The 288,358-nt window shown below is 41.9% G+C and overlaps 1 protein-coding gene and 1 long non-coding RNA gene across 8 annotated transcripts; one reads left to right on the forward strand and one right to left on the reverse strand.

Annotated features, from left to right (window-relative positions):
- Positions 1 to 39,397: 39,397 nt before the first annotated feature.
- LOC124282951 (neuropeptide Y receptor type 2-like) lies at positions 39,398 to 204,423 on the reverse strand. Of its 7 annotated transcripts, none has more exons than XM_046719004.1 (5): positions 204,342 to 204,423; positions 157,130 to 157,166; positions 136,044 to 136,117; positions 96,090 to 96,166; positions 39,398 to 40,712 (listed from the first exon to the last, which is right to left on the reverse strand). In XM_046719004.1, the coding sequence occupies exon 5, from the start codon at positions 40,645 to 40,647 to the stop codon at positions 39,400 to 39,402; it is 1,248 nt and encodes a 415-aa protein (XP_046574960.1). In that variant the 5' UTR covers positions 40,648 to 40,712; positions 96,090 to 96,166; positions 136,044 to 136,117; positions 157,130 to 157,166; positions 204,342 to 204,423; the 3' UTR covers positions 39,398 to 39,399. The 7 variants fall into 7 exon arrangements, 6 of the variants coding, with proteins under 6 accessions (XP_046574960.1, XP_046574959.1, XP_046574963.1 ...); XM_046719003.1 differs by lacking the exon at positions 204,342 to 204,423 and adding an exon at positions 159,285 to 159,408; XR_006900287.1 differs by lacking the exons at positions 39,398 to 40,712; positions 204,342 to 204,423 and adding exons at positions 83,035 to 83,784; positions 159,285 to 159,428.
- Positions 104,009 to 104,258, forward strand: LOC124282954. Its single transcript, XR_006900288.1, has 2 exons — positions 104,009 to 104,043; positions 104,192 to 104,258. It is a non-coding gene; the product is annotated as an uncharacterized LOC124282954 (long non-coding RNA).
- Positions 204,424 to 288,358: the final 83,935 nt, after the last annotated feature.

Genomic DNA, 288,358 nt, shown 5'->3' on the forward strand with positions numbered 1-288,358 from the left:
AAGTGGGACGCCCAAGTAGGTATTAATAAGTTACATGCAATAAAACCCTATATTGGTTACACCTACTTGGGTTGTCAGTCCAGATTTGAAGAGGTCATTATGCGAAGATGTCGCATTGGCCATACCAGATATACTCATGAATATTTATTGAAAGGCGAAGATCCTCCGTTTTGTATCCCTTGTGATGAAAGGATCACAGTCAAGCATGTCCTGATTGACTGCATTAGAATATTCCGTCACAAGGGATAAGTATTTTAATGTCAAAACATTGAAGGATCTTTTTAATAATGTTCGTTCTCATTTAGTTATTGCCTTTTTAAAAGAATTAGATTTATTAACAGATTTGTAAATAGCTAAATATTTTATGATTGGAAGTTCAATTAGTAACACAGATTGTTAGTGGCTGTATCCTCGAGGGGGGTTAAAGTACTGTAAAATTATTGTCCTCCCGAGAGGGTACATAAGTCCCAAAACATTCAAAGTACATTTCAACTTTCCATTTTTTAATCGTAGAATATGTGTAATTTTAACGTATGGCTAGATTTATCTCAATTGCTAACAGCTGAAGGGATGATGTGAATCCAGCTAGGGCCCATGCAGGAAGCAAATGTACTGTAAGTCCCCATGGTCTCTAGTATGGTGATCTAACTTCAGTTGTTAGCGATCTATAGCCCATTTTTATATTGTGTTGTCCCCTCTAGTTAAAATGTTTTAGATTCAATTACTAGTTTTACATGTATATCTGTGATAATCTAGTTGTTTTACTGTCCTTCGTCGGCAGAATTTTATCATTTCACTTAAATTGTTGATAGATTTATAACTTGCTTTAGTCACGATATGGCTGAAATATTGCCGATGTGACTTAAAATCTTAACTCACTCACTCACTCATTTCCATGGCTCAGAAGGAGCCCCGATAGGAATCACATCGCACATCGTCGACGCCACGTTAGAGCTAAAGATCAGCCAGTTCAAAATCTGCAGGAATTGACGCAGGATCTGCACATGGAATGGCAGAGGATTGGCAGAGGATTCAGAAGCTGAGAATTCGACGCTTGTTCGCCAGTATGAGGAGGAGTCTGGTGAGGCATGGCTACATCAGTTACTGATGTGGTACCAGTGGTGGTTTATACAATCACAGCAATCATTATTTGAGAACTATACTGAGCAGCAAAAAAACCCGTCAGTACGAATTCAAAATTAGATAGGCACTGTAATCAAATCATTACAGAAAATGACATAATAAGCGGATCAAAAACATTTCTTGTGTACAATATCTTGACACATCAATATATAACTCAGCAGCATTTCAAGGCATTCCGTGAACGTTTGCACTCCATTCAGACTCTTGACTTCAATATCTAGTGTGACCACCACGAGCGGCAATAACTGCAGCACAGCGTCTATGGATGGAGTGCACCGATTGATGAAGGCCACTGGCACCTGGAACCACACTCTGAGAAAGGCCTGGCGCAAAATATTGGCTGTGTTCGGCTTTGGTATGACATTATTCAGTCTCCTCTGAATTTCATCCCAGAGATGTTCAATTGGGTTTAAATCAGGACTAAGGGCTGGCCACTGCATAATGTTGAAGCAGATAACCATTGTAGCTCTGGCAGTATGGGCCCGGGCGTTATCATGCTTGAAAATGTTGTTCCGGTGACGTGCGACATGTGGTATGACGTGGGGTCTGAGAGCTTGATCGATGTAGCGCTCCGCTGTGATGCCGCCTCCTCTCCCTGGACCAAGGTTCTGGAACACCACAGGACCCACTCTCTGGTTCAGGCCTATTCCACCCCATACCATGATGCTTGCACCTTCCCGTGAGTCTCTTTCCATAACACATTGGTCTGAGTAACGCTGGCCACGTCGTCGCCATATTCGTGTTCTGCCATCTGCAGTTGATACGCGGTACTGACTCTCATCTGTGAACAGAACAGTTCCCCATTGCCTGTATCGCCAGTTTCGGTGTTGTAGGGCAAACTGTAGACGTTCACGCCGATGACGATGGATAAGGACAGGTCCACGGTAAGGTCTACGGCAATGGAGGTTCCCGCTGTTAAGACGTCGGCGTACTGTATCAGTACTGATTGGTCTTCAGTGTGTTCCCACTGTCTGGCGTGCTGTTTCGGATGCCTACATGAAGGGATTCTGCACATGCTGTCGCACAACATGGCGGTCTTGTGGTCACCCTTGGTCTGCCAGTACGGGGGCGATCATTTGTGGTGTTGGTGGCCTGGAAACGTTCCTGCAGCCTGTAGATGGTCCGAACGTTGACCTGGAAGTGATTGGCAACGGCTTGTGCAGTGTGGCCAGCTACAAGTCTTCCTAGCGCCTTGCTCCTCTGAGATGTCGTGAGTCGCGGCATCGTGCTGACGTTGTAATGTGAATGTCAACCAGGTTTCGGGGTGCAATTTATAGGGCTGGTCCTTGTGAACAGCACGTGCAGCATGAGTTGCATGAAAAACATAGAGAACACCGTACCATCTCCGAGATCAGGTTGCGTTTTTGAGACCATTTCCTGGGTTCCATTCCGAGTTTGGGAAGTCATGTCTTTGCTGAGGTAAAGTTGGAGATTTTGTCAAAAATATACAATCAAAAGCATTAAATGAGTTTACAGTTATCCGTTTCTGCGACGGAAAATTCCAAACTGACGTTTCCTTTGCTGCTTAGTATATAATGGCGTAGTCATGGTGGCCCTACTTTCCGGCATTCTTGATATTCATATGTTATATTTGGGATTGCACTTTCTGAGTAAAGTGCGGATTCTAGTACCTTTGTCTTTGGTTGAGTCCCATCAGGGATTCGAGTGAGTGAGTTTAGTTTTACGCCGCACTCAGCAATGTTCCAGCCATATGGCGGCGGCCTGTAAATAATCGGGTCTGGACCAGACAATCCAGTGATCAACAGCACGAGCATCGATCTGCGCAATTGGGAACCGATGACATGTGTCAACCAAGTCAGCGAGCCTGACCACCCGATCCCGTTAGTCGCCTCTTACGACAAGCATGGGCCACTGAAGATCAATATTCTAACCCGGACCTTCACGGGCACATCAGGGATTCGAACCCACACCCACTTTCTAAAGTGTCATTGTGTATTTATTCAATGTTTTTGCATATTCTTCTCAGATTGCTGGGAGTAAATTGCTATCACATTTCAATTTTGTTGTTGTTGTTTTTGTTGTTGTTGTTTTTCACTCAGAGCAAACTATGTTACAGTTACGATTTCAATACGTGGAATGTTTCGAAGAATGTACATCAACGTGTAGTGGTTTCGTACGTATCATATACAAAATGGGTGGTGCTTGATTCTTGAGGGCACATCGGCAATGCGACTAAAGTACTGTCAGAAATGCCAGAAAAATGCTTTTTAGCCTTAATATCTTTATAAAGGTGATAAATGTACTATGTTGTCAATATATCAACTCGCCTATTGTCTACCTAATTTTTATTTCAATCGATTAAACATTCCCATGCATTTAAAGGGCAGTTTACAGGAGAGAATTTGGTACCAAAACAGCAGCTTAAGATTCAACAACAGAAATCTGAAATAGTCTTTACATTTATGCTAATAATACAGGTGGTGTAAAAATATGAATTAACGTTTTTCCTAAACAAATAAATGTTGAATGTTTGTGTTACTTTACTTAATTATCGTTTTCTTTATTGAAGAAATATTAATATAAATGTTAAGTCTTGATAAATAAGTTTCCCGTCATGCATGCACATCTTTATCACAGTGTGCACTATGGCCAACGATTTGCAGTCGATTGTTGCAAAGGTTTATAGTTTTTTTCTGCTTAAAAAAGACAGAGGTAAACCTTTCATTAGTTTAGAAAGGGTTTATTACAGAACTTGTAGAGCTGTTGGCATGTCTTACCAACAAGTTTACAATATTGTAAACAAATCAGACAAGACAGGGACCGTCTCAAATGCAAAACCGGGACGTAAAACCATCCTTGACAACTTTGACAAGGGAGTGCTTAAACGGGCGGTCTACAAACTTTATGAGAAGAAAAATATATATATTCTAAAGAAGCTACACCAGTGACTTCGTTAAATCTTTGGCCAATGTTCACAACTAGATTAAACTGACCCAATTACATCCATATTTTTTCAATGAAATATACTGTTGACATACAAAACATTTATTAAAACGTTGCACATTTCTACAATCAATCGATAAGATAACTCAAGTGATAGGATTCTTTCCAATGTACAGTAATTCGTATGTTTATTTCAAAACAAACACACATACACAAATGATCCCTTACATAACTGATACGTATACTATACGTACACATATTCAACATTTTGCAGAAAACATCTATTGAGATGACCCCTCGCCCGAGCGTGTGCTCAGGTGTCAATTTCACCTGTCGATACCGTGCATGCTGATGACGTAACACAGGCAGTTAATGTTTGTTTCAAATAACTTCCAACTACCCCATATTTTTCTAAGTTTTTGGTATTTTCATCAGTAAAAACACATTTTAGAGCATGTCTCAAAATTTATTCCCTCGGTCTAAATTAGGTAGATGTTTTTTGAAGTGATATTTGTTATTTAAGTAACTGTAATACCTCTGGATTTTAAATATAAGTCAAAAAGCATTTTTCTAGCATTTCCGACAGCACTTTAGCAACAAATGACGGCCCCATATAACGCTGGATGCTGATGATGACATCGAGGCTCCATGAGGAACCCGTGCATAATGAACACACAATGTTCGGCAAACCAGTGATACAGGCTCTGACAAAGTCTCCGAAGAACAACCTTCATGGTAAACCAGAATACTAGTATCCCATTCCAAACGGAATTTCCTCAGCAGGAATAAGGGGTCAACAAGGTGTCATCATGCTCTATCCGTTGCCCTTAGTGTAATGACATGTTGTATTGTGTGCATCTTGGTATAGTATATTCCAGTTACAAGATGTGTCTTAAGTTTAAAAACGTTTGCAAATGTTTCAATGTGAAATACCGGGAAAGATCATTTGGTACCCGAGGAAATACCTTGTGGGGTACCTGCAGCTTTGTTGAAGGATTTGGATAACATCGTAAACGTCACTCCATTTCATTCCAGACGTGTTGCAGGTTATACTACACTAAATGAGAATCGCTTGCTCACTGAGCGAGAAGCGTATGTAAACAAATGAAGAGATAGAGACATGTGACAGCTGTGATTGGATGAAATAGTGTAAGATGTTTATGTTTTTTAAAAGCATATCCAACCAGCAATTAAAACTGACCACAATTTTAAGTATTCAGTGCTGTGATTTTCATCACCATGACTTATGCTTATTGTGTGTACAGATATTTTCCAGTAGGTGACATTTGGTGCGGATCTGGGGTTGATGTGTTCCGCTTCCTGTGCTCGCAAAACAAGCCGGACAAGTTGGCCAGATGGTGTGTTTTATGGTAGTTTAAAGGCCATAGTGTACCCATGTGCACATGGAATGGCTGTTGATAGCCTGGATTATTTTAAAAAAAATATAAGGCTACTATAGAAGTCTATGGGAAAACATTTGGTGGTGTGTAACCTGCATGGGTGACAAATCAGGCAACCTACGGGCCAGGGTCACACATTCAGATTGTTCTGATTAAGATACTGCTGAACAACGGGGCAAGTTTTACATTAATAATAAAGAAGTTGTATATCGATACAACTCTCCCCACAGTTGACCACACCAACTTCTAAATGCCACTCCAAGAAGTGAGTGAGTTAGTGTGGTTTTACGCCGCTTTTTAGCAATATTCCAGCAATATCACGGCGGGGGACACTAGAAATGGGCTTCACACATTGTACCCATGTCGGGAATCGAACCCGGGTCTTCGGCGTGACGAGCGAACGCCTCCAAGAAGTGAAGACTACTTATATAAAACTCGGGCAACCTTGGATATGGTTGTGTTGAGGCGTCACTCCATTCTGTGTCGGTAGAGCGACATTATGCAAAACAGTTCAAGTTGCCGTCAGTCACAATCACTGGTGCACACACCTACAGTTGTCTTGTACACGCCCAAACAGATTAATATCAGCAATCAGACAGAGATTACAGATGGGCATGTATTCAATGACAGAATGCTCACGGGCGCCACAGTATGCGCCACACTATGCTGTATTCACGGTTAACTAAGCATCACGTCTGCAGATCATGTTCGTGGACAATTATACTTGATCATGATTGGACTACCCAGGTGGTGGTCAAGTCCCTACCTTACAGCTCAATGTGTGACACCAGACTTGAAGCGGATGCAGATGACCTCATTAGCCTTCGATATATTGAAATACCCCTAACTACACAGAATTGATGTCATAGCTGCTATATACCTGGACAGCCCAAATTGATTTAAATCAAACCACGATGTACAACAAGCATTTCCTTCACAAGCACGTACTGCAAGTCGATCCTCCAGAAGTGACTCTTTGCAATCTAATCCGAACTTTTTCCTCGAGGATGTATTCATTCGCTTGGCTCTGAACAAGGCGTAACTTTTACCATAAAGTAGGGCCTGTGGCAAGAATTTGATTAATTAGTTCTTACGAGGAATTTGTCTCTCAAGCGCCTTTCAAATCTCCTTGTCAATACCGCAGACGATACGAGATCGAATTTACAATGGGAAAAAATGAACAGAAAAAACTCGAAGTGGTAAAACTTGTTGAGTAAGTTATTCTCGCGGGCTGCGAGTGCCTCAAAAGCCGGCGTGTTTGCCATAGGTTTTTTTCTTACATGCGGAGTGATAATCAACACGAATGCAGCTACATTACTGTGGAGAATAGCAATAAAAAGTATTACGTGTCTGCCAAATAACTTACGTAAATCGCTATATTCATCCTCTTAACACGTTTCCTGTCTTTTTTTCAAAAGTCATTAAAAATTCAGTTCAATTCAGCGTGTGACTTCACGCATGCATGTATATGTCTCTAAGTGATTTTATGGGAATAGTTTTATACCGCAAGAACTTTAGAACTATTACAATAGCAATTAAACCATTGCTTTGCGTGCGAACACACGCCTACTCCTCGTCGAGTAGGTGACTCGTCTTGCAAGTTGCACTATTTTACAACGCTCTGAAGGGTCCCAGCCAGTTGGTAATTTGGGTTTATTTATTTCAGGACTTTGAGATCCATCGATCACTTAAATGACTGTTCTTTTTCAGAGTGCGACTTGGCATGGTCGGAGTTCTATTGTACAATGCGGCGCCAGGCACGATACACTCACTTTGTGTTCTGGAGAGGCGGAAGCAAGGGTAGAGAAGTACATGCCCACCTTTGTAGTGACTCTCTGGTGGCGTCACTGATATGGGCAATCCATTCATAATATACCATCCCAAAAATTAAACGCATACGCGCTTCGTATCGTTGAAAATCTATTAATTACCTATTGTGTTCAAACAATCGTCAAAATATGTAACAGAAGTGTTGATAACAAACAAATTCACAATTGCACAAGTAAAATATCGACTTTACCTGAAATTTTTTATTTTGATGAGATTTCTTACAAGGATTAAAAAGGCATCACCACAACGCAACTAACAGAAATCACCTTCCATTTGAAATTGTGCAGTTAAGCGCATCCACTGTCTGGCTATAAAAATCCAGATTACTTTCGGAAATCGGCATTCGTTTTGAAGGAGTTTCAAGGTCATTCACTACGCCACGTCTTGACGCTGCGACACGGAACATCGCCATTGAAAGAATGCACGCTGGAGATTACCAATCTTCTCTGCCAGGTGTTGTAATGTTAGTCTGAGCACGATATCACGGCTTACAGCTCGTTACAACCAAACAGGTATAACAAATGACCGTCCCGTACACGCAGACCTCGAGTCACCACTGTAGCCCAAGGTCGGTACATCCGGGAACTACATTTGCGTGATCGTAGTGCCACGGGTGAGAGCACAGCAGCCAGGGTGCCTATCTGGTCAAACTGTACGGAACAGGTTGAGAGAGATAGAATGAGAGCCAGGAGATCCGACGTCGGGCCCTTGCTACGTCGTCACCATGGCGCTCAACGTCTCTGTTATCTAAAATTATCCTCATGGTTGTATAGACATTACTTTTTTCTGATGCAAAAATTCATGTACTAAAGTCTATTTGTGGACGAGTTATACATGTTTGAAAATACAACATTTTCGCAACAGATTTCTGGGTTATTCGTTTCTTTTTTTGAATAGTATAATTCACCACTTTTACCCTTTAAGGCCCAAAAGAATCTCTTTGGTAGATAATAATCAAACGTTATGTAAGTTATGATTTTCATCTTTTTGTTACCTAATTCGCCAACACGCTGAAATGCAAAACAAAATCTTCACAGATGGGAAAAACATTAATAATATTTTTTTGGTTTTTGCAACTAAGTGACATGCCATAGCAAAACCAGGAAAGAAAACAATGCATTTAAAGTTGAATATTGTCTCTGCGCCAGCAGCGATTGGGATAGGACCAAAATTATCTTCATGAGCTCCAATCTCATAGAAAATAACATACGACTACACACATCGCCCGGACATGAATACCTGGGTCTGTCTATTAGCACCAGCCGCTGTCACAAGGATTCAGTACCGGTTGGTATTTGTGTCGTTGGAACCAGGGTCCATCCGGTCTACTAGTACTGGTGCATCTGTGCCAACATCATACAGGTGTGTTGTGGATAGACCATCTGTCCAGACTTCAGACCATCTGTCCAGACTCCAGACCATCTGTCCAGACTTCAGACCATCTGGCCAGACTCCAGACCATCTGTCCTGGGTGAGGAAGGTGCCTAGTTCAAAGACCATAAGTCGGTAAAGGCTGGTACTCGTTACTCGCCGTTGAAATTTGTTTCCAAGGGTTCCGATTAATAATCCTGTGGTACAACGCCCACGGAGAGGCAGAGCTGAGGTTCTGTCGCCAACAGCACAGACACGGTATCTGTGATCATTGTAGACTTCATCGTAGAATAAACCGCCGGCTCCTGTCTCTGTCTCTCTTGTTGGGACATTGTCAGGCAAGTTGTCTCATGAAGAGGACGAGTGCACACACACACGCACGACCACACGCACACTGTGTACATGGCGTCAAGCATCCTGACCGACAGCGACAGAGGTCGGTCAACGTGAACATGACGTCAATATTTCGCTTATTACACCCAAAAGTCTGACATGTCTTACTCACAACTCAGGTTGTCTCCCTTTGTTGCCACTGACTTCCCTTCGTGCAGTGCGTTCAAATTGGAAATTGTAACTTTCTGGCTGCTCGTTAATGTACATATATCATGTCCTTCTAATACGATTCATTTTGATATACGTCCAGTTGATTACGTAACCTGGTATTTCTGGTTACGGCGCGTTCTGTGCCACACTTTAATTGTGGTTTATGTGGACGATGGATGACCATAGCGCCAGTTATCAATATATATTTCTGCTAAACACCAACCATTTATCATGTCGTTGGTAATGAGACATTTATGAAGCATCGGGCCTTGAGTGATGCTTATTTCAAAGGTTTACATCACATGTCAATTATCTGGGATTAATGCAGAAAGATGACACCACGAGTTTATTTTTAATGCAGAGGAAACAGAGCCGGGTCGCTGAGAAATGTGCAGGATGTGAAAGGAATCTGAATAGTGTCAACACTCGCAGAGTCTTTCTGGAACAATCACACAACTATGATTTATTAACCTGCGGGGCAGAGAAGTGTACCTATTGAGGGGCATCGAACCCAGTGTGACTTGGATACGCTTTCACCACCTGCCCACCTCACAAAGTAACACATGGCCTGAATTAACTAAACAACATATCTATTAGTCAGCCTCAGAGCCTGTTAATGTTTACAGTCACACATAGAGATGTACAAACTCACGGGGAACGTCGTAGCAAATGTTTACCAAGGTTCCATGCAGATCGAGTTGTACATGGTAAGATCATCAATGTACCAAAATCCAAAAACTTACATATATACTCCGTCTAAATACATGCCCGAGTATTCATTCACATTAGATTCAATACACCCCAAACACGATCTAAATACATACCTGAGTATTCCTACACATTAGATTCAATACACCCCAAACACGATCTAAATACATGCCCGAGTATTCATTCACATTAGATTCAATACACCCCAAACCGATCTAAATACATGCGATCTAAATTAGATTCATGATCTAAATACGAGTATTCATTCACATTAGATTCAAAACAAATACCCAAACACGATCTAAATACATACCCGAGTAGGCATTCACATTAGATTCAATACACCCCAAACACGATCTAAATACATGCCCGAGTAGGCATTCAAATCACATTAGATTCAATACACCCCAAACACGATCTAAATCTAAATACATGCCCGAGTATTCATTCACATTAGATTCAATACACCCCAAACACCCATGCCCGAAACACGATCTAAATACATACCCGAGTAGGCATTCACATTAGATTCAATACACCCCAAACACGATCTAAATACATACCCGAGTAGACATTCACATTAGATTCAATACACCCCAAACACGATCTAAATACATACCCGAGTATTCATTCACATTAGATTCAATACACCCCAAACACGATCTAAATACATACCCGAGTAGGCAGTATCATTCAATACACCCCAAACACGATCTAAATACATAGATTCAATACACCCCAAACACGATCTAAATACATACCTGAGTATTCATTCACATTAGATTCAATACACCCCAAACACGATCTAACTACATTCATTCATTAGATTCAATACACCCCAAACACGATCTAACTACATACCCGAGTAGGCATTCAAATTAGATTCAATACACCCCAAACACGATCTAACTACATACCCGAGTAGGCATTCAAATTAGATTCAATACACCCCAAACACGATCTAAATACATGCCCGAGTAGTCATTCACATTAGATTCAATACACCCCAAACACGATCTAAATACATACCCGAGTAGTCATTCACATTAGATTCAATACACCCCAAACACGATCTAAATACATGCCCGGTATTCCACACCCCAAACACGATCTAAATACATGCCGAGTACCTTCGATTCATTAGATTCACGATCTAAATACATACCCGAGTAGTCATTCACATTAGATTCAATACACCCCAAACACGATCTAAATACATGCCCGAGTATTCATTCACATTAGATTCAATACACCCCAAACACGATCTAAATACATACCCGAGTAGTCATTCACATTAGATTCAATACACCCCAAACACGATCTAAATACATGCCCGAGTATTCACATTCAATACACCCCAAACACGATTAGATTCATTCACATTAGATTCAATACCCCCAAACACGATCTAACTACATAAATACATACCGATTAGGCATTCACATTAGATTCAATAGACCCCAAACACGATCTAACTACATACCCGAGTATTCATTCACATTAGATTCAATACACCCCAAACACGATCTAAATACATACCCGAGTAGTCATTCACATTAGATTCAATACACCCCAAACACGATCTAACTACATACCCGATTAGGCATTCAAATTAGATTCAATACACCCCAAACACGATCTAAATACATACCCGATTAGGCATTCACATTAGATTCAATACACCCCAAACACGATCTAAATACATGCCCGAGTAGGCACTCACATTAGATTCAATACACCCCAAACACGATCTAAATACATACCCGAGTAGTCATTCACATTAGATTCAATACACCCCAAACACGATCTAAATACATGCCCGATTAGGCACTCACATTAGATTCAATACACCCCAAACACGATCTAAATACATGCCCGAGTAGTCATTCACATTAGATTCAATAAACCCTTATCTAAATGCGTTACCTGAATGCATGGTGGGCGTGAAGAGCGAATGCTTAATTGAACCTAATTGAACGTCCTCTTGTTTATCCCATTGGCTTCGTCATTATATTGCTACTTTGGTACATTCATCCCACGTTGTGTCGTGTAAACATAACATGAATTATGTTTGTATTTATCAACTCTATGTAGTCACCCAGCATTCACCTGGGCAAGGTGGAGCAAGGTGTAGCTCTGAAATGTCGTGATAAACAACAGTGGAGAATGTTATACGAAAGTAAATAAAAATAAACAAATAATATTGACATTGATATTACAAAGTCGACATGTACGATATTCGCATAAGTTTGACATGTTCCATATCTACATGATGGCAATGTCACAGGTTTCAACGTGCAGGGAAGAGTTAACTAGATAGATAAATGTCTTCCCCGAGTGAGGCGTGATTGACTTTTGTCGATACGTGAACCAGTTCTGCTTAATATTCAAACATTCATTTGCTGATTTCACTGGCGACATGTGTATATGTATATGTGTGTGAGTGTCGTAGATGTGAATGCGCGTGAGATAATGCGCGTGTTTTATGATGAACACATCAGTAAATGCAGAATAAAGGCTGTAAATTCCGTGAAGTTTGTTTCGTGTAACTCTAACTACTGCTTGTGACACAAGGAACTACCGGTCCTGGGTAGTGTCTGTACCAATCTCGGCATGGTGGATATGTTGTAGTATTTCAGTATAGTATACTATGGAATCCTGGAAGGGACATTGTCGCGTTGTCGCCCTCTCAAATACAAGCAAAATTAAACAAAACGCGACACGCGACATCGCGACAACGCGACATTTCGCCCATTTGTCGCATTGTCGTGATGTCGCGTGTCGCGTTTTTGAATAATATATTTTTCATTCCTCAAAGGGCGACACGCGACATAGCGACAATTTTCAAGGTCAAAATATGTCGCGTTGTCGCGCGTCGCCCTATGTAAGATGTGTAAAACAGCCTAAAATTTACTAAAACGCGACACGCGACAATGCAGCAACGCGACATTTTGATGAAATGTCGCGTTGTCGCATTGTCGCGTCGCGCTTATTAAAATATTGAGTATAGTATGTATTATAACATATGACTAAAAACGCGACAATGCGACATATAATATGTCGCATTGTCGCGTGTCGCGTTTTAGTGAATTTTTAGGCTTCTTTTTACACATCTTAGATAGGGCGACGCGCGACAACGCGACATATTTTGACCTTGAAAATTGTCGCTATGTCGCGTGTCGCCGTGAAGGAATAAAATATTATTCAAAACGCGACACGCAACATCGCAACAATGCCACAAATGGGCGAAATGTCGCGTTGTCGCGATGTCGCGTGTCGCGTTTTGGTTTATTTTGCCTCACTTTACGTGTTTTTGACAACGCGACAATGCGACATAGCGACAATGTCCCTTCCAGGATTCTATAGTATGCATATATTGTCGACATTATATATTTTGTCACCATACCCAATCAATAATATTCAGAAAGTATCGTTACAACATATTTGCAAAGGGTTGTCCTCATCCATTCAAGTGTACGTCCTTTCCCGAAAACATAGATAATAATTTCCCTTGTGTCCTTCCTGTGGGTGGAGGGTCACACTCACTCACTCTGAGCGCGACGTCCACGACGGACACAGGAACAGTAACAACTCTGTGGCGCGAGTAAACCTGATTCCTTACGTAAGGGCATCATTTGTTTATGTGTTTCACGTAGCCACTAAATTCTGAACATGTAGACAAAATTATCTGAATAAAGTTCTCGATTCTCATTTATTGTAATTCTTATTATGTTTTCTCGCGTTCTTTGGACTTGTGTCAGCGACTGATTTAAAGATAACCATTTTATATGACGAGGCGGCACGTTTTAGGTTCTAGTCGGCGGTGTTGGAATGAAAAAAAAAAAGTGTTTTGGGGGAATCGGCAATTTATTTAGAAGGGTCGATGAGAAACACAGAAAATAAAAATGCTGCCCTAATAGATGGGAATCCTTTACCCCGGTGATAGTTACTGGTACTGGTATAGACAACAGTCATGTGACAATACAGTAAGGTACACTACATAGTTTGATGTTGTGTTGGACAGAGTTACTAAATTATGTTTTCAAGAAACACAACCTCACAATACATAAAACTGTATTTTGATTGGTTGAGTTGCCTCTGTGTGTATGCCATCAAATGTGGTAGGTATAGTTACCGAGGTGCCAGCTTCGTTTATCCAGTCTGATGCATAATATTGATTTCATATCAGGACATACAATATGTCGTGAGATACTTACACACTTCTTTTCATGACCAGTCGCGTCGTTATGGTTACTCTGACGTTCAATTACTTCTTCTAAAAGCAAGACGTACGAAGTCCTTACGTCTTGACTACACTAAACATGTGAAGCACGCCTGTGAGGTGGACGCCCACAATGTTCCCGGGGAGTGAGCCGCGATCATTTCGTGAGGAATACTTCGGCAGGAGTGGATTGTCAATCACACCAATATCCTTTTTAAAGGGAACAAGTGTTGGGGTGTCGTAGTTCCGTCTTGTCGTTGAATAATCTGCTCATCCAGGCGCGGTAGTGTCATCTCGTGGTTCTAACACCTGCTCCTCCATTTTGGTGTTCTTTTATCTCCTGGTTCAAGCACTTACAGACAGACAGTTTATTCAGAAGTTTAGGCCAAACGACCCATAGTACAGTTACATATGTTCAAAGTTTACATACTTATAACGTTTTACATCTACATATAAATACATTTTTCCAAAAACGAGCAACAGAGGTAATAACATCTTTAATTTTAGAATTTAAGAGATTTATCATCAAATGTTGATCCTTGTATTCTGCGCATAAGTTTGGAAGATATTTATTTCGCAGGTCTCGATAGTGCTACCACACAAATAACACATGATACTCATCTTCGACCTGGTTGCTATTACATTTGACACATTTAATTTCACTTGCATTTAATTTTTTACTTTTACGCTCACTTTTACAAGCACCTGCTCATCCAGATGTTGTAGTGTTATCCCGTGGTTCAAGCATCTGCTTATCCAGGTGGGGTACTTTCGTCACTCAGGTGCGCTGGTATCATCTTGTCGGTTCATAATCTGCTGCTCCAGGTGCGGTGGTTAAAACACGTGGTTCATAGCCAACCACTTATTGTTCTTTCGTTTTCGGGGTTTCCTACATGCACAAAATATGGCAGTGTGATATCCTTATACTCAGTTTCAAGTATGTTGGATGAAAGGTGAGTTTTGGGAAGGCATGGCCTGTGCCTCATTACAGATGTTAAAACGCGAGTGTTGGGGAATTAGCTCGCTTGGCAAGAGGTATGACTATTATACCAACCCACACACAACACAACACCTGAGTAAAATAAACAAGGAGTTTATTACACAGCAGTCACAGGATGATTTCACATAATCAATCAATAATGGTATGGTTTATAATTAGTTATTAGAACATGTTAACACTGTAATCATCTATCAAAGTACATAAACATCACACTTGGATTCGTTACACATACTACATTAATCATGATACACATTCAAAAGTATACAACGTACTGTGATTGTTCAATACTCTACACACCAACCCAGTGGGCGTTCATACCGCACAAAACAGCATATTGCTCATAACGCAATGTACTAGTTAGGATACACACTCTATACAATCCAGACATCACCCCAGTGGGCGTTTATACAATGTACATTCTAGAACAGTCACTAAACATCATCGTGTTTACACATAATGCAACAGTTAGGATACCCGACACACTATACAATCTAGACATCACTCCAATGGTCGTTTATACAATGTGCATTCTACAACAGTCAATAAACAACATCGTGTTTACACGTAATGCAACAGTTAGGATACCCGGCACACTCTATACAATCTAGACATCACCCCAATGGGCGTTCATACAATGTGCATTCTACAAAAGTCAATAAACAACATCGTGTTTACACGTAATGCAATAGTTAGGATACCCGACACACTCTATACAATCTACAATAGCCACAAACAATGTATTATCAAATAACCTATCGTAAACAGTAATACAGACTGAGTAATTGTGAGATATATATTAAACGACGCCACGTTCCACATAGACCTAACGGTTGCGCCAAGGGTCGGACATATAGTTAAGGTATCTACAGTAGATTACAGTTAATATAGAATAGCAATGGAAAAGATTTGTCAAAGTAGAAGAAAGTAAAGTTTCTTACCTGAGTAAAATAAACAAGGAGTTTATTACACAGCAGTCACAGGATGATTTGTGACTGTGTGTCGTTCCTGTTTTATACCTTTTCCAGTTATCATACTAGATAATCCCATTTACTGATAAAACTGACGATAAAGTTGTTGTTGTGAACTTCAGTTGCAGTTAATCCTATTGCCTAACTCGACTGACGATAAGGTGCCTACTGCGCATTTAAGTTACTCCATCTTGGCAGGATTGTCTAATGAGTTTGATAAACGTCGGTGTTGATGAGTGAAGTTCGCACTGAATTTGATTAGCCTATTTCTATCTGACGACACATACAAGATACTGGTCTCGTCCGTTCGTTATCATTGTGACCCTTGGCGGCTTGCAGATTGTGAAACGTGGTCAGTTAGTCTGTAACATTTCCATATTTCAATAACGTATACTGTCATAAAATATTTTAAAACATTGTGCGTTTCTCCCATGTTAATAGTATCCCCCTATTCTTTTAAAATTTCGTCCCGAAATTTGTATGAACAAAATGCACTATGCATATTTACACAACGATGGGTAAATAGAAATAGCTGGCAGTGTCCCTGCACGTTTCACAGAGACAACTGGCAGCATGTACCCATGATGATTAATTAAAATATACGCACAAAATGGCCTCTTTAAAATTGGGTGCAAACAGCAGGCCGTTCTGAATGGCGGTAGAAAGGAAGAAGGTAACGTGACTGCCTTACCTAAAGAAACATCTGTGATCGTAAGCCCTGGCATATCGACATATACTCTCGGACGAATCCAACCTATTATCTGAAGATTGGTAATGTTAACTCGGGCCTCTATGTTGTACTGCGTGATACATTTAGTAAGTTTGGCAATTGGTATAAAAAAGCATTTGGGACCATTTGTTATTTCCAATACGATAGTACAAGACTGTTGATAATTTTGTCGAAACATCCTGAGAGTGAAGCACAATAAAAGGGAAACAATGAAGACCGACTGAATTGTAAGTACAGTAACCATGGCGTGGTCTAAGGTAAATTCGATTGACTGTAATGCCGATAAAGGGTTGAAGGGAGTGGTCGTGGGAATGTTATATTTGAATTGAGGAACTTGAACGTCTGCCTTGACCCTACTGGTCTGGAGCAGTGTGAGCAGGGTGGAGATTGTGCGTAGTCTCTGAAAGGTATATACAAAAGCAAGAGTAGATGCGCATGCCAAAGTTAAGGCAATAAGTGTCACTATGGAGTCGAGGTTGGGCCACGAAGCAAAAGGATAGGTTCAGCTAAATTGGTAAAGGCAATTTTTCTGTTCTTAGCCCTTTGTACTAGTCGGGATAAACTCAGATGGTCTTTCTTATCTTGACTTATAACAGAAGTCAAAGAATGATTAAATAAGTGAAAGGGAGGCACGTCGATATTGATAGGTTCCCGGAATGTAGTATCACCACTGATAGATGCATATTGTGAGACAGGGACCCGAAGATACTTACTTCCGCCGGTATCATAGTTAAGAGTAAACTCACACACAATGGCGAAACGAAGTAATAGGATACATACTGGGTATACAGGCTCCACTAAATAGCGCGGTGAATATGCCTAGCAATGTGTCTCCATAACATGGGTATACAATAGCTGTTTCGACAGGGAACGACTATATCATATCTTCCACAATGACACATACAAGATACTGGTCTCGGACGTTCGTTATCAATGTGACCCTTGGTAGCTTGCAGATTGTGAAACGTGGTCAGTTAGTCTGTAACATTTCCATATTTCATAAACGTATACTGTCATAAAATATTTTAAAACATTGTGCGTTTCTCCCATGTTAATACAGATATATGGACATGTATCAGTTCTGCAGATATTTATAGGTTTGAAATTAATAACACAATGGTCATTACTAAACTGAAGTATACTAGCCAAATAAAACCCTATATATTGGAACAAAACAAGCTCTTGAAAGACTTGTGACAAGTTACGTGAACAGGCAGGTACTGATTCAAAGAAATAGTGTTGTTTTCCGTTGCGTGTGATCCTATTACTACGAGGGATAATACTGTATGTACATGCGCCGGTCATGGTTTCCCTGCGGATTACTTTATTTTCTATCATCCAGATTATACATTTGGTAGAAGTGTCCCGTGCTGCTGCACATCTCACCTGTCAAGGGAAGTAAGTTTATTAGATTCATTTCTGCTAGCTACGACAACAATAGATGCACACAATGTTTGTATTGTGAAAATATTATGCATATTTTTTGTTTCCGATGGGAATGTTATCCGAACCTCTCCATACACCGTACACCCATCACAGACGCCGATCTTGGATGCGTTTCACCGAAGTGTAGCTTGTGTGGAATAAGAAGAAGTATTCACCGTTGTCGGATCTATGGGAATAGTGGCATGGAATTGTCGGATGTGAAACGGAAATGCCACGAGTTCAGCTACATCAGCGCCAACCCTTTACATCGCCCTGGAGACATCATCCCATTCATTCTGGAGAAGGTGATTTGCACGTCGGCCAACAGTTAAGATGGCAAGTTGTAAATAACACATCAGCATTTCAGATAATGTCGGCATGATAATGTTTTACCATTTGAATAAAGCTTTAAACCTTCCAACGGATACGTTGTCAGAAATGTCGCTACAAATAAAATTAAATGTTTGGTCTTATTGTCATTGTAGATCGTGATCTAGACTAACAACTAGTCTCTGAAATGAACATATTTTACTGAAAAAAGTTCATAGTAAAAGAAAATATAATTTAATGAAAAGGAGCCCTGAGACTTTCTTCATTTTCAGAAGCTGAGGAAATCTAAGACTTGCCACATTTTCTAGACTTGCGTGGGCTTTCTTGGATATATTTGCTTCAGGGTCTGTACGACAGACTAATCGTGATCATGCGTTCTCATTATTGACTTATTGACTGTTTATACATTATGTCCGTGTTATCTATTAGACGCGTCGTCGGACTATTAAAATAATACATTTTGTAAAAGTATTATGCAACATTTCGATAACATTTTAACATATATCTTCTAATTGCATACATTTGTTTTTAACACTGCAGCTGCTTGTCCTCTGAATGCTGTCGTATATTGTGCCTGTATTCATGGTGTACGTTCTCCTAATGACGTGGGCCATGGCCTCATGGCAATAAAGTTTTGCAAGGATCCAGAATCAACCAGATGGTACACTTTGATATGTTGTATCAATGTGGCAGACAATGGGTTGTAAACTCCGTCTGTGTCAACACGTGCATCATGTACACACAATCCTGCACAGCACACCCCAGACTTACGTCTATAAACACACACCGTTACTCAGGGTCTTGTTTCTTAAAGCGTCCGTAGTCTCCAGACAGTCGTAACTTTATGTTAAAGTATGGGTTACGATCGTCTTAGGGCTGAGATCGGTTTGAGGAATGGCCCACCGATCTATGTGGAGGAATGGCCCACCGATCTATGTGGAGGAATGGCCCACCGATCTATGTGGAGCGAATGGCCCACCGATCTATGTGGAGGAATGGCCCACCGATCTATGTGGATGAATGACCCACTGATTTATGTAGAGGAATAACCCACCGATCTATGTGGAGGAATGACCCACTGATTTATGTAGATGAATGACCCACTGATTTATGTAGATGAATGGCCCACTGATCTATGTAGATGAATGGCCCACTGATTTATGTAGATGAATGGCCCACTGATCTATGTAGAGGAATGACTCACTGATCTATGTAGATGAATGACCCACTGATCTATGTAGATGAATGGCCCACTGATCTATTGAGAGGGATGGACCACTGATCTATGTAGATGAATGACCCACTGATCTATGTAGAGGAATGGCCCACTGATCTATGTAGAGGAATGGCCCACTGATCTATGTAGAGGAATGGCCCACTGATCTATGTAGAGGAATGGCCCACTGATCTATGTAGAGGAATGGCCCACTGATCTATGTAGAGGAATGGCCCACTGATCTATGTAGAGGAATAGCCCATTGATCTATGTAGAGGAATGTCCCACTGATCAATGTAGAGGAATGGCAAACTGATCTATGTAGAGGAATGGCCCTCTGATCTATGAAGAGGAATAACCCACTGGTCTACGTAGAAGAATGGCCCTCTGATCTATGTAGAGGAATGGCCCACTGATCTATGTAGAGGAATGGCCCACTGATCTATGTAGAGGAATGACCACTGATCTATGTAGAGGAATGGCCCACTGATCTATGTAGAGGAATGGCCCACTGATCTATGTAGAGGAATGGCCCACTGATCTATGTAGAGGAATGGCCCACTGATCTATGTAGAGGAATGGCCCACTGATCTATGAAGAGGAATGGCCCACTGAATCTATGTGAGGAATGGCCCACTGATCTATGTAGAAGAATGGCCCACTAATCTATGTGAGGAATGGCCCACTGATCTATGTAGAGGAATGGCCCACTGATCTATGCAGAGGAATGGCCCACTGATCAATGTAGAGGAATGGCCCATTGATCTATGAAGAGGAATGGTCCACTGATCTATGTAGAGGAATGGCCCACTGATCTATGTAGAGGAATGGCCCACTGATCTATGTAGAGGCATGGCCCACTGATCTATGTAGAGGAATGGCCCATCTGATCTATGTAGAGGCAATGGCCCACTGATCTATGTAGAGGAATGGCCCACTGATCTATGTAGAGGAATGGCCCACTGATCTATGTAGAGGAATGGCCCACTGATCTATGATCTAGAGGAATGGCCCACTGATCTGTAGAATAGCCCAATGTACTGATCTATGTAGAGGAATGGCCCACTGATCTATGTAGAGGAATGGCCCACTGATCTATGAAGAATGGCCCACTGATCTATGTAGAGAATGGCCCACTGATCTATGAAGAGGAATGGTCCACTGATCTATGAAGAGCAATTGCCAACTGATCTATGTAGAGGAATGGTCCACTGATCTATGTAGAGAAATGGCCCACTGATCTATGAAGAGGAATGGTCCACTGATCTATGAAGAGGAATGGCCCACTGATTATGATCTATGTAGAGGAATGGCCCACTGATCTATGTAGAGGAATGGTCCACTGATCTATGTGATCTATGTAGAGAGAATAGCCCATTGATCTATGTAGAGGAAATGGCCCACTGATCTATGTAGAGGAATTGCCCACTGATCAATGTAGAGGAATGGCTCACTAATCTATGTAGAAGAATGGCCCACTGATCTATGTAGAGGAATGTCCCATTAATCTATGAAGAGGAATGGTCCACTGATCTATGTAGAGGAATGGCCCATTGATCTATGTAGAGGAATGGTCCACTGATCTATGTAGAGGAATGGCCCACTGATCTATGTAGAGGAATTGCCCACTGATCTATCTGCGGAAGGGCCCTCTGATCTATGTAGAGGAATGACCTACTGATTCTATGTAGAGGAATGGCCCTCCGATCTATGTAGAGGAATGGCCCTCTGATCTATGTAGAGGAATGGCCCACTGATCAATGTAGAGGAATGGCCCACTGATCTTTGGAACAGGAAAGAAAAAAACAACTAGAAAATAATATAAATGAACACAAAACATTCTGGTATCAACTTCAAAAACTAAATCCTAAGAAGAGTCAAAACAAGAACATTGAAGTCGACTAATGGTTCAATTACTTTCAGTCATTATTCTCTACCTCCGATATCAACCCGGATGCAAATAGACAAGACAGTATTAACGATACTGAGTCTATTCACATTTCTGGTGTCGCCTCCGACATTTTGGATGTCCCAATAAGTAGAGATGCAATATTAAACAGTATACAACATCTAAAGTTTAATAAATCACCAAGAATAGACAACATCCTCCCTGCTTTTTTCAAACATTCATCTGATCGTTTACTTTCATATCTTGAGCTAATATTCAACATTATTCCAATAACTACCGTGGAATAACTGTACTTAGTATATCTGGCAAGTTATTTACGTATATTATCAACAAAAGATCAGTTAAATGGGCTGACGTCATGGATCAGATATATGAGGGTTAAGCGGGATTTAGGGAGGGATATACAACAACAGATAATCTTTATACTGTATAGTCTAATACAAAGATATCTCAGCTCAAAAGGTCGAAAGTTCCACGCATTATTCGTTGATTTTGCAAAAGATTCTGTGCAGCGGAATAAACTATCATGACTTCTGCAATCACACGGTCTTAATAGTAAACTGAATAAAATGTTGAAGAGCATATACGAAAATGTTAAAGTGTGTGTAAGGAATAAGCCTGGATTATCTGAACCAGTGAACTAGGTGTTAGACAAGGCTGTATTTTAAGCCCTTTACTTTTTACGTTTATCATTTATGAATTGGCAGAGTAAAAATGTGACACATGTACGAATGAGATCCAACTACACCCAGATACAATACAACTATTTCTGCTACTCTTTGTCGATGATATTGTATTATTCTCTAGTACAGTCAGCGGTTTACAGAAACAAATAGACAAATTAGACAAACTTTCTGACCAATATAAATTGTGTGTAAACAGAGACAAAACCAAAATTATCGTCTTTAAGAAAGGTGGAAAGCTTTCTAAATTAGAATAATGGTATTACAAAGGGCAACTACTCCAAGCTACCAGTGTTTATAAGTACCTTGGCGTATATTTCTCTAATAGCCTTTCCTGGTCCAAACACACAAAACAAGTCTTGAAAATTGTAATTGGTGTTTGAAAAAATACGAGATGTTTATGTGAAATCTCCTTTAACACATTCTTAAAAATATTCGATGTCATTGTGAAGATAAGTCCAATATGTCATGCAACAGGTTTCCGAAAAAAATGTTATGATATGATGAAATTGTATGACGAAAATGGGAAATGAAAGTGGGTGACTGATATTAGAGAGTTGTTGTACAAAACTGGTTATGGTAATGTGTGATGTGATCACAATGTTCAGTCACATGCAAATTTTATCATATCATTTACACAAAGAATGAAAGATACGTATTTCCAATCTTGGTTGGAATCAGTAATTCTATCCACAAAATGTTTATACTATAATCAATGGAAATCGGATATACGTTTTGAAGTCTTAGACTATTTAGCAAAAATCGACGTAAAGAAGTTTCGTATAGCTATCTCTCACTCGTTTTCGTTGCTCTTCCCATGAATTATTTATTGAAACTGGCAGGTATGCAGGTATACAAAGAATATGTCAATTATGTAATATGAATACTGTTGAAAATGAACTACATTTCCTTCTAATCTGTCCTGTTTGTACGACTCTACGAACGAACTACCTAAGGCCATACTATTATAAGCATCCAAGTGTTAGAACATTTATTTCACACTTAACAGATACTACCACATGACAATTACAGAATCTGGCAGTGTACATTTATTTCGCTTTGAGTTTGAGAAAAAGGATTGGTACAGAAAAGAATTTATAAATGACTTCTATCTACTCGTGTAAACTTTAAATGTACTACAGGCCTGTGGCCTTTTTCAGCACTGTGTACAGGTTGATTGATTGATCTTGTAGAGGAATGGCCCACTCATCTATGTAGAGGAATGTACGTGTACCTCGTGCATCTTGTGTCAAGAGTGATATATGTTGAATGTGAATCCCTGCCAACCAGTTTAACAGTCAATTGAGTTTATGCATACGCCTTTGAAAATGGTATTTTCATATAAACAGTATGAATTTTGATTGCAATGGCGTGGAACCTAAGAAACTGTACATGTATATGAGAATCTTTCTAGCACTATGTTTCTTCTTATACACAGATGGAACTCGTTGAAATGAAGTTGTTGATTTCTTTCCGTGGATCCTGCTCGAAACCATCTTTTCTCGGACAAATTCGTGGTTAAGAAATACAGAACAAATGTCAAGCGCTTCGTTACTTTGAAGTGATGACACTCTTGCTACTAATGTCATAATCATTAGGTTAAAGGTCACATGCAAAGTAAAACACAACTTTGCAGATTCTGATACCTTTCGGTATGGACTTACCGAAACAAATCGTCCAAATTGCAAATTCAACTTATAAAGTTAAAAAATAACGCGATGAAAAAAACGCGCGAAATCGGAGTTCAAACGTTTCACTAATTTTCCCCCGACTTTTCTGGGGAAAACGGGTTTCAACAGCTGGGCTGCGCTCATAGCACGTGCGCAGTGAAATAGGTTCGCGCAGCTTGGAAGCGGGTTGTCGGGTGAATACTCGGTGAAGGCTTTGGTGTGAGCTATTTTTCTAATGTTTTGTTGATATCTCACAGGCGCGAGCTTTTTATATGTTATGACAGTAAATTAACTGTTTATATAATTTCATTTGTCTATTTCACCACACGTTCTTCTTACCGAGTCACTTTCTCAGTTCGATACTTAAAAGCAATGTCATTACTTAGCGTTGTACAGAATTTCTAACTGTGATATAGATATGTCGTTGTCACAGACAAAACTCAATGTCTTGTTTTATTGACACCTGTGTGTCTGCCTGCCTGTCTGACAATATTCAATACACAGCTGCTATCACTGACCACATGCAATTTGAACTTAACACCAATCAGGCTATACACCATAAACAAAATGCATTGATTTATGGCCCGAGTTCGGTCTCTGTCACATTATGTAATTACACAGACAGGCAGGTGTGATACTTGAACACATGACATGTTATGATGTCTGTTGATTGCAAAATGTTATACACAAAAAATGAGCATGTATTTACAAAACCCAACATCTCTATATAATGAGCCGTGAAGGCATCTGCAAATGAACCAGCCGTTACACTTGAGTGCACACCCACCCGCTCTGACTGGGTTCGGTATCCCGGCTGCTTCGTTTCTTGGGAAGTAAACCGAAGTACACAATTTTGCACTTTTGATTTGCGATTGTACGCTTATAATTTTGTTTATATGTTTTTTCATTACCAGCAATGTATATTATATGTCATGAATAAGTGATAATTGTGTTTTAATTATGTTTGATTTTTTGGTTGCATGTGACCTTTAAATAATCGGTCTATTTCCTGGCAGGCGATGTAATTAAATTATCAACACGAGGCTAAGTTAGATGTTGCCCTTTGAAGAACCTTTCCAACTAAAGAGCAGAAATATGCAACATACTCTCGTCTGCTGTCGAGTCTGCAGTGATGATGATGACGTGCAGCACGTGTACAAAGCAACATGTTGGTTAATCTCATTCAGTCATCATGTTATGCGTCACGCGAGTGTGTGTGAGTGAACCCAGCATATACATACCGTGACAATATATAACAGTAAATACCACAACTATCCTGTATAATTGTTAGTTAGCATTCACCTGACGAAGGGGCAAGGAACAGCCCAGAAACTGTGTCTATACAATAAAGAAGAAATTGATATCCATAATATTTTGTCTTATAATACATGACTATACATATGACTATACATGACTATACATGACAATACTTGACAATACATGAGTATAAATGACAATACATGATTATACATGACTATACATGACAACATATTACTATAAAAGAAAATACATGACTATAAATGACAATACATGACTAAACATGACAATACATGACTATAAATGACTATACATGACTATAAATGGCTATACATGACAATACATGACTATACATGACAATACATGACTATACATGACAAGATATTACTATAAATGACTATATATGACTATAAATGACTATACATGACTATACATGACGATAAATGACAATACATGACTATACATGACAATACATGACAGTTCATGACAATAAATAACTATACATGACAATACATGACAATTCATGACAATAAATGACAATGCGTGACTATACATGACATATAAACAACGTATTTACCTACCAGGTGTATGGGCCTGGGGTTATTCCACGCATGCTGACCGAGCTGCATCAAATGTTATCTCGTCTGCTAAAAAATGTTAATATGTACAGTATCTCTCTCTCTCTCTCTCTCTCTCTCTCTCTCTCTCTCTCTCTCTCTCTCTCTCTCTCTCTCTCTCTCTCTCTCTCTCTCTCTCTCTCTCTATCTCTCTCTCTCTCTCATATATATATATATAAAAGTATTAATCACCACCATATAGGCATATTGTGTGCACGTTCAGCAGTGTTAATTTCAATGATCATGATGTTTCTGTGGATGGTAGTATATCTGTGGCATTCAGTAGGGAAGTGTGTGTTGTTTTCACACCACAAACACTATAGAAACACTATATACACTACACATAGAGCACTATATAGGCACTATATACACTACATGAGCACTATATAGGCCACCTACAGTGTACAAACACCACATACACTATAGAAACACTACATACACTACATGAGCACTATATACACTACATGAGCACTATATACACTACATGAGCACTATATACACTACATGAGCACTATATAGGCCACCTACACTGTACAAACACAACATACACTATAGAAACACTACATACACTACATGAGCACTATATACACTACATGAGCACTATATACACTCCATGTACATGAGCACTATATACACTACATGAGCACTATATAGGCCGCCTACAGTGTACAAACACCACATACACTAAAAACACTAAACACTACACCATACACTACATGAGCACTATATACACTACATGAGCACTATATACACTACATGAGCACTATATACACTACATGAGCACTATATACACTATATAGGCCACCTACACTGTACAAACACCACATACACTATAGCAAACACCACTATACACTGAGCACTATATAGGCACAGTACAAACACCACATGAGCACTACATACACTATAGACACACTACATGAGCACTATATACACTACATGAGCACTATATACACTACATGAGCACTATATACACTACATGAGCACTATATAGGCCACCTTCACTGTACAAAAACCACATACACTATAGAAACACTACATACACTACATGAGCACTATATACACTACATGAGCACTATATACACTACATGAGCACCTACCACCTGTACAAACACCACATACACTATAGAAACACTACATACACTACATGAGCACTATATACACTACATGAGCACTATATAGGCCACCTACAGTGTACAAACACCACATACACTATAGAAACACTACATGAGCACTATATACACTACATGAGCACTGTATAGGCCACCTACACTGTACAAACACCACATACACTATAGAAACACTACATACACTACATGAGCACTATATACACTACATGAGCGGTGCATACACCACTTACACTGTACAAGCACCACGCACACTAACTGTTCCACATACACAACCTAAACACTACATGCATCACCTATACTATATATACACCACAAAACACTTTTTACTACTAAAACTCCACCAACAACTCGCACATCACCAAGTTCGATCAGCTTTCCAACATAGGTTTTACAGTTGCCATCACCGTTAATCAATAACGCCTTCTACAGTTGCTCTATGTTTCCCGCCATTGATGTTACCTGACATGAACCTGTGTCCGTCTTCCTCCACGACTGACAGTTTAAGTACCTTCATTTGTCCGTCGTGTCAACACCTCGGTTCACAACGGAACATCTGATCATACAAGCTCAAACCAAGATGGCGCCAATGAACACTATGATTAAACACGTGTACATAGACGTTAGGCCTAAATATATAAACACAGGCACCCGGTAATATTACCATAAGCTGGCGTGGATGTTTAGAAACAAGATAACGTCCATGTTTACCCAGTGCCAGAGACGAAAAGATTGCAGCCTGGAAGATTATGGACGTTGGCAGAATGCCCCGCCTGATTATAATGGATGTGCATTAATGACGGTTCATCTGGGTGTTCTGCACGTCTAGGCAATACGGAGAGGTCTGGGTGAAGCTAGTATCCCTGTACTGCTGGGATGGGAGGCTAGCAACAGTCGGCCTATAGGTATGTAATTCCACACATTGCTGCATCCAAGGAGAAGATAAAAGCGGTTGTTGACAGAGGAGAAAAGTGACAGGGGATGGTCTTAATGGATTAAAGATTGCAGACCCATCCAGTGTCGGCGATTGTTTAGATTCCAGGTGCAGTCCTCCACTCAAACGGACTTAATAACCTTTTGGCAGCGTGAATAGTCTCCAATCAGGGTCTGTTCCGTAGGGACACGCTCTGTCAATTCCTGTGAATGGAAAATCTGAAGAATGTGAGTTTCACTGGGTATGGTGCACACTTGATTATAGGAGCGTCACTGGGTATGGTACACTCTGGATTATAGGGCGTTCATCGTGTATGATGCAGTCTTGATTATAGGGGTGTCACTGGGTATGGTGCGCTCTGGATTATAGGGGTGTCACTGAGTATGGTGCGCTCTGGAATATAGGGCGTTCATTGTGTATGATGCAGTCTTGATTATAGGGTGTCACTGGGTATGGTGCGCTCTGGATTATAGGGGTGTCACTGGGTATGGTGCACTCTGGAATATAGGGCGTTCATTGTGTATGATGCAGTCTTGATTATAGGGTTTCACTGGGTATGGTGCACTCTGGATTATAGGGTTTCACTGGGTATGGTGCACTCTGGATTATAGGGTTTCACTGGGTATGGTGCAATCTTGATTATAGGGTTTCACTGGGATATGGTGTACTCTGGATTATAGGGGTTTCACTGGGTATGGTGCAATCTTGATTATAGGGTTTCACTGGGTATGGTGCAATCTTGATTATAGGGTTTCACTGGGATATGGTGTACTCTGGATTATAGGGGTTTCACTGGGTATGGTGCAATCTTGATTATAGGGTTTCACTGGGTATGGTGCAATCTTGATTATAGGGTTTCACTGGGATATGGTGTACTCTGGATTATAGGGGTTTCACTGGGTATGGTGCAATCTTGATTATAGGGTTTCACTGGGTATGGTGCAATCTTGATTATAGGGTTTCACTGGGATATGGTGTACTCTGGATTATAGGGGTTTCACTGGGTATGGTGCAATCTTGATTATAGGGTTTCACTGGGTATGGTGCAATCTTGATTATAGGGTTTCACTGGGATATGGTGTACTCTGGATTATAGGGGTTTCACTGGGTATGGTGCAATCTTGATTATAGGGTTTCACTGGGTATGGTGCAATCTTGATTATAGGGTTTCACTGGGTATGGTGCAATCTTGATTATAGGGTTTCACTGGGATATGGTGTACTCTGGATTATAGGGGTTTCACTGGGTATGGTGCAATCTGGATTATAGGGTTTCACTGGGTATGGTGCAATCTTGATTATAGGGTTTCACTGGGTATGGTGCAATCTTGATTATAGGGGTTTCACTGGGATATGGTGCACTCTTGGATTATAGGGGTTTCACTGGGTATGGTGCACTCTTGATTATAGGGTTTCACTGGTTATGGTGCACTTTTGACTAAAGGGGCGTACACTGGAAGTAATACAATCCGGATGATAGGGGTTTCACAGGGACCTGTTCAGTCCAGATTGAGGTGGAGGGGGGGTGTACTTGGATGGGTGCAGTTGGATTAAGGAGTTTTCCCGGTAAAAATGCAGTCAAATGGAACTCTTCCTTGCAAATTCATTGATAACTTATAGCTAAAATACATTGAATTATCATGAAACGGCCCTCCCATTATCAGAAATTTGCGGGCCGCTGCAAATGATATTGGACCGCTCAACCTTAACGACGGGCCACTATCAGTTCTGTTGTCAAGTGACGTCATAGTGGGTGCGTGGACTTACGGTTCATTCGACATTGGCTTTGGACTGGCCGATATTCTGGGTCATACAAGTCAAAGCAACACGAATTCCCGCTTTAAATAGCGATAATATTGGCTTTCTTGCTGGTGCTAACCTTAAAGGTCACATGCAACCAACAAATCAAACATAATTAAAACACAATTATCACTTATTCATGACATATAATATACATTGCTGGTTATGAAAAAAACATATAAACAAAATTATAAGCCTATAATCGCAAATCAAAAGTGCAATATTGTGTACTTGGGTTTACTTCCCAAGACACGAAGCAGCCGGGATACCGAACCCGGTCAGAGCGGGTGGGTGTGCACTCAAGTGTAACGGCTGGTTCATTTGCAGATGCCCTCATGATGTGTGTGTATATATAGAGATGTTGGGTTTTGTAAATACATGCTCATTTTTTGTGTATAACATTTTGCAATCAACAGACATCATAACATGTCATGTGTTCAAGTATCACACCTGCCTGTCTGTGTAATTACATAATGTGACCGAGACCGCACTCGGGCCATAAATCAATGCGTTTTGTTTATGGTGTATAGCCTGATTGGTGTTAAGTTCAAATTGCATGTGGTCAGTGATCGAAGTTGTGTATTGAATATTGTCATTAGCAGACAGGCAGGCAGACACACAGGTGTCAACAAACAAGACATTGAGTTTTGTCTGTGACAACGACATATTTATATCACAGTTAGAAATTCTGTCAACGCTAAATAATGACATTGCTTTTAAGTATCGAACTGAGAAAGTGACTCGGTAAGAAGAACGTGTGGTGAAATAGACAAATGAAATTATATAAACAGTTAATTTACTGTCATAACATATAAAAAGCTCGCGCCTGTGAGATATCAACAAAACATTAGAAAAATAGCTCACACCAAAGCCTTCACCGAGTATTAACCCGACAACCCGCTTCCAAGTTGCGCGAACCTATTTCACTGCGCACGTGCTATGAGCGCAGCCCAGCTGTTGAAACCACTTGAATTCCCCCCAAACGCTGGGGGAAAATTAGTGAATCGTTTGAACTACGATTTCGCGCGGTTTTTTTTCATCGCGTTATTTTTCAACTTTATAAGTTGAATTTGCATTTTTGATGATTTGTTTCGGTAAGTCCATACCGAAAGGTATCAGAATCTGCAAAGTTGTGTTTTACTTTGCATGTGACCTTTAACAATTGCACTATTAACGTTGTTGTTGGACCAAAACCGAACACTGACATAGTTTGACATGTTGCAGGCTATGGTCGTGTCAAAGGCCAAGGTCGAATATCGTCACTTTCTGTTGTGACGTCACTTGAATTGTTCGATGACGTAATTGCATTCGGTCAGTCAACCCCGTCAGAGGTTGGTTTTGAGTAAATTTACAGTCAAATTCCTTCATTGTTTCCATTTTATTTTCAACACAAATTCCATGTATTTTAGCAATAATAAAGGTAATGCTATTTTTTAGGGCATTATCATTTGCAGAAGCCCTCGGTCTTTTTCAACTGTTAATGGAAGACCGCAGGCTTCTGCAAATGATAATGCCCTCAAAAATAGCGTTACCCTTATAATATCCTCCGGCCATACAGTAGATTCTCAACTAAGGGCACACAAGTGCAGAACGATAATGCTCCATTCATCTGAAGTATCCGATGGCTATAGCTAGATGCTCTTACCACAGGTCCATCTGATGACCCGGAGGTCATTGATGTGGGCTGACCAGTCGAGTCCGCCATGATATATTGACATCATCATTCAGTATTATATTTGTTTGACTCACTTCTTTATATTTCTGTACTGCAGGTCACGTGTCCGCAGTAAAATTATCATAGTGAGTACGTGATATTTTGGTATTCAGAATTATATTTCTCCGTGAGGTTACCTTGAAAGGGACAGCTGTGCTGGCGAGGATCCGGGGCTATCACACTTCCTGGAATAAATGGGTCTCCAGACTAACGAGGGATTGTAATACAGAAGTTGTCATATTTTGTATTTAGTCTTTTAAATATTTTGCTTTTATAATGTTTCCCATGACTAACGTATTTTTTGGACTGACGAGGATCGGGGACCGATGTGCTTCCCGAAGGGCCGGTGTTACTGAAATAATGTAATCTGGGCTGGTGTGGTCTCCAGACCGACGGGGTCTCCGAAATAACGTGATCTAGATTAATATGGTCTCCAGATAGATGGGTGTGTCGGGCAATGTATGTCCAAGATTGACAGTGTATGTCGACTTATGTGGTCTGCGCTGATGGGTTCTCCAGATTGACAGGTAGTCGGTCATGGGTTGAAGGGATCTCAGGACTGACGGGGGTTCTGGACTCACATGGATTTTGGACTAACGGGGGTTCTAGACTCACATGGATTTTGGACTAACGGGGGTTCTAGACTCACATGGATTTTGGACTAACGGGGGTTCTAGACTCACATGGATTTTGGACTAACGGGGGTTCTAGACTCACATGGATTTTGGACTAACGGGGGTTCTGGACTCACATGGATTTTGGACTAACGGGGGTTCTGGACTCACATCGTTTCTGGAATGATCGGGGTGTGGGGTAAAATGTCTCAAAGGTTTCCGTGGTGGACGGAACTTAGGGATCATCAGTGTACACATCCGAGTTGTATGACCATGAACCATGAGACAACATACGTCCACATGCCCACGAACACGCAGACAACAGATGCCGAGCCGCTCACGCCAACACTCGATGCGATAAGGGGATTAAATACAACGAGTATTCAGAATTATCGATCACCATGGCGATCTGACCTAGCCATGCATGTGGCGTATCAGTTCATCCATTTTTCACTCAACACCGTCGAGATGTCACATTGTCACGTCCTTCTGGGACAAATTAGCTTGGAATAACTTCCTCTCCTTCTTTCAGCCATTCTTATCAGTGATTAGCTCCCAGATGAACTGTGAAGACAAAGCTTCATCACGAGAGATATGAGTAGACCTCATTGAAGCTTCGTGAAGGGTGAGTGAGTGGGTTTGTTCAGTGCTGAGCAGCAGTTCAAGTGGATCACGGCGCGTCTGTTCTCCGCGAATAGCCGTGTGCCACTCACTCCTGAACTGACCAGCAATGGTGTGGAGCTACAAAAACATACAGAATGACCGGGAATCGAACCCACGGCCATTGCGTACTGGCACGCCCAAGGGAAGCACCTCAGCACATGGCCCTACAAACACAATCCATATCTCCGGCGCTTGTAGAGGTGTTGTAAATATATCCAAATTTATCTAACTTGTTGCACTGATGCAGCAAGTCTCTACAATAGACGCTGGGTCCACTGCATCGTGCAGCAGTATAGATTGTTCAGCGACAGCTGGCAATTATCTGCATTCCGTTACATTTCATACCGCTAAAAAATCTCCAAACCAATAATGTTTATTACATTCGTTTGTCGTCATGTTTATCTACCACATTCACAGACGGACACCCTTTACGTGATAATCAATAGGAATGCAAAAATACAAACTGAGGGGCTGCTATACGTATTGTGAGATATATACTTGAGCGAACATTGTTTATGCTGATTTGATTTGCACTAACTGAATTAAAAATTGAAATTGTACATTGCATTAGCACCTAACCACTTAAGAATGCAGGACATGTCACGAGCTTGAGATTTGAGACATTTTTTCTGCACTGCAAGCGCTATTCTCCGGGAGGTCGCAAGTACATTATTGCCGCTTGGTGGAATTGAATTTTCAGACTTTACACGTAATGCAACGCACACAGTGTCACCTTGGAGTTGATAGATTAAAAACCGCGTCTACACCACCTCCAGCAATCGTATTGTCCTTACAGTATATGTATATACCACTGCATTCACTTCATTTGCACTTGGATTTTGAGGTCAACGACGCTGGATACTACTGTTGAGTGTTGAGGTCAACTGTTGGCCACAAATGAGGAGTCATATACTGTTGTCAGTGTTGAGGCCAGCTCGTCACGTCGAACTGTTGGTCACAATGAGGGGCCTAGGCATCATAGTGTTGTCAATGAGGGAGGCATGTTGAGGCCAGCTCGTCCAGCTCGTCACGTCGAACTGTTGGTCACAATGAGGGAGGCCTATAGTGTTGTCAGTGTTGATATCAACTCGTCACGTCGAACTGTTGGTCACAATGAGGGAGGCATATAGTGTTGTCAGTGTTGAGGTCAACTCGTCACGCCTAACTGTTGGTTACAATGAGGGAGGCATATACTGTTGTCAGTGTTGAGGCCAGCTCGTCACGTCGAACTGTTGGTTACAATGAGGGAGGCATATACTGTTGTCAGTGTTGAGGCCAGCTCGTCACGCCTAACTGTTGGTCACAATGAGGGAGGCACATAGTGTTGTCAGTATTGAGTTCACTCGTCTCGCCAAACTGTTGGTCACAATGAGGGAGGCATATAGTGTTGTCAGTGTTGAGGTCAACTCGTCACGTCAAACTGTTGGTCACAATGAGGGAGGCATATAGTGTTGTCAGTGTTGAGGTCAACTCGTCACGCCGAACTGTTGGTCACAATGAGGGAGGCATATACTGTTGTCAGTGTTGAGGCCAGCTCGTCACGCCGAACTGTTGGTCACAATGAGGGAGGCACATAGTGTTGTCAGTGTTGAGGCCAACTCGTCACTCGTCTCGCCAAACTGTTGGTTAGCATTTACAATGAGGGAGGCATATAGTGTTGTCAGTGTTGATATCAACTCGTCACGCCGAACTGTTGGTCACAATGAGGGAGGCATATACTGTTGTCAGTGTTGAGGCCAGCTCGTCACGCCGAACTGTTGGTCACAATGAGGGAGGCACATAGTGTTGTCAGTGTTGAGTTCACTCGTCTCGCCAAACTGTTGGTCACAATGAGGGAGGCACATAGTGTTGTCAGTGTTGAGTTCAACTCGTCACGTCGAACTGTTGGTTACAATGAGGGAGGCATATAGTGTTGTCAGTGTTGAGGTCAACTCGTCACGCCGAACTGTTGGTTACAATGAGGGAGGCATATACTGTTGTCAGTGTTGAGGTCAGCTCGTCACGCCAAACTGTTGGTCACAATGAGGGAGGCACATAGTGTTGTCAGTGTTGAGGTCAACTCGTCTCGCCGAACTGTTGGTCACAATGAGGGAGGCACTATAGTGTTGTCAGTGTTGAGGTCAACTCGTCACGCCGAACTGTTGGTCACAATGAGGGAGGCCTATACTGTTGTCAGTGTTGAGGTCAACTCGTCACGCCGAACTGTTGGTTACAATGAGGGAGGCATATAGTGTTGTCAGTGTTGAGGCCAGCTCGTCACGTCGAACTGTTGGTTACAATGAGGGAGGCATATACTGTTGTCAGTGTTGAGGCCAGCTCGTCACGCCGAACTGTTGGTTACAATGAGGGAGGCACATAGTGTTGTCAGTGTTGAGGTCAACTCGTCACGTCGAACTGTTGGTTACAATGAGGGAGGCACATAGTGTTGTCAGTGTTGATATCAACTCGTCACGCCGAACTGTTGGTCACAATGAGGGAGGCCTATAGTGTTGTCAGTGTTGAGGTCAACTCGTCACGCCGAACTGTTGGTTACAATGAGGGAGGCATATACTGTTGTCAGTGTTGAGGCCAGCTCGTCACGCCGAACTGTTGGTTACAATGAGGGAGGCATATACTGTTGTCAGTGTTGAGGCCAGCTCGTCACGTCGAACTGTTGGTCACAATGAGGGAGGCATATACTGTTGTCAGTGTTGAGGCCAGCTCGTCACGCCGAACTGTTGGTTACAATGAAGGAGGCACATAGTGTTGTCAGTGTTGAGGTCAACTCGTCACGCCGAACTGTTGGTTACAATGAGGGAGGCACATAGTGTTGTCAGTGTTGAGGTCAACTCGTCACGTCGAACTGTTGGTCACAATGAGGGAGGCATATAGTGTTGTCAGTGTTGAGGTCAACTCGTCACGCCGAACTGTTGGTTACAATGAGGGAGGCATATAGTGTTGTCAGTGTTGAGGTCAACTCGTCACGTCGAACTGTTGGTCACAATGAGGGAGGCATATAGTGTTATCAGTGATGAGGTCAACTCGTCACGTCGAACTGTTGGTCACAATGAGGGAGGCATATACTGTTGTCAGTGTTGAGGTCAACTCGTCACGCCGAACTGTTGGTCACAATGAGGGAGGCATATACTGTTGTCAGTGTTGAGGCCAGCTCGTCACGTCGAACTGTTGGTCACAATGAGGGAGGCATATACTGTTGTCAGTGTTGAGGCCAGCTCGTCACGTCGAACTGTTGGTCACAATGAGGGAGGCATATACTGTTGTCAGTGTTGAGGCCAGCTTGTCACGTCGAACTGTTGATTCACAATGAGGGAGGCATATACTGTTGTCAGTGCCGGCAGTTTACTACAATGCATACCGACGGTAATGAGTTGCTACTTAAAAATGTGCATTAGAAATTCGCTCTTTCTCCAGTGGTTGAGGCACGAAGTAACCACACCCGGTCGAGCTTCTTAAAGTCACACTTATGATGTAATCCTTCCCACTGGGACTTGAACAATATTCAATCATAGTCGCGTGTATGTTCTGGGATTGTGTCTGTCCATGTCAGACATTGGCTTGCAATATGAAAAGAAGACGTGAAAAGACTGTTTGGTCCCATCGACCCCTCTTGGATATCAGCAAATGAGTCCATTAGGCTGGACTTACTGTCGTGGGGGCGACTGAATGCACAGACTGAACCCTGCACGATCTGTGGCCAACGTCTGTGACAGCAGAACTCATTTCCACTGTAAGCCAAAGGAGGCCACATAGGGACTAAGTTGGTCGTCTCATCGCGCAATTTAAGGTTTACGGTCTGAGGTAGGGACAGTGTCCTTCAACGCATCTCTCTTTCATCAGCTAGTATCTGTTGTTTGTAATTATCACCCTGGTTCATGTGGAACCGAGGCAATAGTGGTACTTACAAAAGGTTGGTAGTGGCGACTCACTGGGATACAAACGATCGGACAGGATGCTCGTGTTGCGTGGGAGTTCCTTACTTGGGGCTGGTGGCCTTGAGACTCCACGTCATCTTGATTGCGGGATATGTGTTAGGAGTTGAATTGAAGTTGTACGTCGCATTGTTTCAGCCTTATAGCGGCATATGTATCAGGAACTTGATATGAGAACATATACTACCACCGTAAACACTTCCAGATGAGCTCTTCGTCTCCCCGCCTTCGGTCGGCCATAACATGCATATGTTCGTCAGATCTCCATGGCGTACAGCATTAATCAACCCTTTCATAGTTGGTCACAACGTTTTCACGACACCAATGTTATTTTATTTCTGGGAGGCTGTTTGAGTGATTTAACAACTATCTTATACATTCATAAAATTTAAACGAGTGTGTAATTCTTATCCTCAATCAACATTTACCCATCAGCAGTCACCAGTCATCAATTGGAATGTGAGCATGACATTGCTTCCATATATGTTTGTCATGTCAGATATGTCCTGCCTTCTACCGAGAGCCGACCCAGTATCAGCTCTCTGCTCGTTTTAAATGTCTTCTGTATCCTCATTCCTCCTTATCTTCATCCTTCCCTTTTCAACCTGGCATTCTCTTTCCTCTTGCAAAGCCTAGCCTCAATGTTTCTCTACTTGTTTCATGCACCCGTTTATCTCATATGCGCCCCCTCCTCATCCCTGCAATCATCCTGTGCCGTGCACCCCCTCCAACTCGTGTCCCCGACCCTCCCCTCCTTGTGTCCCCTGACTTGTGCGTCCTACTATCACCCCTGTCACGTCCTCTTTCTTCACCACGGCGTCCACTTTCCTAAAACATTCCTGTCCCTTCATCACTTTTCTCCCAGGAAACCTATTTTCCCAATCATCCGTTGTCCTCTGCATCTCCACTTGCACCACTTGTTTCCAACAACGTCCCTGGGCTGCGTCTCATCTCCAATCAGACAGTTCGTAACCGACTGAGGGAAGCAGATATCCGAGCACGTCGACCAGTTAGATGACTGTTACGATGACATCACTTCTTCGTGCATGGTGGAGAACAGTTCTCTCCAGTGACGAGTCATGCTGCGCAGGGTTGGTGGAAGAGCCATGGTTTACAGGAGTCGCAATGAACGTTACGCTGCTAATTGTGTGCAACAGGCCGACCGTTTTGGAGGCAAAAGTGTGATGGTGTGGGCTGGCATCTCACACAGTGGCCGAGCAGAGCTAGTGCAAGTTGCAGGTACACGTGTACGATACAGGGATGAGCCCTTGCAACCCTACGTTGTCCCATTTCTTCACCGTCATGGAGGGAGTTTCCAGCATGACAATGCAAGACCGTTTATGGCTTACCCGATCGCCATATCTTTCACCTATTTAACATTTGTTGGATGTTCTTGACGGACGAGTACGACAACGTCATCCTTCTCCAGGAACACTCTAAGGACTGTGACAGGCTCTCCAACAGGAGTGGCAGAACATTCAACAACGCACATCTCATTTCTTCCATGGGGAGGCGGGGCCATGCAGAGATAAACGTTAATGCGGGGACATACCCGCTATAAAAAATATGACACCCCCAGTTGCTGTTAATTGTCTTTGATGTTTCATTTCGTGAACAAGGTATCATTCTTATTGGAGATACGATCAGTTGATAACCTAAGAGCATGTATTCGATGTTGTTTTTATAAATATTTGTTTTCCGAGTAAAATATATCTCCCTGAAATTTGATGTTAGGTTACTTTCTTTGAAAAATATATATCGCCCTGTCTCATGTGTCCTGTTTCCTCCACAGTATCCTTTCCGTATGCATCCCACTCTGGATATTCGTGTATGTGTAATGTATGGCACATTATATCTATGTCATTCCTAGATACTGGCGAATGTGTAATGTGGGGTACATTCTCTATGTCATTCCTGGATACTGGCGAATGTGTAATGCGGGCACATTCTCTATGTCATTCCTAGATACTGGCGAATGTGTGATGTGTAGTAGTAGTAGTAGTAGTAGCAGTAGTAGGTGGAGGAGGAGTTGTAGTAGTAGCAGGTCGAGGAGGAGTTGTAGTAGTAGCAGCAGTAGTAGTAGTAGTAGCAGCAGCAGTAGTAGTAGTAGCAGTAGTAGTAGGTGGAGGAGTTGTAGTAGTAGTAGTAGGTGGAGGAGTTGTAGTAGTAGCTGTAGTAGCAGTAGTAGTAGTTGTAGTTGTAGTAGTAGTAGTAGTAGCAGTAGTAGTAGTAGTAGTTGTAGTAGTAGTAGTAGTAGTATCGCAGTATTAGTAGGTGGAGGAGGAGTTGTAGTAGTAGCAGTAGTAGTAGAAGTAGCAGTGGTAGTAGTAGTAGTAGTAGGTGGAGGAGTTTGTAGTAGTAGCAATAGTAGTAGTAGTAGTAGCAGTGGTAGTAGTAGTAGTGGTAGTAGTAGTGAGTAGTAGCAGATAGGTAGGGAGGGAGTTTGTAGTGAGTAGTAGAGTGAAAACGATTATCAATGATGTCTGAAATGTAGGTCTTTGGTATATATACATCTCGTTTTCACGATCCAAATATGTTTTTACGCATGACTGCGAATTCACAAACTTGTCAGTGGAACATCTAAACGTTCAATGTTAGCCATTAGACGTCCCTGGTGTCCAATCACAGAAGTCAGTTCAGTTCAAAGGTAACGTTCAATGTGAGCCATTGCTGCATTCAAGAAAGTAGTTCAGAGATCACGTGTCGTCAACTCTATTGACCTCCTCTGCTATGTTCAGATGAACCTTTTCCGAATCTGCATCGTAAACCGCTTTTGTTTCCTTAGCGCAATTGTCATTGCCATTCCTGACTGGAGAACGATTGATAATAACTGATGGCTGTGTCTCAACGTTAGTGTACTGTGTATAGCTGTTCGAAGCACTGTTTTGACGTGAAGGGAAAAAGAGGCATGGTACTACCAGTTTGAACTCTTTCTTAAAGTTATCATTCATCCAGGCATACAGGAAAGGGTTATATATCGTTGAGCTCATTGCGATGACATGGGCAATGAAGAATATCAAAGTGAAATAGTACCACACAGCAATGGTCGTCTCATACTCTCGGACAAGATGGACAACATTCAAGGGCATCCAGCAACACACAAATATCGTAACCATGGCAATCAACATTCTGTTGGTACGCTTTTTTCTTTTAATCTCCAGTTCATCCCGCTCCCGCGTCCTTGACCCTGAGCCAATCTTGACCTTCGTTCTTTTCTTCAAGGCCAAGGACACCATGGTGTAGCAGAAGGTGATTATACTGCAAGGCACTATGTACTGTAAGACTAGACTGGTTACAGTGAAAAACTGCCGGGCTTGAACTCGCGGCCATTTCTCGGAGCATGCGTAGCTGTCCGTCTTATTGGTCACCTCAACCTCGTGGTATATTCCGAGCGGTAACGAAATGGACACGGAAATGATCCATATAGCGATAATCATCAAGAGACACATGTAGATCTTCATACGCGGTTTGAAGGGGTACACAATCACGAAATACCGGTCAACGGCAATGGCGGTGGAGGTCAGGGTCGAGACGTACACGCTGATGCAGAGGATCATGGGAACGATGTGACAGAGTCCCTCTCCAAACACCCAGGAATCCAGGAAATACGAGATGGGAGTGAAGGGTACTGCTAGGAGGGCGATCAAAATGTCTGACACGGCCAGGTTGGTGATGAAGATGTTTGTAATGGTTTGCATGGCCTTGTTTCTCAGCACGACGTACACCACGAGGGAGTTGCCGGTGATGCCCAGGAGGAAGATGATGCAGTACATGATGATGAAGAGGACCATCAACCACGTGAGACGCATGACCTGCTGGTTGTCCTCAGGGTCCATCAGGGGGTAGTAAGGGGAGACGCTCTCATAACGGGGGGCTTGTTGGGTGGTGCTGTCACCCCCCCAATTACTTGCCACGTATCCGCTGGATGACGTAATAAGAGACATGGTGGCTGTGACGTCACTTCCGCTCAAGATATGAGATCAGTTGGCAACACAGGTCAAGGACATACCTGAAACAATTGGAAATAATGAATGAAACAATGACAAAAGTGATAATTACCCATATATCTATAACGCTTATGAAAACATTAACTCGTACAACAAAAAGTAGTCCTAACATATCAACAATCGCATGGTCTCTAGCGGAAACTTTAGATTAAGGGAATTTGAGTAATAAGGGCAAACCGACAATTGAGTCTATACATGCTTCATGCCACATGCCTGAGTGACCTACTAAATGACAGACATCTTCATGGGGGGACCCGAAGCCAGTGACACTGACAACTGATGGCACAGAAGATTCAACACACTGGCATCGTATGTTGTTATATCGGTTTAATCGGTTTAAGACTTCCCTGTTAGGTATATTGCGTGGGAATGATGGCTATCACATGTCGTCACATCACTGTGATGCCGATCAACTCACTCACTCACTCACCCACCCGAACCACCCACCCATCCTCTCACTCACTCACTCAATCACTCAGTCACTCAGGTTGACAAGCGACAAACGGACATTAGACATTTCAACAAATATAAGTGAAAACATCTTGATGCTTAATTAACCACCAATGAGATTTTCCCCCATGAAAAGGAAACCAGTGGTAGTGTAAAACTGTGTTGTAGCGCGAGTAATGTGATGCCTTCCCAGAATACATATATCCTTTCCTGTTCCATGTGTATAGATACTGGTTGTGTAGGAGGCCGGACATAATTAACACCCACGCGCTTCTTGTATTTCTCAGATGAAATCTCCCACAACCACATGAAGAACAGCTAACATCATCTCGTGCCTGGACTTCAGGGGGCTACTATAAATACCGATCGACTCCTCTTATCATATGTTTGAAGAACTAGATTTTCTGTTGGTAAAGAATTATATCAACCAAATAAAAGTTGAATGCATGTTTAACGTGTCTGGTCACGTACATTTAAATTACACGTATATACGGGACGTGTCAGTGTTATGTGTTTGGTCACGTACATGCATATGGAACATATCAGTGTTCTGCCTATCACTATGAATCACTCTGATACGAATCAGTAATTCAGACCCGACACACGGGGAGACAGTAGTGGTCGATGTGTGTCACGTTTATACAAGACTCCATGTAAGTCTGTGTGTAACGCTTAGACAAAACACCATGCAAGTCTGAGTTTGAAAAGTCGACTCCAGGACATGTGAACTTCTTGGCATCAGTTTTTTCTTGGGCAAATGAAACTGACACAGCGATACGGAAGACGAAAATGACAGGTTCACTGGTTCAATACAATCTGAATTAATGCCGCAGTGACGTTCCAGCTTCCTTGTATCGGAGACAGTCATTCAATGTGACAAGCAGAACGAAATCCAATCAAAGCAGTATCTCATTATTGGAATAGGAAGAGTGACTCTGTCTTGCTGCCTGTAGCAGGGAGGCAGTAATTTGAGCAGCAGGTGCCACACTTTGGTTATCACTGTCACAACTTGATACTCATCCCAAGAATTCAAGGACATTTTGTGTGATGGGCCTTGGCGTCCAAAACACTCTACCGTCGTTAAGGGTATGTAAAATACAGACATAAACATACTCTATAACCTTGCTACCACGACCCGACAACTACACACGTGAAGTCAGCTAGCAGGGACTGTATAGTTCAAGACGTCGACGCAATACTTGCTTTCTCAACACACTATCGACTTATGTTCTCAGTATGCTAAGCTTGGAGTGCGACGATATGGCAGCGAGACAATGGTTTTCTGTGATACATTGGGCGCTTCACTCAATCGTTGTATTTATGCACAGTTTCTAAATGTTACTTCATAGGATGTAATTATGCCTGAAATGTCGATTATTTTGTGAATGATCTGTTGGATCAGGTGGCCCGGCTCTGGCACATGGCACATTGCATATCACTCAACCTGATGTTGTACATCGTTGATCATATCACTCTACCTGATGTGGTAGATAGTTGATCATATCACCCTACCTGATGTTGTAGATAGTTGATCATATCACTCTACCTGATGTTGTAGATAGTTAATCATATCACTCTACCTGATGTTGTAGATAGTTAATCATATCACTCTACCTGATGTTGTAGATAGTTAATCATATCACTCTACCAGATGTTGTAGATAGTTGATCATATCACTCTCTCTGATGTTGTAGATAGTTTATCATATCACTCTACCTGATGTTGTACATAGTTGATCATAATATCTATCGCAAGATTTTGGGACAGGCTGCGGTCACGAAGTTGAAGCTTTTAAGAACAACCTAGAGTTGTAAGTATGTTAATTGAGTGAACTTTGCTATTTAATGTTATCAAAAAGAACACACTGGAGCGTTCATCTAATACAGTTTTTTTCTGTAATTAGCGAAAACCCCAAACCCAAAGCCTTGGACATCAGGAGTGAAGTTTCCCGACAGACAGCTTCAAGTTACTGTACTTTGTTGTATGGCAGCGTACTGATTGTGTTCCCCGGCGAGTAACGCCTCTGTTACAAAATGTACTAAATACGCTGGCCGAACTTCGTCGGCTTGACCATTCAACTGCACTAGGGATTGTTTCTATAGCTACTTAAGACATAGTCACGTATTTAATTATCGCGTTGAGAGGGGTCAGTCGGCAAGTCATTAGACGAACACGTGGCTAGAATGACCACCTACTGTTGTGGTCCTCTTGAGTTGCGTGTCCGTCTTTGAAATGTAGATGAGCCCAGCTCAAGTGAAAGCATCCCCGACTGGCCGGCCTGCTACACAGGCAAATGATTCTTCAGACAAACGGCCAGATCGATGAACACAAACGTCAGGTGTTCGTAGTTAGTAATGACGAAATCAGGTGAGGATACAAATAGTTGTTTGGTTCAGTATTGGCCAACAGAAAGAAGAGTCACAATCAGACCACAGTCGTACCTTGTCATGTATAGTTAATGGTTGCGTCAAGTGCAGTGTGAATTATTAATGACCGGACTTAACCCGGGGAAGGAACTCCGTGCTGGAACCCTGACAGGTTGACAGCAGCTCATGTAGCACTTCTCATGCTGGGATATGATAACACAATTATCAACAGCTACAATGCAATATATGGTTCTCTCCGTTGGTATATATATCTTCAATTGTCAGTCAAGACTCGGTCAACACTCAACACCAGCCTCCAGACGTTAGGCGAACACGTAGACACACAATAAATTATTCTGTTCTAATACCGACTATAGAGACAGCTCGTCATGTATGTATGTATGTATGTATGTATGTATGTATGTATGTATGTATGTATGTATGTATGTATGTATGCATGTATGTATGTATGTATGTATGTATGTATGTGTGTGTGTGTGTGTGTGTGTGTGTGTGTGTGTGTGTGTGTGTATGTGTATGTGTGTGTGTGTGTGTGTGTGTGCGTACGTACGTACGAACGAACGAACGAACGTACGTACGTACGTACGTACGTACGTACGTATGTATGTATGTATGTATGTATGTATGTACCTCACACATAAATGTCGTTCTCTGCAGCTGATTGGCTAAGCGCTCTTCTATTTCCTGTTAGTAATTCTTTATCTCGAATAACTGAGTCATATGATGTGCAAAAAATACCGATGTTTTAGCAAAACCATGGAAGGAAGATAATGCCAAATTTGTTTTTCTTGTCGTCGGTCTTGGCTAATTGCATAACTCTGGTACGCCTTATTATGATCCGATACCCACGCTTCAAAATTAACATTGAGGTGTTTGGTAAGATAAATACTCTGTTCACTGGTCCCTCGAGGCCCATGGGTTGATGTGCCCTCTGTGTTTGTTTATGTTAAGTGACCAGTTAACAGCTTCAAACATTTACTTCGACCATCTGTCATCAGCCATCGTAATGCAAGCATCAGTGCCATCTGCATCTCCTTGACAACAGGGTCTTCATCCGGCTACACGTCAACTATGACTTCACTACTGCGCCATGTTTATATGTGTATGAGGAACTGGAGGTAGCCAGGTCCAGCGTTTGACAGTGAACATCTTCATCAGCAGGGTAATGAGGTTACATCTGTGTCCTCACCTTGATCAGGAACCACTTTACAACCAGCGCCACCTGCCGGGCATCTCACCACGCGATGTCTGCACGTGTGTATCTCACAGTGGCGCTTTAGCCCGGGGAGTTAGTCTAACTCTAGACGTGGTGTTCTGACCTCATTACTCAGACTACGTAACTCGGACTGACTGATGAACGACAACAAACAAGCATAAACAGGGACGTTGTCAGACGTCCAACCATTGGATTATATTCCTGGTCGATATGGAAGATTAGAATGGAAGAAAGTTACAGTCAAACACAAGTGATTATGTTGTGTTGTTACTGTTGCAAATGGATGTGTAGGAACACCCGTGACGTTGTAATCATAGTTTAATGCAGAGAACAACACTAGAAAAAACAAACACGTATAGTTATGAATAAATTCGTGCATTTAGATTGAATAAATGCTAATTACATAGTCCCAGAGTTAGCCAGCCAGAAACACACAGAGAATGTAGCGGTCCATGTTATATGTTGTTATCTGTGCATAATGCCTACTGTATGGGGCTCACCAGATGTACAAGATGGAGTGTTTGTTGGTGAGTCGCGGAATAGTCCATGTTATATGGTGTTATCTGTGCACCATCATGCCTACTGTATGGGGCTCACCAGATGTACAAGATGGAGTGTTTGTTGGTGAGTCGCGGAATAGTCCATGTTATATGGTGTTATCTGTGCACCATGCCTACTGTATGGGGCTCACCAGATGTACAAGATGGAGTGTTTGTTGTTGAGTTGTTAACGCCACTTTCAGCAATATTCCCGCTGTATAGCGACTGTCTAACTGCTGGAGCCTGGACCAAGCAGTCCAGCGTCACCGTGAGCAACTGAGACACACACTCGCGTACACACCTTACATACACAACTGGTAGAAATGTGTAGAATGACAAATATGCAGTGACGATTTAGCTGTCTAAAATCATACAGTTCCATTTCAAACTTGTTTCATGACTTCCTGGACACAAGCGCTAGCGTCGCTGTACGAGCTGACCCTGTGAACACATGCATGACTTTCAGACTGTGTAAACTCCAGTGTAAACACTACACCAAGCAGAAAAATAAACGGAAGAGCGAAATTAATTACCCCAGCTTGAACTATTAGTTTCACAGCTGTGGTTAGGAGCACACCTACATCGGTCTACCCATCAACTTCCTGCATCGGAGTGCCATGATCAGAGATTCACCATTCATCATTCTGTCTCCACCAGTCAGGTTATACACAGAAGTAGAGACCATATACCGGTATATGGTCTCTGACAGAAGGTACGGAAGATGAACACAAACAAAACAAGGCTACTCAAGTCATATCTTTATGACATATGTATGACTGAGCTTCCAACAAAATGAGGTCGACAAAATACACCCCGCTGACGATTACGATATTAGTAGTTACCACAGCATCAATAAATCGCCGTCACCCTCGCCGCTGACAGTGAGACAGCTTAAAAGCATCTGTGGCCCAAAGGTTTTACACTGGTGGCGGTCTCAGGGGAGCTGCAGACTGCTGGGAGGACACGGGCGATGACACGTCGTGTCTGGCTAGTAATGTTTAATCCTGTTTTGAGGCTGATGAACGTCTTGTATGTTTCTATTTCCTTTCACTTAGGGTAAATATAAACAATTCTCAAATAACACGATGGGTGGACGGAGTCCCAGAAAACCGGGTGCAGAGAGAATGTGGGTGGACTGTACCCAGGAAACCGGGTACATCGAGAGTGGGGGAGGGGAAATCACAGGAAACCGGGTACATAGAGAATGTGGGTGGACGGGGTGCCAGGAAACCGGGTACATCGAGAATGTGGATGGACGGGTCCCAGGAAACCGGGTACATAGAGAATGTCCGTGCTTGATACAGTAACATGATTCTTAGTCATTAACCTGGTATATGAATGTACAAAGGAACCCCGCTAAATCGGACAGTACAATAATCAGCCTGTGGTTGTCACTCTAACGACTGTATACACATTTACTATGGGTCGTGATGCGGAGTTCTACAGGCTACTGATGGTAGGTGTTCACACGGCGGTAGCTGGTCACATGTATGCTGAAGTTTCCTGACCTACCACATAGCCCGGGAGTACGTGCCCATTAAGCTGGTCAGTCAATGAAGGTCAGGCTTTGCGACTTTTGTACATATAACCTCACTCATGATTGCTGATGCTGATGATGTCAATCACTGGATTGTCTGAGGTACGCGCGGTTATTTCATGACTGTCATATAAATGGATTACAGCCGAGTGAACCTCTAGGAACTCAAACTCAGTACAATGCAGCACAGAAAATCTCTTAGCAGATGGTCCAACAACTCCACTGAGAGGTTTAAGATGTTGAACAGTTTGTATAAATAAAAGAAATATTGGGAAATACATCAACAACCAGTAGACCGGCAACCCTTGGATCACCCTTTATGTCGTTTAGACAGAATGCAGAAATATCTTTGGTTTTAATCCAGAATGTATTTCTGCTGATATATGTGACTAACAAATATCAGCAATATAATAGAATATGTCATGTAAAGTTCCTCGAAGTCACATCCATGTTGCCTGATGCTAGAGGCAATACCCACGTACCCGTGATGCACATGGTGTGAGCTGTTGGCGCCCCCTGTGCGGCATGTTTTCCACATGTGTCCAGTTGTCCGTGAATACATCTACCTGCTATTCAGATTATTATGCCAAATGTTTAAGCGGATAATATAGACTAGATACTCTCTTGCATTGCGATTTTCTATTTCAGACATGGTTGTTTGAAGCAGATCAGTGTCCTATTGTTTGCAGTATCTGATCATATAAAACCACATGCTCGCCCCTCTGCTTATCTATACCAGATGTCGAACTACTGCAATGTAAATTAGGAATAATATTCATGTACTGATCATTGCCGTATCACTTAAGCCATTGTTGACTAATGAAGTGCATTGGATATATCATAATATATGCAATTCATATAGCATCTGGACATGATTCAGTGATATTCGCATTCATATTGTCACTCGACATTGTAATTATCCAAATACATATTCACTTAAATATATGACTAGCTGTTATTGTAACCTTTTGTCCTCTCCTACCTATTGCTACCATAGAGTAGGACATGCTGCCATTTCAGTGGTTTCACTGGTTTCACTGGGTTTAGTGGTTTCACTGGGTTTAGTGGTTTCACTGGGTTTAGTGGTTTAAGTGGTTTCAGTGGTTTTACTGGGTTTAGTGGTTTCACTGGGTTCAGCGGTTTCACTAGTTTCACTGGGTTTAGTGGTTTCACTGGGTTCACTGGATTTATTGGTTTCACTGGGTTCACTGGGTTTAGTGGTTTCACTGGTTTCACTGGGTTGAGTGGTTTCACTGTGTTCAGTGGTTTCACTGGGTTTAGTGGTTTTACTGGGTTTTGTGGTTTCACTGGTTACACTGGGTTCAGTGGTTTCACTGGGTTCACTGGGTTTAGTGGTTTAACTGGGTTTAGTGGTTTCACTGGGTTCACTGGTTTCACTGGGTTTAGTGGTTCCACTGGGTTTAGTGGTTTAACTGGGTTTAGTGGTTTCACTGGGTTCACTGGTTTCACTGGGTTTAGTGGTTCCACTGGGTTTAGTGGTTCCACTGGGTTTAGGGTTTAGTGGTTTCACTGGGTTCACTGGTTTCACTGGGTTTAGTGGTTCCACTGGGTTCAGTGGTTTCTGGAATCCAGTCAGATTATGGTATCGACAGGTTTCCCTTATATTCACTGCTTCGGCAGACTGCTTAATCCCTGGCGTTGACGTTTTGAGTTTAAAGTGATCAGTTTGATTACACTAGGGTTTTGACTGCGTGTTACTGTTGTTACGGGGAAGTCTTACATAACCTTGAAGATAATTGTTTCAATTTGAACCAAAGAAAATATGTGCGAAAATGTCCGAAGAAACGCAACCAAGCAGCTTGGCACTTATGGTGACATCTTCAACAATACAATTAGGCTTTAGACCGCCCCCGTAGTAGCACAACCCACGGCAAGATCAGCGGATTCGAACCACGGCACCTCCGACACAGCTTCCAGCCAGCAGTCCTTATAATCCAGGGTCTAGAGTTTCGAAACGTTCGTAGCCCTACGAACTTCTTAAGCCCATTCTTAACACATTGGCTACGATCAAAGTTAAGGATTGTTAGGGCTACGATCGTTTCGAAAATCTAGACCCAGGAGCAGAGGTATATCTGCGACAACAGTTCGATAACGTTTACGTGTCTACTGCGCCCAGCCTGAAGGTCAAGTCTGAAGCCAGAACATTGACGGTGACTTCTCCAGTTAAGCAGACAACACTTGCAGTGGGCTGCGCATGACTGGAGAAGGGTTCTCTTCACCGTGGAGTCACGTTTTATTCTTCACCGAGCTGACGGCAGGGCATCTGTTCTGATCTGTCACCCATTGGACACGTCTGGGATGGAATGGAGCGACATTTACGACGTCATCCGAATCCTTCAAAAACGTTGCACTAAGTCTGCTAAAGCCTTCCTCGAATGTCGAATGATCTTCCGCTGGATCTCCATCGATATCTAGCTGCGTCAGTGAAGCGAAGGCGCAAAACATGCGTCAGTGCACAAGGTGGACACGCTTGCAGCTGACTGCGTGAACTTTCTTATGAACATCCTCCTGGGTTGTGGCTATACCAGGTGAACTGTATGAACTCCGTTAAACATTAGTCTTTACATGGAATGACATTTCATTAGCTGCAGTAACAGTTTAACACTGATTCTGCATATTGTCTGTATGCCTTACATAGAGTATTTTTCAGAACCACACTGAAAGTTACCATTATCACAATATAGACTTTGTTACCATAATCTCAATAAGGTCTTTGTTCTCCAATGGTTACGAAACGCGTTCCGTGCGTGACGAAAGTAGACTGGATGAACATCAAGGCACTACGCTAATCTCTGTAAGCAGCTACTGTTCGCAGCCATGTCAGTGGTTGGTCCATGTCGTCTTTGTTAAGATAACTTCACAAGTTCCAGGATCGATTAACATGTAGTATCTTTACACAATAAATTGTTCAGGAAACTTCTTCAAAAACGACATTCGAGTGTATGTGTGGACGCGGGTCACGCAGATACACACATACATACACACATGCATACACGTGTAATGATGATGTGCACTGTGTCAGCTGTACAGACTACGTCCTATCCGCGCCTTCAATTCTAATGGTTAACGTCAAAGCACGAACGGATTATTTTGTAAATGAACACTTCTAACACACTGAACTTAATGTTTCCTATGAATTGTTTCATTCCAATCAAAGGTTTCTTGTCGCTTTTAATATCAATACCTCAGCCACTGAACCTGCTGCGCATGTACAAACACTGAACCTTTCCCAGCCCAGTTCAGTGACACGTCTTCCCAATCTCTTCCTACAGAACAGCATAGGTAGACATCGCTGTACCTTCCCGACTATCTCTCCCCATCTCTTGACCCTTGATTGCAATAATCGCCAACAGCTTAACACTTCGGTCTTCATCGTGGCACTAAGCAGGATGCTCTTATGCTACACATACTGCATCCATATCAGTGTTAACGCCATTAATTGAAGGTCAAGGTTGTGAAAGGGAGTATGTTATCTTTCGTCAGCTGTAGCAATCTACTTGACTTCAGAAGGGCACAGTAATTTGTTTACAAAGATGGGATGGAATTGGAAGCATGTGATACTTTCACACATAAATCTATCCAGATGTCTCATCACACACATCCCAATGAATACCTATAGTAACTGATGCTCTGTGGGATTTGTTTAGTAAACCCTACAGTAAGTCAACTGCTGCTCTGTGGGAAGTGTTTAGTAAACCCTACAGTAAGTCAACTGATGCTCTGTGGGGTGTGTTTAGTAAACCCTACAGTAACTGCTGCTCTGTGGGGTGTGTTTAGTAAACCCTACAGTAAGGCAACTGCTGCTCTGTGGGTGTGTTTAGTAAACCCTACAGTAAGTCAACTGCTGCTCTGTGGGAAGTGTTTAGTAAACCCTACAGTAAGTCAACTGATGCTCTGTGGGGTGTGTTTAGTAAACCCTACAGTAACTGCTGCTCTGTGGGGTGTGTTTAGTAAACCCTACAGTAAGGCAACTGCTGCTCTGTGGGGTGTGTTTAGTAAACCCTACAGTAAGTCAACTGTTGCTCTGTGGGAAGTGTTTAGTAAACCCTACAGTAAGTCAACTGATGCTCTGTGGGGTGTGTTTAGTAAACCCTACAGTAACTGCTGCTCTGTGGGTGTGTTTAGTAAACCCTACAGTAAGGCAACTGCTGCTCTGTGGGGTGTGTTTAGTAAACCCTACAGTAAGTCAACTGCTGCTCTGTGGGAAGTGTTTAGTAAACCCTACAGTAAGTCAACTGATGCTCTGTGGGGTGTGTTTAGTAAACCCTACAGTAACTGCTGCTCTGTGGGGTGTGTTTAGTAAACCCTACAGTAAGGCAACTGCTGCTCTGTGGGTGTGTTTAGTAAACCCTACAGTAAGTCAACTGCTGCTCTGTGGGAAGTGTTTAGTAAACCCTACAGTAAGTCAACTGATGCTCTGTGGGGTGTGTTTAGTAAACCCTACAGTAACTGCTGCTCTGTGGGGTGTGTTTAGTAAACCCTACAGTAAGTCAACTGCTGCTCTGTGGGAAGTGTTTAGTAAACCCTACAGTAAGTCAACTGCTGCTCTGTGGGAAGTGTTTAGTAAACCCTACAGTAAGTCAACTGATGCTCTGTGGGGTGTGTTTAGGTAACTGCTGCTCTGTTGTGTGTTTAGTAAACCCTACAGTAAGTCAACTGATGCTCTGTGGGAAGTGTTTAGTAATACCTACAGTAAGTGAACTGCTGCTCTGTGGGATTTGTTTAGTAAACCCTACAGTAAGTCAACTGATGCTCTGTGGGAAGTGTTTAGTAATACCTACAGTAAGTGAACTGCTGCTCTGTGGGATTTGTTTAGTAAACCCTACAGCAAGTCAACTGTTGCTCTGTGGGGTGTGTTTAGTATACCCTACAGTAAGGCAACTGATGCTCTGTGGGGTGTGTTTAGTAAACCCTACAGTAAGTCAATTGATGCTCTGTGGGGTGTGTTCAGTAATACCGACAAACCAAAATGTTGTAACAAACAAATTTTTTTTCACCTGAAAGTATGATAAGGTTTGACGGAAAGAGATCGTACGCAAATCAAGACATGTTAATGAAAGAAGTGGCTTTTGTTATTTTTAGTTTAACATTCTTGATAAGAAACGTCTTGGTCAATATGACAGTGATGACATTTTGCATATGACGTCTCTTCTCAAGTGTTGTTTTTCTAACTAGAAACCCTAGAATGGGATACTTCGTCCATGAATCATAATCATCAGAGTTCCAGTATATATTCATATTGGATTCTTCACCATGAAGAAGCAGCTGTATGTATGACAGAATCTGAAGAAAGAAGAACTTGGATCACACAACATGTTTGTGTCGTTAACTCACTCTGTAAATGAAACAACAATTACTATACACCCATATTTCAATAGAACACACACATGAACAGATCTTTAACGAGTAACGTTGCAGTTACGTCATGTATGACAGGCTGCGCTTACACAGCAGTAATTAACAGATACATATGAAACTCTACCTTCCATTTGTTCTCAATCCGTACTTCATGCTAGGTATAGGAGATCGATGCCAATTACAACTGACCAGATGTCCGCATACTGATACGTAGCACACTGCCTTTGTGTGGACGTGCTCACAGCTGATGACCAGCGAGATGTTTCCTGTTAGTACAGGTGTTTGTGATTCAGGTAAATTCGTCACCATAGAAACAGTTCGTTAACACCGAGTAATGATCTTTAACACCTAGTTAGACTTCTAGGACTAACCTATGAGATGGTGATGTTCGTGATGTGTGCTCACGTGGTAGGCAGAAATCCTCTTTAGTACACCCGGGTGGGGTGGGGTGGGGGAGGTTTTCACGATTTATTTTTCAATTGACATGTTGTCGTAATGAGCTGGACTGTTTTTGACAATTCATCTTATTTGCTCCCGTTGTTTTGCGCCAACATCCCTGAGACATTGAGACAGTATCTTCTGTAACGCCACATAGTCCTGTTACGGATCAGTGATGGTGCCGATCAGGTGATGACATAGCGGCTCCCTGACATCATCACATAGTACACCTTTACAGGCAAACATACACTTAGAATGAAATAGTTCATGTGATGTTAGGGTGTATGTCTAAAGTTATAATGCTGTATACATTTTGTAACAAAATCATTCAAGAGATAGTCACTCATATTTGTTAATACGGTCAAGCAAAGAGTTCGTTGTTTAATGTGTAGCATCTATATTTTTAAATGTTACTTGTCACAGATTCCCATCTATATCCATGTACTGCAGTGGACGCTTGTGTCGGCACTATACAGGTGACAACACGTTCCATGCTCGACTGCATGACGTGGACAGGTTTTAATGACCACCAGGTGTCCAGCGCCGCTCCCAACGAGACTAATCCCGGAAAATGATTCTTCACTACATAATAAAGTCCTAGGAACATATACAGGCGTTTTAAAACTGAAAACACATGTTTTACTGTCAACAAGGCCTGTAAACGTGCTACGGTTCTACCGCATCACCGGATTGTCTGGTCAAGTCTCGACTTCGCACCGGCCGCTGTCTCGTGACAGAAGTACTGCTGCTTTGTTTTTCAACATTTAAAGTAGTTGGTGCTGTCGGCGGGGGAACCTGCCTGCACCACCTCGAGCACCTGCAGCTGACAGTACCTGTTTGTGACCCATTCATACGATTGCCTCCAATATCTCGCCCAGTGGAATCTGCTGATTGTGCTCTGTCGTTGACGTATATGTATAAGTGAAAAGGTCTGATCAGCATGGTTTCCGGATTAAGGAGGGGGCACTGTAATATCTGTAATCGAGATCGTTCACTACAATTTAATTGTTTGATCGGCATTCTAGGAGTTGGTGTGTCAAAAAGGAAGCATACAATCTTATGGATGACAACGTCTTGTTTATTGCACTGGGCGACGTTTCGATGTAGATTCTTACACCGTACGCTTCAGTTTTGTTCACCTTAAGCAATTATGCATAAAATCTGGATTACCCGAGTTACTGATGACAGTCCTCACTAGACACTACAGAAACTGGGGTAAGTACATACACACCTCATGACACTCGTGTACTGAAATCATTACGAAAAATCTACCACGTTCACAATTCGATACGATGATTATTATATATCATATAATTAAACGCCAAACAACCCGGAACTTAAAGCACTTGGTCACACCGTTCAAGCCTATCGTGATTCTCCTCACCCCTTCCGCCATGTAACGCGATGGTACATCTTCCCAGCAAGATATATAGATTAGATCCAACTAACAACCCTTAAGAGTAAGGTGTATAGATCCCTCCTCAAGCCCCCTCCTTACTGTTCAGTTTCTCAGAGTGTGATTACTAGTTGTTATGTCCAATTGCTACAGTTTCACTGGAACTACTTTTCACGAACGAAGCCTGTTTTGCTCGTTACTTGTTCGAAGGAAGAATTACTGGCGACATTTCCCCAGTTCCAGTGTTTCACACTTGTTAGAACCCGTGGCGACAGGAGGCAACGAGTGCGGGAGTAATCATCCCCAGGCATGTTTTAAAAAATCGTTTCCCCTTGATAAATAAAACTATTGGGATGAATGGGTGTCTGGCCGGGCGGAAACCATTAAACTAACGCTTCATGCTGACCGACAGAGAGAAGGTGGTCGCCAACTGACCCGATCATGTCCAGGTAGCAATGCAGCAGACGTCCTTGTTTGTTTGTTCAGATCCTGTTTTTTGCATTTTATATATTATAAATCATAAGGGCAGTACATACACACTGTGTTGCCCTTAACAACATTTTACTCATACTGTACAAACTGTAATGTTGATGAGGTAGGCGCAGATCTTGACAACAGTGGATGTGCTTTGCCTAATCTTCACTTGCTAGAAGTAGAAAGCGCTGCCCGAATCTTTACCTGATAGAAGTGGAACATATTGCCAGAATCTTCACCTACAAGAGGTGAAATATGTTGCCAGAAGCTTCTTCTACAAGAGGTCGAATATATTGTCACAATCTACACCTGCTAGGAATAATGAACATTACAAGAATCACAGCGAAACCATGATCAGCTTGTGTCATGTCTCTGGTTAGCCTGTTCCCATTGAACAACGGCCGCCAGTCATGCAGAAGAGATCTCCAGTCTCTTAGACTGCGTACTGTACACGGAGACACGATGAGCACACTGGACAAAGACCACAGTACACTGCCACATTAACACACAGTATGTCTGGGCGGTGTCTGGGCGTGACCGAGCTGTATATATTTGTCAGAAGATTCGGGACCACAATGCATGATCCTGTAGACATTCCAAATACCCTTTGTATGCGAACTCTCATTCAATACTATAATATTATTGAGATATGTTCACACTAATTGGACCGGTACAATCAGCCACACACACGTGCAAGAGCGTCACTATGTAACATAAACATCTTTCCAGCGACATCTAAACCCAATCACCTCCCTCGTGTTGTACAGTTAAAGGGGTCCATTCCAGTGGCGCATATATTGGCGAACGGTGACTTGGGGAGAGTTATCCACTAATGGGGGAGCCCGCATTCAGAAAGGGAAATACTAATTAATTTGATCAAACCAGGTAGCATCGAACAGAATACGCATATACTATTCTCGTCTGAATAATTAATATAAAATCATTGAAACAAATAGCCAGGCGGAAATCTTTGGTTTGTGACAATAATATAATATTTACAAGCGCGGAACCATAAGGCGATAACATCAGCATCGCCTGAGGTAAATATTGGCAATAAATTGATCTGCTGAAGAAGAACAATATTATTATTCCTGCACAGTACAATTCAACACCGTGGATAGTTTATAACACAAGTTGCTGTAGAACATTAAAACAATCCTGCGGAATGAAACCAAAATACAACCACTGCGGCAACCTGTAAACACTATCTCCCCTCGTGCTGTGAACAATGCTGGAGACCGGACCAAATACTTACAAAACATTATCTATAAAACCTACATGCTAGCAGCACGTTATTATAGTGTAATGGTCTTAACCCTCAAGAAGAACGGGAAAACAAGAAGATGAAATAATATTTAGTTCCTGCCTTCTTTCTGTCTCGACACTACACTATTTAAATGGGGATGTTCAATAAAAAGGTGTTACAACTATTGAGAGTTTATATCTTTAATGAGACAAATAGTTTGGCAGTGTAACAGGGACATCTGCCTGAGATTTGCAGTGGTCTTTGAACGTCAGATTACTATAGATTTGGTTAGCTGATTGGCATAAACGACCTGCTGTCCATCACGTCATTTACCATGAAAAGTCAAGCTCATTAATATCGCGTGAATCCACTTTTATCCCTGATTCGACGAATCGTTTTGCCTACGATACGCTCATTCCATCTACGCGACACTCTGTTGTGTTTGTCAAGGAAGACCAAGGTAGAACTTGATTCATCCCAAAACTTAACGTTAGCCCAACGATGATTGGTCCAACGCTGCCTCTGGTGACGATGCCGCGCAGTAATTTATCGGTCAGTCAGTCGTGGGGTAACACGTGGACGACAGGCATGCACGTTCCTTTATGAATCGACTTTCCACTCACTCTAACACCTGTGGCTTTGTCAAGCTCATTACCATCTGATAGGCACTTTGATCACGTTTTCGAAACACTGTTATTCTTATAAAGCGGTTTTGTGTGCCAGTTGTCGCCCTTGGTCGACCACACTGACGTCTGTCAGCAACGTTATTTAACTCTCGATATCGTCATTGTAATCTGCTAATTACTGACTGAAACGTCAAGAGCTCGTGCCTCAGTGCTCAGTCTTTTCCCACATTCCAGTTGCACGCAGCCGTTCCCGGCATGTCATGTCAAACAACGTTTCAACTGTAAGTCCGAACTTTCCCTCGCCCATGTTTATGTGCACACCATGAAGAACGCTGGGACGAAAGTTATCACACGATATGAAAGGAATAATCATTTCCTACAGCGATATGCAATTATACAACTTGGTTCCCAACAATATTCCCCCAAAATAGAATACCCTCTACATTTGTCCAATGCATATAAGAGCGTCAACACCACAGAACAATAATATACACGTACATTCCATTCGGGCGTAAATGTCAAAAATAGCAGTAAAGATGAATGGATCATGATCAGTTACATGAATGGGATTAAACTCACATTACCAAAACCCGATACAAAAGATGTTTGATGTTTCGCATGCCTGTACTGATATGTATTATATGCATATTGCAAACTGCCCTTCGGGGTTCAGATATGACAGACAGATCTCGCGTATTTTGTCTCCTCACGTGGGAGGCCCCTCTACAGTGGAAATCTAAAATATTCCCTTAAATAACGCTTTCGGGATGACAAGGGCGGGGCTGACTTGGGATGTGTGTAGAAGGTATAGAAATAATGGGATAAACATGAATAAGTCAAGGTATGTGCCACGTTGTACCTCGGGCTATTGAAGAGGTATGCCACTTACACCTGTCTATCACCTGAATGTAGAAGTATCCATGGTGCCCCGCACATAAAGACTGGCATAGATTTCACTTCACCAAGTAATCTACAACAACCACCTACATATCGCCTGAATTTAGGGTACAAGGTATCGTCTTTGATCTTTGATCTAACCCTAACATTTGATACACCCTCTCAAGACAGGTGGCGTTCGTGGATTGCGCATAAAGGCCACCGAACGAGGTACCAACTATATCAGTTATTTCTTCAGCTAGATGTAAAGAATGTTAAAACTATATAATATTATTAGTATTCTTGGGATTTACGTGGGATAAATTGCCGTAATACCAATCTGTTGTTTGTCAAAGCAGTTATACGAAGGACGCTATAAAAACGTGTTTAAAATTCGGCTGTGTAGCTGGACGAGGTCGAAGACGAAGGCGGCAGTACTGATGGGTATGTCTGGCACGTGTTGAATCATGGGAAGAATCCGATTAAGATTCAGCATCATTCCCCTTGATGTAGACCGCTTAATAGACGTCTCTCCAGATCTATAATATTACGTATACGATCCTAGTTTAGATGACTGGGTTTGCAGTAAAATATGATTAGGTTGGAACAGGTTGGTAAACTGTAAGATAGCGATGTTCACATACAGCTGTGTGTAGATGCCTAGCCTTGTCCGAGTGTTGCAAGCGGCACTGGCGCCACTGACCCACCAAACGCTGCACATTTCCACCTGTTATGTCAGAGAACGAAAGTACTATGTAAGTTATAAACTGCTGGAAACGGTTGGGTGTTTTTCCATTTCATACTCCAAACCATCTTATCACGGAAATGATCAGTGCAGCTGTGCCTCATCGTCTGCAAGGTCAACGCGACCAATGAACAGCGCTGTGTGCCAATAAGTGCAGACATTGTCAGTTATGAACAAGCTTTAACTGAAATACCGACGCGCCATCATAGTAGAAAGAGCTATAATATATCTTAGCCATGGCGGAATAAGTATAAGAGTCCATGTCTGTTTGGACTGTCTATGTGTCTGTACGTTTCCAATGTGTGATGTATAGTAGCACCGCCCTTCAGATGTGAAGTCTTCTATATTAAAACACCAACGACAATGATGATGATGATGATGATGATGATGATGATGATGATGATGATGATGATGATAAAGATGATGATGATGAACAGGAGGAGGATATTTGGGAGAAAAGACTTACGTTTCATTTACAGGTACTCTTAATGTAAATTAGGTAACCAGTGAATATTGAGTGTTCCTGCCCTAAACTCAGTGTCGCCGACTTTGCACGTATTATTTAACTGGACAAAACATTTAAAAGCAGAAAATGTTGTTTTCTCGTAATTTCAAAGCCATATTGCATAACTCTCATTACGTAACTACAACACCTTGTTTCAGCATTGCAAGCACAACTTGGTTTAAAATGGTTTAACACACTGCCGATGAACTCAAGAAATACTGGAGAATGTTACAAACTTTGTTGGAAGATGCTCTCTGTTTGCAAGACAGGAATATGTCACTACAGGAACCCATTAAGCCAGACTGGAATACGTCAAACCACAGAAAGGTACTAGCCTCCCTGACATCTCGTGGTCTTACAAGCTGGGCAGATCAGACGCTGGTATGCAAACCGGCAGCTCGTGAACAACATGCGTGCAACTGAACATCATCGTCCTGACAACGACAGTAACTGCTAGAATGTGACGTGTTCATCTGTAGAGGAGTGCTTACGTCTACCAACGAGAAATGCATCATTGGAAAGTCGACTACTTTGCGGTTGTACTTGAAATAAATGTGAGTGTTTCTATTTATGTTTGACACATCATACCGCGTAACTATGTCGACCAGGCATATTCCTGGTGTTCTGTCTGTCATCGGGGAAGATGAACTTACTTGTACAGAATGCGCCGTGACGTCAGGAAATAATCAAATCAAGTTATCTTTGTGACGGAACTCAGCTCCCAGTTCGCGCAGTCATTACATGTGTGTTTCAGGAAATACACAGCCTTGGGCTGACGACAAAATATATCTGTGATCGTACATTTGGATTCGAAGAAATACGACAGAATGTAGCTGTATAACAGTCAGAGACTGAAGTACGTTGGGAAATATGGAAGTCAAGTCCAGGAAATGTTTAGACTCAATTATCTCTCAAACTATAATCAGTATCGATGATCTCGCAAACTATAATCAGTATCGATGATCTCGCAAACTATAATCAGTCTCGATTATCTCGCTAAACACAATCAGTCTCGATTATCTCGCTAAACACAATCAGGCTCGTTGATCTCGCTAAACACAATCAGGTTCGATTATCTCGCTAAACACAATCAGTCTCGATTATCTCGCTAAACACAATATTTTTCGATATTCTGTCGAAACATTATACGTTTCCATTTCTGTTTCAATACATTCAATCTGGATTATTACAGCGGCTAAGACAGATTTCACACCATGACGAGACACATGTTCGTACTTAGACAAGTGTACGCTCCCCTACCCCAGCCACAGGTCATGTCTGGGAGAAGCAGATATCACCATGATGCTATATACGTGGTACGTTCAGTGAGTCCCTAGGGCAATATACCAGCAGATAAGAATTACATGACAAGGGATATAAGTACATTATTCATCGTTAATTAGACCGCTTCATGTTAATCCCTCAAAAGCTGTCAAAGCTGAAATCTGTAAGTTCATTCAATCAACGCTATCACCAAAAAGTCTTTTCTGAGTACATCTGCCACGCAGGCTCATCAAACATTGATACTATCTGATTTTTTCCCTACTGTCTGCCAATGAATGAAACAGGGTGATCGACTTTTAGATTAACCATAAGTAGGTGTCCCCTAGCTGTAGTTACGTACGTGTGGAGTACATGCTGTGGGATCACAAGTAATATATAACTGTACTCTTTTTAGGGAACTAGAGACTTGAAACGACTGATCACTGACACATTGACCGGGACGTAGCCCTTTCAGCATGTGATACATTGTACAATGTTTATCTGAATTTTACAAATTGAAAAACATAAATACGTCAAAGTTGGTTCAGGTGATTCTGGCACAGTCGGGCTGGTTTGGCTCATCATCAGCTCAGGACCTTGCCCACTCTACATGTAGTCCAGCCAGCGAATGGGACTTCTCCTGGGTAGCTGGGTCTAGCTGGACCCACGTGACCACACCAAGAAGCTTTCAGAGAATATGTAGAGAATATGTAGGTTCCTCCACATTGTTGTCTTCTGTATTACCATGGGTTCCAGAACAGCTGTGTTCCTGGATGCTACCTCAGTCCTTCTCCCAATGTCTGTCAACTTGCTACTTAAGCGAAGTCATAACAGTAAAAAAATAAAAATTCCGAATTTCGAAAATAATTATATAAGAATAATAATATAACACTTGTAATGAGCATATCTCCATGACTGATTGCATGCTCACAGAGCACAGCGAGAAACAGCTTGAGAGAAGAGATAGGTCTTTAGTTGTAACCTAAAAAGAGTCCAGTCTGTACAGTCTCTGAGGTATTGTGGCAGACTGTTCCATAGGATCGGTGCTGTGTAATTAAAAGTCCTCTTGCCATGTAGCGATGTTCTTACTTTTGGGACAGTTAACAGGTTTTTATTTTCTGAGCGAAGGCGTCTGCCTGGAGTATAAATTTCTACTAGCTCCTGAAACAATAGAGTAGGCCAAATTAAGCAGTACCACGACATTACAAAATGTATTTATTTAGTTGCTGGTAAAAAAACATATTATATTTGTTAAATTCTGGTCATCATTCCATACTATTTTGAAAAGTTGAATTATGTAAATTTACCTCACAGTTGTACCTGTCTGTACATCGTAAAAGGCCACTGTATTTTATGTACCTAAGTATACGTATACTGTTGTCAATGACATCCGAATTGTAAAACTGTATACGTGAAAAATATGAAAATAATTGAAAAAAATATGTCCGCATATGTGTCATGTTCTTTTCCTAGATCACGTTCATGTCAGTGTAAAACGGTACACAGAATTCAGTGAAATATATATTATTTCAACCTGTTTATCAACAAGCCATATGTGTCGGCTTGGGTAGGTCGGAGGCTGTGTATCAGTCTGTTCTGAAGAATTCTATAATTATCATTTGCCATTACGTCTTCTTCGTATTCTGAATCTTATATAGATGGGAGTCTGTGGTAAAAGCACATGCATCGTTGCCGTGTCAGTATGTGGCTTAACATACTGATTTTGTGCCATACAAAGTGCTCGACAAGTATATTAAATTCACTGCATAATCTATATTTCATATTTACATTTTATGCAAAATACGATTACACGTAGGCAGTGACCTGACCTGGGCAGGCAACAGAAAGCCTTCTGTTTCACTTTTAAGGCCAGCTGATTTCATCCAAGCGATCGACTTCAGACACTGCACAAAACAGTTGCGGAGATCCTGCCCCAAGCTGTTTTTAAAAAACTGAGTTTGTTCAGATTTGACATCACTTCTCTTGGTATGACACTTCTCTCGGTGGAAACTCTCATGGTTGACACTTTTTTCTGTATCGTCCTGCAGTACAGTACCATCAACATTGTCATTGAGATTGTGTCCAACAACCCAGGCTCGTCTATGAAAACTGTGGAATGCCTTCCTTCCGCCACCAGTTTTGACATGCTTGACACGAGGATCATCAGACACATACATACTGAGGATACCTGCACAGTGGACTCCTGTCGAGTAGAGCCTCAACATTAAAACCACGCCCATTGTAACTGTTAATATACACCATTGGGGGAAGAGCGAGGGTGGTTGCATATCTTGTCTGACATGATTCCTGTGAAGGTGTCCATTCTCATTTCGTCCAATCGACAACACCAAAACAATAAGGACGAGCCGAGACAAAGCATTGATTCCGAGCATTTAGTTCTGAACTCTGGAGGTTTTAAGTCTACATTTGTATGTTTGCCCAGAGGGTTTTGTCGTTAATATGTCCATTATGGAGTATATTGATAACTGAAGCTAGGATATCTACGTGGCATCGATAATGACCCTATTATCCCTCTAGTTTGATCAGAGCATATCGTCACTCCCCAGCTCTCCATGTAGGAGCGGGATGTAGGATGTTCGAACGTCTTTAATGAAGCTATTAATGGATGTAGCCATACATCAAACCGAGGGTGAACTATACGTTAACCACGTGCACAAATGCGTTTCTATTTAAAGTATTGTCAGCTGTTTCTTCAGATCAAGTCACGATGTGCTGACACCGAGATGATGCCGTTCGGTTGCAATCACTGAATAGAATATCCAGTCAGTTTTTAGCGGACCTCGCATTCAGTGAGCCTGCCACGCCTCGCTGCAGAGAACGTCGGTCATGTCATTAGACGTGTATGTGGAATATTAATAATTCAGGCGTAATTGCTTCAATCGTAACAAATCAATGCATAATTGACATAGGGGTTTATGTACTGGATTAGACACTTACATTATCAGGCATTACACTTAGAACAGGATACGATCAGGCTGCCGTGCGTTAACAAACTCTGAGACAGCACTTGCAAAGCCTACATACATTGTAGGGTGTTGACATAGATATATACATACACAAACATAGTTTTTGATGGAGTGTAAGGGGGTTCGAACACTACGTAGTCATTGCTTGTCTGTGTTTCAAACCCACATGAAGATCACTGTCGAATGTCTGTCGACAGAAGAGACGTGATCTGGCTGTATAGCGCTGTATCATGCATGTCATGATCTAGTTATGTGGACCGATGCTAATGAAGCTGGTATATTGCTGTGTGATGAGTTGAACAACAAACACAGCAGCAACAAACACCAACACAACAACAACCACAACAATGTACATGTATGTTCAACACAACGCGTAAAGCACATTCTGTGTTTTGATTCAATATAACCCGACAGCTGTTGTTTTCAATTCAAACCAAATCGCCTATGTCATTATAATACTGTGAACGAACTACACTTGCAGCATGTTACAGTGGAGAGATTAAACACGTCAAGCTGAATATTAGCATTTGTTTCTACTCTGACCGGACACCAAGCTGATATATCTATCCTTCATTACATTTTGGTATTTTTCTTTCTCGGTACATGTTCAAACGCTGTCATCTAGATTTTCAAGCATTGTTCATCGCTTGTTGTGAAAATGTATTCATGACTATGTATAAATGCTCGAGGTCGATTCATTGTAGCAGCACCGAGTGTAGGCAAAAAAAATCCCATTAACGCAAATAAACGCAACTCTTTCGCCCATGGGCTAGATATTAACAAACGCGATGGATTAGCTGCATTAAGTTAAAGTAGGTTGAATTAAGTTTCATGATACCTGTAGACATGCTTTCAAACACTGCAAACCGCAATACATGAATTTTGATCAAGGGTCAACACGTTTGCCCATTGGCCATTTTTTTCTCCACTGGTCGAGCTGTTTTAATAGCGGTATCAATACTTGAATATAGTTTTGAAGAGGTGTGTTGTGATACTTATAAACATAATTTCAGTTACAAACCGAAACAGATAGGTTTAGAACAAGAAAAAATATTCTCGCCCAAGGGCCACTGTCCGAGTTTTCCCCCCAAAAATAGTTTTTCATTTTTCATTCTTAGTATTGCTATCTTCATTATGGCAATATGTTGGATTTTGTGACTTTTTTTCTGTAACTGGCCACAGCATGGGCTTCCAGAATGAAATTGGGACCTGTTCATTTAAACATTTACTTGGTCACAAGATCAAACTGCTGTAATCACGGGGCTGAAATAATACCTATTTTTAGTCACGTGTCTAACATTTTCCCTCATCCGAATGTATGTGGGCAGCAACAACCCCGTTGTTAAACATGATTGTATGCAATATCCCCACTGTATACCTTTGTCCTAGAGAGTTGTAAAGCAGTGTAGAGATGTATCATATGTGTAACATCGTGTCAGTCTGACACTGGGAGTACACGATAATACAAGATCAAGACGTTTATCACTTTCTCAAAGGCTTCGCGTACTCGTAAGGGATTCAACTCCTTTTTGTAAAACATCTTTCATTCAAGAATTCGCAGTTAAAGTTTTATTGTCGTCAATTAGCGAACTAGACAGCCGCCCAGCACAAGGTGACCAGGAGCTAAACATAATGTCAATAGAGGTATCTCATTACGGTCGCCCTCCTCCATCAACTCGAGATTCATCACCTGCACATCTCCGGAAACTACATTACCGATATTTATTCAGGAGGCAGATGAACAATGTGATCCAGCACCTGACTACAGATAACGACCTTATTTACGTAGTAATGTGACTTATGAAATAAATACTCTAAAATTAGCGTCGATAACCGTCCTGTATGTGCTGCTGTGTTTCTCTCCAGCATACGCATACCTTGTGCCTACTGCCGATATGTATGAGGCGCCGTGTTTCACTACAGCCTACACATGCCCTTGTGCCTACTGCCGATATGTATGTGGTACCATATTTCTCTACAGCCTACACATACCCTTGTGCCTACTGCCGATATGTATGTGGTACCATATTTCACCACAGCCTACACATACCCTTGTGCCTACTGCCGATATGTATGAGGCGCCGTATTTCTCTACAGCCTACACATACCCTTGTGCCTACTGCCGATATGTATGTTTCTACAGCATACACATATGGGCCCGTGTTTGCCTACTGCCGATATGCCCGTACTCTACAGCCTACACATACCCTTGTGCCTACCTCCGATATGTATGAGGCGCCGTGTTTCTCTACAGCCTACACATACCCTTGTGCATACCCTTGTGCCTACCTACTGCCGATATGTATGAGGCGCCGTGTTTCACTACAGCCTACACATACCCTTGTGCCTACCTCCGATATGTATGAGGGCGCCGTTCTCTACAGCCTCCACAGCCTACACATACCCTTGTGCCTACTGCCGATATGTATGAGGCGCCGTGTTTCTACAGCCAGCCTACACATACCCTTGTGCCTACTGCCGATATGTATGAGGCGCCGTCTTTCTCTACTACCCTATGAGCCTAGCCTGTGCCTACTGCCGATATGTATGAGGCGCCGTGTTTCTCTCACCCTTGTGTGCCTACTGCCGATATGTATGAGGTGCCGTGTTTCTACAGCCTACAGCCTACACATACCCTTGTGCCTACTGCCGATATGTATGAGGTGCCGTATTTCTACCACAGCCTACACATACCCTTGTGCCTACTGCCGATATGTATGAGGCGCCGTGTTTCTCTACAGCCTACACATACCCTTGTGCCTACTGCCGATATGTATGAGGCGCCGTGTTTCTCTACAGCCTACAGCCTACTGCCGATATGTATGAGGCGCACCACATACCCTTGTGCCTACTGCCGATATGTGCCTACAGCCTACACATACCCTTGTGCCTACCGCCGATATGTATGAGGCGCCGTGTTTCTCTACAGCCTACACATACCCTTGTGCCTACTGCCGATATGTATGAGGCGCCGTATTTCACTACAGCCTACACATACCCTTGTGCCTACTGCCGATATGTATGAGGCGCCGTGTTTCTCTACAGCCTACACATACCCTTGTGCCTACTGCCGATATGTATGTGGTGCCGTGTTTCTCTACAGCCTACTCATACCCTTGTGCCTACTGCCGATATGTATGAGGTGCCGTGTTTCTCTACAGCCTACACATACCCTTGTGCCTACTGCCGATATGTATGAGGTGCCGTGTTTCTCTACAGCCTACTCATACCCTTGTGCCTACTGCCGATATGTATGAGGTGCCGTGTTTCTCTACAGCCTACATACCCCTTGTGCCTACTGCCGATATGTATGAGGTGCCGTGTTTCTCTACAGCCTACACATACCCCCTTGTGCCTACCTCCGATATGTATATTTCTCTACAGTATGAGGTATGTGCCGTGTTTCTCTACAGCCTACACATACCCTTGTGCCTACTGCCGATATGTATGAGGCGCCGTGTTTACACGCCAACACAATATATATATATACCTGTTCAGTAAGTTCAAAATTCAAATTCATTTTGAATAGTTGTCGATGTATAAAGGAAAATGATTTTAAACGGTTTGATGCAATTAAGCTAAAATAATGACAACCTTCTACTTACACCACTGTGGTCTTTGATCTGCTGTAGGTGCCGGCGCCAGCATGTAGGCATTATTAAGTCCGCTTGATAAATAGCTGCTCGAGACTAGCAACATAACTAATGTTGTACCGTGCACGCTATTGATCAGTAGTCAAGCCTTTGTTGATATCAGGTTGTGGTGTGTACCATACATGTGGTTTGAAACAGGTGTGTGGACATGGAGATGTCGCACATAAACGTGTACGGGCTACATTAATTAGATAGGGTTGCCTCATGTGTTTTTCGTATTGTAGAAAGGGAACGACAGCGAGAGAAGGTAATCGATATTTAGCAGCATGGACGATTGATCTGGCAAAATGTTGTACATATGTTAATAAACACACACAAAAAACAACAATCAAAATGAGTGAATAGATATATAATGTGTACTAGCACACACGGTTGAGGCAAAGTGAATTTAGACTTGTTTAAAAGTAAACTAAGGTGACTTTGAGCTGTTGATTAGGTAACTTCGCGAGTGAGGATTCCAACAGTGTGCTTCACGAGCACATGCCAGTTTCTTCTCGCTCTGTTCCCTGAACATAATATAATTAATTATCAAACATCACCATGTTGTTTCCGATCTGCTGAATATTCTCAACCAACAACATGTCATTGTATACACGTTTATACAGGCCTACATTTGTATATTATTGATTACATTAGCGAGCATTATGCAATATGTGGTTCAGCGGTGTGAGGAATTTAATCGGACCGAACGTCAACACTATATTATCAGAAGAAATACAATGTACATATCTGCCGCGTGAGTTGACACTACGGTGTTTCTCGCGTTCTTGGAGTGTTTTGTACTCTTCCACAAATCTAAATACACGCATCGCGCAAACGCAACCATTGTTGTATATACTAAGCATCCATTGTGGATGTAAACCATCATCTGATTAGCTCGATGAACCGGTCTACTTAGTCCTTGCATGTGGCCGTCAACAGAAATAACAATACTTGCATTACAACACTCTAACTGGACGGAAGCGAGCATGCATTAGCGACGTCGGCCGTGCCTGCCGGAGTGGTGGGCGAACGTTAGAGACATAAAAAATATCTGCGTTTCCAGACTGCAAGTTAGTCTCCGACGTGAACGCGGTATTAATATCATTAGAAAGTCCACACACACCGTGTCGGAGCAAGCCTTATAATGTGACTACAGCGTCCACACACACACACACACACACTACCGTGTCGGAGTTAGCCTTACAATGTGACTACATCGTCAACACACACACACTGCCCCGTCGGAGCTAGCCTTACAATGTGACTACATCGTCAACACACACACATACTGCCGTGTCGGAGCTAGCCTTACAATGTGACTACAGCGTCCACACACACATACACACTGCCGTGTCGGAGCTAGCCTTCCATTGTGAGTACATCGTCAACACACACACACACTGCCGTGTGTGTGAGATAGCCTTACAATGTGACTACAGCGTACAAACACACACAATACCATATCGGAGTTAGCCTTACAATGTGAGAACATCGTCCACACACACTGCCGTATCGGAGATAGCCTTTCAATGTGACTACAGCGTACAAACACACACACTACCGTATCGGAGCTAGCCTTACAATGTGTGTACATCGTCCACACACATACACACACACTGCCGTATCGGAGATAGCCTTACAATGTGACTACAGCGTACAAACACACACACTACCGTATCGGAGCTAGCCTTACAATGTGAGTACATCGTACACACACACACACACACACACACACACACACACACACACACACACACACACACACACACACACACACACACACACACACACACACTGCCGTGTCGGAGATAGCCTTTCAATGTGACTACAGCGTACAAACACACACACTGCCGTATCGGAGCTAGCCTTACAATGTGTGTACATCGTCCACACACACACACACACACACTGCCGTGTCGGAGATAGCCTTACAATGTGACTACAGCGTACAAACACACACAATATCGTATCAGCGCTAGCCCACAATGTGAGTATATATCGTCCACACACACACACACACACACACACACACACACACACACACACACACACACACACACACACACACACACACACTGCCGTGTTGGAGATAGCCTTACAATGTGACTACAGCGTCCACACACACATACTGAAATGTCGGAGCTAGCCTTACAATGTGAGTACATCGTCCACACACACACACACTGCCGTGTCGGAGTTAGCCTTACAATGTGACTACAGCATCCACACACACACACTGCCGTGTCGGAGTTAGCCTTACAATGTGACTACAGCGTCCACACATACTGCCGTGTCGGAGCTAGCCTTACAAGGTGTTTACATCGCCCGACAGTGTCCTACATTGACATGATTACCCACAGTTATGAATATGACTTTACGTGGCCTCTTTTATTTACTCTTCCCTACCACAGAACTAAATCAATGGGGCGCAGGAGAAACTTTTCTCACATTGTACAAATCTCTCCCAGGGGAGACATTACAAATCTAATTTTCAGACCGAAATACCTCTGGTTTGTTCTCGGCGCGTACGCTGATCTTTCACACCGTCAATAACAAAACTTCCATATCGATTCTTAATCAGCTCATTCACAGTAAGTGTTTCAGCCTTTATTGTTCATTAAAGAATTCAAAGCTGGAACTTATTTTCAAGTGTGGAAGTAATTATTGCATTCAGTTTCACGGTGGTGTAAATGTTCAGTTTCACTGTGGTGTAAATGTTCAGCGTGATGGTGGTGTAAATGTTCAGTTTCAGGGTAGTGTAAATGTTCAGTTTCACGGTGGTGTAAATGTTCAGTTTCATGGTGATGTAAATGTTCAGCTCGACGGTGGTGTAAATGTTCAGCTTGACGGTGGTGTAAATGTTCAGTTTCGCGGTGGTGTAAATGTTCAGTTTCGCGGTGGTGTAAATGTTCAGTTCCACGGTGGTGTAAACGTTCAGTTTCACTGTTGTGTAAATGTTCAGTTTCATGGTGGTGTAAATGTTCAGCTCGACGGTGGTGTAAATGTTCAGCTCGACGGTGGAGTAAATGTTCAGTTTCACTGTTGTGTAAATGTTCAGTTCCACGGTGGTGTAAACGTTCAGTTTCGCGGTGGTGTAAATGTTCAGCTTCGCGGTGGTGTAAATGTTCAGTTTCACGGTGGTGTAAATGTTTAGTTTCATGGTGGTGTAAATGTTCACTTTCACGGTGGTGTAAATGTTCAGTTTCATAGTGGTGTAAATGTTCAGCTTGACGGTCGTGTTTCACGGTGGTGTAAATGTTCATCTTCACGGTGGTGTAAATGTTCAGCTCGAAGGTGATGTAAATGTTCAGTTTCACGGTGGTGTAAATGTTCTGTGTGATAGTGGTGTAAATGTTCAGTTTCACGGTGGTGTAAATGTTCAGTGTGATAGTGGTGTAAATGTTCAGTGTGATAGTGGTGTAAATGTTCAGTTTCACGGTGGTGTAAATGTTCAGTGTGATAGTGGTGTAAATGTTCAGTGTGATTGTCGTGTAACTGTTCAGTGTGATAGTGGTGTAAATGTTCAGTGTCATAGTGGTGTAAATGTTCAGTGTGATAGTGTTGTAAATGTTCAGTGTGATAGTGGTGTAAATGTTCAGTGTGATAGTGGTGTAAATGTTCAGTGTGATAGTGTTGTAAATGTTCAGTGTGGTAGTGGTGTAAATGTTCAGTGTGATAGTGGTGTAAATGTTCAGTGTGATTGTCGTGTAACTGTTCAGTGTGATAGTGGTGTAAATGTTCAGTGTGGTAGTGTTGTAAATGTTCAGTGTGATAGTGGTGTAAATGTTCAGTGTGATAGTATAGTGTAAATGTTCAGTGTGTGTGTAGTGTAAATGCTGAGTGTGATTGTCGTGTAAATGTTCAGTGTGATAGTGGTGTAAATGTTCAGTGTGATTGTCGTGTAACTGTTCAGTGTGATAGTGGTGTAAATGTTCAGTGTGGTAGTGTTGTAAATGTTCAGTGTGATAGTGGTGTAAATGTTCAGTGTGATAGTGGTGTAAATGTTCAGTGTGATAGTGTTGTAAATGCTGAGTGTGATTGTCGTGTAACTGTTCAGTGTGATAGTGGTGTAAATGTTCAGTGTGGTAGTGTTGTAAATGTTCAGTGTGATAGTGGTGTAAATGTTCAGTGTGATAGTGTTGTAAATGTTCAGTGTGATAGTGTTGTAAATGTTCAGTGTGGTAGTGGTGTAAATGTTCAGTGTGATAGTGGTGTAAATGTTCAGTGTGATTGTCGTGTAACTGTTCAGTGTGATAGTGGTGTAAATGTTCAGTGTGGTAGTGTTGTAAATGTTCAGTGTGATAGTGGTGTAAATGTTCAGTGTGATAGTAGTGTAAATGTTCAGTGTGATAGTGTTGTAAATGCTGAGTGTGATTGTCGTGTAACTGTTCAGTGTGATAGTGGTGTAAATGTTCAGTGTGATAGTGGTGTAAATGTTCAGTGTGGTAGTGGTGTAAATGTTCAGTGTGGTAGTGGTGTAAATGTTCAGTGTAATAGTGGTGTAAATGTTCAGTGTGATAGTGGTGTATATGCTGAGTGTGATTGTCGTGTAACTGTTCAGCTTGATGTTTATGAAGTGAACTCTACATTGAACGGCAAATCTTGGGTGTTTTGTGTGATAGAGATATGTAACATGACAATCCGTCTATAACTGAACATTTATGTTGGACTATACAGGTGACCTAATATCTGAGCTACATATTGATTCGAACATTACCAGAGCCACACAGTGGGTTTAAAGCCACTTTGAACATGTCCGTTCTGGAACGACTTGCCTGCTTAATGGTCACGTCGTACTTGCTGTGTAACGGTAGATGTATATTAATGCAGTTTTCAAAACAAATGCACTGAATTGATTCAAATGCATACTGAACGCACTTTGATGTCGTGTATATGAAACCTGGCATGTATTTCTTTTTTTTTGTCACTGAGAGCCTTGACGGGGAACCGTTCCAGGTGTTAGTGTTTATGGTAAGCGATGGTAACAGACTGCAGTACATTATGCAAGTATTCACGGACAAACGTATACATTCAACAATAGCTGCTTAATGTGTGCCTACTGCTTTCGTGATGTTCACAAACGGATGACGTTTGCGTTCAGAGTCTGTTGTTGATAGTACAGACTGAATGTCGCCTTGCCATGGCACAGCACCAGGCCGTGCCATAGCACAACACCAGGCCTTGCCATAGAATAGCATCATGCCTTGTCATAGAACAGCATCAGGCCTTGCCATAGCACAACACCAGGCCTTGCCACAGAATAGCATCAGGCCTCGTCATAGCACAGCACCAGGCCTTGCCACAGAACAGCATCAGGCCTTGCCATAGCACAACACCAGGCCTTGCCACAGAACAGCATCATGCCTTGCCATAGCACAACACCAGGACTTGCCATATAATAGCATCAGGCCGTCCCATAGCACAACACCAGGCCTTGCCATAGAATAGCATCAGGCCTTGCCATAGCACAGCACCAGGCCTTGCCACAGAATAGCACCAGGCCTTGCCACAGAACAGCATCAGGCCTCGTCATAGCACAGCACCAGGCCTTGCCACAGAATAGCACCAGACCTTGCCATAGAACAGCATCAGGCCTTGCCATAGCACAGCACCAGGCCTTGCCACAGAATAGCACCAGGCCTTGCCACAGAATAGCATCAGGCCTTGTCATTGCACAGCACCAGGCCTTGCCACAGAACAGCATCAGGCCTTGCCATAGCACAGCACCAGGCCTTGCCACAGAACAGCATCAGGCCTTGCCATAGCACGGCACCAGGCCTTGCCACAGAACAGCATCAGGCCTTGCCATAGCACAGCACCAGGCCTTGCCACAGAACAGCATCAGGCCTTGCCATAGCACAGCACCAGGCCTTGCCATAGAACAGCATCAGGCCTTGTCATAGAACAGCACCAGGCCTTGCTATAGAATAGCATCAGGCCTTGTCATAGAACAGCATCAGGCCTTGCCATAGAACAGCATCAGACCTTGATATAGATCAGCATCAGACCTTGTCGTAGAACAACACCAGGCCTTGCCATAGAACAGCATCAGGCCTTGCCATAGAATAGCATCAGACCTTGCCATAGAATAGCATCAGGCCTTGCCATATAACAGCACCAGGCCTTGCCATAGAATAGCATCAGGCCTTAGCCATAGCACATCACCAGGCCTTGCCATAGAACAGCACCAGGCCTTGCCATAGAATAGCATCAGGCCTTGATATAGAACAGCACCAGGCCTTGTTACAAGGTCTTGCCATAGGACAGCACTAGGCCTTGCTATTGGACAGCACCAGGCCTTGTCATAGAACAGCACCAGGCGCTGCCATAGGACAGCATCAGGCCTTGCCATAGGACAGCATCAGGCCTTGTCATAGAACAGCACCAGGCGCTGCCATAGGATAGCGCCAGGCCTTGCCATAGGACAGCATCAGGCCTTGGTACAGAACAGCACCAGGTCTTGCCATATGACAGCTCCAGGCCTTGTCATAGGAGAGTATCAGGCCTTGCCACAGAACATTATCAGGCCTGGCCACAGAACATTATCGGGCCTTGTCATAGGACAGCATCAGGCCTTGCAATAGGACAGCGCCATAGGACAGCCCCAGGTCTTGCCACCAGGCCTTGTCACAGAACAGCACCATAAGAAAGCTGCATGTCTTGCCATAGAACTGCACCATAGGACAGCACCAGGCCTTGAGACGACAACGTTTCGGTGCCTTTTCGTTTGATCCTGTTTTGAAATGCAGAACAGCAAAACGAAGCGGTCTGTTTTAGAATTTGTGACTTATACGTTTACGTGTCACGACGGACCCGACTAAAATATCATTATGCAAGTTTGCGTCATGCTGTTACGTCATGGAGAATGAAGGCACTTCCAACGCTGTTATAGTATGAGCTACAGTAGTATACTCAGACATGACTTGTATCTATGTTTCCAAGAGCGGACAGTTTCTGTCCCCGGCGTTACAGCTGCACTAAACTGCCATCAGATGAGGATGTCATGCACTTAATGGCACGATAAATGTTGCATTCAAATACACGCTACGATTGATAGAAAGATAAACTATGCAAAACAACCAAAAGTTCGATAACATCAACGTTACAGAAGCAAGGTTAATTAGTAACAACAGTTAGAACTTTTACAACAGCGAAACCAACCACACGTCACCAATCAGGACAAACTAAGATGGGGACAAATGTTAACACTGAAAATTGTATTACTGAATCACTGATTGACCATACTGTAGAGACCACTGGTAAAATTGGAGATAACCAACCGTGCTGGGCACACATAAAAATAGAGATAACCAGCTGTAAGTTGCCCACGTGTAAAACTGCACCAACTGTAATGACCACACGTACAACAGCAAATAACCAACTGTCATGACCACACGTACCAACTGTACCAACTGTAATGACCACACGTACAACAGCAGATAACCAACTGTAATGACCACACGTACAACAGCAGATAACCAACTGTAATGACCACACGTACAACAGCAGATAACCAACTGTAATGAACTGTAATGACCACACGTACAACAGCAGATAACCAACTGTAATGACCACACGTACAACAGCAGATAACCAACTGTAATGACCACACGTACAACAGCAGATAACCAACTGTAATGACCACACGTACAACAGCAGATAACCAACTGTAATGACCACACGTACAACAACAGATAACCAACTGTAATGACCACACGTACAACAGCAGATAACCAACTGTCATGATCACACATACAACAGCAGATAACCAACTGTAATGACCATAAGTACAACAGCAGATAACCAACTGTAATGACCACACGTACAACAACAGATAACCAACTGTAATGACCACACGTACAACAACAGATACAACAACAGATAACCAACTGTAATGACCACACGTACAACAACAGATAACCAACTGTAATGACCACACGTACAACAACAGATAACCAACTGTAATGACCACACGTACAACAGCAGATAACCAACTGTAATGACCACACGTACAACAGCAGATAACCAACTGTAATGACCACACGTACAACAACAGATAACCAACTGTAATGACCACACGTACAACAACAGATAACCAACTGTAATGACCACACGTACAACAACAGATAACCAACTGTAATGACCACACGTACAACAGCAGATAACCAACTGTAATGACCACACGTACAACAACAGATAACCAACTGTAATGACCACACGTACAACAGCAGATAACCAAATGTAATGACCACACGTACAACAGCAGATAACCAACTGTAATGACCACACGTACAACAGCAGATAACCAACTGTAATGACCACACGTACAACAGCAGATAACCAACTGTAATGACCACACGTACAACAGCAGATAACCAACTGTAATGACCACACGTACAACAACAGATAACCAACTGTAATGACCACACGTACAACAGCAGATAACCAACTGTAATGACCACACGTACAACAACAGATAACCAACTGTAATGACCACACGTACAACAGCAGATAACCAACTGTAATGACCACACATACAACAACAGATAACCAACTGTAATGACCACACGTACAACAGCAGATAACCAACTGTAATGACCATAAGTACAACAGCAGATAACCAACTGTAATGATCATTGTTATCACTGGAAATGACGAACGAACCTCAAACAAAGAAATATAACGCCAGCGACACAGTTTTGTTTATCCGCCATGCACATTCCTCTAAGACAAAAGGAAACATAGCCATGACAGTTATACGAATTGGTTTCTGAAAATCAGTGCTGACACCAGGCCGGTCTTGTGAGTAAATACGCCCATCCCTACACCCCCGCCAACATGTAACGATGGAAAAGCGCACATACTCTACAAAAAAAGTGACTATCAAATACGACGCTATTTGATATTTTGACATTTGCACTAAAATCACTCGTAACGTCTGAACTGTGCATACATCAATACACGATGACAGGCGTTGTCTGTAGCCACAGCTAGATGATGGAGCAGTTCCTGCAGCTGTAGGGAACGTCAGTTTTGTTTCCTTTACCCCGACATGAAGTTCTTACTTCCACTAACATAATGACTTAACACTTGCTACCGGGAGCCCACCTCGAGTGTTTACTGTACTTCTTCAGATTGCCCTCCAGCAAATACTTACACAGTCTCCTCACGTTGCCGAGTGGCTCCTGAAGCCCAGTCACAGAGGCTTAAGCCCTTTGCATGTCTTGAAAACAGACTTTCTAATGCCACATTCTCAGTGACTTGGTTTGAACATTTCTACACTGCAGGGCGAGGGATCCCCCTCCCACATATAACGGTTTAATTCAAGTTGACTGTGAGACATACCCGTGTCTAACTAGCTAACTAACTTGCGAAAAGGCGGCTTGGTGGCGTGTTCGGTTTACGTTGATAATGTGACATGTCGATACCTCTGATTACGTATCAAATATTTAAATACTCAAGAAGACCTAGGAACTAGATATACCGTCCTGCGGTTTCTGGAAATGTCATTCACTCTGTTGTGAGAAAGGCAACAATTGTTGGCAATGTTATTCACTCTGTTGTGAGAAAGGCAACAATTGTCGGCAATGTCATTCACACCGTTGTGAGAAAGGCAACAATTGTCGGCAATGTTATTCACTCTGTTGTGAGAAAGGCAACAATGTCGGCAATGTCATTCACTCCGTTGTGAGAAAGGCAACAATTGTCGGTCGACCACTTTCAGTAAATGGTATCAAGTAGCAGCGTGCCCCAGGTCCCCCCGTTCACTAACATGGTCCTGTCTAGCATATGTTATATTTGGGATTACACTTTCTTAGTAAAGTACAAATTCTAGTACTTTTTGACTTGAGCCCCATCCGGGGTTCGAACTCACACCCTCAGAGTCAGGCACATATAACATATGTTACATTTGACCACTTTCTAAATGGCATTGTCTATTTTATGTTCCTGTCGACTTTAAGTACAGCGTCCGTGTATTCACGCGGGGGAGTTTTACAGCTGGTCCCCTATCATTGCATTGCTGGACATCAGATATATCAATATTTACTTTCGCATAGTTTGAAATTTACATAATTCCATGGGATGCATTCTTATATTTTGGAAAATGCAGACAGTTCCCTTTGAAATATCAGACTGGTATTATAAAAGCACGAAATATACTTTTTAACAGAAAGGTTTAGTATGGATCAAACGTTGAATTAAATGAGACAATTTAGTTGCAGATCATAACCTTATATAGCCAAGTACTCCTGAACAGATGAACATTATGAACACAGCAATAGGAATGTTTGGTTTTTTTTATGAATAATCTTTCAAATAAGATATGGAGTTGTGGAACATGCTCCTAATTTCACATAGAAAGTCTGTATCATGTCCTGGTGAATGTAAAAATCTTGCCATTTCTGTACCCGTGATTCCACTGAGATACAACTAGCATCCGTTAATGTACCTATCTAGTAGACCAGCGCCGGGAGCCTGACATTGACACGTTCCTCACAATGCACTGCTTCAGTAAACGAGAAGCACCAGGAACTACCGTCCATTCATCAAGCATGAACAGTACATAGCAGAACATTACAGAATAATGCAGAACATTACAGAACTTATAAATGACCCGTTATCTACTTGACAGATTGAGTGACAAGGGGCATAGGGTACTACGAGAAATGATCACCGTCCTTATATGAAAAGACACTGTGGTGGGTAATTAACAAAGTGCAAGTGTCGCTCTGCAGCGTCCACGATCAATGCATTTAATCACATTTCGTAATTTTCATTAACCGAACAATCCAATAACATGTCCACCGCCATCCCTGGTCAATGCGGAGGGCAGCCTGCGCCAACTTTCGATCATGGTTGACGCACTAGCTACTTGGATAAAACGAACTCGCGAACATCTGGTCCGGCTGTCCGGCCCTCACACTATCATCCCTGGCGCGACAACACCGACAACACTGTGAGCACTTACCTGGGAGGTGATCATGTTGTAACAGGCACCTGTAATCAGAGGAACCAACAGGTACAACCGAGGAGGGTCAAGACACACCTGTTTTCATCGTCTGTTAGCTGGAGATGGTAAGAGCGAGTGCTGCAGATCTTACATGGCTAAGCGAACAAAATGCTAATGAATTCGTCAGCGCCCTCTGTGGGCTTCTGGTATCGATTTTGTGATCTTATCCCTTCTCTCCGTGTATCCACGACTACGACAGAGCGTCCGTCCTCTCGCTGCCTCTCAGATCCCAGATAATGACGTTTTCTGATAAATATGGACAAATTGAAACTGCAAAGGAACAGATTGGGAGAGAAATATTTCACGGAATGGCCAAGCAGAAAAGATGCTTTCATTTGACCAATCGCTGTGTATGTTAACCTTGTTAAAGGGACTCCACGTGTGTTGGCAGCCTGGGCGGGCTTCTGTGAAACTTCTCGACCCCCGTGTTGGCGAGGCAAGGAGCTGGTGATGCAGAAGAAAGAGGAAATGAGGCACAAGAACCAGTGTCGCTTCGCTAACGCTGTAGGTTGCCGGTCAAAGGATGAGGTTCCCAGCAGCGATACGCTGTCATGCCGCGTTTCAATAATTATGTTCACTGGGCACTGAATTAACAATCTCCTCTTGTATTATGATAATGCGCGGGTAACACTTGTTCTACGTCCCCACGGACCCATGGTTAGTGCAGGCTAAACACACTTACCTCTTGTTTTAAACATATTGGAGACGTGTTCGAAATTATTATTGATAGAGTGTTACACTAACACATATTAATTATGGTGATATATTCGAAATAATACACGATGACTGAAGGAATCCTGGAAAAATGTTAGAAAAAACCTCCTGAATGTGAGAGTTACCCTTGTACAGTGAGACTGAACGGAGTGCTGTTAGCTTGGGGACGGTTGTAGACATCAACATGGGGATACTTCTATGGTAATAAATCCCTTAGTGATCATCCTGGTAACAGTGTTCCAGGAGAGACACGTGTGACTATATTTGTGAGAACCGTTGTGTTATAAACTATTGAAAAAGAGGTGATGACATTTTGTCAAATTGAAATATAAAAGCCTCGTGCTCATTCCATTGACAGTCAATGGTTTTACACAGAACTGTATGTGAGTCTGTCCTAAGCCACAATCAGTTCTTGCACGATGTACCTGTGTCTCTCCTAACTTAGATAGTCTCCTACCTTAGATAGTCATACACACAGCCCGTGTCATCCCTGACCTGTGGTGTGTCAACGGAAGGCCAGTACATGTGTCTGACCGGAATAACCCATCTAAATGTCTGACCAAAGGCACAAAAATTGTGTCTGATACGTTTATGTCTGACCAGAATCTGTCCCCGGCAACTCATGTGGGACTGGATGCTATTCTACCCCAAACACGAGACTCATCCAGGACATAAACACAAAGGTCTTATATGACGTATTAACACACAGGTCGTATATGACGTATAAACACACAGGTCGTATATGACGTATAAACACACAGGTCGTATATGACGTATTAACACAAAGGTCGTATATGACGTATTAACACAAAGGTCGTATATGACGTATTAACACAAAGGTCGTATATGACGTATATGAATAAACACAAAGGTCTTATATGACGTATAAACACACAGGTCTTATATGACGTATATAACACACAGGTCGTATATGACGTATAAACACAAAGGTCGTATATGACGTATAAACACAAAGGTCGTATATGACGTATTAACACACAGGTCGTATATGACGTATAAATAAACACAAAGGTCGTACACAGGTCGTATATGACGTATAAACACACAGGTCGTATATGACGTATTAACACACAGGTCGTATATGACGTATAAACACAGGTCGTATATGACGTATAAACACACAGGTCGTATATGACGTATAAACACAAAGGTCGTATATGACGTATAAACACAAAGGTCTTATATGACGTATAAACACAAAGGTCGTATATGACGTATAAACACAAAGGTCGTATATGACGTATAAACACAAAGGTCGTTATATGACGTATAAACACAAATGTCGTATATGACGTATAAACACAAAGGTCTTATATGACGTACAAAACACAAAGGTCGTATATGACGTATAAACACAAAGGTCGTATATGACGTATAAACACAAAGGTCGTATATGACGTACAAACACAAAGGTCGTATATGACGTATAAACACAAAGGTCGTATATGACGTATAAACACAAAGGTCGTATATGACGTATAAACACAAAGGTATATGACGTATAAACACAAAGGACGTATATGACGTATAAACACAAAGGTCGTACATGTCGTATAAACACAAAAGTCGTATATGACGTATTAACACAAAGGTCGTATATGACGTATAAACATAAAGGTCGTATATGACGTATAAACACAAAACGCATAGGAAGCAAGCACAAACCTCCTATTCTGGGTAAAGTAAAGAGGACACGATGACATCTGCGCCATAAAACTCTGGACGATTCAGGCGACCTCAACACAACTATCAAAGGTTGAACTATGGCTCATGAATTATGGGTTTAAGCATCGATATTTAACTCTCTAATATGTTAGTACAGTAACTGGTTAGTGTTTATGGATGTATTCGACATACGTGTACGCCGTGCACACGGTAATGGGGTCGTTACGGATGGGTAGACGGTATACGGACGGGGATCCCAGACGCCATTCGCTTTCATGTTGAGAAGTGTTTTGTTCGCTATGCACTGAGTCAACAGTCCACACCTGTATTATGATACTGGGGAAACCATGTAGTCCCCATACACTGACCCAGGGTGAGTGAGGGTGTGTGCAGCTTTATCCCTTTCAGACTGACAATAGAACGTCACACCGGTAAATAACCGATAGCCAATCTTCTAGAGGCTTCCATGTGGCAAGACGCGATTCAGTGGTGGATATTACATGAATTGACAACAAAGTATCGGTGATGACACCAAGTGTTTGCCCTTTAACAGTCGACACTAACACAATTTGAATACATAATGTAGGTATTTGGGGTTGTGTTGCCTGATGCCGTACAGCAGTAGTGGAGCCCTGTGATAGCAGCTTCTAAAACAAACCACCAGTCGTACCAATCACCCCTGCACTCCATACATCCGTGGTCGATCCGTTATTGACAGTGTAATCTTGTTACAAAACCACGACTTACTGTTAACTGGTAAGTAAGGTGGATTTATGTCTATACTATGTGGAGGATCTAAGATGTTTTGCTAATGTATTCGCATGAAGACTAAACACTGATATCTGGTGTACATGTTGAAAGAACAATGGACAGTGATTAGAGGGTAGACGGTGTGTGACAACCACAAGTAGATTCGTCACGTCAGGAACGCGAGTGGGCGTTTCAGAATTAAAGTCTTGGCGATTGTAAGTTTAACACTTTCGCAGTGTCCAAAACGGTATTTGGATCATAATGTGCAGTCGAACATGGATATTTAATCCTGAGCAATGGGGTGATTCCTCATCAGTTTCTGGTCCTGGAATCTCAGTGTTTCTACATCCACAGCGAGAATACAGGTTGATCGAGTATTTGTCGACTGCGGTTTGAGAAGGCTTAGCATTACAAGCGTATAATGGGCATTTCGCTGCAGTTTTCAAAGGTGAATAATGGCAAATTTACATCCAATTGATAGTGCAAATTAGATTGTTCAAATATCACCCTGAAGTTTTTTGTGTTTCTTTTAGATTAGCTCTACCCAGTGAAAATGTGCTTTGTGAGGATTCAACAGGTTGAGACAAGAAAGCTACAAATCTGCATTTGGTGATAGTCTTTCAACAACACGGAATTCAATCGATCGAAATGAGATTTTCGTAGCAATTCAAGCACTGCAAAAGGATGTTTTGATGAGAATGATGTCGTAATCAAATTTACCCTTTGAATACATGTTGTTCGTCCAGCCTGAAGAAACTTGAGCGGAAATAAGTCTAAGGCAAGATTACCCAGGTTCACCATTCTCGTTCTGTGAGACAGGTACACAATGGACTTTCTAGCCATGTAATGTCATAGATTTCATTATTTGATTTGGAACTCACTTACTCAAATATGCCTTGGGTCCCGACTGGTATCATGAAAGGCCGCCTTAACTATATTGCGGGCATCTCCTGGCGGTACGGGTACTTTCCTCCACAAACTGTTCCGTGGGGACAACATCACTCCAAAGACCAAACCTAAATGTCCCATTAAGAGTATGTAATTGATTAACAAGAGGGAGTACTGAAGGAACCCGTGTCTCGATGGGGTTCACGACGGGAAGGAACGAGTCACAGATACTTATGTTCAGTTGGACGCAAACTGAGACCGATTTGACGCCAGAAGGTGATGAGAATGCACACAGTCGAACCTGTACGTGTAATGGTAAACAACAGCCGCTAGGCCAGAGTTCGGCAGTCAAATAACGGTTTCCTCCGTAATATTTCTCTTCAATCACACTTAAATATTTCGACTGACACCATGCAAAACCACACGTAATTAGTAAATGCAAAAGTCAGTGTTGACACTCGGATCAAAGCTTCCATGGTGATGTTGACAGGACAATTAATGATATGGACCTTGAAGCGGCACGACCATACAACACCGATTACAGGCATTGACAGGGGCCATTGCACCTCGTTAGCAGAAACCTCCCCCAAGTTTTAACAGACGCAATGTAGTTCCATATTGTCTGTACAAACTTTGATATATGGTCAGTACCAGGTAACGTCAAACGTCTTCTCATTTGCAAACTGTGATATGACGTTATTGGGAAACATGATAGTACGTGTCTAACGTATTGACGCGATTACATATTGATCGCTCATTACAGGTTTTCTGTGCTGGGAGTTCCAGTTAAGAACACAGATTGCTCTGTATGTGTTGGATTGGCATGACAACAGCCATGATTTATATATCATCATATCCTATACTACCCAGCCAATCACATGAACATCGGTTGTGCATGTATAATGTTCAACGTTCACTATTCTCATACTATTGCAAATGCAAGCCTCGTTTCTGTGCATACTCTTCCCTGTTATGTGAGCTTCCAGAAGCTACTTCAAAACGTCGGCCTATGCAATAAACTAAACGTTGTTATTCATAAAGTTCCATGCTTTGTTATTAAATAACATGTTTACATTCATGTCACGTGCTCGAGTGGCCACGTGGTCTGGGGTGCCGCTAGGTGCGCCAGAAGACTGTATGTTCGGATCTCAGACAGTTTCTAGGTTTAACGCCACTTTTACCAAAGTTGAATGTTTTCAAATACTGATTTGTTTCAGACTATTCTCCGACATGAAACTGAAAAAACAACGAACTGTAGAAAGTTGCCAGGGTGTACGCCGACCTACTCCTTGCCTGACATGGTAACACTAGACCGACGTAGAGGAATTCTAATGTTCCATAGAAGGATGGTATATAGTTTCACAATATCGACTTTGTGATTCCCTATGTCGATACTGAGTTTGGTGATTTCAGAGTCCTATGAATATTTATACCACATGTTACCAGACGTCTGAAAGCACATCAGTAAACGTCAACGCTCGAGAAACCATTCTGGATTATCCAACGAAACAGATTCCTAGGGCGGCAAGGTATCGGTGACACATGTTCGAAGTGATACAGAACTCTTCTCTGCTATTTTAGATTTACCAACAACGTACATTTGTTCCCAAGAGTGAACTTGAATACAACGTATGCTATTATTATTTGATTCTGTGTGTGCAGTTAGTGGCCGGTACTGTCTGTTCATCTAGGCAGTTCACCTATCCACAAGACGCTCTAGAAGCCACAAGCCTCAGTCAAGCAGAATACTCGTTTGTTTTGAAGTCTTGAAACAAACAAAACATGCCAACACTGTTTGATACCCGCCATTGTTGCTGCAGCCATGGCTAATGAAGGTTGGCAACGCAACATGTTAGTGCAGTAGCTCTGTATACAGTCTGTAGGTTCAGGTTAAGCAAACATAATCCAGCTTTACCTATCAATTAAGGACTTCAATCTGGCGTTCTGGTTTTGTTCCGATTCGGCCTTTCATTTACCGCCCTTTGTAAATCACTTTGTCTATAAGTAGATCTGGAAGGCTTAAAACATAAGCCCTCGTCTGAAAGCTACCACGTGACCACGCTGGTTTTGAAAGCACTGAACACCAACACTCAGCTCGGTGCACGAGATTTGTGTGAAATGGTGGTAGTATCATGTGATGCTTCACACTTACATAATTATGCATTTTCCGAATACAATTGTTAAACTGACGGCGCCGGTATTAGTCTGTTTGTCTGCCTGCTTGTCTGCCTGCCTACCTGCCTGCCTGCCTGGCTGTCTGGCTGTCTGTTTGTCTGTCACCAGGTCACGACAGGGGACACTAAACAATCTAGGAGCAGGTGTGTTCCTGAAATCAGATCACAGGGATGCTAATTGTAACAACCTGGTGCGTATCCACTGTTTTGTTGGTGAGACAATTGTTTCGTTGGTGAGACAACTGTTTTGTTGGTTGTTGACAAAACAAAAAATAATAATGATAAAATTGATGTCTATAGCGCCTGCTTCCCAGCGTATCTGCTGCTCCACGGCGCTGTTACAGTCTAGCAGACTACTGAGGGATATGCCTGTCCGAACAAATATGTTTTAGGTGTTTCCTGAGGTCAAGAGCTAACACAGAAAATGACCTATCCATTTCGGTTTCGGGTATAGTTAATATATTGCCGTTTGCTCATCTCAGTTGTCGACTTGACTGGTATGGGCAGAGTAGAGACTTCAGATCGAGGTGCATCAGAATGATTGAGAACAGTGTAAGTCAATGTAAGGATTTTGATTCTTTCCTTAATGGGGAGCCAGTGCAAGCTTGCCAAAACAGGAGTGATGTGTTCATATTTATCGGTTCTTGTTACAATGTGTGCAGCAGTATTCTGTACACTCTGTAGATGGTTTGTTGATCCTGTACAGCAAAGAAGGGCATTTCAGTAGTTTAATCTCGACAAAACGTAACTTTGCATCAGACAGAAGTTTAGTAGTTTCGACGTCCAGGAATCCACTGATTTTGCCAATGTTCCTGATATGGATGTTAGCAGTTCTTGCAGCTGCAAGTGCATGGGTTTCAGGTGACACGGTTTTGTCAAATATGACTCCATGGACATTCAATCCATGTTGACGGATTAAACTGGAACGGTGTAAAGTGAGAAGGGGACAGGGCACAAGACGGACCCCTGGGGTACTTCGCACATCACACGTGGATCTGATGCACACTATTGATCTGCACTTGCATTTTCCTTCCACAGGGGTATGATCTTCTCCACTGAAAAGGAACACCTTTTATTCCAAGAAAGTGCTCAAGACGGATCAGAAGGATATCAGGGTCAACGGTATCAAACGCTGAGGAGAGATATAGCTAGGTCAGCAAGACGACTTCCCTGTTGTCCACTGATCGTAAAATATCATTGTGTACCCGAACAAGGGCGGTTTCATTAGCGCATCTCGATTTGTACACAGACTTGAGATCTGCAGACAAATGATGTCTCAGGAGATGATCTTGTATCCCGAGTACAATCTTCGCTAGAATCTTTTATAGGAATGACAGGTTTGAGATAAGGCGGACGTTGTTCCATACCTTGGTATCCAAGGATGCCTTTTTGAGGACAGGTGTAATCAGTGCTTGTTTAAATACAGGAGGGACGAAGCCGCTTACCACACTGAAACGACCGCTGCAGTCTGTGAAGAATACAACACCGATCGCAAGCCCCACACTGAAACTACCGCTGCAGTCTGTGAAGAATACAAGACTGGTCGCAAACCCCACACTGAAACGACCGCTGAAGTCTGTGAAGAATACAAGACTGGTCGCAAGCCCCACACTGAAACGACCGCTGAAGTCTGTGAAGAATACAAGACTGGTCGCAAGCCCCACACTGAAACTACCGCTGAAGTCTGTGAAGAATACAAGACTGGTCGCAAGCCCCACACTGAAACTACCGCTGAAGTCTGTGAAGAATACAAGACTGGTCGCATGCCCCACACTGAAACTACCGCTGAAGTCTGTGAAGAATACAACACCGATCGCAAGCCCCACACTGAAACTACCGCTGAAGTCTGTGAAGAATACAAGACTGGTCGCATGCCCCACACTGAAACTACCGCTGAAGTCTGTGAAGAATACAACACCGATCGCAAGCCCCACACTGAAACTACCGCTGAAGTCTGTGAAGAATACAACACTGATCGCAAACCCCACACTGAAACTACCGCTGCAGTCTGTGAAGAATACAACACTGATCGCAAGCCGCACACTGAAACTACCGCTGCAGTCTGTGAAGAATACAACACTGATCGCAAGCCGCACACTGAAACTACCGCTGCAGTCTGTGAAGGGCAGGTGTGTTATAATCTGTCAGTGTTGGTAACTCAAGGGAAGGTGTGCTTTATTCTGTCAGTGTTGGTAACTCAAGGGCAGGTGTGCTTTATTCTGTCGGTGTTGGTAACTAAAAGGCAGGTGTGCTTTATTCTGTCGGTGTTGGTAACACTAAAAGGCAGGTGTGCTATATTCTGTCAGTGTTGGTAACTAAAGGGCAGGTGTGCTTTATTCTGTCAGTGTTGGTAACTAAAGGGCAGGTGTGCTATATTCTGTCAGTGTTGGTAACTAAAGGGCAGGTGTGCTATATTCAGTCATGTGTTGGTACCTAAAGGGCAGGTGTGCTGTATTCCGTCAGTGACCGTTCCTACTCCACAGAGCAGCAGGCCAGTTCTAAAGATCTGATGATAAAAAACATGTTGTTTGCATTGTTAAAATCTATAACAGAAACACATTAGCATGAAATACAAGAGATAGGTAGCTCAGAAGATTTGAGTGGTAGGGTTCATTCATTGGGAGAATGTTTCCCCGACCATCTGCTGGTTGACCATGCTGTCCAGTGGACATATGTTCAAATTTGAGACATGATCCCAGAGGAACACAGTGCTGCAGAGGTCCTTGACATATGGTGATGGTGATGGGTCTAACTACATGTATGTCATCTAACATGCAACTCACTTTACAGGACGTTTGCCTGAGTACCAAGGATTGAAGGGACAGAACAAATCGTTATGTAAATTTAAACAGATAAACACTAATATACTTTAAGTCATTATTTAATCCTTGAACCAACAGAGGTTTTTATCACAATATGACTTTGTGGATACCATGTTTCGTTCCTGCTCCATGTTCAACGGTGTCTTCTCATGAAGTCACCAGTAGAGTGAACACTATTCGCACGAAGTCACTGGCGATTTTGCTTTGAAGTTTCTAATCCAATCAGGATTAACGGATTAGGGATTAACGGATTAGTCAGTTGGTCACTCGAGCGAGAGACGCTAATGAGCTGAACTGGTGTTCACTTCAAGTCAATGTAAATTAATTGACATTTATTAGTGAACTCTGTTGAACAATTTTATGACAAATATAAATAGAGGTCCCGGACCACTTTCGTCACTAAGTCCTACCATGGCAAATGCACAGCTACAGGTCAAGTTCATCCCAACTTCGAGAGGCGGCAGATATCTTTGTTCGGGTGGTTTCATGTACAGAGTCAACAAAAGGAAGCGTGATGAAACCTTAGTATGGAAGTGTACGAACAAGGGATTGCCTTATAACAGTGACCACCATCAGTGATATCCTCACCAGACCCTCCCAGAGACTCCAGGTCAACAATTTCGCCGTTTTGGAGTATGCCGATGCAGCAGCACACCTGCTTAGTTTGTAAATTAGTGCTGTTGATGATGTATGTAACATGTACATGTGCAAATAAAACAGTTTTGCCATTTCCCCTAGTTCCAATTGTCTGTCGGTCCTAATCCGGATTAGTAAATTTAGTCTGACTATTATGTCCCGTAATTGCAATAATTGGCTATTTAGCGAAATTCGCACGAAGTCACCCAGTAGGGATTAGCGTTTTTCCAAGCTGGTGACTTCGTGAGAATAAACCTGTTCAACATGTCCATCTTGTGGGTCACCGAGCCATGAAAGGAGTTTTACCACAGTATAGTGACCGTTTCCCTCTCCCATATACCTATATTCCGTCGCCATTCGGCAGAGCCCGTCTGTCTTCACCTATTTAATGATACTTCTTACCAAACGAATCGTGACAGGATATGTTCTCTTTACACATTAGTACCTTTTGTTATATATGTAGCTGACATACATCCACCAGTGATTAAGAAACAACCAAATATATTGATACTAAAGTGTACATATGATCTCCGTACGGCAGCTGAATGCGAGCTAAGGATAAACTGGGTGCTTGATTAACGCTGACCTTCATCAAATGCCCGAAGTAGACGGATCATAAATGATTATGGAATAATATGATGGTCAGATTAGAGAGGTTTCCATCTTCCCAACTGACCATTTGACCGGGATGTCAGGTCGACGTGATCAATACCGTCCAGTTTGGATGGACAAAGAAAAGCATTTCAGCTGTGCAGCCTATTAATCAGCGAGCCCATGCACAGATTGGTTCATTATGCTGGAGATCTAGCTACATAGTGGCGATACGCGGAACTACCCCCGACAGAATAGGGCGTTTTTGACTTCATTCTACTGGGGATTTTAGTGTATCTTTGTGGGATTTCTAGTGTATCCGTGTGGGATTTGGTCGGAAAACCATCCCGGTGCAAGTTCTGAGAACATTTCCGTCTTTCTAGTATGTACGGTCTTACAGGCTGCGGCAGTAACTGATTGAGCTGTTGTTATTTTCATTGGCATACAGTGTAATTGACTCCTGACACAGATGTCACACGATCTGGTGCTATGGCATAATAAATCATCAGGAGCGGAATCTCTTGTATGGCATCATTAAGCGCCAAGACTCGATGAACAGGTATAATTCACTCTGCACGGTAACAGTAACGTCGTTCGGTTTCATGCTGCGTGAACTACTTTGTGTAACATCCGCAGAGAGACGTAGATACATTTTGTGGAGATGCTCAATTTGTGTGTATGTTGCGAAATTGGAATTTGATTGCCCCAAGGCTTGCTTCACTAGATGCGGCTATTCCAGAGCATTATTTCATTTGCCCGTAATTATTACGCAAACCTCACTATCAATCGTCTCAGTTTAACTTGCAGGTGCCTCTACGACTTGTTCAAGACTAATTTCTGAAGTATGAAATGAAACAACCCAGTATGTCACAAGCTCTGTACCAGCAGCAGTGACGCGTCTCCCCCTTACATAAGAGGGATACTTGCAATGTCAAGTGAATGATGTACTGTTTAGACACTCTGGTGTAACGGTACAGGCGGCGGGTGAATGATGTACTGTATATACCCTCTGGTGTAACGGTACAGGCGGCGGGTGAATGATGTACTGTATAGACACTCTGGTGTAACTGTACAGGCGGCGGGTGAATGATGTACTGTATAGACGCTCTGGTGTAACGGTACAGGTACAGGCGGCGGGTGAATGCTGTACTGTATATACTCTCTGGTGTAACGGTACAGGCGGCGGGTGAATGATGTACTGTATAGACGCTCTGGTGTAACGGTACAGGCGGCGGGTGAATGATGTACTGTATATACACTCTGGTGTAACGGTACAGGCGGCGGGTGAATGATGTACTGTATATACCCTCTGGTGTAACGGTACAGGCGGCGGGTGAATGATGTACTGTATATACACTCTGGTGTAACGGTACAGGCGGCGGGTGAATGGTGTACTGTATAAACACTCTGGTGTAACGGTACAGGCGGGCAGTAAATCCCGAGGCCCAGGTGCTGTTCTGACATACACATTAACATGTGTTACACATTCCCCGGCCGTGTTCAGGACATCCGTTATGTAAGCAATTGCGTGGCGTTTTATTGCAACACTATCAAGTATCTCTGTTTGACACATATACAAATGAAGGATGGATATGGCTAATTATAATACGTGTATAAAACAGAAGGAGGGTGCATGTGAATTACCCTGATGGATGCAATAAAACCTTTCAGAAGAAATATCCGATACAATAGCACGTCACGCCCATGACCATGTCTTCATATTATGTCACGTGGTAGCATTGGCACCACCATTTGACCCCGACAAGCGAGCTGTTGCTATATATCTTCACATGAGGGGAACGTTTACTACTTGACAATTGAAGTTTTCTTGCCTTTGGGGCCTTTTGAATATTCATGCAGTTCTGAACGAGAAACAGCTGAAGCGCTGTCACTGGTCTGTTTAACATCTATTTCAGGTTGAAAAATCCATGAAAGGGCTATTTGACTGTCTTCAACTGATACATCAGATCATTGAAACACCAGACGTTTAACTGATACTAATTGACCAACGCATTGGCAGAACGGCATTGAACAGAGCCAGGGTGAGATAATACTCCGATTAGTAACACAAAGGACGAGCTACAGAGACACAGGAACAAGAGTACATGTATTTTTTTGTCAGAGCCTGTGTACATAGGAATCAATCCTAGCACTGTCGAACAGAGCCTATGCACATGGGAATCAATTCGTACACTGTCGAACAAAGCATATGTATATAGGAATCAATCCTAACACTGTCGAACAGAGCGTGTGTACATAGGAATCAATCCTAATACTGTCGAACAGAGCATATGTACATAGGAATCAATCCTAACACTGTCGAACAGAGCATATGTACATAAGAATCAATCCTAACACTGTCGAACAGAGCATATGTACATACGAATCAATCCTTACACTGTCGAACAGAGCATATGTGCATAGGAATCAATCCTAACACTGTCGAACAGAGCATATGTACATAGGAATCAATCCTCACACTGTCGAACAGAGGATATGAACATAGGAATCAATCCTAGCACTGTCGAACAAAGCATATGTACATAGGAATCAATCCTAACACTGTCGAACAGAGCATATGTACATAGGAATCAATCCTAACACTGTCGAACAGAGCATATATACATAGGAATCAATCCTAACACTGTCGAACAGAGTATATGTACATACGAATCAATCCTAACACTGTCGAACAGAGCATATGTATATAGGAATCAATCCTAACACTGTCGAACAGAGCATATGTACATAGGAATCAATCCGTACACTGTCGAACAGAGCGTATGTACATAAGAATCAATCCTAGCACTGTCGAACAAAGCATATGTACATAGGAATCAATCCTAACACTGTCGAACAAAACATATGTACATAGGAATTAATCCTAGCACTGTCGAACAGAGCATATGTACATAGGAATCAATCCTAACACTGTCGAACAAAGCATATGTACATAGGAATCAATCCTAACACTGTCGAACAAAGCATATGTACATAGGAATTAATCCTAGCACTGTCAAACAGAGCATATGTACATAGGAATCAATCCTAGCACTGTCGAACAAAGCATATGTACATACGAATCAATCCTCACACTGTCGAACAGAGCATATGTATATAGGAATCAATCCTAACACTGTCGAACAGAGCATATGTACATAGGAATCAATCCTAACACTGTCGAACAGAGCATATGTACATAGGAATCAATCCTAACACTGTCGAACAGAGCATATGTACATAGGAATCAATCCTAACACTGTCGAACAGAGCATATGTACATAGGAATCAATCCTAACACTGTCGAACAGAGCATATGTACATAGGAATCAATCCTAACACTGTCGAACAGAGCATATGTACATAGGAATCAATCCTAAGAGTGTATAGTTCGGACTTAAACATCACAGAACTGTAAAACAGAGGACATGTGAATAATCATCACTCGAGGAACATTATTGCAGAGGATGGGCGCATTTTCTTTATACAGAGTAAAATGTGCTTGTTTTAAGATGTGGTGCCGCAAGACAATAGAATGAAATATGTTACAATGATAACTTGCACAGATTGGCTCTATTTGAAATTGACGTAATATTTGGCTCCACAGTAATGCCTGTACCACGGCCGCTTCCATGACACATTCCTCAATCTTCATTAGCTGTTCCGCTCCCATGTACACTACCTATCACCTTCCCCGTCCCAGTGTTCGCAATCAATCACGCTAGATCCACCTGTCGCCAGAACCTTTATTTAGTGTCATTACACGATCACACAATTCAACAAAAACTCTTCATTATCGCCTTCTTGAACTCGCCCAACACATTACAACTCTTCAATCTTAAGCCATTTCAGCAAGACAGGAATATGAATAATGCAAGTGCGTAATGCCTTTCTTCCTTTCTCAAGTGCAGTTCACATGACGGCTGAGGATGCTACTCTCAAATGACGAATTGTATTGTAAAAATAAAGTAAAAAATATCCTTGAAAACAATCTTGTGTACAATCGATGCTACAGCAACGCGTTCGACTGTCGACTACAGCTCCGCCTCGTGTACACGCCGGTTTGAGCAGGAGAACAGGAGTGGTAATGGCGATGCATGCTCTCGGGATCAGGGGAACTTGTCGATGGGAACTCTGGCATGTGCCACAGACTCAACTTTCACATATAAGTTGAGAATTAGAATTGACAACAGCAGAGATAATTGTTCATACAACATGTTTTGATAACGATGATACTGGTATCCATGCAATACCATCTCGCCATAGCTGTATTAAATGCACACTACAAACCCTTTTATCATCCAAAGAAATCTCTGCTGAAAGACGAGTTCTTCATAACGTCTGTCCCCCAGCACCTGTTTATGACTCAGTATCGATCTGTGGCGATACAAGGTGTTTGCGAAAAGGTGAGCATATCCCGCCCAGTGATGCCATCCGCCAGAAATACATGCAAAGACGGTATGGTACGAGTCAAATTAAGGAATGGTCGAGTGAAATTAAGGAATAGCAACGGAGATCGTTGTTTTCACCGAGGCGTCAAATGTGGAAATGCCTCCTACATGTCCACTAATTTCTGAGAGCCATACGAAGGACTTTGATGCCGTAACACTGATGGGACGGATGTAGGTAATGTGTCGGAGGAAAGAAGAGGGGAAGTCGTTGAGCTATTTATTGCATTCTGTTTTATGCCTGGCGGGTCAGGTGTTGGGTGTCTCCGTCCTGGCTGATGCACGTCTGCTCTGGTTGATGCACGTCTGCTCTGGTTGATGCACGTCTGCTCTGGTTGATGCACACCTGCTCTGGTTGATGCACGTCTGCTCTGGTTGATGCACACCTGCTCTGGTTGATGCACGTCTGCTCTGGTTGATGCACACCTGCTCTGGTTGATGCACGTCCGCTCTGCCTGATGCACGTCTGCTCTGGTTTATACATCTCTGACCTGGCTGATGCACGTCTGCTCTGGTTAATGCAAGGCCGCCCTGGTTGATGCACATCAGCTCTGCCTGATGCACGTCTGCTCTGGTTTATACATCTCTGAACTGGCTGATGCACGTCTGCTCTGGTTGATGCATCTCCGACCTGGCTGATGCACGTCTGCTCTGGTTGATGCATCTCCGACCTGGCTGATGCACGTCTGCTCTGGGTTGGTAAAAGGCTGCTCTGTTTGAAGCATTTCTGCTGTGGGTGATGCATTTCTGCTGTGAGTGATGTATGTCAAATCAGGTTGAAAGAGCCAATCACCTCTGGTTTCTAAACTCGAATCATGTTCAGATATAATCAGAAAAACCAAAATGGATAGTTCTCAGGAAAAGATATTTTTAAAAGACACAGGAATATTTGATGAAAAATCTTCAGTATGAAAATATGCAAGGAAGTAGCGAGTGGGCATGGACAATAGACTGTGGTGTTTGCCATTAACCTTTAGAACGCGTCAACACGTCGTTAGGCTCTGACAGCCGCCATGTGTCTGCCTTCAAATACTAACACACATCTGTCACGGCTAGTGTCCGGACAGATAACATCAAAGACTATCCACGGTTTGTTTATGACTCTGACCGCCGGTCACTAACGATTTTAAGGAATGTTTTGGTGCATCCATTAATAATGATGTGGAGATGGCAGCCACTCACCACTGCATCATTACAGAGGAAGCACATATGGTTAACTTGTTGATGTAGACCGCATCCCAAGGACATTCAATCGACGTGTATCACGGGGACTGTTACTGGCATGTCAACGACTAGCATTCAGAAACTGACCACGGAGTTGACGTCTGGATTTCATCGTCTTCATACTTGCAGTGCGTTGAAAGAAGAAGATAGTTGAAATCAATGCATGCTATTATAAAGAATATTAGCGATAAAACACATAGCCTCATTCGCCATCGAGGATGGTGGTGTGATTATTTATCCGAGTAACGGAGAAGTGTCGGCCATCAGCAATTATCAAGTTTTGTTTCAGAGGGTTAGCTAGGATTCAAGTTTATCACAGACAGCGGCCTTGTGTGCGGCATGCACATACTTTTCACAGGCAATCGAAATACGATCTACGTTAGAAAGTGCTTCGATTTGCATTTGAAGTTGAATGTGTGAATGTCTATGAAAGGCTTGCACATTAAACAGTATTGCAGGCGTATGATCACGGAGTATGACTTGCCAAGAAATACTGAAGATGTCACAGCGTATATAATCTATAACCAGACATTAAACCACGACAATGAAGAAAGAACGTCCCGTGAAGGTGAAACACAAGATTAAAAGTTAATATTAACAAGTAATTATGTGTTTCAGTGTTTTACATGATCGCACACCAGGGGTAAAACGGACATGTAGTCACGTGCCGAATTTACCGCCCGTGCACGATTATCACGTGCGTCAGTATCAACATTAGTCGTGTGGCACGTGTTCAGTCGACCAGGTTGTCATTTTGATCCAGTATTCATGGACAACATTTGCCTTAGGTAACATGGAGGAAAAGAAGACGTATCTTTCTCTGTCAGATATTCTCGTGATGATGAACTGGTATCTTCGTCTCAAGTTATAGCCGATGGTCAGTTTAAACTATGACTTTTCATCACACGGCGACGATGTTATCGCTTCTACCAACTGTGAAGATGGCAGGATGAAGATTGCACGCAAGCCCGAAAGATGTTGAGGTAAATATTTTATTAAGTCAAATATGTTAATAACAATGGACAAGAGAATACCCTCCTGTACACACTTATCCGTCCTCAAATAATTTTATTAAATTCTTACTGACCACAGCCAGAGCCAGTTCGTTCGTACATTTACACCATGCATTCCTTTAACGTACATGCGCCATGCCAAGTAATGACTTGTTGTGGGAAGTTTACCAGTCAGCAGTTCTGCATTTATGTTAACAGAATTGTCGGGAATGATTTGTCCCATTAAAGGTATAACTTTCACATACCTTCTTTCTTGTACCACTTACCTATCTATCCTGGGGTTTCGGGTATTTTATTCTCAAAGAATGCTATCGACGACTTTTAAGATAGCAATTTTAACTCTCTATCAGCAACTTCAAGATTATTTTGGTCTGTGCTATTATAAATCTAGTGATTATTTTAAAGTGAAGCCAAAGATTTTTTTCTACAATTTTCGACAGTATTTATTAGATTGTAACGAAAGAAAACAAAATGAAATTGAAAGTTATTCTTTCCATATTCCTGCTAATCTGTATTTCATATCCTAACTATATTTTCTGTCTTCTCAAGACCGGTTTGCTGATCCGAAGAGATGATCGTCCTTGGACAGAAAAGTATTCAACAAAATACAGATAAGAGTATGATAGGGCAGGCATACTTTTTGGAGAGTGGAAACAGGCCCTAAACAAGAAGATGATCAGTGGAACTTTCAAGGAACAGAGATTGAGCGTGATTAGAATTAAACATGAGGACTTGCATGACGATAAACCTGACTTTTGTCTTTGTAGATTAATATTTGGGAAGCTAGAAGAGTTGATGGGAAGAACATTCTACGCCAATTGATATAGCTGATACAGATGCACCTAAACACCATTGGACGAAATGTCAACTTTCTGAACAATGATATGTTCAAAGAAGTTCGAAATACACTGGACAATGCAATGAAGTAGGGGCCAGTGCAAGTTTATGTTTAATGCAAAGGAAGGTGGACGTAATCAGTTTGGAACAAGAAGTTAAACTGTGGCAAATGGGTTTGCTTGGAGCAAACTCCCTGTTCTGAAGGCATTTTGGTTTTATCATTTAAAACTGCTCGCTCAATCACACCCAGTACAAACTGGTCGTATCGCCTGAATACACCCGGGGATGAGTGCGATTGAAATGCGAAGTAGGTTTGCACATATAAGACGGCACACGAGCAAACATAGTCTGTCTCACAGTCCCTGAACCACATTATTTTCCCACTGCCAAGCCCTCTCTGCAGTGCTAAAGCCCTAAATAAAGCAAGTCTAGATTTCCTCTGAATCTCTGGTCACCCTGGGGTTCCTTTTCAATTTAAATGGGCTTGTTTGTTACTATCAAAATTATAAATATTCAGAGACTAAGCATTAGTCTAAGGCAAACACACATACACACACACACACACATATGGTAATTATTATATAAACATTATTCGAATAGAGGTAGTGCAAGGTGCAATGATGGTGCTTTTGATGAACAATATCTACCATACATATGATTTGGCTACCGCATCTAACGTTGGATCTTTAAATTCCAACGGGCTAAATATATTAACAGCGGAAACTAAAACTACTTTCGTGCACCTAAATGTCATTGTCGTGTTACGCGCACTGATAATCCATTTTGACGTCCGTGTTCTCTGTCTTGTAATATACATGCCATGCTTGGTCTCTACGGAATTGGGCTAAAATCTGCAGGCTTGTTGGTATAGTGAGTCTTTACTTACCCCGGGCGTGATCCGACTCTGCGCTTTACAGACACTTTCTGTAGAAGGCCCCCGGGCGCCTGTGATATGGCCTGCACCTGCACCAGGAAGTATTCATTGTTTACGGCAATTAACTCGACACAAGGCACAGTTAATATTATGTTCAGTATCCCATGGTTACGTATTTATTTTTACATACTTGTATTTCACAGGATATACGTTTTGCGACTATACCGTGACTGTATTCTTCGTAATGTATTGTGGTGTTTTATCATCATATACAAGGCTTAGGGTTTGAACTCCTCGAGGAGCTGGGGGACAAAGTCGAGTGCAGACTGCACATCATCAACTGGATGGACTGTAGTAACATATATTCTTGTATGATTTATGTATGATAAGTAAACTCCCCCACCCACCCACTGACCCATCTCCACGCCACCCACCCATCTCCACGCCACCCAGACAGCGAGAGGATTTCCTCAAGGAAGCACGGCCTAGAGGAACATATCATGAACTTCTACATTGGTTAGAGTGAGAGAAGGCCTATGTTCCCGGTGGAGAACCTAGTAACTCTCCTGATTTGCATCAAGAAATCAGGAGGTACCAAAACTAAATCTTTGAGAAGAATAGGGAACATGACGACAGTGTACCTTGAGATGTAAGCGAGACATCTCAGTGGTGAGATCTGAATATTTATCATGTTTTTTCCTGAATCTTGTTAATCACATTGTTGTCAAGAGGAGCAAACAAATCCAATAGCATAAATAAGTTCATTGGCTTGATCAAGGAGGACATGATCAAGTTTGTTGGCCGGAGTCGGAGTCACAGCCACAGACAAAAAAAAGTAATAGAAGCAACGAACCATGCCATCATGTCGTTTAAGATATGTTGTATGTGCCTAGGTAGGGCATCCACTGACGAGGTTCTGAACAGTTTCAGCGAATTCATTACACAGTCTCAGAATCAATTTGGCGATTGTTAGTAGGGCTGCGCAATAGAACCGGTTTACCGGTATTTACCGGTTCAGACATGAAAACGATACGTATTGCGATAAGCTGATCGAAAACCTGTATTTTGACATGCATTCGGAAAACTTCGTAACACTCGGAAATCTTCGTATATTTCCGTTTTATAAATTGTTCCTTTCCTTTTTTTTATTTGTGCCAAATACTATTTACATTTTTATTTTGTCATGATTAAAAGTTTTTATTAAAGCTTAATCAAGCATGGTGATTTTGTTGTGTTTTTGCTTTATAAATCAAGCATTAACTCGATTATAAGTAGTTTTTTTTTGTTAAAAGAGAACTTCTTGCAATATATTGCAATACATATCGCAATATATGCTTTCGCATCGCAATATATCGCAATATGAAAATTCTCTGCAATACCCACTCCTAATTGTTAGTATTATTTACTGTATTTGCAGCAAAGAGGGATGTCAGGCTTGTTTGGCTCATCACCAGCCCAGGGTCCTAGACCCCTTTACAGACGTCTCCCAACTCTACAGCCTTCTACATTATTGAGCACAACAACAACGTCAGACAACTTGGTACTAGGAATGTAAGCGAAGTGTCACCCTCGAAAGATAGGTCGGCCTTTTCTGGATCTTGCCAATCATATGTGTGTCAAAAGGGGCAGAAAATTCAGTGATATTCATAATCAATCTCATGAAAAGACAAGGTCGGGTATGTAGGCTTGGTGTGGTCAAACATCACTGACGTGACATTTAGTGAGCCTGTTCTGCATATTTACCATGTTATTACTGAATATTGTCCGTCACATAAGTGTCAGAAGAGACAGAGAATTCAATGACGTATAAATATCCAAAGAGGCGAATGCAAGGTTGTTGGCATGAATACGTTTAAAGCTGTGTGAATACAGGCCAATTCCAGAGAATCAATTTCCACGACGCCTTCAGCATAACCTGGGTCGTACCACAGAAGGCACCTGAGCCAAAACCACAAGATGAGGAGCATGACGAGGATCTAGACACGCTAAAATGTCGCTTTAGATACCGTGTTTGTGCCATCGATGGACATCCACTGACAAGGTGTTGGACAGTCTCGTTAACTGAATTGCATAATGCACAGTGTATATTTACATTTTGATGCTGAATCAAACAGTGACGATTTCGAGATGGAAGCAAACCGAAAGCCAAACTTAATACTGATCAAACTTTCAGGCCATGGAACTTCATCCACGCGAAGAAATCACCAGTTTGCTCAACACTCCGCACACAAACTCAATTCAGTAGTTGCCCAGATAGCCTTTCTTTAAAAACAAATCCTCAGCCGATTTGATATGTCACTTTGCGTCATTGACATTCATTTCTGAGTCGTCTATCAGCACAGAACAATAACCGAAATCACCTAACAATATTTCCATATGGTCCTATCTTGTTTAGATATAATACACAACTACTTATGGCATCTTTGAAAATAAACAAAATGGCTTTTTAGCACACAAATATCGTATGGGTCATGTAAATTAATTTCTGTTCCAACAGATTTTCAAATTGCAGTTACATAAGTAAAAGTCTGTGTATGTTTTCAAAAAAGTTAATGAAATACTTCCTTCGATATGGTAAATAGTAGTCTGTCATACAGACGCTGAAGCAAATATATCCAAGAAACCCCACGCAAGTCTAGAAAATGTGGCAAGTCTAGATTTCCACAGCTTCAGGCTGAAAATGAAGAAAGTCTTAGGGCTCCTTTTCAGTATATTCTATTTATTTTACTATGAACCTGTCTTTCCGTAAATTATATTCATTTTAGAGACTAGTTGTTAGGGGCTTAGCGTTAACAGCATCATCGACGCCAGTGTGCCATTATTAGAGATCAGCATCATCGTCTACAGGATATCAGTGATGTGTCGATTGGAGAACATCACCATAGTCGGTCCTTAGAGATCAGCATCGTCGTCTATAGGAGGTCAAACTTGCAGTTCCTATAGTTCAGCATTGTCGTCTACAGGAGGTCAAACATGCGGTCCTTAGAGATCAGCATCGTCGTCTACAGGAGGTCAGACTTGCAGTCCTTAGAGATCAGCATCGTCGTCTACAGGAGGTCAGACTTGCAGTCCACAGAGATCAGTATCTTCGTCTACAGGAGGTCAGATTAAAAGTCCTTAGAGATGAGCATCGTCGTCTACAGGAGGTCAAACTTGCAGTTCTTAGGGACTTGCAGTCCATAGACATCACTCTCGTCTACAGTAGGTCAGATTTAAAGTCCTTAGAGATGAGCATCGTCGTCTACAGGAGTTCAAACTTGCAGTTCTTATGGATCAGTATCGTCGTCTACAGGAGGTCAGACTTGCAGTCCATAGACATCACTCTCGTCTACAGGAGGTCAGACTTGCAGTCCTTAGAGATCAGCATCGTCGTTTACAGTAGGTCAAACTTGCAGTCCTTAGAGATCAGCATCGTCGTTTACAGTAGGTCAAACTTGCAGTCCTTAGAGATCAGCATTGTCGTCTATAGGAAGTCAAACTTGCAGTCCTTAGATTTCAGCATTGTCGTCTACAAGAGGTCAAACTTGCAGTCCTTAGATTTCAGCATTGTCGTCTACAAGAGGTCAGACTTGCAGTCCTTAGAGATCAGCATCATCGTTTACATGAGGTGAGACTTGCAGTCCCGATATATCGCCATCGTCTACGGATGGTCAGACTTTCAATCCATAGGCATCACTCTCGTCTACGGGAGGTCAAACTTGCAGTCCCTAGAGATCACAACATCGTCTACACGAGGTACGACTTGCAGTCCTTAGAGATCGGCATCATCGTCTACGGGAGGTCAAACTTGCAGTCCCTAGAGATCACAATCGTCTACACGAGGTACGACTTGCAGTCCTTAGAGATCGGCATCATCGTCTACGGGAGGTCAAACTTGCAGTCCCTAGAGATCACCATCGCCTACACGAGGTACGACTTGCAGTCCTTAGAGATCGGCATCATCGTCTACGGGAGGTCAAACTTGCAGTCCCTAGAGATCACCATCGCCTACACGAGGTACGACTTCACAGTCGTCTACATGAGGTAGGAGTTCCTACTAGTTCATCACCATCCTCCTTAGAACCTTAGAGTCAGAGTCAGCTAACCTACCATCGTGTATTCGGCACCCGAATTCTCCCTGATGTTTGTCAGGAACATATCCAGGTTTGAAGACTTACTAGTGTGGATTCTGAACTCAGTACTGTGTCGACATTCCTGTAGACGATGCTGCTGAACGTAGTAAGTGCGGTATTCAGATACAAGGTGTTGCCCAGCTTGCCGCTCAGCAATATGTAGACAAGAACAGATCGCCTTGGAGTATCTACGGTCCATTAAAACTGTGATATAGTGGGCTGACTGTGAAAAACAATACAAGCTCGCACACACCAGCATGCATGCACACACACACACATATATATATATATATATATATATATATATATATATATATATATATATGTGTATATATATAGTTAAGTAAACAGGGCTTCAACTTATGTCGTAAAACAATGACTTCAACACATTTACCTTAAAATTTGCGCAACTCTTGTTTGCTCCTCCAGACAATCGCCATAGAAACCTCACGCAGAATTACATGACCAGCCAGGACTGCGTGTGTTGACACTAAACATGCACTCCATTGGGAACAACCGCCATGTTATTTGTGCAGTAAAAGATTCAATGGTCTAAAAACTGCCAATGTCACCATAAATAGATCAACTGCTCTAAATAGGCTCTGCCGCTTTACTACCCGCGGGGGATTTGTTATTTAGGGTCGTTGGAGCCTCGTTGGAGCCTGGATTCAATATTCTTTGGCCCGGCGAGCTACTGACACTCAGCCAATATCAGAAAATAATTATAGTGTATATAGCGTCCAGGCACGCCTTTGCCATTAGAATGAAATATAGCACATTGATGCCCAGAGTAAGTGTTGCTCAGTATACCAAACCTTATGTGTACAATTAAATCACGTATCGTCCTACAATATGCAGCGATAGTTGCCCCAAATCTCAAACAAACACACCTGTGTGATTGCGGGAATTTCGTTGACTATATTACATGTTCAGAAAGGTGGAATGTGTCTTGGAGAGGAGGATATTCCTTCAGCACGTGGAACTGTTAAGTAACACAGGCACCTTCAACACTAGATCTACAATGTGGTAACTGACATGTGTATCGTCCCTCATATCAACAAAACACACACAAATGCCAACCCTTCCTCCCCCCCCCCCTCAAAAAAAGGGCGCACCATTGATTTAGAACAATAAGTTACACTGTATACATGACTGTACGGCAGAAGTTTATATTTGCTTGTTTAACACTGCTTATTTCACTGTGAAAAACATATCAAATTTAAGCATCGAGAAATATTCACATGGATCAATCTTTGAACGACAATTCTTTATGCGACTGGACGGAAATTCAAGTACATGACATTGCATTTGTAAAGAGAAGTACATGTTTGTCACTGTTTAAGATACATGTAATGTTCTTCGTGGCTTTTAAGTGCTCTGTCGACAATATTTGGCAGGCATTTAAAGTGTGAGGAGACTATTTGAATGTGTATGCATTACTGATGATATCCGTGACACCTGTCTCGGCCTATATGACCTTTTTACCAGTTCTGTTCTCGTTTCAGCGTTCTGCTGCATTTAATGTCTCGGAGAATCACCATCAAACACCTGTGAAATGTCTAAACTTCACCAATCATACGATGGTTGAACAGATTTGTGTTAAGCGTCGGATGAAAATCGAAGCTCGTCTCAACTCCAACATTAGTTAACTATAATTATTTCTGTCATTGACTTCCAGTAATCACATTATCACACGCTGTGTAATTATAAAACAGTCTAGCGCAAATAACCCTTGTTTGCCTCGTTGAACTAGAACCGTTTACATTGGCACTTTCACTGTTTCTTAATGTACACGTAGCTCCATAGCATAACCAGAATATCAGTTTGTAAAACGTAGCCTAAATTCCTAGAAAAGTGACTTTAACTTCAAAATACGTAGAACGATTTTCTTGTCTGTGTAGAGTGAGTGAGTGATTTATGTTATGCCAAATGTATCTGGTCCTGGGAAAGGCGACCCGATGGCACATAGTAATAATAATGATCAACGTTATCAGCTACAATCCTTACTACACACACCCCTCTTGTACCTGGTGTAGACTCCCCCCCTTCCGGGATTCTTGCGGGTCGTTAAATAGGAAGTATACGTGGCCATTCAGACGCTGACACGAATCAGCAACTTCAACGACATATTAAGATTATCGATTTCCCTCGAGTTGATGGACGTTGCTCTGTCACAAAAACATCACACTGTTATTTCTGTAAATAATTTTCAGATATTGCATGAATGTCAATATTTCGAAGGATTAAGATCTGTTGTGGATATTGAATGACAGGACGAGTCTTCCCAAATCACCATAGTCCCAGCATGTGATGAGCCAATAAACTGTCTTCAAACACGATCACGTTAGGACTACGCCCCAGCCAGCAACACAAACGCTAAACATGGCAAACACTTTGACCCCTGTTTGTAGAATGTCAATATAACATGACGTTTTGTGAGTGAAGATGGCTAAGGCTGGTTAATGTCGATAGCGGGAGACTGACAAGGTTTCAGCAAACCTTGCCGAACCACTACTGCTTGTAATGTTTAATGTTCCTCGCCAGATCTGACAAGGTTACATGTTGATGCCATCTAAACCGTGTTAGTGAAGCAAAGCCCATCAAAGACATTCTGTAAAGTCGTTTCTGGCTTTGATGAGAGAGCTTCACCTCGGATGTCAAGTATAGTGTTTGTGCCCAGTCTCATTTATTGGGAGGAACGACAGATTATTATATATTTTTTCAATACAAAATGGACACGTCAGCTTTTTTGACACTTTGATCGGAGTATGTACCGATCGTTTACGAGATACGGCCGTGTAACTCGTAAAGGGGCGCTTGGAGACCCCTGATCCGAGTAATGGATGTCGTAATCAGTCTGTCAAAGTTGTGGCATTATTTAAGTGATTTTACATTATCAATAGTGTTTGTTCAAACGCTTGAGAACACTCTGACAAGCGGACAGTCTACCTACATCCGGAGAAATAATTGCTGAGATGTTACCCACAGTGTGAGCTGAGTATCAAATAGGAACACCTTGACTAGGGTTCAATGTTACCACTGGGTCAATGTTACCGTAAATCACTCCTGGTATCCCAGCGGTACACATTGATTACACATGTGAATGTAACAATTGGCTTGTATAGATCACAGCGGTCGATATTTCGACAGCGTGCCCAAATTGGAGTTGACTGCTAAATTAGAGGCAGTCGGTAAATACAATTCCCAATGTCAGCGCGAACCCCCACGTGCTATCGTGACAATGATGGATGATTATCTGAGGGCTGCTGAAATATCCGTGTAGAGGTTTATGAGAGAGAGGTTACAAGTTCGAATCTCGTCTTTACATCCACGCCAATAATTCTGCCTACGCAAACAGATTGATCTTGAGTAGACACGGAACGTGGATAGATGCAGCAGTGACGACTCTATTGGCAAACAGACAGAAACAGATAAACTCACACTCGGATCTACAGGCTAGTGTGTGAGTGAGTTGTGTTTGACGAAGCTGTGTTCCCGTGCCGCCAGTCACGGCGTCGTCAAGTGGGAGTAAAACAGGAAGCTCTTAGGCGTCAGAAACCCTTACCACTGTGCTAAATACATGCACGGACAAGATGCTACCACGCAGATGCGGATTTCGTACCAGATTTTTGGGGCCCATTGACGCACACACACCACCACCACCACACACACGCCTCCACACCACACACACACACCACCACCACCACACACACACACCACCCTCCACCCCCCGGCAACCACAGTGCGTATGCTTCATAAACGTCTGTGTACCGCTTACACAGCTTGGGTACCTGTGCACTTAAAAGAACCCACGAATCCGTTGGTATATGACCAGATGGTGGCCACATGAATACGTGCAAACACCTAGTTGCGGGTACAGCAACGTGCAGTGAACTTGGACAAAGTACTGTGACTATGTGTCCCAGTCCACCCAGCTGTGAATGGGTACCTCGTTAGGAGGAGAAAGCCACAATAACTCGGTGCGCCTAGTGGCTGCAAGAGTTGTATACCCCCCAGGGAGTCGAGATTGACAATGCGATGTGCCGTTCAGATTGACATCCATGATCGAGGGAAAAAATACCAGCGTTTTGAGCATGCACTAGTTGCCTGGATATGTGCGCTATATAAATATCCTATAATAATAATAAAATAATACAAATAATTTAAAAAAATAATAACAAGATTCAGGAAAAGCATGATAAATATGCGGACCTCGCCTTTGAAATGTCTCGCTTGCATCCCAAGTACACTGTCGTCAGGCTTCCCATTGTTCTCGGTTCCTTTGGTTTGGTACCTCCTGATCTCTTGGCGCAGATCAGGAGAGTGCCCGGGTTCTCCGCCGGGAGTACAGCCCTTCTGACACTCTGGGTAATGCAGAAGGCTGCAGTGTTGGGGAGTCTACATATTGTCCGGAAAGCTCTTGGTGGGTTCGACTAGGCAGCGTTTCCTGGGAGAAGTCCCATTCGCTGTCTGGGCTGCTTGTAGAGGGGGCAAGGGCCCTAAGCTGATGATGAGCCTTACCAGCCTGACTGTGCCAGGATCACCCGAACCCTCTCTGCTGCATTTTTTCATCTAAATCTGTAAATAAACATAATGAAACAATTTTGCGAATTCTGAATACTGGAATACATGAATGCAATAGTACTTAAACGTACTAAGCTGAATTCAGATATTATTTCGCCCTCATCAATATGCATAACAACCGGTTCCCATCTCAGCACTATTAGGATATGAGGCCCCAGCAGACAGTATATGCAGCGACACTATCGCCACCTATTCGAGGTTCTAAGTATCTGACGCTGAAGCACAGAGACACGTCACTTTGTTAATATATGTTTCCCTCATGAGAAGGGAACGCTAAAGGGGACTTCTGAGTTGGCATGAGTATATGATACCTCAAGATCATTTCAAAGTATGTCAGGCGAATTATGATTACATGATAATGTCACCCAGACACAATGTACCGACACCGAGCAGACCTGCCCTTGTTGAAGCCTCTTAATGCACAGCACGTGCAGGGCAACAAAAAGTAGCAGCGTGTAAGGTGCTTCTGTATGACGCGACCGGGAGTGGAATGACACACATTCCGCTCCCATCACAGCCGCCACATAAACCCTTCCAAATATTGGTAAGGAATATATCAGGAGAGTTGAAACACATTTTTTGTTTGGCCATTCTTGCCAACTGTCTGGTTACTATGTATTTACAGAATCAGCATTTGGAGTCAGAGCGAGGAAGACAAACAGTGAACATGGCATGGACGACAGCTGTGATGCCTGGGACAGGTTTTCTTGTCATTTTGAGCAAATCTCCTGCTGAGAGATCGTCTGCTTGTAGATGCCTGCAGCGTTTCCGTCGGGATGTGACCATCTTGACATGGAGTAGGAGATGCGTCGAAGACCATTACATGCTGCAAGTCCTGACGTATACGGTACGTTTTTCGCTATGTTTAATGGTTTCTGTCCCAAGGCAGTGATCCAACGCCATGTCAACCACTTCTATGTATGATTGGACGCAACGACAGATCGGGTTATATCTACTTTGCCGGTCACACTCGCAATACATCGATGCCAACCAGTTGACATCGTTTCTGTTGAGCACAAGGGATAGTTTTGATGAAAGCAAAAACTTTGAATAAAACCTAACTTTTTCATTTATCTCGAACAAAACTAGTTTCATGAGATACGTGGAAATCCATTCGATCATTACTCATAACTAAAATCAGAAGTTATAACTAGTTATGTTCGACAATATATCTAGTTGTGTCAATCATTATGCCCATTTATATCAGATAATGTATCCAGTTATGTCAAACAATATATCTTGTTATGTCAGGCAATATGTCAGGCAATATATCTTGTTGTGTCAGACAATATATCTAGTAATGCCAGACAATATATCTAGAAATGTCAGACAATATATCTAGTTATGTCAGGCAATATGTCTAGTTATATCCATAGAGGACGAGGGGCGGTCGGGTAGCCTAGTGGTTAAAAGCATTGGCTCGGCACGACGAAGACCCAGGTTCGAATCCCCACATGGGTACAATGTGTGAAGCCCATTTCTGGTGTCCCCCTCCGTGATATTGCTGGAATATTGCTAAAAGCGGCGTAAAACCAAACTCAGTCAGTGAGTCAGTCAGCCTAGAGGACGAGGCGTTTGCGTAACATTTATAACCGACCTTTAGCATTTATTTTTTGGGGCTCTAAATGAAGGAAATAAGACAATATAATCAACACATTCTACTTCATTGCCTACAGACTAGAATTACATTTCAGTATATTAGTTTACAACATCGGTTTTCAGCTTTCGTCATTAATCAGGTGGAGTAAGGAAGGGCTCTGAATGGATCAGACAAACTGCTTCCATGTTTACAGCATAATTCATCATGTTCAACAGATAATTCGTCTGTAAACATAGAACAGCAAACATAAAAATATAACCAATATTTACTATTTGTAAGGACTTGTATCAAATCGTTTGCAAGGACTGGGTGCGCACAAATTCGTATATATCGTTCACAAAACCTTTAATGCAAGTGAGATGTTTTATTCCCAAATTATCTTGAATATAAGTTTGAGAATACTTCTCATGTCAAAGTCAAGTCAAAGATATCTTATTGTTTGAAAGTCCATCATATACAAGTTTACATAATTATGGTATGAAGAAGGGGAAAAAACAACAATATATTTCTGTCATTTAGAAAATAAGAATTATGTCAGCAAATCAATAAATATAATTATTACAGATAAAAATGAAGAAATTACTGATTGCGGTGCAATCTTAAATGAACTAAAAGAGTTTTATAAGAAGTACGAAAATGATGCTTTTTTAGAAAATGTGATAACTCCAAGGTTGAGTCACCAACTGAGAGACAAATTTAAGGTCAAGATTTTCAGATTTATCAAAGATGATTAAAAAGAAATAAGATGTCGCTTACCATGAAGAGAGGAGTTATCACTTGTATTCCTGAAGCTAATAACAATAGGACCTTATTGAAGAACTGGCGACCAATTACTTTATTAAATGCTCTGTATAGATTAATAAGGGCATGTATCTCAAATCGGTTAAAAACTACCCTTGATTCTCTGATACAGAATAACCAGACTGGATGTATACCTGGCAGAACATTAAGAGAAAACACAAGGTTATTATTTGATATTATGTTTAAAACTAAGAAAAGAGACATGTCAGGTTAACTCATTTGATTAGTTTCGAAAAAGCATGAGACACAGTTTTCCAAAGATTTTATCAATTCTGTCCTAGTAAAATTTGGTTTTGGCCCTAAGATTATACGTTGGATTAATGTCTTAACTTATGACACATCTTCATGTGCTATTCAGAATGGACATATCTCTGATTTCTTCCCAAGTCAACGGGGCTGTAGGCAAGGGGATCCCATATCTCCACATCTGTTTCTGTTTGTTGCTGAAATCCTTGGATGGACAACATGAAACTATCAAGGGTATTGTAATTGATGATCAGGAATACAAATGAGGTCAATATGCAGATGACAGTGAAATATTTTTGGATGGCTCAGATGAAAACTTGTGTTCTGCTATAGAGACACATTACAATATGTCAGGACTAAAGATAAACATAGATAAGACTAAAGCAATCTGGATTGGCTCAAAAGCTGGTAGCAGAGATATACTTTGTCAAGATTTGAATATAGAATGGCAACGAAAACAAAGTGAAGTATTAGGAATTAAATTTGATTTGAATAATTCATGGGTTATTAACAAAGGAAAGACTGGAAGAAATTAATAGATTACTGGCAACTTGGAGAAAAAAACATTTGACTTTGATAGGGAAAATTGCTGTTATTAAGACATTGGCTCTTTCAAAATTAGTTCATATTTTTAACACCTTACCTAACCCTCCTGAACATTTAATCACCGCGCTTGAGAGAATATTTTTTAGATTCACCTTGAATGACAAAAGTGACAACATCAAACTGAGCACTTTAAAAAAAGTACAAATTGGGGGGTCTGCGCATGATTGATATTAAGACCTTTGTTACCGCCATGAAATTATCTAAACTCAAACTATATCTAAAAAAACAAACAAATCCCGGTAACCCATGCAACTTTCCTTTTAAGGATATGCTAAAATATTGAGCAAATTTTCAGAATATAGTTGCTGTTGATAATCCTTTTGGAAAGATGTTTTAAAAGCATGGAAATTATATTGCATCAAAAAATACTATAGAAGCAGAAAACATTTATGAAATCTTATCCCAACCTTTATAGCTGAGTAATATTAATTCCAAAAGTCAAATCACATTATTAAACCCTGGGCTAAAGATGGAATCTTGACAATCAAAGATCTTTGTGATGAACATGGGTTTATATCATTTGATCATTTGAAGCTTAAGTTTGATATAAGAGGTACACTCTTAGATCTTGGATATGTTATAAATATTTTACCTGAATCTTGGAAAAAGACTATAAAGGAATATAGATATATAAAAACATCAATGACCTCACAATAAATTCACTCCAAAAGGATTTCATATCCGCAAGAAAAGATTCAAGATTATTCTATGATAAATTGTTATCTGAAAATGTTAAACCTCACATGTGCCAAAAATAGGAAACATTATTTGATAGTATTGGTTGTGATTGGCTTTATGATTTTTTATATTTGCAGAAAGAATTTAAGAGATGTGAAACTGTTAGATTTTCAATATAAATTTCTGCACGGAATTTCTTATACCAAAAAAGAACTTTCTATAATGAATCTTGTTGACAATACAATATGTAATGTTTGCATATTGGGAATGTGATGAAACCAAAACTTTCTACGAAACGTATCCAGGCACTTAATTTGTCAAAAACTTTGATCTGGTTTGGTATTTTAGGTATAAGGACCCATTAATGAATCACATAATCTTATGTGCTAAGAGGTATATTCACACTTGCTCTTTGAAAGAAAACAATTCCAAAATTTGATAATTACTTAAGAATATTGAAAGACATATTCACCACTGAAAAAATCATTTCCAGAAGAAATAATAACGTTGAAAGCTTTTAGCCAAATGGTTTCCACTCATACCAGAATTAATCCTGAATCACTATAAAACCAAAACATATTACTGATATTGATATTTAATGTACTATATCTCTATTGAGCCCACATTCAACGTATTGGGAACAATAAATAAAAAAAAATAACAATTTATTTTTTAAATAATTACACCTGGTGAGAATATACCGATTGATAGATGCTGTGGAAATGATAAAAATATAACATTCATATAACAATTGGTGGTAATGAGGAGGACTTTTCAGAGTAAGGTAATTAAAAATCTGAAGTTCCATTCAACAAGTTATGTCTTAGGTCCCTTCCATGTTTTACAAATACAGATAATTTATATATTACATCGGCATCTTCGATGACAAAATAGAAACATGTATTCTTCAGGAATACATGTCTTACCAGTTCCGACACTAAAACCACTTCCTACCTTCTACGGTTGGTGCGAACAAATGTTTCCCCAAATTCCCATCAACGTCACCTTCAGCACCGACTGCAACAGTCATGATGTCACGACCGTGATCTGATTCTAACCCAGGATCCGGGCTAGAATATTGATCTTCAGTAACCCATGCTTGTCCTTAGAGGCGACTAATTGAATCGGGTGGTCAGGCTCGCTGACTTGGTTGACACATGTCATCGGTTCCCAATTGCGCAGATCGATGCTCGTGCTGTTGATCACTGGATTGTCTGGTCCAGACTCGATTATTTACAGACCGCCACCATATAGCTGGAATATTGCTGAGTGCGGCGTAAAACTAAACTCACTCACTCACTCACTCACGATATCACGCACCGCCAATGGTTCCTTTCTCGCTTTGAATGGTTTTGCATCTGTAACGTTATCATGAATTCATTCCTGTTTACAAACCTACAGCTTCTGTCTGCAGCTCGTGTCTTCGATACTTGTTTGCAATACTTACACACGGGGATCGTTCCTATCCGTCCATACACAGTGTTAGCCGGGGATCCCTCCTATACTGTCCATGCACAGTGTTCAGAACAAGGTTAATCATGCGTGCGCTTTAATCTATCAAAACGGATTTCATAAACCAACTCATAAATACATTAGGATCTTGTTAAGTAGCAGTTCAAAGTAAGCCGCTCAAAACATCTATTTATCCAGGAAGGGTAATTGTTTATGAGGATATATTTAGTCATGTTATTTGACGGAGTTGAAGGTTACTCCGAGCACACCAAAATTATGTGCAATGGCATTTGGTTCAAGAAAACAGAATGAGTCTTAAGCAAAGGAAAATTTGAATATGTGATTCAGTTATGTTAGCAATTAGTTGAATTTTGTTTCTGACACCTTTGCTTATATGACTGCGTTTTCGCAAATTTGAATGAAAAATTATCAGTTTTGACTGGTACAAACATTTGTAGGCCCCATGGTTCAAAATTCAAAAGAAATCTTTCTTCCTTCCTTTGTGTGTAACCATGACAACCGAATGGTCAATATTATGAATGCCCCTACCGCGACTGTCCACAGTGTTAAATGGTAATAAACATACCACGTAACATCGTGTGTAACTTGAATCCATAACATGCTAATAATATTCTTTTACATGCATTTCATAAATAATTAATGGACTCAGAAAAACCATAGCTGCTTGTATTAAGCACATGTTTCTAAAGGTTAAGTATATGTGCAAGTATGCCTCTTGTTTGTTTCTGGAAGTTTTTGTGCTGTTTATCCAGAGATGCTGGCCTTCATCCAGCCCACCACCAGTCAGTCTAAACGTGCGCCTAATGTCGTCCGTGCACATATATTTTGCTTTCTACATATACATGTGCTTCAAACGGAATCCGTTTCTGAGGAAAGTGAAGACTTCGTATTCCTTTGCACAAACATATTACATTTACTTGACCTGGTGGATATTTGTACTGTTGGACTGAAGTTCTAGAGTTTCATCGTAACTTAAGTAGTATTTACATGTGCCGAGTCAGCAACGAAACAAATGCTCCGAGACATTAACACTGATCCCCACTGTGTAACAAATATATATACAACACGATTTTTTCAAACTTATTATCTTCTGCTCTCTATTTCTACACAGACGTCATATTCAAAATTAACAACTAGATGTTCTAGTTCATCACCAGATTGTCTGGTATGTTAACTGGCCGCAGTTGCATGGTGTGAGTACTGGTATGTGGTCTCGGACTGTAAATACTCCCTGGCCAATTATATGAAGGGCGCGAGTTACCGGTAGGCCAGGTCAAGTTATCATTTCCGAGAACACCTGGTGTCATCACTGGTTTCCATTCATGTGATCGTTACAGCTATTTTGCCCTTTACTCAATATCGAATCTGTTTGCGGGGATAGTCAAGTTTCGGTATTCTTCTCCACTCACGTTATATATTTGCTGTCGCATTGATTTGACTCGAGCTTTCTGAAACCGCTTCGTTTTACATCGTTATCGGAGACGACATAAGTAAACGAGACATATTACTCCAAGTTGGAGTTGATGACGTTCGGATGTCGTCAGGAGACCAGTTTATCAGTTATCAGGCTGGCGCTCTCCGTGCAATACAAATATGTTGTGGTATGTTCTCAGCTATCTACCAGTTGAATAAATCCAAGATATGTATTCCAATACAGAACAGGAATATATTGACTACAGGAATAACACATTACACTATCTGCATTTGAAACATAGAGGTTGAAGATTATTGTGTAAAACGTGTATGTTTCATTTGAATGGGGCAAGTAAATGGTATGCCATTGGGGCAAGTAAATGGTATGCCATTGGGGCAAGTAAATGGTATAACATTGAGGCAAGTAAATGGTATGCCATTGGGGCAAGTAAATGGTATGCCATTGGGGCAAGTAAATGGTATGCCATTGGGGCAAGTAAATGGTATGACATTGGGGCAAGTAAATGGTATGCCATTGGTATTGGTATGTACAGACAAAACAGTAGAATACGTAAAAAGCAACAAAAAATCCCCAAACAAACAACAACAACAAAACAATGGTGCACGCAAGGGAGGCGACCCTGCACAGTGACCTGCGGTGCCTAAGAACAAGGGAACAGAATTGAAGTGTTGTATTTGATTACCTCAAGCCTGAATACCCAGATCAACTTGATTACACTGTCTGGGATATATTGCTCACTCGTACAAACGTTCGAACATGATTTGTGTCAATTAAGTGTTTTATTTTAGGCGTACATATTTCCTGTGCCCGTAGAATTATTACATTAATCTATATACAAATGTGATTTACACTGATGAGCTGGTCCCGTGAAGAAGCGGGATAGATTTTCAGCAACCCATGCTTGGAAGGTCAGACTTGGTTGACACCACTCTCATACCCAGAGTTCCATGCGGCAAGCCAGCATAGTACCTCTGCCACAGGCCAGAAAAATGTGACGATTCGTCACATCTTGCAATGTCCATTCAATGTAATGTACAGATTTCTTTTACTCTTTTATTTTTGACGAGTCTACACATCTAACTAAACATCTTTAATAGAATGGTTTAGTTTCACTGAGAAAATATCCAAAAACATGTAACACTATTTCGATTTGCGTAGCGATCCTTTGTTTACATAGGCTGTACGGCTCCACGTGCTGTCATCGAAGCCGACGGAGAGCAAACGATGCAGCCAGTTTGATATCTAAATATGTACTGTCATAGACCTAACTGTCGCAGTTGTGGAAGAATATATATGTAACAATGTAAAACATTATGAAGAGCGAGCCGAAAAGCTTTCGTGAGTCCAGTCTCTTCTTATTATGAATATGCGCGTTTGATTACAAACAAGAGAAAAGTCCGGTCACGCGATATGCAAATTAGCCTGTGGCAGTGATGTTAAGTCATCGCTGTGCCGGAGTGTGGGTTGACACATGGCATCGTATCCCATTTACGTATATCGATGCTCATGATATCAATCACTGAATTGTCTGGTCCAGCCTTGTCATCCAGAGACCGCTGACATACAGGTGGAATATTGCTGCGTGCGACGAAAAACAACAAACACACATATAAACAAACAAAAGATATGTTATATTTATTCTTATTGTATTACTAAGAATATGATATCAACTCCACCTTCCACATGTATGTATATTAATGACCTACAGTGTTTTATAAGCAGTTAGGCTGGATGTTGTACAGTTGAATGTAACATGGCATACAGACGTTTTTCTTCTTCTACTACTTCTCTGTCTTTGTGTTTGTCTTTGTCCTCGACGTATTCTTGTCTTTAAGGCACAGCGGGAACGAGTGAGACTGCATATTCCACTCCCTGTTTCACTAGAACATGTTCCTCGGATGACTCTCAAAGCAATACAGATATCACGCCAGATTCAAATCATTTCAAAATAGTCTATGGATACATCGATGGTGCCAGACCTTTTCCTGGATGACTGGTGTGTCTAGACATGTCATGACACCTTCAGCCATAGGGAAGTACTGGTATCAATGTCGGGCCAAATACTACAACCAGGCAGCCAAACATTCAGTAACAACCTCAGAAATATAGGAACAATTGTGACATATCCAAGTCGCGTTACCATGGCAATGGAGGATTGCTCTTTCCGCTGCTCCTCTTCAGTTTTGTCTGCGTCATATCAATAAATGTGTAAGTGGCGTAAATAGTTCCTCGCTGTCTCGACATTTAGTACGAGTTGACCTTTTTACGAAGTCCCCACATCATGTAATGGATATATTTCCAAAGGTTTCTAAATGCGGTCCATGAGGGAAGTTCAGGTCATGGAGGCTGCACGTTGAGGACGTGATGAGACAATATGTCGGGTAGTATTGATAATGTTGCAATTTCTCATGCACTCTGCCTTGAAGAGTTAACCTAGTCGGGACAGTGCAGAGTTGCGTCCCTTGGCTGGAGATGGATGTGATGGAGATTTCCCGGTTTACCCATATCGTGTCGGATGGTTTGTCGACACCATGCAGTAGATGGTGTGCTTTTCAGACCAATAGTTCAAGGCATTCTGCCATCCAGTAAACATTTCGGACCATCAGTTCAGACACTTCTCCCATCCAGTATACATATCAGACCATCAGTTCAGACTCGTCTCCCATCCAGTATACATATCAGACCATCAGTTCAGACTCGTCTCCCATCCAGTATACATATCAGACCATCAGTTCAGACACTTCTCCCATCCAGTATACATATCAGACCATCAGTTCAGACTCTTCTCCCATCCAGTATACATCTAAGACAGTTCATCAGTTCATCTAAGACATCAGTTCAGGCTCTTCTGCCATCCAGTATACATATCAGACCATCAGTTCAGACACTTCTCCCATCCAATATACATCTAAGACCATCAGTTCAGACTCTTCTCCCATCCAGTATACATATCAGACCATCAGTTCAGACTCTTCTGCCATCCAGACAGACCATCAGTTCAGACACTTCTCCCATCCAATATACATCTAAGACCATCAGTTCAGACTCTTCTCCCATCCAGTATACATATCAGACCATCAGTTCAGACTCGTCTCCCATCCAATATACATCTAAGACCATCAGTTCAGATTCGATTGCCTTCCAGTATACATCTCAGAACATCAGTTCAGACTCGTCTGCCATCCAGTATACATCTAAGACCATCAGTTCAGGCTCTTCTGCCATCCAATATACATATCAAACCATCAGTTCAGGCTCGTCTCCCATCCAATATACATCTCAGACCATCAGTTCAGACTCTTCTCCCATCCGAAATACATATCAGACCATCAGTTCAGGCTCCTCTGCCATCCAGTATACATCTCAGACCATCAGTTCAGACTCGTCTCCCATCCAAAATACATCTCAGACCATCAGTTCAGGCTCTTCTCCCATCCAGTATACATCTCAGACCATCAGTTCAGACTCGTCTGCCATCCAGTATACATATCAGACCATCAGTTCAGGCTCTTCTGCCATCCAGTATACATCTAAGAGCATCAGTCCAGGCTCGTCTGCCATCCAGTATACATCTCAGACCAACAGTTCAGGCTCTTCTGCCATCCTGAATACATCTGGAAAACTGTTGACAACGGCGTAATCCACACTCGCCGCGTGTACAGGATAATGTAAGAACTTCCCACTACATTCACAAATCCAGTTACACAACCCAGCCCTCCAGCCGAATCACTGCGAATACTATTCACCGCTGTGACCTTACTTAAAGAACCCTGACCATGCGTTTATTTAGATTGTAGTGATTTATCGTACACACCTTATTACCAAAGCTTCACTCGAGGTGCCTCTAAACCCCGAATTGCATCCTTGTTCGGGATTACTCCCTGTAAGCGGTCGTCGTTAATATAAAACCAACTTATCAAAATATTTTCACAAAGAGGATTAAATACCGTTTTTACAGCAAGTTAGTTTCAGATGTAATTCTGGGAAAGCGCTTTGATAATCTCGGAGATGGAAAACGTAAAGCCGGTAAAGTGTTTGTGAAGGTTTCCATTGATTTATTGTCGAGGTGTTATTTCGAGGTAAATTCAAGTTTGTCGGGACTAAGCTTGAACGTAATAGGATCAACATATTACAGAATAGTTTGCAATCATTTATAATGATGCCGCCATTGTAACACAACGTCAATGAACTTGCACTAAGCGCGTAGATGCCTGTTTGTGCCCAAGTGGTTATGTAAACATAGAAATGAGCATGGATTAGTGTCAAATAGTTTTGTTAATATATCATTATTAACATGGAGAAAAATTACAGACTAACCGACCATGTTCCACTATTGTAAACCTGCCAAGGGTCATCTGTGATAATCGGATATAATCCAAGACCAGTATCTGGTATTGTACTGGTCAGATAATGTTAAGCTACCAGATCCAGGGTGCTATACACCTGTCTATATTGACGGCCATGTTGTACTCCACGTTGGTCAAACCAATCGCGTGCTACGCCTACATTCTTGACCTATTTAGAACTGGTCAACTAGTATACACATTCATCGCCAATGCTTCGGCGACTTCCGTCAAACTAAATGATTAAATTCTGTCGAGATAGCGCCACTGAAGTTCACAAAACACCTCTATCGTCAGTTTAATCAGCAAATGCTTGTATCTGGGATAGTTACAATAGGCATAAAATACGGACGGTAGACAGTCGCAAATCATGTTGTGGCTGTCTAATAAACTGATTTTGTTTATTTACGTATCTTCCACGTTTATAAATATTTACCACTGCTATGTCTTAACTATATGCTACTACCCTTGACACTACCTTTATGTTTCTGTGGAACGTGCCATACTTCGGTATGTTTTTCAGACATTCTCATGTACTAATGACCATAACAGATACGTTTGATTCTGTTTAACTTCACTACGCTGCTTAATACCTATTCTGACTGTATGCTGTATACATTGTACACGTGTAAATGTGACGTATTTTCAGCATGGCAAACACATCATGCCAATCACGCGTAAACTTTTGTCTTACATTGGATCAGGTATCGTAACTACCGCATCCTCATATTTGTGTGGGGCGGTGGGGTAGCCTAGTGGTTAAAGCGTTGGCTCGTCACGCCGAAGACCCGGGTTCGAATCCCCACATGGGTACAATGTGTGAAGCCCATTTCCTGTGTCCCCCGCCGAGATATTGCTGGAATATTGCTAAAAGCGGCGTAAAACCAAAACTCGGTCAGTCAGTCAGTATAGCTGTCAGTAGGAACTGCAAGATATGGGACATGGAGTAGCATGGTTCCAGTATACTGCATCTCGTTGCGTCGTCATTGTTTAATATATACATTATGTCTGGGCATCACAAAACTGGGCACTTGTTCAAGATTATGGAAAAATGGCAGCGGAGACCATTTGTCGAACAACAGTTTCCAGGACTGGACAGTCTCACACAGGGATATAAATAACGTGGTGTTCTTAACTTCGAAAATACGTTAGATAATTAACAGCATATTCTTCCGAGATTCCAATAACCATTTATTCAAGATATGAGTGACAGGAGGAGCTTCTCTCAATGGCATTGCGATTGTTTCAGTAGTCTCGTGTCTGGCCTAGCGGAAACACTGCGCAGAACCCTGGCTCCCTCTATGCACTTAACCATTCCTTGTAATTACAAGTTACCAATGATATATGGAGCGGTGGTAACTCAATCAAGATTTATATACACTGCCAGTTCTCCGTTACTCAAGGAGAAATTTGTTATGCGGCTTTTAGCGAAATTCCTGAAAATAAGGACACCTAAAGAGGAAGAACACGTTGTACCCACGTGGGAATCAAACTCAGACCGTCGGCTTGTCGAGAGAACACTTTGACCACCAGGCTTATGCACTGCGTGAATCACATCAGAATCTTGTCTTGGTGACAAGATATTGAAAGGTACATGTGGTTTTCGTCGTAAGAGTAAACTGTGAAAGGTATGAGGACATGCTACGTGTGCAAGGACTTACTGTTATTTCTGACATTGTCTGCCGCAGACTTCCTGGTTTCTTGGTAATTCTATGAATAAATTACCATAACAAATTGGAATCAACCCAGACTGCAGCCGTTCCAATTTGGGTTTAGCATGATGTGATTTCAATATGTCGAATTGTACACATACAATATTAACCGAGTTGTGATAGATTGTTGATCGTCTACAATCCTTGCTTGATAACGATATATTTTGCAGGGAAAGGTCTCCAAGATTGGAACAGTTAAAAATAACACAAACATATCGTGAATCATTCATTTCCATCCTCTCGGTGACATTCCGAGATCCTGCCTCTTCAGGTTGAAGTATATACAGTGGACAGCGTGCGGAAATAGACAACAGAAAGGTAATCACACTAGTTATAGAGGTGACTGTGTCGCAGTCGTCTAATTCTGCGCTAATACATTATTTACATACAAGGTCACACGCCGTTGTGTTGAAGGGACCTACATAACTACTGCGATATGACCGAGGTTCGACAAACCGGATAACCGATGCCTTGATACGAAATTCACAGGGACCAAGTTTTACATCAAGACACATCAGAGTTCGATACAACGATCGCATTTATAGCGGTCAGTTCAGCACATTGCACGTTACAAGGTCAGTCAGCAGGTGATGGCGTCATGGCGGTCAGTTTAACACAATGTACGTTACAAGGTCAGTCAGCAGGTGATGGCGTCATGGCGGTCAGTTTAACACACTGTACGTCACAAGGGTCAGTCAGCATGTGATGGCGTCATGGCGGTCAGTTTAACACACTGTACGTCACAAGGGTCAGTCAGCAAGTAATGGCGTCATGGCGGTCAGTTTAACACAATGTACGTCACAAGGGTCAGTCAGCAGGTGATGGCGTCATGGCGGTCAGTTTAACACACTGTACGTCACAAGGGTCAGTCAGCATGTGATGGCGTCATGGCGGTCAGTTTAACACACTGTACGTCACAAGGGTCAGTCAGCATGTGATGGCGTCATGGCGGTCAGTTTAACACATTGTCACGGGTCACAAAGTAATGGCGTCAGGCGGTCAGTTTAACACACTGTACGTCACAAGGGTCAGTCAGCATCATGGCGTCAGTTTATGTACGCGGTCAGTTCAACAACACACTGTACGTCACAAGGGTCAGTCAGCAGGTGGTGGCGTCATGGCGGTCAGTTTAACACACTGTACGTCACAAGGGTCAGTCAGCAAGTAATGGCGTCATGGCGGTCAGTTTAACACACTGTACGCCACAAGGGTCAGTCAGCAGGTGATGGCGTCATGGCGGTCAGTTTAACACAGTACGTCACAAGGGTCAGTCAGCATGTGATGGCGTCATGGCGGTCAGTTTAACACACTGTACGTCACAAGGGTCAGTCAGCAAGTAATGGCGTCATGGCGGTCAGTTTAACACACTGTACGCCACAAGGGTCAGTCAGCAGGTGATGGCGTCATGGCGGTCAGTTTAACACAGTACGTCACAAGGGTCAGTCAGCATGTGATGGCGTCCATGTCACATGAGGTCACATGGACACAAATGTATGATAGTTGCCATCAGATTACCAGAACTTAGTATTGGCAGCTGATTCGAGCAAAGAAATGCGAATAATGCACGTAAAACAAGTTATCTGAATAGATGTTTCACGTTCTGATCGTTCTCTAACGGCAATATAAAGAACAAGGCCAGTCGCTCATACCAGTCAGCATACGCTCTTTCAGTGCAGAGTTAAATTTTACCCATCAAAAGTTCTTAATGTTCACTAATAGATTTCCTTCTTTTAAAGTGCATTTTTAATAACTATGTGTATCTGTGATTTGTTCTGCTATCTGTTTAATGTATGTATGTCAGTGATACTTTGAAAAAATTGGGGTGTTGCGACACTTTGTTCCTTGTGTATAGATCCACGTGCAAGAGGGAATGCTTTCCATTGACAAAAAAGAGCTAAACACTGGGTACACGGCCGCATAATAAGATAGCCTCTGTGAACGGCCTTGGGGAAATAACTGTCTTACTATATCCTGAAATTGTAAAAAAAGGGCAGAAAAACATGTTACCCTCTTACGAAGTCTCTTTGAAGAACGTACATGCCTTGAGCAGTTGGAAGATTGAAATTATCCATTACGTCTTAAGCAGAGCACCGATGAAGAGTTGTGGAGATATACAGGTGAGATCCATGAAAACATGAACACACTATGTATTAGTTGTGGAGATATACAGGTGAGAACCATGAAAACATGAAAACACTAATGTATTAGTTGTGGAGATATACAGGTGAGATCCATGAAAACATGAAAACACTATGTATTAGTTGTGGAGATATACAGGTGAGAACCATGAAAACATGAAAACACTATGTATTAGTTGTGGAGATGTACAGGTGAGAACCATGAAAACATGAAAACACTATGTATTAGTTGTGGAGATGTACAGGTGAGAACCATGAAAACATGAAAACACTATGTATTAGTTGTGGAGATGTACAGGTGAGAACAATGAAAACATGAAAACACTATGTATTAGTTGTGGAGATATACAGGTGAGAACCATGAAAACATGAAAACACTATGTATTAGTTGTGGAGATGTACAGGTGAGAACCATGAAAACATGAAAACACTATGTATTAGTTGTGGAGATGTACAGGTGAGAACCATGAAAACATGAAAACACTATGTATTAGTTGTGGAGATGTACAGGTGAGAACCATGAAAACATGAAAACACTATGTATTAGTTGTGGAGATGTACAGGTGAGAACCATGAAAACATGAAAACACTATGTATTAGTTGTGGAGATGTACAGGTGAGAACAATGAAAACATGAAAACACTATGTATTAGTTGTGAGATGTACAGGTGAGATCCATGAAAACATGAAAACACTATGTATTAGTTGTGGAGATATACAGGTGAGAACCATGAAAACATGAAAACACTATGTATTAGTTGTGGAGATGTACAGGTGAGAACCATGAAAACATGAAAACACTATGTATTAGTTGTGGAGATGTACAGGTGAGATCCATGAAAACATGACAACACTATGTATTAGTTGTGGAGATATACAGGTGAGAACAATGAAAACATGAAAACACACTATGTATTAGTTGTGGAGATGTACAGGTGAGAACCATGAAAACATGAAAACACTATGTATTAGTTGTGGAGATATACAGGTGAGAACAATGAAAACATGAAAACACTATGTATTAGTTGGTGGAGATGTACAGGTGAGAACCATGAAAACATGAAAACACTATGTATTAGTTGTGGAGATGTACAGGTGAGAACCATGAAAACATGAAAACACTATGTATTAGTTGTGGAGATGTACAGGTGAGATCCATGAAAACATGAAAACACTATGTATTAGTTGTGGGAGATATACAGGTGAGAACAATGAAAACATGAAAACACTATGTATTAGTTGTGGAGATGTACAGGTGAGAACCATGAAAACATGAAAACACTATGTATTAGTTGTGGAGATGTACAGGTGAGAACAATGAAAACATGAAAACACTATGTATTAGTTGTGGAGATGTACAGGTGAGAACCATGAAAACATGAAAACACTATGTATTAGTTGTGGAGATGTACAGGTGAGAACCATGAAAACATGAAAACACTATGTATTAGTTGTGGAGATGTACAGGTGAGAACCATGAAAACATGAAAACACTATGTATTAGGTTGTGGAGATGTACAGGTGAGAACCAACATGAAAACACTGATGTATTTGGTTGTGGAGATGTACAGGTGAGAACCATGAAAACATGAAAACACTATGTATTAGTTGTGGAGATGTACAGGTGAGAGGTGAGAACACTATGTAAGTTGTGGAGATGTACATGAGAACCATGAAAACATGAAAACACTATGTATTAGTTGTGGAGATATACAGGTGAGAACCATGAAAACATGACAACACTATGTATTAGTTGTGGAGATGTACAGGTGAGAACCATGAAAACATGACAACACTATGTATTAGTTGTGGAGATATACAGGTGAGAACCATGAAAACATGAAAACACTATGTATTAGTTGTGGAGATATACAGGTGAGAACCATGAAAACATGAAAACACTATGTATTAGTTGTGGAGATGTACAGGTGAGAACCATGAAAACATGACAACACTATGTATTAGTTGTGGAGATATACAGGTGAGAACCATGAAAACATGAAAACACTATAATGTATTAGTTGTGGAGATATACAGGTGAGAACCATGAAAACATGAAACACTATGTATTAGTTGTGGAGATATACAGGTGAGAACCATGAAAACATGAAAACACTATGTATTAGTTGTGGAGATGTACAGGTGAGAACCATGAAACATAGACACACTATGTATTAGTTGTGGAGATATACAGGGTGAGAACCATGAAAGATATACATGAAACCATGAAAACACTATGTATTAGTTGTGGAGATATAGATGTACAGGTGAGAACCATGAAAACATGACCACTACACTGTATTAGTGTGGAGATACAGGTGAGTCCATGAAAACATGACAACACTATGTATTAGTTGTGGAGATATACAGGTGAGAACCATGAAAACATGACAACACTATGTATTAGTTATTGGAGATGTACAGGTGAGAATCTATGAAAACATGACAACACTATGTATTAGTTGTGGAGATATACAGGTGGCAGAACCATGAAAACATGAAACACTATGTATTAGTTGTGGAGATATACAGGTGAGAACCATGAAAACATGACAACACTATGTGATTAGTTGTGAGATGTACATGTATTAGTTGTGGAGATGTACAGGTGGAGCAAAAACATGACATGAATGTATTAGTTGTGGAGATATACATGAAACCATGAAAACATGAAAACACTATGTATTAGTTGTGGAGATATACAGGTGAGAACCATGAAAACATGAAAACACTATGTATTATTGTGGAGATATACAGGTGAGAACCATGAAAACATGAAAACACTATGCATTAGTTGTGAGATATACGGTGAGAACCATGAAGAAACATGAAAACACTATAACACTATTAGTTGTGGAGATATACAGGAGAACCATGAAAACATGAAAACACTATGTATTGAAGTTGTGGGATGTACAGGTGAGAACCATGAAAACATGAAAACACTATGTATTAGTTGTGGAGATGTACAGGTGGAGAACCATGAAACATGAAAACACTATATGTATTAGTTGTGGAGATGTACAGGTGAGAACCATGAAAACATGAAAACACATATGTATTAGTTGTGGAGATGTACAGGTGAGAACCACATGAAAACATGAAAACACTCATGTATTAATTAGGAGATGTACAGGTGGAGATCCATGAAAACATGAAACACTATGTATTAGTTGTGGAGATGTGGGTGAGAACCACAGAGAGCAGCAGAAACACTATATGTTAGTTGTGGAGATATACAGGTGAGAAACTATGAGATGCATTAGTTGTGGAGGATGTAGACCAGAAACATGCATTAGATGTGAGATACATTGCGGTGGAGAACCATGAAAACATGACAACACTATGTATTAGTTGTGGAGATATACAGAGATCCATGAAACATGACAACACTACTGGGTGAGGTATTAGTTGTGGAGATATACAGGTGAGAACCATGAAAACATGAACACACTATGTATTAGTTGTGGAGATGTACAGGTGAGAACAATGAAACATGAAAACACACTATTAGTATCAGGAGTTGTACAGGAGATCCATGAAAACAGGCAGGTAGAGATCTATAGAAAACATGACAGCACTATGTATTAGTTGTGGAGATATACAGGTGAGAACCATGAAAACATGAAAACACTATGTATTAGTTGTGGAGATGTACAGGTGAGAACCATGAAAACATGAAAACACTATGTATTAGTTGTGGAGATGTACAGGTGAGAACAATGAAAACATGAAACACTATGTATTAGTTGTGGAGATGTACAGGTGAGAACCATGAAAACATGAAAACACTATGTATTAGTTGTGGAGATGTACAGGTGAGAACCATGAAAACATGAAAACACTATGTATTAGTTGTGGAGATGTACAGGTGAGAACCATGAAAACATGAAAACACTATGTATTAGAGTGTGAGATGTACAGGTGAGAACCATGAAACATGAAAACACTATGTATTAGTTGTGAGATGTACAGGTGAGAACCATGAAAACATGACAACACTATGTATTAGTTGTGGAGATGTACAGGTGAGAACCATGAAAACATGAAACACTATGATTAGTTGTGGAGATACAGGTGAGAACCATGAAAACATGAAAACACTATGTATTAGTTGTGGAGATATACAGGTGAGGAACCATGAAAACATGACAACACTATGTATTAGTTGTGGAGATATACAGGTGAGAACCATGAAAACATGAAAACACTATGTATTAGTTGTGGAGATATACAGGTGAGAACCATGAAAACATGAAAACACTATGTATTAGTTGTGGAGATGTACAGGTGAGAACCATGAAAACACTATGTATTAGTTGTGGAGATATACAGGTAAGATCCATGAAAACATGACAACACTATGTCTTAGTCGTGGAGATATACAGGTGAGAACCATGAAAACATGAACACACTATAATGTATTAGTTGTGGAGATATACAGGTGAGAACCATGAAAACATGAAAACTCTATAATGTATTAGTTGTGGAGATATACAGGTGAGAACCATGAAAACATGAACACACTATAATGTATTAGTTGTGGAGATATACAGGTGAGAACCATGAAAACATGACAACACTATGTATTAGTTGTGGAGATATAGAGGTGAGAACCATGAAAACATGAACACACTATGTATTAGTTGTGGAGATATACAGGTGAGAATCATGAAAACATGAAACACTATGTATTAGTTGTGGAGATATACAGGTGAGAACCATGAAAACATGAAAACACTATGTATTAGTTGTGGAGATATACAGGTGAGAACCATGAAAACATGAAAACACTATGTATTAGTTGTGGAGATATACAGGTGAGAACCATGAAAACACTATGTATCATTTGTGGAGATATACAGGTGAGAACCATGAAAACACTATGTATTAGTTGTGGAGATATGGATATACAGGTGAGAACCATGAAAACAGTGTACATGTATATTATATTTATGACCATTTCAGTAAGAAGTAAAACCGTGACGTTCAATAAAACTATGTGACCAAAATAGAGTGAAGGGATGTGAAAAGGACAGAAACTCCAACCTCTAAAGGAGGACAGAATCAAGCCTGCTTTGTCCCAGTGAGCCGCACTGTATACCAGTATTCATGGCATCTGCTTCATTTGTAGCCCAGTTACGTCAGCTGGAGGGTCAATGAAGGCTGAATCAGTCCTTCGTTGAATGGATTAAAGGGGAACTCTGCCATACGATCTCATGTAAATATCCATATACATACTTAATACATATATTTATATATAGAGAGAAAGAGGAGAGAGAAAGTAAGAAAAAGAGAAGGGAGGGGTGGGAGAGAGATTTTGATGTTAGAGACACTGACCAATGTACCTGGGTTCGAGTCCCTATCTATCATGACGGGGCTTGCGGGCTTTGCCAGCACCACATCTATGCTTGAATTGTTCCCAAAGGGTTAAAGAAGTCCACCAACCATGGGGTTTCCCTCTCCTGCCAGGCTGCCACGTCATGATACATCTACCTTATTGATAAAAACGCAAACTCACTAATTCAGCCAAACTTACCAAGACCATATAGAAAGTATTCTTGAAAGCTGGCGAACAAAGAACAAAATGCATGCATCTGAGATGCCCACCTGCAGTGTGTGCATTGATTAACAGGTTCCCTGGGATAGACATTGAACTCGCAGTCTCTACATAACGCGGTGTCATCATAAACAAGAGTTCTCCTCATAATGTAACAAAGCATGTATTGTCTAGAGACAGTAATAACTCGCCATGTTAATCCTGCCAGTCACATGTATTATTTATCAGGTTCTTTCATAAAACCGAGCTCTAATCAATGCGTTGTTTTTCGTTAAGAAGATTAGGGTTCTGCTTTGATCAAACATATTCTGTAGAACTCCTGTAATGGGTACTCAATGCAAACACATCTATGTATTAGTTGTGAGATATACAGGTGAGAACCATGAAAACATGAACACACCATAATGTATCATTAGTTGTGGAGATATACAGGTGGAGAAAACCCTTGAAAACATGAAAACACTATGCTGTATTAGTTGTGGAGATATACAGGTGAGAACCATGAAAACATGAAAACGCTATGTATTAGTTGTGGAGATGTACAGGTGAGAACCATTAGAAAACATGAAGCACACTATAATGTATTGGTTATTGGAGATATACAGGTGGAGGAACCATGAAAACACCTATAATGTATTAGTTGTGGAGATATACAGGTGAGAACCATGAAAACAATCTATAATGTATTAGTTGTGGAGATGTACAGGTGAGAACCATGGAAAACATGAAAACACTATGTATTCGTGGAGATGTACAGGTGAGAAACCATGAAACATGAAACACTATGTATTAGTTGTGGAGATATACAGGTGAATCAATGAAAACATGACAACACTATGTATTAGTTGTGGAGGATGTACAGGTGAGAAACCATGAAAACATGAAAACACTATGTATTAGTTGTGGAGATGTACAGGTGAGAACCATGAAAACATGAAAACACTATAATGTATTAGTTGTGGAGATATACAGGTGAGAACCATGAAAACATGAAAACACTATGTATTAGTTGTGGAGATATACAGGTGAGAACCATGAAAACATGAAAACACTATGTATTAGTTGTGGAGATGTACAGGTGAGAACCATGAAAACATGAACACACTATGTATTAGTTGTGGAGATATACAGGTGAGAACCATGAAAACATGAAAACACTAATGTATTAGTTGTGGAGATATACAGGTGAGAACCATGAAAACATGAAAACACTATGTATTAGTTGTGGAGATGTACAGGTGAGAACCATGAAAACACTATGTATTAGTTGTGGAGATATACAGGTGAGAACCATGAAAACATGACAACACTATGTATTAGTTGTGGAGATATACAGGTGAGAACCATGGAAACATGACACACACTATTGTATTATACAGTTGTGGAGATATACAGGTGAGAACCATGAAAACATGAAAACACTATAATGTATTAGTTGTGGAGATATACAGGTGAGAACCATGAAAACATGAAAACTACAGGTATAACCATGTATATGTAGTTGTGGGAGATATACAGGTGAGAACAAGTGAAACATGAAAACACTATAATGTAGTTGCGGAGATATACAGTTGAGAACCATTGTATTAGTGGAGATATACAGGTGAGAACCATGAAAACATGAACACACTATGTATTAGTTGTGGAGATATACAGGTGAGAACCATGAAAACATGAAAACACTATGTATTAGTTGTGGAGATATACAGGTGAGAACCATGAAAACATGAAACACTATGTATTAGTTGTGGAGATATACAGGTGAGAACCATGAAAACATGAAAACACTATGTATTAGTTGTGGAGATATACAGGTGAGAACCATGAAAACACTATGTATTATTTGTGGAGATATACAGGTGAGAACCATGAAAACACTATGTATTAGTTGTGGAGATATGGATATACAGGTGAGAACCATGAAACAGTGTACATGTATATTATATTTATGACCATTTCCAGTAAGAAGTAAAACCGTGACGTTCAATAAACTATGTGACCAAATAAGTGAAGGGGATGTGAAAAGGACAGAAACTCCAACCTCTAAAGGAGGACAGAATCAAGCCTGCTTTGTCCCAGTGAGCCGCACTGTATATAGTATTCATAGCATCTGCTTCATTGTAGCCCAGTTACGTCAGCTGGAGGGTCAATGAAGGCTGAATCAGTCCTTCGTTGAATGGATTAAAGGGGAACTCTGCCATACGATCTCATGTAAATATCCCATATACATACTTAATACATATATTTATATATGTAGAGAGAAAGAGGAGAGAGAAAGTAAGAAAAAGGAAGGGAGGGGGTGGGGAGAGAGAGATTTTGATGTTAGAGACACTGACCAATGTACCTGGGTTCGAGTCCCTATCTATCATGACGGGGCTTGCGGGCTTTGCCAGCACCACATCTATGCTTGAATTGTTCCCAAAGTGTTAAAGAAGTCCACCAACCATGGGTTTCCCCTCCTGCCAGGCTGCCACGTCATGATACATCTACCTTACTGATAAAACGCAAACTCACTAATTCAGCCAAACTTACCAAGACCATATAGAAAGTATTCTTGAAAGCTGGCGAACAAAGAACAAAGACGATGCATAGATGCCCACCTGCAGTGTGCATTGATTAACAGGTTCCCTGGGATAGACATTGAACTCGCAGTCTCTACATAACGCGGTGTCATCATAAACAGTTCTCCTCGTAATGTAACAAAGCATGTATTGTCTAGAGACAGTAATAACTCGCCATGTTAATCTGCCAGTCACATGTATTATTTATCAGGTTCTTTCATAAACCGAGCTCTAATCAATGCGTTGTTTTCGTAAGAAGATTAGGTTCTGCTTTGATCAAACATATTCTGTAGAACTCCTGTACGGGGTACTCAATGCAAACATATTGCCTGCACCCTGAGAGGGTCCACGCACCTCTGTGGACATAGTCAGTAAATCCTTGTGTCAAATGGCCGACGTGTGTAAGAGGAAAACCATGCTGCCCAGCATACACAGGTGTGAGCCTGGGTGTAAGGTAGCAAGCCTAGTACAGGAGCAGGAGGATAGGGTAACAGACTGCTGCATCTCGCTTTCATTTAGCTGAGCTAAGTAAACGTGGATGCAATTACCTATCGCCATATTCACGAATCATTGTGAAGCATCAAAGAAATCGCAGTGGAATATTGAATTATCTGAGAGTAGAACGGTACCTTACTATGTGTATGCTCCTAACGATGATACTGTACACCTGCCTCACGATTCGCCTACCAAAGCAACAGGCTCCGGTAACAGTGGAGGAATGGGTTCTTCCTGCATCATGCGACGTTCTTCATAATTGGAAATGATACACTGTGCAGAGAAAGCTGAGACACTTGTCTGGTGTAACATAATAAACTTGTGTAGTTTAGATTATTTTCGTTTAGTTTTAGATATTTAATGTTCTTTACTGAAACTACAACAAGAGTTATTCGTTTTACAGGCCTCTCATGACATCACCTGTTTTTTGAAATACCACATGCAATGGTAACTTCGGTAGGCATTTCTGCCCGTGTGATGTGCCTGTCGTCATCTCAGTAGTCGCCTCGGGACTTGTAGACCTGCTGCTTTAGTCGGATGTAGTTCAGACATTCAAGACGAACTGCATAAATCATCACAATACATCAGACATTTATACCAAAATACTGATGCAAAGAAATATTGTGTTTTACTACAAATATGTAGACTTTAAGGGTGTTTGGTTAACAGGTTGGTTCTTTAATTACCAGTGTCCTTCCTGTTCATACAAAAAGCCAACTTGTAACTATCAATTACGTGGCCGCCTCTCACCAAATGCATGGTTGTTTCTAGCCCTGTGTCCCTATGGGTAGCTGTATAGACTGCCGCGCCAGGAACCTTCAGTGCGGTAATGCTATGTAGCCTTTCTAAAGATATGAGCATACCTTCTTCAAGAAACGCAATGGTGTTGGCGACATCGATGGTGACGTCACAAATGTCGTCTACATCTAAAAGCACTGAGAGAGGAAGAAGGTCAGTGTCCCACAAGTTATAATGCACCAAGCATCGGGATAAATCTATCCCCCTTATTAGTCTGGCTGCTGTGTCCCGGGGCTGCAGATGATCAACTATAGTGCCAAACACAAATAATGTTAGCGTCTTTATGGAAATGTTTACGCCATCCGTTCTTCATACATTTACATGGCCAAAAGAATTTGCCATTGTGAATAGTTTACATTATTGTTGGGACAACTGAACAGAAAATATGGATAGAAGAAGAATACAATGCCGAGACAACTGTCACATATATACATAAATTTGCAGGATTGCGACATTCGAAAGTGTTACTATTTCCATTGCCCACTGCTTCATATCATCGTATTCCTTTGTCGTTTTACTAAGAGTACACGAATTATTATGAACAACCAGCGTGACTGGGAATGGTGATATATTACTACAACTAACGATTTAAACACGGTTTACCATTCATTTTCAGGTTGAATTGGACTGAACTGCATCCGTCCATATTTGACGCACATTGGCAATGAATCACAACGACATATGTATGTTAAACCTACTACATCATTATTCTCAGCTCTGTTCGTAAGTAGTGCAGAGTTGAGTTTTGGGCGTCAGAATTAATCATTGCGTCATGATTGGTCTATTAGCATTATATAAGCACACACTTGGGGCTTGTGGGAGTCCATGCAAGGTTGGAATACTCCTTAAAGTATCTTACAGCGAAGCGCAAACAAACCTTTTCTAATTCAAGGAATTTCCGCTAGGAACCAATACCTTTAACAGATCAATCATTGCAACTTACACTTCTCCAAATCCCCACACTAAGAAGCCCGGTGTTTCTGGCCACCACAGTATGAAATAATCATTTATACTGCTGCATTCATCAAATGACAACGAATAACATCATATACGGAGCTATCCTGTAATGATATAGATTTCCAATGGATGCTAACAAATACAATTATGCAACTATATAATGGGTGTAATGATTCTATGTGTACTGATTGATTCAAGACACGATCATTTCTCATTAAGCTCGACGTGATGGAATCGTTACGAGATCGCTGTAGCGGTTCCAACGTAAGCAGCAGTACACTAGCAATGAAGGGCACTGCGCATGTCTACGAGCATGAAGTAATGGGCTTTCTGTAGTTAGACATATATGTTATCTGGTCTCTTGCCTTCTTTTGTCTCCTGTAGCGTCCTTTGACACCACGCCGAATCCTGTCCATCAACAACAACTGGCGTCAAATGAACCTACAAGATACCATATACCGCAGGTGATGCCAATCGGCCATCAACCGTCACTAGTAAACATATACCCATAGGTATCGCTTGGCATTTAATTATTCTGCCACATTCCATCCTGACTTCTATGTCTATCACTGTCATTAATTGATGCCAATTACCCCCTTGCCCTCCGTGTGCCCACTACTAATCAGGGCGTATTACCTACAGTGCTGATCTGCGACTGAATTTACTCCTAGCTTCCAGATGTTCACTGCTATTACCCATCAGCGCCAATTAACAACCAGCTTCTCATGTTGAGTGGCCACCTTTGTCACGTAGGATCTCTGTTTCCCATCTTAATCCACCTGATGAGGGAGTAAGAATATATTCCAATATTTGGTGTTCCTCCTAATAAAAAAGCTGATATCTATGTCTCCCTTCCACTACATGCATGCTGCCAGCCCTGTGTTTCTATAGCCACTGTATTGTAACCTCTACATACATGTTTTCAGCCTTGGTGATGTGTTTCTACAGCCACTGTATTGTAACCTCTACATACATGTTGCCAGCCTTGGTGATGTGTTTCTACAGCCACTGTATTGTAACCTCTACACGCATGTTGCCAGCCTTGGTGACGTGTTTCTATAACCACTGTATTGTAACCTCTACATACATGTTGCCAGCCTTGGTGATGTGTTTCTATAACCACTGTATTGTAACATCTACATACATGTTGCCAGCCTTAGTGATGTGTTTCTACAGCCACTGTATTGTAACCTCTACATACATGTTGCCAGCCTTGTATTCCTACAAACACTGTATTGTAACCTCTACATACATGTTGCCAGCCTTGGTGATGTGTTTCTATAACCAATGCATTGTAACCTCTACATACATGTTGCCAGCCTTGGTGATGTGTTTCTATAGCCACTGTATTGTAACCTCTACATACATGTTGCCAGCCTTGTATTCCTACAACCACTGTATTGTAACCTCCACATACATGTTGTCAGCCTTGTATTCCTACAAACACTGTATTGTAACCTCTACCTACATGTTGCCAGCCTTGGTGATGTGTTTCTATAACCACTGTATTGTAACATCTACATACATGTTGCCAGCCTTAGTGATGTGTTTCTATAGCCACTGTATTGTAACCTCTACATACATGTTGCCAGCCTTGGTGATGTGTTTCTATAACCACTGTATTGTAACCTCTACATACATGTTGCCAGCCTTGTATTCCTACAACCACTGTATTGTAACCTCTACATACATGTTGCCAGCCTTGGTGATGTGTTTCTATAACCACTGTATTGTAACCTCTACATACATGTTGTCAGCCTTGTGTTTCTACAGCCACTGTATTGTAACCTCTACATACATGTTGCCAGCCTTGGTGATGTGTTTCTGCAGTCACTGTACTGTAACCTCTACATACATGTTGCCAGCCTTGTATTCCTACAAACACTGTATTGTAACCTCTACATACATGTTGCCAGCCTTGGTGATGTGATGTCACTGTATTCTACATACATGTTGCCAGCCTTGGTGATGTGTTTCTACAGCCACTGTATTGTAACCTCTACATACATGTTGCCAGCCTTGTATTCCTACAACCACTGTATTGTAACCTCTACATACATGTTGCCAGTCTTGGTGATGTGTTTCTATAACCACTGTATTGTAACCTCTACATACATGTTGCCAGCCTTGGTGACGTGTTTCTATAACCACTGTATTGTAACCCCTACATACATGTTGCCAGCCTTGTGTTCCTACAGCCACTGTATTGTTTGTAACCTCTACATACATGTTGCCAGCCTTGGTGACGTGTTTCTATAACCACTGTATTGTAACCCCTACATACATGTTGCCAGCCTTGTGTTTCTACAGCCACTGTATTGTATGTAACCTCTACATACATGTTGCCAGCCTTGTATTCCTACAACCACTGTATTGTAACCTCTACATACATGTTGCCAGTCTTGGTGATGTGTTTCTATAACCACTGTATTGTAACCTCTACATACATGTTGCCAGCCTTAGTGACGTGTTTCTATAACCACTGTATTGTAACCCCTACATACATGTTGCCAGCCTTGTGTTCCTACAGCCACTGTATTGTATGTAACCTCTACATACATGTTGCCAGCCTTGGTGATGTGTTTCTACAGCCACTATATTGCAGATGACATAAACCTTTGTGCGACACATGGCCCTCAACCGCCTGTATAGTCAAACCATCTAGTGCAAACAAAAAGGTATACTTAGATATTCCCGTTTATAAAACAAATGCTTTTTTAACAATATTGCTGGAATCTGAATGTATTTATGCACATACACAAACACATCGAGGCTTTGTGTGCAAAACGAGTCAATATTTCCCTAGCAACTAACACGGACTGGGAATTGAATTACTCACAATAGAAATAGCAGCCATTATCCTAATCTGTTGTATATAGATTAGTAATAACAAAATGTTAAATTATATCTATTTGATTTCATACATATTTCATGCCAGCAATCCCCCACGAATCTCCTGATGTTTGAGTGGTTGGGCAGTGTTAAATATATGTGTATCTGTACATCGGAACTGCAAGTGGACTCTTTACTCTTATTACAGTCGCTTATGAATCCCGATAAGTACATAAATATATCACAGAAGTTCAAACAGCCAGAAAAAACACAATGGATCTATGTATAGACGGTATACCAATCTATGAAATATTGAATATATAATTAATGCTTTGCAGCTTGCAGCTTACGCACCGTCATTTTACTGTTAGAAGCAATGCAGGGGTCATGTTTTGTGGTCTATTAGTGTGCTTCGAATACTATCTTATTATCTTTGGCTTCACAGCTCAAATGACGTTTTATTTCATCACAAATGTAAATGTCCAAGATCTTAATGCCATTGTCTGTGTTTGGTGTGACATTTAGTAGACGACGTTGGATTTTTAGACGGCTAACGGTTTTGTTTGTCCATGAATACTAAGAAGAATATTGACGTATGCTAGCAATACCATCAGAGAACATAGCCCATGTTATCAGTTCCGCTGTACTGAGACTACTCCCGACATTAAGCTGTAGCGCCACGATACGGCTGAAATACTGCTGAAGTAGCGCGAAACCCGACTCACTCACTCACTCAGTTTCACTTAAAGGGGAAGTGTACACGAAAAAAATCACGGTTTTTTTATGTGAACCCAATGGAATTTTTAATTACTTAATATCAGTGTTTGAAAATATACACTATTTTTTTCTAACAATGAATGTATAACCCGCACTATAAGTGCTGAAATGTTATGCCATTATGAGGCCTCAGTTTGCGGAGCTAAACATTCCAGAGTTACTGCCCTTTGATTATGACGTAATTGGTGCCAGCTGATTTAGACTGGTCTCCTGTCTAGTCCAAAAGCCAAAAGATGTAAATTCTGACATTAATCACGCAAAAATACACCTATTTTATTCAACTATCTCTTGCTACGATGCTCTTCTCATGCATGTTCTAATAAAACCTATGAGCAAGTGTATTCAACGTGTAGGCGAACAGGATCACTCATAGTATGAGAAAACGATACACAGTGTAAAATCTGCAAGAGACGGGCTTTGTTTACATTTCAAACGAGTGGTACTTTCACAGCGCGACACTTGATATATTTTGCTAGACGTCACTGAGACACTTGGTTTTGGTGACAAAGACCATTTGTCATTTTATTTTGAACTGTATGAGGAATTCAAGGATTCATGTAAAGAAGATGGTTTCGAATTATAGTTGTGATGTAATTGGCAAATCATAACCGACATACGTGTGACGTAATTATATAAACACTGTCTGAAAGTTCACTTCGAACGACGTTTGCGTATTTTCCAAAATATTCAAAGCGATGCTTGGTTCATCGACGATGTTTCAGAATTTTTGATTCCATAAAAAAAACAGATACCGGTGAAACACAATTATACGGGATTTAATTTATTTATTTTTAAAAAAGCAAACAAACTAATTCTCCCAGTAAAATTCGACATTAAAAGTAAGAAATACGAAAAACGCAATGAATTGTGATTTAGTGTCAAGACTTGCTGGATTTACGATCCATGTAATTTTCACTAAATTTTTCCTGCAATGAGCGGATGATATCATAGAAATTTCAAACAGAAGTTAAACCTGCGAAGTCTATCTTTGTGATGTATTTGGATATTGTTTCGACATCTAAGTGAAGGTTGAAGAGGTCGGACATATATTGTACGATTTAAATGTAGGAATGTACCAAACGTAAAATGCCTTCACATTCACCGATGGCACGCTAGATGTAGTGCATATTATGTACATTTGAGTTTTGGTGAAAGAAGTTAAAAGACAACCGACTCAGGTTTAATGTTATACAATCAGGTTAAGTGGTAACACTTTTTGTACAATGTAACAGAGTGGAACCGACCACATAGCCAGCTGACGGCCAGGCAACAGCTGGATTAAAACAGTAGCCTGCGCATCGAGACACAAGAACCACACCTATGCCTGCACCACGTGAAATGGTTCTAATAAGGTCTAACGACGTCATTCGATTATCATTTGGGCACCAATGACGTCATTTCCAAGGGACAAAAGCCATGGTGTGTTCATTGTTGACATAGAACATTCGGTTAATGTGGAAACTTTGAATTGATATAACCCCAAAAATGAATTAGTTACTTCTGATATCTGTGTTGTTTGGGCTATAAAACTACTTGACAAACATTTCTTATGATTTTCGAGTACACTTCCCCTTTAAATGTTAGGGATACGTTGAGCGGCAACATCTCGCTTAAGTGGATCCAAAATACCGACAGAGGCCGGACGGTGTAAATGAAATATGAAATGCTATTTACATGGCCGTTTGGTGCAGGCGCCACATTTACCCCAAGGAATAGTGTAAGAAACCGAGCTTGCTCGTCGCGGGAGCTCCATTGATATATAACGACCTTATCCAATTTAGACCCTGGTCTTGACAGTTCAACAACAGTCTGTGCGGGTCGCCATATGCTATAATTGTACTACTTTAGCATGCCGCACACTCTATTTCGAAGACAAATAGACCAAGACCAAAGAGCATTATCAACACATTACTAATCCGTTAGCTATTACGCTGCGATCTCCCTCTGTTGATAATAATCACTTAGCTCATTAAATGCAACTCTCCCAATGTTTACTTATTCAGAAAACATATGGTATTGTAGACAGTGTTAGCCGAGTCCACTCACCCTTGTCATAGTGAAGGGCTGTACGGGCACTCGCTCTCGGGAAACTAAACAATCCAATAACTGCAAGGGGTTGTAAATGTTTCTTGGAAGTTAAGTAGGATAATTGTTTTGTTATGGTGGGCAAGGAGCTTCTGCCCCTCTCATCTGAGGGACAGGAAGGGAAACTACATTAAACATTAATGCTGACTGGAAGCAATGTATTGATTGCGTACCTTGGCTATGCTGTTGTATCAACGTGTGTACCGTCTTGTCTCAAACTGAAGGCCTGCTTCCCGTTATGCTTTCCCTGCAATTAGATGTAATATCTGGTATCAAATTTCAATCTGCTCGATTGCTCAATTGCAAAAATTGATCCTTTTTAAAAAAAAATCGCATATACATTTTACGACAATGTTTGTGAAGAATATTACTGGCTATAGAATCATGATGCATGAATAATATATACAGTGCACATATGTCGCTTGTCACACAGTTTTGCAAATTACCATGATCCCAGGCCTGATAACACTGGAACTATGTGTGATGTGGCGTAAACGTCGACTTGCACTCATGGCGTTATTTCTAGTAGTCGTAAACTCCGCAGTTTCGTGGGTTGAATACATCAGGGTATTGGTGGGTAAACATAATAGTGGGTTGAACACATCAGGGTATCGGTGGGTAAACACAATAGTGGGTTGAACACATCAGGGTATTGGTGGGTAAACACAATAGTGGGTTGAACACATCAGGGTATTGGTGGGTAAACATAATAGTGGGTTGAACACATCAGGGTATTGGTGAGTAAACACAATAGTAGGTTGAACATATCACGGTATCGGTCGGTAAACAATTGTGATGCCAAACTGGGTTACGTTTGTTTCTTGTAACTGCCCTCGGCGGATAATGGTGAATGTCATGGCCTGGTGTCTACGTTTCCCTTACAATCTTGTCAAAGTGCTCTTACTTGCATCCAAGTGACAGCCCACTAAATACATTTACCACTAGCCCCACTCGACTGACTTGTCATCAGCTGGTTATTTAATAGGAACATTTTTGATTAATAGATAGACAACTTCGTCATTGCAATAGATGCGGTGTTGCTACAAAGAATTTGTCTGTCCATAAATAGTGTTCCCCTTCATCATACCAGCGTCTAAATGCCACTGAAAGAAGCCATTCGTGTTTTTACATGCCGCTGTCATTTTGAGAACTACTGAGCGGCATTATATTATATTTTCTTCTATAAGCAAATTGTGTGAGAGAGGTAAGCGCCTGTTGTCAGCATGCGTAGGGTAGGGCTTTCATGCCCTTTTCGCGAACTCTGGATGATATTTCCAGCCATTATTCATGTTGTGTTCGCCACTATATTGCCACTTACGTCTGATGGTATAATATCTTGCCCGACACGTAAAGAACGTGATTAGACTCTGGTGTTGACTTTTCATACATTAAGATTGAGAGTTGACTACAGCCACAAGAAACAGGATCTACACTGCCATTGTCCGTAACATATACCACCAAGACATACACTTACCAAAGTCGCTACCATGCCACATAAGTTTTCGAGGCGTTAAAAGATAAAAACCCTGACAATAACTCTAAGTATAGAGTTAGGAAACAAAAGGACCCGACAAATCCATTTCAATTAAACATTCAACAGATGCCGGGTAATTGATTCGTTGAGAGGGAGCACAAGTTGAGAGGGAATCAGCATTGATTCATTTAGTCTGATGTACAATTAAAGGTGGAGACACTGCCTGCGGTCTCAGCACACCTCACACACACACACACCACAAGTGCTTGGCGTGAGGAGACCGAGTGGTCAGCTGATTATTATCTTGCTTGACCACTGGGGATCTACAGGACCAGACAAAACACTCCCTAGGGCTGGTCTTCACTCCTGATGTTGTCGTAACGGTCATTTAAATAGATTGGTCTAAAGTTACTGAACTTCAGTGAAACTTTCACACGCGAGTGCGCAGACAGTTCTATAAGGGTTCAATACGTGGTGGATGATTGGTTAGGTTAGCATCATTATGCTGTGTACTAGCTGGTCGTTAGGTGTCATGCAGAAAGAACCTAGTCTAACTGATGGTCATACACCTGCTTACAACACACCGGTCTACTCCCATTTGTGAGAACTCCCAATTGTGAGACTCCCAGTTATGAGACAGTGGAGTAGGTAATTAACAAAGAAAACACACCATACTTCCCTGTCTGATAGAATGGATTAACCCAAGCTAATGTGTTATCATAATTACATATTCTTCTGAATAAATAAAATATTTAATGAACTATTTCTTCCATGTAAATAGAATCTTTGATAATCTATTTCATTAATCTACTCATCAATGACTCCTGTGGGTACTCTTCAACAACTGGGCTGGTCCCACTTTCATTGTAGGGGTGTGGAAACACCACCTACGTGGACTGAACCATTAATTAATGTGTCTCACAATTGGGAGTTCTCACAAATGGGAGGATACAACACACCTCGTCATACAGTATTTCGAAGATACCTTAAATCAACATCCAGTTTGAAAGGGTGGAGGATAGTGCACAATTAATGGTCCATCGATAACGGTAGAAGTACACGTGGCATGAAGAGGTGTAAAGGAGTGCACATCTCGAGCCATTGTGTCCTCGCTGTTTAAATACAACGACTCTACATCACTGTTGAACAACATGCCCACGTCACGTAGAGCCTCATTATCCCGTGTGTCAGCACTTGGACGTCATCGCAAAGCAACTTGCACGGCCGTCTTTGCAACTGAGTCGCAATCTTACGTGTAGAAATGACAATTGACTTTGTTCAAGAAAACACCTTCCTCCCAGCTGAGCCGAGTATTCCCTGCTACAGTAGCCTAAAGCCTCCTGTCTAGAAAGAGTCATGGCACTGTCTGCATCTGTACTGACTACACACTTGTATACGTCACACGAACATCATCTGTCCGTCACAAAAACATCATCTGTCCCTCACACACATCATCACGTGTCCGTCACACAAACATCACGTGTGTGTCCGTCACACAAACATCACGTGTCCGTCACACGAACATCACGTGTCCGTCACACGAACATCACGTGTCCGTCACACAAACATCATCTGTCCGTCACACAAACATCATCTGTCCGTCACACGAACATCATCGTCACACACGAACATCATCTGTCCGTCACACAAACATCATCTGTCCGTCACACAAACATCATCTGTCCGTCACACAAACATCATCTGTCCGTCACACAAACATCATCTGTCCGTCACACGAACATCATCTGTCCGTCACACAAACATCATCTGTCCGTCACACGAACATCATCTGTCCGTCACACGAACATCATCTGTCCGTCACACGAACATCATCTGTCCGTCACACAAACATCACGTGTCCGTCACACGAACATCATCTGTTCGTCACACAAACGTCATCTGTCCGTCACACAAACATCACATGTCCGTCACACAAACATCATCTGTCCGTCACACGAACATCATCTGTCCGTCACACGAACATCACCTGTCCGTCACACAAACACGATGATAATAAGAGACTGTCTAACACTTTGCCATGGGATGCCCAGTTTTAGCACAAACACAGTATCTTAAGTGTGACGGGGACGTAGTTTGTTCGTTCTGTTACCGTCTTGAACATTTGCCTGGTACGACTCATCTGTAGAGGTAAACATCTAGTATAATTGACCCATAATATGTAGAGGCAAACATCTAGAATAGTTGACCCATAATATGTACAGGTAAACATCTAGAATAGTTGAGACAGAATATTTGAGGGTAAAAGTGATCATACCACTGCCACATCACATATGTGTGTTACAGTGGGTCATGTGACTGCCACATCACATATGTGTGTTAAAGTGGGTCACGTCACTGCCACATCACATATGTGTGTTACAGTGGGTCACGTCACTGTCACATCACATATGTGTGTTACAGTGGGTCATGTGGCTGCCACATCACATATATGTGTTACAGTGGGCCATGTGACTGCCACATCACATATGTGTGTTACAGTGGGTCACGTCACTGCCACATCACATATGTGTGTTACAGTGGGCCATGTGACTCCCACATCACACATATGTGTTACAGTGGGCCATGTCATGTCACACACATATGTGTTACAGTGGGCCATGTGACTGCCACATCATCACATATGTGTGTTACAGTGGGCCATGTGACTGCCACATCACATATGTGTGTTACAGTTGGTCAGGTGACTGCCACATCACATATATGTGTTACAGTGGGCCATGTGACTGCCACATCACATATGTGTGTTACAGTGGGTCATGTAACTGCCACATCACATATGTGTGTTACAGTTGGTCATGTGACTGCCACATCACATATATGTGTTACAGTGGGCCATGTGACTGCCACATCACATATGTGTGTTACAGTGGGTCACGTCACTGCCACATCACATATGTGTGTTACAGTTGGTCATGTGACTGCCACATCACATATATGTGTTACAGTGGGCCATGTGACTGCCACATCACATATGTGTGTTACAGTGGGCCACGTCACTGCCACATCACATATGTGTGTTACAGTGGGTCACGTCACTGTCACATCACATATGTGTGTTACAGTTGGTCATGTGACTGCCACATCACATATGTGTGTGTACAGTGGGTCACATCACTGCCACATCACATGTGTGTTACAGTGGGTCACATCACTGCCACATCACATATGTGTGTTACAGTGGGCCATGTGACTGCCACATCACATATGTGTGTTGTTACAGTGGGCCATGTGACTGCCACATCACATATGTGTGTTACAGTGGGCCATGTGACTGCCACATCACATATGTGTGTTAAAGTGGGCCATGTGACTGCCACATCACATATGTGTGTTAAAGTGGGCCATGTGACTGCCACATCACATATGTGTGTTAAAGTGGGCCATGTGACTGCCACATCACATATGTGTGTTACAGTGGGTCATGTGACTGCCACATCACATATGTGTGTTAAAGTGGGCCATGTGACTGCCACATCACATATGTGTGTTACAGTGGGCCATGTGACTGCCACATCACATATGTGTGTTAAAGTGGGTCACGTCACTGTCACATCACATATGTGTGTTACAGGGGGTCACGTCAGTGCCACATCACATATGTGTGTTACAGTGGGTCACATCACTGCCACATCACATATGTGTGTTAAAGTGGGTCACGTCACTGCCACGTCACATTTGTGTGTTAAAGTGGGCCATGTGACTGCCACATCACATACGTGTGTAATGGTGGATCATGTCAACAAAAAGTACAGCTCTGCATGTTATATATTTCAATCCTTCATCTTCACGTATTTGTCCACATAGTCTCAAGTACTAGGAGGTTCATGGAAACGCGTTTAAAGTTGGACAATTCATTTTACCTATTATGTAAATATGTGAAAACCAATATGTTCAGAGCGTCATGGAGGATGACAGTCACTATATTCTGTGGCCCGTGTACAACCTCCAGACGTACCCAGACCAACAACAGTGAACTTGTCCTATATTAATAAAACTAATTATTTAAATCATTGAACTTTCTGTCTCCTTGGACACTTATGTGTACTGACAAGATTCAGGAGAAACATAGACAAGTATGCGGACTTCGCTCAAGAAATATCAACGGAATATCGCAAGGCCCATATGTTCTTCTCCCCATTATTCCTGTTGCCTCTATAATCTTAGAATATGCTTGCTGATATTGGGAAGTACCAGGAACTCTGTGTTTTGCAGAAGGCTGCAGTGTTCGTGGGTCTTCACATTCTCCGGAATATTTCTTGGTGGGTTTGACTAGGCATCTGTGCTGTCTGGGCTGCGGATAGAGAGGACTATGGGCTCTGAGATGAGGCTGACTATGTCTCTTTGCTGTATTTATTTCCTCGTGTCTGCATTGACAACCTGCACAGCCCCGCAAGAAATCTCGAGGCGCCACAATTGCATGTAGTTGGATACCACACAAGCTGCCATATAGACTGGTACCACTGGTGCCTTTCTTCTGTTGACACATGCCATCATGACACCATGTCAGACCTGGTCGCCATACATACATACTGCCCCTCCCACCATGTCAGACCTGATCGCTATACATACATACTGCCCCTCCCACCATGTCAGACCTGATCGCCATACATACATACTGCCCTCCCATGTCAGACCTGGTCGCCATACATACATACTGCCCCTCCCACCATGTCAGACCTGGTCGCCATACATACATACTGCCCCTCCCACCATGTCAGACCTGGTCGCCATACATACATACTGCCCCTCCCACCATGTCAGACCTGATCGCCATACATACATACTGCCCCTCCCACCATGTCAGACCTGGTCGCCATACATACATACTGCCCCTCCCACCATGTCAGACCTGATCGCCATACATACATACTGCCCTCCCACCATGTCGGACCTGGTCGCCATACATACATACTGCCCTCCCACCATGTCAGACCTGATCGCTATACATACATACTGCCCTCTCCACCATGTCAGACCTGGTCGCCATACATACATACTGCTCTCCCACCATGTCAGACCTGGTCGCCATACATACATACTGCCTCCTCCCACCATGTCAGACCTGATCGCCATACATACATACTGCCCCTCCCACCATGTCAGACCTGGTCGCCATACATACATACTGCCCTCCCACCATGTCAGACCTGGTCGCCATACATACATACTGCCCTCCCACCATGTCAGACCTGGTCGCCATACATACATACTGCCCCTCCCACCATGTCAGACCTGGTCGCCATACATACATACTGCCCCTCCCACCATGTCGGACCTGGTCGCCATACATACATACTGCCCTCCATACATACTGCATGCCCCTCCCACCATGTCGGACCTGATCGCCATACATACATACTGCCCCTCCCACCATGTCGGACCTGGTCGCCATACATACATACTGCCCCTCCCACCATGTCAGACCTGATCGCCATACATACATACTGCCCCTCCCACCATGTCAGACCTGGTCGCCATACATACATACTGCCCCTCCCACCATGTCGACCTGGTCGCCACCATGGTCGCCATACATGTAATGTCGGACCTGGTCGCCATACATACATACTGCCCCTCCCAACATGTCGGACCTGATCGCCATACATACATACTGCCCCTCCCACCATGTCAGACCTGGTCGCCATACATACATACTGCCACTCTCAAACATGAATGTACACTGTACAGCAGTTCAGATGAGACACAAAGAGACACAGATATTGTTCAACTAACAGCTTTGTTTGTTGTATGTGGTAACGGCTGTGACACATGTCATATCAGCGCTGACATCAACACTACACAGAACACACGTGTGACATGTACATCACCGTCTCTACAATTACTTCTACAACGACTTCTATAACTACTTTTCGGTCATTTACAGAGAGCCTCACTCACCTCAGTCATACAGATTAGAATCCCATCTGTCTGTGCCACATACTAAATCGCTGCTGTCTGTGCCACAGACACGGAAAATCAAGTGGCAGACTGGGTCCCGACTGTCTGTCATACAGACTAGTTCCTGACTATCTGTCATACAGACTGGGTTCTGACTATCTGTCATACAGACTGGCTCCTAACTATCTGTCATACAGACTGGTTCCTGACTATCTGTCATACAGACTGGGTTCTGACTATCTGTCATACAGACTGGTTCCTGACTATCTGTCATACAGACTGGTTCCTGACTATCTGTCATACAGACTGGGTTCTGACTATCTGTCATACACACTGGTTCCTGACTATCTGTCATACAGACTGGGTTCTGACTATCTGTCATACAGACACTATCTGACATACAGACTAGGTCCTGACTTCTGACTATCTGTCATACAGACTGGGTTCTCCCGACTATCTGTCCGACTACTATCTGTCATACAGACAGACTGGCTCCCGACTATATTAGCACTGCGACAGCCTGACCCGTTTGCATTTGGCTGTGTATTCTGATGACCCAGTTTGAGTCTGCATCAGTTCAACAAACGTCTTTTTGACCAAGTATCGGGAAGGAAAGTTTCAATGTATATTCTCCCATTCTTATATGTAGATTTATAAGAAATAACATCAAAAACTTATACCGACATTCTGAAGACCAACATCATGGAAAGCTTAATTATTTTGTCGCGATGGTAACTACAGAACCTGACCAATCAGTCAACGTCCACGTTTTATTGTAATAGCCCCAAGACAGACAGTTGTAATGTAAGACAGTTTTCTGATTAGAGATGCCGGACGCTGCAACTGACGACAGATTCAACCATTCGCGCAGTAATCCAATCCATTAAGCTGCCCTTGCTGTTCATGATCGTACTGCATAAGGAAGCTCAATGGAATTGCCAAAACTCTCGTGATGAACACAGAAGCCATGATCCTGGTTAATATTGTGTATCACCACGCAGCCTCGCTGCCGCCAATATACTCCGCCCTGGAAGAGCGCTGTGATATCACATGATATCATTGAAGGTTGGATTGGGTGATATCTGTTGATATTACAACAAGAAGATCGGTGACACTTATATAACTTTGTATCTTCACACGATGGAGCACGGTGCTGTTCGCTGATATATTCACAGCATCCTGTTGGTGATATCATGTGGTGTCATTTCAGCATGGAGCTGGATCCGTGAAGATCTGGGTTAGAACTGGTCTAAGGTACCATTACAGGGCATTCATGTGGTATCAGTTGATATATCTGCAAGGTACTTGGTGATGTCACAAGGTACCATTACAGGGCATTCATGTGGTATCAGTTGATATATCTGCAAGGTACTCCGTGATGTCACAAGGTACCATTACAGGGCATTCATGTGGTATCAGTTGATATATCTGCAAGGTACTCCGTGATATCACAAGGTACCATTACAGGGCATCCATGTGGTATCAGTTGATATATCTGCAAGGTACTCCGTGATGTCACAAGGTACCATTACAGGGCATTCATGTGGTATCAGTTGATATATCTGCAAGGTACTCCGTGATATCACAAGGTACCATTACAGGGCATTCATGTGGTATCAGTTGATATATCTGCAAGGTACTCCGTGATATCACAAGGTACCATTACAGGGCATTCATGTGGTATCAGTTGATATATCTGCAAGGTACTCCGTGATATCACAAGGTACCATTACAGGGCATTCATGTGGTATCAGTTGATATATCTGCAAGGTACTTGGTGATATCACAAGGTACCATTACAGGGCATTCATGTGGTATCAGTTGATATATCTGCAAGGTACTCCGTGATATCACAAGGTACCATTACAGGGCATTCATGTGGTATCAGTTGATATATCTGCAAGGTACTTGGTGATATCACAAGGTACCATTACAGGGCATTCATGTGGTATCAGTTGATATATCTGCAAGGTACTCCGTGATGTCACAAGGTACCATTACAGGGCATTCATGTGGTATCAGTTGATATATCTGCAAGGTACTCCGTGATGTCACAAGGTACCATTACAGGGCATTCATGTGGTATCAGTTGATATATCTGCAAGGTACTCCGTGATATCACAAGGTACCATTACAGGGCATTCATGTGGTATCAGTTGATATATCTGCAGTTGTGATATCACATATCTGCATTCATGTGGTATCAGTTGATATATCTGCGTGATATCACAAGGTACCATTACAGGGCATTCATGTGGTATCAGTTGATATATCTGCAAGGTACTCCGTGATGTCACAAGGTACCATTACAGGGCATTCATGTGGTATCAGTTGATATATCTGCAAGGTACTCCGTGATGTCACAAGGTACCATTACAGGGCATTCATGTGGTATCAGTTGATATATCTGCAAGGTACTTGGTGATGTCACAAGGTACCATTACAGGGCATTCATGTGGTATCAGTTGATATATCTGCAAGGTACTCCGTGATTTCACAAAGTACTCCGTGATATCACAAGGTACCATTACAGGGCATTCATGTGGTATCAGTTGATATATCTGCAAGTTACTCCATGATATCACAAGGTACCATTACAGGGCATTCATGTGGTATCAGTTGATATATCTGCAAGGTACTCCGTGATATCACAATGTACCATTACAAGCTGGCGCTAAGGTGATATCACCTGATTTCATTACACTGCGAGGTCGGGGATATCAGCTGGTAACACTACATCGACTGTATGCATTTGCAACTGACCGTTTAGTGAAGACATATCAGGTCATCCCACTGAATTACCCGTCAGGAATGGGCTTGAATCCTTCTCGAAGGTAATATAGCACATCGACTAGTATGGCCTCAAGCTTGATTGAATAAACAATTTACTTCTAAAAAAGAAATTTACAAAATAAAATAAAAATCCCACCTACCTCCACTGAATTGTAAAGACGTGTAATCGGAACCACACCATTTTTTTATTTGGCCTTTGCAACTGACCGTTTAGTGAAAGGTCATCCCACTGAATTACCCGACAGGAATGGGCTTGAATCCTTCTCGAGGGTACAAGTGCATATCGACTAGTATTTCAGCATTGCAGTATTCATTGCACATATTTGAACTCCCATACACCATATGTCACATATGGTACTGTAATTCCCCGCCATGTGCACACACATTATTGATTACAGTTTCATATGAACAGTACGAGGTGTAGACCTCAGCATATTATGCCCACGGGAAATATTATTCCAACGTTCATATCCCGGACGTTTGCTATAACATGTGCCAGAAAGCGTCCAATCAAACTGAATCGAGTCGTATCTGAAAGTGCAGGCTCTGGACAGCAGGGACATATGAACGTATTGCACGTGTCACTGAGAACGGTAATCATGTATTTCATTTCGCTCCAAATTGTACAGGTTGGAACATTTTGAACAAATAAGAAACCTCATACAATCTACTTACTCATTTGTAAAGAAACTGTACAAATAAAACATGGGTTATATGTCCAAAAGTCCACACACCGGTCATTTAAGTAATTTGACGATGCATCATTAGGTTGCAAATAACAGTCACATTTGACGTACGGAATGAAGAGGCTGTCCAAACCGAGGCTACCCTGTGGCACGTGAAAGAAAACAGATAATTTGAGAATACACACAGATAGCCATTACAGTGAAAGCGAGAGGGAGAGGCTTTAAGAAATGCAAGATAACGAATAGCGTTTCTTTGCTTTTAGAGATTATTCATGCGACAATATTTGTGATGTGCAAGATAATATTATTATTAGTTGTCCCAATACACTGCTGGGAGTCCACATCCACACATAGACGTATGAAATGGGCGTGTGTACAATTTGGTGTCTTTTATCCAGCAGCAATATATCTTTCCTTCAACACCTTATCATTCGTACTTCTGAAAATGGAAATGCATGAGCCCACATACCAATGAAAGAAACTACACAGCAGTTGGAAGGGTGTCGGTTTGCACCGCTTTTAGCGAGATTCCTGCCATTTCACAACGAGGGAAAATAATGATTGAGCTTCACACCTTATGCCCATGGGAGAAATCAAATCTGGGCGTAAGTTGGATTCGATTTCAAAATAAGCGAATCCCGAAAAGGACTACTACACTTAGTACGATTGCACCCACCTTTTTGGTATCACTAAAAACTATATTCTAAATAATCCGAATTTTTGGTTACAATGAATCAGCTGTACCTCAAGCACCATGAGATACCACCCCTGTCTCTCTGATGTACGTGAAGCACCATGAGATATCAACCCCTGTCTCTCTGATGTACGTGAAGCACCATGAGATATCACCCCTGTCTCTCTGATGTACGTGAAGCACCATGAGATATCACCCTGTGTCCTGATGTACGTGAAGCACCATGAGATATCGCCCCTGTCTCACCAGGAGATATCTGATGTACGTGAAGCACCATGAGATATCATGATGTACGTGAAACACCATGAGATATCACCCCTGTCTCTCTGATGTATCTCATGAGATATCACCCCTGTCTCTGATGTACGTGAAGCACCATGAGAATATCAACCCTGAGATATCACCATGAGATATCACCCCTGTCTCTCTGATGTACGTGAAGCACCATGAGATATCAACCCTGTCTCTCTGATGTACGTGAAGCACCATGATGATATATCACCCTGTCTCTCTGATGTACGTGAAGCACCATGAGATATCAACCCTGTCTCTCTGATGTACGTGAAGCACCATGAGATATCAACCCTGTCTCTGATGTACGTGAAGCACCATGAGATATCACCCCTGTCTCTCTGATGTACGTGAAGCACCATGAGATATCAACCCTGTCTCTCTGTACGTGATGTACGTGAAGCACCATGAGATATAACCCTGTCTCTCTGATGTACGTGAAGCACCATGCGATATCAACCCTGTCTCTCTGATGTACGTGAAGCACCATGAGATATCAACCCTGTCTCTCTGATGTACGTGAAGCACCATGAGATATCAACCTTGTCTCTCTGATTTACGTGACGCAGCACCATGAGATATCACCCTGTCTCTCTGATGTACGTGAAGCACCATGCCATATCAACCCTGTCTCTCTGATGTACGTGAAGCACCATGAGATATCACCCCTGTCTCTCTGATGTACGTGAAGCACCATGAGATATCACCCCTGTCTCTCTGATGTACGTGAAGCACCATGAGATATCACCCCTGTCTCTCTGATGTACGTGAAGCACCATGAGATATCACCCCTGTCTCTGATGTACGTGAAGCACCATGAAATATCACCCCTGTCTCTCTGATGTACGTGACGCACCATGAGATATCGCCCCTGTCTCTCTGATGTACGTGAAGCACCAGGAGATACCACCCCTGTCTCTCTGATGTACGTGAAGCACCATGAGATATCACCCCTGTCTCTCTGATGTACGTGAAGCACCATGGAGCTATCCAGGACTCACGTCGATCTGTTGATTGTAGTTAAGGTTTTAGTTGTAAGTTTCATATCAATATTTTCGGGAAGAAAGAAGCCTAAAAGTTGTATAACGTTGTCATTTGACAGTGAGGAGGTGATGACAGGCCTTAGCTACAAGTAATTTAAAGACGATCCAGTCACAGGTAAGACGGGTCAGTCGTTTGGCTTGTCTCCTTGAATAGTAGTCTGGTAATCTGAGCTTTGCGAAAAAGTCAAACCATCCCCATAATTCCGGAATAATAATGATTCACGCGACGAGATTTGGCATATTTCAGATACATCTGACCGTGCTTTCTCCATAATCATAATATCTGCCAATGCCATTTAGGATTTTGATCATATCATGAGTCCATACATGATCATCACCAGGTGTTTCCCATCATTCCATTTGGAACTGTCCTCACATGTCCACAATATTTTTGTCGTAAATGTATTTGTTTAGGCCTTCGGTGTTGTAACCTGAAGCAAATAACTTTCGCCCTTGTCTTGTGAGGTATATCTATATTATGTTGCGTCCAGCCTTAAATTAAGGTCAAGCTTATATTCGGGCGTGTGTGAATCAGAATCACATGTTCCTCTTCCCGAATAAACGTTTGCTGTTTGTACAAGCAACAAAATCGTGTGGGTCCCACCTCCTTCGCCAAACTATGTTAGACGTCTGGTTCACAAGCCAGGGTAGAGACATGTGGCCAAGTCCTGTTGCCAGCTCTTCATTGAGTGGCCCACGTGGCGTACATATCAATCAGAGTAGCATCCATAGAGCTCACATTCCTTCCATTAACCTGTGGCCCACACTTGGATTGTTTGGGCCACTTTGATCTCATGTAACCTAAACGTGAAACACAAACTTAACTGGACATTGCGTCTTGCGATGTTTACGATTGATTGTTCAGGAAAGCTGATGATAGTGGCACACAGGTCATGAAAACCAACACCTCGGGATTTCGGACAGGAACAGGTTTGCTGGTCATAATGATGCACCGCCAGGTCCCGGTGGTCAGGTGACCATGTGGTGCGCCCGTCATCCACCCACACAGTGAGGGTCGCTGCTCATTGCATCAATCACAAGATTTTTTACAAAATACAGAATAATATGGCACCATCGTACCTTATTGATCTTGTTCCTGGGGACGTAGCATCTAAATGTAGCTATAATCTTCGCAACTCTGATGATATCTCACTTCCTTTCTCGCGATTAAAATTTTCCCATGATTCTTATTTTTCATCCACAATTAGAATGTGGAATGAACTTGCAGTTGAAGTGAGAAAAAGCGAGTCATTGAATTCTTTTATATCGAATATTGTTATAAAACATAAAACTGCTCCTCAATACTTTGATTCTGGACCGAGAATCACTAACATCATCCTTACAAAACTACGTTACACCTGTAGTCAGTTGAATTATGATCTATTCCGTGCTGGTTTAAGAGATAACCCAAGTTGTTCTTGTGGAAATGTTTGTGAAAATTCTTATCATTACTTATTTGACTGTCAATTATATACAGTACAGAGAACTATCATGATGACTAATTTACGCAGTATTACAAATGTGGATATAACCTATGAGTTACTATTACATGGCAATGCAGATCTGACTGTTCACATAAATCAAAACATATTTAAAATTGTTCAAACATATATTTGTCATTCAAAACGATTTTCTTAAATGTTGCAATTGTTCCTCTTTTTCCCATATTTCTGCTCTGTTCTTCTCTGTCCATCTTGTAGAATGAATGTAAATAATACTATGTAAATACTACGGAGAGGGTGTTCTAAGTTGTATAACTTGTACCCAATCCTTTTCTCATGAATAAAATATGTTTAAAACAAAAACAAAAAAACAAGATTGTCCAGTCCTAACTCGGTTATACATACGCATCTGTAGTTCCGGGTGAGGTGTGACAAACACATCTGTAGTGCCGGATGAGGTGTGACAAACACACACATACATAATCAACTGACGTACAAGCTAACGTACACATCGGGCTCCGATTTCCCGAAACAAACTTAAGTCTGAGTTTTGACTTAAGTTAGAGTTTTTACTCAAATTTGAGAAAATGCATTTCCCAGAATGAACTAAAATCGATAATAAACTCAAACATAGTGGACAATTTGAGTTTGGTGGATAGATTACTTAAGATGTTGGGCTCTTTTATTTAAAAATGCAGTTGAGTTTAAAATTCAGCTGTTTCAAATTGTCAAACTCAGTTTGAAATTTGAGTAAAAACTTAAGTTTGTTTCGAGAAATCGGGGCCTGATCTTTGGAGATTATTTAATACAAAAAAAAACAAGCCTAAATATTTTGAAACGTGTTCTTAATGGACTTACAAGGCACAAACATCGTGCACATGTTACCAAAAACTCCGGATCCCTAGATATCCTTCTCATTGCTTGTGTGGATCGTCTGGCATGGCCAACTTATTGTTAGTGGTATACATGTCAAAGGCTCACACAAATACTAGGTTTATCTGCACATTGGGTTCAGCCACACTGCCAGAACGGTTGGCAGTACAAGCCAGGCCGTCAGCATGTCGCTCGTCGCCTCGTCCGATCTTTCACTAATGTTTCAAACGGGTGCCGCACACTGACAGCAGAGCTATGTGTAGTGTGTCCAATATGTCCATTCAGATGCATTCAAGGGATTCAGTTTCTTTATTAAGTTGGTCAGTCGCTTTTCATTCAGATGTTCTTTAATGTTATGTTTGAGTCTAAAGCAACAAGAGTAGACTAACACCTGGAAACAGGTGCACTCGGAAGCCTAATGGGAGGGAAACTACATTAAGTGTAGATGTTGCTTCAATGTCTGTGTGCTCTGAAAATCCACGACGAAAATAGGCAAATAATGGTTGGGTTTTTCTGTTATTTCACAGATATACATCTGAACATGTTCTGAGCATGTTAGTCATCTTACCGCTATTTGATTAACACAGACCTTTCTTCTCACTCCGACAGGGAATCTGTGCTATTTGAGACACTCGCTGAGATGTCTGTCTCACCAAGGTGTCGAGACTCAAACAAAACCAAGCACAGCATGATGGCCGATGTAATGTTACCTGCCAATATCAGTTATCAACAGGAACCAAACTTCTGCAGGATTTACGCAGTTTGGCAATCAGTTCCAGATAACTGCCTTCACACTTTCACCTGGATGTCTGTCTGTATATACCGGTTTTGGTTTATGCAGGAAGTGGAACAACCACAATGATATCAAAGGATCTGTTATAGAATGACGTTTTCGTGATTATGTCAGTTATAACATTTAACCGCCCAATGTAGACAACACATTCATGCTGAGCCTTTCCCTCCCAGAATATTGTTCCCCTTATTATCTTCATGAATGTGTATTCACGACTGTAAGGCTGTTTGGAAGGAGGTCTCCAAAACATTGTGCTAGGGAGGGGCTAACTCGTCCAGTAAGTTTTCCTTAGTTGGACTGGACCTTCTGTATGGAAATTTAATAAATCGATACAACGTGTTCAGGGATATCGATTATATTCACAAAATACACTACAATTAAAGTGAGAAAATGAAGATAGGTATTCTGTTTCTGGGAGACATGATACAATATAACTGAGATGGTTAAAGGACGTTGACACTTGACATACACAGGTAATACTGACTGAGTTTATTTTTACGCCGCTTTTAGCAATATTCCAGCAACATCATGGCGGGGGACACCAGAAATGGGCTTCACACATTGAACCCATGTGGGGATTCGAACCCGGGTCTTCGGCGTGACGAGCCAACGCTTTAAGCATTAGGCTACCCCACCGCCCCACACAGGTAATAGTTACTAATGGCGACTGTTAGTGGTCAGTGGTTTTACACTACTACTTGTGGTCCAACCCTGCACGGGCATCATGGCTGGTGGTAACCTCTAATAAAACCCTGTTCAAACATAATCAACAATGCTTAGCGTGAGAGAGTGTTTTCACAACGTTTCGCAGCATTCTAATTCTATCTTGTCGAGAACAGGAATCTGTAGCGCCCAACTCTTTGGAATTGATACCGGTCTTTGGACATGCGGTTTAACTAACGGTTTAACCATGTTAACACAACCGAGCCCCTCGTCAGACACATTGACCGGACGTCCCGGGTCAGAGGTATGCAGGTGTCTGGCTACACGTCGGTGGAGCGTGATGCCCTCTCCCCACAGGTTGCAGTAACCTAATATCTTATCAGGGATACATACTCTACTGCACGTGCTTTAGTCATGGTATGACACATAGCGAGAGATACCGAATGAGATCTAAATATGTCAATAAACAAACGTATCACTTAAGTCCGGGTTGAGGAAACATATCTGAAAATGTTACCTCAAATACAAGTGCTCTTTACAATCACTCAGATTGTATATAAGACCAGGTGTACCTGACTAAGAGGTATCAGACTATATCGAGGTCGGTTTCAGGGCATGTGAGTCATCTGTAAGCAGGTGTAGTGGACGACCTCCTGTGTGTCTTACTAAGAGATATCAGACTATGTCGTGGACGGTTTCAGGGCATGTGTGTCATCTGTAAGCAGATGTAGTGGAAACCTCCTGTGTGTCTGACTAAGAGGTATCAGACTATGTCGTGGACGGTTTCAGGGCATGTGTGTCATCTGTAAGCAGGTGTGGTTGACGACCTCCTGTGTGTCTGACTAAGAGATATCAGACTATGTCGTGGTCGGTTTCAGGGCATGTGTGTCATCTGTAAGCAGGTGTGGTTGACAACCTCCTGTGTGTCTGACTAAGAGGTATCAGACTATGTCGTGGTCGGTTTCAGGGCATGTGTGTCATCTGTAAGCAGGTGTGGTTGACAACCTCCTGTGTGTCTGACTAAGAGGTATCAGGCTATGTCGTGGTCGGTTTCAGGGCATGTGTGTCATCTGTAAGCAGGTGTAGTGGACAACCTCCTGTGTGTCTGACTAAGAGGTATCAGACTATGTCGTGGTCGGTTTCAGGGCATGTGTGTCATCTGTAAGCAGGTGTAGTGGACAACCTCCTGTGTGTCTGACTGAGAGGTATCAGACTATGTCGTGGACGGTTTCAGGGCATGTGTGTCATCTGTAAGCAGGTGTAGTGGACAACCTCCTGTGTGTCTGACTAAGAGGTATCAGACTATGTCGTGCCCGGGTTTCAGGGCATGTGTGTCATCTGTAAGCAGGTGTGGTGGACAAACTACTGAGTTTCGATTATGCTCAAACATATTTGCGATAAAAAAGACTACTTCAAAAGATCCTAACCAGAACCTGATTAAACAGCTAACCGACAAGCGTGTGATCTACTTGCCCTGGGATCCCAGCTATGTCAATGGAGGGACGCCGAACACCGCCCGCGAGGCAGTTAGCATACTGTGGAAAACATGGCGTAATTATGTAATCCTAATATGATCATGTCGCCCACACGAGCATGAACGAGCGGACTGTACTGCTTGGGGAAACCATTGTTGAAAGTTGGTATAAATGAGGCCTGCAGATGAAAGGTTTTTGAGGAATATGAGCATCGACTTGTCTCCAGATGGCCGCGCCGAACACAGGCTACACGCCGTGTAATCACTCCATTGACCTTGTTTCGCACAAGTATCGCAGCGAAACTTGGAGGGAAGAATAATACATTTTCTTCAATATATCGTAGGTAATGATACTGCGAATTAAAGCAGTTTAGACGTGAACACAAATAGTGCAGAACAACAGACCCAGCGCGGCCATTTCCTATTTCCGGTAACCTCACACTAATGTGTCAACTTATTTCAGAATATTTAATGGAGCATTTTATAGAGGAAATGTTTTGTGTAACAGGCTGGTTGTCTCTAAATGTTCCGTCCAACCATTCGCCTGCAAATAGGAACAACAATACACAGTGGAGATGTTGTTGGTTCGTCTGTCACAGAAAGTTGAGATTTATGTCGTTTGTCTTTCAGTAGGAACAACAGAGAGTTGAGATTCAGGCTGTTTGTCTGTCAGTAGGAACAACAGAGAGTTGAGATTCAGGCTGTTTGTCTGTCAGTAGGAACAACAGAGGGTTGAGATTCAGGCTGTTTGTCTGTCAGTAGGAACAACAGAGAGTTGAGATTCATGCTGTTTGTCTGTCAGTAGGAACAACAGAGAGTTGGGATTCATGCTGTTTGTCTGTCAGTAGGAGTGAGTGAGTGAGTATGGTTTTACGCCGCTTTTAGCAATATTCCAGCAATATCACGGTGGGGGACACCAGAAATGGGCTTCACACATTGCACCCATGTGGGGAATCGAACCCAGGTCTTCAGCATGTCAAGCGGACGCTTTAACCATTAGGCTACCCCACCGCCCCTCTGTCAGTAGGAACAACAGAGAGTTGAGATTCATGCTGTTTGTCTGTCAGTAGGAACAACAGAGAGTTGAGATTCAGGCTGTTTGTCTGTCAGTAGGAACAACAGAGAGTCATGTTGTCAGTAGGAACAACAGAGAGTTGAGATTCAGGCTGTTTGTCTGTCAGTAGGAACAAGTAGAACAACAGAGTGAGATTCATGAGATTCATGCTGTTTGTCTGTCAGTAGGAACAACAGAGCTGTTTGTCTGTCAGTAGGAACAACAGAGAGTTGAGATTCAGGCTGTTTGTCTGTCAGTAGGAACAACAGAGAGTTGAGATTCAGGCTGTTTGTCTGTCAGTAGGAACAACAGAGAGTTGAGATTCAGGCTGTTTGTCTGTCAGTAGGAACAACAGAGGGTTGAGATTCATGCTGTTTGTCTGTCAGTAGGAACAACAGAGAGTTGAGATTCATGTTGTTTGTCTGTCAGTAGGAACAACAGAGATTTGAGATTCAGGCTGTTTGTCTGTCAGTAGGAACAACAGAGGGAGATTCATGAGTAGGAACAACAGAGGGTTTCATGCTGTTTGTCTGTCAGTAGGAACAACAGAGAGTTGAGATTCATGTTGTTAGTCTGTCAGTAGGAACAACAGAGATTTGAGATTCAGGCTGTTTGTCTGTCAGTAGGAACAACAGAGGGTTGAGATTCATGCTGTTTGTCTGTCAGTAGGAACAACAGAGAGTTGATATTCATGCTGTTTGTCTGTCAGTAGGAACAACAGAGAGTTGAGATTCAGGCTGTTTGTCTGTCAGTAAGAACAACAGAGAGTTAAGATTCAGGCTGTTTGTCTGTCAGTAGGAACAACAGAGGGTTGAGATTCAGGCTGTTTGTCTGTCAGTAGGAACAACAGAGGGTTGAGATTCAGGCTGTTTGTCAGTAGGAACAACAGAGAGTTGAGATTCATGCTGTTTGTCTGTCAGTAGGAACAACAGAGAGTTGAGATTCAGTGCTGTTTGTCTGTCAGTAGGAACAACAGAGAGTTGAGATTCAGGCTGTTTGTCTGTCAGTAGGAACAACAGAGAGTTGAGATTCATGCTGTTTGTCTGTCAGTAGGAACAACAAGGTGGATTGTTGTTTGGGAACAACAGAGAGTTGAGATTCAGGCTGTTTGTCTGTCAGTAGGAACAACAGAGAGTTGAGATTCATGTCGTTTGTCTGTCAGTAGGAACAACAGAGAGTTGAGATTCAGGCTGTTTGGACTGTGATTGGTGTGATACCCTCTGAAGAGCTACTTCAAGTTGTATATGACTTGTGCGAATGTCTACACCAAATACAGTTGTCATTGGAGAAACTGGTAGATATCCTATTCATGTGTACACTCTTAAACACTGTATTGCTTACTGGTTAAAGCTCCTCTATATGCCATATTCACCCTACCCATTTCAAGCTTACAAAATGTGATGTAATCTAGATCTAAACGCAAGCGCCGAGCGTTATAGGTTTAATTGGGCTACACATGTAAAAACAGTTCTATTTAGATTTGGACTTGGCTCTGCGTGGATATGGCAGGGAGTTGGAAATAAACATGAATTCTTAAATCTACTTGTAAGAAGAAGCAGAGATTGCTTTATACAGGAGCGGCATGCAAAACTCCAAAATAGTCCCTGTACATTTACTTATTCCCTGTTTAAAGAAGATTTCATGTGTTAACCATATGTACGTTATATCAATATCAAGAAAGTAACAATAGCCTTCTCACAGTTTCGTTCAGTATATTATGATTTAAGTTGTAATAAGGGAAAATTTCATAAGAAATCAAATGTGTGCAGACTGTTAAATGAATGTCCTGGAAGACTGCTATGTTCTGCAATTTTGTGATTATTATAGAAACATTAGAAGCAAATATATACCCAGTTATTTTACGAAACAACCGTCAAAACATACATTTATCAAATTATTGTCAACTTCTAACCGTATATTTATTGAAATTATTGCTTTGTTAATATATCATGCAATATTGAAGAGAAATCCACTCTGCTTTTGAACTACGTATATACTTGTACTATGGGGCTGTGGCCTTCAGTTCTGAGTGAAGAATGATTGATAGATAACACACTCACCTGGTAATGCTGACTTGAAGCGCCTATTTCTCTATGTCTGAAAATAGAACAAAACGCTTTAAAATTTTAGCTAGATGTTGAGAAAAATGATGTGTCATTTATGTGTACAAGTGTGCACAAGTTATTCATCATAGCCCCATAAATGAGCTCACACACTGGAACCAGCTGCAGCATCAGTTGCACGTGCAATCAGTAACGCGACATTGAACCATGTCACTTCACATCATGAATGAGCAAATATACCAAGAAATATTCTCACAGTGACACACACGTGGGAACATATTAAGAGCGCTTCTCTTTTTATTCATGTAAATATTACATAATCCTGGTTTGACTGATTGTTGACTGTAATTCCAAGTGAGTCGTGTTGTTTCTACGTCATGTTGAATTATGGCCTTTCGTCATGTAGTTGCAAACCTTTCTGTACTGATGGAATGCAGGCTTTTTAAGAAACGATTTTGTAATAAATCTATTTTACCAAATTACGCTGGTTTAATAGTGACAGTTATCTGTCCACTGATGCCACGCTACCAAATAAGCACTTAACGGCGTCGGATAGCAACGTCCGTTTTTAACCTTTTAGCGTTGTGAATATTCTCACTGCAAACATATCATGGCATTTTGAAATAAAACGACACAACTGTGAAATGACATCGTTATTCATGAGTAAAACACTAAGCGCTTCGATTGACATGCATTCAACACTGAACCAGCATACTGGGTTGCCTGTATTCCCCTGTAAACCAACAAGTGCGTGTCACCAAGTACGCTCATATGTCGACTGACTGAGCGGGGAGGCCTCAGTGGGTGAAATGGTTATATTAATATTTCATGGACAAGCGCCGCCTCTTCGGTGTAATGGGGGGCAGCGTCTACCCGAAGAGCGGAAGAACCGTGTTGGGACACCTAGCTCCATCATGCCTTATATGTACATAACAACGGTATGGTGGATGTATCCGAAGACACCGGGTGTCGGGTGTCGCGTTGTGATGGTTGCTGACGTGTGGTGTCTGTCTGTTAGCGATAACCAACAACATCCGCAATATCAATTTGAGTGAGTGAATGAGTGAGCTCGGTTTATATCCACACCGAGGCAGTAGTCCTGGTACGTCACGGTGTGTCAGCTTGCCGAGGGACGTACGACATCGGGAAGTCAAACACCTTCAGACGTTCACCAGTGATGGGAACGATGCCGACATACCTGGACACATAAACTGGGTATCTTGCGTGCAATCAAACGAATTACGACGCGTTTGTAGACGGGCCAACCGAAACCTTCGTGTATATGAACTCTTTGTCTGTTTGGAATTACACTAATGAATCCATAAACACTCCACGAGATTTTCCGACTGATGTATAATTTGTCCGCGTTGTTTAGGCGAGGCCGATACATAACCTGGGTCTCTCACAACCTGATGTTTACACTAGCCTGATAACCTCAAGCCACAGAGGGCGACAACGGCCAGCAACACTGCCCCAGGTACATACACAACCACTGTGTATAACATCCAGCATCACCAAACTGCTGCAATAGATCATTCACGATATCTCCCCCTTGGCGTTTGGGGCAAATTGAAATCTGGGGTTAGTCGGTAACTCCACTAGTTTGTCATGGATAATCAAAAAACACCTTGCCTTAAAGGTTTCTACTAAAATACTACGACAACATTCGAGATCAGTACCTTACATAGCTTCAAGCTGAGCTGCACGCACATTAACGATTCCTTAGCCCCGGAACAATCTGGCGCAACAATTCAAGCATGAACTTCACAGTCACATCTGATGCAAGTACACTAAGTCTTGAAGACGGCACTAGAACCTATATGTATACACGGGCCGGTGGGGTAGCCTAGTGGTTTAAGCGTCCGCTCGTCACTACGAAGACTCCATAATTCCCCCACATGAGTACAACGTGTGAAGCCCATTTCTAGTGTTCCCCGCCGTGATTATTTTATGCTGGATTATTGCTAAAAGCGGCCTAAACCTTTTACTCATTTACTCATTCACAAGAACCTACACCGAAACCACTCTTCTAGTTGTAACAAAGACGTTGTTCGTCCATATGTTGTATCCTTATAAGGTTGTGTTGTACCCAGTTTGAGAAGCATGACTTCAAGAGGTAGTGCTCGTTAAGTAGAGTGGAGGGTATACTTACTGTGGAGGAGAGACGTCGTGTGCACATGCTACAGATCAAACATGTTAGCGCTATATGATAATTGAAGTTGCAGCACAATATGTTACTATTCATCTGCAGTATGGTATGATAACATATAAATTGACAAAATCCAATACCTGGTAATACGTGACAGAGCAAAACGCACTAACAGAGGTGTCGGGTTACAGCTCAGTTTCCATACTGAATATCGGGTGTGACCACATCTGCGTCCATGCACCAGCAGCACCAGATGTCTGACCGCCACCATGTTGTACAACCAAAACACTAGTTCAACTCATCGTTACCAACTCTTTTATGGTAGTGGTCAGGTTATCTCACTTCATGTTTTATTAGGAAGTGGTAAGCTTGTTAGACATTCTCCCCCGCGGCCGGCCGTCAGAGCTGTCCAACTGAAACTTGGATTCATCTGTAAACACTGTCCTGCTCGAGACGTGCCCCCTGAACCGCAGATTCTGCACACACTAAACTGGACGTACATGGCGGTGTCGTGGCGGTAACACTGGTCTTATGGGTTGAACTTCAAACCGGTTGTGTACGGTTCTGAGAATAATTGGTCTCAATGAAAGAAATGTTCCATCGAAAATTGTATCAGTTTGCCTGTCGATTCTGTATATGTACCATGAGAATGTGGTTATCGTGGCGATGTGACGTCCCACGTGGACGACCGGCCCGTGGCAAATCATGATTAGGTAACGTGTCCAAAGATGAACATTGAAATGTCTGGCGACTCCGTGTTGCGCCATTCCTGTTTGCAGCATGGCCACGGTATGCAGACGCTAATAACGCTCAGAAGACAGTAGCATTGGGTTACCACTATTTACCGTCCAACAAAAGAGGTTTTATGACCTCTTGTTACAGTTGGACTGGTTCTACTGGTGACATTACATGAGGGTGCAAATGTTGATTTTAAAGTTTTCATGAATAGATGTTAAAGAATTTAAAATAGGTGGCAGGTTCTGGCACCGTGGAACACCATAGGAACACCGATGTCGTCTCAACAGAAGATAGGTGACAGGTTCTGACACGGTGGAACACCCTAGGATCACCCATGTCGTCCCGACAGAAGATAGGTGACAGGTTCTGACACGGTGGAACACCATAGGAACACCAATGTCGTCCCGATAGAAGATAGGTGACAGGTGGAACACCATAGGAACACCGATGTCGTCTCAACAGAAGATAGGTGGAAGATTCTGACACGGTGGAAGGCAGATTCTGACACGGTGGAAGGCAGATTCTGACACGGTGGAACACCCTAGGAACACCCAGGTCGTCTCGACAGAAGATAGGTGGAAGATACTGGCACGGTGGAACACCCTAGGAACAACCATGTCGTCTCAGCAGAACGTAGGTGGCAGGCAGATACTGACACGGTGGACCACCCTAAGAACACCCATGTCGTCCCGACAGAAGATAGGTAGCAGGTTCTGACACGGGTGGAACACCCTAGGAACACCCACGACAGAAGGAAAGAGGCAGGTGGCAAGGTAATGAGAACACTAAGTCTTATATGTTTTTGCCAAGTGTTTACCCAAGATCAGCAACTCATCAACACAACCCCCATTCTGCTGATATCTGAGAGTGTTAGATGCTTTTACATTTACACACCAACACAAAAAATAAAGTCACCGTAACAAAAACAAAACTTGCTACGTTCCTGGCGCTGTTCATACCCCCTGTAAACAACGCGGTTTCTAAAACAGCGCATGTTTTCAAATGGCGTTTGAAGCAGCTAATGCGTTTCTAATGCGTTTTACAGAGATAATGGTAGCATCTGGAAGTCCACTGGGTAACATAGGACGTTATTTTCTCTGTCAACATCGAGCGATATTCTATCAGAAGTTAGGTCTGCTGTTAGTTTAGTAAGGTAAGTTTGGTGTTAAACCAGTCTTGGTTTGTAACGGTATGTTGTGGATGCACCCCATTTCCCATCGTTTAGGTGCAAGGAGCCTCACAGGGACCATTGTAAAGGGTCAAGGTCAACCTGCGGCCAGCAGTGAAGGTCACCACATCAAATTGTGAATACAGAATCAGCGCTTCACGGCGCGTAGCACAACTGCAGTAAAACCTCGCGTTTTGAGTAGCTAATAACATGCTTCAATGGAAACTTTGGCGTGCTGCTATCAGCGAAATTAATATTTCACACAGGGCATGTTTAGGGTATGAGTCAAGACGAGGGGAGCGATATTTGGTTTGACCTCCATGTTCTTCATTGTACCAGAGCGTCGTATTTCATCATCTACTACTAAGGCTGAAGGGGTCGTTGTCGTCACAGGTACTACAGATACGTACCCCAGGTACGTTTCTGTATACAGATATGTACCCTAAACAGAGTCAAATTACAGAAACGTACCCGGTACCCTAAAAGGCGAACGATCATATTCCGCCATCCCAAACCGACACCGCATGTAGTTATTCCCGTTCAACTGATTCCGAGTGGTATTCATGTGCATCGCGAAATATCCGTTACTGTTTATTTTCATTACTTACATAACGCAATCAAATGTATCTAATACAACAGCATGACAGTTCCGATCAAGAATACGACACAATGGGAATGGAATCGTCCTAGGGTACATTTCTGTATTCTCATTATGGCCAGGGTACATATCTGTATACACAAACGTACCTGGGGTACATATCTGTAGTATTCATGCCGACAACGACCCCTTCAGCACTACTAAGGCCGTTTCCGCCAACTTTACCACCAGGGGTAACAACATTAGGGGCTAACTATCACATAAGGTATTTAGTATTTATACATGACCTTTGCCACGCGATGTTCAGTGTTATGTGTGATTGTGTCAGCATTACAAGTCGTGGTATTGAGTATGAATTAACCTGGCCTCAGCGTCGCCAGTTGGAAGAAAGCAACAAGACTGTTTCCAAGTGAATACAAACACACGGCTTCTGGCGCGGTTCGATCTGTCCCCGAGTATGCCAATGGCAATGTGTATTTACATTACTCACCCGGTATTTAAAGAGACTGATTTTAATAGCAATTAGTTGGTTTTACACAGCGGTTAAAACGAAACAAAGCTGCTCATGTACTGTCGAAAGTGGTTTCAGATACAAACATTTAAAACTCTCAACAGAGCTCAGGTTCAGTGACATAGAGTAAACAGATGGCAGTTCACTGTAAGGAGCGTACGCACACGTGATCGCCCAAGCCACCCTGACGCTGTGCTAACGGCACAGGGTTTTCACCGTTTACGTCAAAGGGAGTTGTATACTCTGTGTGTAAACTTCGTAGAGCTTCGTAGTAAAAATTGGAGTCTGCTGTGGATGAAGATATGAACTTGTTTACACACGCCAGATCATATCACTCGACCACGTTTATGGCGGAAATTCACATAGTTCGTATAAATGTGGTTTTATAAAGTTATAAACGGCCAGAAATTTATTAAGATTGAAAACTCGTTCCTGTGTAATCCCAGGTTTTTTTTCGATCCATGAAATGTTCTGGTATCACACGGGGCTCGTTTAATGTTCTACGTATATGACGAATATCCGCAATAGGTGGTGTATACTCAAAACGTAATTGGATGGACGGTTTTGGCCTAAACTGTGAGATTGTTCTATGTAAAGAGATACTACATTACCAGGCTCCATGATTTAATGTCGTCCCAGTCTACGGCCAGACACCGAAATTAGCACCACCAGTGAATGTGATTCATAGTCCTTGCTATGTAGTTAAGACTACAATTACTGGCCGACTAAAGAAAAACTAGGTCTCCGTGACGACTGCGGGGACGTCGGAAACATCCAAATGAACTGCGTTCCTTGATTAAATGTGTACTTACGAGATTGAAATATTCCCAAAGCTCGATTACATATTCAATCGGATAATGTGATCATAAAATTCTGTAATTAGAAGCGACAAAACCCTTTCCACATCCGTAAGAAATATCGATACAATGGCCTGTAATAGCGATCTATAGACACGGGCCACAACATGTGTACAATTCCACATCAGTGGAGATTTCACTCCATCTCTACTAATCACTGATTTATTGCTTCAAGAAATACATGTTAGCACATATCAATCATAACCACGGCTAACATGCATTCAACAGTTTCAACGGCACACATCATCGTTGACGTTCATGCGGCAATTATTGCAACCAATAAGATTAAAAACTGATAATTGATCTGATTCCATCAATGATTGATTTGTTCTGTTCACAACATTTAGCCATAACTCCCTTGAGCCCCTGCACCAGTCTGAGTGCACATAGAAACGCTACTTAGCGTGGAGCGGCGTGGTTTTACGTCATTATATCTGATCAGCATGTCCTCCACAAACACGTCAGACATGGAGGGTGTTCTTGAGAACCCAATCAGTCGCTTGGAATTGTGCAAAAAAACATTAAATAACAAACCAAAGTATACTGATTTAAAACTATTAATAAAATGTAAACGTCGACTCATATTATGTAAAAACGTAACCAGTAATTACTAAACGCAATGTGATTGCGCACGGTTGCCTTCGCCGGTATTCTGGCACTTGAAGAGCATCGCCATGTTGCCGGTCCTTCTGCTTTAAAGACATTTAAGGAACGAACAAATATCGGCTAATTGATTGATGCACTGTTTAGCAAACACGGGCACCATTTGCTCCACAAATCGGATTTCAGCTCATAACTGTATGAATCTGTTTGTTAAAGACCCAAACTTGATCGCTGGCCTCTCAATTAGCGTCTCTGCAGCAACACGTAACGTCCCCAAAGGCAACCTTATTGACCAGCGGTTCCTGTCAGATGAAACATGTCATTACGATATGTTTGAACAGACGTGGCAGGAGCCGTAATTGGTGGTTCGTCTTAATTATTACTGGTCTGTAAACTTTCTTACTTTTCAAACTATTCGATATGTGTTCTGACTGGTGGTTGTTCAATAGGCGTCTTGATTGTGGATGTAATACTGTGTAATCTATTGATGTTGTAATTGTATTAACTCTGATCGTGCGACGGTGATCATCATTAGGATGGTTGTATGTATTGATCATAGGGATGAAGAAAATAATTGTAACCATTTTAAGAGAGGCCACAACGTGACGAACTCTTACATAACAACTGCTATAATTGTCTACTGTGGAAACATTAATGTTATACGCAGTGAAAAATAGTTGAAAGTACGATGTTGATATCTGTGGTGATTGCTGCAGCGATTACAGTTAAACATCATGTGATGGAGATATTGATCCTATTATGCATATTTTAAACACTATCCGTCGAAACACAAATGAAAATGGAAAATGAAACAAAGAAATATGGTAATTCATTTGTGCTATACCTTTACTGATCCATAAATCCTGCCAACGATAGCTCGTTTGTTTCTAAACAGATCGCTACGTCAAGCCATCAATGGTCTTTCATACGGTGTTCAACGTTGATTGATTTGCAGGATATTTTTGCTATATTTTAAATGACTTTTCTCTTCTTTTTAAACAAATTGTTTTGTAAAATATAACGTGCGAAGCAAACAAATCCAACTCAACACATACGAAGACATTTTGCACGTAAACATATACGCTCTGATGGCTGCCATGACGCTGACGTAATGCAACATGACCAGGCTAGCTATTCTCGAAACGTTCGTATCCCTACGAACTTCTTAAGCCCATTCTTAACACATTGGCTACGATCAAAGTTAAGAATTCTTAGAGCTACGAACGTTTCGAGAATAAGGGCCCTGGGAATCACATGACCACAAAACAAACACGTTCATGCCATGAAGGATCTACGTGGGGGCAAATGACATCCACGTTTGAACTCGGGGATTGGGGGAGTTGGACATTTACTGACAAACTGACCAAGTACGTAAACGCCCACGAGTAAGGTCATTTTTTGGACAAAAATGGACGGCAGTCTCGTCCCTGTACGGCGGTGTCCTGTGTTCTCCGACCGCCGCTCTGTTAAGAAAAGCCGCAGCAACAGTGTGCGTCACCAATACTACAAATGAACAGGGCAAGTTAAAAAGGAGACATTGCACCATTTCATATTGAAGCTCAATCGTCATCGCTGACATTACGATGACCCAATGTGCACTCCAGTACACAAAATACTACATTTCATAAACGGCAAAGTCTGTGCAAACAACAAAACATGACCATCCGGGATGATTAGACGTTTCAAGGCCTTGCACAGCAAACAGACTCGTTAATCAATATGAGTAAGCGAGACAGATCAATGGCGGTCCTCATATCTGTCAGATTAATGAGCTATCATTGCTTGATCCGGCACTTGCTGTGACATGGCCCTCGAAGGCTGCCGTACATGTTAATCATGGGGTGGTTCAAGGGACTCATTGCAGGTAAACGTTGTCTTACAAGAGAGGGGACGTGGAATCCTGTACTGCTTCCCTAAACTTCTTATCACTGCAGTGAACAAGAGTTACGTCCCTTAGGCGTACCAGGAACCGATGATTGAAGATTTAATTTTTCCTGATAATGTTTCCAGGTCCGTCAGTGCTAGTTAACATCTACTATAAGACCTGCATGACTTCGAACTTCCCTCCCACATGGAACACACCCGAACTATGGGTCAACACATTAACACTGGAAGGTGTTTATATGCCGCCATCGAGTAAATCTATGATAATCCATATATTCTACATCTTTCATACTCAGGAAAGGTAAACTAACATATATGGTATCAAATATATAACTAAATACTGTATCTATGAATACATATGTTGTATAACTGTAAATGACGCTGACGTCATGCTACGTCAAGGTGTCGCCGCCATGGATGCGTCACAAACAGGAGCTGCGCAAAGATGAGTCGATGTCTGAGGTTTGGCTCATGACCTGTCACGAACCCCATCCAAGAGATACATCATCAATATATCCATATTTGGAAAATTCCCCATTTGATACCAATTAGAGACCGAAACGTACACCACAAGGTACCTCAGTTTCTCACCTGTATCAAATGACGTTCACACCCGAGAGTGACAATTAGCAACTCGCCTCTCGCTCTGTCGCCTGTTTTCAGGTGCGGATTTTCTCATGTACTCATGTACTGCTGACGAGACTAATGATGTTACATGAGACTATAGTTCGTGGACATTTACAATGGCACACCATATAGACCTCTGTATGAAGCTCAGTTACCTTATCGCACTGTTGTTGTGACGTCATTTCATTTTAAAAAGGGCAAATAAGCATGTCTCTTGTCCTCGCCCCGGACACCTGCCATTAACTGCCGACCTTCACCAATGAAAAGAACACAGGTTTTCATCGTAATAAATACCAAGGAGCAATGTCATATTACCTCGTCAATGACATGTCGCTGTTGGTGCTGTGACATTCTTGACATTATCAGATGTGTAACATCAATAAATATCAAACGTCTATGGCAGACGCTCGACAAACAATATAAATAAATCGTAAGAATATTCAAAATCCCCTTTCTCTGTAATGTACAAGCAGTGTTGACAATGTAAAACATGAAACATTGACGTGTTGTTTAAAATCTCGGTACAATGTATATGAAAGATCCCTTTGACTTATATTTGAGAGAGCAAAACACTTCTTGTAGACTGCTACAGACGCAATAAACGTGTTTATTCCTTTATCAAATCGCAAGTAAATCCTACACTCACCGCTATTGTAGAAATGTTGTGTGCGCTACAGCAGATGCGTCACTATGTACTGTAACGCCTCAACACATATATTTTCAAGGACCGACAAATACATAATTTATGATATCTATACAATAAACAACATAACTACACACAATTAATTCCAACCTCAATGCATAACATTTCAGAATCTCTAGCTAACCATGACTTCATATCTAATTACGGTATCCAATTGTACTGACTGAGTTTAGTTTTACGCCGCTTTTAGCAATATTCCAGCAATATCACGGCGGGGGACACCAGAAATGGGCTTAACACATTGTGCCCATGTAGGGAATCGAACCCGGGTATCCAATTGTAAGTGTTGTTTATTCAAAATAGTTTGGCTATGGGGACGTGGGTAGCTGTGTGTCAGTGTAGGGCGTTCCATGACGTACTGTTGGTGGTAGTCTGTCTCACAGTCCCTGAACCACATTAATTTCCCTACTGCCAAGCCCTCTCTGCGGTGCTAAAGCCCTAAATAAAGCAAGTCTAGATTTCCTCAGGGTGTTGGTGGTTATGTCACCAGATGCTGAAAGATGAATCTGTTCACACTCGATGGTCTATCTTTAAATGAAACGTGGCGAGTAACAGGACCTGCTTTTAGAAACAATGGTCCCATCAATGATATATGTTTTATTCTTTTGTCGTTTTATGTCATTATATAAATGCATTAATTTTGAACACAACGTTGAAAAGACTTCCACTTCACGCAGCATTTATAGTGTGTGTTTTGGCAGTTATACGAGACCTGTCGTGGGTAGGGAAGGCGACGAGATCTACTGGGAAACATTCCAGTGATGTTCCAGAGATATTGGTCGAATCAGACACAGTGAAGCGCCACTTTGTACGGTACCTAGGTGCATACTGAGTTCCGGCACAGAATGCGACAGCAACAGAGTCACTGTCGCCAGCAGATTGTCACTGCGTCTGGGACGTTGTACTGACTTCCTTGACGTCGCGTTCACGATGCCGTACCGGCCGATGTTCTTGGTAACACATCTGTTTACCAACAAATTCCTGAATCCAGTTCCCCTGACCACGTTCGTCCAGCAACTGTGTTGACCACTTCCAACAGAGTAAAGCGCGAAGTGAATATCTCACTATATCGGAAGGAGAGAAAGGCAATTGTAAAGCCAGCGCTGCCAATGTTTTAAGTGGTTATACAATGTGAGGAATTGTGGTTCCGTACAAGTCCAAGTATTTCCCAATTTGTTCTGACAATTACTGTAGAGTGAACACCCCCGTGAACCATACAATAAGGTGACGGGTGAACACCGAATCAAACATACAATAAACTAACGGGTGAACACCCCTGTCAACCATACAATAAACTAACGGGTGAACACCCCTATCAACCACACAATAATTTCACGGGCTAACACCCCATCAAACATACAAAAACTAACGGGTGAACACCCCAATCAACCATACAGTAAACTAACGGGTGAACACCCCTATCAACCACACAATAATCTCACGGGCAAACACCCCATCAAACATACAAAAACTAACGGGTGACGAGCGAACGCTTTAACCACTAGGCTATCCCACCGCTTCACATCACGGCTGAACACCCCTATCAACCATACCATAAACGTACGGGTGAACACCCCTATCAACCATACCATAAACTAACCGGTGAACGCTCATATCAACCACACAATAATCTCATGGGCGAACAACCCATCAAGCATACACTACACTAACGGGTGAACAACCCTATCAACGACACAATAAACTAAAAGGTGAACAGCCGAATCAGCCATACCATAAACTAACGGGTGAACACCCATATCAACAACGCAATAAACTAACGGGTGAACACCCGTATCAACAACACAATACACTGACGGGTTAACACCCCTTCAACTACACAATACACTGACGGGTGAACACCCCCTTTAACGACACAATAAACTTGTCGCTGAACACCCCCTTCAACTACACAATACACTGACGGGTGAACAACCCTTCAACTACACAATAAACTGATCGGTGAACACCCCTTTCAACGACACAATAAACTGCTAGGTGAACACCTCCATCAACCATACCATAAACTGGTAGGTGAACACCTCCATCAACCATACCATAAAGGCTACAAACTGGTTCATAACAGGAAATCTCTGCCAAAAGCAGTTTCCCTGAAAGGTATCATCCTCTGTGTATGCCTGCCACAGATTGGTTCTCCATACGTCATTGATATTCTCCTGGACATAACGCCAAAGCTTAGATTCTACACTGGTGCTTATCTTCACTTAAATCACCTTGCGGCGTGTCGCAAGTTGACCTCATTGCGACTTGCCGTATCAGAGACATGTTTGTGGATAGGCCCTGAACGGGAGGCGGGGAAGCAGAGTAAGTGCTTAACTCTCGGACCATTATGGCCGGCCTTTCGTGGCAGGCGTGACGTGATCGCTGCAGGTGTCTGTGTGTCACGTATAATGACCGATATCCACTTCCATAAGCAAAGGATACTGGGTCTAATAGCTCAGATGAAACAACTAAGCTTTCCTTGCAAAGAAAACTATTCAGATGGGGCTATATCTCAGGATCGGTAGTTCAATATGTAAGCCTGTTAAAGTGTTTGGACTTAAGTGGCAATGCATCAGCATCGTAAGTGTGATGGGGTAATGATTTATAGGATCACCGTTTCCGATGCAACAGTCGTACATTTTGTTACAGATTATATACTACCCACGGACGAATTACCTGATAGATCAGTGGTTGTACATTACAGAGCTTTCAGACAAAAACTGACTTGCAGAGTACATTTCTAAACTGTGCTAAAGACGAAAATCCTCAACAAGTGCTTTTACAATAGCAGTTCTACACTGTGTTCTAAAGCGTCCAGTGACATAGTGCCTTAAACAAATAAAGCAATTCTTCATTGTGCTGGGGATTATCTAGGGTTAGGTGACATGCTGTCTTAAACAATTATAGGTGAGGTGAAATTGGGTTTAACGTCGTACTTGAGAATATTTCGCTCATATGACGACGTGCATGCGTGTGTATGTGTATGTGCGGCTGCTTGTACTAGCCCAGACTGAAGCTGGTTTTATAGTGCTAGCCCACTGAGATACCATGCCGCAGTGAAGCATGAATACCCCACTCAGACACATTATACTGACTCCGAGCTGACCAGTCCTTGTTGTACCCATTAATGCCGAGCGCCAGACAGGGACCAACAAGTACCATATTTTAACGTCTTTTGGTATGACGCGGTCGGGGATCGAACCCGCGGCCTTCCGCTCTCCGGGCGGACGTTCTAACCACTACACCACGGAGGCGGTTTTAAACAATTATAGCAAGTGAACATTGCGTAGGGGATATCTAGAGTTAGGTGACCTTATGTCTTATAGAACAACACTTCTACACTTCATTGGGGGTTATCTAGAGTTAGGTGACCTAATGCCTTATAGAACAGCATTTCTACATTTCGTTGGGGATTATCTAGAGTTAGGTGACCTAGCTAGTACCTACAGAACAACATTTCTACACTGCGTTGGGATTATCTAGAGTCAGGTGACGTGGTTCCCCTAATAGAACAGCACTTCTTTAGTCCGTTTGGCTCAAAAGCGGACCGATGAATTGCAATCTAACTCGAAAACTAATAAACATAAAATACTCAATGAAACGCTAATCATAATCAAAACATCATACCAACTCTGTGAGGTTTTGCAGAATGTTTGTCATAAAATAAAAAGTTGTTTAACAAACTATCATTAATATATTGACACAGTTCACTATTTGTTACGAGGGAGGAATGCAGAGAAAGGGACAGCCAGGTGTTCGAGAACGGATGGAGACGGCACAGCACAGGATAATGAATAAATAACTTTGTCTGTGAACGTGCTTCTCGAACACCTGGCTGTCCCTTTCTCTGCACTCCTCCCTCGTAACAAACAGTGAACTGTGTCAATATTTTAATGATAGTTTGTTAAACAACTTTATTATTTTTAGGACAAATATTCTGCAAAAACCTCACAGAGTTGGTATGATGTTTTGATTATGATCAGCGTTTCATTGAGTATTTTATGTTTATTAGTTTTCGAGTTAAACTGCAATTCATCGGTCCGCTTTTGAGCCAAACGAACTGTACATTGTGGGAAGGACTATCTTGAGTTAGGTGACAGTGCGTCACTTTTACAGTGCGTTGGGGATTATCTAGAGTTAGGTGACCTAGCTAGTACCTACAGAACAACATTTCTACACTGCGTTTGGATTATCTAGAGTTAGGTGACAGTGCCTTATAGAACAGCAGTTTTACAGTGCGTTGGGGATTATGTAGAGTTAGGTGACATTGTACTCTAAGTACAGCACTTCTTGTATGTCTCGTACGTTAAATCCACACGTGGATGAGAGGTGAATGTGGGGGTGTCGCTGAATCAACCTGTGGATAAGGGGAGGGCGTGGGGGCGTCGCTGAATCAACACGGCTGGGGGTGAAGTACGACTGCAGGTGCAACCATTAAGGCAGCACTCCCAGCAGTTCTTGAAACGTCTGTTCCACAAGACCTGTGCATACATTACACATGTACATTCCTCCCTCGCCATGAGTCTCTCACAGTCAGAGACGAGCGTTTATCAGTTGATGTGAGACTGCCAATTTACTACCATGGTGTTGTCAACGTTTCCTGCATTATGCAACTGTTATAACGATATTAAAATAATGGCGATAACAACTTTCCATAATCAAGAGAACTTTCTCCTGAAAGCAGAGTCGAGTGTACGGTAACTGCTTATCAGCTACACCCTAAGATTGGGTGTTATATCGTTATCTTATAGTAATGATCCCATCATGGTGTTTTTATTAATGAAGATTGTAATTTAGCTGTGTTGATTGGTACTATGTGATGGACACGTGGATATGTAGGCACGGTACGGCGGTGCAGCATTGTTACTTAGGACAGTTCAGTATTGTCAGTCAGGACAGTTCAGTATTGTTAGTCAGGACAGTAGATCATTGTTAGTCAGGGCAGTAGAGCATTGTTAGTCAGGACAGTAGAGCATTGTTAGGACAGTACAGTAGAGCATTATTAGTCAGGATAGTACAGCATTGTTAGACAGTTCAGTATTGTCAGTCAGGGCAGTAGATCATTGTTAGTCAGGGCAGTAGAGCATTGTCAGTCAGGACAGTAGAGCATTGTTAGTCAGGATAGTACAGCATTGTTAGGACAGTACAGCATTGTTAGGACAGTACAGATAATTATTGTTAGTTAGGACAGTGCAGCATTGTTAGGAGAGTACAGAATTGCTAGGACAGTACAGAATTGTTATTTTGGACAGTACAGTATTGGTAGTCAGGACAGTACAGATAATTATTGCTAGTTATGGCAGTGCAGCATTGTTACTTTGGACTGTACAGCATTGTTAGGAGAGTACAGCATTGCTAGGACAGTACAGCATTGTTAGGAGAGTACAGAATTGTTAGTTTGGACAGTACAGCATTTTAGTCATGGTCAGTACAGATAATTATTGTTAGTTAGGACAGTACAGCATTGTTACTTTGGACAGTACAGCATTGTTAGGAGAGTACAAAATTGCTAGGACAGTACAGCATTGTTATTTTGGACAGTACAGCATCGTTAGGAGAGTACAGAATTGCTAGGACAGTACAGCATTGTTATTTTGGACAGTACAGCATCGTTAGGAGAGTACAGAATTGCTAGGACAGTACAGCATTGTTATTTTGGACAGTACAGCATTGTTAGGAGAGTACAGAATTGCTAGGACAGTACAGCATTGTTACTTTGGACAGTACAGCATTGTTAGGACAGTACAGAATTGTAAGGACAGTACAGCATTGTTATTTTGGACAGTACAGCATTGTTAGGACAGTACAGAATTGTTAGGACAGTACAGCATTGTTATTTTGGACAGTACAGCATTGTTAAGACAGTACAGAATTGTTAGGACAGTACAGCATTGTTACTTTGGACAGTACAGAATTGTTAGGACACTACAGCATTGCTAGGAGAGTACAGAATTGTTTGGACAGTACAGAATTGTTAGTTATAGGACATTACAGCATTGTTATTTTGGACAGTACAACATTGTTAGTCAGGGCAGTACAGCATTATTAGTTAGGGCAGTATAGCATTATTAGTTAGGGCAGTATAACATTATTAGTAATAGAGTACAGAGTTAGGTAGGGTGGGTACAAATCCAGGTTCGCCCCCAGTTGCAGCTTACGCACTCACACAGGTAGGTTTCATGACAGCAATATAGCTTTGGGCTTTCTATCCACGTCAACGCGACAATGCATAACGTAAATATTGCTGAAACCGGCGATAAACCTACACATTGCGGTGCTACCCCACTAACACCGGCAATCCCTTGTCGAGATGAAAAAAAAGCCCGCCGTTGTTCCACGAGAGACGACACAGCACTAACACGGAGCTCTGTCACCTGTTGTCGTCAATCGGGCCTGTCCGTGTAGCAGGGCGTCTCATGTCTTGGCTCTGACTAGACAAACATCAATGCTTGAGCAAAATGATAAGAAAACCTATTATTCTTGTGATTCAGTTGATTAGCTGTATATGGCAAAATAGCAAAAACGTTCAGTCGTGTCTGGGATTCGACCTCGAAAACTAAAGAGTGAAGGATCTACGCGTAACCGTACCGTTTCCGATCCTGGTTTTCACGAACGTCATTACCGCCATGGGGAAGCTTGTGTTACGAGGCAGTTACTGAAGATCGCTAGTATTAGCAAACAAAACCACATAGAAAGTAGACAGAAAAGTTCTTAATTTGGAGGTTGCCTTTTTATAGCTTGTAAAAACCGACATTCCTGGTGCGTTTATAATTTAAACTCCAAACCACAACGCCTGCCACATTAGTCCACCGTAAAGAGCTTGTATACAGTTCATCGTTTACATTTACCGACAGGAGGATGAACGGATGAATATGATATTTAGATTTACAATAACGTAATATTTACCTCCTTTTATACGAAGCTGCAGTCTATAAACAGTGTTAAACAGTGCCAAACTTTGTTAGCTTTGTCATTTATTTTCTGGCAACTTTTCGTCTTATACGTTAGCAAGTGTGCGTTCATGTTTGAAGAAGCAACAGTACATTACATTAATACTTGGCACAACCTTTCGTAGTATACAACTCTATTGGACCAATTACTGGATCCCATAGCATTAATATTTGGCACCTCGTTTGGTGGTATACATTTCTATTGGACCAACTACTGGACCTCGTAGCATCAATACTTGGCACCTCGTTCAGTGGTATACAGCTCCATTGGACCAACTACTGGACCTCGTGGCATCAATACTTGGCACCTCGTTTGGTGGTATACAGCTCTATTGGACCAACTACTGGACCTCGTGGCATCAATACTTGGCACCTCGTTCAGTGGAATGAAGCTCCATTGGACCAACTACTGGACCTCGTGGCATCAATACTTGGCACCTCGTTCAGTGGTATACAGCTCCATTGGACCAACTACTGGACCTCGTAGCATCAATACTTGGCACCTCGTTTGGTGGTATACAGCTCTATTGGACCAACTACTGGACCAGCATCTACTGGCACCTCGTTCAGCATTGGACCAAATACTGGACCTCGTGGCATCAATACTTGGCACCTCGTTCAGTGGAATGAAGCTCCATTGGACCAACTCGTGGACCTCGTAGCATCAATACTTGGCACCTCGTTTGGTATGGTATACAGCTCCTATTGGACCAACTCACTGGACCTCGTAGCATCAATACTTGGCACCTCGTTCAGTGGTATACAGCTCCACCTACTGGACCTCGTGGCATCAATACTTGGCACCTCGTTCAGTGGAATGAAGCTATACAGGACCAACTACTGGACCTCGTTTGCATCCTGGATGCTACATAGCATTAATATTTCGCACCTCGTTTGGTGGTATACAGCTCTATTGGACCAACTACTGGACCTCGTAGCATCAATACTTGGCACCTCGTTTGGTGGTATACAGCTCTATTGGACCAACTACTGGACCTCGTAGCATCAATACTTGGCACCTCGTTCAGTGGAATGAAGCTCCATCGGACCAACTACTGGACCTCGTAGCATCAATACTTGGCACCTCGTTTGGTGGTATACAGTTCTATTGGACCAACTACTGGACCTCGTGGCATCAATACTTGGCACCTCGTTCAGTGGTATACAGCTCTATTGGACCTACTACTGGATCCCATAGCATTAATATTTGGCACCTCGTTTGGTGGTATACAGCTCTATTGGACCAACTACTGGACCTCGTGGCATCAATACTTGGCACCTCGTTTGGTGGTATACATTTCTATTGGACCAACTACTGGACCTCGTGGCATCAATACTTGGCACCCAACTACTGGACCTCGTGGCATTCTTGGCACCTCATTCAGTGGAATGAAGCTCCATTGGACCAACTACTGGACCTCGTGGCATCAATACTTGGCACCTCGTTTGGTGGTATACAGCTCTATTGGACCAACTACTGGACCTCGTGGCATCAATACTTGGCACCTCGTTCAGTGGTATACAGCTCTATTGGACCAACTACTGGACCTCGTTGCATCAATAGTTGGCTCCTCGTTTGGTGGTATACAGCTCTATTGGAACAACTACTGGGCCTCGTTGCATCAATACTTGGCACCTCGTTCAGTGGTATACAGCTCTATTGGACCAACTACTGGACCTCGTGGCATCAATGGTTGGCACCTCGTTCAGTGGTATACAGCTCTATTGGACCAACTACTGGGCCTCGTTGCATCAATACTTGGCACCTCGTTTGGTGGTATACAGCTCTATTGGACCAACTACTTGACCTCGTAGCATCAATAGTTGGCACCTCGTTTGGTGGTATACAGCTCTATTGGACCAACTACTGGACCTCGTGGCATCAATACTTGGCACCTCGTTTGGTGCTAAACAGTTCTATTGGACCAACTACTGGATCCAGTGGCATTAATACTTGGCATCTCGTTCAGTTGAATACAGCTCCATCGGACCAACTACTGGACCTCGTGGCATCAATACTTGGCACCTCGTTTGGTGGTATACAGCTCTATTGGACCAACTACTTGACCTCGTGGCATCAATGCTTGGCACCTCGTTCAGTTGTATACAGCTCTATTGGACCAACTACTGGACCTCGTGGCATCAATACTTGGCACCTCGTTAGTGGTATACATTTCTATTGGACCAACTACTGGACCTCGTGGCATCAATCCCTGGCACCTCGTTTGGTGGTATACAGCTCTATTGGACCAACTACTGGACCTCGTGGCATCAATACTTGGCACCTCGTTCAGTGGAATGAAGCTCTATTGGACCAACTACTGGAACCCGTGTCATCATGACTTACTCAGCGAATGTGTTCCCTGAACTGTCTGAAGATAATTGCAGTTGATGTCTGATTCAACTTGTTAAAGAGCGAGGTATCCAACAAGCCCTGCTCTTCACAGACTCAACAAGTGACACCCTTCCACAGAGAATGTTTATTACTATGTGCTCTGCTCTATATTATCATGTCAGATGTGACTGCATTCACGGGATGAAGCCGGTGTTTTCTTATTTGCTGCTTTTCACAAGTGCCACTGTATAGACAAAGTGTTTTTCGCTTGTAATCAAAGCCGTTTTAAGACAGGGATTGTGCGTACGCACATGTAAAGAGTGATCCGTTCATTTTGGGGTGTGTAAGGACATTGAGGTATTCAATAATCCAACTCCTGTCGACACTTGGCCACATGTGCTTAGACTGTTCACTGGTGCTTAAAATAGCACTTCACTGTATCCCCGCAGGGATCTGTGCTGAAGAGTTTATAGCAGGTTAAATGGAGTTTTTAGACGTGGCATAGACAAACTGTCAGATGCCTAATCATTGCACTGAATCAAAGGTTTTCCTAGCTTGAAATAGATGGGAAACAATTTTGCGGCATGATTAAATAGGAGAAAGCTGCAGTGGGCTGATCACAGTCCACCGTCAACTAGATCATAGCTCGAGACAATGTTGGTCCGCTAGAAAATATAACACCCCCGCCGCACTACAATGGCGGAGCAATACATAGAAAACCTCCAGTGATGCGCAGTCGTTCAAGCATAATGGGCGCATTGGTCAACAAAGGTGGTGTTAGATTTACTTCCTGGCTCTAACGGAAAGTGTCTTGTTTACGACCTCATTAAATTAGAGGATGAGGAGAGAAGTGGGGGTGCCTTTTATCCCCCTTGTAAATGCGCACAAGGGAGCAGGTTTGGTTTATTGCAATAAACAATACCTGAAAAGACCAACCCAACAACAGGCAGTTAGTGTAATGAAGTCATATATTCTTGTTAATAACACCAGTAGACCACGCGGCGTGTAGGTAATGAGTTCCCAAGCTGAATCCAAAGCTTTATTAATACAAGGAATGTATCCTTCCCTGTCCTTTGCCTATAGATTCACTAATAAAATATTATTTTGGTATAAATTGAAGCACAGGGCTCAGAAATAATACCCCGTCGTCGAATCATTAAGCTGTGGTATCGTGTTGAGTGTCTTGAGTCACTGTAGAAGGAGTGCTTTAATGATGGAGTCTCTCTGCACATGAAATGTCATTTCTCTTCCCTTTCTAGCATAAACAGCAATCATTAAAGTGTCTTATACGGAATAAAGGGCTGCCTGAGTTGGGAAATCTCCAGTGAATGTCGTTGAATGAGCCTGCTAATATTAAACAGTCTCATGATCTGACATTTACGACGTTCTAAGTGTAGCCGCTTTCTGTAACGAGATCACACGAGGAAATGTCCATAAACATTCGCAAACGGAACGGCAGAGAAATTGAATTCATTTAATGTTAACATATTAATTCAGACCCAACGATTCAATCAAATTAAATATTTTCAGTTTGTCTGCATCAGCGATTGACGTTATTCTGAAGGAGTTTCCTGACCCGCCACGTCTTCCTTCCGTGTACACCAGCTATATACATTGCTATACTGCTATACAGCTATACTCCACGTTCAGAGGATTTTAACTGATTCAAACACTTACAAATTAGTTTATACGTCATGCTTTGCATCCTTTAACCGATTGCTCGATAGCCATGACTGCAGAAGCAACCGGGCCACTGAACATCATGTAAGGGAGAATACAAAGATTTGGAACTTTTCATTTCAAAACGAAGGAAATCGCTTTTTTTTTGGTCCCATGTAAACTGATAATGCGAGTTACTGAGGGCAGTGAGAGGCTGTACTGTAGGTTATCCATAGAAACAATTTATTACGTTTTACATAGACTGAGGAATCTTAGTCAGATACCGGATCCAATTAATGGCGTACTGTGTCACACTATCGCTATTGGGAGTAGTCTAATTTCGTTTCGCATCCTGCACAGTCCCGATATTGGTAGAACCTGAACGATTTATTACAGTTACAGCGTGGCACTGAATACATGCCGGAGGTGGACCCACAAGAAACACGCTTCTCATGGTCTCAGCCCCGTCCTTTTTTTCAATTGAAATCTGAGTTGAGGGTCGGGATCCAGAACTCAATTGGCCTACTTTAGTGATTCTATCTTTACAACACGCGAGTCTGCTGTTTGTCGGCAGGTTCATGAATATTTTCCTGTAAGTAACGTTGGTGTGATTACAGCGGTGTCCGGCGAAGCATCTGCAGGGGAAAGAGCTGTTTAACTAATAGCATCCAGAAAACATACACATTTTACATGTTGATTCGTGTTTTGAATTAAAAACAAAAGAGGAAGTAAATCATCAACTTAAAACCCCAAAATGATTGGTTTTAATGATGAGTCTCGAGGAAAGCAGCTCAAGGTCACGTACACATCTACTTCCGGTGCATGTAATTACTGCTGTATAGAGGCTCCAGACAACGGCGTGCTGCTTGTGTTGGATAACTTCTACGTTGGTCAACGATTGCCAGGAATCTTTCACAGAAAAATACTTTGGCATTCTGAACAAGGCAGGACATGTAACTCTGCAGACTGTTGTCTTGGCAATATGGCCATCCTGGTATTTTAAGCAACATTTGTCTAGTTCTATTCAAATACGTCATCAATTTGTATTTCCTCTATTTGCTTGTCTTACTTGGGGAAACACGTCTGGCAGGGCGCTCTATGACGTGATGTATGGGTTTACCCTATTTCACGTCGGCTTGCAGAATATATGACTACCCTACGGCCGCAATTTCCGCTTCTGTTATTTTATGTCATATAGAGTAACCAAAATTACTGATTGCAAGCTGTTCCGCCTTGGTATGAATCAGGCTGGTGTCACGAGAATAATCCATGAGGCGTCCAGTGACGATCTACCCGGAGGCTTCTAGCGTGGCCTATTTACGTTGCATCACTGCAAGTGTGGAACGTGTCTCCGAGCATTTCCTCGAACCACGTCGACATTGCCGACAATTGACGGCGGAGGGATGGGGAAGGGTAGGGGCGGCACAGCATAGGGCAACACTCAGACTGATCATACAAAGAGTTAGACGGTCGGTGCACACTAGCTGGCACCTATATAGAGCATTCCTCGCCACTGCAGAAAACACTGTTCGATTCCCCTTGCATAAACTCCCATGTGTGAACATTCGGTGAGTTCCATTATCCTATCACCCCTCGTTATATTGCTTGAAAACCCCAACCTATTCACTCACACATGTGTGAGCTTGGACAGAATGAGGTTTGTGGCATACAGACAAAATGTTTGTCTTGAGCAAGGGCAAACGGGCCGTGAATTACAGCAAGTGTCTTTAGAAGCATCTGGTTAGGTTATATCTATGTAACTGTAAACAGCAGCTCGGCCACTCAGTGAAGACAGCGTGACGGGCATCAGGACACCTTCATGTAGGACATATCATGTTCATAAACAGATCAACCTGACAGTAATTGGATGCAACCGATCCAATATCGCCAACATTAATCTGCCAGACACAAAACGAACGGACATGACAGGGTCTTTTACAAAGCTTGTCAGGCTTATTTGATCTTGTGACCTGATAGGGACAACACCATCATGACTGGCAGAGATGAGAACATTATGTTATTGGCATGCTTATTAGGGTGATATTATTAATATAGTTTCGATTCGACCTACATATTTTGTTTTCATTAAAGATATATTGACTGTGTTGATGAGCTGGCCAATAACAAGCATCGGTACAGTATGTGAAGCCCTTTCCTTGAAATCCCACTATGGCACTGATAGCGACGTACACGGAATCCAACTCCTCCAAACATACAAAAGACCAGACGTAATGAACACGTCACTGTATGGTGATTATAATTCATATGCATGTGTTTTGTGTTAGTCATTGCAAATATACACAGAACCATTATTCATGAAAATAACCGTCAACTGCCAGCCTAGGTGATATCTGCCCTACCGGCATCACTCCTCACAAACACACACAAGGGCAAGTCATGTTTTCACCCAAACAAAGACGGTATTTATGCCAGGAGTTTTCCTTGCATGAACGAATGCACCTATATTAACAATTCAGGGGAATGAACTCCGGAAATGGAGTATGACCTATATGTCCAGTTGCCGTCATCTAAATCACTCATTTATGACATACAGAAACGGTCAAGTTGGAAATACAAGATAGAAGACTCAAACTAGAAACTGGTATTTACCAGCACTACATGGTAACCTAGGACAGCAAAGGATGATTTTAAAACGACTTATTGTTTGTGATCCAGTCATCGCTGCAGGCAAACATAGCATTGTGTTCTCTACAAAGTATATTTACATCCAGTCTGTATGGTCTTACTCCAACGCTTAAAGTCATTAATGTTAACATCACTACCCTGTGGATGTGACGTATTCGGGCTATTTGAAACAGATAGAGTGCATTTAGAGTTTATTAAACAAATATTAGGAAACCGAAGTCCCACGCCGTCGGCTTTTGTTAATGGTGAGATTGATTAATATTGGTTGAAACGTGTTTCTTTTGGTCAAGAGAGGAATATATACTGAGTATACAAAGATTTGTATATTGCTATATATAAACCAGGACTTGTGATGTGTGAGACATATCTGTGTTCAGTATTGTTAGGCAAATTCAGATTACTTGCGTAGATGATCATTGTATATATGACAAAAGATGTAGATACTCAAATGAGGAGAATCTAGGTGAAACTAGGAAATACTTGCTAAATTCTTTACGACTGATAAATGTTTAACAGTAGTAAGATGTCGACGAATGTAGAATAGCCTTAACTCGGTTCAGAATGGGTTCTCAATCTTATTACGTCTTTATATAATCTTCGGCCATCTATTTCATATTTCCGAACCGAATACGTCTATCTCAGTTCCCCGCTGTCCAGCAGTCGGAGATAATAAAGTAACATAAGACACAGACCATTACAGACACATATGACAGGACGACCACTTTCGTCATTGGTGTGTTTGTTAGTGTGTGTCCACCTTATTTGTATAATGGAATGAAGCTGCAATACTGACTGCGGATGGCATACAGGCAGCGCTCAAAGTAACTGACAGTAACATTGATTATGTTGCTGCAGAGGAAATATATTACTATTATTACAGTTGTCTACAAAATCCAGGAAATATCTAAACGAAGGATTCCAACGTAATTAGTTTGATAGCCTAGGAAATGTTTTACGATTCGGTTCAGTTTAATATTGTCAATATTGTTGGGATTCAGACCTTAGCTATTCACATCAGTTTGTCCACAAAGAGACACATATCTTAGAATGAAAAACTGAATGAACCACGATGAATACTATCATCAAAATACTTTTTTATATTTTCAAAGTAGAGAAAACATATTGCCAAGAAAAACAACTCTATTAAGCTGTTTCACACTGGGAAAAGTTTCGAAAACAATTTGACTTCATATAAATATGAACGAAGACCTATACGTACATATTCTACTGCTATACAACCCCGATGCCTCAAACCCTCTCAGAGTCTTGTACAGAGTGACCACAACCTGTTTGGAACATCCATGTTCCACGGGTTAGGTGATCAAATTGTTTAACTTGACGTCGACTACCTGATTAAAAATCAACAAGGAGTTTTTCAGGTGCCCAATAAAATAATGCCCGTGTCAAATACCTGAAGGAGCAGGTCCTCGGGGATTGCCACATCTTGTTACCGGTGGCAAGTGTTGAGTTGCTCTTCTGAAACGTAATACTGAAGTCATGATCATGTAGTTTCTACTCGTTAGTGTTGAGCGTTTCTTTCGATGAGCCCTTTGGGTTTGCTACAGAGATTTGGCGAGGTCAAGTGATCTCAATTTTAATTGACTGATCGTAATGAACGGTTGCATGAAAAGATGGTAAGGGGTCGAAACAGAATAAGGTTGATCAACACAGCAACTTGTCAAATAAATCAACAGTACGTTATCTACTTTCTCTTACTTAAATTACGCTTATCTGGCTCTGTTCTCGGTGATTTTCTACAGCCCTATCATCCGGCTCTCTTCTCACTGGGCTGAAAACATTCCACAGATAGGTAATTTGGGCAGGGATGTTTCAAATCAGAAAACGAACGATGATAAGATAGAGGCCTCGGTTGTTTAAGGCATAGCAGTCGTCGGAAACCATGTCAACAAGCTCGAATTTCCTTCCACATTTAGTTTAATCAAGCCAGCAGGGTTGTGTTGGAGTTGGTAAATCATGGAACATGTGGCACTGTTGTTTATTTTAGTTGTTTGTTGTGTATTTAAATATATTACAGTTCAATGACATTCGCCTCGTTGGTGGTGTTGTATCAAGTGAAGAATGTAATCATGTGTGTCGTGCTGAAACGTCTATATGGGTATGTTTGTACGCGAACAGAATACAAAACGTCCAGAATTCCAGCCTCGGTCAGACGCCACATCTATGTGTTGCCAGATAGTTAGATTCAACTATCCAAGTAACACCGTCTGATGTGAAATATTTGTATTTCATTATCACCTAATAGTTAACACCAGTCCTTTCAAACAACACTTGTTAGTGCAGGGATACTCGCTGCTCTACACACAGCCACACAACACAGAGAACAGCCACGTGGTCGGTGCGTTTAATTCGTCCAATACAATCCTGATGACGTGATGACATTCATTTTGAATAGGACCATTGTGTAACTGTTTGATGTAAGGTCTAAGAGGCCTACTACATGTGATATTATCGGAAAGTGTGAGAGCCTTACCCAGACGTCAGGAACGTAATGTCAACATTCTTCAACGTTGCTATTTACTTTGCTCATATGCAACAAAATCGCTATTACTTTCGACCCTTATTGTATCTTGTAAAGGCCAAAGAACAACACGGTCGTCGGGACCAGATCTTTGGTTACCATCACATTAAGAACCCATGATTAAGTTAAAATACTCCCATGTGAGCGTGTGGTCTGTCTGTTTAGCATCTATTGATTATGTCTATATAAATGTTATCGTTGTCCCGATTTCCGTAATGTTAGGGGGCCAGGCCTCCGGGAGCCTCAACGACGAGGCTTATCGAACAACGACACAACGCGCTGGCCCATGCAAATCAATTTCTGTATTTGGGGGAATTAAAATATCGCGTTCGTCACAGGATGTTGAAGACAACTGAATCCCTGAATCCGAATCTTGGAATCTGGAGATATGTCAAATAATATTTTGGAAGTATGATCTGTTTGAAGTAGGATGACGAGCAGGGCTGATTGATTAGCCTTCGATCCATTGTTTCGTGTGGCTAAATTACATTGAGACGTTCTTGGTCTGTGTCTTTAAATGATAGATCATTCGAACTGAGTGCCACTTTTTCATACTATTTTCTTCCCTAAGCATAAGGCGTGTGTTTTCATTTGAAACACGCGGTCGCTTGCTCATTAAAACTTCTTGAAAGACATTGATGGAGTGAAAACATTTACTGAATATTCCTTCTTTGGCAGCTTCACTGAAACATCCCACTGCCCATGGTGTAAGGCACGTGTAAGGCAAGACGTCACTATAGAGGAGAGCATATCACGGGATGGGATCGGTTACATAGCATTAGGTCAAGCGACTTTAGTCCCGTCTGAATTAGTGTGACATTGAACCCTAACTGATGGAACGAATGTTCTTACTGTAAATCCCAGGACCAGCATACAGTTTCCTGTAAACATGATACCAGTGTTGGTCTTTTGGGACGAGCGCGTACAAATTGTGATATCAATGAATGGCCCTCAATCCACCAGAGTGTTTCATGTGACTATACCCAGGATCTATCACTATCATTTACACAAATCACCAGATTACCACCACATTCGTGAGATCAGGTTGCAGGGATAAGGTGCTGGAAAGGTTGTTTCAACAACCCCACATTCAGATCAATCCCATTTAGGGGAGGTTTATGTTCGTTTGCTTTTAATGCCACCTTCAGTAAAATGTCAAACCGTCTGTGGAATTAGCGGGACTGCTTCAGCTCACTTGGCGGCTATTCTTTACATGGCCCGAGGACCTTACAACCAACTATGTTTTCCGTCCGGTTTTGTCGGTCACTTCTCGAATGATCATTTCAAGGAGCAGCACAACAACTTCTAAATGTCACTTCTATTTAGCGCTTGAAATTGGTCTAGAATGTTTTAGCAGTTTGATTGGCAGACATTTGGTCCCTGTCTTGCATGGAATCAGGTTAGGTGTTTCAGATTTGGCAGATCCAGTAATGCGCCTTCAGGAAGGTGGATGTTTTTTTCCGGAAATGACTAACATGTGCAGTGAAGTCTTACTAAAGTCAAGTGGATTGACGACATGAAAGGTAGCATGTCCAACATAGTGCTCATCCCTTCTGAAAAATCAGAACCAGAGGAAATGTGCAGGGCTCCGTTGTCCGCGTCACGGCCTGTTCGCCGTTAACCTTTGTCTTCGAGACACGTTATATCGTTCCCCCGTCACCGTTCTAAAACAACTCCCAGACACCACTGGACAAATGCGGCTCTAGATTGTTTAAACACTTGTGCTTTCATAATGCTCTTAATGTCTATCGAGACATTTTATAATTATTGGATATTTATATAGCGCACATATCCGCGCACTAGTGCATGCTCAAGGCGCATGGTAGTTTTTCCCTCGATCATTGGATGTCAATCTGAACGGCACATCCTATTATCAATCTCAACTCCCTGGGGACCATACAACTCTTGCAGCCACTAGGCGCACCGAGTTATTGCGGCTTTCCCATCGGTACGAGGTACCCATTCACAGCTGGGTGGACTGGGACACATAGTCACAGTATTTTGTCCAAGTTTACTGCACGTTGCTATACCCGCAACTAGGTGTTTGCACGTATTCTTGTGGCCACCATCTGGTCATATATCAACGGATTCATGGGTTCTTTTAAGTGCACAGGGATGTGTACTGTACACTAGGGGTTGTGACAACACTGAAAGAGTCTGTACACAAAGTTGATTCCAAGGTTTTTACACCCGGTCACAGGTGGGCTCGATCCCGGCACCTCATGTTCGCTGGATCACTAGCCTGGCGCTTTAGCCAGCTCGCCCACCGCACCCCCATCCACTTCCTTGGAATTACAAGACAGGAAACTGGACTTTTTCTTTTCAAATTTTCTATGACATCAGATTTTGAATGTCCGAAGCCCATTCCTGGCGTCCCCCGCCACGATACGACCATACCAACCACTCACCCACCCCATTCTGTTCCGTATATCAATATCTTAAATGGTGACTCGCGGCTCCGTACATTGGACGTGCACGGTAGATGACAGGGCAGACTTAACCTCCGTGTACGCTATACGCAAGCACAAGAATAATTATTTCATATCTACATTTCATAACATGGTATAGAGATTTGAGATTTCAGCGTTACATGTGAGCACAGGGATTAAGTATTCCATTGCTTCATGTAGCCATAGAAACTTTAGATGACGTATCAGCATGCTGGCACAGATACGGTTGATTTCATGGATACATGTAGGCATGCAAACTGAGGATTTCATGGCTACATGTAGGCAGGCAAACTGAGGATTTCATGGCTACATGTATGCTTAGAGGCCCGGAATTTCATTCCTACATGTAGGCACAGAAATACAGAAGGATTTCATGGGGACAGTTTACTACGAAGTTACATTTAGGCCTTGGCCACTCATAGTTACCATGGCTCTTCGGCTTTTTGGGGAACACGTTGATTGTAGATTTATGTGACTCTGGGTTGTGTAGGCCATTGGGTTTGGGTTCGTCTCCGGATCTTATAGGTAGACGGTCAACCGGGATCAGATTTTAAACTGAGACATTAGGATTCTCCAAGAGAGCGGTTTACCGTTAATCTTTCCGCATCACCGAAACAAGACCTAATACTTAGCATGGTATACCGACGCCATCAAGCTTGGTTCCTGTGTAGATATACCGGCCATGTTTGTAACTGCACCCACAACTCGCTGCTGCGATCTGGAAGACTGTAAGTCATGTAACTCCTGGTTGCCATGACATGACACCATCCTTCTTGCTGTCTAATTTCCCAGCAGACAGGAAATTATTAGATAAAACTGTACTCGACCTTATATTAACTCAGCTGTGCATGCTCACGCCATGGATTCCACTCGTCATTCCACACGACACACACATATTACTCTCATATCACAGACTGACAAATTGAAGGTATCCTTACTCGAAACCAGTACCCGGTCGATGGAAATCCATCTATTAAATCAAATACCTAAATAAATGTCAATGGCTTGTTGAGAACCGCGAGACTACACTACATTTCCACCCAATCAAATTCTTCATCTTCTGATTAGGTGATACACAGTTACTGCTCAGACCATAGTCTTAGCATGATAAAAGCTGTAATGCACGCAATTCCTCCTCAGGTTGGGCAACTGCGAGTCTTCAGTCCCAGAGATCAATAGGATGTCCTCCATCCATAGCGATCCTCTTGCTGAAGTAGCATGCTCAGGGTTTGACAAGGATGGCCAGGATTGCCTGTGTCGGTGGAACAACGAAAACATTAGATAGTGAGTGGTTTATAAACGCGTTGACCATGGCGTGTCAGCTGGGTGTGGGAGTCAGGGCCGACGTGATACAGGGTTTAGATGTTTAGCACATGAGCTGGGGAAACGTGGTGTTCGAACCCACGATTGTACGTGTTTGATATGACAGCATGAGGTATCTGTACACAGCGATGTTCTGAGCCGGCAGTCACGTGGCATCAAACTAGACAAACCGGTGATGTATGTCTCGAGGACCTGCTTAATTGTTACGGCGACAAACTAGCATGAAAGTCAACTTGCCTAACCACCCACTCTAACACCGCCTCCGTGGTGTAGTGATTAGAACGTCCGCCCGGAGAGCGGAAGGTGGCGGGTTCGATCCCCAACCGCGTCATACCAAAAGACGTTAAAATATGGTACTTGTTGGTCCCTGTCTGGCGCTCGGCATTAATGGGTACAACAAGGACTGGTCGGCTCGGAGTCAGTATAATGTGTCTGTATGGGGTATTCATGCTTCACTGCGGCGTGGTATCTCATTTGGCTAGCACTATAAAACCAGCTTCAGTCTGGGCTAGTACAAGCAGCCGCACATACACATACACACGCATGCACGTCGTCATATGAGCGAAATATTCTCAAGCACGTCGTTAAACCCAATTTCACCTCACCTCACCTCACCCACTCTGTGAAACCCTAACAGTGTAATCGTAGTCAACAGACGCTGCCTTACAGGAACTGCCTTCTTTTTGAATAATAATAATAATAATAATAGTGGGTATTTATAACTGCGCCTGTATCCGTGCATTTACTGGTCGCTCAAGGCGCTACAAAAAGAATAGTTAGTTACAAGCATATAAGTTAAAGTAATGTCATAGTCTGCAAAACTCAAACTTTCATTTAATATCAAAAAGAAACTCTAAAGCATAAATGTCACTTAAACTAACTTTTCATGAACATATTTCACCACAGTACACATACGTTCCATTGCTGAAGCTGCTGCGAGTGTATACAGAGATGGGAAGCGTTACCTCGGCATGATAGAAACCAGAGAGGTAAATATAAAAAGTCAACATCACACAATAACCAGTCTCGATTGTCTGGCAAACAGTAAAACAACGTTAAACATTACATAAATGGGTCACTAAATTTGTAATGACATTTGGTTTTCGCGAAAAGCAAACGATTTCGCTCCAATTGTCAAATCAGTGCTACTGGAGCGCAGTGGTGGACTCCAGCGTTATACAGATAGTTACACAAATCGGGGGAAAGCGTCCAAGTTAATTTTGATCTGTGTGAATTCAGAGAAAAAGGTGAATTGTTAACATGGCAAACATTGTGCATTAATTTATGTCCTGATCAGGGAACGGATGGCTCAGATAACATCATTTTAACCACATCGCTTTGTAAATTATCCGAAGCTGTCACCAAATCAAATATAAATTGGTCAGATTTGCTGCGATAATTGCACCGCCGAAATCTCAGTTGAGCTTATTTCAAATTTCACTCCGAAAATTAAGATTGATGGGTGTTCTTGTTATTTGATGGAACAATAATTCCACACGGATATCAATCACACACGCCAAACGTGGCACAAGACATAAGAACGAATTTGCCCACACCTGTGGCACCTGTGCCTGTGGGAGAGGATCAAGGCAGATTGTATACACCAGATCTCGCGTCCTTTGGGGATCTGCGGCCTCGCTGACCAGTGGTCAGGAGGACTTGTTCAGCTAATGACCTCCATCCTTTATGAGATTTGAGAGCTGCGTCTGGCTGATCGCAGGACGTTTGAGTGTCGAAGAACAGATTGGATTTCCAATCTTGTTTACAAGCAAGTAGAAGGTTTTCACACTGTGGCTTGTACATATACTGCTACATGTGAGATGGTATATCAAGCGGATCATATGTGTTGTAAGAAATAGTTGTTTTTACAGAAATCTTGATAACAATAAAAGGCATCACGTTACTGTTCGGAATGTACAGAAGCCCATTTCTGGTGTCCCCCGCCGTGATGTTGCTGGAATATTGCTAAAAGCGGCGTAAAACCAAAACTCAGTCAGTCATTTGGAATGTACACGCGTTATGCTCGCGATAAGTAAGAGTACATTCTGCTCCAGACCTCGCTAAATCTTTCAAACGATTTCATAGTAGTCATGCAGAGGATGTTCTAACATTTGACAAATCACAGACAAAATGAAACTGTACAAAATGCAATTCCCTATGTAGACGTTTTACAACCGATAGTGATTCATTAACGCACGCTTTGAAGTAGCCGATATTGTACAATGTACTCAGCTTATAGTAGAAATTTGACTATGGATATTTTCTATCGCTTGTATTTGCCTTCATGCAACTACGTATCATGCTCATACCGAGTTAAATAAGACATACAGAGTCATTGAAAGCAATTTTGCAAAATGTGTATAGCTGCTGGTCTGTGAAGACTTTGACACGTTTATACCCAAGTGGTTGCTCCATTAAATACGAAAATTCAATCCATTCACTTCCAATCCTCTCTTGGATCCAGCCATGTGGAGACACATCTCACGAGGCTTGCACGCTGGACTACTGCACACCTAAACCACGTCGTCATCCGTAATGCTCCGTGCCTTCAGACGCAATGAATATACAGTATACACACACTGAACGCGGAAATGAAGGTCTATTTTCCAGTCTAGCCCACACATGAGTAGCATTCAATTCATTTAACTTAGACCGACACCTGCTCTGTGACCCGTTATTAATTGTTTGACCTCTTTGCATTGATTAATTATGGATTGAATGCCACAGAAGTCTCTATTTCAAAACTTGCGTGATAATAACAATTTAAACCCCAGCAAGTTAGTTAGACAGTCTCCCCTGGACATAGATATTGGAAATCAATACGGGACTTCCTTTCCGGGCATATTTTTGTAAGCATACAGAGGAAAGGTCAAGGTTCCTCTCGCGAGACTTGGTCCTCACTGGTGGTCCTCAGACAATTATACATGACCTGTGTGCATCCTGGCAAGTTGCATCCCTGACCAAGTAGCCCTTAAATGGATGAATCTTTCAGTAATTGCAACTTCACGGGCCATTACACGTCGGAAGTGAAAATTCATGTCCTGCGTTATATAGACGGAAGACGTATTTCGAGTCTGTCAGGCCCCGTCTGGCCATGACCTTCATACATCTGAGCACTGTGAGGGAAACAACCTGTCACAAAACACGCATCTGTGCAGACCAGTTCAGTCGTGTTATGCGTGTGCTATTAAAAATGCAATCAGCGATATACTTCTTTTATGTAAATATGGAACAAGTACAATATATGTTAACGTTGCTGTGATCATTGATTCTACAAGCCTTCTCATTAAACACAGCCGTTTAAATATCTCCTATGCTATTAGTGTAATGTATCCTTCCACACTGTGATCTTGGTCTAAAACACGTCCATTTGTTACACAACGCGGAGCCTGTTGACGCAGGGTTATTTCCGATGGCGTGATGGAAGCATTTAATTGTTTTTACATATCCTATTTATGGAGGATCCTGCTGTATATATTATGTTTCTCTTGGGTGAGAAATCGACGACGAGAATAATTACATGAGAAACTACTTTTGCAGTGATGCTGGACATCTCTGATAACTACTCACGCAAACCGCACGATTGATCATCGGCGATATCCGTGGTCTGCTGCTTACTGATTAATGCAAGGCCATATGCCAGAGGGTTAATCCGTCCACGTTTCATGACATAGTATCCGATGCGGAACAAACGTGACTGTGTAACAACCCCGCTTCATAGCACACACTACGGTTAATGACTTGTATTGCCTTTGTCAAACTAAGCTTCAGTGTACGTTCTACGGTTGTATGACTTGTATTGCCTTTGCCAAACTAAGCTTCAGTGTACGTACTACGGTTGTATGACTTGTATTGCCTCTGTCAAACTACGCTTCAGTGTACGTACTACGGTTGTATGACTTGTATTGCCTTTGCCAAACTAAGCTTCAGTGTACGTACTACGGTTGTATGACTTGTATTGCCTCTGTCAAACTACGCTTCAGTGTACGTACTACGGTTGTGTGAATTGTATTGCCTTTGTCAAACTAAGCTTCAGTGTACGCACTACGGTTGTATGAATTGTATTGCCTTTGTCACACTAAGCTTCAGTGTATGCACTACGGTTGTATGAATTGTATTGCCCTTGTCAAACTAAGCTTCAGTGTTCGTACTACGGTTGTATGACTTGTATGGATTTTTTCAAATATTGTAACAATTTGATACCACAAAACTATACTGTCCATTTAGTACCACAAAACTGAAGGCCGTAGTACCCATTTAATACCATATCACTCAGTGGAAACAAACACTGGTGCACATTTTAGATCACTCAAGTATATTCAATATCACCACTGTAAAATCATTTTTATTTAACACGTCATAGTACCTTTTCATACCACACACATACATCGTATCCACATAATATCAAAAGTATAACGTCCGTATGTCATATGTGACACCACATTAGTATGGCCCAAAGTACCGTTGTCATGTGGCACCAGTAGCACCACATTCTGCCTACAATATCACCAGTTTATAGATAATCGTATCCGTCTTATTCCGCTGGGCTAACATCATAGTACCCACGACAAAAAACCACAAAACTATCCCCCCATAGTACCCCTGTAATACCAGAAGACAATCATCCATAGTACCTCTGTAATACCAGAAGACTATCATCCATAGTACCCATGTAATACCAGAAGACTATCCCACCAAACTACATATATAATACCAGAAGACTATCCCACAATAGTACCTATGTGATATCAGAAGACTATCCCACATAGTACCTATGTAATATCAGAAGACTATCCTACCATAGTACCTATGTAATATCAGAAGACTATCCTACCATAGTACCTATATGTAATACCAGAAGATTATAGTGCCTTTCTATACCAGAGGACTTTCACCCATCGCCACTAGAAGGGTAAAAACCTTAGCCCTCGCGTAAAGCCACTTGGCTATAAACCACGACATCGCTGTGGCTAAAAATATCAATGTTTCCTCATTTCAGGCAAGATTGAAAGAAAAAACGATGTTGTCACACGAATGTTTTGCAAGTTCAAACACAGAGCAAGAGTGTTACGAATCATTGAATGTGCGACTCAAGTACTCTGCACATTAATGACATTTGACAATGCTCATTACACACCTTTAGCAGAATTAGAGATTGACTGACGTAGCCAAAGGCTCCGATTACAACATCCCCGGATCCCCGACAGATAATCACTAAACCCCAAGAGCTTATCTGTCATTAATTCGCTAAATATAGGTGACACAACACTTGCCCTAGTCATCAGGAATCTCCGCCAAGAGAAGCGTCCATTGTACAATTCTAACGTTATCATTTTCATGCATTTATGGAATGCTGTAAAGACAAATAAACTTTTTGTTCACCGCAATGTGCCCTGCCCCGAACCTATCACCACCATAAACACATGAAAAGGCAAGGCAAGTATTGGCATGACCAAACACTGATCATGTGTGCCTCCACGTGCTTACAATGAAACTGCTTCAAAGCTTCATACAAGTGGTTGAATGGTTTAGTCTTCATCAAACATATCTTGAGCCAGAGTAACATGATCATGCATTGACAGATCTCCGTGATGAGAGCCACCCAACACCAGTCACGTGTCGACACCACCTGCTAGAATATTGCTCCACATGAAAGGAAAGAAAGCTTTTGTAAACGTTTGGACATTTGTTTGTTCATACAGTCTTGGGGATATCCCATTGGCTCTCTGAGTCTGTTTGCATTGGTTAAAATAAGAACACACGAGCATGTATCCGTGGTGTCCTTTGCCCATGATTCAGAAGCTTCAATTACATTGTCTCTGGCAAAGTCTGTGTTCTGGTTATGCCATCATGTAAGCCCTGTTTACATGCACCTGGAAACATGTCATCAAGGAAGTTCTGACAGCTGATGCCCATGAGGTAGCCTACTTCTTAGTAAATGCCCTACACCCAAGTACAAACTTAGTGGATGGTGGAAGTAGCTGGTGGTCATGACAAACGATGTGTACTGGGAAATCAATAGAGTTAGAATAGCGGCTACGAACATGCATCACGTGAGAAGATGATGACCTCGGTAACACGATCTATTCGTGATTAAGATTTTACAAAAAATACCTTTTTCGGACTTTTCTTTGGCACGTGATATGAGTTTACCGATTTGCGTTCCACTCAGTCTAAAGTCTTGTGATTGTGGTAAGATCCCTTCTCGTATTGATGCTGCCTGTAATTAAATGTCAATATCCCAGTGATGCTTGCAAATCGGGAGTTTGACCAACACAATTCTAGGCTTGGTATTTACAGAGTTATATCCCCTGGTTAATTAAACGAAGGGGAATGTACCGATATGAACTCATGAAAAGATTGATTTTCTTGCAGTTGGAGCCATGACGCGAGCTTGCGGTCTGATAACCCCCCGAAGTCCCCCTCGGGCTACTCCGGGCGTTCTCCCTGTGTTAAACAGAGCAGAGTGAAGGCATTGGCTCATTCCGTCAGGTTTGATAATTAATGGTAATATCAGGCGCTCTTGTAAAAACCTATACCTAAACTGTAGGAATCGCTTCTATATCCAACCAGGATCTGCCGGTCGAATCACATTTGTGATTTAATCTGTCGGCTTTACCCATGTGGTTGAACGTCTAAGGCGTAACGGCTTTCATCTGAATTTTCAAATATAGAACTGAAATTCGGAACAACGACTTTTCGTCTGAAACACAGGGCACCTATAACACTGTCGATGTCTCCACACTCCATCCTATCTGATACAGAACGTGATCAGCAAGTCAGAGATGGCCTTGTGTCAGATCAGGCGTAACTAAGGCTTTACATTTACATTTTACATTTACATTGATTTTGACATGTTGGTCAATAATAATCGAAATTCAATAGGTGAACAGTATGCACGAGAATGCAGAAGTCGATATTTTTCGTTTTGGTGCTAAATGAATTATTTTTTTCGTTGCATAAACATACAGGGAAAATACACAAACTGATTTGAGAACGTGGAAATGTTGTAGGTTTTGGTTGAAGACAATATATCTATGTCGGTAAATGCAGACATTATCGCCTAGATTACAATACATGCATGTATGCATGTTACAACAACATATGTAAGCTGGGGTGGCAAGACAGAGGACCTGTGACGTTACTAGGGGTGGGTATTGCAGAGAATATTCATATTGCGATATATTGCGATGCGAAAGCATGTATTGCGATATGCATTGCAATATATTGCATGAAGTATTTTTAAACAAAAAACTACTTATAATCGAGTTAATGCTTGATTTATAGAGCAAAAACACAACAAAATCGCTATGCTTGATTAAGCTTTAATAACAAATTTTAATCATGATAAAATAAAAATGTGAATAATATTTGGCACAAATGAAACAAGGAAATATCCCAAGATTTTCGAGTGTTACGACGTTTTCCGAATGCATGTCAAATACCGGTTTTCGATCAGCGTATCGCAATACGTATCGTTTTCATGTCTGAACCGGTAAATACCGGTAAACCGGTTATATTGCGCAGTCCTAGACGTTACACCTTCAGATTAATGTACACTGGAAAACGACATGTCCATGGAACGTAGTCAGATTCTGAGTACACGTCTTCTGGTTTGTATGTCGTGCATTACAGTCTGAAGGTGAACCTAGTAGAGAGTCATGTTCATATCAGTCTTGCGTTTACATAGGCGATGGCCGTATAGTCCAGTTTCATTAAATATTCGAAAAATTGAAATGACGGGAAAGGCCACTATGTGTTCCTAGCCAGGACCACATGTACATATGGGGTACCGCTACACATGCTACTTAAAACATTGAATGTAATGATGGTACTGGTACCCTATAAGGAGTTCTCTGCCAACCCTGCCCACAGATATACATCAAGCTTAACATTTAGTCTGATAAAAATTATTTTGAATGACAGTGATATTGTTTTTCCCAGATAAATCTCAAATGAAACCGGAACCGTATGTGATTACACATTTACATATTTACGTGTAAACGTCCTGAGGAAGAAGTGGCCAAATAAAGCTTCATTTGCATTTTGTAATATCATATTATTATGAATAGAATATTTTCAGCAATCCTCTCCGTTCCAACTGTTGTTATCATGGAAACAATGTTCCCGGAGCCACTACACAGTTTGCTGGCCTGCAGGTTACCCGTCAACCAAGATCAGTCCACACGCCGTGATGTAAGAACTCAGGCCAGTATAAACGGCAATGTCTCAAAGCTATTACGATTGGCACGCAGTGAATCCAAAATGCATTATCAGTGGTAGAAAATGTAACGCTGAGTAGAGGTTGTGGTTGTCTGTTAGTTCCTGGTCTTGCTCCTGTGTTAACTATACAATATTAACAGTCTAAACAATTATCGCTAGCTGTGAGCTGACATAGCCCCGGCCAAAACATACACGCCACAAACATGGCCACAAACATAGCCAGTTAACTATTGGTTAACTCATCTTTACTGTCTCCTGGTTTGTCTCAATGTCGCCATGTTGGGGGCGCGGTGGGCGAGCTGTCTACCCCCATTTCACGGGACGGCGGCATGGAAGGATCGTCGCGGATGTGCGCGGATAGTCTACGGATAGTCTTCGGCATTTTTGCACGGAAAATTGGTAAACATCCTACGGAAAATTGTAATTTGATACTCCTTCGGAATACATTCCGAACGTTTACGGAATATACGGAACAATTGCGGCTAAACTACGGTAGAACCTAGGATTAATTGCGGAATACCCACGGAACAAATGCGGAACAAGTAGGAATGCTACGGAAGACTTTCGGAGTATTAGAGGAAAGCATACGGAAACCACGGAACATTGGGGGAATAGCTACGGCACTAATCCGTTTGAGAAGGAAGACCTTCGGAAGAATTGCGGAAACACGCGGAATAACATCGGAATACTTGCGTTATAGCCGGAATGACTGCGGAAGACCCTCGTCAACCACGTTTAATTTCGGAACGAACGCGTCATTTCTGCGGATGAAGTCGGCAAAGATCAAAGGATTTTCACCTGATTCCGCCTATAAATATGCGGATTCGACCAAGGAAGCTCAATTCTGCAAGTGAAGACGTACTGGAAACACTTCAAGAAGCTCCTCCAAATGGACCAAACTACAGAGAAGTTGCTCCACCCGCTGCTGTTGTTTCACGAATACAACGAAGTACAACGTGACATAGTCATACACCGCAGAAGACGGCAAAGGCGAAGGGCATACACGCCCAAACGCTTCTGGGTACGTCCATGGCTGAGGGTGGAACGAAGAATTGGTCTTGGGAACTATGACAACCTCATGGAAGAGCTCCGTTTCGAAGACAAGCAATCCTTCTTCAATTATCTCCGGGTCCCTCCTAACCTCTTTGACGAGTTGCTCACGGTCTTGCTCCCCGACTGACAAAGAGGGACACCAACTTCAGGCGACAAGTATCCAACTCTGACCTACAACTTCAGGGTATCTCGCCACACCATCGCAAGCTTCCTACCCGAGGTCTGTCAGGCTATCATTGATCAATACAAAGACGAAGTAATACAGTGTCCACATACTGAGGAGGAATAGAGATCACCCAGCTGGAAGTTCCAGGATAAATGGAACCTACCTCATGCCATGGGAGTCCTGGATGGGAAGCACGTCGCCATTCGAAAACCACCATAAAGTGGAAGCCTGTACCATAACTACAAGGGCTTCTTCTCCATCATTCTGTTAGCATTGGTAGACGCCAACTACAGGTTCCTGTGGATAGATGTCGGTATGATGGGCCACATGTCTGATGCCCAGATATTCAAACCCTCGGAGCTTAAAGAATGCATCGAAGTGTAGAACACATCTGACAGAGTAGTGGTGAAGACCACGTCTGACAGAGTAGTGTTGAAGATCACGTCTGACAGAGTAGTGTTGTAAATCACGTCTGACAGAGAAGTGTTGTGGACCACGTCTGACAGAGTAGTGGTATAGACCACGTCATACAGAGTAGTGTTGTAGATCACGTCCGACAAGGTAGTGGTGTAGACCAGGTCAGACAGAGTAGTGTTGTAGACCACGTCTGACAGAGTAGTGGTGTAGACCACGTCTGACAGAGTAGTGTTGTAGACCACGTCATATAGAGTAGTGTTGTAGACCACGTCAGACAGAGTAGTGTTGTAGACAACGTCTGACAAGAAAGTGTTGTAGACCACGTCTGACAGAGTAGTGTTGTAGATCACGTCATACAGAGTAGTGTGGTAGATCACGTCTCACAGAGTAGTGTTGTAGATCACGTCTGACAGAGTAGTGTTGTAGATCACGTCTGGCAGAGTAGTGTTGTACAACACGTCTGACAGAGTAGTGTTGTAGATCACGTCTGACAGAGTAGTGTTGTAGATCACGTCTGACAAGGTAGTGGTGTAGACCACGTCTGACAGAGTAGTGTTGTAGATCACGTCTGACAGAGTAGTGTTGTAGATCAGGTCTGACAGAGTAGTGTTGTAGATCACGTCTGACAGAGTAGTGTTGTGGAACACGTCATACAGAGTAGTGTTGTAGATCACGTCATACAGAGTAGTGTTGTAGATCACGTCTGACAAGGTAGTGGTGTAGATCCCGTCTGACAGAGTAGTGTTGTAGATCACGTCTGACAGAGTAGTGTTGTGGAACACGTCTGACAGAGTAGTGTTGTAGATCACGTCTGACAAGGTAGTGGTGTAGACCACGTCTGACAGAGTAGTGTTGTAGATCACGTCTGACAGAGTAGTGTTGTAGATCAGGTCTGACAGAGTAGTGTTGTAGATCACGTCTGACAGAGTAGTGTTGTGGAACACGTCAGACAGAGTAGTGTTGTAGATCACGTCTGACAGAGTAGTGTTGTAGATCACGTCTGACAAAGTAGTGTTGTAGAACACGTCTGACAGAGTAGTGTTGTAGATCACGTCATACAGAGTAGTGTTGTAGATCACGTCTGACAAGGTAGTGGTGTAGATCACGTCTGACAGAGTAGTGTTGTAGATCACGTCTGACAGAGTAGTGTTGTGGAACACGTCAGACAGAGTAGTGTTGTAGACCACGTCTGACAGAGTAGTGGTGTAGACCACGTCTGACAGAGTAGTGTTGTAGACCACGTCATATAGAGTAGTGTTGTAGACCACGTCAGACAGAGTAGTGTTGTAGACAACGTCTGACAAGGAAGTGTTGTAGACCACGTCTGACAGAGTAGTGTTGTAGATCACGTCATACAGAGTAGTGTTGTAGATCACGTCTGACAGAGTAGTGTTGTAGATCACGTCTGACAGAGTAGTGTTGTAGATCACGTCTGACAGAGTAGTGTTGTACAACACGTCTGACAGAGTAGTGTTGTAGATCACGTCTGACAGAGTAGTGTTGTAGATCACGTCTGACAAGGTAGTGGTGTAGACCACGTCTGACAGAGTAGTGTTGTAGATCACGTCTGACAGAGTAGTGTTGTAGATCAGGTCTGACAGAGTAGTGTTGTAGATCACGTCTGACAGAGTAGTGTTGTGGAACACGTCATACAGAGTAGTGTTGAAGATCACGTCTGACAGAGTAGTGTTGTAGATCACGTCTGACAGAGTAGTGTTGTAGAACACGTCTGACAGAGTAGTGTTGTAGATCACGTCATACAGAGTAGTGTTGTAGATCACGTCTGACAAGGTAGTGTTGTGGAACACGTCATACAGAGTAGTGTTGTAGATCACGTCTGACAGAGTAGTGTTGTAGATCACGTCTGACAGAGTAGTGTTGTAAATCACGTCTGACAGAGTAGTGTTGTAGATCACGTCAGACAGAGAGTAGTGTTGTAGATCACGTCATACAGTAGTAGTGTTGTAGATCACATCTGACAAGGTAGTGGTGTAGATCACGTCTGACAGAGTAGTGTTGTAGATCACGTCTGACAGAGTAGTGTTGTAGATCACGTCAGACAGAGTTGTGTTGTAGATCACGTCTGACAGAGTAGTGTTGTGGAACACGTCTGACAGAGTAGTGTTGTAGATCACGTCTGACAGAGAAGTAGTGTTGTGGATACACGTCTGACAGAGTAGTGTTGTAGATCACGTCTCACAGAGAAGTGTTGTAAATCACGTCTCACAGTGTAGTGTTGTAGATCACGTCAGACAGAGAGTAGTGTTGTAGATCACGTCTGACAGAGTAGTGTTGTAGATCACGTCTGACAGAGTAGTGTTGTAGATCACGTCTGACAGAGTAGTGTTGTGGATCACGTCTGACAGAGTAGTGTTGTGGATCACGTCTGACAGAGTAGTGTTGTAGATCACGTCTGACAGAGTAGTGTTGTAGATCACGTCTGACAGAGTAGTGGTATAGACCACGTCTGACAGAGTGGAGTTGTAGACCACGTCTGACACAGTAGTGTTGTAGACCACGTCTGACACAGTAGTGGTATAGACCACGTCTCACAGGGTGGTGTTGTAGATCACGTCTGACAGAGTAGTGGTGAAGACCACGTCTGACAGAGTAGTGTTGTAGACCACGTCTGACAGAGTAGTGGTATAGACCACGTCATACAGAGTAGTGTTGTAGACCACGTCTGACAGAGTAGTGTTGTAGACCACGTCTGACCGAGTAGTTGTGTAGACCGCGTCATACAGAGTAGTGTTGTAGATCACGTCTGACAGAGTAGTGTTGTACATCACGTCTGACAGAGTAGTGTTGTAGATCACGTCAGACAGAGTAGTGTTGAAGACCACGTCATACAGAGTAGTGTTGTAGATCACGTCTGACAGAGTAGTGTTGTAGATCACGTCTGACAGAGTAGTGTTGTAGACCACGCACAAGGAGACAAGGAGTTACTGTAGTGTCAGCAAAGCTCTGTGTTCATATCATATTTCAACTTAAAGCATATTGTAAACATGTTTCTGACGTGCATGGTGCTTTTCTAAGACATGATGCGGTTCCAATGATGTTGCTGGCTCGCCTAATCTGTCGTAAGGACATGATGGAGACAATAAGTTTCCTTGTCTATGCCTGCCTTTCATCTAAAATGTTTTCTTAAAACCTCTTTGTTCCACTGGATCTCTGTGTAATCCCCCAGTAGACGGACCTCCGTCTAGACGCGATTTGGCTCTCTCACAACATCAAATAAAAGTAGCCAATACTCCAAACAAACAACAGCTTTAATACGCTTTTCGATTTTTCGAGATTTGTATGAGTATAAAAGACACGTTGTTGCTCTTGTCGCTGACAAGCTATAGAGTGTGCGAAATATGGCGAATCCACAAATCATGTTGTCTGTGGAGATCCGAACCGTCCGACATGCCATCAGCTGTATCATCCAGGAAGAACTATTGAAATTGTGTCGATGATTAAAACATTTCAATGGTTAAAACACCTCTAAAAACAACATGAAAAGATTGGATTTTCGAAGTTGTTAACTTTTTCCTCCTAGATTCTGGAGTTATTGACATGGTATTGATATAATATTGTTAAGTTTCGGATTCCGCTTTCAATTTGTGATGTTATGAAACACAAATCGGATGATAACTGGAGCTACTGTCGATTCTGAGACTCACCAGCTGGTGCAAACACGAATATCTAATGAAGGAAATTTGATTATGCGTTGTGGAATCCTCACGTGTACAGTAGTGTCCCCAGTACAAACACCGTTAGTCTGTACTTAAACTTGTGAAGCTGTCGCGCTCTTCCGAGCAGCACACCACATGACACTTCACACAGTGTTGGTGTGAATTTCATTGAGGCATTTCTTCAACATATTGTAAAACAACACAATCTTTATTTAACACGTTGCATATCTCAATATCAATCATATTCTTTCTATTAAATAATATCCCGGTTTATTCAGGAGAGCTGCGCGAGACGGGGTTCTATACATGTATCGCAGTTGTCATCATAGCAGTAATAGAGATTGGTAAAAGAAAGTCACACTTAAAAAACATCATGATAAAAACAACATGATGAGATCCTGTGTAATGTAAAAAACTCCCGATTTGCCTAATATCTTGCTTAGCTCACGTAATTCTTTTTCTTGCTCGGGGCTACAATAAATTGGTCTACTTTGTGAGCGCCGAATAACAAGGTGAAAAGTAAAAAATGGAAGTTTCTTAAGCAACGTGGGAACTTTACCCACAGCTAATATTTTTAGTTGAAGGAAATTCTGCTTGACAAAACACTTACGTGTAAATGTGTATAGCTGGTGATCAACGAGGAAATATTCTACAGGAAAATACACCACTGATCAAAAGTAAGTACCTTGCTTAAACTGGATGAGAGGGAAGAAATAACAATCATCACAATTCCAAACATTTCAGTTCATTTCAGGTTTTACTGGGCAATATATGTTTTAAGTGTTCGCACAGGAACATTAGATTTCAATTACAATATGTTGTAGTCATCGGCGAATACAGATATCTTTCAGTAAAGGCTTAAGTAATCTGCTTCTAGTCAGTTCATGGTGATACACAGGTTACACAAAGTACACCACCATCTCCCCTGATCTAGCCAGATGTATGACGACACACAGGTTACACAAAGTACACCACCATCTCCCCTGATCTAGCCAGATGTATGACGACACACAGGTTACACAAAGTACACCACCATCTCCCCTGATCTAGCCAGATGTATGACGACACACAGGTTACACAAAGTACACCACCACCACCTCCCCTGATCTAGCCAGATGTATGATGACACACAGGTTACACAAAGTACACCACCATCTCCCCTGATCTAGCCAGATGTATGATGACACACAGGTTACACAAAGTACACCACCATCTCCCCTGATCTAGCCAGATGTATGATGACACACAGGTTACACAACGTACACCACCATCTCCCCTGATCTAGCCAGATGTATGACGACACACAGGTTACACAAAGTACACCACCATCTCCCCTGATCTAGCCAGATGTATGATGGCACACAGGTTACACAACAGGTTACACAAAGTACACCACCATCTCCCCTGATCTAGTCAGATGTATGACGACACACAGGTTACACAAAGTACACCACCATCTCCCCTGATCTAGCCAGATGTATGATGACACACAGGTTACACAAAGTACACCACCATCTCCCCTGATCTAGCCAGATGTATGATGACACACAGGTTACACAAAGTACACCACCATCTCCCCTGATCTAGCCAGATGTATGACGACACACAGGTTACACAAAGTACACCAACATCTCCCCAGATCTAGCCAGATGTATGATGGCACACAGGTTACACAACGTACACCACCATCTCCCCTGATCTAGCCAGATGTATGACGACACACAGGTTACACAAAGTACACCCCATCTCCCCTGATCTAGCCAGATGTATGATGGCACACAGGTTACACAAAGTACACCACCATCTCCCCTGATCTAGTCAGATGTATGACGACACACAGGTTACACAAAGTACACCACCATCTCCCCTGATCTAGCCACATGTATGATCTAGCTTTATGGACTCAGTGGTTTTAAGGGCGTCGTTAGCTGTCTGTCCCTACCACACAGTATTGATAAATAGTAGCGTAATGGCGGTCAAGCCACAGAACACCCGGACTATTAAACTCTTACAAAGGTTCAGTTGGCGACTGTGTCTTTTAAGATCCACTTGGACTTGATAATTACAGCGGCATATACAGGTTAGTATCGAACGGAAGCGCCACTGAAACCGCTAAGGATTTTACACCACCTGTGAACACGTGGAATTGTCCAGATTTATCGCGGCTTTCAGGTTAATTGTACCGAACTCATCGCGTGGATATTGGCGTTGCTCGTGGAGGGCATTTCATGCACTTAACATTGGAGTTGAACTTGTAAAAACTGCACATCTGACCTTCAAATCTCACGTTGAGGGTTCTCAGGAATATCGGTAAAGAAAACACTAAGAATAATCATTAATACAAACGATGCATTTACGAGGAAATCGATATGTTTCTAAGGCTTTGGCTGCAGTTAATTATTACCTTTGTGCTGCTTGTGTACAATGTCCCCTGGAGGTGACGGAGATGGTGTAGTCTCCCCAGCATGTGCTGATCTAGTGATCTCATAGTGGACACTAGACCACGGTATCACACGCTACCAATCTAAATGTAAAACCCTTCAAGACATCGCTCCTGAAAGGCGCGATTTTTATAAAGTAATACATGTACCTTTCTCAAAAATGGGCGAGAAAGCTCATCATATCTCTCGCCTAAATATGTTACGATATGGTATCTAGGTTACGCATATGTTAGCGTAATGTGAAATCTATTGACAGGTTGTTAATTTGGTCTGTCCTTAATACTGATTGAGGAAACTCTTAAATCAAACAATTAGCTTACAATATTAGATCACGTCACAAAAGAGAGTGAGTGAGTAAGTTTGTTTCAAAGCCGAATTTGTTGTAAGATGGCGGCTTGTCAGGCCACACGGGACGTGCATCTTGGCGGAGTTGAATCACCGATCACGGTTAAGTTGCTTATAAAGTATGGTACTCTGGGAAAATCTTTGACAGTGATCATACGTGGATTCTGGCGCGGCCAAGGGAAGGAACTCGTCGCGACGGAACATAAATGCATGTCGCACGTTTGACGTTTGTTCCTATGACCATAGTGACTACAGCCGATCAAAGTGAGTTGACGGACAGGAGCTGTGACAGGAGCATCTGCCATCACCTTCAGGGTGCTCCACAGAGAGGCATGTCCGTCAATACAGAGGTAATTATACTCTTCAAAATCAGTATGGGAACTTCATTTTAATTTACGATTGACAAAAATGGAGATATATCGGAGTCAATCAATGTTGAGATGATAATAATGAATGTTTTGAGAGTGCATCACCACTTGCACTTCCTTATGACCATAGTTGTTTGTACAGTAAATACTGGCTCGAAACAAACACTAACAACTGATGAATGTCAAAATTAATGGTATACAGTGATTTATCGACCTTCTTGAAAACCGTTAAAACAAGAATGACACCTCATGCACGTGTATGGGGCTGCTCCGTTGTGCACGTGCATTCCATGGGTTGTGTTTATGGGTAGTGATCAATAGAAATGGCGGTGCGTTCAAAAGATGCGCGTCTTTGAAAAGTTTGTTAAGGCTAATACTTCCTATCCAAATTGAAAGTTCAGATTCCCCTACTTTTTTTAAAGAGTATATTATGTTTTCTCTAGGTGCTGCTGTCGATATCATCTACCGGGAATTCCCGTATTTAGGCCCCGCGAAAATTAGCCAATGGGCTCAAATACGGGCTTTAAGCCCATTTAAATTTGGATTTAATTATTGGGTGTTTAGAGTGACGTCCCTTTCCAAACGCATGGCGAACTTCGGCTTAGATATGGGAATTCCCAGTAATCATTGACCTCTGTTTGATGTTATCACGATGTGCAGGTGTGGTGAGCAGATATGGTGAAACACATCAATGCACTTAATAACGAGATATGAAATAGGTGATACAAAACAACCAATATAAATGATTTAAATGAAACATAAAAGCATTCATGACTTACACAAAGCGTGTCCTATGTCCATCTCCAAAACAACACCGCGCTTGAAGAACATGTCAACCACAGTTGAACTACAGCCAATCTGAAAATAGGGATGATGTTGGCTTGAATAAAAATATAACATTTAACGACGAAATAAAACTCCCAGTGAAATGGCATACATAAAAGTGAGGAGGAGGCATAATATTTCTGATAAACCGTAAGCAGCTCGTAAATATACCGTCAGAGCATCCATGGCAGTGCAGATGTTCTGTAAAAGCTTTTAACACCACTAGCGATCATAGAATATGAAACGTGTTGATATCAGTAACATTTAGTTGCGGGATCCGTGAAGATCCGGGTTAGAATTGGTCTTCAGTAACCCATGCTAACGGGATCGGGTGGTCAGGCTTGCTGACCTGGTTGACAGATGTATCCCAATTGTGTAGATAGCTGCTCATAAGTTTGGATCACTGGATTGTCCGGTCCAGAATCGATTACAACCGACCTCCGCCATATAGCTGGAATACTGCTGAGTTCGGCGTTAAACAAAATACCAACCAAACTAATCATTAGACGACTACCTGTAAAATGTAGGTTCGAGACCAGACAATCGAGTGATCAGTACAACGAGCAACGGTCCGCGTCGTCGAGGTAAATTCTTTGGTCACTTTATTAGTTTTTAAAAAACAATGCATCATATAATCGTTACACCTGTGTGCCAGATCCACAACCAGGGCTTCGAAAGACACAGGTCATTACTTACATCTCTATGCTACTGTTCTGCATGCTGTCCACTTGAACTTTAACAACATACGATAAAACGCACGACAAGAATTGCACAGACCACTAAAACCATTAGGATGAACTGTAACAACTAGGGCTTCCACGGGTACTCGAGTACTCGAGGACGAGTCGGGTTTAGCTGGACTCGAGTCCATATTCTAGGACTCGAGGACTCGAAAAGGGGAGATAACTCGAATTATTTGGTTACGTTGACAGACTGTCTGCCATGTGCTGAGCATGAGCGGCCGTTAACGTCTAATATTAAGATAAGATATAACTTTATTATCCCGGTGGAAATTCTTATACATCCAAACTGTCTCAAAATGAATATGTACACAATTCACAAAAATATACACAATAATTAAATGCACAAAACGAAACCTATTTACACAATAAAACTGACATGATATAATTCAATTAACCACATAGGTAAAGAGGCTGAATAAAATTCTAGTTGTTATCACATGGTGATAATTCAAAATATGTGTTGCATTCACGAATACTTGAGGGTATGAAAGACTTACGAGCTCTGTTGAGGGAAGGTAATCGACAGCAGCGTCCAGAAAGAAGAAATGTTCACACTCTTTCAAAAGGGTGAGATAAAATAGGTTAACTATCAAATCTAATCTTAGTTGCCTTTTTGACAATCTGGCGCTCATAGATAAAGGGAATATTCTCGAAATTTAGTCGGCGGTATTAACAATTTTGGAAAGTTTGTTTTGTTGCGATCAGACAGGCCCCATACCAACATAGAAAATTGTAGGTCAACACACTTTGAATAAAGGTTTGATAACAACTGTCATTACGGTTTTGTCAATGCCTTGACGATAATAAGGTTCAGAATCAGAAATTAGGCCAGTAACAGTGGCGTCATCTGCGAATTTCACAGTAAACAAGTCATTTAATGACAAGTAACAGTCATTGGTATACAAAACGAAGAGTACGGATGCAACAACACAGTCCTGTGGAGCTCCAGTAGAGGTTGAGAGTAAAGAAGATTGATAGCCATTGACACTGACATACTGAGTTCTATGTACCCTGAATTCTTTAACCCATCTTATAATGTTTTTATTAAGGCCTATATTAAGTAGTTTACTCCTCATAAGGTGTGGCTGTATGTATTAGTTGTTACAAGTCTGCAGATGAGAGTAATTATTATACATCGTTTGAGATTTCACTTCTTAAAATGATTAGGCAACTATCTTAACAAACATGGAGAACGATAAAAATCAAATGTATGGGCGTGTCTTGATCTGATAATGAAAAGAGAAAAATAACCAAATGCCGCCTGTGCGGTATATCACTGCGTTATGCAGGCAGTACAATCTGTACGATGAAAAAAAAACATATGACAAGTAAACATCCAAATACTGATTCTGACCAATAGGAAATGTTAGTCACACGACGATATGAAGTCGGAATGAAGTAAGTGTTCCCTTGTGTGATAGAAACACATGTCATGCCGGTTACGCTATCGTTTGTTTGAAAGCTATGAATTTCGAGTACTCGGGTCCGAGTCGAGTCTCACCCCTCGAGTACTCGAGTCCAAGAAAATGGACTCGTTGAAGCCCTAGTAACAACTGTCAGTCACTTCGTGTGGTGCGTATACCTGTGTTTCGTTCCATACTTAGCATTCGTACTACCCCCCCCACACACACTTGCAGCCTAACCCCATGCACCCCTGTCACAAAGGTCAGTCAGTCTCAGCCTCATAATAGTTTATTTGACCGCAGTTTCCATGGACAAACTGGACATTGTACATTGATACTTGAACAAAACTCGGAAATAAGGTATCGATACGTTACTATGGGCTGCGAGACCGACGTATCATACTTCCAAGGTTGTATTTATATTATCTGTCCACGTATGGGCCAATAGAAGCTCATTTTTAACATGCATGGTCATTGTCTGACGGACTGTAGTGACCAGTGTGTTAACGAGTTGGCCTCACTCTGTGCAGTGCTTCTTGCATCAACAATAAGTTGGCAAGGTCTTCAGGTCAATCCTTACAACGTTACTGAAACCATAGCACGTGGCCGGTTCTGTCAAGCCACTGGTCATATTGTCAAGCCACTGGTCATATTGAACATCAAGACAACAGACCAACTGTATTTTATCGTCGGTTTGGGGAAGTAAAAACTATCTACAGACAATTCGTTACACACAATAACAGGTAAGATTTAATTGTCATACATCAATATATAATATATTATCATATGTGAAAAAGCTTGTAGAAGTCCCTTTATGATTCAGCTTTTCAAAAAGCATTCGGCACGTTAAATCATGGTGACGACACCAGCAATTAGCTTATCCTAATACGGTCAGGGACCACAACTCTGAGCAGCTAATTGTACCGCCTAAGACCACATGGTCTCAAGCTTCTCTTGTTGCGTAAGTGCTAAGGTGGAACGGCTTCGATGTTGCTACTCGCGATAGATACAGTTAACTGCATACATCCACGCAGAACGTGGCTAGTAACAGATCGACCCGTGCTGGTTCAGCTGTGTACCAACACAGAGGCGGGACAGGGTGCTATATACATGTGTTGCAATAACTCAGTAACTGAGAAGGACAATTACTGCTGCACAGTGCCTAACGTCAACACAATTCAGGAACATATAACGATTAAAAGGATGCGCGAATGTGCTAGTTGTGCCTATGGAACTCGTATTCTTGATAATATAATTCATATTGATAATTAAAATAGCAGAGGTTAGGTTGTTCCGTAAATTAAGTAACTACAAATTGTCTTCGTGATGTTTATCTAAGCCGAAAAAGTAACAGACTACAGTTTCCTGATTGGTTAATGGAATGTGAGAGACTTCGGTTGCGCAGAGCTTTGTCTCTGTTTGTATTGTTTTAAAGGTTTGACTGCGTTTACTTAGTTAAAGAATATTCAGTCTGCGAGTTAATTGTTGACGCAGCTATCAACACAATTTCATTTCAAAATGAGTTAGGCGTTTGTTAAAAACCTATGCTTATACTTTGTGTGAATTCACACAGCTGATATACAAGTGAGACTACCGAATTTAACGTTTCTACACCTCATGAACGCACGTAATACTAAAGTTAATCTTTAAACATTTCCTTAAAGGCGTAAACTTGCTGTCGGTTTCTGCATGTACGTTTTTCGCTTTCACCTTTCATTACGCATTTCAATAACGAAAACACTAAACTTTTTACAAAAGTGTTGAAGTTGCGAATGTCAAGTCTATTGACGTGGACATTTCGCAATGTTGAGCCAGTTAAATTGCTCATCGACCTTCCGTTCAGATGAAATATTGCCGGATAATCGAGTTAAATGAATGGAGTGTTTCACCACCTGGACCTGCCACAACATATTGACTTATTACACTTCAATCGAAACTTCCTTTGTCCCTGTCTTTCATAATAATTGAGTCAGAGAAGAGAGAAACCAATAATATTCTGGGGAATGAAAATTGATCGAAATGCGTAAAGTTTCGATTAAGCGAAGTGTGGCAATAAGTCTGTTAAGAGTTGCCGCTCCATAATGCCATTTTAATACACATGGCTCCGACTGTCGTTACTCATATTCTTAAACTGTTTGAAACAGCTGATTATGGAACGTCAATGCTAAAGAATAGCCAGTCCTGAATATCCTCAGGAATAAGCCCCTTCAATGTAAAAGCCCTAAGACCATCTCGTGCCCAGGAACAACATCACTTTTTTACAGTGACTCCAAAACACATGCCGATAATATACACTATGAAAAGACCTGGGGGATATTTAATAAATAGGTGTCACAACTATTAATGTTTAATGAGAGGAGTAGTTCGGAAGTATAACAGTGACAGCTGACAGAGATTTACATTGAGCATCGTTAAACGCCAGATATTTGGGGTGAGTCGCCAAATCGCCCGCTGTCCAGCATGTCATTTATCATGAAAAGTCAAACTTAATATCGCAGGAATCCCTCTCTATACCCAAGACAACCACGGATTCGACAAGGCACACCCCTCATCAAAAATTCAATGTCAGCTTGGTTCATCCATCCTTGTGCTTCCTGCAGGTAAGCGCCAAGTTCGTTGAGAGTGGTCAGTAGTAGTGTTGTGAACTGGTTGAAATCTCACAATTGATGATTGCTTCATTACGAACGAACAATCATCGACAAAAATTGGTTAGCGTCATTTTTCAGATTTTCCTATCCAGGTTGTTATTGCAGATATGTATAACATGATGCAACTTGTTACTTTAAAGTGATGACTAATATATCTTGAACGTAAACTTCCCGGAGTCTTCAAGAAATATTCAGTCATGTGTTTTTTTTCAGTTAGTGAAGTGAGTTTTCTAAGAATTAAACACGTTTTCAGGCCCTGACAACTTCTAAGATATGTTCCATTGTCAAGTATTTCAAAGACTAAAACAGTAGTTCCAAAACCGTTTATGTTCGATTATGAGAAAATGTGATCGATTGCTTGGTCGTTTGGTCACTGCGACCAATCTTCGATTATTTGAATTAATCGGACCACCACTAGTCAGTAGCAGTTTACAATGACCTACACAGGGTACAAGGATATCCCAGACATGGCGGATGGCCGACAAATCTGCACTCAGTGCTGGCTGTGTAAGGTGATTCTCCTGTTGGAGGTAATCATTAACAATACGAGCCCTGTGTAATATTCTGTTGTCATACTGAAACTCAAAACGTCTTCCTTGCCGGCGTAAAAATGGCACGACGTGTGTGATCACGGTAGTACTGCACATTAACATGTCCGTGAATAACGTGTAAAGGTGTTCTGCCAGTCATAGGGACCCCACCCCACCCCACCCCACTACTGGGCTACTCCCAAAAAGATTAGTTTGTCTACCATTAACGTCATGAGAACGCTCGTGCAGTCTACGCCACACTCTGAGGCGCCTGTCATGTAAATCTCGTACAGTCTACGCCACACATTGAGGCGCCTGTCATGTAAATCTCGTGCAGTCTACGCCCTGTCTGAGGCGCCTGTCATGTAAATCTCGTGCAGTCTACGCCACACTCTGAGGCGCCTGTCATGTAAATCTCGTACAGTCTACGCCACACATTGAGGCGCCTGTCATGTAAATCTCGTGCAGTCTACGCCCTGTCTGAGGCGCCTGTCATGTAAATCTCGTGCAGTCTACACCACACTCTGAGGCGCCTGTCATGTAAATCTCGTGCAGTCTAAGCCACAGTCTAAATCGCCACCCTCTGAGGCGCCTGTCATGTAAATCTCGTGCAGTCTGCGCCACACTCTGAGGCGCCTGTCATGTAAATCTCGTGCAGTCTACGCCACCCTCTGAGGCGCCTGTCATGTAAATCTCGTGCAGTCTACGCCACACTCTGAGGCGCCTGTCATGTAAATCTCGTGCAGTCTACGCCACACTCTGATGGCGCCTGTCATGTAAGTCTAAAAGTAAACACTAAATCAATCGAAAACAGCATTTGCCCAACTGTCCGCGCTGTTGCTCTTGTCACCAACTCTTGCAGTAACGTCCCAGGTAGCATTCGGACGTTGGCCCAACGTTGGCAATGTTGGCAAAACCATTGCCAACGTTGGGCCAACGTCTGAATGCTATCTGGGGTGACGGTCCGTCAATCGTTGGACAACACGTGGACGCCAGGCACGCAGATTCCATTTGTTTAGCCGATAGTAAAGATCGTATGTCCACTCACTGGAAGAGTCTCCACTTTGGGAGGTACTTTGACCACGGTTCGTAACACAGTCGCCCTCATGTAAAGGTCATGTGAGCCAGTAGCTGTTATCGCCCTTGGCCGACCACATCGATGTCACCAACGTCATCCGTTAACTACTGACTTTGATTCGCTAAGAGCTCGTTCCACAATGCTGTGTGGTTTTTGGAACTTCCAATAATTGCACGTTGTGGTCCCTGGCAAGACAAACACAGCATGTCAGAAAAAAAATTAATTGAGTTTAAATCAAATATCAAAACAACTTTCAGTCTTGGTTTTATCACTGAAATGAACATCAATCCACTGACAGGTTCCACTGTATATTTCGGGGGCGGTGGGGTAGCCTAGTGGTTAAGGCGTTCGCTTGTCACGCCGAAGACCCGGGTTCGATTCCCCACATGGGTACAATGTGTTAAGCCTATTCCTGGTGTCCCCCGCCGTGATATTGCTGGAATATTGCTAAAAGCGGCGTAAAACCAAACTCACTCACTCACTCCACTGTATATTATTTCGAGTTTTACCCTGACCATGTTTACACGCTTGCTCGAACCTGACGTGTTGGCTCGGAATATAAATATGATATGAATGGAATATTTCCTAATCCATATACAATAATAGTCAAAGCAATAAAAGTGCAGTGTGTCGATATTCAAGCCAGTTATGTTGTGATGCTGTTTTTGAATGTCTATACATGTATAATAAACGCTTGATGATCATAAATATTTTGGATTTTCCTTGAGGTGTATTAAAACCAAAAATCCAGATATCCGGATATTCAATTATCCGGACGATTTACGTAAAAACGAATGTGTCCGGATATCCGAGGTCTCACTGTATTGTCATTCAGCTTGGTTCCCAAACAAGAAATAGAATATCCCCTAATCAGTTTTCATAGTGTAGTTAGAATCGTGCAAGGGATTCTGTGTTTGTCGAAATAGCTTGTTATTATTTTCTTCACGTATGTTTCCTCTTAAAGATGTAAACCGTGACGTGTGTGTGTCTGGATCAATTGGCATACAAAGCACTAGACGACATTGGTTTGGGAGAAAACTAAGCTATGTTGAATGTTGATAACATATTTTTCCAAAAGGACAAAATAATGAATTAGTGATAGAAATGTATTTTACTGTGTGTTGACCAATATCTCGACGGGCAACACCAGAAATTGGCTTGACATACTCTACCCCGGAGGGAATTGAACTCACATTACGAACACCTCAACCCTTAGGCTACCCGAACCTCCCTAAGTATTAAATGACAACCATATCGCATTCATTTATATGGCTCACATTATCCTTTAAGAGTTTTTTCTGGAACAAACATTATGTTCCCGCAAAGCCATACTACAACTAGAAAACAGCCACGAGTCATTTGATCAAAATGGTGCGTATTCCTATTGTGGCTAACCTGCAGAACATCTTGTCTCAGATTGAAGCAATACAAGTTCATGCAGAACCAGGTGCTGGCATTATAAACTGAAGTCTGAAGTCTATGATACCACAAAATCGTATGTAAACGACATACAAGTCGAAAACCCCTCGATTAACATCATACGTTGCCTGCTCGAAAACGTCTTCAAATGACACATCGCATCATCAGTGGTTTGCACCTGACGTTGGGAATTGGTTTAGATAATACATACAGTCGACATGACAATGAAAGAGCATGGCCAAATTAGGTGTCAAAACAGAGTCTACCTCGCCTAAAAGCGGAAATATGACAGTGACATCAGGTGTTAGCGTAAAGGGTGTCCGTGCACCCACTCAGTCACACATATCTTACTAACATAACTCCTTGTTGATTAACCTTGCACCTGTCAACAGTCCATCCATAAGACGACAACCTGTAAAATGTAGATTCTAGACCAGACAATCTAGTAATCACTACAACGAGCAATGGTCTGCATCGTCGGGGTTGTAGTCGGGGCAAGTCACCATGACCATCGATCCACAACAGTACGTGTATGTAGGCAGGTGTAAACATCCCATGTACAGGTCACAGTATGACATAACACCGCGGAACATGCAACCTGACATATTCTGCTGTTAATAGCCCGACTGCCTACCACACAATCCCTAGACTGGTGTATCTGGCTTTGATGCGGAAGCCGTGTTTGTCAAGGCTTCTCCCTAAACTCACCTTAACCATCTCGTCATATTACGTCACAGACAGAGCTTTCAGAAAACAAAGTTGGTCAGCAAGTCGACACCATCTTCCGGAGGTCCGTGTCAGGACAGTTTATCACGACAGGACATTCACAGCACACTTCCTCTGGGATGTATTAGAATATTCCGTCAAGGAAATAGTATTACGTTACACTTCTACCTTATGGTTAACCATTAATGTCCTGGTGAGGTTCTGCTGTGGCAGTTCATTTGCAGTATAGCCGATATAATATTTATGAATACTCTAGATTAGTTTAAGACCTGCATAACTTTTGATTAGGAATCATACTCTGAAGAAATATACGTCCCTGCGATGCCACTGGACACGTTCCTGTGAGGATACGGTAGGATACGCTGAAATTAAACACCCACAGATTTCCCAGAAGCGTGCCCTGCATTGCCAAGATGTGTTACTTCATTTGATATTACATTATTACAAATGGCAATAACAGAGTGTTTCAAATGGATGTTACTCGATGTTGTAAGATGGAACTTAAACTGCAACCAGATCCAAACATTGAAAACAAAGCCTGCAATGCAAGTACATCCATGGAGATAATCTGTCTGAATACAAGTCATGAATGTATTGTTGTAGCATCGCCATGATACACAAAACACAAGAACGAAGTACACCCAGCATACACTTATCCTGTAACCAAAAGGTTGAATAAGTTTTAGTTTAGTTTAAACATATTTTATTCACAATGTGAAAAGGATCGGGGACAAGTTCTTTCAACTTATTAAACCCCTCTCCGAAGATGTTTACTATAACTAATTACATCACAAGCAATTATTAGAAACAGAGACAGAGAAAGACTGAAAGATAACAGGGGAAATGCTATAATACAAAAGGTGTATAGAGAGAAGACTACTGGAATCGTTTATATTTCTGAATATATTTTCATTTTTATGATTTGAATAAGTTGTGTACTGTAACAACATTGCATGATAAACAGTAGCAGTACCTAGAAGACCGAACAAGGTCTATGCTGTAACAAAAGGCTGAATAGGAATTATCCTGCAACAATACGTTTGAATCATCACCAGACAATTTACTGACTGACACACTGACCATAGAGCAACAGTTACTCTTACTTGACGAACTGTATCCGAGTAAAACAGCGAGGCTGACCATACTGTTAGTCGCATATCATGGGTGTCCGAAGACCACCTCTAACCCAGATGTTCCGGGGGCTTCATGATTACACTGACTGACTGAGTTTGGTTTTACGCCGCTTTTAGCAATATTCCAGCAACATCACGGCGGGGGACACCAGAAATGGGCTTCACACATTGTACCCATGTGGGGATTCGAACCCGGGTCTTCGGCGTGTCGAGCCAACGCTTTGACCACTAGGCTACCCCACCGCCCCTCATGATTGCAATAACTATGTTATGCGCGTTAACATTGTCTTGACGGGGTTTAAAATTTATCATTGATATGACATTAGTACGGCCTGACATACTTTTACAAAAACCTATGTCTAAATGCACATATATTTCATTAAATGAATATAGGAATGTTACAGATTCATGCTGGAATTAAAGGAAATTCTTTTACTGAAGTAAGTTTCTGGCCAATATCTAAGAAGATGACCGTTGCGTTAATAGCAGACAACTGAGAGTCTGTTCCAGAAAACGCGGGATTTAATACAAACATGCTGGATCTTCTGGGCAATATTGTGTCCCGGTTGAAAATTGTCTCCTCACACGAGCTGACTGGCATGTATTTCTGTCTCTACATAACACAACCAACCCTCCGCACGCCTAGACATGTTCAATGGCTGCGATAGCTTCATACATCAACACGCAATGATTCACCGGTTTGCTTGCCGTTTAGACTTTACCATGGCAAGTTTGTTGGAATCGAAGGTATAAAGAACTGCATCGGTTTTTGGTCTTTCAAGTTACCTTTTTGTTCACCTCAAAGGGTGCCGAATGAAGATTAACTCTTGAGTAAAGAACTGACGCCATCATACAATTGCAGGAACGAGTGATCAAGGCTTCGGCTAGCTTTCATCTTGGTATTACTATGTTGTCAAAATAGAGGTTGTGGAACGAAATAGTAATATAGGAATTGTCGAGGTATTACGCCGACATCTTGTGGTCAAAATAGCCGCCGACTGATGCGTCACGACGCGTCATGTTGACGTATATGATTGCTGCAGTGGAACGTTCCACAGACGCCGACTCACAACTGTCAGCTTATGAAAGGTCGTACATCCGTGGATCTAAATGTGGAGTAAGTAACGTTTGATCAGCACTTACACCAAGTCCTGGTGAAGTCGGGACTCCACGTCGTCTAATAAAATTGAAACAGACTCGCATAACGCTGGGGTCGCTCATGACATTGTTACAAGTGGGTTCTTTGTTGGTAAAACATCATGTATGTTTAGCCTCAGCGTTACAGAAATGTTTTTACTTCGCCTTAATGTTTGCAGAATACCAAACCTCTTCCTGAAAAAGCATGCGAGTGATCAGCCCCGGGATTTGGTGACTTCATGTGTGTCGTCAGACAGTGTTACGTCACACGGAGTAAACTTAGATGGCTGTCGTCATATGGTGTGTGGCCTTGTCAAATCCACTTATATCTCTGTCTTATAAAAACATATATCGAACTTCCATAAACTTGTAGTGTATGTATTATATAATATACATATATATATATATATATATATATATATATATATATATATATATATATATATATATATATATCATCATATATATATACATACATACATATATCATCACGTGCACTTTTGACTTTTTCAAAATTGACAACAGTTTTCGGTATTGATCATTACTTGAGATCCTTAACTATTATATATACATGCAGTTGGAAGGAAGTACCAACTCTTCAGTCGACGAAAATAGTTTGTTAAAATGCAGTGATTACAAATACATCTCTTTATGTACGAGCCCGCCTCTTAAATTACAATCAACATCCCATAAATAGAGACATGGGAGGCTCGCTTTTCTCCGCCGAAGATGTTTTTGGTTATTACGTCCAACGTCGCCGGAGCGTACAGGAAACCAGCATCATTTAATGTATATTTTAAATGCTCCTTTGTGGCATAGTCATCCAACTTAGCTTAGGGAAACAAGCAAACGTGATGCATGAGACACGATCTCTTTAGCGTTGACTTTAATGATATCGTGATTGAATACATGTGCCAACGCGGATGCACCTGTGTGGTCACCATGAGAAGAGGTTACTGCGTTCAGGGAAAATGTGCTCAACTATAGAAGGGCCCAGACTTCTTATCTTTCCACACATTACACACACACTATAGATTGCTGTATATAAAATACACCCTCATCATCGTCAGCATCACTCATGTTGTAGACACATATATATCCGTTGATGATCAGTTGTTCTGAATTAAGCACAGATATGTACCTTCTCCTTCCAGACAGTTTGTGGAACACTTCCAATCTGTTGATACTGTTGTTGGCAACACGTGCAGAACATCAACATAACATAACATTAACGTGGAGGTGCAGTAGGTATAGTGTAGAACATCAACGTGGATGTGCAGTAGGTATAGTGCAGAACATAAACGTGGATGTACAGTAGGTATAGTGCAGAACATCAACGTGGATGTGCAGTAGGTATAGTGTAGAACATCAACGTGGATGTGTAGTAGGTGTAGTGCAGAACATCAACATGGATGTACAGTAGGTGTTGTGCAGAACATCGACATGGATGTGCAGTAGGTATAGTGCAGAACATCAACGTGGATGTGTAGTAGGTATAGTGCAGAACATCAACGTGGATGTGCAGTAGGTGTAGTGCAGAACATCAACGTGGATGTACAGTAGGTATAGTGCAGAACATCAACGTGGATGTGCAGTAGGCATAGTGCAGAACATCAACATAACATAACATTAACGTGGATGTACAGTAGGTATGGTGCAGAACATCAACGTGGATGTACAGTAGGTATAGTGCAGAACATCAACGTGGATGTCCAGTATGTATGGTGCAGAACATCAACGTGGATCTGCAGTAGGCATAGTGCAGAACATCAACATAACATAACATTAACGTGGATGTACAGTAGGTATGGTGCAGAACATCAACGTGGATGTACAGTAGGTGCCAGTTATCACGAAACTGATCAACTTGAGCTTAGTTTATGGTGTTTTTCCAGAGGTGTTCAAGCAAGCTGTGGTAAAGCCATTACTTAAGAAAGACAATTTGGATATCAATACTCTCAAGAATTATAGACCTGTCTCCAACCTTTCTTTCCTTTCCAAGATCCTTGAACGTGCAGTTGATGTCAGACTCAGATCCTATCTCTCTTCAAATGATTTTCTGAACAGATTCCAATCAGCCTATCGTCCTAGGCACAGTACTGAGACCGCCTTACTTTAAATTCTGAATAACCTGAGATGCCATGCGGACTTGGGTAATGTGTCACTTCTCCTCTTGCTTGATCTCTCAGCGGCGTTCGACACGGTCAACCATCAGAAGCTCCTTAGCCGTCTTCAGGATGACTATAACATACAAGGGGATGCATTGGCCTGGTTCCGTTCCTATCTGAGCACGAGGAGTCAGTCAGTTCTTGTCTCTGAAAGCATGTCTGAATCAACGAGTCTAGAGTGTGGTGTACCCCAGGGCTCAGTCCTTGGGCCGCTTCTCTTTGTGTTATACACAAACCCTTTGGAGAAGGTCATTGATAACTTTGATGTGAATCACCACGCATTTGCAGACGACCTCCAATTGATGGATTCCTTCAAACCAGAGGATGTACAAATAGCCAGATCAAGAGTGAGTCAGTGCACGAAGGCAATTAGTTCATGGATGATGACAAATGAGCTGAAGCTCAATGATGATAAGACCAACTCAGCCAACTCAGATATCCCACTTTCATCCAGTGTAAAAAACCCAGGTGTTTATCTTGATCCTTGTCTCACCATGGAGCAACATGTGAACCATCTCTGTAGAGTAGGCTACTTCCATCTCCACTCTATTGGTAACATCCGCCATCTTGTAACCACAGATGCTGCTAAAGTTTTCACTCAGTCACTTGTTCTCTCCAGGATTGACTATTGCAATAGCCTACTGTTTGGAATCTCCAATGATCTTCTCTTCAGACTTCAAAAACTTCAAAATGCTACCGCCAGAGTTGTCACTAAAACATCCAAATAGACTCACATAACCCCAATCCTCCAGAGTCTGCATTGGCTGCCGGTTGAAGGCAGAATTCATTTCAAGATCTGCACTCTTGTTTTCCGCTGCAAACACGGCCTAGCTCCTCCATACCTCTCTGAGATGTTGTCAACATATATGCCTGCCCGTTCTCTCCGCTCTCAGAATCAACATCTTCTCTCAGTTCCCCAAGTTCGTCTCAAACACTTTGGCCATAGGTCATTCAAATTTGCAGTACCAACCCTATGGAATAGTCTTCCTACTCCCATAAAAAATGCTTCATCCCTAGAAGCATTCAAATTGGGACTCAAAACCTTCCTCTTCAAAAAAGTCTACAACCTATAACTGCCAAATATTCTCATGGTCATTTGGACGAATTGTCATATCTTCCTCTTGAACTCTAGTGACTCTTTTTATATGTAGCGCTTTGAGCATGCTCTGGATGGACTATGGCGCATAAGAAATATCCATTTATTATTATTATTGTAGCGCAGAACATCAACGAGGATGTGCAGTAGGCATAGTGCAGAACATCGACATGGATGTGCTAGTAGGTATAGTGCAGAACATCGACGTGGATGTGTAGTAGGTATAGTGTAGAACATCAACGTGGATGTGCAGTAGGTGTAGTGCAGAACATCAACGTTGATGTGCAGTAGGTGTAGTGCAGAACATCAACGTGGATGTGTAGTAGGTATAGTGCAGAACATCAACGTGGATGTGCAGTAGGTATAGTGCAGAACATCAACGTGGATGTGCAGTAGGTATAGTGCAGAACATCAACGTGGATGTGCAGTCGGTATAGTGCAGAACATCAACGTGGATGTGCAGTAGGTATAGTGCAGAACATCAACGTGGATGTGCAGTAGGTATAGTGCAGAACATCAACGTGGATGTGCAGTAGGTATAGTGCAGAACATCAACGTGGATGTGCAGTAGGTATAGTGCAGAACATCAACGTGGATGTGCAGTAGGTATAGTGCAGAACATCGACGTGGATGTGCAGTAGGTGTAGTGCAGAACATCAACGTGGATGTGCAGTAGGTATAGTGCAGAACATCGACCTGGATGTGCAGTAGGTATAGTGTGTCATCCTACATGTGTTGCAACTTCCCACGTGTTATTGGGTTAGCGGGGTAGATGAGTCGTTTCAGGGTGTTTTGTCTCGCCGATACATCGTTATGATACTATTATAGTCGGAATTGGACAATGGACTTGGTAGGGTTAGGTAGACTGGACATGCTTATCCTTTTTGCAAGCACTTGGTGTCATCGCTGATTTTCAATGTTCCCTTGATATCATTGTCACAGTTTTTCCCCTTTACACCGAACTACCCCCTTTACGATAGCCCCTTTACACCGAACTACCCCCTTAACAATAGCCCCTTTACACCGAACTACCCCCTTAACAATAGCCAAGACTTTTTGTTCTTTTGCACTGACGTTCTAGATTTGCTTTCGATAGATTTGCTTGAGGGGAACATTCTAAAAACCAGTATGCATTCGGTACAGCCTATCATAAATAATTGAGAATGATGCATCTCATATAGTTGGTTTGTCTGCTTTATGCAAATACTTTAAACAGCTGGCGTCATAGAGGGATACATATGCAAATATGAAAGGTCAGCTTGTTCATGATATCGTTGTGTACCAAAAAAAACAAGGCGTCGCCCTTGGCAATCGCCGATCGAGAATTAAACAAACTACTAAGATCATTTACATCATTTTCAAAACAATGCACAGAAACTCCTTCTCTATCTTGAGATATCAATTGCGAAACAATTCAGCGAGTACAATATGAGTTTCAATATATACTAGGCGTCATTAATAGGGGGTCAAATGATATATAGGACATGTAAAGAAAAGTTTCTCAGAAATATTACACCTTATAGTGTCATCATAATGTTTAATGTGTTGACAAACGTGACACATCGTGACATATAGACAAAAGGCTCAAACAGTACTAGAAAACATCATTTGTATAGACTCTTCATTAATGACGCCAATTACTTTCTATACTTAAACAGATGGCTTGGGCAGACATGTGTACGAAATCCCGTATTTCACCAACACAGAATGTATTGAAGATCCCAACACAGTGTATTTCACCAACACAGAATGTATTGAAGATCACGTATTTCACCAACACAGAATGTATTGAAGATCACGTATTTCACCAACACAGAATGTATTGAAGATCACGTATTTCACCAACACAGAATGTATTGAAGATCACGTATTTCACCAACACAGAATGATCACGTATTTCACCAACACAGAATGTATTGATTATCACTTATTCCCACGTATTTCACCAACACAGAATGTATTGATTATCACTTATTCCCCAACTCAGAGTGATTATTCTACTTGTATATCGGATCTACAGAACTTAGCTAAATATTTGGGGAGTGAAAAAGTTAGTTTTAACATTTCACCATAACCTGGGCTAGTCTGGTATTGGCAGAGGAATTATCGAGCCAGCACGCAATGGAAGGGGGCTAGTGCGTGCTAACACACCATAATGCGTCTGTATGGAGCTTATTAAGTCAGGAAGTGTCACTCGGACGAACTAATGCTGCCACTGTACTTAAAATTCCCAGCAATGAATTGGGACCGACCGCCTAATGTCACCTTGAGATGTATCATTATTTCATGTTTTTTGCCAATGGAGGGTTGGATTCATACATAACACAGCCCATTAACGTTTGACTATCGACAACCAGGGACTGTTTATGTTCCCCGCTGTCGACACTCCACAGGTCACCTTAAACTGGGACGTGTTGAGTCGAAGGTCAAAATGGTCTGTTGCTGTGTCTGATGTGTCTGCTGTGTCTGATGTTTCTGTTCTTCTTACACACCTGGAGACATATAGAAGGTTAATTCCGTCTGTTGTTGATCAACATCAAGTGTGCTACGTTGTGCGAAGAAGGTCAGTTATGTCTGCTTTTGTTAGACAACCACAAACATCAACAGTGTTATGTTGGGTGAAGAAGGCCAAATCTGTCTGTTCTTGTTAGAAAACCACAAACATCAACAGTGTTACATTGGGTGAAGAAGGCCAAATCTGTCAGTTCTTGTTAGACAAACACAAACATCAACAGTGTTACGTTGGGTGAAGAAGGCCAAATCTGTCAGTTCTTGTTAGACAATCACAAACATCAACAGTGTTACATTGGGTGAAGAAGGCCAAACAAACATCTGTCTGTTCTTGTTAGACAACCACAAACATCAACAGTGTTACATTGGGTGAAGAAGGCCAAATCTGTCAGTTCTTGTTAGACAACCACAAACATCAACAGTGTTACGTTGGGTGAAGAAGCCAATTCTGTCTGTTCTTGTTAGACAACTACAAACATCAACAGTGTCGTTGGGTGAAGAAGGCCAAATCTGTCGTTGGGTGAAGAAGGCCAAATCTGTCTGTTCTTGTTAGAAAACCACAAACATCAACAGTGTTACGTTGGGTGAAGGAGGCCAAATCTGTCAGTTCTTGTTAGACAACCACAAACATCAACAGTGTTACGTTGGGTGAAGAAGCCAAATCTGTCAGTTCTTGTTAGACAACCACAAACATCAACAGTGTTACGTTGGGTGAAGAAGGCCAAATCTGTCTGTTCTTGTTAGACAACCACAAACATCAACAGTGTTACGTTGGGTGAAGAAGGCCAAATCTGTCAGTTCTTGTTAGACAACCACAAACATCAACAGTGTTACGTTGGGTGAAGGAGGCCAATTCTGTCAGTTCTTGTTAGACAACCACAAACATCAACAGTGTTACGTTGGGTGAAGGAGGCCAAATCTGTCTGTTCTTGTTCTCAACAGTGTTACGTTGGGTGAAGAAGCCAGAAAACCACAAACATCAACAGTGTTACGTTGGGTGAAGAAGTCAATTCTGTCAGTTCTTGTTAGACAACCACAAACATCAACAGTGTTACGTTGGGTGAAGAAGTCAATTCTGTCTGTTCTTGTTAGACAACCACAAACATCAACAGTGTTATGTTGGGTGAAGAAGGCCAAATCTGTCAGTTCTTGTTAGACAATCACAAACATCAACAGTGTTATGTTGGGTGAAGAAGGCCAAATCTGTCAGTTCTTGTTAGACAACCACAAACATCAACAGTGTTACGTTGGGTGAAGGAGGCCAATTCTGTCAGTTCTTGTTAGACAAACACAAACATCAACAGTGTTATGTTGGGTGAAGAAGGCCAAATATGTCTGTTCTTGTTAGACAACCACAAACATCAACAGTGTTACGTTGGGTGAAGGAGGCCAAATCTGTCAGTTCTTGTTAGACAACCACAAACATCAACAGTGTTACATTGGGTGGAGAAGGCCAATTCTGTCTGTTCTTGTTAGACAATCACAAACATCAACAGTGTTATGTTGGGTGAAGAAGGCCAAATCTGTCTGTTCTTGTTAGACAACCACAAACATCAACAGTGTTACGTTGGGTGAAGAAGGCCAAATCTGTCAGTTCTTGTTAGACAACCACAAACATCAACAGTGTTACGTTGGGTGAAGGAGGCCAATTCTGTCTGTTCTTGTTAGACAAACACAAACATCAACAGTGTTACGTTGGGTGAAGAAGGCCAAATCTGTCTGTTCTTGTTAGACAACCACAAACATCAACAGTGTTACTTTGGGTGAAGGAGGCCAAATCTGTCAGTTCTTGTTAGACAACCACAAACATCAACAGTGTTACATTGGGTGAAGAAGGCCGATTCTGTCAGTTCTTGTTAGACAACCACAAACATCAACAGTGTTACGTTGGGTGAAGGAGGCCAATTCTGTCAGTTCTTGTTAGACAATCACAAACATCAACAGTGTTACGTTGGGTGAAGAAGGCCGATTCTGTCTGTTCTTGTTAGACAACCACAAACATCAACAGTGTTACGTTGGGTGAAAGAGGCCAATTCTGTCTGTTCTTGTTAGATAATCACAAACATCAACAGTATTATGTTGGGTGAAGAAGGCCAATTCTGTCTGTTCTTGTTCGAAATCCACAAACATCAACTGTTTTACGTTGGGTGAAGAAGGTCAATTGTGTCTGTCTGTTAGACACCCACAGACATGACACACGCACAGATAGTGATGGCCAGGTGTGTAAGTCGTGTTTAATGTAAAACGCCGACACAAATCAGTTGATTCAAAGGAATTTACATTAGGGAATGGGGAGTTTACGATAGTCACCAGAACGCCGTGAAATCGCTGTGGCTATAAGCTAAAGACTGCTGCAATATCCCCATGGCTACTGTACGCAGTATGCCAATATGACTACAGCGTACGGATTACCGTAATATCACCATGGGTCTACAGCCAACAAATTACTGTAATATCGTCATGACTGTATAGCCAACAGATTACTGTAATATCACCATGACTGAATAGCCAACAGATTACTGTAACATCACCATGACTGTAAAGCCAAAATATTACTGTAATATCACCATGACTGAATAGCAACAGATTACCGTAATATCACCATGACTGAATAGCAAACAGATTACTGTAATATCACCATGACTGTATAGCCAACATATTACTGTAATAATACCATGACTGAATAGCCAACAGATTACTGTAATATCACCATGACTGAATAGCCAACAGATTATCGTAATATCGCCATGACTGAATAGCCAACATATTACTGTAATATCACCATGACTGAATAGCCAACAGATTACTATAATATCACCATGACTGAATAGCAAACAGATTACTGTAATATCACCATGACTGTAAAGCCAACAGATTACCGTAATATTACCATGACTGAATAGCCAACATATTACCGTAGTATCACCATGACTGAATAGCCAACAGATTTCTGTAACAATACCATGACTGTATATCGAACAGATTACCATAATATCACCATGACTGAATAGCCAACAGATGACTGTAATATCACCATGACTGAATAGCCAACAGATTACCGTAGTATCACCATGACTGAATAGCCAACAGATTACTGTAATATCCCCATGACTGAATAGCCAACAGATTACCGTAGTATCACCATGACTGAATAGCCAACAGATTACCGTAGTATCACCATGACTGAATAGCCAACAGATTACCGTAGTATCACCATGACTGAATAGCCAACAGATTACTGTCATATCCCCATGACTGAATAGCTAACGGATTACCTTAGTATCACAATGACTGAATAGCCAACAGATTACTGTAATATCCCTATGACTGTAAAGCCAACAGATTACCGTAATATCCCTATGACTGAATAGCCAACATATTACTGTAATATCCCTATGACTGTAAAGCCAACAGATTAGCCTAATATCTCCATTGCTGTAAAGCCAACAGATTATCGTAATATCGTCATTGCTGTAAAGCCAACAGATTACCGTAATATCGTCATTGCTGTAAAGCCAACAGATTACTGTGATATCACCATGTCTGTATAGCCAACAGATTACCGTAATATCGTCACGACTGAATATCGTACATATTACCATAATATCGTTATGGCTGAATAGCGAACAGATGACCGTAATATCGTCACGACTGTATAGCCAACAGATTACCGTAATATCCTCACGGCCCGTTAAGGTCCGGGTTAGAATTGATCTTCAGTAACCAATACTTGTCTTAAGAGGCTACTAACGGTATCGGTTGGCCAGGCTCGCTGACTGGGTTCACACATGTCATCGTATCCCGATTGCGTAGATCGATGCTCATGCTGTTGATCACTAGATTCTCTGGTTCAGACTCGATTATTTACAGACCGCCACCATATAGCTGGAATATTGCTGAGAGTGGCTTAAAACTAAACTCACTCATTAATATTGTCACGACTGTAGAGCCAACAGATTACCGGAATATCGCCATATAATTGTCGTAATACCTTTACGTCTCTCACCCACTCACTCACCTACTTGGATGTGAATGCAGCTTGAATTTACCATAATGGCTTTGGTGGTGTCAGAGTCGGGAAACTAGGGGGGATCACTGAGGAGCAAAAGTGGCAAGCTCTGGCTCGTGGATATAGCACCTGTGGGCACTGGGCGACACTTTGAACCGTTACCGACAGTACAACGCTTTGCGGCGATACAACAAATGTCCCTGGACAATAATTCTAAAACGATTTCTCTCACTGCAGAGCTAATGTGTTCTCGGGACATGTCCCTATTTAAAATACCGTTTAATGCAATAAACAAACTTCCCATGGCAGGAGGTCCAAGCCAGACAAGGTCCCTAGATCTCCCGATATGCTGCCTTGTGTGTGAACAGGATGGTTGGTATAAATTCCAGTTCTCCATGACCGAATGTCGAGGTTTGAGAAGAAACAGATATAAGACATGTACTGAGCCTATACGTGTTTTACAGAATAATACGGCCTGGTACATACTTGCTTCCTATCCCAGCTGGATACACCGATCAGCATGTCCATCAATCCGTACGTGCGTCTGTCGGCTTTCTCACTTCCGCTTCCGGGGCAGAACTCCCAGCTGTAGAGCATATCGTGTCGTAATTTGCTATACAGTGCAGCAAGCGGTGGCTTTTAAAATTTCTTATATCTATGTTTGTCTGTTTTCATGACAATAAATTGAACTTATTCTGAAAATGAGGGCCAATCTCAGGACATTTCTGGATAATGCACAACAGCCTTGTGGCAAAGTTGTGCCCTTTGATAATAGGGTGATATATGTGTAATCTCATATGGCTTCTGGATGACTAAAAATACTTTACTGAAAATCAAGATACGGCCCGTTTCTCCACAACAGTTGAATAATCTGGGGTGAAACTGGTTATACTGATCAGTTTCGAACTCAACTGATACCGTTTTGATAATTTCGGAACCTTCGTACAATACCCCATCCCAGAGGTACCGACCCAGCCAGTTGGTCAGTATGTACAACACCCTACACAAGCCAGTTGGTCAGTGTGTACAACACCCAATTCAAGGCAGTTAGTCAGTGTGTACAACACCCAATTCCAGCCAGTTAGTCAGTGTGTAGAACACCCAATTCCAGCCAGTTAATCAGTGTGTGAACAACAGTTAGTCCACAACACCCTCCAGCCAGTTAGTCAGTGTGTACAACACCCGATTCCAATTCAGTGTGTACAGCCAGTTAGTCAGTGTTAGAAGTGTGTGTACAACACCCGATTCCAGCCAGTTGGTCAGTGTGTACAACACCCAATTCCAGCCAGTTAGTCAGTGTGTACAACATCTGATTCCGTTTCACAACATCCAATTCCAGCCAGTTAGTCAGTGTGAACAACACCCAATTCCAGCCAGTTGGTCAGTGTGTACAACACCCAATTCCAGCCAGTTAGTCAGCGTGTACAACACCCGATTCCAGCCAGTTAGTCAGTGTGTACAACACCCGATTCCAGCCAGTTAGTCAGTGTGTACAACACCCTACACAAGTCAGTTAGTCAGTGTGTACAACACCCTACACAAGCCAGTTGGTCATGGTATACAACAGCCAATTCCAGCCAGTTAGTCAGTGTGTACAACACCCAATTCCAGCCAGTTGGTCAGTGTGTACAACACCCGATTCCAGCCAGTTAGTCAGTGTGTACAACACCCGATTTCAGCCAGTTAGTCAGTGTGTACAACACCCGATTCCAGCCAGTTGGTCAGTGTATACAACACCCGATTCCAGCCAGTTAGTCAGTGTGCACAACACCCAATTCCAGCCAGTTAGTCAGTGTGTACAACACCCGATTCCAGCCAGTTAGTCAGTGTGCACAACACCCAATTCCAGCCAGTTAGTCAGTGTGCACAACACCCAATTCCAGTCAGTTGGTCAGTGTGTACAAAACCCGATTCCAGCCAGTTAGTCAGTGTGTACAACACCCGATTCCAGCCAGTTGGTCAGTGTGGTCAGTGTGCACAACACCCAATTCCAGCCAGTTAGTCAGTGTGTACCAGCCAGTTGGTCAGTGTATACAACACCCGATTCCAGCCAGTTAGTCAGTGTGTACAACCCAATTCCAGCCAGTTGGTCAGTGTGTACAACACCCGATTCCAGCCAGTTAGTCAGTGTGCACAACACCCCAATTCCAGCCAGTTCCAGCCAGTTGGTCAGTGTGTACAACACCCGATTCCAGCCAGTTGGTCAGTGTGTACAACACCCGATTCCAGCCAGTTAGTCAGTGTGTACAACACCCGATTCCAGCCAGTTAGTCAGTGTGCACAACAACAACACCCAATTCCAGCCAGTTAGTCAGTGTGCACACCCTAATTCAAGCCAGTTGGTCAGTGTGTACAACACCCTACACAAGCCAGTTGGTCAGTGTGTACAACACCCAATCCCAGCCAGTTGGTCAGTGTGTACAACACCCTATTCCAGCCAGTTGGTCAGTGTGTACAACACCCTACCAGCCAGTTAGTCAGTTGGTTCCAGCCAGTTAGTCAGTGTGTACAACACCCGATTCCAGCCAGTTAGTCAGTGTGTACAACACCCAATTCCAGCCAGTTGGTCAGTGTGTACAACACCCAATTCCAGCCAGTTGGTCAGTGTGTACAACACCCGATAGCAACACCCAATTCAAGCCAGTTAGTCAGTGTGTACAATTCCACCAGTTAGTCAGTGTGTACAACGCCCACATCCCAGTTGGTCAGTGTGTACAACACCCTTCCAAGCCAGTTGGTCAGTGTGTACAACACCCAATTCCAGCCAGTTAGTCATTGTGTACAACACCCGATTCCAGCCAGTTAGTCAGTGTGTACAACACCCAATTCCAGCCAGTTGGTCAGTGTGTACAACACCCGATTCCAGCCAGTTAGTCAGTGTGTACAACACCCTACACAAGCCAGTTGGTCAGTGTGTACAACACCCTACACAAGCCAGTTGGTCAGTGTGTACAACAACCCATCCCGACCACTTTGTCGGTGTGAAAATACCCCATGCCAACTTTATTTTCTGTTTGGATCCAAGACAGTAATCTGTAAAGTAAGTGCTTTAATCACCTAGGTTTCAGTCGTTTACGATGTGTTGTCTCGCATCACGTAATTGACACCTCGTGTGCCAACATCGATTGCGTGATGTTTCAGCCGCCGTATGAAATTGACTCGAACCATCCCGCGCATAAGAACTCCTGAAACAAGCCAGAGCAGAGCGTGAAGCTAATTATGCAATGTCGTCACACTTTCTCTGATCAACGGAAACCATTAAGAACACTGGAACTCGACTACTTAAACAGAGGCTGTTGCGCTGGGTGTCTGTCAACAGAAGAACCATCCTACCTCAATGCTGTTTACGTAATGAATACGAGGCAGATTCCTGACTATCAATCACATGCCCGATGGATCAATGACTTGATTTGCCTAACGCCGTGGAAGTCATTCCGCTTGAATACACGTTACAGAAATAACGTGAGAAACCTCATCTCGGCGTACAGTGTACATTATAGTACAGTACAGCGGTTTCGGGGAAGCTTGTTTCCATCATTATAAAGGGGGGCACATGTATTCGGAGCTATCTGCACTGTTAGCAATCCAATTTCTATCAGTCTATCCAAAGAAGAATTTTAAAGAGTATGGCCTACTTACACACATGAATGTAACTGGTACCCAAAGATTGTGTATTTTTCTGGGGAAAAGTCAAGCGTAGTTAAGATGGGTCCTTTGTCGTATTTTACTTATTTATAGGCCCTTTCGTTGGCTGACACCCGTAAAGATCTATTCACAGGTTCATAGGTTTTCTGACTTCATTCTGAATATGTGCTGATGTAGCTCAGTTTATCCACATATGTGTGTACTAATTAAGCTGTTATAAGCCAATTTCTGAGAATATTGGATGCCATAGTGATCTCAATGGGGATATACCAAATAAACTGCCCAAAGGAAGTTAACAAAAGAACAAAAATCTTTCATATTTATGTGAAAATTCTGGGCAAACTAGAGTCGACTGTATTGTTCCCCGAATATCGTATTGCCCTGTGTTCACGTATCAACCAGTACCACGGCAGATTAACTACAGCATTATAAAAGAGTCGGGTCTCATTAACTTCACTTGAGTAGAATATTTGATGATGTTGTTTAAATTTTCCCTGACATAGAGCTATCCATGAATGCTATTGACACGGAACCACATCAGCAACAATGCCGATTCTCAATGCCACTCGGTGAATATATGTCGGATTCTGTCAATTTCTTTTACAGCGTAACGTCCACTGAAATACAGATGATATGATATCTTGAAATAGAATGAGTGACATTCAAAGTGAAACTGTGTAATCAATGGCTGCTCAGCCACTGCGTCAATATTCTCTAGACTTTACTGAATCTATGTTGGCTTTATATGAGAAATAATTAGCCTTTCATCGAGCATATGACCCTTTACTTCTCATTAATTCCTTAAGTAGGAAAAAAGTATTACTGCAAATAATGTTGCCATCTTGTGTGACCCATCTGTCACAGAGAGAATGAAGCTCACTTCTATATAGAGTGATGTATGTTTGGCTCACACGTTGGGCAATGAGGGACGAATCGATTTCCATATCGATTTTCCGCATGCCTTTTACAAGTTACTGTTCTGAAACGACGAAAAAATGATATATATTCTCGTGATGTAATAAAAGACTTGTACAACCCCTATTTAAAGATTTGATAAATGGATAGGTTGGAGACCCCAGCCACCAGTCACCATACATCCAACCACGATATTACGGGTTAGGATTGATATCCACCAACTCATACTTGCCATAAGAGGCAACTAACAGTACCGGGTGTCCAGGCTCGCTGGCTGGTTGATGCACGTCATCGGTTATATATGACGCGACGGTGTCATTCACATGATTATCTGACACAATCATTATAGAGGCGCAGGTGTGTTTACATCCCCATAATGCATCTACCCAAATACAGGGGTAACCGTTGTAGGTGTGTCTACAGCCCCATAATGCATCCACCCAAATACAGGATGCAACCGATGTAGGTGTGTCTACAGCCCCAAAATGCATCCACCCAAATACAGGGGCAACCGTTGTAGGTGTGTCTACAGCCCCATAGTGCATCCACCTAAATACAGGCAGCAGCTGTTGTAGATGTGTCTACAGCCCCTATAGTGCATCCACCCAAATACAGGCTGCAACCGTTGTGTCTCTACAGCCCCATAATGCATCCACCCAAATACAGGCTGCAACCGTTGTAGGTGTGTCTACAGCCCCATAGTGCATCCACCAAAATACAGGCTGCAACCGTTGTAGGTGTGTCTACAGATCCACAATGCACCACCCAAAATACAGGCTGCAACCGTTGTAGATGTGTCTACAGCCCCATAATGCATCCACCCAAATACAGGCAGCAGCTGTTGTAGATGTGTCTACAGCCCCATAATGCATCACCCAAATACAGGCTGCAGCTGTTGTAGGTATGTCTACAGCCCCAAAATGCATCCACCCAAATACAGGGGCAACCGTTGTAGGTGTGTCTACAGCCCCATAGTGCATCCACCAAAATACAGGCTGCAGCCGTTGTAGGTGTGTCTACAGATCCACAATGCATCACCCAAAATACAGGCTGCAACCGTTGTAGGTGTGTCTACAGCCCCATAATGCATCACCCAAATACAGGCAGCAGCTGTTGTAGATGTGTCTACAGCCCCATAATGCATCACCCAAATACAGGCTGCAGCTGTTGTAGGTATGTCTACAGCCCCATAATGCATCACCCAAATACAGGCTGCAGCTGTTGTAGGTATGTCTACAGCCCCATAATGCATCCACCCAAATACAGGATGCAGCTGTTGTCTGGTTAATGCAGGTAAAACTAATTGGTCCCGAGCCGGTATTTCTGTAATTATGAAGTACTGGATGGAACGAACCTTTGCTGTCGTCATTGTCCCATATATTGAAGGACTCAAGGGACAGTGTACACTAGAAATGATTGTCTCGGAGAGTGCATGCAAGTTCAAAATGTCCCAGGACATCGGCGCGTAATGCTCCACTGCCAATCAGTTGTGAGGCCGCATTGTTAGGTTAGAGGACGATGTCCAAGTCTGACGGTGATGAAAGCGTCGGCAGGTAATGAGTCCTGTGACGCCTGGTCCCAGCGAGTACCCATTTCCTTATTCTAGTTGAAACACCGCATATATAAAACAAACTAAAAAACATTTGTTTCCGGTGTATTCCAATGCTCCAAATTGTTTCATAGGACGCGGGAGGTGTGAGGTGTTGATGGACTCAGATAGCGAGTTGACTTTTGTAGGTGATGTGGATGGGATTGACTGAGGTGGGTGATGTGGATGGGATTGACTGAGGTGGGTGATGTGGATGGGATTGACTGTGGTGGGTGATGTGGATGGGGTGGACTGTGGTGGGTGATGTGGATGGGATTGACTGTGGTGGGTGATGTGGATGGGATTGACTGAGGTGGGTGATGTGGATGGGATTGACTGTGGTGGGTGATGTGGATGGGATGGACTGTGGTGGGTGATGTGGATGGGGTGGACTGTGGTGGGTGATGTGGATGGGGTGGACTGTGGTGGGTGATGTGGATGGGGTGGACTGTGGTGGGTGATGTGGATGGGATGGACTGTGGTGGGTGATGTTGATGGGGTGGACTGTGGTGGGTGATGTGGATGGGGTGGACTGTGGTGGGTGATGTGGATGGGATGGACTGTAGGTGGGTGATGTGGATGGGGTGGACTGATGGGGTGGACTGTGGTGATGTGGATGGGGTGGACTGTGGTGGGTGATGTGGATGGGGTGGACTGGGTGGGTGATGTGGGATGGGTGGACTGAGGTGGATGGGGGATGGACTGTGGTGGGTGATGTGGATGGGGTGGACTGTGGTGGGTGATGTGGATGGGGTGGACTTAGGTGGGTGATGTGGATGGGGTGGACTGAGGTGGGTGATGTGGATGGGGTGGACTGAGGTGGACGATGTGGATGGGGTGGACTGTGGCGGGTGATGTGGCTGGGGTGGGCTGTGGTGGGTGATGTGGATGGGGTAGATCGAGTCGGGTGATGTGGATGGGGTGGACTGAGGTGGGTGATGTGGATGGGGTGGGCTGTGGTGGGTGATGTGGATGGGGTGGACTGACTGACTGACTGACTGAGTTTCGTTTTACGCCGCTTTTAGCAATATTCCAGCAATATCACGACGGGGGACACCAGAAATGGGCTTCACTCATTGTACCCATGTGTGGATTCGAACCCGGGCTTCGGCGTGAGGGGTGGACTGAGGTGGATTGATGTGGATGGGGTGGACTGAGGCTGGTGATGTTGATGGGGTAGACTGAGGTAGGTGATGTGGATAGGGTGGACTGAGGTGGGTGGTGTGGACTAATGTGGATCGGGTGGACTGTGGTGGGTGATGTGGATGGGGTGGACAGAGGTGGGTGATGTGGATGGGGTGGGCTGTGGTGGGTGATGTGGATGGGGTAGATCGAGTCGGGTGATGTGGATAGGGTAGACTGAGGCGGGTGATGTGGATAGGGTAGACTGAGGCTGGTGATGTGGATCAGGTAGATCGAGACGGGTGATGTGGATAGGGTAGACTGTGGTGGGTGATGTGGATGGGGTGGACTGTGGTGGGTGATATGGGTGGGGCGGACTGTGGTGGGTGATGTGGATGGGGTGGACTGTGGTGGGTGATATGGGTGGGGTGAACTGTGGTGGGTGATGTGGATGGGGTGGACTGTGGTGGGTGATGTGGATGGGGTGGACTGTGGTGGGTGATATGAGTGGGGTGGACTGTGGTGGGTGATATGGGCGGGGTGGACTGTGATGGGTGATGTGAATTGGGTGGACTGTGGTGGGTGATGTGGATGGGGTGGACTGAGGTGGGTGATGTGGATGTGGTGGACTGTGGTGGGTGATGTGGATGGGGTGGACTGAGGCTGTTGATGTGGATGGGGTAGATCGAGACGGGTGATGTGGATAGGGTAGACTGAGGTGGGTGATGTGGATGTGGTGGACTGTGGTGGGTGATATGGATGGGGTGGACTGGTGGGTGATGTGGGTGGACTGTGGTGATATGGATGGACTGTGGTGGGCTGGATGGGGTGGACTGAGGGTGGTGATGTAGATCGAGTCGGGTGATGTGGATAGGGTGGACTGTGGTGGGTGATGTGGATGTGGTGGACTGTGGTGGGTGATGTGGATAGTGAATTGGACTGTGGTGGGTGATGTGATGTGGTGGATGTGGGTAATGAATCGAACTGAGTCAGGTGATGTGGATAGGGGTAGACTGAGTCGGGTGAGTGATGGGGATGTGGTGGACTGTGGTGGGTGATATGGAAGGGGTGGACTAGGTGGTGGGTGATGTGAATTGGGTGGACTGTGGTGGGTGATGTGGATGTGGTGGACTGTGGTCGGTGATGTGGATGGGGTGGACTGAGGCTGGTGATGTGGATGGGGTAGATCGAGTCGGGTGATGTGGATAGGGTAGACTGTCTAAGACTGAGGTGGGTGATGTGGCTGGGGTGGACTGAGGTATGTGATCTGGATGGGGTGGACTGAGGTGGATGGGTTGGACTAATGTGGATGGGGTGGATTGAGATAGGTCATGTGGACGTTGTAGATTGAGGTGGGTAGTGTGGATGGGGTAGATTGCAGTGGATCATGTGGATGGGGTGGATTGAGGTGGGTGGTATGGATGTTGTAGATTGAGGTGAATGCTGTGGATTGGATAGATTGAGGTGGGGAGACGTTGATTGGGATGTTAATATCAGTGGTTAAACATCGATGTCACGCATGCACGAGGTATTATAAATAAGTGTCTGGACATCATATTTATATGTGATAAATATTTAATGTCATTAATAACTATTGTTGATTCACAAGTTGACATTGCGCTACATGTTGTATCGATGAAGACATTGTCTGGCTGTTAAGTGTTACTGCTTGAGGGAAACAAGCCCCTCAGAACTACAGGGGAATGTCTGAATGTGCAAAATTATTTGTTTTGAGTCATACAGAAAATCTATGTGATGAGCCAGCGCAGAGAAAAGGGTTCCGAACCAGCCTGATGTAGGCGTCCTCCCGTATTATAAATACACAGATGAGATGGTGAATGTTTCAAAGAGAGAGTTCTAATACCATATGAACTATATGACTCGCATGAACAGCGAGTGTGTATCATTCAGTTGCCTCGAGGGAACAGCGTGGGTTCACCGTGCCTTGCACATCACAGAGTAAACCAGCTTTGATTGATTTTTTTACTACCAATAGTAGGATGATTACGCCTATCGTCGGTGCACAATCGTTTATCCTGGCTTCATGTTTTTCAACCTTATCGCTTTCCGTCTTTAAACACAAGGATCAAAAGGAATAATAGGAACTTACCAGAGAACTAATCAAGATACACATCGATGCCTGATTTGGGAAGTGAGTTCAGTATTGATCAGACGGACTGATCTCACTTCGACAAGTCAGTAACACGAGTAATAGGTATATCAATACGCAACCTAGAAAGGACAATATTGGATTCCGAGTGTTTACTTTAATGAGGTGAGTTTATACCCACGATCTTGTATCGACAGTAAATGTGCTGATACAGCAAGAATACTGATGATGAAACAAAAACCCAACAACAAACTCATCAACACGTGTTCTCCCTCTGTAAACAAAACCCTTACCTGTATATTCTTGCCAGACGTGGTGGTGGCAGCGTGTCATACGACGTTCACAGGGTCTACGACGACAACACAACTGTAAACAATGCACGATACGTCCATTAAATGTCAAAAAGCTGTCAACCAATACCAGCAGTGTCCTGACATCAATGATCTCCAGGGAGAGTCACACGCAATGCCCGTCACTATTATACAGGTTACATCAAAGTCCCTGTAATCGTCACCGCCTGCATAATGTACACATACACCACATCAAGGTGCACACACTGTAACATCATTAGATATCACCCAGTGGTAATGAGTTCGACAGAAATCGATACAAATCACTGGTCAGTGCAACAGTTAAAGTCCTGATCGAACCGACACCAATTCCCGATTCAGGAAGGGCCTGCAGTACCCAATGTCACGGATTCGTCCAAAGCTGTGTCACCAAGGAGAGTAAACTGGTTCCACGATTGAGGATGTCTAGATCTCCAAAGCTCGTGCCCGTCTCCCTGGTGGTCGGCGCCAGTGAGTAGCAACGAGAGTACTATACAAGATCAATACAAATCACCCGAGGGATCATTACCTTTCCATGACAGAGCTCTGCGACCATTTTCTCCCGTCTTCCTCACAGACTGGGATGCCGTAACGAACTGTCTGTTTTCCATCCAAACTGGCACATTTCTTTGAGACCAGGACAAGCTGCGTCATGATAAGGTTTATCTAATCAACTGCAGGCTTCATGGATCCCGTTGCAATATTTGGGGCATCGTTATGAGTTTGGCTAAGGAAAGTGAAATAAATGAAATCGTTTTTGCCTGTATTGAAATTGTTCTATTCAAAAAGGACTGACGGAATTGAGGTTCTGTCGTCGTTATTCATGATTATGTCTTCAAGCTTCGAATATCAATGTATTTTTTATGGTATGACGTACAAATGTACTTGCAATGAGACCTTTGAGTTTCGATACAACCACGCCCCCGCACCGCTTTACTATCCAGGCGTATGTTCCACCCCATGAATGTCATCCGTGTATATTACAAGAACTTATAATTGGAAACAAATGAAAATTTAATGTTGATTTGCAGCAAATATCGCAGAAAAGTGAATCTCTGCCAACATTCAAATTGCGGTTACTTGACTGAACCCAAGTCAATGAAGAAATATTTATTTTAATGCAACGCTTAAGGGATATTGAATATCATATTTTTGGTTAATGAACTGCGTTCGTGCCTGCTTTCTCCTGCGGAGGAATGATGAATATCGATTTCGTTTTCTTCTTAATATCGATTAAAACATAACTTTCTCGTATCGCAGAGAGCCGTATCAATCATTCATAAATAAAGACATGTTTCAAGCATATTTGTAATATTCATCTTTCAAATATTCCAATAATTTTGATTCCACATAAATATGCATATCTGAGTGTTCGTGACAGAAAATAGTATGTAGGTAGTATGTACGTTACACATAAATAGCCTCATTACATACAGTCATCGGCGAGTGCCACGTTTCCATGAACACGAGACGATGTTGAATATAACGTGTCTTTAACTGAATGGTCAACCCCAGGGACTCCTGTACACCACCGCACGTTGATAGATTGTGTTATTTGTTTCCATATACCACCACACGTTGATATATTGTGTTATTTGTTTCATATACAGGAACCCGTTGATATATTGTGTTATTTGTTTCATATCACCACCCGTTGATATATTGTGTTATTTGTTTCATATCACCACCCGTTGATATATTGTGTTATTTCTTTCATATACAGGGAAACGTTGTTATGTTGTGTTATTTGTTTCATATCACCACACGTTGATATATTGTGTTATTTGTTTCATATAACCACACGTTGGTATATAGTGTTATTTGTTTCATACCACCACACGGTTATATTTGTGTTGTTTGTTTCATATACAGGCATCCGTTGATATATTGTGTTATTTGTTTCATATAACCACACGTTGATATATTGTGGTATTTATTTCATATCACCACACGTTGATATATTGTGTCATTTGTTTCATACCACCACACGGTTATATTTGTGTTATTTGTTTCATATACAGGCACCCGTTGATATATTGTGTTATTTGTTTCATATCACCATCAGTTGATATATTGTGTTATTTGTTTCATATACAGGCACCCGTTGATATTTTGTGTTATTTGTTTCATATAACCACACGTTGATATATTGTGTTATTTCTTTCATATCACCACACGTTGATATATTGTGTTATTTGTTTCATATCACCACCCGTTGATATATTGTGTTCTTTGTTTCATAGCACCACACGTTCATATACATGTGTACCATGTTGTTTGTATCATACACTTGCCATATGAAGTTGAGGGGATGCATTAAACCATTATCATTATAGGTAATGATAATGTGATTGTACTCATCGCACCCTTTCATGCATATCGACCTAGACAGCTACTACCATGCGTCGTAATTGAGGCATGTACGTAATGAAGTGGTGTTAGTCGTTGTTTAACTGAAGGATCGTTGCATTAGAACAGTTTAAACATGCCTCCATAAGATTGAAGGAGATTGGAAAATGGAAATGGGTGGGTGGGTGAAACGGTTGATATGTGCTTGATGGCAAGGGTAGGGACGAGACAAACTGAATGCTTGTACATTATGTGGATCAACACCATTAAACCCTTGCCATGACCATAAAACAATTCTTTAAACGCCGACTGCAGAGTGTCGGAATCCAAATGTTTGTTTAAGCTTTTTCTTAAATGAGTTATATCGTTCGAAGCATTAGCTTTCTAAACGCTTCTTATGCAGAACACATTAGTGATCATCAGTTTGTTTGATGCACATCCCTTACACTGTATCGGTTAGTTTCCCGGACAACACTGGTCTTTGTATCACACACAGAGTTATGTCGATAAACAGATTAATGAAAGAATGCATCGTGCAGATTTATCTATGTAGTTTGGAGTGTGTGTGGTGCCTGGTCACTTTAATTAATGCACTAAAGGCGAAAGATAAACTCCACTGAATCGATTAATGACTTGGTAACGTGAGCACAGAATTGAATCCCCACGGAGAATCAGATACGGGGAGTGTACTATTATTGTACGTCATTAGATATACATGATCTGTTGTCTTCAGCCTTACTTGGTAAAGTGACCGCCTCCGTGGTGTAGTGGTTAGAGCGTCCGCCCGGAGAGCGGAAGGTCGCGGGTTCGATCCCCGACCGCGTCATACCAGAAGACGTTAAAATATGGTACTTGTTGGTCCCTGCCTGGCGCTCAGCAATAATGGGTACAACAAGGACTGGTCGGCTCGGAGTCAGTATACTGTGTCTGAGTGGGGTATTCATGCTTCACTGCGGCATGGTATCTCAGTGGGCAAGCACTATAAAACCAGCTTAAGTCTGGGCTAGTACAAGCAGCCGCACATACACATGCATGCACGTCGTCATATGAGCGAAATATTCTCAAGCACGACATTAAACCCAATTTCACCTCACCTACTTGGTAAAGCGCAGTTTACATACAATGTACATTGGATGGCATCCAGTTGGATATCTGCTTCAGCAATCTCATAATACCATGCGCGTCCAGAGTATGGTCACCATCAGTGTATTTAACTGACATATATGTAGGAATCTAAGGATTTAACTAAGTATGTGTTTGACACATTTCTGTTATCACCTTCAATGATCGCTCAAATGATCAACGGTGATTAACACTTGCAATCGCCGCAGATTCATGAGTGAGTGAGTGAGGCGTTTCGCCGCTTTTAGCAATATTCCAATGTATGAAATCTGAAATCTCTCCCCATACGTCTGTCGTGACGCCCTGTATTTGATGTAAATGCATAATGACGCCCTGCCACTGGGACTGACTTACCGAGGTAGTTCGTAAGACACATTCATCATTCATTGATGGTATTAATTGAATCCTGTTGTGACCCAACAACAGAAAATGTTCCTGCAGACAAGTTGAACATACGGGCTTGTGAAGAACTATTTTAGTCGGCGTTTCAGTTGGATGTTATATGGCAGTCAGTCTGAAGACAAAGTCACGTGTACTGCATGGAATTGTGTAATACATTCTTCAAAGTATAAAACATATGTTTAATTAATTAGCAGAAGTTACTTTCACCTTGAGAGAGTTCACTGGCCATGGAGTATGATCATTCATAGAAATAAGGCCAAAACACATTTTATATTAATATTCCTGTAACGAACACATGCAAATATACACCAAATAGATATGAGGATATTATGATTTCATACACTGGTCAAAATGTTCCGCAATTTTCGTCTTTGTCTCTTCTGGACATTAAGAATGTGTAAACTTGCAGTTTGATCATCAGAGTTTTGAAATAGTGTATGATATGTTGTAGCAAGGACGTTTTAAAAGTTGATATTATTCTTGATAAATATGGAGTCTCTGGGGGCTCGGTGCCATAGAAGTAAGCTTCTGGTTGACTGGCGTTGAAAGAGTTAAAGGACACCTTGACATATCTGGACTATTGAGTATATTCAGTAATTACAAAGACACTGTCGGAATTATACCTTACAAAGAGTGTTTTACTACAATAATGTCTTGAGATGGATGCCCTTCAAAGTTTGCAACGGATCATCACTTGCCAAGGTAATACGTCGTTAGATTGTGTGCAGTGTGTTGAAATAGCTAAAGGTAATACTGAGTGAAGACATGAACTAATCTCCGTTGTCAGGTGACACACAAACCACATGTAACATCTAATCAGCCTGATCACCAGTAAAAACCAAAACCAAACAGAAACGTAACAAACGTACCCTCCAGTGCGGTTTGTTTGGCTACGCTGGAATACTGAACCAGTTCTCTTTGTCTTTGCCGCACTCAGGCACGACGATGTGTGATGTCTTGATTCATCGTATCTTGATTCACCTGTGAAAGGTACTTGATCCCAGTCCTGTTGTGTCAACTTGACAATCCAAACGTGCCTGGCTGTGATGGCGGGTCAGCTGAAGGCGATTCCGTGCCCTTCGTAAAGGGGACCAGACACAGAGAGGCGAATGCACGTTGTCTGAGAAGAAATGTAAACGCCACTTATTATTTCAGGTTGTGGTGACAGGTAAAGGATGACGTTTGGCTGCAATCTGGAGAAACCTGTCCTCCCGTGTGTGATGGAGCGCTGTCGACCACCTGCACATCGCTGAGTATCTGACCTGCTGGTGGCTCACTGACTGACACAAAACACGTTTCTAACATGAAACCGCGCTGGCCCAGTTTCAAGCATTCATATATATCTGGCTAGTGCTTCTTTCATCTAACGTGATCTTTAATTTTTGCTTTATACTCCAACATAGTGATGGCAACAGGTGAAAAAGCAAGTGCAAAAGTAGTATTGTATACTTTCCTTTCAGTGCAAATAAACGATGCCGTTTAGATAGTTAAAATTAGCATGGATGCTTACCACCTGTTGTCAAGTTTCTTTTTATGCTCACAGCCGGAAGTGTAGCGGACATTACTTCATCAACTCAAGTTGATGTCGAGCATGTGTATATTCCGGTTTGGACCACTTATTTGGTTTGATCATTAAACTGAAGCATACCAGTTACTGAATGGTCCAACCGCCAGTTTAAAATAAAGCCGAGATGTATACATCTATAGTTATCTCTTTTACCCAGGCGGTAACAGCTGGCACTATACGTGCAGTACTGATGTGGTACGTGTAACGTGGCTGGTCAAAGTCTCACGAACCTTACTTTTTCTAAAAACATAACTTTGCCGATCTGCTAGCCAAATACCCAGCTTCAGTGCTTGTACAACTGTTTTCATGGATACCTTAACAGTATTGCGCCGCGTATTTAAGACTATACATTAATGGGAAAAAATGCTAATTTCGTGTATTTGCTGCTCAATTATTCATACACGTAGATATATTTATTGCAACTTTTAGCTAAATCTGGATACTTGCAGCCGTAGGAAATCAATACAACAATCCCAACCGGGTATTTATATTGTGATGCATGTAACCGGCGACACGATAAATATTGACAAATAAGATTACTTTCGATTGGTTTCAATGATCGCTCATCACTGAGCTCGAGTCTTATCAGTAGAGGTGATATTGATAGGTTTATTTGATGTAATGCTGCTGAAACAAATATATACTCATGATATAGTAACAAGAGGACAATCGACTCTTTTTTAGCAGAGATTCCTTGTGGATGTGGAAAGGGTTCTGTCGCTTCTTTTCAATGCCCGGTCATATCTGAGCTAGGATATTATCAGCACACTTTATTTTGATGGGCTTCTGACATATAGACTACAACACATATACGTTTTAGGAAGTACTTGCCATTTACAGCTCAGCATGCATTTAACAATGACACAAAGACACCAAGTTATGAACATATACAAATTTAGTTGAGAATGAATCATTAGTGTATTCACCGTTTGCAATCTTCATTTGCAAATATTGTGCTCTCTCCTAATAATGTGCACTGATTCTGTCGCAATTCATCTAAACACAATCACAGAAGTCCACCTCGTCCACATCGTGTCCATGGCTGCATGCGTCTGTTCTTTCACCAAGAAATGGAGGTTCTACAGAGCTTACCCAATCATTGTGTACCCAGTTATCTCAAACATTTTGATATCATCAAAACCTGATCCTTAGCAACTTTTGACTTACGTGTGTTATTCTCGTTTGTCAGAAACAAACAATTCTAATTTAGTTTTCGTCGCAAGTATTCTTATTTATGAAATGGCTTAAGGTTAATGCGTTTCGTGCAATCTTTCCTCAAAAAACGATTGTTGGATATTGAGCCAGGCACAACTGGCTAATAGCCTGCCTTTTACCATAAACCATCCATCTAAATATTTGCCCGACGCAACGAATAACTCCTTACACTTCCAGTACAAAAATGTAATTGCATGGATGCCACTTACTTGTTTATTGTCACACGCAGCCGTCACGCGTGTCATGGGGAGGCGCCAGGTGAACATGCTGGCTCAGACGCACGCACTGCACGCACTCGGCGCACCGCTTTAGTTTGGAACGATATCATCAGTGAAACGAAAGTGTGATATGCATCTGACATTTCCTGGTGCACACCAGTCGATGAAAGCTGGAACTTGTCATATTCAGGACCTTTTCATCATATTAGGCCATTCCACCAACACATATGTCACCAAGTCACAATCATGGAATGTCAACATTTTAGCTATTTCTATCTTTATTCCCCGGTAAGGCACAAAATCAATTCAAAGTTGAGCACCCTTTCTTTGATATGGATTTTGTTTTCATGTAAAAAAGTAAATTAAATTAAAATAATATTTTCTGTTTCCTTCAATGTTAAAAGTATGATTGTTGTGTGCCTCCCAAGAAACATCTGTATAAGTGATTGTTCATAAGGTGAGTGAGTGAGTTAAAATTTATAGTCACATCGGCAATATTTCAGCCATATTGTGACTTAAAAAGTTATAAATTAACAATAAACACAATTACATTATAAAACCCCTGTCGACGAAGGACAGTAAAACAACTAGATTATCACAGTGATCAATTTAAGACTAGTAATTAAATTTAAAATATGTTACTTTTAAATTACAATACAATATAAAAACCGGCTATAGATTGCCAACAACTGAAGGTAGATCACCATACTAGGGACCTTGTTCATAAGCAATCATCTAGGAACGTTAGCTATTCTTTTTCAAATTGTTTATACATTGTTAAACTGAAATATACATATTTGTGATTGTTCTTGAAAAAACAATTAGGAATGTCAGCTGAGTTATTTCCAAGTGTTTACTTGCTATTTTGACTAGATTGTACACATCTCTGCCCGTATAATGCCCCGAATACTCTCGTGTACATACTGATGTAATGCGAGAGTTGTCATTCTGAGCCTCCTTTTCAGTATGCACATGATGATATTGTGTTATGGAAATGTACCTGTTTGTAGGACAGTGATTCAATTACTTACAATGTCTCTGTTAGGTTTCAGTACGAGTTAGTGACTGTTGTCAAGAATGCATAACTTCTTGAAATCAGAGGTCTCTACAGGACTGCATTTGCATACTTTTAGAGTCAGATGGAAGTTTCAAGAACATCTACAGACGACACCCATTCCAGTAACATTGAAAGACTGTATAAGGAACAAACGCATACCTCTACCACATTACATTGCAAGAAGACAAACTGTTCTGTGGATATCATGATGGTTAACGTGGATGTCTGGCCTTGACCTATTGACGCTGATCATAATCAAAACATCATACCCACTCTGTGAGGTGTTTGCAGATTTTCTGTCCTAAAAATAAAAAAGTTGTTTAACAAACTATCATTAAAATATTGACACAGTTCACTATTTGTTACGAGGGAGGAGTGCAGAGAAAGGTGTGTTTGAGTTCTAAGTCAAACAATTAAGATGCTAAGTTAAGGCAATACGAACACTAATGAAGAAATTAATTAACTCGTTCAAAGCTGCGGTGATCACACTTGTGTCTGGCCATGGGAAGAGGTCAACTGAAATAATGTAGTGAAAGTAAGTATTGATTTTGTTTTTCCAAGGCCACACTTTGCATGTGCTTATAGCTGCGGTATAGCCAATATGATAATTGAGGACTTACCATATCTACACCATATTAATACGATAGGGTTACAGGCAAGGAATCGTGACTGAATACATTTGATAATAAACAACTACAGACGTCCTTGTTACTGATCATTCTGGACTATAGGTTCCATTTACCAACCACTCGTTCAGTGTCAGAGACCTGCAACCAGGACCGTCATTATTTGAGACATCATTTCCACTGACAAGAACAGACCCTTCATGCAAACGGTAAATGTAGTATGATCCAATTCCGCCAAATCGTTTCTTGAACTAATATATACTTAACCAACCAAATCTTGATCGGTACAACGCCTCCATCCCACGTTCTCGTTATGTGTACGTGACCCTCGCAACAAAGAACACAGTCAGAACCTTACAGAACAAATAAGAAAGAACCTTCATTTACGCGTGTTTCCTGAGTGCCTGGTCGTTAAACTGTCATCTTTGTCCTCCGAGTCAACAGATGTGGTCTTTGTTTACTTTTATTACAAATGAAGATGACTCTTATCCCGCACATTGTGGGGCAAAAGAGGAAACATTAAGCTTGATGTGTGTTGTAAGAGACTTCAGTCAGTTCGGAAGTATCAATCCTGAAATTGGACGGATGACACAGAGCTGAAGAGATACTATGAGGAGGAACAGAGGCCGATATATTCTAATCATGACCATGGTCTGTTGAACTTGAGAAGTGGACACCGGTGACCAGCACTAGTATAGAGCATCAAACCTCAGTATTTTCGCTTTTAAGTAAAAGCGTTTGTAATTGTAAATTAAATGTATTTGTGTTATTACGACTGTCTCCTCATTAGAAGTGTATGTTTATGAATCTTTGTCAAACCTGATGACACCTCTTGTTTATGAATCATTACAAAGTAGAGAGGATGCCAGGTGTTTGGACAAACATGTAAACGTCTTCTTCGATAGTTGTGAATTCATTATGTATTAATTGGATTGAAATGTTCAAAACTGTGAATGGAAAAATAATGTCACACGTATTGCCATGTTTAATAATTACAATATTGATCATGAATAGTTTTGTGTTATGAACTATTTTCGTGGTCAGCACTTGTATTCTGAAATTAATAAAATGTACAAATCAATACAAATTACTGTGAAGTAAGTAAAGTGGAAGTACACACAGTTTCAATGTGAAAAAAGCAGTTGTATTACCATATTATAATAATATCCAACCACTAGCGACAGGTAGCAGGCGTCCAACATAGACCTTGGCTGGACATTCAGGGTGATCTTTGTGTAATGTGAAATGGCGGAGACATGCGTTTGCCCCTAAATGAAAGATACCCCAGCAGGTTCTATGCTATGCTGGACACGTCGATGCTGTTAAAGAAGATTCCAATAAGCCTTTACCCACAGAGCGTCTACATACATCTATTTGAACTTGCACATCACTGTCCTCCACTGAATCTTCATATAAACAATATCGTGCAATTTCCAGTGCAATAACAAGTCCCCACATATTTATATTCACTCGATCTAATTGTTTACTACAGGGGTCAGTATGGTTTGGCATGTATAACATGTTTTCATGCAATATTCATACAAGTAGGGAAAGGAAGGAATACGTATCTATTGGAATGATGCCTTAAGTTATTGATTATACTTTAAATAATTCACAATTTGCCCCAAGTGTTGCTGTGCAGGGTCCTCTGGAAATTACAGAATACCAAACATGATTCCATTTAAATGGGGACTCGTCTCTCTCGGCAATAAATCGCTTTGTGAATATTGTAGTTGTAATTGAGTGCAGTCTGAATTTTAGATATATTTCGTTGTGTTAATATATTAAATTAACACGACATGTGTGAACGCCAGATATATGCGTAGTCCAGCAGGCAGGAAACAGATTCAGAAGTACGGTGAGGTAGCCTGAGGTAAGAATGACCAACAATCAATATAGTTTATTAATGGCATCTGTCCAATCCTTTCTTATTCTATAATTTATAGTCTAAAATGTCGGTATCGTTGCTCTTTGATCTCCCAGTAAGACAAGACTTTGTATGATATTTCATCGTGGGACATGTGTATTTAATATTCAGCAGACATCTAGTTGTTGATGAGCTCAAAACTGCGAACTGACAACGCCTCCTGAGAATTGCATTACAGGATTTTTTACTTGTATAAAGGCCATACCCGTCAGAGTGTAACCGTGTTATGTCAGTAGAGGGACCACGTGATCCGTCAACAGGGAACCAACAATACAATTGTGTGAAAGTGTATTGAGTTCTACATAGACATTTCCTTGATGGCAGACCTGCTGGCTTCCCCGTCTCTTCAAGGTCCACCTCGGTGGTGTAGTAGATACTGAGTCTGCTCTGATAGCAGAAGGTCGGTGTTTTAATCCCTGGCCGCATCATACCACCAGAAGGTCCAACATGGCGTTAGTTGTTCGGCCAGGTCGGGTTCAGTATAGTGTGTATGAGAATCCTTGTTACATTACGGAGTTCTATCTCATTGGGCTGCACTCTACAACATGGCATTAGTCTAGAGTAGGACAAACAATACATTGTTACGGGGCAAATTCCAATTAAGTAAACGAAATCACCTTAAATGTCAGTGAGTGAGTGAGTGAGTTATTATTTAACGTCACATCGGCAATATTTCAGCCATATCGTGACGAGAACACTTGACATTGAAATAGAATATATATATAGATAGTATAAAAACCTGCCGACAAAGGACAGTAAAGCAACTAGAGTATCACAGATATATATGTAAAACTAGTAATTGAATCTAAAACATTTTAACTATAGGGGACAACACAATATAAAAATAGGCTATAGATCACCAACAACTGAAGGTAGATCGCCATACTAGGGTCCATGGGGACTTACAGTACTTCTGCTACCTGCATGGACCCTAGCTGGATTTATATCATTAAATGTCAGTATACAATACAGTGGCAGTATAAAACTGAATCGCAGTGCAATCCTAGGACAAAAAATAATAGCGATTGTGGTTGTAATGAAGTCGGTGACACAAATATTCACCAGTCTACCTTATGTCGAGGCTGGATAGAGAACTGTGTGAACGTAATTATCTTCACACGTTTACTTGCCCCGTTATCCTGTCTTACAGACCTTCCAGAATATTCCATACTATTGTGGGTGCTTCTATGGGTGCACAAAATGCCATATGAGAACTGGCTCCCTAGGTGTTAAAAAAACAAGCTACATTCAACTTATGAATGTCAAACAAAATGTTATGATTCTGAACGGAAACAACGCATTTAAAAAAAAATGGTTTTACAGTTAATTACACCTCCATTTGATGCACCCAAAAACAAACATCGTGTTAATGCATCTGGCTAAATATATCAGTGTACATCTACATCATGTTGTGTTACCGATATTGCATTTTTCCTGTACATTGTAGGCAGTGATCAGAGCTAAATTTAACTGATGAAATTTATCCAGTATACCACGTGATATCAGTGCTAGTTTATTTATGATTATTATTTACAACGAGTGACAGGCATGGACCGACATCTTCCTGACACAAACTGTGATGGACATGAAATTAGTTTTAGATGATAACAGTTATCATTATCCCGCCGGTAATATTGTCAACTTTAATTCTTTCATTCATTACTTTCCATTTTGTATTTGTCTAGTACAGTTTCAGAGATGAAGCTCCAGACGACAAAATGATATTGTAGTTTTTATACTGTCAGAGACTGTAATAATCCCAGTGACTATCATATGTCCAGTGCCCTCCGTTTCGCATCACCTTCAAGTTACACAAAAACACATATTTTCCCATTGACTTACATAGTAACCTAAAAGGTAATTTCTTTTAAAAAACTATCTAAGTTGTCAACAGCTCTGACATGTACACAAGCGCTTGGTCTGCTGAAACACATTAAGCGATGTAATCTGCTGGCGTTTAGTGTGCAAATGATTGTACAAGGGTACTGGGGTTTATAGTTTACTACGGAGATATAAAGCTAAATGTAACATATGTTACATCTGGCCAGTTTCGGAAAAGCATCGTGCAATCATAATGGTGGACCGGCAGGTCAATGTGTGGCTCTGATGCTTCTATCTGCTTCAAGTTGATATGAACACTCAGTGTGAACATAATACCCGTACCATTTATACATTAACAGCCCAGGCAATTTAATGTTTGAACTGAACTGGTGTTTGGTTTATCGCCGCTTGGATTAGTGTTTACGTCGTGTCAGCAGCTTAATGTGGTGCACAAGCTTATGATGCAGTATGGAGTTATAATTATTATAAATGATATTTATATAGCGCACATATCCACGCACTAGTGCATGCTCAAGGCACTGGTATTTTTTTCCCTCGATCATTGGATGTCAGTCTCAACGGCACATCCTATTATCAACCTCAACTCCCTGGGGATCATACAACTCTTGCAGCCATTAGGCGCACTGAGTTAATGTGGCCTTCTCATCCTAACGAGGTACCCATTCACAGCTTGGTGGACTGGGACACATAGTCACAGTACTTTGTCCAAGTTCACTGCACGTTGCTGTACCCGCAACTTAGTGTTTGCACGTATTCATGTGGCCACCATCTGGTCATATACCAACGGATTCGTGGGTTCTTTTAAGTGCACAGGGTTGTGTACTGTACACTAGGGGTTGTGACAACACTGAAAGAGTCTGCACACAAAGTTGACTCCAAGGTTTTTACACCTGGTCACAGGTGGGCTCGATCCCGACACCTCAAGCTCGCTGGATCATCTAGCCTGGCACCTTAGCCAGCTCGCCCACCGTGCCCCATAATTACCTCACGTGTGACACAAGAATCACGGAATGTAACTGACAAGCGTGAACACGCATACATCGTCGACGATACATATATATTTATAGGAAACCACGGATGAAAGTAACTGGAGGCGACGGACAGAGCACCCATGAGCACAGATACTAATGCTTCATTAAAACCGTCGCCACCTCACAATTACTATGTTGCTACAAACATATTTGCGGCTACGTCTTCTTACCAATTTTCCTATCAATGGTGGCATCATTTACACAGATGCAGATTATTTTGAAGCCTGCGTCCACGTTAATGTGTTCCTTTCCCCTGCATCATGCCCGTGCGTGACGAGATAAATCAGCGCAACCTCAAGTTAGTCTGTGCCTAAGTATAACCCCGTAACGAACCAGCCGCTGCGTCATCCATGTGGGCAGAGATGGGAAATGGGTTGCAGTCTGTCGCAGAAGCTTGATTTTTATATTACGCCCATTGACTAAAACATATCCCATTGTCGTCCATTTCAGTAGATCCGGCTGCCCAGTCGTGAGCTTTTAAAATGAATGTTGTTGAGAACAGCACCTTGTTATCTTGTTGTCTTTTTTATACTTTTGATCATTCGCTACCATTCAAGTAAGTGGTCATGTTCCGAATGCATGTCTTTCTACCCTACAACTAATATGAAGTTCAGGCTGATAATGAGCATGTCCTTATTACAGGCAACATCAGCTTTCATAATGATAGTACTCTCCATGGACAGCATGCGCGTGTACCTTGTTAGGCCGGAATAATACTATGTCATCCATTCTGAAACAGCGCTTCACATGCCTGCGTTTGGGTAATGATTGAAAATATAGGTGAGGTGAGGTGAAATTGGGTTTTACGTCGTGCTTGAGAATATTTCGCTCATATGACGACGTGCATGCGTGTGTATGTGTATGAGCTGGTTTTATAGTGCTAGCCCACTGAGATACCATGCCGCAGTGAAGCATGAATACCCCACTCAGACGCATTATACTGACTCCGAGCCGACCAGTCTTTGTTGTACCCATTAATCCGAGCGCCAGTCAGGGACCAACAAGTACCATATTTTAACGTCTTTTGGTTTGACGCGGTCGGGGATCGAACCCGCGACCTTCCGCTCCCCGGGCGGACGCTCTAACCACTACACCACGGAGGCCGTCGATTTAAAATATAACCCGCTTGTAATTAATACAAAGCTTCCGAGAACAACCATTGTCTCTATTATCCATTGAACAGTACGAGCGGGGGAATAGTAACCTGACGAAAGCGAACATCCGTGTCAGGGTGGATTCACATCACGTAAGTTACACTGACCCTACCGACAGGGCAATCCGTGACATGCTGGGTATCAACCACGACCACAGTCACAGTCACAGTCACAGTCACAGTCACAACCACAGTCACAGCTCTTATGACCTACAGATAAGCTTGTTTAATTTGGGGACATGCTCATTGGATGTTCAAGGGATACATTCACATTTATCGGACACCGTTTTCTTTTAATTTGATCTAAAATAGCATAAACTGACAATATACAACATATCTGTGGACAAATCAAATACATTGAATATATCATGCACAACTCTGGATTGAGGAAGATATTCCAGGGGTGTGGGCACGGGGATGTTCCAGTCAGTCTATATACGCCAATGTTATGTGTGATATCATGAGAGGTTTAATCTGGTTGGAAAAGCTTTGTCTTATTACATGTTGTTCCTAATGGTATAACTGTAAATACAGCATTAGCGTCTGTTTGGGTGTATGTCCTACCGGTAAATTCCGCTTTGTATTATTCTTCTGGCGAAACTATCATATCTGTATTAAATCAGATTTTGATTATATTACTGACATTATTTTGACCTTTGATCTTAATGCGGGAGTTGGCATGAATGGTGAGTTCATTATCGTAGATTAAAACGACATTGACTTGTGTAATGTGTCTGGAGTTGTGGATACACTTTGTTAACCACGTAATTCACGTTGACGTTACTAAGTTTGGTTTACCTCTCCTAAAACCATGTGGGTAAAACCCATGAAATCCGGGTTAGAATTGATCTTCAGAAACCCATGCTTGTCGTAAGAGGCGACTAACGGGATAGGGTGGTATGGCTCGCTGACTTAGTTGACACATGTCATCGTTTCCCAATTGCGTAGATCGATGTTCATGCTTGTTGATCACTGGATTGTCTAGTCCAGACTCGATTATTTACAGACCGCCGCCATATAGCTGCAATATTGCTGAGTGCGGCGTGAAACTAAACTCACAGACTCACTTTGTGGGTAACATATGTATAGAGAATACTCATGCACCTTGTGACATGGGTGGATGTTTTGGAAGACTCCCTCGCGTAGGTATCAGTCTAGAAGTCTACGTCAGTGTTTGATACAATGAAAGGGTTTACGTGCACCTACCAGGAATGCACCTGGTCTCCTTACTGTTTTATGCAAGTTAAGTTTGCCAGATTTCCAAAGCCCTAATCATTGTGAAACAAGCCATATTTCAATCTATTTACAGCCGTAGTGAGATATAGGTGGAGTGATGACAGAAAAGCTAATCTTTCTAAAAAATAATATTGCCTGATATAAGCGATATTGTCCAGTCATGCTTCCTCCTGTGTGCTGACGGTGATGTAACCCGTGATGTCGATATGTTACTTGACTTTCGATTATTCTGGATCCCTTTTTCAAGTGTTTACGTCAAACGTTACGTCACTGTTTGGGAAACAGCCAAGAAGCAATTCGATATGATTTGATAATAAATGATTGTATGTTAGCCAAGTATAAGAAATATCACCTATTGCATTGGGTGAAAAACTTCCGATCGAAAGATAATATTGGGATTTATGTGGGGCAAAAGTGTTTTATAGCCAATTATGTTATGATACACAGGGTCTGTAAAACAAAGATCGCGATGAATTCTGTAAAGAAAGCAATAGATGATGAGGTTCTGGAATAAACTGAGACTATGGCTGTATCCTGGAAACTGAAGGTCTACTATACCCGTCCAAACATATGAATCTAGTACGTCCCGAGGTAATTATGGTATCAACAGCATTTGCTGATTTGCATTTGATTTGCATTTGATTTTAATAATATTACTCAGAACCATAGTTTCTTGGAATGTGAGTCTGGTAGTAATGCTGGCATGTTTTTAATCCTACTGAAGTTATTGAAGCTATTTGTTCATTAAGAAGTCAGCAGGAAAGTTGTTTCATTAACACTTGCAAATCATCAGTGGTCGGTGAATGATAATGCCGCTGTTTTAAAAGGGGCTTGACCCAATATATTTCGTGGTATCGCTCTCTAAAGTGTTATGGGTGAGATAGTCATTGCAGTGTTAGAAACAAAAATTAAAAAGTTCAATAGGATTATTGAAAAGAATTATTTAGGAGTAATCCTCCAATTGAGGATAGTGTCTCCGGTCTACAGGTATTATGTCAGAAACATCTAAGGAACCAAAGCACCACTTTCATGTGGCATTTATAGATGTTCGGAACGCTTTAGAGTTTGGCAGACAAAATCTTCTTTATGTAATTTATTAAAGGGATGTTAATAGTGAAAATGAATAATATATTTAATAGTATATACAGAAACTGAAAAATTGTTGTAGTGCAGAACGTAGTATTTAGGTTCATTCAGTGCATCACGTGGAGTGCACCAAGGATGACTTATTCCAGTATTATTTATTGTCTTCATGAAGGAGGACACGTTTCACTGAGCAGGTTGAGAGCAATTATGTTTCACATGGTATCGTCAATACTATTGAATAGCATAACACGATATCACTGTTGGTTGCTGCTGACTTATCGTCGATGATTGTGTTGTTGACTTACAGAGAAAGATCTGTCTGTCTATCTATCTACCTATCTACCTATCTATCTATCAAACCTATCTACCTACCTATCTATCCGTCTAGATTCGTATATGTATATATTTCCAAGTTCAAATACGACTGTGCATTACCAAAAGCAATATCCACTTATCTATGATATGCCAAAGTATTTTATGAACGTGGCAAAATAACTTGGGTACCCCAAATTAGAATGCTGCTATTTCATACTGGGTTCTCCTATGTTAAGATTACAAAAGCTTGTGGTCATGTAAACCTTCTCATTCAGCAGTTTGAACATCGCTATATAATATACAGTCCCTGGTTTAGCATGATACACGTACCCGCTCTACTTATCTAAAATGTACACGCGTTATAAAACGATTATTGAACCTGAAAATATACTCTGCAAAAATAGAAACGTATATGTTTCAGATATATACACGATGTATTATATAGATAATCGACAGATCATAGTAAAAGATTCAGGTAATACTACCATATAATAGATTTGTGAAAAATTCTAACAATTTCTACATAGCAGTTGAGTGTTGTAAAGTGCTTATTTATAAAATGAATGAAGAATCAACTTTGATCATCTTTCAGATGGACTATGAAATCGCTGCACGGAATGCCTCTGCAACTGTCTTCCCCCAAGCAGAATGAAAAGGTTGTTTTTTCCATTCCACCCAGTGTATATGGAGGAAAACCCAACAGCATCAACTGCAGACGGCATACAGTGAAAATGACGAAATCAGGAGATTCATCAGGAGATGTGCTGTGCTGCCACTGATACCAGTCCACGAGGTATGTATTAAAATATGTGTAATAAAGATTTTACTAAATTACAATTACTAAAAACAATATGTAGATATATCATGCATGGTATTAATCAATTTTGTCTATATCTAAAGGTTGAGGAGCTGTGGCTGGACACATTAGCAACCATGCCCGACGACCCACGATGCCGAGACATCAGTGATTACATCACTAGCTACTGGATCGAGGGTGACCTCCATACACCACAGTGAAACCACCATGATTCTGATGGCCCCCGCACCAACAACCATTTAGAAGGGTGGCACTCTCGTCTCAAGAGATTGGTGGGGAAGGCGCACCCCAATATCTTTGAAATGATCAAGTTTCTTGCAAAGGAGCAGACTCACACTGAAGTCCGCCTGTTGCAGTTCGGCGGTGGACAAAAACGTCCCTTGAAGAAAAAGAGGTACAGGGATTTGGAACGTCGCCTGGACGTCCTAAAACATGATCTTAGGAATGGCCTCATCAACACCAGAGATTTTGCAGATGCTGCATCTCACCTGCTTCATGTGGGATGATTTCAAATCAGAAATAAAATGGACGAAATATAATACTTTTCTCCTGTTGTCTGTGCTTTAACCGCATAATCCGGATTATCACCTTGTGTAAACACTGGATTATCTCTGTCTTTTTTAATCCCCTGTTGATTGGTATAATGTCAAATGGACAGGACGTCGACCTTTTTTCTTACCTGAACCGTGACATGTCACCCAAAAGTCGACGTCCTGTGCAGACACCGTAAATACGTCGTCTTCCGTCAGCACGTCAATGTCATGTCGTGTATTTGGCCGCCATCCTCCCAGGTTGTTGCGTTTTGGCTTCCCCAGCTTTTATGGCCGCACTCTATTCTACCCGCACAAATCATTCGCAATGCATGCAGACATTAGAAATAACGTTTGGGAATTCATTGTTTGGGAAAGTTTGAGGTCATAGAACATGAATATAGCTTCTGTGCAGTCTCCCGAACAAGGCAGATTCAAAGATAGTGCTATCATTATCCAACCGGGTGACAATTCTGCCAAGACGTTTATTGTCTTTGCGAATTGTTAATTGTTAGTATCTAGGAATCTAAACATATATCGAACCAATTAAGCTGATCATCTAATGACCTGCCATATTTAAGGTGATGTTGCACAAATTGTCTTTACATTTAGTGCTACTGGTCAGGAGGCCAGAAATAATACACAACATTTGTTATATGCCAACCTTGTTATATATCCTTCCACAATCAGGATAAAAACAGTGAGTATTTCTGTCGGACTACATTTTCACGTGTTCACGTGGGTTGGTGGCCGTGTTGCGTAAAATAATTTATGATATATTTTACGTCCGAAGATATTGCTCATGACCAAGACAAACTCCATGTTCCACAGTGTATGCGTGGCAGTCCTTTCCGTTTCTTTTTCTTGCTTTGGTTTTGTTGCTTTGGTTTTTCGCTTTGTCAAGTTGCAATGGAAAGGAAATTATGCTTGAACGCGTGACAAAACAAAAAAGACTCCTTCCAGGAACCAGGGAGACTCCGGACATCCGATACACGCCCCGTCAAATGATATTTCATGTTGTTTGTGTGTGAAACATTCTGTAGACCTCCGTTTAGAGACACCATCATGGGACTGTCGCTATTGCACACATTTCCCACGTAGAACGTAATATAATCGAGAAAATGACCTGAAAAAAAGGTTGGCATTTTCTTTAAAGGTCTTTACAAACAGCCAATAAATTGTGAAAATGTCAACCTTTTTTCTGGTCTTTTTTTAATTATATTTAACTGTGTTATAGCCGGCAAATTCCAAAATCGGTGGCATGTCACTGGAGATCTAAAATAATGTTCATATGATCAAACCCTATTGTACTTTTTATGTACATGTTATAATGTTAAAACGATTATTGAAAAAAAGGGCTTGTAGTATCTATATCGACCACGTTCCGAAAATCGTGTATGCTGATTGGAACCTGGTGAGGCATACATTCATCAATACATTAATCTACCGTTGACGTCAGATAGATAAGATCATGTTGGGGTCATTATCATACAAGTCATCATTCCTGAGAATCAAGGGATATAGGTATGTGTACATATAATTCCTGCTATTACTTTTGTGTTGAAATCATGTAAAGTATATGTATCAGTAAAGAATCTGCTCTACTTTACCCATTTAAGGCTGAAGAAGTGGGTGTACGCCTTTACTAGTACTATTCTAGCAATGCCACGTCGGGTGAACACGTGAAATGGGTTTCACGCTCTGCACCTATGTGCAGAATCGAACTCTGACTTTCGGCGGAGCTAGCCAACGCTTACCCCCTGAGCCAATTGCAACCGCCCCTCCCGATGGACATGGCATCAAGAGCGGTCATGTTGTGTGATGTTTATGCGTATGATTGTGAAAATCCGTTTATTCGGAATTAACTATAATCCCTAAACAGTCATGCAAAGGAACTACCCGTAATTAGAACACCTTTAGACGATAGAATTTGTAAATGTGGTGATGGCGATACGATTTAGGACGAAGTTCACTTTTTGGTTACTTGTCAACTTTATTGGGATTTATAACGTGGCTAAGTCTTGTTGGAAGACGTATTAAATATTAACACATTTTTCAGTTTCTAGTCGCCTGCTGACCAGGCCGCATTTATGCCAGATAAAGTCAAATTAATAAAACCCTTAGCTGCATTGGTTACTAAAATATTTAATAGACGTACACGCACTTTGTAGTCATGTAATTAAATATACCACACTTCACTCTGGCTTAGAAAGTTGTGTTATTTTATTCACTACTATCAGTTTTAGGTATAATGTAGTGTCTTGTGCCTCATAGGCCATATGGCCGGATGTTGTGTTTTTTTAGTGTTTTATAGTGTCTATGTATGTTTTATGTGTAACATGTGACACACGAATAAAATATTTTCTTCTGCTTCTTTCTTCTTCTTCATGTAATATTGCATAAGACAGGATGAACATTGTAATCTCCATCAGCTCACAGAACAGAAGATTGGAGTTTACTCTCTGAAACTCCTCTAAGAAACACGCAGATGCATTTAAGTTGAAAAGGACTCCCATTGAGACGGTGGATCAGACCTGTGGAAAATCAAAATTTGCTTTATTTAATGCTGTACCATTACAAGGGCCGGGAAAGGACATTAATGTGATTTAGAGATTGTGAGAGGGTCTCAGTCAGCAAATATCAGCACAACATTTTCACTCACGTTTATCAAACACACACTCTATGTGAATGCCAGGAAAGTGTTTTTGAGCGATCATGAATGTAAACTATTAGCACTGGCGACACGTTTCTTTTCTTGATTATCTGCATTTGCTGGAGCCCGTATTTATCGGCCATATTTTCTCAAGCAATTCTTTCAAAAGCACGTCCCGTACAATAGGTGATTAGAGAGACAGTTTTCAGTAGCATTTATCCTGGAGTCGATTCCAGGAACTTCATTTGGTTTAGGGTGTTCTGTTTTGTCATTAACACCCAGACATATGCCATGCAATGATTAAAACGCTGGCACTGTCGCCATATCGCCGGTCTATCTATATGTGAGCATCCATTCGCTGTATTGAATGAACCGCGTCAGCACCATGTACGTGCTCGTGAGTTTCATCGAAGTGGTCGAGGCCATTGACTTGTGGCGTTTTGGCAGGTCAAGCTGACCCACTGTCATGTAACTGGGATGCAGACCCATGTTGGGTGCCAGTGTAGCCGCCATAAACTTTCCGAGTCCCTTGCTGACTCGAACCACGTACCTTCTTATCCAAAGTCGGATGCCTTGTCCACATGAACAAAGACGTTAACCCCGTCAGCAAGCTGGCAATGTAAAGACGCCATCTGTAGGATGACTCCACGCCCTTCAACACCGGCACGGTAAGGATGTCATCTGCAGGATGACTCCAGGCCCTGCTACATATAGCTGAAAGAACTTTTATTTCAACTGCATTCAACACAGTGGAGTTAACCCGTCTCCGGACAATATTTTGCACGTGAAAACATGAAGCAATTTAAATACAGTGATCCTTTTATATCTCTGTCGTGTATTGAGTCCATATTGTTGATACGTGACACAACATTTAATCGTCATGAATCGTTGGTTGCCCGGTACCACGCTGTTATGGTATTGTGTTGAAAGACAACATTATGCTCAAAGACCTCCAACAACTTTGTGTCGTGAATCTTTATTTCTCTTGTGCCACGTTGTTATGGTGTTTTGTTCAAGGTTTCCTCAGAGACCTGAAACTTACTTGCCCGCAGGCACATGCCACGATGTCAAAGAGGCCAGCTTACCGCCAACACACACCCAGTTGTGGCCTTCTTCAATGCTGACCTTGACATGTTTTAACGATTAATTCCATAACATAAGATAGCAGTTCCTGTGTATCAGATACATGTATGTACTAATTGCCACATTGTGTTTACTCTCCCTAAAGTTACATACACACGCACAGAAAAAAGGCACCGCCCACTAACAGCCTGGTGTTTGACAGGCTGACAGTAGATAATGGTTGCCATGAGTAATACCCTGTCATTGTCCACAGTCACATAACCAGCCAAGCTAGTCAGTAGTATTGACTAGTTCATTTAAAAGAATTGATACCAATATATTTTTTGCGTTCATGGAGCACTACACGCACATAACACTGAAATAAATTCTTAAATGTATCCAACAAGGCTGAAGTCAGATGTATTTTTTAATATATTTTCCATCTCAGGGAAAAAGTGTGGTCATCAATCCTGTGCCATCTCGCTGTCATCCATGGAAGTGTAGTTACTCGAGAAGACGTGTTTGTAGTTGCTCCCAGTAAAAACGCATCAAAAACATAACAATTACACGAAGAGCTGAGTCCATGTATTGTCTAACTTAAGAGGTGGGTTCAAGTGGCATATCTTATAATGACATCTGCAAGTCCATCTCGTTAACCGAGGACTAAGTCTGTCACAACAACTCCTCAGTACATCTGGATGTGACTGATGTCTGGAACTGGAAATAGAAACCACAAACCCCTTTCCATATTCATAACAAGTATCTGCTGACAGCAGACTCCACTGTCCGATTCCGGCTATGTCAAGAGCATGTATGTGTGAACCACTATCACAGTGGCGACAGCAGGTGTTAACGATACATTGGGCGAATTCTTCTCCACCGGAGGCACCCGTCACAAACATCAGCAAGAGACCAGTCTTTTGATACAGAAGACACAAAGTGCTGGAACCGCTGGAATGTTGCGAAACATTGAGGGGAAGTTGTCTCATGTGAAGTAGAAGTGTGAAATTGAAGTCATGCCTCACGTGTATATAAGTAAGATTGAATCTTGTCACCTTTTGGGTAAATCAGTGAAGGAGTGAGTGAGTTAAAATTTAACGTCACCTCGGCAATATTTCAGCCATATAGTGACGAGACATGTTTTACATAAACAATAAATTTATGTTGCTAAATAATCAGTCATCGAAGGACTGTAAAATAACTAGAGTATCACAGATGGAGTCTAAAACTAGCATGAACAGGTAAAACTATTTTATTTACGATGACAATACAATATAAAAACGGGCAAATCAGTGAAGGAACTAGTGAAGTTACTTTAACGTTATTTCAACTTTGATGGATCATATGACATCCACATTGACACTCTGAGAAATACAAATGCTTCATGATGATGACTCCAGGCCTCAGTAAAACAATCAACATTTATGGTAGACATGTGGAGGCTATTTATACAACTGACGCTTCAGCGACAACAATTATGTCCGATACAATTCTCTATTTTGATGTCTGAAAACAAGTTTCCGATTTTCGTCAGGAGAACAATTGGCAAGTGTTTGAATGTGCTTATGACGAGTGTCAAAGGATTCATAAACACAAAGTCATGATATACTCGACATTATGTGGTAGACTGTGCTCTTGGCTGAGATGTTTTGTTGATGCGGAAATGGTTTGGTGCTCTTATTCATTCTTCTCTTTCACTGGTCTCCAAACTTCCATGACTCTGAAAGTTGTGAAACATGAACACACAGACGCCAGCACTCGTTGGAATGTCTGAGTGCGTTAGACTATCTGAGTTCGCTGACATGAACAGACAGTACATATCTCTAATACCAGTCAGCGTATGAAATCAATCCACATATACGGACTCAGATATCCAATAAAAGGTATACATCAGTTGCTGTTTTATTTTTAACACATATTTGTCGTATTGTAGGGTGATGCTTTCATACAGGTTACTCTACATAGTGGGTATCATGATTTTGTTCTTGTACTTCGAGATAACATATATTTGTTATCATCCTGAGACATATTTTCAAGCTTGAAATTGGATGACAATCATAGCTCCCAATTCACACGTCTTGAGGAGTTAATGATTTATCTTGCTTTCTTACAGTACGTTTTATAGGTTAAGTATACCATCACACACTGTAGAATCAGTGGGATGAAAGTCTGAATCACCATGTGTACAATCAGAGCATTGCGTTTTGTTTCCTGTTTACACAGTTTTGCTCGACAAGAGTAGTTTCGGCAAGGAAGATTGTTTGAATATAAGCCCGAACGCCACTCGCTTGTCTATGTACTGTAATAGCACCACTGATAACAATAAATACATCAGGAAGCAGAGATTCCGCTGCCCTGGCCAACACCTTGCCGAAGTGTCGATCCTGTGACAAACAATTTGTATACTATTCCAAAAAAGAAACGCATAGGCGATTTGTATTTTTAAAAATCTATTCATTACCTGTTGTGTTCAAACAATCGTCAAAATATGTAACAAAAGTGTTGATAACATGACTTTACACACTTGCAATAGAAAAAAAATCGACTTTACCTGAAAATGTTGATTTTGATGAGATTTCTTACAAGGATTAATTATAAGCATCGCCACAACGCAACATAAATCACCTTCCAGTTGAAATTGTGCAGCAAAGAGCAAGCACTGTCTGGCTATAAAAATCAAGATCACTTTAGGAAATTGCATTCGTTTTGAAGGAGTTTCAAGGTCAAATCACTACGCCACGTCTTGAAGCTGCGACACGGAACATCGCCATTGAAAGAATGCACGCTGGAGGTTACCAATCTTCTGTTGCCAGGCGTCTGAATGTTAGTCTGAGCACGATATCACAGCTTACAACTCGTTACAACCAAACAGGTATAACAAATGACCGTCGCCGTACAGGCAGACCTCGAGTCACTACTGCAGCCCAAGATCGGTACATCCGGGTACTACATTTGCGTGATCCTACTGCCACGGGTGAGAGGATATCCGGTCAAACTGTACGGAACATGTTGAAAGAGATTGGTCTGAGAACCAGGAGACCCGACGTCGGGACCGTGCTACGTAGTCACCATCGCGTTCAACGTCTCCGTTATCTAAAAGTATCCACTTGGTTGTATAGACATTACCGTCTTCTAAACTTGTGTAAAAATTTATGTACTAAAGTCTGTTTGTGGACGAGTTATACATGTTTGAAAATAAAACATTTTCGCAACACATTTCTGGCCTATGCGTTTCTTTTTGGGGATAGTATATTACAAAGTAATTTCCATGTACCATCGCTAATACCCAATTCATGCAGCCTGTAAAGCAGCCCAACGTGCCATTTACAATACATGTCTATGTCATTATCCAAGAAAGCAGCATAGCTCCAGATTGCCCTTTGTGTAACACTGAGTGACTTTTATCAAAGTAAACACATAATAGTCCCCTGCCTATCTAAAACCAATACTGTAGCATATCACAAAAATCTGTGCCCGGTTTAAACCATTTGTGTTCAGTACATTGGAATAGAAATGTCTCAAAGATCTCTATAATTTCGAGAATCAGATTTCTCATTCCTCGCAACTGATGTCGATGTGATCATCCAAGGTCATCGAGGATAAGTTATAATATGATTTAAAGGTATACATAAAACGAAAGAATTTATTCGCTTTGACGGCCTCTATTATTTCTGAAGATGTACTTATTCGTCTTATAACAAACGGAAATCTAACATTTTGTTTCTTGGTTAAACGTTTGATATCCATGCTCGTTGAGAAACCTATGCCTAGTAAAATGCGCCCCTAGGTTGATCTGGTTTCCAAACACATTTAGGTTCAGGTCTATGTTCAAATCTGAGGATACGTTTAGAACTTGCAGGTATAAGGCTATTATTTTATGATCACTTTATGTGTGAACAGTTTGAGGGTGAGAAGACGGTTACAGTCGCTGAAAGGAACAAGACAGACATCAGATTGTGAGTATATCATGCTTTGTTTGACTTGGAATAAAGAGTTTACACTGAGATCATTTCCAGAAGGGTGCCTGGACACAGTCAGTCATACACTGTTATCAGTGGATCTGAATGTCATGCTCAGGTCAGAGGTTGACGTGTCAGCTGTGTCTTTCAGATATAGCTGTAGTAGCTCGTGTACACAGACTGTGGCCACATGTAACGCCATTAAAGCCACTAAGGATTATGGTAACACGCTGTTCACACATACATTGTACTTCCTTTCGAAAGTTTAGACACACTAGTGTAAATGTAGCCGCTTACGACGGCAACTATTTGAAATTACATTTTGCAAAATATTCCATACTGTTTAAAGGTACTATTTACACATGAACTGATGTATTGTAAAAACAACTTCGTAACGTTGAAAAGATTATTGTCGTGAGTTCAATAAATGATGAAAATCAGTGAAAATTGGCGAAATCTTAACAAAACTTTACACCAAAATGCAGCTGTTCACATGCACGATATTTGCACATGCTTTTCAGCAATTTGATGCATGATCCTCGTGCAATTTATTCTGCGTAAGGTTTGCAGTTGGTTCCCCCAAGTTAGTGGAGAAATCAATCTTCGATGTAACCATATATATATCCATACCATAAAGTGAGTGTTTTCAGTCACGTGAAGCTATACATTTGAAAGGACGTACACGTATATATAATCATACATGTTGATGGGTTCGCGTTCAGGGTCACAATACACAGCGTGTAAGACATTAGGTGAACTCTGTTTCCCCTGCACAGTGTAGGTATTGGTGGAGTCGATTCTTCCCCATAAGTGATTAGGCCCCCTTTACACAGGACGGCGATCGCTCTGCCTTCTCTCTGCGTTCTAAAAATTACCAGGACGCACAGCGGTCGACAAACCTATGTTTCAGTGTAACTGCTCCGGCGTCCCTTGTGCCTTCCTTGTACGACCTAAGCTGCCAATTGTTGACATTTCAGTGGCGTTCTTTGAGCGTCCTAGGCGTCCTCTCTGCCTTCCTTCTGCCTCCGCTCTTCCTTCTCTGTACCATCATATGCAAATAACGGCGTCCGTTCTGCGTTGCTTCTGCCTTCTCGCCGACCGTTGTGCCTTCCTTGTGCATTCATTGGCGTTCGCTCTGCCTTCTCTCTGCGTTCTGTGGCGACTGTTCGGCAATCTGCATGCTCTAGGTATATAAGTTCCTGGCTACGACATTCTATCATTAGTTTCGTACGAGCAGGCTAAGTGAAATCATCGTATAACGACTTCAGTAAGCATGAACAAGGAACTGCGTTTGCAAATAGCTTTTTTGCAAGGCCAACAAGCATTCTTTTTCAACCAGATAGCCATTGCCATCGTAAATGGAAGGATGAATAGACGTAAAAGAAGAAGATTTAAAAACCCTGTGGGTCCGCACATGGCTGATGCAATACAGACGGTTGCAATTCAGGGACTACAACCAACTAATACAAGAACTGCGTCTAGAAGATGAAGGGTCATTCTACAATTATCTGAGAATGGAGCCAGCCCTTTTTGATGAACTCCACCAAAGGGTTGGTCCAAGAATCACCAAACAGAACACGAATTTGCGAGCGAGTTTAGAGTTTGGTTTGAAACTGGCCGTAACCCTCAGGTTCCTTGCAACTGGGGACAAATACCCAAGCCTCCAGTACCAGTATCGTGTGTCACGCGGCACGATCTCCATTTTAGTGCCTGAAGTTTGCAGAGCTATCAAGGATGAATATAAGTTTGAAGCTGTCAAATGCCCAAGTAACTCCCAAGGGTGGAAAGCTGTTGCAGATGACTTTCAGAGACGTTGGAACTTACCCCATGCATGTGGAGCCATTGATGGGAAACATATAGACGTGCGTTGTCCACCAAACAAGGGTTGTCTCTACCACAACTATAAGCGATTTTATAATCTTGTCCTTCTTGCATTTGTGGATGCAAATTAAAACATTTTATGGTGTGATGTTGGTGGTGTTGGAACGATGTCAGACAGACAGATTTGCAATGAATCTGAACTGAAGACCTGCCACGAAGACAGCACACTAAACTTTCAAACTCCTGATCCATTGCCGAATGATGACCGTGAAATACCATTCTTCCAACTCGGGGATGATGCATTTGCCCTTAGAACCTACATGATGAATCTATATTCAAACAGGGCACTCCCCAAGGAGCAACGGATCTTCAACTATCGTATCTCTCGTGGAAGAAGAGTAGTTGAAAATGCGTTTGGCATTTTGGCTCAGCGATTCTAATGCAGCTGATGCCTAATTCAGTCCAAGATGTGGTTGAAGCATGCATTTGTCTTCACAATACAATGCGAGACCGATATCCAACGCTACAGAATGCTGCACTTGACACCGAAGACGATAACCACGACCTCATACCTGGTGAACAAGAAGCAAATATGCATGATGCTGCACAAGTAGTTGGACCAAACCGAGACAGGAAAACAGTTGCGAGAGTATCTGAAGTTGTACTTGTACAATGCAGCTGGATCAGTTCCATGGCAGGACCGTATGATTTGAAGTGTTGTGTGTGGAACTGAATTGCTATGCGGATGGAATTGTTTGATGATGTTCATATTGCTATCATAACTCTACATTAGTCTTATGAGTTCATTATGGATATCTAGATTTCCAAATAAAGTATCAATGTGTGCATATTGTTTGTCTTCAATTTTTTCATATCTTACAAAACATTGTCAGCAGTAACATTTTCCTGTTGACCAATGTTTTCGGTAATTTTTGAGGTACTCTTTTGTGTTTTGGCTTTTCGCCTAGTAGCATACCTTCTTGGAGGCATGATGAGACGTCTGCGCGCAATATCGGCAGTTCTCAAATACCGTGGAAATCGGCAGTACAAGACCTATTTATATGTAATCTGGAAAGGCAGAGGGGAGGCAGAGTAAAGGCAGAGCGAACGCCGTGGTTGTTCAAAGGGATGCGCTAGTCGCTGAATGAAGGCAGAGTGAATGCTCAACGAACACCAATAGATGCTCGACGGACGCACAATGAAGGCAGAGAAAAGGCAGGAGCAACGCCGCAGTTTACGGACGTTTTATGTGGCGTCCTTTCGCCGACCGTTGTGCCTTCACTCTCTGACCTCGGCGATTGCTCTGCCTTCCCTCTGCGTCCTTTGATCAATCCACCATGACGGCGACCGCTCTGCGCTTGTTTTGAGCATGTTCAATACAGTCGCCACTACAGTGGCGTTCTGAGTCGTTCTTGGCGCTGCCTTCTTTCTGCCTTCATGGCGATGACTCTGCCTTCTCTCTGCGTTCGTCGTGCCTCCTTTGAGCGTTCCGTGGCGTTCTGATTTGTTTTAGAACGCAGAGAGAAGGCAGAGCGGTCGCCGTCCTGTGTAAAGGGGGATTTAGCAGTTGAAGCAGCGCAGCTGTGTCTTTGTCAAACTGCCTGGGTGAAACTGGACACAATGGACAACCACAATTATATTTAAATACTCCAGAAGCGACAGATTGAAGATGATGGACGCCACCCAAAACACGTCTGTAGCTGTTTAGTGGAGGCACGAAAAATACAAGAGAGGTAATAGTCAATCTGGGCATGAAAGGGTCACACCAGATGCAACTGAGCTTGGAAGTTGACAGTTGGACGTTATCTCATCGGCGTGACTTCTCAATAATGCTCCGTATGTCAGTTTTATCGCACTGACTGACTGAATTTAGTTTTACGCCGCTTTTAGCAATATTCCACCAATATCACGGCGGGGGACACCAGAAATGGGCTTAACACATTGTGCCCATGTGGGGAATCGAACCCGGGCCTTCGGCGTGACGAGCCAACGCTTTAACCACTAGGCTACCCCACCGCCCCCAGTTTTATCGCAATCGTCAAAGGCTCAGGATACTCAGTCAAAATGAAAGTAAATACAATTTGAAGTTTACTGCGAAAAAGAATGGTGTAAAATACTTCACGCCATAAATAATAGCATTTATGCAAATTTGAAGATGAAACATTAAGGCTGGAACCACGGGCATTCCCATGTCCATTCATGGTCATCTGTTTCTGTATGCGTAGAAATCGGAATTTCTGCTCAGATAGTCAAAATCGATGATATGATATCGTTCACAAATGGTTAAGTAGCCAATTCCCTTCCATGAATTTACTCACCTAAAATAGAAATAAAGTAATACCAGTGAGACCGCTTTACCTTTTTTCATATTTAGATTATTTATACACACGCATTCGGAGCGACAAAAAATATCCACAAGCGTTATGACAAAAGAGATGACATCAACTTTCTAAGAGTCACGTATAGCACCACGTCGAGGACCACGTTCAGCAATATTCCAGCAATCATAAAAAAATGAAAATGCAAACAGATTTTCATGTAGTCGACAAGAAATGAACATATATTCAAGGCGTAATCAAAACACGGGAACGGTAACTAGGTCAAGGAGCCCAGCATCCGAGGGCATTTATTTCTGAATCCAGCAACCACCACGGGACCAATAAACAGTGAAACTTTAAACCGGTAGACGTCATTCAACGGAGATGTTATCTTAAAGGACATCAGTTAACGGCCATCGCCAAACATCAGTCATCACTATAAGCTCCTGCACGAGCTCCCTAGTGACAAGACATATCAGACAGCATTCTTACCTAACTGCACCAAGTGCACATAAAAAATATTCAACCGTAAGGGCCTAGTATAGAATATGTCCCCTGTGCCCAATTGTTTCGCTGTCAGAGGAGACAGAACTGAACGTGGTTGCGAGGCTCTGTGACTTGTCATCTTGCACCAGTGTCTAAGACTGTTGCTCATGTTGCTCAAGACTGTTGCTCAAGTGTTGCCCAATATATGGAGGATTAAACGGTGGACATGACGCTGCTTGTTGTGTAAAACAATATTGTAAGTGAGGGTGTGAGTTTGGTTTAACACCACCTTGAATGGTATTCCTGCTGGATCACGACGTGGCTGCTTCATGTGGGTGGAGACCTGGAGTAATGCAGCCCAAGTTGGTAATTAGTTTTTGAAAGCATGTTTTTGTTGGGACATAATTTCATAGATTCAGATGGATGTATATGTCCAACAAAATCTATATGATTATCTGTGGCTAAACATATCCACGTTTCATGGTTTCCGTGTTTTATAAAAACAAATTACTCTGTTGATTACGTTAAGGACCTCTATCGCTATCGGTGCCATCGATCACAACGGGAAAGGAACATTTCAAAAGTGAATGAGATATCTAATGATATCTTTTTTCAGTATTCCATTGAAACGTGTTGGAAAGAATCAAATCTGATGGTACAACCTTCCCGCTAGTTAAGATACATCACTCTTCATTTTTTACCCTCTTAATTTGTTGCTGTTGAGCAGAGGGGTGTCTCTGTACTGCACGTTCTCGAGCTGTGGAAATGTCAATACATTAAAAACACGGTGTGGAAATATTGATTGCAAGCGTCATCCTGGCTGGACGATTCCGTGATGAGGCACACAGGCATTTTGTGTCCTCCTCAATACGGTCTTACAAACAAAGTTACATCACAGAATCTGACAGTGTAGCAGCTCGTTTATTTCCGTCTCTACTGCCTGTGCAGAGCATATATTATGGTAGTAATCCGGGCCGATGTTATTCTATGTAAAACACTATCAATAATAATGCCCTGATTTGGAGGAAAGTGGTGCTTGCAAGTACATTCTGGTTTATCTTTGTTATGTGAAGGCAGGTTTGTACACTTGGTATATATGTTAGGTGTCAGTCGGGCTGGATAGATCCACACGATAGATTGGTGTGTGAAAACAACTATTTGTGTAAGACGGAGTAGATTAATCTGGGTTGGATGGACAAGATAGAAAGATGAGAAAACGAAAACTTGATGAACAGGTGTGTGACCTGTGGCCTTAATGAACATGTGTGTGACCGGTGGCCTTAATGAACAGGTGTGTGACGGGTGGCCTTAATGAAAAGGTGTGTGACCGGTGGCCTTAATGAACAGGTGTGTGACCGGTGGCCTTAATGAACATGTGTGTGACCGGTGGCCGTAATGGACAGGTGTGTGACGGGTGGCCTTAATGAACAGGTGTGTGACCGGTGGCCTTAATGAACAGGTGTGTGACCGGTGGCCTTAATGAACAGGTGTGTGACCGGTGGCCTTAATGAACATGTGTGTGACCGGTGGCCGTAATGGACAGGTGTGTGACGGGTGGCCTTAATGAACAGGTTGTGACCGGTGGCCTTAATGAACAGGTGTGTGACCGGTGGCCTTAATGAACAGGTGTATGACGGGTGGCCTTAATGAACAGGACCTAGATTTTCGAGGCTGACCAAGCGTTAAGATGGTCATAAGTGACATACACTAACATTAACTGAAGACTGTCTTAGCTCTGAGACAGCTTCGAAAATCTAGAACCAGGCATGTCTTATGATAGTCCTGAATACTGAGATTCCTGTGAAGAGATTCCAGGTTCCGTGTCCACCGATGCTTGGAACACCAGAACCATGCGATAATGAACACACTTTACTTTAGGTTGAAGTGTGCACTGTATTATAACTTTCCCACTTCATCCAAGTGTCAGGAAACGTAAATACTGTGGATATATGTTCCGTTGCTTATTCCGAGAATACGCTTGTTTAACACGTCTATTTTTCAGCTGAGTTGACTCCTTATTGGGCCTTATCTACCAACTGTATAGAACAATACTTCATTTACCAACTACCTGATACATGGTATGAAACTGCTGCCATGACAGAAGAAGTAGACCTGTACAGCTGACAAGAAGGTATACACGACTCAACCCGATGCCATGTATATTAATGTATTCTGTTCAGTTCATTACATTCAGGCAGTAGAGGAATATGCAGACAGCTTTACCTGACATAGATACATGACACTTAGAATCAATGAGAATGATGACAACGGGTGTTCCCAATACGACAAGGCATTGTCTTCGTCTACCACTGTGACTGAAAGTGAAGGTGGTTATGGTGAAGGGGGAGGATCCGAGGAGAAGTCATGAATGAGAATGACAACATTGCACTGTATGCCAGTCCATGGATGAATATGCTGCTCAAAGAAGTGAATACTACAGGTAACGACCTTTCCATCCCCGTCTGACGGGTGATTAGAACCACCTTCCACCAATGTCACCGTCTACACATCCCTACCAACCACCGATTGACCATTGATTGACCGCTGACTGGACACCTCGCATCGTGTGAAATTGTGAGATTAAAACAAGTCCAGAGCCCGTGCCTGCAAGCCTGGACCTGCAAACCTGTGGCTGCAAGGTTGGACCTGCAAACCTGTGCCTGCAAGCTTGGACCTGCAAACCAGTGCCTGCAAGCCTGGACCTGCAAATCAGTGCCTGCAAGCTTGGGCCATGCATACCTATGGCTGCAAGCTGATAGAAACCAGCTGCCATAGTGTGTCAACCTATATGTACAAAAATCTGTTCACAAGATCGCCTATGAGTGTAAAACACTTTCCCTTAGATGTGGCAAACTGACGCCTGAAACATTATGAACGTGGGTCGCTACTATCAGTATGGAAAAGCTTAAAAGAAGACATTGTTAAACTGTACATTCAATAAACACCTGTATTGTCATGCCATGAAATGTGATGTAGTTTTTATTGCCCTGCTCAAGAAAAGGATCCATATGTGCGTCTTGAGGCAGATGAAAGGGTAAGCAGGAAATACATGAGCCTTAAACTTCCGGAAAGACGTTACTACGTGGTCTCACAGAAATCCTCTCTTGGACAAAGAATCCCATGAAGTAACCTTAAGTGTAAGCACGTGTTGTCAGTGGGTGTGAAATAAATATATCAGAAAGAGAGTATTTATACCGTATTTTTCTTGTTTTAAAAAAACGTATACATGTTTTTCAAAAGAATCAACCGCAAGTGACGGGCATTCCCTACCGCAGGGCAAGGATCTGATTTGTTCTATCAGACTTGCATAGCTAAAAAAAATGCTTTTGGACTGAAGATTGACACTCGAATATACTTGATCTTTGCAGTCTTTGGGAGTTAAAGTCCGAATATAAGTCTCAGCAGACTAGAGTGTTCGATATTTCTCGCCCTCAACAGGGGCCATTTCAATGTTGCGAGAACAAATCATGTTAACACTGAAATTTGCTAGAATACCAATACACATCTCTTATTGACTTTGTCCGATTATAATTATGGCGACACCGTAAATAGGACAAGAAGTAGAATAATCACACAGGGACGAGCAGGGAACGAAACAGTACATAGAAACGCACTGCAGTTTCGCAAACCTAAGTGTCAAGTTACAGTCACGACGGTATGTAGAAAGGAATTGTAAATCATTATTTTATACTCCAGCAATACATGTAGAGGTAATTTTTAAAGTTTCCGTATCAGTGACAACAGTTATGTCCGATACAATTCAACAAGTACATGTTGATTGTCTGAGGTGAGGCAATTCGCCGAAGGTAATCGCTCCAAAACAAGTATGGGATATCTGAAAATCAATTTCCACAATTACATGAGGAATAGTTATGTAAAACTTCTGCAGAAAATGGAACAGGAACACGTGAAGTGAAATATAACACAAGATATAGTAACAGCCAACGATATTGAAGAGCAGGAGGCCTAAGATGGAACAGTGCTGAACAGTTGGATCAGTAGCTCGTAATACCGCCACGATCTGTCAAACATTCATTCTCTGGAAGATGCACAGGCTCCGAAAGGTGTTTGGGGAGAGTGCACCACTCCTCTTGCAGAGCCTGCCCATCGTGGACGGCAGCTTATTACGCTGACGCCCTCATCTCGCTCTCGTGTCCCAGATGTTTTCAGTTGGCGGAAAGCCAGGCCCGCGGCATGGGTGTAAGCGTTGACGATTTGAGCACGATGTTGTCGTCTTGAAAGAAGTCGTAGACCGACACGTCATGCAAGCGGAACAGCAAAATACGGTGTCGCTTGTTATCGCGATAGTACTGTCCTCCTTGCTGGCACAGAGTCGAGATGAGTTCGCTCAGTAATAACGGCTAACCGTCACCTTACAGTACAATTGGTCCACAACCAAAGCTGTCATGGTATCACAGTCTGGGCTTGGTTCATTTCAACAACAACCCTCATCAGAGAAGTACCAAGTGAATCATGTGAGAAACTACCCCAGTTTCGACGCTGTGTACCCTACTGCCATGCGTCAGCAATATGCTGATTTGTAAAGGGCGACACAACATGTCGGTATCGAACGTTACCAACACTGATCCTTGTTCTAAAACGTGGTATTAACATCAATATTTCGTAGTCATTTACTTTTATTCAGAATAGTCATGTTTTACTCATTCCCAACGGAAACCTGTTATCGTAGGTTGAAATCACTCACTCAGTATGTGACTTCGTTTGGATGTAATAAAACCTGAAATCAGTCATATTTCGCATACAAGTAATCAGTCAAGGCGCGCCATCAAAACAGTTATTACATCAGACAATTGACGGATCCCCCATTTTCACTCAAAGACTGATACCTTGCCATCGATGCAACGCCTGTGTTAGTCAAAGCCACTGTATTTAAAACACATTTCTCGTGCGAATAATACTCTGTCTATTATTTAACCATTATCAAACATTGACTCGGGCTTTGAACGTAAGGGGAATGAATGAGATGCAGCTTGTTTCAGGACATTTGCACTTTTTGTCACAGTTAATAAGAATTGATGTCTATCCTGTATTCAGAATGGCGAGAAGACGTATAACTTTAGCTTCAGTAATTAGAGTGATATTTCTTCATAACACTTTGAACGAGATGCGAATAATGTTTGAGGTTTGATTGAAAACAAGCACATAAATCATTCAATAGAAACACATTGAGTTATAATTACTGGTCTTGTTCATTGCTGGACACACTTTTTCCTGTTTCAGTTGCTCATAGACGTGCCCTGTTCGTGCCATTTACACTAGAGGCATGTACCACTATTAAAGTCATTGATCAATTTCAATGAAATAATGCCGAAACTAAATTTTAAATAATCATACTAGATGCCACCACTTGCAAGTAGCATATGTTATATTTGGGATTACACTTTGTGTTTTTCACACTTGCAAGTAGTTAAGACATATCATTGTTCATTTTAACCTCCTACATTCTAGTTATTAAGAAGATGATTGGCCCAGTACTGCACGTACTGGAGTTGTGGAAATGTCAGGGCCTTAAAAACCCGGTGTGGAAATATTGATTATTGCAAGCTTCAAACCCTCTGGATGGTTCCGTGAAGAGCACAGTCAGCCCAACACACAACGGTCGTACTGACAATGTGACATCACAGTTATTTCTGTCTCCACCTCTCCAAGTCCTTTAGATTCCGGTGCAGACAGCTGCAGACCATATCTCCAGGAAGTACTCCACGTTGATGTGACACTATGTATAACGGTACCACTGGATACGCAATGGCATAATGATTCAGCAGTTAGTGATGCCTGTAGACAATTACACTGTACATATAGGCTTTGTAAGTTGATATATTATGCATACGTAGGTGGGCTTGACAGACAGTGGAGATGGGACCCTGTCAAACACAGGCAAGGATTTGTTTAATCTTGCCACAAAACGGACATACACACACATCCAAAGAAAGTCTGCAGACACTGTGACCTATAGTGAGCTGGGCCAGATAGTATGTTAAGTACATCAATCCAGTAAACACATCAGAAACAAGATCTGTGTTAAGACTGAACGCTTCAGGCTTCCAGTTCAAGAATTCATTATTGCATTGAACAAAGGTTCACTTTGCATTATGAAAACAATTACAATTGCAATAGGGAAATTACCTGGGTGCATATGAACACAACAGATTCAAATGTAAGCGTGTTACTTTGCATTTCAATAAGTCAGCCTTATGGGACCCTGCACAATTACCATTTGGCCCCTGCTACTTTTCGTAAATACGCCAAGAGCAGCGTTTGTTGAAATAGAAAAACAAATTTTCATCAACATAATGTTCATCTATTTGAACTGCTGTTACAAATTTCCTAGAGTTGATGAGGATTTTTGGATTTGAGACTAAATTGTGACACTGAAAGGGTAATCTGCAAAACGTCATTATGATGTTCACATTATTGAGCTGAACAAACAAGCCTATTTCATGACTGTTTTGTAACATCGAACACATTCCTTTATTTATCAGTTCTGAAAGGGTTATGTATTGTGTACATGCATGGCACTCAGACACTGCCACTTACAGAGTGGCGAATCTGGCGTGAGAAGAGGAAAAGACAACATCTTACGTAGTTTCATATTTTGTTAAACGCATAACATGATGAAAAATACACGTTTGTGTCTGGAATAAATACGAGCCACTCGCGAATAAACGTTCATTAGTGGTGATGAACTGCTTGTCGGTAAAAGGACTGGATATCTCCTCGTGTACCACCAATAACTAAAGGCCTGGACATGTCCTCGGGTACCACCACTGACTAAAGGCCAGGACATGTCCCCGTGTACCACCAATGAATAAAGGACTGGACATGTCCTCGTGTACCACCATAACTTAAGGATTGGACATGTCCTCGTGTACCACCAATGACTAAAGGACTGCACATGTCTTCGTGTACCACCACTGACTAAAGGACTGAAAATGTCCTCGTGTACCACCAATGAATAAAGGACTGCACATGCCCTCGTGTACCACCAATGACTAAAGGACTGGACATGTCCTCGTGTACCACCAATGACTAAAGGACTGAACATGTCGTCGTGTACAACAAATGACTAAAGGACTGGATATCTCCTCGTGTACCACCAATGACTAAAGGACTGGATATCTCCTCGTGTACCCCCAATGACTAAAGGACTGGATATCTCCTCGTGTACCACCATTGACTAAAGGAATGGACATCGTCACATCGGCAATATTTCAGCCATATCGTGACGAGAACAATTAATTTTATGCATAGTACTTAATGGTAAACTGTTAAAACCTGTCAACGAAGGACAGGACTAGATTATCACAGATTGGAATTTAAAACTAGTAATTAAATCTAAAACAGTTTAACTATAGATGACAATACAAGGTAAAAACAGGCTATATATTGCCAGCAACTGAAGGTAGATCACCATACTAGGGACCATGGGGACTTCCAGTACATTTGCTTCCTGCATGGACCCTAGCTGGATTTACACCATCCCTTCAGCTATTAGCAATGTCACATAATCTAGCCACAATTAAACGAACATATATTCTACGATTAAAATGGTAGTAGGTTTAGATTTACTTTGAATGTGTTGGGACTTACGTACCCTCTCAGGAGGACAATAATTTTACAAACCTTGAACCCCTTTGAGGGTACAGCCACTGACAATCTAAGTTACTAATGTAAACTACATATCATTAAAATACATCTATCTACACAACATATTAATCAAAGTTCATTACTTAAATCAATTTCTTTAAAAACAACAAGAATTAAATGAAAATGAACAGTATTAAAAATATCCTTAACAGTTTTAACATTGAAATAATTATCCCTTATGATGGAGAATTCAACACAGTCAAGCAGGAGGTGCTTGACTGTGACTCTCATCACAGGGGATACAAAACGGAGGATCTTCAGCTTTTAACAGATATTTGTGAGTATACCGTGTATGGCCAATGCGACATCGTCGCATAATGTACTCTTCAATTCTGGACTGACAACCCAAGTAGGTGTAACCAATATAAGGTTTTATTTCATGTAATTTATTGATACCTACTTGGGTGTCCCACTTCTTCTGCATCAGATCACGGATAAAAGATCTAATAGCAGCTTTGCAATCAGAGTATGGGATAAGAAGTGGTGTCACAGATTTATTGAGTGCTGCCTTAGCAGTAAGATCAGCCATTGTATTCCCAGAAATGCCAACATGGCTAGGTAACCAACAAAAAACGATGTCGCATTGGCCAGTAGCAAGAACATGATACAATTAAAAAATCTCTAGTGAAAGTGGATGTTTACAAGAAATATTTTTAATAGCCTGAAGGCACGAAAGAAAATCGGAAAATATTATGTATTGTATGTTTAGTGTGTCTTTGAATATATTTAAGAGCCGTTAATATGGCGGTTGCTTCTGCTGAATAAATAGAGCTGTTATCCGGTATTCTAGAAGATATTGTTTTGGATCCAATGACAGTGGCACCACAGAACAAATAGATGAATTTAATCTTTTAACATCAAAATGAAACAATGACAATGTTAATAGGATAAAAGAGTTATATCCTGGTGTTAGTATCGCTTCAGAAGTATAAAAAAGACCCATCTCAGTTCTTGCCAGCACTTCTCAAGATGGCAGAAACTGTAGAGGTCATATTTCGTCAACAGCTGCTAGAAAAGAAAGAATCTGATAGAAAATCAGTGCTCCTTACCAAAGAAGAGTATTTTGCATTGGTGGATAAACTTAAGGTAGCAAGTACTGCTCATAAGATGTCAAATCGCCAGTACTATATCCTTGGTCGCTATGAAGTCCTGCAGTGTGCTGATGTAGAAAAGCTGGTTCGTAAGCGTTCTGATCCTTCCCAACCTCCTAGCTACTTTGCACACATTGATGACATGTTCGACATTGTGAAACGTGCCCACATTTTCACAGGTCATGGTGGGAGAGACAAAATGATCAGTGAGTTAGACAAGTATGTCAACATCACCTGTGATGCCATTAAACTCTTCAAATATCTGTGTGTCCAGTGCAAGAAGAAGAGAAAGCGTGTCACCACCAAGGGTGTGGTTGTAAGACCAATTCTGTCCAAAGAATTTGGTTCCCGTGCACAGGTTGACCTCATTGATATGCCGTCAATGGCTAAATGTAACCACCGTTGGATAATGGTGTACCAGGTCCATCTCACAAAATACTGTGTACTGCGCCCCCCTCACTTCGAAGCGTGCTGCAGAAGTTGCCTTGCAACTTTAGTCCGTTTGGCTCAAAAGCGGACCGGTGAATTGCAATCTAACTCGAAAACTAATAAACATAAAATACTCAATGAAACGCTGATCATAATCAAAACATCATACCAACTCTGTGAGGTTTGTGCAGAATTTTTGTCCTAAAAATAAAAAAATTGTTTAACAATCTATCATTAAAATATTGACACAGTTCACTATTTGTTACGAGGGAGGAGTGCAGAGAAAGGGACAGCCAGTTGTTCGAGAAGCACGTTCACAGACAAAGTTATTTATTCATTAACCTGTGCTGTGCCGTCTCCATCCGTTTAACCGCAAGGAAGCTGCTGATGGTCAGTATACTCAAGCTGAACGCATGGTGAAACGGTCGTTTTGGAACATGTTGATGGAAATCCAGGTGATAATGTGACAATACCCACCACCCCATCCCACCCCCACCCCCTTTCTAGATCGTGGCAAAGGGGACCCCCGAAAGATCATGGGTGTGATATTGGATAGAAATGAGAATGACTTGTATCGAGTTGCTGTGAGATCTGGTATCCTGAAGGAAAGCTACTGCAGAAGTCAATTGACTAGTGCGCTCAGAACCTTTTGTCCATGGTTGATGTAGAAACTGACAAAGAAATTGCACTGCGTCAAGCTGTGCAACAAGAATCAATCTAACAAAATCAGGCCCTCAAATCAGGAAATGTGTAAATTTCCTGGAATATTTAGGAAATGTGTACATTTGCTGAGTGGATCGGGAAATGTACACATTTCCTAAGTATTCCAGGAAATTTACACATTTCCTGATTTGACACATTTACTGTGACATATATACATATAGAGTTACGATCCACTTTAATTTGATTTGTGTCAGCTTAATTGATTCTGAGATGTCCGGCAATATGTGGTCCTGATGCAGTCAGAACAGTACACTTTGCACGATGAACACGGATAGGTTTTTACCGCTTATAGTCAGTAACTGATCACATTCTTAATTTGCTTTTATCTCGTCCATTACAATGGGTTTTTTGTGTCACCTTGAAACTTTTGGACTGTTCCACTGCCTGCTTTGTTCCTTATGTGGCAATGATCAAATATCGAGTTCTGTTTCAGAAAAGATCAGTTGATATGTTCGGAGATTCAGATTGATGTATTATTCCCAACAAAATTGACATGATTGTTTGTGGCTGAAACTCTTCCACGTTTCACGGTTTCCGTGTTTCATTAAATAAACATGCTTTCCATTACGTTTAGGACCTCCAATGCCAACGTTAACATCGACCATAGCGGAAAGGAACATGTTTAAATGAATGGAGTGTCTCGTGATATCTTTTGTTCATTTTTCCATTGAAACGTGCTGGACAGAATGAAATCTGATGCTACCTACTTCCAGTAAGTAACGATATATCACTATTGTTTTATCCTACTTAATTTTTTAGGTGTCTCTCTTTTTTTGTGGTTGCAGTCTTTTTTTGCACGTACTGAAGCCACGGAAATGTCAGGGCCTAAAAAAACTGGTGTTGAAAATATTGATTATTGCAAGCGTCAACCCATCTGGACGATTCTAGTCCTAGATCTGACTAACCGAGTGATATCACGGTTCGGATATTGAAGCGGTTTCCGTTATTTCTGACTTCACCTCTCCATGTCCTTCAGATTCCGGAGGGGGGAGCTGTAGACTATATCTCCATGACGTAGTCAATGCTGATGTACAACGTGGAACGACGAGGAAAGTGGTGCATACAGACAATTACATATTGCTTTGCTGGGTTGTATGTAAACTCAGTTTGTACATGGAGACAGGCGTAATAGACAGGCTATGTGTTAAACGGGCAAGAAAATTCGACTTGAGAGATTGATGTGTGTGAGGCCCACTGACGAGGAGGATAGTGATGTATACATGTGTGTAAGACGGGGTAGCAAAATATATGCTGGGAGGACTGGATAGAAACAAGTGGATCGGTGTGTGATAGGCGGACTAACATGTAGATTTGATTGACACATGTGTGACAGGTGGGATAGATGGACCGGGGTGTCACATGTGAACTTGATTGATAGTTGCTTGGTAGACTTGATTGACAGTCGTGTGGTAGGTGTGCTTGATTGACAATTGTGTGGTAGGTGGACTTGAGTGACAGTTGTATGGTAGGTGGACTTGAGTGACAGTTGCGTGATAGGTGGGCTTGATTGACAATTGTGTGATAGGTGGACTTGATTAACAATTGTGTGATAGGTGGACTTGATTGACAATTGTGTGATAGGTGGACTTGATTGACAGTTGTGTGATAGGTGGACTTGATTGACAATTATGTGATAGGTGGACTAGATGGACCGGTGTGTAACGGGTGGACTTGATTGACAGTTGTGTGATAGGTGGGCTTGATTGACAATTGTGTGATAGGTCGACTTGATTGACAGTTGTGCGATAGGTGGACTTGATTGACAATTATGTGATAGGTGGACTAGATGGACCGGTGTGTAACGGGTGGACTTGATTGACAGTTGCGTGATAGGTGGGCTTGATTGACAATTGTGTGATAGGTCGACTTGATTGACAGTTGTGCGATAGGTGGACTTGATTGACAATTATGTGATAGGTGGACTAGATGGACCGGTGTGTAACGGGTGGACTTGATTGACAGTTGTGTGATAGGTGGACTTGATTGACAGTTGTGTGATAGGTGGACTCGATTGACAGTTGTGTGATAGGTGAACTAGATAGGCAGGTGTGTGATAGGTGGACTTGATTGACAATTGTGTGATAGGGTGCACTTGATTGGCAGTTGTGTGATAGGTGAACTAGATCGGCAGGTGTGTGATAGATGGACTAGATTGACCGGTGTGTAACGGGTGGACTTGATTGACAGTTGTGTGATAGGTGGACTTGATTGACAATTGTGTGGTAGGTGGACTAGATTAACAGTTGTGTGATAGGTGGGCTTGATTGACAATTGTGTGATAGGTCGACTTGATTGACAGTTGTGTGATAGGTGGACTTGATTGACAATTGTGTGATAGGTGGACTTGATTGACAATTGTGTGATAGGTGGACTAGATGGACCGGTGTGTAACGGGTGGACTTGATTGACAATTGTGTGATAGGTGGGCTTGATTGACAGTTGTGTGATAGGTGGACTTGATTGACAATTGTGTGGTAGGTGGACTTGATTGACAGTTGTGTGATAGGTGAACTAGATGGGCAGGTGTGTAATAGGTGGACGTGATTGACAGTTGTGTGATAGGTGAACTAGATGGGCAGGTGTGTGATAGGTGGACTTGATTGACAATTGTGTGATAGGGTGCACTTGATTGGCAGTCGTGTGGTAGGTGGGCTTGATTGAAAGTCGTGTGGTAGGTGGGCTTGATTGAAAGTCGTGTCGTAGATGGGATTGATTGAAAGTTGTGTGGTAGATGGGCTTGATTGACTGTCGTGTGGTAGATAGGCTTGACTGACAGTTGTGTAACGTGTGGACTTGATGGACGGGTGTGTAACGGGTGGACATGAACCGGCAAAAACAAGACGTTATTAATCTCTACATTCAGTAAAAACCTATATCATTTTGGCATGAAATAAGAAGTCGTTTTAACGTCTTATCGTGCATGCTTAAAATGCGGTATTTGTTTTGTATGTCTCTTGCTTGAACACCACTGCGAGTTCGCTCTACTGAGTACGGTGATGAGTATTCCCTGATGCAGGTCAGGGATCTGCCTAATTTGATTACCTCTGCACAGCTGATACAAAAAGGCTTTTTCATTGAATATTGACTCTCGAAGAAACTTTATCTTTTTCGATTTTCTAACTATTTTGTGTTGGGAATATCTTCTGAAGCAGAGTAGTGGGTTAGTTACTTTTTACAGGAACCATTTCAATGTTGCGGGAAACAGGTTGTGTTAGCACCAACGTTTGCTGGAATCGGAATAGAAAATGTCACATTGTAGTGATGGTAGTATTTCGGGATATCTGTTCTGAAATTTAAAACTATTTTTACAAACTTTACTGACCAACATTTTAGCCTGCTGTGTTCAGATGTCTAAGAAGCTGCAATTCACAGACAGTTATCGCTTCAAAACATGCAGGGGATACCCGGAAATAACCTGGATTTTCCCAAACTGTATAAGACAACTGTCATTGTCATTGATCAGTTTAAAGGAAATATTCCCATGGTCCCTAGTATGGTGATCTACATTCAGTTGTTGGCGACCTGTATTGTATTGTCTTCTTTAAGTAACATGTTTTAGTTTTACATGCTACTTTTAAATTCATATCTGTGATACTCTAGTATTTTTACGGTCCATCGTTGACAGGTTTGCATCTTCAGAATGTTTTCATCTTTTTTGTATAAATTGTTTTCGTCACGATATGGCTGAGATATTGCCGATGTGACGTTATATATGACTTCACTCACTCACTCTGTTTAAACGAAATAATGCCAAATCTAAATTTTGTATCCAGAAAACTGTACTCAGTTATGCAATGCAGCGAGCTGAAAGAACCAAACTTACCCTTAAACGTAGTTAATATATATCACTCTTCATTTCTTAACCTCTTAAATTATTGTTGTTGAGCTGATGGTTGTCTCAATAGGGCACGCACTGGAGCTGTGGAAGTGTCAGGGCCTTAAAAAGCTGGTGTGGAAGTATTGATTGGCAGTGTCAACCTGTCTAGAGGACTCCGTGAAGAGCAACACAGGCGGTTTGTATCCTCCACAGTGCAGTCTTTCTAAGTGACTTCCCCGTTCAGATACGGAAGCAGCCTCCGTTATTTCTGTCTGGAAGTCTTTAAGATTCCGGTCCAGACAGCTACATAGCATATCTACAGGATGTAGTCCACGCTGATGTAACACTGTAGAACGATAAGACTCGGGCGATGATGTACTTATGTAGAGGGAAGTGGTGCGTGTAGACAATAACATACTGAATTTGTTCCTGGTTATGTTACGTAAAGGTTGACTGCACATTTGGACTCGGACTTCATGGACACTTGTATGCCAGGCGGACTTGACATCTCGTTGTCAGACGCATGCTAATAATTCCAGATGAATACTGATGAGTACTTAACAGACAGATGGATGTGTGATAGAAAACATAGTAGACAGATGTGTGATAGGAACACACAGTAGACGGATGTGTGATAGGAACACACAGTAGACGGATGTGTGATAGGAACACATAGTAGACGGATGTGTGATAGGAAAACATAGTAGGCGGATGTGTGATAGGAACACATACTAGTAGTAGACGGATGTGTGATAGGAAAACATAGTAGACGGATGTGTGATAGGAAAACATAGTAGACGGATGTGTGATAGGAACACATGGTATATGTATTTTACACGTTCTAGTATCTACGATATGTACTAGACGGTCTTCACAGACAGATGTAAGTTTGGGCGCACTTCAACTACATGTGTTTGTCAAGCAGGCCATGCACGTATCATACGTCACAGATGGTTCAGAGAGATGGCTGGACACGCTTTAGCTTGACCGACAGCAGAGGTGGGACTCTGTCCAACACAGACAAGAAATGTTTAAACTTGATACAAAAGGACATACACGGCCAACTAGGTGTGCGATGTGACCATTAGATGGCAGGAGATCTAGAGGACATTGTATTCACTACAACACTCCAACAAAGCCTTAGAAACACGCCACATTAATAATAACGGACATTTTTAAAAGCGCCTGCAGAAAAACGCAGAAAAGCCCACATTAATCGTGGAAATAGCAACATGAACACATTACCTCGCTACTGAAACAGTAAAAATGGCAACGAAAAACAATGAAACTGCAACATTTTTTATATCAGCAAACTTTGACCTCTACTGCGCATGCGCATTACGATCTCGGGTTCTTTCCAATTTCCGAGCAACCGCGAATCGCCTCGCGAAGAAAAAGTATTAAATATGTCGAAATAATTGCTGTCAATCGTTTCACACGAATGGAAAGTAAACTAAACAAGTGTGCACACAAGTATCATGATGCTAAATGCTAAATAACACAACAGAAATACTTAAAAAGGAATGTAACTTTTGTCCAAGCTGGAAAATGTCAACATGCGGTCGAGACTTCCTCTTCCATGTGGGCATGCGCAAAATCGAAGTTGCGGGCTCCTTGTTTTATGATGCAGTGTTAGCGATTTAAAGTTGCCGTTTTTACTGTTTCATTAGCGAGGTATTACATTTATGTTGCTATTTCCACGATTAATGTGGGCTTTTCTGCGTTTTTCTGCCCAGTGGGGAAGTTTTCTTTGGTAGGCCTGCTGTATACACATAAAAAAGACCTGTAGAGTGAACACCCTGTTTAGGTTTCGACTAGTGCTTTGAAGCAAAGACTCATGAGAAAAATCAGCATAACAGATTCCCTTGTAATTGTATATCGTTGCATTTTCATGTATTTGACCTACTTGATCCAAAGGTTAACTTATATACCTTGCACAGTTGCCATCTGGTTCCTGCTATTTGCAAATAGATAGCCGAAATAGATTAAACGTTAGCAGATATAAATAATGTAGATATCCCATAAATGTTTCAATTAGTTTGCAGGAAGAGGTTTGCAGGCAAATGATAACTCATTTATTTCGAGAATAGTACTGCAGATTTAATACTTTCACCACTGAGCTGAATACGCAAAGGAATCTGATCATTGCAATGTAAGATCGATTGTTCTGTTTACCAAATAGCTGGTTCTGAAAGGGTTATGTTATGTGTACATGCATGACATTCATCCACTGTCATCTACAGAGAGGTGAATCACACTGAACAGAAGTGGGAAAGACACAATCTTTTCATATTTTGTTCAATTTATATCATCATGACACAAGAAGATATCCACACATATGACATAAATACAAACTAGTTACGAATGAACGTCCATTAGAAATGCTGGCTCTTGTCGGTAAACTGTACATGTCTTCGTGTGCCACCTGTTACTAAAGGTGAAGGTCGTTATCGTGAAGGTAAATGCTACGGTTCCGGGAAATAGTATATATTAAAGTATCATAGAACGACATGTCAATGTATACCAGTCAAAGATTCAGAAACCTCTCCAAGGAAAGGACGACTGTCGTTGAAACCATTCCTTCCGTGTCTATTCAAGGTCAATTACTACTCATCATGGTCTACAAAGGCATTTCAAAGGAGTAGGGAGGAACATTTCCGGAAGTGCGTTTGATGAACTTCTAACTGCTCAGGCTCATATCACCATTCATACATTAGACATCACAGAAAAGATCCACAACAAACAACCTCTATGGATGTGGCATGGGTTGAACGCGGCCCACGCCATGAAACAAGTACCAAGACATCATGGAGAGCCGTTCCAGATTGTTTGAATGTCCTTATAGATCAGAACCCTGTGTACGTTTCCTTAGGTTCCCCCTTCTGGAATGCCAATCTAACATTTAAGAGAGAAAGATTTCCCACATTCGTTCTCCTGCATCGGGGACTTCATTTTACAACAATCAAGCAGGCTGAAAAAACACACCATGCGAATATTGCCCAATCGTGATTGAATGAACGTTCAGTGCATCAGTAGAGCTTTCAAACGGTTTTATTCCAGCCATGTAGATGATATTTGTAAACTTGACGAATCAGTGACAAACGCCTGATGTCTGATGCACGATACTATTTTCACTTCACCAAACTTGTAATAACTAACAAAACCCTTTTCCAAATACGTTTTGTGTTTTTTAAAGGAAATCTCCAGAAACTGTATGTGCAGTTTCCTTTGTACGCAAGTTTTATCAAACATATGATGTTTTGTCCTGCGCACATGTGGACGGCCGCCATCTCTGCTACCTGCATCTGAATGAAACATGGAGGTGTTGAAGGTGTCGCCATTTCTCATTAATATATACTTAAAATGTTTCATTAAGCAAATCACCTTTTAAATTATATTTTCAATATATCCCTTGGCTATTTGCCATTTGATAACAACGTCAGTCCCAAAGGATCATGATGATGTACCTATTTATTTCTAAACAAATGACCAACGTTGAAATTCAACTCTTTTAGGGATTACGTGAAATCCCTGGTTTCACACATTCCCTGTAACATATGTTTCTTATAGATCATAACCTCAAATATGTTTCTGTTTGTTGAAAACGTGTTTGAAAAATGATAGTTTATTATTCTCGTCAAAGTAGAGCTTCCCCATTAGTGAATATCTTCTATCTACTAAACATATCTTGATACAGTACGTGCGATTACAGTGAAATCAATTGTTATTAAAATATCGTTATCATAAAAATCTGTTTCATCTTTCAAGAAAAAACAAACACTGATTTGATAACCTATAGACTATGATTCTAATCTAGCGAATTATTTGAGCTGTAATATGATGTGACTCCATGTGATACATATGCTTGTGTAACGGGTTCAGATCTATAAAACCAGATCAAATAAGCACTAGATAGCAGGTACCACCTTCACCAATCGCAAGTGTGTATAAGCTCTGTTCTAGATGTCTGATTGAGTAAGTGTTATTATCCTCGTAGTGATCAGTCATGCTTACAAAGATAAATGTCAGTCGAGTCATTACAGCATCTATACGACCTGACAATGGACCCCATCCGATGGCTGCTAAGAAAGAGGGAGGCCATTGCGTCTGAGAAACTTCGGACAAAGAATTCCGTCACTAAACGCTACCTCATCCCAGGCTAATCGAACAATCTCCAAAGAATGAAGAGCTCTTCACAAGGATGTAACGACGGCTATGGGCATAGCGGAACAAATGAGCAAAATCTCTCGATGATATTTGCTGTAATAGGTTAGCGGATAACTCTGTCCCAATATGGGCCAATGCCACGTAGCAATAAATCTAGACAGTTAATCTCCCTTGTACGAAATCAGGTAATAACTGGGAAACAGAAGACCATATAACTCCAATGTATATATTAATCATTTCATAACATTTTACATCACTTTCTTTTAGTAGAATGCGTATCCTGTATATCTGTGAATAAACCTTTCTAGACCTACAAGCAAACTGTATCCATACCTTGTAATGAGTATTTGTGCGAAGACACCTTCACAACAGATGCCGTTGAGGAAGTGCTTCTAAAGTTCTACCGAGAGCATGACCTGTTATGTTCCCTCAGAAAGGCTGCCGTGTTATTCTACATTACCTCCTCAGATGTAAGGATATTATAAATCTGTCTTGGAGATAGAGCAATAGCGTCCGGCGCCTTGAAGACAATGGTGTATCCTCACAAATATGTGCGCGATCTTGACACATCTGTTATTCCAGGATATTGTCTTCGTCTTGTTGGCACCATAATAGCAATAGACAACACAGAACTCTTTCTTCGGGTTTCTGTCTTACGGTTAATTTGGAACTTTATATCAACGTCTTGCTTTGTACGAGGTTTTGTTGTCTAGGGGTCACGGTCTGGGGCCATCAGTTGTATTGATACAAAGTCTGTGATTACACACATGAAACAGAGTCAGTGTCTAAATTATGTAAAGGCTAGACTCTACACAAATATATCATCAGAAACATTAAAGAACACCTCACCGTCCAGATGTCCTCGCTTTGCCATTACAGCAACGGGATTGGTAATGTATATTCATATCATCACCGTAAGTAATGATTACACTTCATTTACATTTTTGAAAAATAAAACAACCAGCCAAAACTAAAGAAAAAGAGGATCACGTTAACTTCACGGTAATAGCATGTTCTTTTAGGTAGAGCAGTACTCTAAATAAGCAGTATCAAATATCTGCCAAAACGGATTCCACAGACGAAGCAGTGTTGCAAATCTCATGAACGGATTACTGAATAATGCATTGAAAAAACATGAGATCGCGAAAAGGTAGACTTAACATGTGCCTGATGTATTGCTACAATTTCCGTAAAACATGGCAGTCTCACTGGATGAGGAGTGAGACTTAAAGAAGGATTCCTCTGTTCAGCAAATAATGTGAATGTCTTCCAAAACTTTAAGGCTGTCCTAGATTCAAACGCATGTTAAGCCTCCCATGATGCTTGAATAATGTACAGTGGGTGGGTTCACTCCGCTAATGCCATTTATGGTTGCTAGTGCACTTTATTCACATCATTACATTTCAATAACCATACCTCAGGCAATTAACAACACATTGCATTAAAATGGGTACATATATATGTTTGGTTTATGTATGGTCTAATCAGAACAAGGTTAGTTTATATCAAGACTAGCGTCCCACACAACTGAGTAAACCGTCCGACACATCCTGACCATATAATCTCCATTAGACAGTTGTTACATTAGCTATGGATACTGAGAGGAATTCATTCCATTTACACTCGGACATTTGGCATGCAAGCTATAGGAAGGGATATTATTGGTTTTTATTAACTGATCATTTTGATTTACGTCCATATTTCCGCTCGATGATGATGAGGAAGTAACGGTAAATCACCATCAACTCGCAGTTATCCCCCTTTGCCCTGTATTGAAGTACATCCGTCGCGAAAATAGCCCCAGTTTATTGAAGGCATATTCCACCATGTGGCAGCGGACACATAAACATTCCAGCCATGTCGCCAATGTCTATAAATTCATTCACCTTTCGCTAACATGATTACTGGTTATCACGCCAACAAATTGGCGCGAAGTGAATTGTTATTGCGCAAGTAGAAGGATGTCCGCCAAATCACCGCAATTGAAACAATTTGTGGACAAATATAGCAAAAAATAGTTGAACAGCAATCTAAGAACCCGCAGACCACGTACGACCTTGTTGCCTCTTCAGATGAACTATTTATATACTTCTTGTGTTTCTTCAGTCTAGAATTTGAGATAAACGTGATTAGCTTCGAAGGTAGTTAACATATAGAGTGTTGTGAAAACATGCAAGTGCTTGTGTGTGCTTGTGTCCGTGTGTGTGTGTGCGTGCGTGCGTGCGTGCGTGCGTGTGTGTGTATTTGATTGTACCAACAATACCCCACTCAGACACCTTCCTTGCAGACGCCTTTCTATTATCCCTGGTTAAGAAGTTCTGACTTGTCTTGTTCTTTTTCGGTTTGACAGGGGGCAAGAGTTCGAATCCGCTACTAACTGGCCTCCATCAACCACACCATGGAGGCGGTCTGTGCTCAGAACAATCCTAACGTGGTATCTCTAGACCCTACATTAACCCAGAGTCAAACACGCTGTGTTATTATTCATTGAATGAAATACATTTCCTTTAAATAATGACAAGCCACAAGGTAACTGACATGTATTCTGTGAAGGCAGATCGTGGCTGGCGCAAATAATTTTCTTACCATGACATCTCTGACCTTGGTTTGATGAGTAACTGTCACGTGAAGATGTGCGCCATCATCACACTGGATACTCAGTCAGTGATAGGTTTTTCCCCGAAATAGTTTTATATGCCTAGTAGGAAGGCGGAATGATAGGTTCTGCGCCTCACATAGCTGGGATTGCTGAGTCCCAACTCAGGAAAACACCATTAGCATCATTACAAATATGGTGTTTATTGTGACCTTGACAGGCACTCAGTATGAAGAGTTCAGGAAGAGACTGGATCAGAGTCAGTATACATTCAGTCTGGTGTGTAGTTTAAACTGTGGCATGGTTAGTGTCAGAACTCTAACAGTAGCATCAGTCAGGACTAGAGCACGCACACACGCACACACACGCACAAACGCAAATACTCGGGTCACCCGTACAAAAAGATCTCAGACACTCCCTATGATTCGTGCCACCCATGGCCCATGTGGGGGAAAGGCCATTGGTTTGCCTGAACCCGTCTTGGGCTGGTGAAAGAAATCTTACTATTTTTTATCAACATGATCGTCGTTATGTTTTAGGCTGGTAAGGTCAACCCACAGCTTGTCCAAAACTAAATCTAATCAAATCCAAAGTATAATCAATATTGAACATCTGCAAAACACCTTCAGTGGTGTGTAAAGGGTAAAGTGGCTGGGACAACTCTGGGAATGGATCAGTGAAAATCAGAGATGACACCAGGTGGTCCAGAAAATCGACAGCATGTCCTGCATTTCATTGAAATGTATGTATCAGTGAAAAAGATGCGAATATTTCGTGTAAAGGCCAAAGTATTAGATAGCAGTGCATTCTGGAGACAAGCAAAGATGTATATTAAGTAGCTGAATTGTAGTCAGATAATACGATCAACACATTTTTCAGCTGAAGAAGAATGTGTCACCATTAGCACTTCCCAATGCATTCAATGTTAGTTATATGCAGATCTACTACAGACTCTACAGCTGCTAACCAAAGGTCCGTTTAATCCTCTTTATGGCATTTATGTCAAGAATTACAAGGGACTTTGACAATGTAAAATGATGGACATGGTGAAAATAAATTGATGGACATGTTTAGATATTAGTAAGGGGTAGCCCCGCCCTTATTACGTATCACAGCTCAGATTCTTTTCAGCATACTGTCCTACAAGGGTTGAAGGGTGTGTTTTTCAGTCAATTGATTGCCGTAGTTGTTTACTGGTTGTTGGCATGTCCTGATCTATTTTCTTGCCAATGATATCTCAGAGGGCCTTTAAGGGATTCATGTTGTGGGAGTTTCCGGGACAGTCAAGTAGATTAACTCCTTTGGCAGCCAGAAATGCACCAGTTGATTTTGAAATTATGCGCAGGGGCTATGTTTTGTTGAAATGTGAATTCTCTTCCATGAAATACAAGGCAGGAACCATGTTCTTTAATGTCATTGATGGTTTTTGGCTGATATCTCTGGCTGTTTAGTGTACCGGTCACATGTTTCAGAATTCCTCGGCCATCTGGAGACATCATTCCCTGAACATGAACTTGGGGTGGGTGTTTTACAGTTGTTTGCAGACAATAACGCCTGTACCTTTCATGAGTTAAACGCCTCACTTTCATTTGTCGACGATTTGAGAAGAACCTGGAGATTGATTCATCCGAGAAAAGAACTTTGTTCCAATCTGGCACTTCATAATGTTGGTGTCGCCAAGCCAACAATAATGTCTTCTTTCTCTGAGTTTCATTCAGTAGAGGTTTCGACATGGAATATAACACTTGAGTCCAAAATTGCGAAGTGTCTGAGAGATGGTCATCTGGCTGACCCGTCGACCCAGAGTTGTGTGCAGTCTTCTGTGCAGAATGTTTAGGGCTGCATATCTCTCACGCAGATCTCTTTTCTGATGATTCAATCTCAACGTAGTGACGTTCATTTCGGCCTGCCTGATCTGTGGTAGTCCTCAACTGACCCTGTAAGTGTATATTTCTTGTACAGTTTTATCATGCCTTCCTAGAAAACGAAACAGTCATATTTTTCTGCCATAGACTTTTCCATGACAAACCAGTGTCTCTTAGAGTAATAATTTGGGTGCTTTTGAAAATGTCCATTTCTTCTGTTTATCACCTGCCATTCTGTAAAGCGATGAACCAAAATGATTTACAAAACATTTTTCATTAAATATGTAAAGGTTTAAGTCCAAGATTTCCTATCACACTTGAATTACTAACAATTATATGGAAATTACAATCCCAAAAGTTTAACTAGAAAAAAATGTATGTAACTTTAACAGAAATAAGTTTGAACTCAATACTAAACCGAAAGGAGTTCTTAAAGATAAAGGAAGAATTTGCCTTCAGCGATGTAATAAATATAAACCTATTTATTCACGTTTTCTACTGGTCGGCCGCTTC

This window comes from Haliotis rubra, unplaced genomic scaffold (genome assembly GCF_003918875.1).
Source record: "Haliotis rubra isolate DU_JTF1 unplaced genomic scaffold, ASM391887v1 Scf308, whole genome shotgun sequence".
In the NCBI taxonomy this organism is placed as follows: Eukaryota; Metazoa; Mollusca; class Gastropoda; order Lepetellida; family Haliotidae; genus Haliotis; species Haliotis rubra.

Excerpts from the sequence above, each read along its gene's own strand:
- LOC124282951 (XM_046719007.1), bottom strand. The coding sequence starts at position 40,647 with ATGTCTCTTATTACGTCATCCAGCGGATACGTGGCAAGTAATTGGGGG.